The sequence below is a fragment of the Amblyomma mixtum genome, chromosome 1, assembly GCF_055824585.1.
Source record: "Amblyomma mixtum isolate Tamu chromosome 1, ASM5582458v1, whole genome shotgun sequence".
NCBI lineage: Eukaryota > Metazoa > Arthropoda > Arachnida > Ixodida > Ixodidae > Amblyomma > Amblyomma mixtum.
The window spans coordinates 282,895,686-283,184,043 of NC_143012.1; the positions used below are offsets into that span (position 1 = coordinate 282,895,686).

General features: G+C 46.9%; 4 protein-coding genes across 13 annotated transcripts; 1 reads left to right on the plus strand and 3 right to left on the minus strand.

The window, feature by feature from the left end:
- Positions 1-4,223: 4,223 nt before the first annotated feature.
- Positions 4,224-77,276, minus strand: Rab3-GEF (Rab3 GDP-GTP exchange factor). 6 transcript variants are annotated; one of them, XM_089566229.1, is made up of 36 exons: positions 77,115-77,275; positions 72,205-73,504; positions 71,078-71,219; positions 69,160-69,318; positions 67,776-67,907; positions 66,858-67,052; positions 65,194-65,385; positions 64,064-64,222; positions 62,959-63,025; positions 61,296-61,439; positions 59,986-60,090; positions 56,639-56,822; positions 54,999-55,062; positions 54,073-54,309; positions 52,617-52,763; positions 49,491-49,695; positions 48,037-48,102; positions 44,763-44,901; positions 43,864-44,047; positions 42,791-42,967; positions 41,479-41,628; positions 40,428-40,503; positions 39,340-39,432; positions 38,201-38,385; positions 31,530-31,697; positions 26,617-26,809; positions 25,433-25,553; positions 24,235-24,451; positions 22,798-22,824; positions 22,061-22,171; positions 21,649-21,813; positions 20,904-20,976; positions 19,349-19,455; positions 5,738-5,810; positions 5,296-5,342; positions 4,224-4,533 (listed from the first exon to the last, which is right to left on the minus strand). In XM_089566229.1, the coding sequence occupies exons 2-36, from the start codon at positions 72,792-72,794 to the stop codon at positions 4,456-4,458; spliced, it is 5,172 nt and encodes a 1,723-aa protein (XP_089422355.1). In that variant the 5' UTR covers positions 72,795-73,504; positions 77,115-77,275; the 3' UTR covers positions 4,224-4,455. The 6 variants fall into 6 exon arrangements, with proteins under 6 accessions (XP_089422355.1, XP_089422359.1, XP_089422357.1 ...); XM_089566233.1 differs by lacking the exon at positions 54,073-54,309; XM_089566231.1 differs by lacking the exon at positions 48,037-48,102.
- Positions 77,277-78,162: 886 nt separating this feature from the next.
- Liprin-alpha (PTPRF interacting protein alpha) lies at positions 78,163-135,445 on the minus strand. Of its 3 annotated transcripts, XM_089566236.1 has the most exons (25): positions 134,668-135,444; positions 133,986-134,087; positions 131,377-131,541; positions 130,364-130,438; positions 130,168-130,257; positions 128,308-128,526; positions 125,765-125,911; positions 123,942-124,052; positions 123,767-123,844; positions 121,523-121,717; positions 119,217-119,308; positions 116,298-116,583; positions 113,930-114,162; positions 108,381-108,606; positions 107,359-107,486; positions 106,895-106,981; positions 103,756-103,943; positions 103,148-103,256; positions 102,839-102,920; positions 100,272-100,472; positions 93,609-93,784; positions 92,878-92,975; positions 89,017-89,192; positions 85,410-85,478; positions 78,163-84,261 (listed from the first exon to the last, which is right to left on the minus strand). In XM_089566236.1, the coding sequence occupies exons 1-25, from the start codon at positions 134,914-134,916 to the stop codon at positions 84,205-84,207; spliced, it is 3,639 nt and encodes a 1,212-aa protein (XP_089422362.1). In that variant the 5' UTR covers positions 134,917-135,444; the 3' UTR covers positions 78,163-84,204. The 3 variants fall into 3 exon arrangements, with proteins under 3 accessions (XP_089422362.1, XP_089422363.1, XP_089422364.1); XM_089566237.1 differs by lacking the exon at positions 106,895-106,981 and having other exon boundaries at positions 103,756-103,964; positions 134,668-135,445; XM_089566238.1 differs by lacking the exon at positions 106,895-106,981.
- A 514-nt stretch (positions 135,446-135,959) lies between these two features.
- LOC149371920 (fatty acyl-CoA reductase 1-like) lies at positions 135,960-179,689 on the plus strand. Of its 3 annotated transcripts, XM_089566239.1 has the most exons (12): positions 135,960-136,058; positions 147,134-147,250; positions 152,196-152,374; positions 154,935-155,007; positions 158,749-158,855; positions 160,027-160,204; positions 164,067-164,111; positions 166,261-166,379; positions 167,169-167,408; positions 174,625-174,754; positions 176,158-176,285; positions 177,864-179,689. In XM_089566239.1, exons 1-12 carry the CDS (start codon positions 135,960-135,962, stop codon positions 178,063-178,065), a joined length of 1,617 nt encoding a protein of 538 aa, XP_089422365.1. In that variant the 3' UTR covers positions 178,066-179,689. The 3 variants fall into 3 exon arrangements, with proteins under 3 accessions (XP_089422365.1, XP_089422367.1, XP_089422366.1); XM_089566240.1 differs by lacking the exon at positions 147,134-147,250 and having other exon boundaries at positions 135,971-136,058; XM_089566241.1 differs by lacking the exons at positions 152,196-152,374; positions 154,935-155,007 and having other exon boundaries at positions 135,967-136,058.
- A 57,093-nt stretch (positions 179,690-236,782) lies between these two features.
- LOC149371921 (uncharacterized) lies at positions 236,783-238,027 on the minus strand. Its single transcript, XM_089581355.1, has one exon. The coding sequence runs from the start codon at positions 238,025-238,027 to the stop codon at positions 236,783-236,785; it is 1,245 nt and encodes a 414-aa protein (XP_089437481.1).
- Between the last annotated feature and the right edge of the window lie 50,331 nt (positions 238,028-288,358).

Genomic DNA, 288,358 nt, shown 5'->3' on the forward strand with positions numbered 1-288,358 from the left:
GTACACTGCACATGAAAAGTCAGCTAGCTTTCCTGTGCGGCATTTGCCGGCGTGACCTTACTTTGGGGGAATAGTTCATAGCATAGAGCTACATAGCAGCTGCATGTCGATTGTCTAGCCAGAGAAGATGTATGTACGTATGTTCATCACCGTGAAACACCTGCCGGCGATACGTTGTCAATGCTGCATTTGACTCAAGGATACTAGCGAACCTTGAGGCAGGCGAGCACCGAGGACATGAGCGTGGGCCTATAAAACGATTGCATAGAACCTAATATATCATCTCATATTTCGTTGTGCCTTTGTCCAAGGAAATATCATTTGTTCGAATAATCGAATACGAGGATATTCGATTCACTATTCGAAATTTTCAAATATTCGCGCACCCCTAGAGATATTTATTTATTTATTCAAATACCCTAAAGGCCCTCTGCAAGAGGGTATTACATAGGGGGGGCACACGAAACACACTAATAAGAATATGCGAGAAACAAAATAGTAAGAATGAACAATGAACCCAAGAGCAAGGAAGTACGCTTGAAAGCGAGTGCCTGTTAAGGCGCAGAGGTAAGCACAAGCAGCTTCAAGATGTGGCGAGCGTTGCGGAGCACCTGAGGTCTAGGGAGTACCACGCATACATGTCTGCCGTCAGTGAAGGCTGAAGTTGAGGGAGCGCGAACGACACACGTCCACTCCTTACATTGTCCCCAGTGAGAATCCCATCCATTGGCTGCACCTCTGCAACCGCGCAATCTCCTCATCGGCGAATCCCCGTGACGCGCGCGTCACCACCTGCTGATCTCTCATGCTCAAGGTCACGGCGCAGCTTCAAACAGACCCCACTGAAATCCGTGATTGCGGCCTGTAGTGCTAGCGCACTAACTTAAAATGGGTGGGGACTGCATCCCGTCGCGCCATCATTTGGCCATGCTGAATGAGAATTGAGGCTCTCCAAGATTGCCCACTTGTGTCCTCAGAGCAGGGGTGGTAAAAACGCGCATTGGGGAGTCACCCTAATCGGTGCGAGCCAGCAATTTTTAAAAATTGTTTGTAAATTACAGAGTCAACGCAGGGGTTTAAAATTTGACTCAAATACTCACAAAGACCTGCACAGATTCATTGCATGAGAATATGACCACCAAAACCATATCAACACCCCTTTTAAGTTCACAAATTTTGCTAGCTTCCATGTTTCAGCCCCACAGCTAGGTGACAGCCAGCAAGAGCTAGCTGTTATATTCCTTTTTGAGGGATACTGATAAAACTGTCACACAAAAACCGAGATTACCTGCCACATGCGCTCCACCCTATTTTTATTCTACAAGTTATTACTAGCACGACTACCTAATATAGCTGTGAAGTATTCCCTTACCTACCATGGGGGTCGAATTTCTATGGAGGCAAAATCCTAGAGGCCTGTGTACTGTGTGATGTCAGTGCAGGTTAAACCGAATTTCCGGAGCCCTTCACTGTGGTGTCCCTCATAGCCTGAGTCGCTTTGGGACGTTAAACCGCCTCAAACCTTAGCTGCTGCGGTGGCTCAGTGGTTAAGGCGTTCGGCTGCTGACCCAAAAGACGCGGCTTCGATCCCGACCGCGGCAGTCAAATTTCAATGGAAGCCTAATTCTAGAGGCCCGTGTACTGTGCGATGTCAGTGCACGTTAAAGAACCCCAGGTGGTCGAAATTTCCGGAGCCCTTCACTACGGCATCCCTCATAGCCAGAGTCGCTTTGAGACATTAAGCCCCCGTAAACCATAAAACTACCAATGCTTCGCTCCCTATGGTAAACGTGTTCCCTTCCAAGTCTGTTGAACGTTACTTTAGAGTTTTTCATGCATTAATTTTTAAATCCACTGTGATGTTTTGCTGCAGCAGCAAAATGGTGAGGATCACCACACCGCGTATGGACAGAAAATGTCGAATGGCACATGCGTCACGGAGTGCCGCAATTTGATGGATGTCTCTGCACTCCCAGAGGGCAAGCGGCTTCCAAATGGCACGAGAAAGAGTCCAAATTTGATGAGTCACAGTGGCGAGGGTACTTATGCTTTCAAAATTTTAAGGACTCATATAGCTATCAAATCGCCCCGCTACAAATTACCAATCGCAACTGGGCACCTATTGATAATAGCAGATAAGTTAACTATTAGATCACTTTACTAGTCAACAAGATTAGCATGTTTTTTTGACATCCGCCAACACTGGTATTACTATGCCGCAAAAAGTTTCTCTTTACCTCAAAAACCCTATTTAAACAAATTAGTGGCAGGCTTCCCTGCAACACTTGGTGTATAGGTTGGTATATGCTGCGCATTTTCCCATTACCGGATTGATGGTGTGAATATATGGCTTATTGTTGCGTAGCCTTTCCGAAAGCCAGCCTGGTCCTCTGGTTGACTAACTGTAAGGTTGATCTAATTCAATTAGTGGTTACCTTAGTGAATGCCTTGTAAACAACGGACAGTCAGTTTTTCAAGTCCTTGACATCTCACTTATCAAGGTGTCAGTGTTCTTTGAGAATACAGTAGTTGTGTTTTGTACACAACGGGGTGGGGTGGGGGAGTTCTTGTTCCAAGCACAATGTCCTTACGACCGTCCTTCAAAGAATCTGCAGCTACCAGGTTCTCACCACTTTCCCCCTTTGCTTTGTGCATGCGCACATCTCCTCCTCCAACTTTAATGGTTGAAAACAAACCGGCAGCTCCTACTGTGCATTCGTAGTTCAGGTTAATTATGGTCAGCCACAACTCAAGAATTCAGCAGCGAAGCCCCTCAAAGAAGGCTCTCAAGCCAATGGCGTCGAGCGGCTTTCATGAGGCAGAGACTAGGCAAGAAAGGGAAGAAGGGCATTTTTCCATGTCCCCTGGGGAGTGTGGTTTGTTTGGGCCAGGGGTGCGGAGGGGTTAAGGGTAGGGTGCCTCAGTGTGAACGCTCTCCCGCCGCACACATCAAGGCACTCTAATTAAGGGGGCCCCGGGAAGTTGAGAAGACAGTGCGGGGTCACTATAGGGCTGAGGGCAAAAGCCCCTGTCCCTTTCCTGCCTAGCTTCTGCTGCAGAGCCAGAACAGGAGCCTCTTCTGAAGGGCCTTCGGCGCTGCATTCTCGAGTTGCGACTGTAGAGGCGCATATGCGACAGATGGCTGCAGCTGTCAAGCAGACACTTGCCAATTTGTGTGTGCATTTGGAACCGGACTGCGCCTAGCTGCGTTGTCCACATGCGTTTGCATGTTTTGTGTTATTAGCAGACAAATTTTTTTGCTCTTCTCTAGAAGGTGCCACGTTACGACGGTCCCTCCGCACCGCTGCCTCCATCGTTATCAGCCCTATTACTTTGGTTACCTTATAGATCGAGGTAGAATTCCTCCGCTACCTTATCTTATCCAAACTGGCAATGACACTGCTCTAGTCTCTTTGCAAATACATCCCATTTTTGCCTATGCCTATCCTCTTTACAGTTTTTAGGCTACCTGCATTCATTACAGTATTCCCAATTCTCTGCACATTAAGCTTCCTTATGTTGGTTAGCTTCAGCTTACTGGTAACCTTTGGCAGTTCTGCCAGCTATATCCATGAGGTTACGTCTTTTGTCTCCCGAGAGCGCTTGCTAGTATCCCATCTAGCTGCCTTACCCTCTACATGCGCTTTGTAATGTTAGCAAGATGATCATTCTCATTATCCCCTGAACACTTTAAAAAATAAAACAAAAATAACTGGAGGGCTCACTTAAGAGCTGCCTGAAGGGCACGTCAAGATAGCGTTAATGACTTGATGCCCATATATGCGGAGTTAGTCATTCTCTACTTTACATTCATAGATCGCTGGCAGTCCTACCAATACTGGCGCAATGGTGCAGCGGTTAAGTGATGTGTTACTGCCCTACGATGGCAGGTGCTGCCACTGGTGGAGCTTGTGCAACCCAGGTTGCTCTCCTTGAGCAACCTCTTGCGACCAGTCAATATAATTCAACCGCCATCTGCTACGCTGGGCAAGTTGTGATGATGTCATAAGTTCATACCATATAGGTGGCCCACCTGCCCCTAGGTTGCTCTTCTGGGGATCGTTCGTGGATTTTTTGCTCATGGCCGATGCCGGCTTTTCTACGACATGGGGCCCTCAATAAAAAAAAAAAAAAGTGCAGCCCTTACATGAGTGTTTGCTTTATTCAATGACAAATGTCATAGCTTGATGCTATCAGAAAGAGAAAAGTGAATGAAGAGAGTCTTGTTTGAGTAACATCGATGTGCTTTTATTTTTCCAGTACAATAGCGCCAGGAGCTAAAGCCTGCTCCAGACCATGCAACACTCATAATCATGACTCTGGCAAGCCTGAAACTATTATATGACACATCTGTAACTTGTGACAGTGTCCTTTTTCTAAGTATATATATATTTATATATATAAACACCTCACTGTCAGCAGTTGTGAACTCTGCTTCTTGCAACTTCGTAGAGTTCACGGATGACTGGGCCGGGGATCACCAGAAACAACGTATGAAAAAACACAGAGAACTGCATAGCATATATCATTTGCCTGAAATGAAAAAAGAATGTCCAGATTTTTAATGAAGGCAGACAGTCAAGCACTGACTCGAAAACAAGACGCTGTATCATACAAGGCACAGGAAGCCTTAAAATGCATCAAATGTTATCAATGACTGAGTATCTTCAAAAGGTTAATTTAGCTAATGTCAACTTGCCCTCAATACTAAGCTCATAGTTGCACAGGTCAAAGTCATAAGAAGTTCTAAAAACAGCACTCTTTTGGCAGGCTTCATGCTCTTCTATTTGGTGGACAGCTCCAGGTGGTTTTGGCAAGTACCTCAAAGAAAATTTTTTCTTTCTTAATAGAATGAACTAACCCTAGATGACCACCACCCCAAACCAATGGGTGCATGCCTTAATGCGTCCATTAAAAAGCTAAAAAGACCATGACTAATGATCAGGCAATAAGCGATTAGAACTGCTTATTAGCAATGTTTGCGTAGACAGACAAAGTGCAAGCATGTGTTACTGTGACCGCTGCAGAGTCTATATATAATTTGTACTCACTACACCAAATAAAGTAGCCAGACATCATAGGCATCAGTGATTATTATTAACTAAAACTGATATTTTGCTGCTCAGTCTCGCAAAACTGCAATAGTCAAAATTTTGCTGCTCAGTCTCGTAAAACTGCACTGGTCAAATTCTTCTAAATCCAGTTCACTTTAGTACTCCGCATATACTTTCAGCACTACATCCACAAATATTGCCCAGTTTTCAAGTAAATCTCTGTATTTAATTAAATGCTCACCATTTTAGACTCATACTTCCTCTCGATAATACGATGAGTCTTCGGGTCTGCAACAAAAGTATTGCATTCTACTCAGTTACAAAACACACACGAAACAGCAGTCTAACTGTGATGCTGCCAGTTGCAGTTTTTCTCCAGTTTACATAAGTACATCAATGAATCAACATACAAATGATATGAAACATGCAAAGCTAGACAAATTTCATGACTTAAAAAAATGAAATGACTTTTGCTATAGTTTAGAATTAATCAACATAATTTTAAAATAGTAAATCCAGTATAGTAGCATTTCCTCTTATTTTTTCGAATGGAATGAAACAAACGGAACAAAATCAACAAAATCTGGAATTTTCAAAACAGCATATCTGGAGCCACAAGCTAAAACAGGCACAAAATGCTCTCCAATTTGGGAAAGACCACCCCACTTTTGTGGGCTACTTACTGTATTCTTCAAGTACAAAGATGATATTGTTCTGTGTGTAGCATCTCTTGATATTTTCTATTCTTACAAAGAACTGGAAGAATGAACAAGTTTTCCAACATCAGAAGCATGCAGAATACATAAATTACAAGAAACCACCTAGTGCTGAGTTTTAAGAACTATGGCTTGACAGCTATGCAAACACACCAGCTCTGTACCCTTCTCCTTTTACTTTTCCCCCAGAACAAGCCAATGGAATGCAGTACACAGCTACAAAGGCATGCAACAAATACTGCATTAATGCGAATGTAAGCACATCTTTTTTCCATATCTTTAACCCAGGGGGCAGAGGAAGATGGGGGACATGCTTTGGACCGATGTGGGGTTTTACTTCAAACTTTTTTTTTCTCCTTAAACATGGCAATCCAAATACCACGGTGTGTTAAGAATACCAGTGTGCTTACATTACCATTAACACTGTACTTGACGTCCTTATCGCTAGAAATCAAAGCAAATGCCTGCACATAAAAAGTAAGCCTTAAGAAAAAATGCACGCTCCCACTAAAGCACAAAAACTGTTGCACAGCATGGTGGCATAATTCAATTTTGCACCAGTGATGAGCTGTAACAGTCATTTTGCGACCTAACGAAGCTTCAATAACCTTCTAAAAATATAAATGGGCAAGATAGGAGTTGTAATTTTGGTTGCTTGTGTTGTGTGAGCTTTCAGTATAGACGATGAGTTGTGTTTCTGTGCAACTGTATGGAAAAGCACTTGGGCGGCCTGAACATAACTGTGGTATTCATTAACCTCCATGAATGTGGTTCGTGTTGTGATCCACTACAGAGATCGCCAATTTTATGAGACAGTCGAGTGATGTACTGCACTGCACAGACCTAGAGGGCACGCAGTCTTTGCCGTGCAGTGCATCACTCGAGCACTCTTCACAACACTGATGAGCACTGCACTCTTTAGGAGCCTACACAGGTGATGCAATGAGGTGCAAAGGTGGAACTAAAAATACAACAAAACCTCATGTACGATGTCATTTTGCCCAACAAAGTCATCATATATGAGACTTCACGTATGCAAAAAAATATACATGAAACCATCATATATGATGCCAAAATGAAGAAGCCACCTCGACGAAAGCCAATGAATCTGGAAGCACCCGAGGCAGCTCTCAATAATTACCTCCCCAAGCACCTAACGCATTATTGCAAATAAAACTGTCTTTTAATATTTGTACTCATTTCACAATAACAGGTATGAATGAAAGAAGTATGCTTCCACACTTAAAGCACCAATTTCAGGCAGCATGCAACCAAGTGCCATGGCGGAGAATGCCCAATGAACTCGAACAGTTACTCTGGATTGCAAAAACTATCGATGCATTAAATATAGGCAATATTGATCAATTTAAAAGGAATGCAAAGGAAAATGTCCCTAGGAGCTGGATAAACTTGGGCACGTCCCTTAAATTCTACCAAAGCATTTTCCAACTGCTGGGGTGTGCAAAAAAAAGATTAATTTTGAATAATACAGAGCACCACTACTGACTGCTCAATCTTTTTCTTTTTGCTTCTACAGTGCTGATAATTTCCGACTACCTTAAGTTTTAAGCCTCAGTAGGAAGGAACTTCAATGCCAGAAATGAGCTAATATTCAGTCAATCTTAGCCCAAGAAATAAACAGGGCCTTGAAAAAGTTTGAAATATTATTCTGCTTCCTACAAGCCAATAATTTTACGTGTTGGACAGAAAAAGGAAAACAAGGACTGTTGGAACCGAATTGAGATAAGCAGCCTTTAAAAGCAAATGAACAGACAGCACACAAATATGTGAGCTGAATATGTACTATGAGCAGACATCGAATTCTGCCCTCTCAATAATGCTACAACGTATACCACTGTAGCCAAAAAGCAAAAAAAGACAGCCTAGCCTGCATTTGAGATTTCAGCCTACACAAGGCTCTTGCAATGAGGTTTTGCTGTAAATAAATGTGCTGCCTGTGTGACAGTAGCACATTAATAATAAATATAAGTAAAACATTAAAAAAAAGAGCTACAAAGGGATTAAAATGCAAAAACAAAACAAGAATGAATGAATGTGCAGCAAACCTCTACAGCTAAACACGGACATATCAGTGGAAGGGTTTTTCGAGGTACAGTCTTCGTCAAAAGTAAAGAGCCCACTGTGAGACTGACAGTAGGTGGCACCGGGCCGTTTGGGAAAGCTTCCGTAACCCTCTTAGCACTGCAAAGCTTAGAGATTAAGCAGGACAGCTCTTAATGCTCTATAGGTAATCACAACCATGGAATGACCACATATATGTGATATACAAAGATGTACCACTTATATGTGGCATGTGCCGCATATGTGCACCACGCAGTGGGCTCCTCATATTTTTGCAGACACTGTACACCATGCTCTACCCCTTTTGATGTGAGAAACGTGTCATGCCAGTGCAGTGAGGTGGATGGGTGGAAGAGAGAACAACCAAAGTGCATCGGTGCAATACACATGTGCTACCGATACCCAGTCTAGCACGCGACAGCAGGTCAGTCAAAATTCAGAAAGAAAAAAGAAAAAAAAAACAGAAGGCGCAAACGACTTTCCTTCGTGAAACAAGAGGTTGTCACAAGGTGAGCAGCCTCGCTGCGAGTTTTGACCAGCACCATTCGACTTCAGGGCACAGTTAATGCGGCAATTATTTAGGCTGGCTAGACAACAACTCAGGGCTGTTATCTGCCAAGACGCTTCGATAGATAGCATTGCGAGATTCTAATTTATATTCTAACCACTAGAACAATGTCCAGGACCTAGGAAAAACACAAGTATTGCATTCATTAGTGACAATTCAGAGTTTTAATCTTTGTTCAACTTGAAGCTCAAGCAACAGCATTGCTTACTGAGGCCTTCTGAAGTAAACAAATATGAAACAGAGGAAAAAAAACAAACAGAAAAGATGGGGAGATGAAGGGACTCTGCTTGGTGACAAAGGGACTCTGTAGACTAATAGCAGCAGCTTCTAGCAGGCATTAAAATATTTGTTCAAATACGCAAAAATAAAGCTCATTTAGGCAGCTTGCATCCTACAGTTGCAAAAGCCCAGCAGCCAATCTATTCAAGGGCGTTGCTAACAGATGCACACCCTCATTCAAGGTGTATTCAAGTTAGTACCATTGTACACATTTGCGCAGGTACGCTTTTTCGCTTTCAAGCTAAGCCTCATCTCTCCCTGAGCTCAGCAGCCTGTGGAAAGGAGTGCAGAGTGGGACACACAGGAGCACTGGGACCGGGAAGGTCTCTGCAAGCTACACAACAAGCACGTGCAGTGACAACACACATGCAACAACAACATGCTAAAAGGTGCAGTCACAAACACCACTCCACTGCCACAAGAAGACAACTGAAGCAGCCAAGGAGAAACAGGGACTGAAACCAGTCGGATGAAGACAGAGTGACAGAAAGCAAAAGAAGAGAAACAGCTGAGGCAGGATTGTGTGTATGTGGTGTGCAAGTCTTCATCGATGCCGACCAACATCTGCAAGAACAAGCACAACTGATAGACGGGGCAGGCAACTGGTCGGGAAGGGGAAACCATAGCAGCAGAGAAAAGACTTGAAAGGGGGAAAAAAAAAATTAAAACAAGAAAAAAGCAAAGTAGAAACCCAAACAACTGCACAGAAGATGGGGGGTGGGGGGGGGTGACACCCACAAACCGAAAGCAGCAGCAAAAGAAGAAACTTTTGGAGATGGTCAAAGTCACGTCAAATCATGTGGTGTTGCTCCAATTCTACGGGAATCAAGCAATATAGATATATATATATAAGATAGACGGCATCATGCTTTTTGAGACCAAGTTGAAGAAAAGAAAAGAAAGAGAGAGAGAGAAAGAGAAGGTGGTAGGTGTGCGTGTGCGCATCTGCTCATGTTGGCACAAGTGTTGTTGCTGCCAGGCTGTCACAACCACGAGTTGCGCCGACCTAGCAGCCAACTGGAGTGCGCTCAGCTGTTTGTCTGCGTGTAAGACAGTAGCACGGCGTGCAACTACAGTGCAGCAGCTATGTACGGCAATGCTAGTACAACTATTGCTACGGCTAAGTAAGTAGTGACTGCTGTTGTAGTGACAGTTGTTGTGATGGTGGTGGTGGTGGTGACAGCAGTGATGGTGGTGACAATAGTAGAAGCAGCCCGCCCTCTTCAGCTTGATATATATATAAAAAAAGAAAGCTTTGCTTGCATTTACACAGTGAGAGTGCATTTAGCAAGGGCACGCACTACTTGACAGTTAGCCACAAGTGAAAAAAAAGCTCATTTTTAAATTAACGCATTTTAGGCACATCTAGGCAAATGTCTAAAGCTAACACTTTTGCATTCTCCAGCCCTCTAATATGTTTAACTGCAAAACAGTAGCGACAAGGGAAAAAAAATAAGAGTTGGGTCTGTACCTCAAAGTCCTTTTCCCCGCATTCACGTGGGAGGAGTGGACAAGAGACACACAGCGACATAGAAGAAAGAACCCCAGGGTTGGCATTAGTTAGGGGGGAAGAGGGAGAGGGGAGGGGGAAAATATATATATGTATTTATATATATATATATATACAGGAATGAAGAAAGACTGCATAGGTTGTACATACACGAAAAAAAGGTATATAACTGCGGAAAAACAAAAAATGCCAGCTTGGTAGAAATGACAGAGCACACAGCTGTGACTGCAAACACTGCTACAATTCTGTATGCAGGCTTGTGGCTCACCTAAGACTGCAGCAGAAAGCCTGCTGCAAATGCGCGAGACTAGAATTAAAAGAGAAACCACTCTCTCTCCATGCGCCGTAACTACCCTCTAACACAGTTTCACATATATGTCCAGTAGCTCAGTTTCCTGTTCACTTTACTAACTGCCAAGTTCCTCAACGCCTACTTAACCTATAATTGTAAAATAAATCAGGAGTGACGAAAGCAAATTGGAAAGTAGGGAGAAAGAAAAAGGGTTTACTTGCAAGTACACCAGCAATGAACTATAACTGCATTACAAACGGAAGTTAGACTATGACAGCAATGCACAAAAGAAGAAAGTTGGCTCAAGTTGCCGAACAACACAAAGCCGTCTGAGCACTTGTTCACTTTGTTCTTAACCTCCGACGGAGTCAAAGCGTAGGAAGAATAAGAATGTGAGAAAAACGAAACAAAGTGTGCAAACAGGCAGAAAGAAGGAAAGAAGGCAAGACAAAATGTAAAAAGAGTTTGGGAAGAAAGAGGGCACTTCCATTTGCCTAATGGATAAAACAGAGAGAGAGAGAGAAATGGCTTTTTGAATGTGGAAGGCAAAAAGACAAGCATGTTGACAAAAGCAGTAGTGGAAAAGACACAGTATAGGACCATCTCAAAAGTCCCTTCGCTTGCTCCTTTCTTTTCGACCATACGAAAAGATATCTTTTTGTGGGGTGGGGAAGAAGAGATGTGGTACGTGTAGATATTTATAAAAAAAAATCTGGGCAGGAAAAAGAGAGGTACGTATATGTATATACACAAGAGAAGAGGCGGTTATACGAAGATATATATATATATATAGATATACAAATGTGGAATCAAAAGTGAATAAAAGAGGGAGGAGGGCAAATGTATCAAAAAATAGCATGCACAGACCTCATTCCAAGATTCACCTCACTAGAGAAGTGAGCAAAAAGACAGCTGGCTTCAGAAGGCAAGAAGAGACTGCTGCGCACAGATTTACGAAATTTTATCCAAGCTAAGAGTCGCCTTCTCAATATAAAAGGCACCCCCGCTACTGTACAAGTGTCCAGGACGGCAAAATTGAAGCAAAAAGAAGAAGAAGGAAAAAAGAAAGAAGTGTGCATCAGCAATGAACACTTCTTCACAAGGTAGGTCTGGCAAAAATTTTGGACAAAACAGAGCGCTGGCATATACTGCTACAGCTTCCATGAAATGCTTCAAAAGCAGGAAAATACTGAACAGAACTCATGTGCAGAAGAAAAGCAGAATTCTTCACCCTGTAGTAAGAAATGCACTACAAGAGTCTTAAGTGTTAAAAGGACTTCAAGAGTGCAAAAAGAAAGGAAAAACTTCGTGTCAGGTTAAGTAGTTTGCTAGCCTTTAAGGGCACTTCACTTTCCCATATTAACTGTAAGAGGACCTAATGGGAGATAGAAATACAGTGAATAAGTAAATAAATAAATAAACAAACAAACAAATTGACACGAAAAAATAATGAAAAAAAAAACAGAAAGAAGGAAAGGCAAATTTTTGCTCTTCCCTGGAGCAACACGGGCCAAAATGCGATTCTGGGAGTTACACTGGCAGGTGGGAAAGGAGGGAGCAAAGGTAGCTCTGACATACAGCCTCAGTCACCTCAAGGGGTAGAAGGGAAAAAGAAGAAGAAGAAAAAGACACTCAACTTAGTAAGACCATGGGGGTCATATCAAGCATTCAGCAGCATTACACCAAAAGTAAGCAAATAACAGTGAAAGCAAGCAAGAGGAGGAGTTTTGAGAAGGTCCTCTCGACACAACAGAACCAAAAAACCAGAAACCATCACTGTTGGCCTCGCTGCCATTCACATCAAGGCTGCATACAGGTGTTGCAGAGAGTAACAGCTACACTGATTGTTACACTCTCATTCACTTCGTGACACCAGAGTAAAAGAACCTCGCCGCAGGTTAAACCTCCACAGCATCTAGTTGGCTGTGACCCGACAGAAAAGAAATATATTTCGGGCCAGGTTTAAGGATCACCTGAGCACCTTATTCGGGGATCATCCAAGTGTTTGCATTTATGTCTCTCTCACTTGTTCCGTTTTTAATAAGGCTTACTTGCTAGGCATCCATCCAAGCGTAGCCATACGGCTACAAAGGAAAGCTACTCAGCTTCCACAGAAACGTAGTAGTTTAAGAAAAATGCGACCTGGTATGGCGTTCGAACCTGGGATCATCGCTTCTCTAGAGCAGCTGCTCTACCAACAGAGCTAACCGGGATGGCTAGCATATGATCAATAACTCAAAGAGGGAACAGCGTTAGTTAAATGTTTAGGGGAATCCCCCAAGGTGGAGTAGATTTGTAATAAGGGAGTAATTACTCATTGGAATCCACCCAAGCGCAGCCATATGGCTTCACTTCATTTCATTTTTCAGCTCAACTATCCTATTCTGCCAAAGCCTGTCTACAGATGCTAACGGCATGATCACCACACAGATATCCTGCACATATTTTGTGACATATTTTCACAGAGCACTGCAATCTTTTGTTGCAACAGCACATTATGAGCAAGTAAAGTTTCTGGTAAGAATGACCATGAAGCACAAAATCTAAATGTATACAATGATAATTCCGCACCTCACAAACAACAGGATAGCAGTAATACTATGATCTAAGCAAATAAAATGCTCGGGAGAAAAACAGCAAAGGAAGGGAGAGAGTATGTGACACTTCACAAATGGATTGCGTAAGTTAGTGGACCTGACAAAGCTCTTTTCTTTCACTAGTCGTGGGAAAGGCAGTTAGACCCTGGAGTTAGATCACTGGCTCTTATATTCAAACAATAGCAAGCATTAAAAGACAGCCCCGGCATGAAGACAATATTATTAACACGTCACTTAAACTACTAACTAAACAACCTAGTTTCTGCCTTTGGCACCTATCCTAAGGAGGAAATGGCACATTTACTGCAGGCCAGTGAGCATTCAATCCTCTGTTTTACAGTATGACAGTTGTACTGAGATGACCACTTGAAATGAAATTTCAATGAGCACTGGACAGACCGCAGCTTAACGTCACCAAGCATCACACCTAACAAAGACTTCCATTGCTTCATTCCACGGTCACAGCGATCGTTCAGGAATCCAAAATAGGCACTTCATGGCTAAATGCGTGAAATTTAAGGCTCCTGTGGTACACTGTAACAGATGCCCACATAATAAGGGTTCGTATTGTGGATTTGGGGTCTGGTGGCTCAAATTGCGAACTAGTAGAATCAAGCACTGGAAACAGCTGCAGAAAAGTGCAAGCACGCCACCTGAGCTCACTTTTCCTCCTTCTAGAAAGTCAGTGCACAATCACGAATCAGTAAAGACTAAGCAGCATAAAACAGGAAGGCTTGTCTTAATGAAATGAACTTAAACATGGCTGCTGCATATAAGAAAGAACAAACAACGTCGCATCCCCTGTTCACACCTGTGGGCACCATACAATTGAGATACAAATGAGGCCACAGTGTGGAATATCTCAATGAAAACGAAATGGATTCCTGAAAATAACACTAAAAGACCTGCACATTAATATATAAAGGTGCTGTCTTGAGCTGCTACAACTTGACATTAACATGGGTGAAAACACACAGTATTATCCCCCACTTCATATGCTGATATGTGCACACAGTCATCATGCGATGGTTTTAAAGAGACAATAAGTAAGCTGGAATGAGCAAAAGGATTGAACAGTAAACTGTCCCTGCCTGTGCCATCAGGTATAATGGGCGCGCCAGATAAGCACATTCTAATGGCTAAGAGGCTACTTTCCCCCAAGTAAACCTTTTCAAGCTAGAAACAGTAAAAAAAATTAAATACGGGTATCGCCCCCTACAGGCCATTTCCGTAACCAAACTGCAGTGAATCAAGACAGCTTTTGTGCGTGGATACTTGAGGCTAGACCACCAATCACTTGCCGACAGTTATCACAGAGTCCTTTTCAGTTTTAATGTCAAGAGTTTGAATCAGGTGATAGAAAAATTCTAAATACAATTTCCTCAGCTATAAATACCTCTTCTGAGGCCAAAGAAAAAAAACAACAGCTTAGCAAGAAAAAGCCATAGAACTGATTTTACCCCAGACAAAAATTACACGGACGTGTCCTCGCCGTTCCTTTAACCTTTCGAGGGTTTTTGCCGTACACGTACAGCGGCGATCTTACGTTTGAAAATTCACACTGCACTGAGAATATATGCTCAGTGGGAAGTGCTGCCACCTCCTAGAACTTGTAAGAAGTGTTACAAAAGTGTTTGTGCCACCTTCTTATAGAGAAAAAGAGAACTGATTTTGACCTTTAACACTTTGCGTAATTTACGATGACGTGCTTGCAAGGTTTTGATTTCTCTGCGTGCGTTGCCTGGTCTTGTGGAGGCAGTGAAAACTGGTTTTTACCTTGACTGGCGCTGTCCTTAGCACGTTATTACCAGCACTCAAGGGGTACTATCACTCTGCGCTGTGTTTACTCAGTTTCTTTCGAGTTGTTCAGATGCCTGGTAAAGTTGCGTTTAGGCACAACGCACCACACTCTCTTCTAGCAGTGACAGTGATGGCTCTCTCAACTGGGACTAGACCAGCACCAACAACAGATGAAACGTCCACAGTATGGAAGGCAAAACGCAGGCAGCCCAGTACAACTAATGGCGCACCACTGTTCAGAGAGGGTGCCTTAGACCCTTTTCCCCTTCGCTTAGCGCAGCCACACCCAGTGAAGGTGCCATGTGTGCGCTAAACTTACTCAGCGCTCCAAGCGGAGAGCAGACACACGTTTTATGTGCGCGGAATGCGACGAGGCACTCTGCACAGAGCCCTGCTTTGAGAACTATCATAAAGGGAAGAAATTGCAATTTTGAGAGATGTTATGACAAAAGTACTGTTCCTAAAACGTTTCCCAGTTTTATTCATTTTGTTTGTTCAAAATCAGCAATACAAAAATTTGATCCTGGGGAGAAGGTTTTTGTCATTAAAATAAAAAAAAAATCAACCCTCGAAGGGTTAATTTGAACACAGCTTGGCATTTTTTACTGCGTCAGGCTGTCGCATTTTAATTCCCTTCAGTGCACTTAACACTCCACAATGAATAAGAAACCCCCAATTATGCTGTTCCAGTTCATGAGAAGTGTACTGAATGCTTCACTAAGCAAGTACTAACACATTACGATACAGAATTACACACTCAAGCAACAAATACTATTGTCTTGTACAACACAACATGGAACCCATTGTGCTTAATCTGAGAGTCCAGTTGGGGGAAGTAAACTGGGCATCAAAATCCTATTAGTACTTCTTCTTTTGTGCTTGCTCAGAACATTTGGAGAAGTGTGCAGACTAGGGGATTAAGTAAGCATAAAGAATGTTATGAAAGGACTGCATATGTCCAGTTGCACACTACATGTAATGCAATATCATGGCACATAACATTTTGAGTCAGTCTGTTAGGAACCATATTTGATAAGGACCCCTTTCCAAGGCCTTTCACATCTTCAGCAGATAAGATGATCAGAGGATGGCACAAGTGCTACGTCTACCTCTCATGCAAGGCGGAACAAAGTAGCTATAATTTTTTTTATGCACAGCCTATGGTTTTCCCTGTGCTTTCGTATGGTCCCCTGGAAGACGCACTACTGGTGTTGCTTTACACGACGCAAATATATTCTCACATTTGACTTTGTGTGTCTCAAAAAGAAAAAGAGTGTGCAGTCTCTTAATCTTAAGAGCGTGTCCAGTCCCGTAGTACTTTACAGCTGCATCTAAAAATCAGCTTCTCAAGACATTCAACAGGGTTTTTTGAATGCCAAACTAAACGAAGTGCTTATATTTTAAAAAAGCAAAGCAGTTTTAATGCCTCCCAAGCTTGTCTGTGTGGTTTATTTAGTATAAATAGAAAGGCAAATCATTTGCACTTGAAGTTTTTGAAAAGTACATCTGGTTTTCACTAACAACCCAAGCAAACTTCCAGTGAATTCGTGCCTATGGTGGTCTATGGTTTATCCACTCATGTCACCTTTATAAGCATTTTTCTTGTATGCATGCACACACAAACAATGAACTGCAGCATAACGAGGTTCACAATGGTACAGAATTAAGGCTAGTCACTATAATACTCTAGTGATTGGCACAGGGTAATTGATGTCCCTTTCACTACAGAAAAAAAAACAGTACTGTGCCAGCACATGCCCATTTTTCTCTTCTCTTTTGCGAGCCGGAATGAGACTCAGTTAGACTGACCTTCAGAAACTAAGATGCTGTTTCGAGCTACTGCATGAGCCACTGATTTGATCGCATGCGCCTTACACTGCAGAGGAGCTACCCTGAACAGCACATTATAGCCTGCAAGAATTGTAGCTTCGACATTTGCAGCAGCTTTGAGTGCATACAACATACAAACAGTAACTGGGAATAGGCATTTGAAGCGCAGATCCCTCAATTAATTTTTGCCAAGGGAGCTTCTTACAATGAAAGTCAACAACAGTGTAAGGCTAAGCTAGAAAGGAGGTCTCAACATAGCAGCATCAAGTGAAGACAGACTGAAAGGTACTGTCTTCTTTTGCATTTCTCTTTTTCATTTCCAAAAGGGAAAACAAAAAAAAGCTTTCAGAGCACAGCAGCAACTGTAACATATTTTGAACAAGCACTGAAACTGGTTACAGCAAGACAAAAACCACAAAAGATCACAGGCGTAACTATAATTCTTCTTTTGTCTTGAGCTTGCTCAACAGAAAGACTGACGTGCAAAGCACCAGACTTTTATTCACCCAACTCCAGCAGCACATCTGTGCGTAGACAATAGCTATATCAGAAGAAACAGCAGACAAAAAAAAATATACAACACTGATTTATATGCTGCTTTGTTCTCTAGCAGCTGTCTGAGATCAGCTGCAGCTAAAAAAAGCACCTGGTTAGGCATCTCTTATGCCCCGAGTACTGTCTACTTGCATTGTATCGCATTGGTACTTGCACAGGTATACTAGCATCGTCTTTGCACGTTGCTACTCATAAAATGTGTTCCGACTGGACGACTCTGCGTGTATATTTTCCACTCGCTGATTTTTGTCTAATCCTACATATGCTACATCCATGCTTGCCTACAAAACCAGGACAAGAGCCGCCACACAGCAAGTTCTAATTAGCAATCAATGACATTTGGCCAACTTAACACCACATTCCTTACACACTAGCAGACGATGAAAACTCACGGCATACGCCAAGTGATGACAACAAAGACAGGAACAGTGCCGCAAGCAAAAAATATGCGCACAATGGCGACAGAATATTTTATTAATGCAGAGTACTGTTCCACGGTAATCTTCGGAACACTACGATAATTGTAAAATGAGTGATGAGAAAAACCATTGTGACTTAAGGGAACCAGGAAACCAGACTGAGTTGGATATGAAAGCAACGTGAGAGCACATAAGATGCCAGATGCAAACATAGCGTTATTGGCCACCACTGGTGAACAATAAAATCGGCAAGCACTGTGTTACTGCAAGAATGTGGCTCTGAGGCTCACCAGGGACAAGGTTAAGTACTTACTGGTAATTCAGCAAGGTGTGCATTCATCAGCATGTCTAATAACTAAGAATGGTAAAGTTGCCCTGTTTACCTTAATTTCATTTTCAATCTCATTCCTCAAGATCACACATATTGGAAGTATAAATTAAGCCTAAATTAATGTGGATGAGTTCCCTTAATTCATTTGACTGTGAATGCCACTTTTACCTCACCTCACTCAGTTTTCTCACACAGTTGCAAAGAGTGATTGATACCAACAATGAATGTCATCCATTGCAGATTTGTCAGTTCTGCAGTGTGACAAGCGTTGCTTGCACGGACAGTTGAAGCTTGCAAGTTGTTCCAATACTATTTTTCCTTGAACAGTGACAGCGCTACATTTGACCTATGCGCAGCGTACTAGCAAAATAAACTGTGAGCAAATCTGTTTAACTGCACCACCGATTTCTCCCAAGTAACAATAAAGCTGTGAAGTGAACACATTCAAACTAAACTCGCTTACTCAGAGAAAAAGGAATGGGGCAGTATAAAATGCTGCAAAATACATAACCAACAAGAAATCTGTCAACACCTAAACAACAAACACTCTCCCAGATGATGGCAAGTGCAGAGACTTTTAATTACAGTTTCAGTTACACTGAACCGATTGCCATGAGAAACACCTTTACTGGCCACATTACTGCCAGTGCCAAAAACAAAAGTAAGAGTAGTACAAAGGGGCACTGTTTTGATTCACTGTTTTCGTTTTCTTTTTCTTTCATCCATTCAACTAAGCTGCATACAGGGTTGGCCGACTGTGGTACGTTAGGACGATGTTACATTCATGCACAGCCTGAATTCGGCGCTGTCTCCTTTCACGCAAAGTTTGCACCAAATAATGCTTCAATACTGAAAATGCCTGAGAAAAATTAAATGAACGATGAGGCTCGCTGACTGGAACAAAACTTGTAACAACAAGAAAACTCTAGTCTACAACTGTACGACAGGAATATTTTAATACAAACAAGACGCGGTTTTGATCTCTTATAAAAAAAAATTGTCGGCATCTGAGCAATCTTGTTATTGCTTCCATAGCCACCGGTTGGATGCAAATACAACTGGCCATGCGGTGGTGCTGCCACCTATAAACCCGCTTATGAAGTGGACTGAGAGCCAACAAGAACAATAAACGGCAACGCTCCTCTGAGACAGCTACAGCTACGCACGCCGGCGGTGGTGAAAGGAAAAACGTGGTCGCACACACCTGAAGAGACATCACAACAAAGTACAGAAAACCACAGTAAGGGTTGCACAGATTAAAATGAAAAGACAGAGAAAGAGAAAAAAAAAGGGGTCAGGCAGACAGACGGCCTACCTTGCTATTGGCAAAGAGCAAGCCCACGCCTTCCATGCATACTTGCAAAATGCCGCCTTCCCGCGTTGTCAAGTCCAGCACTGGAAACTCTCCTCCGAGTTCTGTGCCTGCGCAGAAAAAAGAGCATGTGATAAATGGTTAGGATGACACAAAGGAGTACGTAGAGCAGCAGGCGTGGAACAGCACACCATGGCATACAACTTACCACGGTGCGCCAGTGTGCACGTGTTAATTGCTACATGTTTGCAAGTCTCACAGAATGAATAAGAACCTTAATGCACATGTGAACAGCTTATCATTATTTTTTTTTTTTAATTTGAAAAGTTCACACACGTGAGAACCGACAAAAAATCGGAGTAAATGTGTTACAGTACATATGAATGAACCCAACTAACTGTAGTACTGCATTTATTTCGCTATGCTCTTATGGAGTAATAGTAAATATGTCTGGCTGAAAATTAAAGTATTTGGAGAAGTAGAGGCACTGCACTTTCAGACTGTTTCTTCTAACAACACACAGGGCCTCAGGAACAACATAAATGGAGAAGACATTTGCCTGTACGTTTATTACAGAATTACTTTTAGTCGAGAGTTTCACTTTGCATGGGCTGCGATGTCACAACAGAGTGCGCAAAACCACAGCAGGTCATGTGCGTTCATAGAACAGTGACACCGTTGCTGCTCATCTGATCACATGTGACTTGCAGGGGTTGTGCACGATCTCTGTCATGTCACAACCCACATGATGAAAACCGAAATTCCTGGCAGAAAAACTGAGCTGTAGCAAGTAATATAAACCACAGCAGGCCATATCTTCTCCAGTCCTGTCATTCTTGAGGCCCGGTGTACAGGCATCAGCAAAAGACAGAACCGGAAAACTTGCGGGGTGTCCCTGCTCTTTTCAAGGCAGGTCAGGTGATCTGCTTATAAGGTCTTGAAGACACAACAATGCATTTTATTTCATTTCATTTTATTACCTTAAAGGCCCCTTAAAAATGGTGTTACATAAGGGGTGGCAACAATTAAAAGCACACATTTTAAAATAACAGATGTTGAACAAAAATTGCAGAAAGAAACCTGACATTACGTGTATTTACTTGCCCATAACCACATTTACATTCGTAAGCTCAGAGAAGCTCAGAGTCTTGCATTACTGGTTTGCCGTAAGCCCTCTGTGGCTTTGTTATAATTGTAATCCAGCACATTATAAGTATTAACTTGTTCAGGCCAATCAATGATGACCACAAGCTGAACTCAGTATTTTATGGTTTATGGTTTATGGAAGTTTAACATCTCAAAGTGACTCAGACTATGAGGGACGCCCTAGTGAAGGGCTCCGGAAATTTCGACCACCTGGGGTTCTTTAACGTGCACTGACATCGCACGGTACATGGGCCTCTAGAATTTCGCCTCCATTGAAATTTGACTCCCGTGGCAGGGTTACAACCTGCGCCTTTCGGGTCAGCAGGTGAACGCCATAACCACTGAGCCACCACAGGGGGCCAAGAGCTGAACTGAAGGCATGACGCATAAACTAAAGGCAGATCTCACTTACCAGACTTGAGTACATTTCCTTGGGCAGCTGCCCTTTCCATGGCCTCTTTGATACAGTAGTACATGTCCTTGCACTGAAAAAAAAAAAAGAAACAATTCAACACCAATTTTGCTTACCATATGATTTTAGGTGACCAGTAGCAAAAGTACCATGTCTATAAACAAAATAAATATCAAAATTTTGAAAATATTTCGGATAGAGGTGCAGTAACGGTGAAGTTATAGGCGTTTGGAAGCACACAACTCCACTTCATACTTTTCGCAGTGCCCTTCCTTCGATACCCATCAGGCCTGCCCACACCTTTTTCGCTGTGCCAAGCCTTTGTAACAGACCAGAGCAAAGGGGGCCACAGAATGTCTGAACTCAACCCCCCAATGGGCCATTTACCTTGTTTTCAATTCTGCAGTGCGCACTCCTGGTTTTGATGGCTTGATAGTGTTCTGCGTTCTGTGTCCGCTTGTCTTACCGGCCATCGCAACATGAGAGCAGGCACGACTTTTTTGCTTAGCCATGCGGCTGCCCATTACAAACAAGACCCTAGTGCGACCATGACCCTGAAAACCATTGTTCCAGCATATGGCCCCACATTTCACAGCTGGTCAATCAGTTTCCAATTCTTCAGTGCAACAAAATTGCTATAGAAATGAATAAAGAAGAAACTGAAAAAGAAGACAAAAAAAGGAGCCCTCCACCCAGAAAAAATCCCCTGGCTGCCGCAGCAAGAAGAGGCATCTCGCCCCCTCACCTTTTTTGTGTAGTACTTGTGGAGCTGCGTTTGGCCTGAGCTCCGCCTCCAGAGACAAAGTACCTTGTTTTTGGGGCAGTAGGACATGTTCACCAGCCTCTCATACCACCAACGTTCTATCACAACACCATTGGCACCGCGCAGCACCAGTCCGTCGTCCCTAACCTGGGGGGGGGGGGAAGCAATTTCGATTTCAGCAGCCGGAAGGCTGGGTGCTGACGACACGCTGCCGAGAACTACACGTACCACTTAACAGATTTTCAAAAACCGCTCGCACACTACCTGAAGACATGTTAAATCAAACCTGACACCGCCGAAACACATGTGCGAGAGATGTACAGCATAAAATGCTTCGTACTTTTTCCACCACCTCAAGAGGTTGGCCTACATAGCAGGCACTAACTGCACTTACCTCAAGAAAGCGCACTTCTTCGTCATCGGTGTTTGTGGTGGTGTGCACAGTGAAGCACTGAGACTGCATCTGCCGACTTCCCAGAGGCTTGAGGTCGATTTCGTTGCCATACTGAAAGAGAGATGCCATGATCAAAACGGCTGGGTGATGTGTCACAGTAGCTACAGCCTCAATCACCTCTCTTCGTGAAGTCTCTCTTAAGGTGGCAATGAAGGAACACGGAGGACAATGCCATCGAATTTCCGGGCAGGCTAAAAATTGGTTCCATGGCTCTTTGCAGCTATGCTGATGTTTGCTTAGCAGCAAAAGATGCATTTATTGCCGAGAAAATTAAAAATTCAACCTAAAAATGGGGCACTTTTTTTTTTTTTTCTTGCTACCATCTGGTTGAACCTGTTATGTCAATAATGAAAAGGACTGCCTGATCACACTTTGGAAGCGAGTGCAAAACAGCCTAGCCTCAGAGATTTGCCTAAAAAAGTATTAATGTCGCCGAAGTTTGCTCGAGAAACCGGCCAGTGGCAGTGGAATCTGTAGAGTAATTTTTTAATCGTGTCTACATTGCAAAGGGCCTGTTTTCAGTGAGAACAGCCTTTTTCTCGTCAGACCAGACTAATCTGTCGATACAGGCAAACTTAAATTTGCCTTCAGTGATCTTTCAACTTTTCAGAGTACCCCATTTGCAGTTGACGGCAAGAGCCACTCTAACAGACAGAGGAGGAACAAGCAATGCGTACCTTCCTGATCCTGTTTCCATCCCGGTCCTGAAACCAGACAGTGCAGGAAAGAAACTGATTGAAAGAACCTATCATACACATTGCACAAAAAAAAAAAAAAAAAACAAAGAAAGAAAGAGAGCTTGGGGGCAGCATTCTGGAAGTGTCAACTAAGTGCACATGTCCACTACGGTCTTCACCAACTGGTCGGAGCCCCTAATGCAGCAACTGATCGTTCTTTTGCTGTTACTGTTATATTATCTCGGCTGAAACTGCACTTTCCACTGCATCACTAATTGTAGTTCGAAGGTGAATATTAGAAAACTTGTGCTATAAATAACTCAGAATTTATACTAAACTGTTCAAGATCAGAAATAGGTTCAATTTCAGTTTAAGGGCAGTGAGAGGTTCTATGCAACTAACACAATCCAAGATGGTGGTGTAGGCATTTTCCTCTCTTTTTTTTTTTTTGGAACAAGCGAACATGCTCCATTTACACGCCCATTTTAGACACATCCGCTTAGTGAACACTTCCCAAGTATGGACACAAGTCACATCACAAAGTTAGGAAAAAAATAAGCAAATCATGGGAAAGGCAGCCATGCATATGTGCACAAGTTCTTGGCACTCCGTTCAGCCAGACATAGTAGCAATGACATTCACAACAATGTTCAAGCATTTTAAAATGTCCTGTTGTGTTGCTTAGCACCACAGCTGGGCATACATTTCCTTGAGTGAAGAGCTTTCATTTGCTGCAAAATACGCATGGTCACGAGCACAGATCAAGCATGTGGCTTTCATTTTTTTCACTGAGGAGTGTTGAATGTTGCAATGTCCAAGCTTTCTGGAATCATAACACTGACTACTTCAATTTGTTCCAGAAATGCACATTTCAATCCAATGGTAGTATAGTAGTGAATTTCAGCAGTGGAGTAGGTAGGTAGTCATGACAAACATTACTGACTCCAGCCACAGTACTAATTTGTCAGTTCTTTTTTACGCTTGCTGACTGGATGAAAAGAAAAAAAAAAAGTTAATCTAGGTTTCAAAGCTTGTCTGTCCTGCAAACCTTAATAAAACAATAAGCAATGTAAGCAGAAACTAATGCTACATACACACAAACTTCAGATACCACGACTAGAACGAAGGAAACCAACTGACCAACTCAGTCAAAACGGAAAATATAAAGCACACAATACATTTCCAATTTTTCCACAGCCCTCAGTGATCAATAAAACAGCAGTGCCATGCCCATCCTGCAATGTCTTTAAATGCTTTATTATTATTTTTTTTTTTTCTTTTTCGCACTCTGGGCTCACTAGCTCCCTCTGCTTGCTTCACAGCACTGTTTTGAAGCACGCAGCTGGCATAACAAAGATCAGTGCAGCGTGCTGTTCAGGTGGTCCACCTCTCAATTAGTATTCCAGGGTGCCCTCAAAAGGGTGGGGGCAGTCGTACCACGTAGTCGAGGGAATCCAGAATGGTGTTGATTTCGGCGCTGTAGACGAGGCTGATGTGGCACTTGCCCAGCAGGCGGCGAGCCCGCCGCCGGATCTCTTCGATGGGTACCTCCATCATGAGCATGAAGGCGATCAGGTTGGAGAGCAGCGTCGACAGCAGCCGGTCTTCGTCGTGCTCCAGCCGCTTCTTCTCAGGGCTTGACAGGGACCGGTACCTGAGAGAGGGAGAGGCAGGTACAAGGTAAGCAGCTCTTAAAAGGTGCCCCACTGGGGTTCTGACATTTAAAGGTGCACTGAAGAGGATTCTGAACTTGTCTTTTTGCCACGGGAACTCGATCTACACGTTCCTAGCATTCTTAGAAACTGCGACTTATTGCCCTGTATGGCCGATTTCCCTAATTAAATCGAATTAACGTCCGGCTCCCGCCCTTCTTTTTGAATTCTGCCTCGTACGATGGGCGGAGTCGACCAACGCGTGAAGTTCCTTTCAGCCAGCTCCGTGGAGGCTTTGCTTTCGCTTTATTTTGTTTTTTGGTTTCCATGAATAAATAGTTTCATTCGCAGATAATACAGCCGCAAAATAAGCCTGCAGAAATAAAAATACGCGCGGACTATTTGCTACTACGGACTACTACGTATTACTCCGCCGATGGCAGAGCGGCAAGTCGCCACGGGACTGGGTGAAAGGCACTCCACGCGTTGGTCGACTCCGCCCACCGTACGAGGCAGAATTCAATAAAAAGGGTGGGAGCCAGCCGTTAATTCGATTTAATTTGGGAAATCGGCCATACAGGGCAATAAGTCGCAGTTTCTAAGAATGCTCGGAATGTGTAGATCGAGTTCCCGCGGCAAAAAGACAAGTTCAGATTCCTCTTCAGTGCACCTTTAAGGATTAGGCAGTTATGACTAGTAGAGGTGTGTGAATATATTTGAGACTTCAAATGGCTTACGAACAGTATTTGCTATTCAGTTTGACTTGCACTGCACTTTCACTATGCAAACAACCAAGGAACCTTTCTTCACTGTTAATGGAGAAAGAATGGTGCACCATTACATTTTAATTTCGGGACAAAAGCAAGAAAAAAATTCCACTGAGTGTCCTCACCAGCTCTGCCAGAACTATTTTACTAGGGATAACATCATGCAGCTTCATCAACTTCAAAAAAAAAAAAAGCAGCAGCAGAGGAAATGCTTGCCTTTCCATCAGAACCCCTGGTTGCTGGTCCATCCCAATAAGGTCACGTTCTTGCGCGACAGCATCGAAGAAGGCATCTTCCCAGAACTGAGGCTCACCCCAAATGCTGGCTCGTTCTTTGCCTGCACACGAAGACAGCAGAGTGAGGGCACAGAGTTAGCAGCTATGTCTTGCCTCCAACACTACAATGAATGAAAGGCAGTGGAATGCTTTGTGTACGGTCAATACATTTCCTGTGAATGTCTCGCGAATTGTTTTATGGTAAAGCATGGCACCACCCAAACCTGCGAGCAACTTGCAGCTCAGATACATCTCTGTACCACTTGTGGCTATTCCAAAGGTATTCCTGCAGCCCAGCCTCCCTGTCACCATCATCATCAGCCTGACTACGCCCACTGCAGGGCAAAGGCCTCTCCCATGTCTCTCCAATTAACCCTGACCTTCGCCAGTTGCAGCCACTGTATCCCCGCAAACTTCTTAAACTCATCCGCCCAACTAACTTTCTGCCTCCCTTGCTACGCTTGCCTTCTCTTAGAATCCACTCCATTACCCTTAGAGACCAGCGGTTATCTTGCCTTTGCATCACATGCCCTGCCCAAGCCCATTTCTTTCTCTTGATTTTGACTAGGATGTCGTTAACCCACGTTTGTTCCCTCACTCACTCTGCCTCCCTGTAGTCCTCTGCAAATTTTGGTTAATGCAAAGATACAGTAAACCCTCATTAACCTGAGGTTGTAAAGAACAGAAAGCTTTTGAGATAAGTGAAGGAATGAAATTTTTGGTACATTGTAAAAAATTTAAGGACTTTATTTTTATTTTATTTTTATTTTTATTACATAGCGGAACAAAGGTTCCGCTATGCAAAATGAGCACATAATTATAATAAAAGCCATCCCATGTTAACAGCCTGTAGAAACCTGGACTACAAAGACCAGCACATGAACGTTGAGTACATGACTGCACAATCATTTTGAATTTACTTCACGTTGAGGGGTTCCCCCTAAATGCATTCAAAAAAACTTCCAACTTCCATCATGTTTCGAGATGAGCAAATTAAGAGTTAACAAGGGCTCACTGTGTTCCAATTTTTCACCGAGTGCAAAGCATAAGCAACACGCAGGGCACAGTAGAGATTCTGCCTCCATCTGCTGTGCTGGGGCCCAGCAGCAGCGCGTGTGCACCCACCAATCAGGCCCTGGTAGATGTACGTGCGGCACTGTGGTGGTGGGGACGAGCGAGTGGGTGTGCTGGGACTGGCCCCCTGGGCCCCCTGGCCGCCACTGGGGTTCCTGCTGCCCCCGGCAAACCCGAAGCCCCCACTCAGGCTGCTCTTGGTGCTCCAGATGCTCGAGGCACGCATCTGCCTCGACATCATGAACTGTGCCACGGAGGAAGAAGAAGAGGAGGCAACAAATTTTGAGGCTAGCACCCATGTGTCGGAAACAACAGACTCACTGTGCAACGGCACAATGCAACATGCAATTCTTCAGTGGCTAAGCAGTTGTGCAGCGATAACTGTACAACTATACGACACTGATTAGGCAACTAGTTGTAAGTAGGCACTAGTTCTTGTTTTCCATTGTGTGCTTCAAAGAGTACCCTCATGGACATCCAAATAACTTAAACAACCACTTGCAAATTAAAACAGGCAAATTTTTCTTCGCCAGCTGGGCCATTTACCGCCACTGGTAAACCGGCAAGAGAGCAAACTGACTGACGTAAGCTACTGCTACAAACTACAACAAGCCTCATTTCTTTTTTTTCCAATGTGCAAGTTGGATACGAATATATACGAAGCATTTGACAACTCAACAACCTTCAAGCGTTTTGTGCAATGACAATTTTTCAGCTAGTCAAAGCTCAATGTGGAGCCAGAAAACTAAGGTCAATAGCCTGCCAATAACAGCTCTGCCCTATATCAGAGATACTACCATCACTGTCCTGGTCACTGATTACACAGAAGCGCATCGCAGGCTGCGAATTTTTTGTCTGACTTACACTGGAAAAGATGCAAAAGCGCCACCAACCACGAGCATCCTAAATGCTGTGCACAACTGGCCACACAGCAATTCTGAGACTAGTAAGCATATGCATTCCCACGTGATCACAGCTAAACTTACCACTGCTAACCGATATGTAAAACAATTTATTTCAGTGCTCGAACTCGATTATGCCTTAAAGCAAGGCCATGTTACAGCGATTAAATAAAAGCTTTTCGCCAAGTCTTTCTGAAATAAAGAACTTACACTATATGTGAATTCTCAGCAAGTGGCTACTGAACTCTCTCCCTATGCATGCTAATGCATTTGTGTAATATACAGCTCAACTTATGTTAACAGAGAGCCCGCAAAACAAATCTGCAAGCTTGTTTGTGAAGGAAAGACTACATTCCTGGCGACATACTGAAGTTCCAGGAACAAAGCAAGCCAGGCAGACTTTCATGACAGTTGTTAACATGGGACAGAAAAAAACAAATCCAGACTTGCATGCATGCATATGCAAGCATGCAGTAACGAGCAAGTGGTTGAGCACCTCTCAGTGCAATGTCTGTGTCTGCCTGCAAATTTAGGTGGCATTTAAAAACAAAAAGCAATGCAGGAAAAAGTCTGTGAGGAGGGAAGTAGAAAACTGGGAACTAGATTCAGCGTTGTCCTGTGTTGTTGTTCTCCTGGTGTCTCGTACTTTCGCTGGTGAAGTTATGTCTAGATTCAGAGGCTTTTAACACTCCAGAAATGACTAGTGAATTTAAGACTGCACTAATCAGTATACTTAATTCTAGACAGTGTTATATATTATTACCTGACCCTATCTCAGCGCCCCAATGTGAAGATGCCATGCTTATCAATACCTCGTGCTTAGCAATTATAGTGTGCCAACCACTGCTGAAAAATTAAATCGTTTACAAATTGAATCACCTTGCGAGTTGTTTAGACCTAGTATTAAATAAACAATTATATGCAAGTGCTAATTAGGAACCTAACTGGTTATTCGGTGAAAATAAGGCTCAAGTTACTAACTCTTAGATGGGCGTATGCGTAGAACACAATGAAAATTTTGCTTTCAGTACATTTTTTTCCTCCTGCAACCTGCTGTAACGAGAGCTAAACGTGGTGCACATCGGCGCTGCAGAAAACAAGGACGCAAGAATGAGAAGTGAGCACGACAAATGCCAGAAAACAGACAGTCAGACCCACTAGTGTCCACTAGGTCACCATTTTTCCTTAGCATTGGCGAGCATTTCTTGCCATGGTAGAAGCAACCAACTCCCCACCTCTGCTTTGAGCGACATAACATCTCATGTTCACTGATTTGCCAACAAGCTGTGCCAAAGTTATGGACTAAGAATTAATGTTAAAGTTTTTAACACACGCAACCTGTCACAACTCTCCCACACTTGCCGCGGCATACAGTAACGAATTTTATGAGCAGCATGGTTCCTGTCAAGGCACACTTGCAGTAACGAACAATGTTCTGTCCATCCTGCCCTACAAAGTAAATAATTTTAAATGTATCAAATACATCTAACTAAGCACTTGCTGGCTTTGTCAGTGCAGTCAAAGAACTTGTAACTGCTCATGGCCTCTGAAGAGGTGACATCAGATTCTGTGAGAAGGTATGGTAATATATAAATTCTGGCATTTAAAGGTGCGATAAATCCCGGTTTATAGGCTATTAAACAGACTACTGCCTTAAAGCCTTTCATATCTTTAGCAAAGAGCAATGGTTCAGCCACTAGCATTTACCATTCCATTTATTTGGTGTGGAAACCTGTTTCTTTTGCTGAGGAACCCAGATTTGCAAGAACGAATTCGTATCCTGTGTCATAGTGCTTAAATAAATTTTCACGTTAGGGCATGAGGCGAGTCACCATGGGCGTGCTCCTTCCACACTGGGGCTTTTAGTCCCTTAAATAGTGTAGAGCTTGCAACAATGAATAAGTAATCTTTTAATGCTGTGGCTGCAGCTCAAAAAGCCACATCTGACTTTGTACTTTCTTCTAACTTTCTTCTAATCAATAAATTGCTCAACGTAATATAGAAGTTTTATGCCATACAATGCCTTTAGTACCTCACATTCAGTCATTTTCAGCAACTTTTGTACCCTTTTTTTATTATCGGAATATTCCAACACATACTAACTTCAGAAAGAGAAGAACCTCTGAGCACTATCTGTAAAATCTTTAGATTTAAAGCACTTCAAATACAGAATGTGCTAACTACGTGCTTAAAGTGTGAAAATGCGACTTACTGGCACGTGGCAGGCATGGACATGAGCCTAATAATTTCAAAGTACTTCTCACATCTCCAGTTTTAAGCTTGTCAAAGTTCCAGGGTGGGCTCATTCTGGTGCACAATGCAAGTTAGCGAAAACAAAGACAACACATGACCTCAAAAGCTTGCACTTGCGAAAGCGCTGTCACTCTCCTGCGGTGTTGTTTTCACAGAAAAAAAAAAACCGTACAATCTCTCCCTGTTCCAGTTTCACACACACACGTTTCCCACTCCTAAGCCCTTAGCTCCAGCCAATACCTTGCAGTGGCATACCATATTGCACTGGTAGGCACATAAAGAAACAAAAAACATCCTTTCAGCAGACACTAAGACAGACAACACAGAATGCAAGGCACACACACAAAACACACAGATCAAGCATGCACAACATGTCAGGCAAATAACTGGAAAGAATTGGAAAAAGCACCATTCATGTAATGTAGTCCAGATTTAACAAAAAAAAAAAAAGAATAAAGGTCTATGTACTACTACAACTACTACTATGACTAGTACTACCACAAACTACCACAACTACAAAGTATACCAAAAAGGGGTTTTTATTTTTCATCATGAGTAAAAAAATAATAAAGAAGTCCGAACTAAAACATGTGCCATACCACAGCCTTTGGAGAACTGCTTTGGTCATTCACACAACACACAAGGCACTGAAGCAGCAAATAATAAGAGTGCATCGTTCAGAGCATGAAGCACATGTCTAGTGCTAAGCAGACAAGCAGACAATGCCAGACTCTCAAAACAGTCTAACACAATGCCACATTTGTTCAAGGTGTTTGAAGATGTCACTACAGATAGGCCTTTTGAGCATTAAAGAACAAATCAGCAAATACAATAGAAGTTTCCAGATTTCTCGTCGACATCCATATGAGTATTATGACAATGCGAATTAGACACTATGACAGGCAACACGTATGTCTACTAAGTTTACACATACTCTGATGAAGTTCAAAAAATTCCACTACATCAGACTGGCATCAGCTTGGGCAAGACAATAACTAAGCTCAAGTTGTTTCTTCTTAGTGACACTACACACTTGTGTACATGTTAACCATTTTAAAGTTAAGCGATTTCTTAGGGGAAAAAAAAAGTTATTGTATGCCATTATATATTTCTGCCACATCTTGCATCTATTGCAGCATGGTCTAGAGAGACTAGACAAAACACATATGCCTCTTTAGCGTCATTAAGACCTGAAAATGCTCCCTGATAAGGCACTCTAGCCTTCCAAAGCTCCAGCTCCAAGACCACAACCAAGGGAGTCACAAGCTTTTTATAGTTCTTGTAATTTCACAAATGTGCCCAAAGCCAATCATTAGGAATGCTTTTTAGAGGAAAAGCATCATAACCACAAAACAAAAATATTAGTAAGGGGGTAAACTTCAAACTATGTAAACAAAAGACAGAAACAAAAAAAATAAACCCTTCCTTTGTGAAGCACGCAGATCTAACTCAAGTCTTATTGCACCTGTTGGAGCCAGACACTTCTTTTTCAGACGCACATACTTTTTTTTTTCTCCTTTCACTGCTGGTGGCACGCTTGCTAGTTGAAAGTGCAAGCTGGTTGCTACATAGGCAGTCGAGTGTGTAACTTGCCCACATAAAGAAAGCGGGGGAAAAATGGAGCAGCTAAGGAACTGCTCGACTAATTCAGGTTCCAGGATTTGCAGGTAAAAATGGCACAGCTCTACCTACCAACGTCCTGCAACTAGACATGCTCAGGTGTTTACGGGAACTGCGCCCCTCTCATATCAGGATGGTCAACAACAACTACAAGAGGAAGCCGCAGAGGAGGATGCTTGGTATACTCACGCCGCCTGCCTCCACCTCACTGTCAGAGACGGTCGAGCGAAAGGAGGCGTTGCTCCCACCTCGCGACTGGCGAAAGAAGGCAGGGTTCATGGTGACGCTGCCTGTATCGCTGATGTTGCCGCTGGGCACCGTCAAATCCGAGCCTTGGCTCGTGCCGGCGTCCGACACCTATGCAGGGACCCCCCAGACACACAGGCGGGCGCTGTTTTTACATCTGATGACGATGGGGCTACACTGCCACTAACCACCCAACTGCGCCACATGACCTGCTCACTACAGTTGATGACTATCGCAAAAAAAACGCCCCATCCACTGAACGAGTGGGACATTTTGCCTCACTGAAGAAGAAAAAGGCTGTCCATCAACGACAGCTCCGCAGCCAGGCTTCTTCCCTGGCAATGGTCACCTGTGACGGCATTTATTACAGGGAAGCTCTTGAGGAACTCCCCAATACAGCTGTTCACGCTTTTCACCCTCTTTTTGGGGTGGCAATTACGGCAATGTTTTCATCTTTTCCCTTCTCAGTTTCCATGCTTCGTTTCTCTTGTATTCTCCTCTCTTGTTTCTCGATCACTCTATCACCACTTATTGTTGGTAGTATCGCAATATCCCTGCTTTTATAATCACTTTCCTCATCTATATTTACACTGTAGGAACAGAAGAACTCTTCTCAACAGCTCACCCGCACACACTCACTTCAGAGGTTCAACCTATCATTCCTGTGCCAAGTGGAGCCCAAACAGAAAGCCAGATACAGTAGAACCCCACTGTTATGTTCCTGGGTGCCGTGTTTTCCCGGCACGTTTTTGAGGACCAGACCCATCCTAGTGCCCATAGAAACCCATGCAATACGACTCAGCTGCTACATCACAACAGTAGCAGCGTTCCCACATGCTGCATCGCAAATGTCACCCCACGGTACTACTATAGCCTACGCTGGCATTTTTACAGCCTATGGTTTAGCATGCACAAATGGCAACTACAGACCGGGCAAAGCTGGACTCTCTATTCCATCAGCATGTTGCACCCACGCCGATGCCGAGCAATGTCTCTGTTGACGCAGTTCCATCACCACTGTGGCACGAGCGTGAATGACCGAAAGCACGCAAATGAAACTATGCCACGGCAAATGCTGAACAGGTAGCGCTGTTTGAGATACAGTTGCTTGGGTTGGGTGGTGTTAATGTACAACCGAAATTAGCCTTACAGTGGCCTATCGGCAACTGATCCGCCCGAGTCACTGATTTGAATGATTGTGTTGGCTCCGAAGCATGTTTCTGTCATCCTCATTTACCTCACTGCCTGCAGCTTAAAAATGCAATTTCTAGGTTCAAACTGACAAGGATTGTGTAGGATTAAAGCGGCTGCCACGAAAACAGCGCAAAAGCATGCATGCATCCCCTAACGTCGCCCACTACGCACACCCTCCCTCTTTTCTGCTGCCGCCCTTCACCACCAATAGCAGCTCAGCCAGATGGAAAGCCACTGCATGGCGTTCAGGATGTGAACGATCGCGAGAACCACAAAGGCTTGCAAATTCCAGAGAAGCAAGCTGCCCTTACTAGACATTAAAAAAAAAAAGGCATACAACAATGTATATTTTTTTCATGCGTGCTTCCTGGTTACTACACGTTTCCCATCTTGTATGTTTTTTTTTTCCACAGTCCTGTGAAAAACATAACAGCGAGGTTCTACTGACTATGAACAATAATGTGTGACAGCAAAAACAGACCAAACAGAGACAGAAAGAACAGAAGGAACAGAATGATGCATTCCAAGTAGCTGCCCAACTGACAATTCAAATTATTTCATTTCTTACCTCTCTTGCAGCACCCGACTCATTAGCACTGCTTACTCTATCTATGCTTATAGGCTCAGCTAACTCAACTTGCTCAAACAAGCAAATAATTAAATTACATTTGCCATTCATAAAAAGAAAAACAGAAACAGATGCAGGAAGAGAGAGGGAAGAAAGAGATGCAAAGGAAAGCTACACAGCCTTCATAAATGTTCTTCGCTGCAATTGTTCTCAACTGCTTGCCCGTAAGAAAGCTGCTTCTACACGCAGCCACATAAGTGGCTGGTGCACAAACAATAATTGTAATTACTTCTCAGGCTAGTGTAGCCTTCTAGGCACTATACACACTGCAAGGTTGCTGTATGCAGAGCGAATAAGGGCTCTTAATTTGGGTCCCCTATTCTAACACTCTCTATTGTAACAGGTTGGTCTACAAGGATATGCAGGCTGCTCACATAGCCTTTTCACAACTTCCTACAACTATTCACTACTCTCGATTATATACCACATATACTCGAGTAAGGACCGCCCCTGATTAAGGGCCGTACCCTCAACTTGGCAGCTGGCAATTAAAAAAAATAATAAAAAGTCAGACAAACTAATTGCTTCCTGTGTGCACAATTTTGCCCATTACGCTGGGAGCTCACTGACAATAACTGCCTGTGGCACTTGGTACGATCATGCATGAAATGTCCCGCATGCTGGACTGTGCCTGGAACTGCGAACATATGATGCCTCAGCACTGCTAACTCATTTTGTGTGCTCAGCATTCGCACCCTGTGCTGCGCAGAAAACTAGAATGGGAAGCACCCACGCTAGCAGCGCATTTACTTGCAGTGATGTGCCACCCACCAGGCTCAGGTGATATGTGCCGCAATAGCCTGGTGTCGCTAGGCCTAGCGTGCTCCGCATCGAAGCCACAGCGAAAGTGCTTTGAACCTGTCACGGTCTACTATCCAAGGCAATCTTGTAACCAGTTTGCCATCACACAATAACCTCACATTAAAATGAACGCATAGCTGATTTCTGCAAGGCCTTTGACAGTGAAGAGCATGAAAAAGCAGGCCAGGCAAATGCCACCTCACACTGACAGCCACAGGCCGCACAGGTGCCACGCCGCTCTGAGCCTTCGGCCAAGGCATCATTACTAACAATTGGGCGCCAGATCGTTGGAGCACCTAGATCTTAACTTAGAATCACCTAGCGTTTGCCAGTAAACTGATCTATACAGTAAAAGCTCATTAATTCGAACTTCACGGGACCGGGAAAAAAGTTCGAATTATCGAATGGCCACGGAAAAACTGACAAGAGCCATTTGCATTACGGTATATGTACGTATATGTAGTATATGTACCATATTTACTCGTGTAGCGAACCCACTCGCATAATGAACCCACCCACGCCCGATTTGTGCCTAAGAATTTGAAAAAAAAAAAAGAAAAGAAAAAGCGTCAGTCAACGCTGCCCTCTGTTTCGCACAGTCATGATCCACAACGCATTTCTTGGCAGTGCGCCAAGATGCTGCGCAGAGATAACATCATGGTGTGTTTACTTTTGACGTTAGCTCTAGCAAGGGTGGAAGCGAACTTTGGCAGAGTGCCAGCGCTTGTCCGGATGTGGAAGCCTCCTTTTCAGTACCTTCGCCTTATCGTGATGGGCAATTTTGTGGTGGACGATGTCTACCGCCACTCAATCATTGGAACGCGTGATAGCAGCAAACGATGCTAAAGGCCGGCTTCATGATCGCAGCTGACCGCGTGCTTCCATTGGCGACTGATGGGTGGAAGCATGGACCACACTTGCAAAGAAAAAAGAAAGTTTTCACACGTAATTTGTAGCGCACGAGTCATAGCCTTTCATGGGCGTTGGCTGGGACCGCGCTGACAGTACTTATCACGTATTTCCGAATTAATAGGGCACGAATTAACGAGTATTTAGTTGCGAGTTCCGGAGGTTGCGCGGAGAAGAGGGTATAGGCAGCCGCCACCGCGGTCGCCAACCCCTACCCTCCGGTGCCGCCGGCCGCCACGCCAGAGATGGCGCCGTTTAAGCCTTACCCACTCTTCCACGGTTTTATCTAGTTCCATCTTTTGTCCCCGTTTAGGACGCACGCAGCCTCCAACTATGCGGAGGTGGTTTTTTTTTGTTCTTTGTTTTGTTTTTGGCCACGTGCTGTGTGCAAGCCGCCCAGACACGGCGGCGCGAAGTTCGAATTATCCGTCGCGGAACCAACTCGCTTTCGAATTAAAGGGCTTTTTTATACACAGATCTCTATGGAGCTTGACCGGACCAAGTAGTGTAGTTCGAATTATCGAGGTTCGAATTAACGAGCTTTCACTGTAGTAAGATACAACTTAAAAAAGCAGCAGTTGGTAAGAATTGGCCACAGTCTGTGGCATCCAGTATTACTCCGCTGACCAACCACAACAGTGAACAAAATCAGCTTTTTAACGTCTGACAGTATCAAACAAGCAAGAGGCATGAAAATTCTTGAGCTTACAATTTTGTCTCGAGGTCAATTTGTTGTTTAGGTAACAAGAAAATCTTTAACAATGGTCTAATTTTTGTCACGGAGGAATTCTGATCGCGATACTGAATGTGGGTGGAGCTTCACTGCAGGCCTGAGTTGTATTTGTCCATAGCAACCTGTTTAAATTTATGCGGTTAATTTGTGTCAGCCGTCGGACACACGTCCCATCACCCATACATTCACTGCGTTATGTATTTGAAGAATTGACAACAACTGCGCTAATATGCCTTAAAAATACGAGTTGTAGCATAAAAAAAAAGACACATAACTGGGGCTCTATTGTACTAGTAGGAAAAATTTTACAGAAAACGCCAGTGCCCTATAAGAGCCACACCTCATCAAAACCACAAGAAAAAAAGGGCGGCCCCTACACAAGTACATACGGTATACAAACATTCACAGTGTCTGCTGTGTAACAACCTCTACATACCAAAGTTCGAATAAATATTGCCTCATTAAATCCATGTCCTTTATCCATTTAGCAGGATATGTCATATGAAAATGTTGTCTCTAATCCACTGTTTGATTCATCGAAACAAAAATCTGATGCACAAACACAACATTTAATGAACAAGTAAGTATAAAACTCAGCCACCTAGTCTAGGCACCAATGACACCAGATATTCAAGAGAAAGAGGCTCTCTTGAAAAAAAAAAAAAAAAAAAAATTGGCAGTGGACATCTGTGTGTGCTAAGGGAAGATATGGAATGTGTTTGTGCACATTCGCAGGTCAAGTGAATTTGTTTTAACAAGCCTAACTATCTTCGGCACTAAAACACAAACAAGATAAGCTGAATTGCCTTTCCTTTTTTTTACTCAAGTCTGCTTCACACACATACGTTTTACTCTGAAGTTTGGGAAGTCATCTATACATATATGCACAATAAAAAAAAGATATAAGAAAGAGAGAGGAAAGAAAGAAAGAAATAAATGGCAAAGAACTGGTTGAAGAACTACACAATAGTTTCAGTGCACTAATCTGCGCATGATGAGCAAGTTTATCCACAAACTAGACTGCCCCAACCAATGTGCATCTACAACATCCTGGGATGCCTTTGCCAACAACAAACACCACATCGCTTATACTTTTCCACACAACAAACTGCTACAAAAGGATGGCTTCAAGGACGTTTAGAGCTTTTAACACTGACTGTGGGCACACACCAGAGCAATTCGCAAACCTTACCTCACTAAAAGAAAAAAAAAAAACATCTGTTCAAGTACTTCGATTTGACACAATAAAAAGGTTTGCTACCTGCGGTGCTGGTAATTTTTAAAAACATATATGTAAAGGCAAGCTGCAGCGTGAAAGAGGTGCTTTTTCCAAAAAGAGTGCACAGTATAAGTGAATTTTTTTTTCCAAGGTCAGGAACAGAGAGAGAAAAAAGAGCAGGTACCACGAGACCAGGTTCATGCAGAAAGAAGCCTTCGTGAAACTGTGTGTACATTAAGAGACTGCCATGTGCTTACAAGGACATTGCACCAACTTCGCACAGCACCAAAAAGCCACAACAGTCAGTAACAGTGCACAAGGCCCCTCAAAGGTGTAGAGAGAGAAAAAGAGAGAAAACCCCCCCCCCCCCCAAGATCAGAACAGCATGCACTGCTGGCAAGGAGCATTTGCCAAGTTAGGACACTCCCCCAATGCGAGCGGAAACACACTGAGCGGAACGTGCACAAGGTGCCATCACAAAAAACAGCTGCCCAGAGAAGATGTTGAGACAGGGTTTTGGTCAAACCTCCACTAGCCTTGTCCCATAGGGTCAAACTGGGTGAGAGCAAGCCAATCGTGAGAAGTTAAAACAAGCAACTGCATATAAATACCAAAATCTGGTAATGCTTTACCTTCAGCAACAAAATATCAACTGAACTGCAGTTTTGCCTTTACTCTGAAGAGCAAGCTGTTCTGATGCCACTGTTGTGAAGTATGCACTGCTTGTGGAGAGATTATGTGGAGTTGTATGTGCACATGACACCTCAGCTTATGCTGTGGACATTGCAGGTTTTATAAACGCTGCAATGGCTTTTGCATTTACCGTCCATTCAAAACAAGACTTTTGGAGACCTAATAAGGAGGCAACAAGGAGATAGATAAGTTTCAGACAACTGTGGTTGGTTGAAAGCATCTGACTATGGTCCAGTATGTCTTGCTTGCCGCACAGAATCAGTGCAGTACTGAGGCTACCATGCACACTTCACCACAACTGACAGCGAGTTATAGACACAATTTTTACGAATCACTGTCAGCGACAACAGGCAAGGGTGGCAGGAAAAAAAGGAGTAACGAGAGAGAGAGAGAGAGATAGCAGAGCAGCATGGCAGGACACAAGTGGATGCCCTTACCTCTGAATCGATGCTTGTGATCTTTGAGAGGACAAGCTTTTTGGCGTTGAGCAGCCCCCGGAACATGTCCGACGGCTCGTTTGAGTGGTCGATGCTGCCGCTGGAAGGGATCACATTCATCTGCGGTGGTGGCTGCTGTTGGTGCAGTGCTGGCGGTGGTGCGTGCTGAGACATGTCAGTCAGGCCTGGCGACAGGGAAGGAGATGGACATCAACACCAACCAATGACGGCACTAATATGGCATTATGAGAGAGACTCTACGGAAAACACCAGGGGGCCTTGTTGACAAGTGCAGCGAAACAGACGTTCCCAGAACACTGGATGCACTACACAAAAGTGTTGCCAGTGGAGCTGAATCAGCCAAGTAACAATCTGAACGAGTTTGGTAGTAAAAAATCATTAACACGTCAAACATTGTTATGTACAGGTCAACGAAAAATGCAAAGGAGCATTCTAATACAAACAACAAACGCTAAATACACAAGCTATGTTTCGTTTCTCCGCACTGGCTATGTGTATGAGAAAAACTGTTTTGAGACAATTGCAAGTTACCGTGTACCGGTGTGCATAAATAGACATTTTTTTTTCTTTCAATAAAGGGGTCGGCCAATACACAAAGCTGACCTATTTATGTGGTACAAGGTAGTTTCGGCTGAGCCACAGGTAGTACACGCCTCAGGCCAGTGCCCGTTCCCGCTAACCTACAGAGCGCGCGCATCATGCCAGAATCCAAAACTACTCAACCGTTGGCAGTTCAATTTGCCAATACTCATCCTGCCGCATGCAAGCACAGAAGGCAGGATAGGGCATTGTTTCATCACCTTTGATTTTAATTTGCCTCTGAGTGCTGGTCTTGCAATTGCATCATTGCAATCTTTACAAGTTTTTTGCTTTGAGCCACCTTTCTGCGGAAGTGGAACGGGGTGATGCGGCAACTTATATCTGGAGTCTTTTTTTTTTGGTCAGCAAGGACTGCTAGTTGGGAGGTTGACTTATATGTGGAATCGACTTATATACGTCATTATACAGCAAGTGCCCTACAGTCTCCAATGGTATTCTTGTGAACAACAAAGACGTATCTCAGGGTCCCCCATCAAGGCAAATGACAGGCGACAGGTGGTGAAATCAGGACAACTCACTGAAACGATGATCCACAAGAGAGCCACGGTCAAATGAGCCTCTTTCATCTCTTTGAGGAGAAGCATCCACAGGGCTGCTGTTTCCGTAGATGTCTGCAGAGAAAACCATTTGAAAAGCTGTTAGCAGAAGCCAGAACCATAGTAAATTTTCAGATTTATAAAGTGACCACCTGGGCACAGCCAGTCAGTCACATTACACTCGGCTATCTACCAAAGATATCAACCGTGCCATCTGCAGTGCTGCACATAGAAATGTATCAGTTAATGAAGACCCACCAGTTTTCAAAACCACTTCAGTGAACAGTCAGTGTTCCTTGTAACATGCCAGCAAAGTGAAATCACTGGCTGTAGTAATCTTGACCAGCCTTTTCACCAACAGTTGCATGCTCAGTTAGAGATTTCTTCCAAGCTAGTGCACATATTGCTAAGAAAACAATATATTGTATTTAATCGCGTAATTTCTGCACCCCTAATCTATCACCTGGGTTTTTAAAAAAAAAATTCTTCTCTTAGAAAGTGCCCAGGAGGACCATGTATCTTTACTTTCATCCCTTGCTGCCTGATATGTATGCAAAGAGGGCATGCAGATGTGCAGCTCCTCGAAAAATGCTCCAATTCAATTAATAAATACCTGCACAGTAAAACAGTCTGCTATAAGCAATTAGAGTATGATCAGACCCCCTATAAGGAGGGTAAAGGAAAGTTTGGGGTTGAGGCATGCCCAAGGAATTTAGACGTTTTTCTCAGCGGACACTTCAACCACTCCCTGAGGGAAGGGAGAAACGTGGAAACTAAACAAGAGAAAGGTGTATAGTGGAGGGCTCCGCAATAATTTCAACCACCTGGGGATCTGTAACATGCACTGACATCACACAGGGCACATAAGCCTCATTGTGTTTTGCCTTCACTGAGACTTGGCCTTGTGCTCTAGCCCACCTTGAAATTTTCCTGCAGTATATCTCTTCCACCTAATAACAAACTTCATCTGGCAGCCAGCAGGGGTCTAGTCACTTCTTCAATTTGTCCTGAGCACCTACACGCTTTTCCAACGGGACAGTGCCTTCTTTACAGAGCTGCTTTACACTTACCAGATGAGGATGTCGTGATGTCATCTACCCCAGGCTGCCTATTCAAGTGCTCGCCACTGCCAAAAGGCGTAGTGTCCTAGATGTGGAAAAAACAAAATAAAGACATGAATTTGTTCTCCAAAGCATCTTCAAGGTAGACTGCAAACATAGAAGGTTTCGAACGATAACCAGCTCAATCATTTAACTTTTTGTGGCCACTCATGCCAATCTAGCTGACAATACACACGTATGAAAGTGCCTTCTGAAAAAAAAGTACATGTCCTGTAGTTTCTTGTCTGTATACCTTCTTTAAGCCTCATACTCTTTCACTTCTGAGATCCATCTACTGTACAGTAGTCCTGCAATTACTGAACGACAGTGCACGCTGTACTCGAGCTAAACCAGTAAGCGCGCAAGTACTGCACCAAAGCGCAGCTAATACCACAGTATTAGTGCTTCAACCTATTGGACAACATAGTGCAACCTCAAAATTTACAGATGCAGCAAGTTTCAGCTGGTCCAAGTTTGCACCCCGTGCATTACTTTTTCCCCAACCATGAAAGCCATCAAAGCTCAGTAACCAAAAAGTGCAACAGACAAACCTAGCAGAAGCAAATGCATGGAGCATTTATATATGAAGAGAGGAGGAGCTTCAATTTCTACTGCTAAGGAGCACTATCATACACACTTCCAGGGGCTCCAGGATAAAGCCAATTCCCATGCCCCCCACTGCATCTTGTATGACACTCAATGTGACTCTGGGGCAAATAATATCAGGAATTAAGCACACGCCAACAATTCAATGAGCACCTTGTGACAAGTTTCATCATTACTCACTAGAAAAGCAAAGCGTGAGAAGACCGCATTCTGCACTGCCAGATATAGCTAGAGCATGTGCCTCCACAGCCACCCGTTAACATTCTCCAGCATCATGAGGTAGTTTAGTCCACTCTCTCAGAAACGAAAAGCTTAAAACTGTGGCCCATTTTTTGTCCCCGGAGCTAAACTAGATGCAACTGCAAGAATGTGAAGGGGGAGATAGATAGAGAACGGCACAAAGAAAAGCACGCACGGAGCTTCGGCTGTTGCACTTCCCATCCTGGGCGCAGAGGGAGTTCTTGCGCGAGGACGCAGCTGAATGGTCCAGCACACTGCTCGGCTCTGTGCTCTGGGGACGAAAGGCTGCACTGATGGAACCACGCACACTGCTGCTGGCACTCTCCTGGGACACCGGAAGTAAGAGAACAAAAAAAGAAAGAATGCCTAAGTACCATGCAAACAAGGTGTGGCTGAGAAAAAGGAAAGGATACACAGTGTTTAGTCAGTCATATTGTTGTAAATTTTTTTTTCTTTTTTTTTTCTTGTTTGCAGCAGCAGTAGGCACTGGACAGTAGATGCCATATATAGTATTTATTATAACAGAACTGTCACTCTGTGATTAAAGCCTTGATTAACATGCACAGAAGGCTGCATGATGCTGCCTGAAGGTATGCAATGCAGCACAGGTTACAAATGCAACACACTTATGGCAAGAGTAGTCCTCCCCATCATATGCTCAGCTTAGTAAATGCTCCTACAAACATTCTACAACACACAAAATGTGACAAAAGATGAGTTCACGAAGCGGTGAAAGCCTGGCAGTGCGGGAAAGTTATTGGAAAGTGATGGAGCGAAGTAACTGCGAAACGAGCTACATGCCAGGTAGCGGGCCTGTGGTCAAACTAATTGGCAGAGTGACAGCATGGAAGACACTCTGCCCCTAAGTCTTCACTGCCAAAAAGAGCTGCCTAGTGCAGTCAGAGTCGTCAAAAGTCATCCCAGAAAGACAGACGTACTTTTGATGAGGCTGTAATGTGTGCCTAGTTATCGTGAAGTAAGCCTCAATAATCCCACTAAGACATTTTTTTTTTTGTCTAGACATGTTGAACAAACTATAGTCATTACAGCTATCCTCTACACTGCAAGAATTTCCATGTTACAAAGTGCCTTACTTGTAGCTGGCTGACACCCAGTGTAATGCAAGACAATGCATGATGAAAAACTCCCTACTGGAAACATCTGCTTGCACGAAACAGGAACTCCTCGCTTGTGCTCCAACATAAAAGCGATAGCAATATGAACCACCAGGCATCCCTTATGTTTCTGATCCTGCTGAAAAACTTCGACTAAGTGGGCAGAGATGAAAACTGGCTCAGCAAAAGCTAATACAAGCACATGCAGATGGCTCTAAATTGCAAGATGCACCAGTGGCAATATTGCACTGACTCTAAATTCTTGTTTTCTGCTCAACACCGAGCTGCGATTGCATCTTTTTCAAATGCACACTTTACCCCTCCCAAGTCACATGCCACAGATGAGAATTCAGGTGGCACAGCTGATAGTACCTGCATGCCCGCCTCAGAGCCGAGGTCCTTGGTCCAGAAGTGCGTGTGGGCGATCTCGAGGATCTGGAGGGCGCTGGCCATGCCCCCCATGCCACAGTTGTGGTAGCTGTGCTCCAGGCCGGAGATGACCAGCTGGAGCATCCGCAGGGTGCCCTTGTACACTGCTTTGGAGATCATCTAGTGGCGGGGGGAGGGAAGAGGCGGGTAACAGAGAAGTTGAGTGGAACATAGCCCCATTTTACAATGTCATTCATGCAGTTTGTGCTCCAGAGATATTTGATTCAAGGAGAGGTAGGCCTTATTAAGAACAAAAAACAAAAGAGAATTGACAGGCAATCGTACATGTGATGTGGCATTTTTAGGTCAGCAGTACGATTTTAAATTAAATTCACTTTTAATATTAGCCTTTTAACAGCGCCTTAATGATTTCGGGCTCAGATCTGAGTGCACGCCTCCTTGAGTTCTAGTGCAAAAACACTACTTCACGAGGTCAGGCCAGCTCACCAAGTTTGTGTGAACCTTCAACTCGAGGGTGACCTCAACCAAATAAATAAATAAATAAATATTGCCGTGACTGGGATTCAAACCCGTGGCGGCGCAAACAGATCAACTTTGCTGGCCACTGCACGAGAGCCCTATGCTATCACCACAGCTGATCACGCCTCGTGTTAAACTGCAACGCACTCTCTTGCTTTTCATTGCACATCGTCGTCGTCTTCAACTAATTAATACTATTGAACTAATATTGTTGCCAGATGTGCTGATGACTCAGCAAAGCAAAACCATGAGCCAACAGGCTGAACACATGCTATCGCACATCTACTCGGTTGAACTAAGTTAAAACCCCACCACTTTTTCCCACTTGCACCACTCCATCCATTCGCTCTGACGCAAGTGCTAGTATACCTTTGTGCTCCTGCTAGGAATGCTACCGCTGTATGGCTCCTCCTCTCCCTTTCCCTCTCATACTTTTTTGCTACAAGCATAAAACCTTCTGGTCACAATGCTCACAGCAACAATTTTGAGGAAATGAGCGCCATACTGCAACCGCAATAAAAGAAGGTGGCACACACCACGTCCTTGATGTGACCGTCGGGACCAACCCTCCTTTCCAGGGTACGGTTGAGTTTCAGGACGACCAGGTTCCGATAGCTCTCATCCTCCATTAGGCGCGCAAGGCGGTTCTTCTTGAACCACTTGATGCCTTCCCCGTTCACCACCGAATTGAGCACATCCTTCAGGAACTGCTGGTTGTCGCTGCGCAAAACCATTCGGCCAAGGATCAAGCACTGCACATGATAATTCAATTCCCACAAAGCCAGAAAGAGAACAGACTTAAAAAAAAGCAAATGAAAGTTCTTGCAAAGAGTAAGGCACATAGCGCATCATTCAGGCCCGGGACTGTCAAACTAGGTTCCACAGAACCCTTGGGTTCTTTGGGCTGCTTTGTGGGGTTCCCTGAGCACTTAAATCCATGCGAGCCTTAATTCCCACTTTTCCTTAACCCACATCACTAAGAAACTAATCAGGCTATAGTTGCTTACAGCAGACTGTTTCACTAAACAGCCAGTCATCATTAATTGAATTTGGGCATTTCTTGATAGGCACTGCATTTGCATGCTCCTTGCTACATGCATGTCGGGTAGGAAGGAACGAAAGCCATGACACATGGGGTTCCTCAGCAGTTGAAAGCCGCTGGAGTTTCCAAAGGTAAAACAAAATTGAGAACTCCTGACGTAGGTTTTTGTACAGGCATTACTACTGGGAGGCCACATGAAGTTCCTAAGTTGTGAATGAGGACCACAAAAGGCTTAAGTGAATGAGCAACAAACAAATTTGAGCAAAACTAATGCATCAGCAAAGAGGCGTGAATAGATAACTGATAAAATGTGATCACAAGTCATGCAATTAACCCCCTCAAAACAAAACGAGCTGCAAAAATGGGGAAGAGGGAGAGAGCAAAAAAAGAGACCTTTGGGTAGAGGACTGCTCCTCGAAGGTCTGGATGGAGGAGCGCGGCTGCTCCTGGGGTTGGACCCTCCTGCCCTGCTGTGGTGTGATGTGCTTGATGAGCGGGGTCCGCTCCACAGGGCCCCTCCTTCCCATGTTAGCTGGCACAACGCGTGGCAGTGGTTAGCAAGGTTAGTGCTGTTAGTCAAGCAAGCACCGGGAAGGGGGGGGGGGGCTTTTGGGACCAGAGCAGGCAACACACACAACCAGAACAAGAGAGCACGTGAACCGCATTCACTTGTTATTCACACACTGCACTGCACTATCAAAAACACCAGACAGTAGAAAGTGAAATCAAGCAAACAAAGCTTTTGAGCAGCCCTTGCAGAGATACCATGCTCATGGAAAGAGAGAGAGAAAGATATTATGTTCCGCAAATCAAGAACTATTACAGGGGTGTTATTGTTAACAATGGCGAAGAAAGGACAGATTGGTCATGCAATGCTTGTCAGCTTGATACAATGTCCTGACACGTGAAAGATGCACAGGTACAGGTTTGGCCAAAATATTCCCGAGCAAAGTTCCGCAGAACTGTCAACAAGACGTAGCAAAGGGGACTGAATTCATAAAGTGGGGTATGAGCTTGCGATATACTCCTGTTGTGTTCAAAAACCAAATTATCAGAGGTGAAGTGAACTTCATGAGTGTGATTTCAACATGATATGTCTCTTTATTAAGCTTACAACCAGAGGAACTTTTTTATGTGCATGAAGTAGCACTTAGTGCAAGCGAGGTGCCAAAAAGGAGCCGGTACGCATGGGCAGAATGAAAGTAATGGCGCACTGTAGGCAATCCGCCTTTTTCGTAAGATGTGGCGCCCTCTGAGGAGTGGCAAAAACTCGTCTGCTAGTGGCTGGAATCAACTGCGAAGTGGCAGGTGTGTGGTTGAGAGCTGCCGCCATCGGTCGCATGCGCCTGTCACTAACATGAGCTGTGCATGTGCAGTATAATATGGCGGACTGATTTTCAACCAGTGGAGCCGGAGGAAAAGAGGCACGCATGCACAGAACGGCCTTGAGAAAAAGGCGGATTGCGCAGATCAAGCAGAAGTGTGCTCTGGTTTACACCAGCACAATTAATTGGTTGATGTTAATTCATGACTCATCAACCACAGAAGGAAACCAAAAAGTTTAATTCAGGAACTTGCAGAGTGGAAGAGAAGCTATAAAGAGTGCAATTTCTGAAAAAGTTATATCTTAGAGCACCATTTTTTTCCTGTCTACTTCAAAGGAAGTGCACATAGCCCCGAAGGGCATGAGATTTTTTTTTTTTATGCTTGTGTGCAGGGCATGCAAGGTTAACGGCCAGTAAGAAGACTGCTGCCCGGTATGGGATGCTCGAACTACAACATGCACACATTCTGTGTTTTGCGTGCTTTACTCAGACCACAGAGGGTGCTCTAATCATAAGATACTGTGTCAAAAATACACAACACCATATGTGCTTTCTTTCTATCATCTCTGTACAATAACCTCCCTCAAGCAGTAAGTGAAAGGGGAGCAGACCACAATTTGCGATGCAAAAAGAAAAAGGGTGCATATCCCCGCATCCCTTAAAACAGAATCACGTCAATTTTTTCATCTTTCTTGCACTAGAAAAAGTGAGGCATATCTGAGCAAAAAGAAAAACATACACTACTCACTCAAACTGTTATTAAACCATGTAGGGTCAATTATTTAGGAAGCTTTACATCTTTCAGCCACAGAACACTTCTTTCAGACTGAGGGCCCTGACATTAAACTGGTATAAATCTCACAGCACCTTTCGGTTTCTATCATCGAATTTTTCCTTACCCTCTTTGGTGTTTGAAAGCATTACTAAACTACAGGCAACAGGCAAACCTCATGCAATGCAGTAGGTCTCTATACATATATAGGTACATTTCATGCCATTCATGCTGTTAGTACTTTTTTCTTTATACAGTCAAGCCCACTTATAACAATATTCAAGTGCCATGGAAATCCCATTGTTATAACCAATAATTGTTATAACAGGGTTGTGCCGAAAAAAAAGAAAGGATGACAAACTTCAGAGCATTTATTGACAGTAAATAATACCCAGAGGGGTTTGATTGTTCTAATGCCTGTAAAAGCTCGTTAAATCGAACTTCAGGGAACCGGAACAATGTTCACCATTCACCGATGACCAAAGCACCGCCATCACTGTGCCACCGGGAGCTTTGCGCACCTCCACGTCACAGGAATCAGGCCGGCTTTTTGGAAGCTATTCTTATGGGAAATTCAAGAAGCATGCAGAACCAAGGGTGCGGTGACAGCTGACAAGAGAAAAACCACGCTGGCTGCATGCACGCGTGCTGCACTGACTGATTAGGGGTACGCATGGCGTGCGTAGCCAATGCAGCAATGCAGCAGCTCTCCTGACGCGATGACGCCTGCCTCTTTTGCTTTCGTGGCGTTGCTGCGCCAGCTTAGTCCATTGGTCAGCCCCACACATGCACGCTTTTGTGTTGTAAGCATGGTTTTGCTGGTGTGGTTATAGCATTTCTTTTCTTTTTCTGTAATGGTTGACACTCAATTACCAGATTTAATTGTTATAACCAATAATGTGCCTTGACAGCATTGCTATAAGCAGCTTATTTTACCATAGAACACATGGCAAAGCTGATGGTGCCATGACCGACCATTGTTATATCCGATATATTGTTATAACCAGTATTGTTATAAGTGGACTTGACTGTACTACTTAGTACTTTGCACAGGTACACATTCTTAAGTTTTGGGAAGGGTCCAAACACGTCACATGCACATGCAGTCCGGACCACGCAGCAACAAAATACAAGAATGGAAGGAATCCACCGGTAACATCTCGTCTGCACAAGGTTCTGTGCTGTGCGCAAGCACAGTTTTTTGGTTTTTTGTTTTCATTCGAGTGTAATGCTACTGCACTGCTGTAGCCGGTATTTTATGCCAACTTGTCCAACAGCAAATAACAAAAGTTGTAAACAAGTGCTCGAGAAGGGGCCTGCTCGAAGTATCTGTAACAGTGCAATGCTATGCCAGAGAGTGGAGCTTCCCCTCTGCTGCATTGCTGCTTCGTGGTCCGGTAGGTCAACACACCACATGCACAGATCCTTGATAAAAATTTCGACACATAGCATAGATTATCTATGTACTGTCTATTGACACTTTTGTAAAGGATGGGGACCCAAGTGGAACAGGCAGTATGGTGGGGCAGCCAAGAAAAAGCAGGCAGAAGCAAAAGGGTGCTGTGTTTACCTTTTGGAAAGGGTCCAAACGGAGGTGCCCGTTCCCTACCCTTAACAGCAGCTGAAACCCTGTTGCCTGCAAGCAAGAGCAAAAAAAAAAGAGAGAAGGGTTGCAGAGCATTCAGACGGTGTTCGCAGCAGAGATGACCACAGTGCAGTACACAATGACAGAGAGCAACTAGTGCACCTAATGCCTCTTGCAGCAATGAAACAAAAGAAGAGGCTGCAGAGGAAGGTTCAGCACGTGCTTGGCAGCAGAATGTGCACACAGACTGCACTAACTTGGTGATGGACGCACCAACATAAAGCCTGCGCAACTTCTTGTATGAGTAAGTTTACACTCGAATGTCTCCAGCAGATGCACATTTGCAGTACAATGGCCACTCCATTGCAAAACTGTCCTGTCAGTCCCTACCTTCCATAGAAAGTGGCAAAAGGCATGGAGAGATATGAGGGACTCCAACGGTACTGAAATTTCAGCCAGAATTTAGAGAAACGGACCTGTGCTGGATAAATTATAACCAGTCTGTTTTAGCAACTAAGTAAAACAACAAGGAAAAAAACAAACACAGGATAGTCACGAGTTCGCAATGCTAATGTTCAACATTATCTAGTGTGGTGAATGTTGATGAGTGTGTAAGCACTCATCAACATCTTTGCAGAGAAAATTCTCGCTTGTAACTAAACTTTCTAAAAGTCAATTTGATTCAAATTAAACATCTTTTTTAAGCTATCTGGCCTCATCCCAATCAGGTTCGACTTGAGATGAAGTTTCAATATTTTCACACCCCTTGAAAAGAAATTAACTGCACTTTCACAGAAGCTGTTCCCTGGTCATTCGATAGTCCACCATTACTACACAGTGAAACCTTATTATTCAAGCTTGCTTAATTCGAATTTCCAGTTTATTCGAACCAAAGCATGCCTGTCAAAAGGCATGCATTGCAGGAGACCCAAGTAAGCTCCATTTATTTTGAACATATTGCCACATATCATTGTAGTGTCCGTTCGTTCGCGCTAGGCCGCAGGAAAGGAGTGTTATCATTTTTGTTCATGACGCGAGAAGCGACCGGACTAATCTCGATTGATCACAGCCATGAAGAGCTGCATCTACGTGTTTCCAGATTACTCTAGATGATCTCGACCTGTTATCTCGAAGTTTCCTTGATGGCTTTAAAATGAACGATGCCGTGAGCAGCGGGCATTCGTAGTTCGACGACCGACGAGCACGTTTGTTGCTTACGCTGCCGCTGAGTGATTCAGTTCTTTTGCGGGCGCAAGTCAGCCCAAATAAAGAGCTTCGCTTCCAAGACTGGTTGGTGTCTTCCTGACCGCTGGACTGCCGTCACTACAACGTGACAATATTTTCAGTCTCCTTGAGTTCGAATCATTAAGACTGCAGTGTTATGTGGCCACTACAGCCAGTACCCTGAGGACCCAGAGTGGCACGGTGGACGCCCTTACCAAAGAGTCCCGAGATGCCCTGGATGACGTTCGAGGTGTGCGCAGCAAAGCCGTTGAGTTCGCTGCTCACGGTGGACATGAGAGACCCAGAGTCCCGCCGTGGGAACGACTGCTGTGGCTGTGACTGCTGCTGCTGCTGCTGCCCCTCGCCGGATGCCTCGAGAGGCCCAGCTTCCTGCTTCTCTTTGTCTCGGTCACTCAAGGCCTGCATCCACGCAGCCAGCATGGCATCATATGAGACGATGCTTTCTAAAATGCTACACACACTCAGTCCAGCACCCGATTAGGCAACAATCAAATATCGTCTCTGAAGGAGAAACGGGACAATGAGCAAAAGCCGCTCAAGTGCAGTCTGACAAAGCCTGGCTCCCTCCAAGTACAATTCAGTAAGGTGCACTCCATTCAGCATGGTACATACTAAGTTAGGTGTGGTACACCCTATGTAAAAAGTTTATAGATCACAACAGGTTTGCCTCGGGGACATGGTGTGCAGCTAATTTTTGCTGCGAGCATTCGAGATCTCCTGGAGGTAAGCTGAGCTTTAGTGTTCACTTCTCGGAAAGTTAGAACCTCTACGGATGCAACAAGAACCCCACTAGATGGCTTAGAAGCAAATCCCTTAGGCGCTTTAGTTTTGACAAAGGCTGTACGTATATTAGGTAATATACCGTATTTACCCAATTCCAACGCGCCCCCGATTCCAACGCGCACCCAATTTACGGCACCAAAAAAAAAAAATTTTCAAGCCCCGATTCTAACGCGCGCCCGATATTGGTAACGAAAAAAAAAAACTACAAGCCCCGCTTCTAACGTGCATGTGACTTCCACGAATGAAGATAATTTGCCACCGTTTTTATATTTTAAGAAGAGAGGCAGGTGAAAAAACCGCGATTTTTTTTGATAAAGTCGATTTTGTATTTTCTTACGTTTTGTATTCCCCCAAGCCTCTTCTTTTATGTGTAAAAAAATCAAAGCCGATAATCAATGGGAAGTTAGTAAAAAAATGCAATTAAAGCACTCGCGGTGGCTCGCGAAAGTGCGAATTTGACCGAATTTCGGGAACGCGGCATTTCGCTCCACGGCGTCGCCCGCTCTTGAATATTCGCGGGGAAGTAGGCCTACCCATCCTCTACGAGAAGCCACTTCGGCAGCGGCGCATTCTTGATAAAAATACGAAAAAAAAAAAGATTGTTTGCCGCCCGAGTCGAGCGTCGCGACTGGCCCTTCAAATCACGTGGTACGATCGGAGCCCTTCCATTGGCTACTAGCATTCCACCGCACGGTCGGGCGCAGACGCCCTTCCTTCGTTCTGCCGCCACCGAGACGTGAACCAACGCTTCTGCCCGAGTTTTTCTCCTTTCTCCGCTATGGATGTGACTGAGAAACGAGATTTTCGTTCACGCTAAGTTCCTGACCAAGCGTCAGTATAAAGGAAGACGCCCCAAGCGCAAGCGGAGAGCTCCGGCTACGGGAGGTTCGTCTGCTGCTAGGCGTAACTGCGGCAACGGCGATGCACCATTTGGATCCTTCAAGCTTCTTGCGGAGCATCCATGACTTCGTCAGTGCATCTGAGCGAAAGATAAAGATTTTCGACTGCCAAAACAAGCGTAAAAACGAGCGCGGAAGCGCTGTTATCTGTGAGATCGGCATGATGCACGATCTCGTCAGCGGCGCGGCGTGCCCCGCCTGCGGACGATGTAATCTCTGTCAGAGAATCGGCTGCAAAACAGAAGGGAGTCTCATCGTTTTTGGAACTTTACCGCCGAAATGACGCGTTTCCGACAACCGTTGTTTCATCGACATATTCTTCGAGCCGTGTATCTCGATCGTGCAACGGCAGTGATGAGGCGTCCGCCCGCGGCAGTGCATGGGATACCGTCGCCGTGAACGTGGTCCGTGGTCGCTTAGCACGCGACCAATGACAAGCGCCACACCGGTTGAAAACGGCTCCTGTGACGCACAAAACGACGAGCAAACGTGCTCCCATGTTTGCGGGCAGTTAGTGAGCTCCCACATCGTATAATGGCGATGACGATGGGCAGCTATGGGACAGTTTCGGTTTGCACTCGAATCCAACGCGCATGCGATTTTGAGACGTATTTTCCCCGAAAAAAGGTGCACGTTGGAATTGGGTAAATACGGTATTAGGTAAGGAACTAAACGACCGTTGTGTCCAGAACTTTCAGCTCCTTGCTAAGAGATACCACAGGCAATGAGAAGCACAGGTAATCGACTGCATGATGGTCTGCTTGAATTTTCATAGCCATGAGAAAAACAACAAAGTAACCACAATGACCAGTAGTTCAGTAGAGCAAGCAGCAATACTGGCGAGTTGGAACTCGTTCATTTTATTTAAAATGGATGCAAAATGCAAGACTGGTTGCAGGAAGCAATGATACATCCTTCAACTTCAATCAGACAAACTTGCTTCTTCTGCATGAGACGTCAGACCTTAGCTGTCGGACCTGGCACGGCAGCGACTCACCATGTTTCTTCCACTGAGTGTGCACATGCATTCAATCTCTCATGTTTTTATATGCTCCCAAATTTTCTTGACTGAACCTCAGCTGAAAGCCAGAGTGTCCTGCTGGCTCCATCTTCTTTCTTGCTTTCAGTTACTTCGAGGTTTACTAAAATGACTAGAGGTGTAATTCCATGCACCCACACACATGCAGTATGTATAAATAGACCAAGCCATCTCAGACGAAAAAAATTCCTTTTCTAAGAGCAACTGTGAAATCAGAAAAGCTTTTATGAGGAAGCTAGCTTACACAAGTGGGGGCTGATTACAGGCAATGGGGGATACATATGGAAACATAACGTAGATCAGCAAAAGTTTCTTTTCTTTTTTTTTTCTAAAAAACATCATGGTGGCTCTTGCAAGTGAGCTAACCCACTTGTTAGAGTTGTTAAGGGGCCAAGAAAAGTAAGAGTCCATTCAGGAATGGCCACAAGCCCTCTTTGCTGAGACAAGGGTCAGTAGACTGAGGCTTTCCGCCTGCCCCTTGTTCATGTCTTAACAAAGCTTTTTTCAACCGCTGCGTACAGCATGATGTGATATACCGTCACAGAGAGGCGTCCTCTCGCACTGGCAGGGCAACAGGAAGAGGAGAGGGCCAGTCTCACCTTCATGAGGGTCTTGCGGCCAGCCTCGCGAGCTGGCTTGGTGGCCTCCAGAGCAGTGCGGCTGACCTCTGCGGCCGCCTTGGTGGCCTCGCGCGCCACTTCCTTGGCTTCGCGCGCCACCGTCTCAAAGAGTGAGCTCTGGCTGCCCTGCAAGGGTTGCAGAGATTACCTCTGGAATGCCAGCGGAAACATCTTGCAACTCACCTCTGCACAGCAAATACTAGGTGATAAACAAGACAGCCAAGAACTTTCACTCACAACTGCACGTTTCCACATCCCGAGTGTTGTGACAAGAGAAAGGTGATGACAACAAAGGAGAGCACTCAGTAAACCAGAGCAAGAGGAAAAGAGATGCGGACTTCTTGGACTCATGCCACAAGCATGAGAAAAAAAAGCGAAAGGAAGAATAAAGAAAAGGAAGGAAAAGTACAGCTACAAATGCTCTCACCACTAGCTTGGCTAAAATGCTGAGCGCTTAATGTGTAGAGTGGACAAATACATGAATGGAGTGCTGCATCAATATCATAATCAGCCTGACTACACCCACTGCAGGGCAAAGGCCTCTCCCATGTCTCTCCAATTAACCCTGTCCTTTGTCCGTTGCCGCCACTGTATCCCCGCAAACTTCTTAATCTCATCCGCCCACCTAACTTTCTGCCGCCCCCTGCTACGCTTTCCTTCTCTTGGAATCCACTCCGTTACCCTTAAGGACCAGCGGTTATCTTGCCTTTGCATTACATGCCCTGCCCAAGCCCATTTCTTCCTCTTGATTTTAACTAAGATGTCATTAACCTGCGTTTGTTCCCTCACCCACTCCGCCCTCTTCCGATCTCTTAACGTTACACCTATCATTTTTCTTTCCATAGCTCGCTGCGTTGCTCTTAACTTAAGCTGAACCCTCTTTGTTAGCCTCCACGTTTCTGCCCCATAGGTGAGTACCGGTAGGATACAGCATTTGTATACTCTTCTCTTCAGGGATATTGGTAAGCTACCATTCATGATCGGAGAGAACCTGCCATATGCGCACCACCCCATTCTTATTCTTCTAGTTATTTCCCTCTCATGATCCGGATCATGCATCATGCATCAATATATGTAATGCTTTTCAGTCTCTACTCAGAAGAGGTTTAAAGGTGGCCCCCAAATTATTCTCCGCGCTGCACACATGACTACTGCCCAAGCTGTGAATGCAGGCATCAACAGTACATTCAGAGTAGCAGGCAGACATTCAAGCCACAACAATGACAAAAGTAATATCAACTAGAACCCAAGTTGCACAAGAATTGTGCAGCAAAAAAGGGTTCGAAAATGAATAATTCCCAGCATCAAAGCAAAGTGGGCAAGACGCAGCTTTTTTTTCAGGCATTATTTTTCTGCCTGCACAGGAAGTGACATCAGGTGACGATGAATGAATGAATCCCCGACATGGACACTGACAGCTGTGTTGAGTGTCTACCTGAGAGGAGAGGCCCGCCCGGTTCAGCACGCCTCCCAGGCCCCCGACCAGAGGAGCGGGACCACGGGGGGTGCCGCTGCCCCCGCTGGTGTCGGGTGGCGTGCTGCGGCCACTGCTCAGGCTGCCCCCCGGGCTGCGTCCCGACCGCACGGTCGAGGGTGTTGGGGGCTCCGCCTCCACATCCCCACCACCCCTGACAGTGCCTCCTCTGCCAGCCGCCTCTGGCTTCAGCTCCTCCTGAGGCAGCAACGACACACGGACAATCTCTCTCTCTCTCTACAACGAACACGGTGGATACTCCCCTGTGGGTTGCAACGACAATGTGGGTTCCCTTCCGGCATATCTGGGCTAATCACAGTAACTTTCCTCCATGAAATGCTGAGAAATTTGCCTTAAGTGATACACATTGAATTAACCCTTTTAGGCGTCGTTTATTACCACTCTAATATAAATTTTTTTCCACCTAAGCAGCCTACGCAGACAAAGAGACTTTGAATCGAGAAATACTGCAGTGACACTAGGCATTTAGGCAGCAGACAGGGACATGAAATGTAGCAGTGCATAAAAAAACTGAAAAGAAACATGACTGATGTGTGCAAAGGGCGTCCTGCTCCAATGAGTGCACTACTTCAGTGACCTAGCATCTAAACTGCCCCCCAGAAGCATCTCCTCTCATTACGCTGAAGAAAAAAAGGAGAAAAACATGAACAAAAGGAAGACTGGAAAAAACAGGCAGGACGAATGAAGAAGAAAGCTGAGCTAGTTGATGGGGAGTAACTGGTAATGACATATTAACTAGTGCAAAAAAAAAACACACACACTGCCCATTTTCGCTGTCCGTTCTGTTTTCTTCGCACTGTTACTATATCATGACCAGGCCGGATGAACAAAAGAGAGAACTAAAGGACGAACGAGAGCACCCTTACCCTAGCATCTGCTCTTGGTGGCTCAAATGCATCCCCAGGGTCCCCCTGAGGTTGGCCTGTTGGGCTGTGGGAACAGTGCAGTACAGAAAATTAAACATACGCTGTCAGCATGGCAGACACACAGTGCTAACTAGTGAAAAAGCAGTGTCTCAGCATCATGGGAAAGCACAGACACACACACACACACAAACATATACAGACAGGGAAACTCCTCAAGTTTCAAGTTGCTTTCATGGTCCATTTGCTTTTCCAGCCAACAGCATACGCAGAGTAGTGGCAGTGACGGGTATGCACTGCAGCATGCTAAAAAATAAACTGGTCAACGACCATTGAAAGAAAGAAATAAAATTGAAGGAAACAAAACTCGCGTCTGATGTCGCGCATTTCTGAGCAACAACAGCCATTTCCTTTTGGCATGCAAGCATAGCTGAATTCGTCTTTGTCAGTCAAGTCGTTCTACCCACTGTATAGCGCACACTATCTGCATGCTCCCACCAACTATGTTTTAAAGGGATACTAAGGCAAAATTTACGTTGGCAAGTAACACCAGACTATTGCGCTCTAATGATAAAGACGCTACTTTCACTGAAAAGGGAGCTTTTACAATCAAGAAAAGCTCGATACATCAGGTCACCTGTATTGCAGCACTGCCTGTTATATGGCACACAGATCCCTGAGGCTAGACTGCTCTGCCGTTCACTTCCATGCAGTGAACACCGACTCCTTTTCAGTCTCCACACTACGAGTTTGAACCAAGTTGCCGGAAAATAATGAAATCCAATTTTCTTGGCAATAAATGCGTCTTTTGCTGCCGGATATAAAGATCCACACGGCCAGAAGGTGACGCAGAATCGATTTCACTAAAAACAAAAGTTGGATGGAGTTGCCCCTTGGTGTCCATTTAACAGGGCCCTACTATGCACTCTTGATCCTAGCTACGCTTTTATAGGAGGCCAAACTCTCACTAACTGCACAATGTTCTCAAGCGGGGATGGTGATCGAAAATGAAAAACAAATTTTAGAAAACATCAGATTTGGTACCTATAAGTCTTTTTAATCACATCCCGGAAAAGTTGCCTCAAAAACAGTCCAGAAGTGATTTTAAATGTTTCCACGACCATAGGTGGCAAAAAGAACGACTCAGGCTTCAGTCAAAATGCCAGTTTTCTTAAAGTTTTTGACCTGACTACCCTGCTTGCAGGAAGCATAGCATGACAACGGATTCAGATTTTCATGTGGCTTCTTCCACTGTGCTCCTTGATAAACGTTTTATGCAGTGACGTTCCTATTTTACATCTCTGAATTACTTTCTCATTTTTTCACTCTGTCACTAACTTGACATGACGATAATAAGTGCATTATGTAAGAGTGAATATAACATCCTGTGTAGATAAATTAGGCTGCTAAAAATATCTGGAGAATTTCACCGCATCAGCTATTCCTTTGGGTAAAACCTAAGAGTGACTGCAGGCTCCTACCATGTTTTGTCGTCACGCCAGGCCCTCTGCAAGTTTGGTATAGATATTTCATAGCAATTTTGTATTTAACAGTACACTTCCAATAAGCATGCCTAATTTCACTGTGCTACACCCCAAAAAAAAAAAAATTCACCTCTGATCCCCACGCAAGGCAACACCCACCTGGACAGTGAAGAGCTTGGAGAAGATGAGGAGACGGAGCCATGCACGGAGTTCTCGGAGTCGGCTCGCTTCAGGTTCTGCTGGTTTGTGCCCGGAAGCTGGAGTGTCTTGGGGGGGTTGAATGCAGCCATGTAGTCTGCGCGATTGAGTATTGCTGCTGATGCCTCTTCCACATGAGCTCCACCTGTTGGACCAAAAGCAGGCACGATGAAGCTGCCGATGCCCCCCCATCAGGGTTATAGTAGCTAATTTTCCAAGTTTACGCAGCAGATTTCAAGCTAGTAGGAACTTCAACAAGGCTGACGACTGGGCCAGTTGGTACTGAATCATCTCAAAACCAGCCAAGGGATGCAACGCAGGATAAGAGAACAACACAAGACAAGGCTGGTAAGAACATGGTTGATATGAATTCGTAGAACTCTCTGGCCGGAGTGCACTGTGTACAGAATTTCAGATGTTCCAAACACTCTCCTGCATCATTGTAGATGATAGCAACGCGCGAGCTGCAGCTCCACCCACGAGCACTCAGCGTTGCCCGCACACAGAATACTCCGCAATCACCATTCGCGCTGTATGCACCAGGAGCAGTGAATGGTGGCAGCGGCCCGCACATCACTGATGTCCTGAGCGAGCAAGGGCATGCAGCCCGCACATCGCCAATGTCGTGATTGCCAGCCTCGCTGTACGCACCGCAAGTAGTGAGCAGCGGCCACAGGGCCATAAACACATCCGTCATCCGTAAACAGACCTGCATGAATGTATTCCCCATGCTTTTGCATATGAATTTTGTTCGTTTTGGACAATACAAAATACTGCATGATACAAATATTTTCGTGACACCATGAGATTCGTTTCACTGAGACTTTACTCCAATAGGAAGCTTCAAATACAACCGTGAAACCTGTGGGGACGCCTTCGTCCCCTGCGTTCACTTTCCCGCATTGCACCCCCTACTGTAGTTAGCTCCTCCGCAAAGCACTCCCTTTAGTTTGGTTACTCTAGCTAACAGGGGAGGGCGCTCGCGTCGAAGTGACACCAGCGCCACGGATGGCGTTTTGCTGCGCGCGCGCGGGGGATAGCTGGCTCTCTTCTCCTTGGGATCGGGATCGCAAGCGGACGTTTCCGCGCGCCGCTCCGCTCTTCGTCGACGGGCGCCTCTTGGTTGGAACTTGCTCCCGCCGAGCCCGTCCCGCTTGGCCTCGGAGTTTAACCCTTTGCCCTAGCGTGGGCGAACGTTCGCTCGTAACCGTGCTGGTGAGTCAGACATCCTCGATTCCTCAGTGTATTTTGTTGCTAGCTGGCGTTATTGTTGTTATAGCAATAAATGCCTTGTTTGTGTCAGCCAGTGTGTCGTTCCTTTGTTCCCATAGAGCAAGGCCCGCCGTGGTCGGCGTGCGCTCGGTAGCGTACGCAACCACGGGGTGGGGTCTGCGCGGCTTTGAACCATGTCAGCCGCGCTTAAACGGGGAGAACGGATTTATCTCCCCCATCTTAAACCCCACAAACCTTAAAAGGCACCATAAACAATGGGCGTAAGGCTAAAAAGCATGTCCTTCCCTGAAAAAGAAACATTACAATAACTTTGTTGTGAAACAGCAAAGAAGTTTCTAAAATGAAAACCGTATAGCATAATACAATTGCTTTTATTGACACTTTCTCCTGAACTCAATACCACGAAGCTTTAATACAACAGCACAGTTTCTTCAGACATTAGAGCAAACTGCTCTCATAGATGAGCAGGGGTGGAAGCAGGCTCCAGCTTTTTGGAGCAGGCATGGGAGCAGCAAAAGTCTTATTTTGGAACAGCTTAGGAGCAGCAAAAGGCCCATTTCGGAGCAGGTTTGGAGCAATTTGTAGGCTATTTCGGAGCACTTTTGGAGCAGACTGGCGACATTTAAATGCAACTGAGAGCAATTTTGTTTTTCAACTCGTCCAAAAACTGCATAAATATTGATCATCAATCCTACAGGCCAGAATTCTTTAAAAAGACTGCAATTGTTCTAAAGATATTTGCTAGAGTTCATAAAAAAAATAGACATGTGGCAGCTGCTACAAACAGTAGTTGCAATAAATTAGCTGTTATCAATTTCAGTTCAGAAAAAAAAGAAAACAAAATAATGGCGACAGTTCATCAAAACCGTCAAAAGAGAGCAGCAGAATCTCGAATATACTATGTCACGACCGAAAAAAAAAAATATCAATACCCGCCAACCGGTGGATTTTAAAATTCGGAAAATTGCCGCAGCCAAACCAACAAGAAGGTACTCACATAATTTGAGCCCTCGCATAAATGCGCACCAAGATTTTATTACCCAAGCGTATATGAAAAAAAAAAATGCACCAGCGTGCAACGCGGGTGCACGCAAGGCAGTCTGCGGAAAATCGGCGCGAACACGTTGCTGTGTACGGCTGCGAAAGGTGCGAGTAGCGAGGGGACGCCGGCTGCGCCGCTGTGAAGATGCAACCCCGTAACTGGCCAGGCCAAGCCAAAGCAACATCAAATGCGTGCGAGGTATGAGCACGACAGTACCTCGCATGACGGGTAGTAAGCCCGGTGTCCACTCCCTCGCAGCTCCATGTATAAGTTCGTAATTCGTTTGTTAAATTAGCTCCGGTAAAGAAAATTATATTCGCGCGCCGTTTACCCGTACCACTCGCGCTGGTGGTCGCTTTCCAGGACAAGGTGTCCGGAATCCTAAACAACCGAACCATTGTCGGTTTGGTCTGCCGCTAGTCAGCCGGGCCTATCGTGAGGACGCCGATTTAGCGCCGTTTATCTCCAGATACAGTGCCTAGAATACTGTACTCCAGAATTTTTCCTTCCTCCAAGAGCGAACCCAACTGTCGATGCCAATGCGGTTGCGTCCGTTTCGTAACGAGCGCCCAGTGTTGCCCAGCCGACAATAACACTCGGCTAAATTTGGCTCAGTATACTTGCAATGGGCGTAAATTGCCGTTCAGGCACAGCTCGGCACAGGAGATCAAATTGGCGCAGCATGGCGCAATTGGCGCAGCACTTCCGCCCCTGAGATGAGTCGAAACAATCAACAAACCTTAGAACATCAAACCTATCCAGCAAGGATTCATGTACTCAGAGCTGCCATGGGGTCAACCATGTTTGCATCATAAAGTTAGCAGAAAATTATTCATTAAGTGAACACAAAATGCAACACTAGCACTTACACCTGCCAAGCTTATTAGGTCAGAGTTGTGAGGAGCACCATTTTTTGTAGTCACGGGCTCAAAGGAGCCAGTGCTTAAAAAGGTGCCTGCATCTCCAAGTAAAGTAACTGGAATACCCAGGGTTTACAAGATGACGAGTAAAACTCAGTGGCACAGTCACTCACCCATGTTGTCCCCATTGAATTCCACCATATCACAGACAAAGTCACTTAAGGAAGAGTAGGAGGAGCTCGTGCTGCTGGCATCATCACTTTCGCTGCCACTTTCACCTGCGAAAGGATGAAAATAAAATAAAATCCAGCCTTAGCACCATTTTTAAAAATGTCATTCAACTGGCACCGTGTGTAATAGAAAAAAAAATTTAAAATGCTCTGAGCATCTTAGTGTGTGAAACTTTACACGAGAAAAAATGCCGCTTTTAAGATGGATTTTGTGAAGTGTTACAATAAAACCAAGACAGGCATAATGGCCCCCTAAGCAGATGGGACGTAATGAATCAACATGTGCAAAATGTTGAGCATGCAGCAGAATATTACTGAACACGCACAGCAAAATATTAATGCTTTGTGCACTGCATGGAGTCTGCAGAATCGGAAAAGAAATCACCAGTTTCCTTTCGCATGGGGGCACCACTCTCTTCAACAACCACCTGTGCCATTAGAGATCAAGCTACAACATCAGATTGGCAGCACAATCCATCAATTTCAGAAACTTTGCACAGCCATCATAGCTAAGGTTGGAGAATTGAGGCAGAAAAAAAACAAGAGGGGAAAAAAGCGCCCCTGGTGCCTACGGTTCTGGCATTCACTCACATCTGACCAAGAGCCCGCAGAGGTCTGCTTTGGTGAAATGAGGTTAGGCAAGGAAGAGAGAAAATGGTAACGAGTGACGTTAATTCAATATTACAGCACTCATAAAAAAAAAAACTGCTGCAAGTGAATGTTTTCCATATTGTGCCCAATAACCAGAGGTCGATAGCAAATTTTTCTATTAAAACCATTATAAAAGCCTGTTAACACAGCATATGTGCAGCAGTAAGCTGGAATGAGCCCCAGTGCTGATTGCACGGGACAGTTGACAGGTTTAGCATTTTAGTATCACTACCTCAAATTGCTTCCCTAAATATCTTGGTTAAAAAAAAGCAAAGATTCTTCCTTTCACGCTGTGACAAGCTTCCAAAATCAGAATTGGGAAAGAAGATACACCACCAATTCTAGTACACTCACTACCAACACCTGCACACAAAAGCAAAAATTGGTGCCAAGAAACGATGTTTTTCTCCAGAACACTCAAAAAAGAGAGTAAGTACTCATTAGCATCCACCTAGACATAGCCGTATAGCCACTAAGATGTTTAAACTGCAAGGCTTCAGAGAAACCGATACAGCCTTGCTTTGCAGAGATATGGCTGCCCTCAGGTGGACACTAATGAGTACTCACTCCCCCAAACTGAAACATTGTCTTTGATGACTGACCCGTGCTTGCTTCGTCGGCCTGACTAATGGAAGCCATGTCGATGTTGAGCGTGCAATTTTCCGACCACACCTCGAAATAAATGGGCTCTAGCTGGTGGCTGTACCACTTTGCCTTGTCCCCTATCACTGCTGGGTCAAACACACCTGCAGACAAGCGTGAGAAAAAGGAAGAATAGATCGTTATTACACGCCTATAATCCCTAAAGTGAAAATGCACTGCAGAAACTTTAAACACGTTTAAAACAAAATAAATGCATTAGACATCCACACTTATTTGCAATTATTAAGAGTCTCATGTTAATCCTCCTGTTTCTTTACTCTAGTGCAGAGGTTCTCAATCTCTCTAGGCAGACACATGAACAGCTTTAAGGGGGACGAGGGTCTTAAAATTGACCTTTTTATTTATGGCTCAAATCACATGAAATTTTGCACAAAGATGCATTTTTCTCTTCTGATCCCATATATGTAATCATAATTGAGCCGGTGGTCTTAGATCAAAAGTTATCTTAAATTCTAGAGTGTATGTAGGCGATTTCTTACGCAGCTTTAATGAACTATCTCACTGTATTTTATTCCCATACCCAGTGACATTTTTATTTTTTTGTTTAGGCCATGTATAAATAGCAATTTACAATGAGCATAACGAGTTGCAGTGTCAAATAGTGCGACCTTTTACTCTCGACAGAGTATATCAGGATGACATGCTTTTAGAGAAACACGAAGAATGTCAAAAAATGCAATGAAAGTTCATTAAAGCTGCATAAGAAATTACCTAATTACATTTTAGACTTTGTAAGATTTAAGACCACCACCTCAATTATGATTACATATATGGAATCAGAAGAGAAAAACTCATCTGTGTGCAAAATTTCATGAGATTCTAGCCATAAATAAAAAGGTAAATTTTAAGACCCTTGCCCCCTTAAAAGGTGCTGGCGAACCCCGTGTGTCTTGACATCCATCCACACCTACCGTATATGACCAAGCAGACACATGGCACCTCAAGAAATGCCCAAATTCAACCAATAATTTAATGATGACTGGCTGTACAGCGAAAGTATGCAATGAACAATAACAGTGCAATTAGCCTCAAAACAAAGTGCACTAGGGAATACGGCGAGCGGGCCATGAAGACACATGAATTTAGATGCTCGGGGAACCCCAAAAAGCACTCAAAGGAGCCCCAGAGTCCCGCAGAACCCGGTTTTGGGAACCCCTTTTCTAGTGCTTATTTCCAATGCTTATGATCACAACTCTATGTACTACTCATACATGACAGTGCACTAACTAGTACACTGCCCAAACAGGTCAGCGTGGCTTTGTAGTGGGGGGGCGGCACACAGCAGGATCTACACTCAATTTTGTAATACTTCAGAGATGCCATGGCAAGACGTCATGTGCCAAATCGCATCTTTATGTGCACATGACTAAACATTAATGCTGATTCTGTAGAGAATGTCAGCTGCGTACTGAAAGTGCAAAGTGTCTTCAGCATTTCAGACAACGAGGGGAAATAACTACATTCCCTTGTATGGGTTGCTGACGGGGAATCGGAAATACTTCGTTCTGGAGGAAATTTCACTGTCGTGGCGTTTATTGTAGCGGGGTTTGACTGCGCACATTTAGCTCATCATGAAAGAAAGAACAAATGCAATGCACCTACCTGTATGTACACGAAGGAAAGCCACATTGGTTGGGCAAAGAGACCACTCAGCATAAAATTCAACAGCCTGAAACAGAAGAAGACGGCTTCAGCAGGAGAAAAATTTGCACCTAGACAAAAACATCAAGTTAGAAACCCCTGCACCAGGAGTTTCTTTTAAAACTTTACAGCTTTCTTTGTTAACGAACGAGTGCTGAAGGCATTATCTACACAGCTGGCTGATTCATGTAACTTTGAGGAGATATCACGAAAAAAAAAAGAGACCAGCCTCTACCATGCTTAACATGCAACAAAATTCTTGATTCCAATTTTTTGCATCAATTCATTTTTCTAGTCCTTGGTGCTCATTTGTTTCAAAACCCTCTCTTAATGGCAATAAATATTCATGAAAAACAGCGTCATTATTCTGTTCGTGGAGCCTCAGAGTACACAGTCGAGTGTGAACATGTGCATGGCCATACGTAAACAACCATGATAAGCAAGGAAAACAATAAAAAGACAAAGAGCATTCCAACAGTGAAAGTTCACACTGCCACAGTGTCATGATCTCAGTGATTTGTGACTAAAAAACATGAATCCTAGAGCCCACGGTAACGTGGCGACTAATTACACAAAACCTTTTCAATATTCATGACTACAAATATAAGAAATTCACAGGCTGACTTCAGTTGTTCAACTGGCTATTATTCAAACCCTTAATTTGCAAACCCTTAATAATAACAGCCTCTTCAACTAAGTTCCGCATAAGAAAAACTGCGTTTTAAAACCACCTCAAAAATCCAAACAGACCTGACCACTTCATTCATTTCAGCCAAAAAGAAAAGGGGGAGAAAATGGCTCTAAAAGCCACTGTGCCTCTCACAGATGTATTTACACAGATGTTAAAACTGAAGGCACAGCGCAACGAAAGACAGGACTAAGGTAGGGACAAACACAGCGCTGACTTGCGACATTCATGTTTGTCCCTACCTTAGTCCTGTCTTTCGTTGCGCTGTGCCTTCAGTTTTAATAACGTACCGACTAGCCCAAACAAATACCTTAGTGCATTACACAGATGTGCACAAGGAAAAAACTAACGAGCCACGAGAACATCATGGGGACTCACCTGTGTCCTAACAAACTTGCGCAAAAAAGAAGATTGTTTTGTACGTGAGTGCAAAAAGCTGTTCACTTGGAAGGCAACAACGGGACGAGGGTAGAGGCGCAGTGTCCGCGTGTGTTCCATGAAGTGTGCAAGCACTCCGACAGAGTTGAAGAAGCGCACCTGCACACAGCAAGGCGGGGAGCTCCACAAGCTGGCACATGCCGACACTGGGTAAGGCTGGTGACAGTACACACGTCAACGTGCAGACAGCAGATCAACTTACACCAGCAAGCTTACTAGAAAAGTTTTAGTCTATGACACTGAGAAAGCAATATGGCCAAGTGCTATGCGCACATAACACACAAAGCACAAGCCCATACTATGCCAACAAAACTGAAATTTTACCCTAATACCCCTGTCAAGCGCGCAAGTTAAGTGCGCTTACGGGGAGTGCGCTTCGGCATCCCGAGTGACACTTTGGGCTATGCGGTGCTGAACGGGAAAGCAAAGTGCACTCGTAGTAAAAAAAAATGGCATCAGAAAATGAACGGAATTTATGAAGAGGTCGATGGAAAAGAAAAAGGTGTCATAATAATTGATTGCTTAACGTGATAGCACAAATAAAACAAGGTTCGACCATTTTTAATGAAGGAAAAAAAATATAGAAATAGAAGAAAAGTCAAGACCAGTCAAGACTATCCAGAATTGCGGCAACAAACAAGATGGCGGCGGGCAACGTTGTTGCATCGGACCTCGTACCTTTGTTTTGCTGCTTTGCCTGTAGCTACAACGAACAAATTTTTTCTAAAAACAGTATTATAGCATGTAAAATAAAGTTGTAAGTACTTTTTATGCACTATACGTATGTGTCTTTGAAGTCGCTGCTGGCGAGGCTACGCACTCAGCGCTCAAAGTGCGTTCTGTGAAAGCACTCCGACATGAGTGCGCACTTTGTCAAGTGCACTTATGTTACCACGTTTAGCTGTGCTAGAGTGCACTTTCAGCAAGTGACACTCTTCGTAAGTGCACTTTATTTTGCGCGCTTGACAGGGGTATAACACTTACTTTGAGTTTACTTATTTCGTTTTGAATACTTTATTTTCATTAAAAAGAGGTACATTTTGTTTTGAACACTTCTGCTGCCTGCTCACCATGGCTATTCGCGTGGCCACGTCCACGGAGTCGACGTCGTTGCCGTAAATGAAAGGGTTGAATCCGGAGAGGGGAGCCGGAGCGTCTGGTTTCTCTGCGGGGGCGCCCCCCAGCGACTGCCTGGGTGCCGGCACTGGGACCCTGTCCAGGTTCTTGATGGGCTGAGGGTTGATGCTCATGGAGGCCAGTGCCTGCAGTGGAGCAGAGCAGAGCAGGACTCATTTTTAGCACAACAGGGGTTCATCGCACGTGTCAGGCCCCATTCCCCACCTTGTGAGGCGCTGCTATTCTCTACCAGAGCAACAAAGGCACGCTTCCAAGATGACAACACCTCCCAAGGCGTACAGACATCGTAAAAATATACAGCCCACTGGGTTTGTTTTTGGACTTTGTGCTGTGACTTGTTTTGCATATTGTCAGTGCTCTAAATCTTTCAAAGGTGACAGGAACTCTTGTTCTCATCTCTATGGAGCTTATCAAGGTGAAAGTAGCCAGGAACTTTAAACTGACCTCTAAATTGTGTTACAAGTCTAATCAAAACCTCTCGCTTCAGGAATTTTGCTTTGATACTTTTTTTATATATATTTTTGTTGTGTAATTTTTTAATTCTATGACAGTGTTATTCTATGTGCTTACATTTTTTATTTTGAAATCTCCTGTATTTTTTTTTTTTCATTTTTGTCGTGTATTGCATTAAAGTGTACTGTTACAGTAGTACTGTTGCATGTACATTATGATTTATTCCTTCAGCCTACCCCCCTTTGATAGTAATTTTTGAATTTGGACCGGCCACTAGCCTTTGAAGCTATTGGTCCAAACAGTGTTGCACATTTTTCTTGTTTCAGCACAATAAAGTTCCTCCTAAAAAAAAAGGGAGGGGGGGGGGGGGGGGGGAGGTATAGACAGCCCCAGTCTTGAATGAGTAGTTTCAATAGCGTACATAGAGTGGAATCGCATTATTTTGGACTCACTTAATTCGAACTCTCGATCTATCTGAGCTAAGGCTTTGGTCCCATCAACATATTGTGGGCTAAAAGGGTCCGCATTAAACGAGCTCGGCATAATTTAAAAAAAACTTTCAGTCCCCTTCAAGTATGAATTATCAAGAGTCGACGCAACTGCATCAAAAACGAAGACCATTTCAATGTGCAGACTAATCCTGAACGCACACGCGTAACAACAGCGGCCACCATCTGCAGTGGCCTCCTCGGGAAGGCCTATTTCGAGTAGTTTCTTATATTGTGCGCTGTTTTCTACACAAAGTATTCAGTTCTCTACAGACAACATATTTACTGAAAAGCTCCACAGTACAACTTTCCTTTTCACTGCCGCTTCAGCAGATGCTTCCATTCTGTCTACAAGATTCATCCCACCCACAGACCCTGGATGACTGCATCACAGCCCACAGTGTGGACTAAAAACATCTGCCCTTTAGCATTCACAGCATTGTTCTGCAAGCTAAATCTGCGCTTTTGCTGAAAGAGCCGTATCCACTCCCTCTTAGCAGCGCCGCCATTTCACCATAATAACATGTACTTGCACCAGGCCTTGTGATTAGCTTAACATGTGCAATGGAAAGAAAGGAAAGGCTGAATCTGCCTTCATTCCCATGCAGGTCCTCCCTTCACTTCCACGCAACAACACAGTCAGCAGGGATGCGTACCTGCTTAAGATGGTAAGAAAGGTGGCTGCCCTCGGGATCGGGCAGTGGAGGCAGATCCTCCACACCCGGGGGCTTGAGCACGCTGTTGGAGTCCAAATCGACCAGCCAGACGTCATCCGGCAGGCAAAAGGAGCGCTTTAGCTTGAAGAATGTGGCTGGCACGCCTATGATGAATGGTGTCGGAGCCAACAGCAGCTGTGGGAGCAGAAAAAAAAAGAGAGGTTTCAGTGAGTTCCCCGACAAAAAGTAGACAGTACTACACACACTGCTATAAGAATGTACAAAGGGAAGAACCGAGGTGACGACATGTAAAATACCCTTTGCTGGAGTGACTACTCTAAGCTGCTTCAAATAAATCTGCGAGATGGAACGGCTGCTATGACAACCGCCTTTTTGTGCCATGCAACCCCAATTACATCTCCGCGTTTCACACATCGCTCTGCCCTTTGAGATAAAACAGTATGTGCCCAAAAAAGTGCCCCTAAAACCTCGCAATAAAGTCTGCTTTACGCAACAGAAGGTTACACACAGCACCCTGAACAACAAACTGCAAAAAATAAAACAATGCTGTGTGAGACCTCAAAACAGTTCACCGCCCTCAACATGACATAAAATATACGCGCATGCTTATGCTAGGGATATGCAGCAAGGGCTTATGCGGGCACCTTCAGCATAAGTGAATAATTTTATGCTGTATTTCTGTGTTGTTCTATGCATATCAAATAAAGTAACCCTCAAAGGCCGACACAGAATGGCACAAAAAATAACGTTTACGATAAATATTTCAGTAGGCATACAACATCAAGTGAGGCAAATTACTACAGCCCTTGTGGCACACATTACATAAAACTGACAATGTACAACAAGAAAAAGCCATGAGTAGGAACTCGGTATTTTTAGGTGCATCAACATTCTCACCTGTTCTGCAGAGGCCATGCAGGTAGGCAAAAGGGGGATCACAGGAAACATGTACTCCAAGGGGTATATCATTGTGACAAAGGCCATGACGCTCATGGAAAGCGCGTTGTAATCACGGGACTGGAGAACAAGCTGCAAGAGAGAAAGAAGCCCACAGACGCAGCTTTTAAAAACAGAGCAAGCCCAACTGAAAAGAAAGCGCACAGCACACCTTGATCCCAAGCAAATATCCACTTTACAGAATAACATCATGCAGTGGACACTAAAAAGCTACCATGAGTGCCATTAGACGAAAATGCCGGCGTGTGTCCCTGCATGGCCACTGAGTGAAGCTCCCAGTGCTTGCAGCAAGCCGAGCGCGAGAACTGCCCCCCCTAAAAGTGAGAGGGATTATCTGCAGAGGCAGGCGCAATTCAGAGTGTGCTCCCAGTGCTCCCATGTAGTCAGCTTTTCAACAAGTGTGAAGTGATAGGCGCGCTCTGAACGGCCTCCCAAGTTGGTTAATTTGTCTAAACCAGATTTCTGCTCCCAGCGGCCAAACAACTCTCAAGCCTCTTCCACTTTTCCATGAGATTTCCTGTGGTTTTCATCTCAAAATGCTTTCTGTCATGCTTGTATTTAACTAAACATACGTCATAAAACGTTACTGCATGTTTACGTAGGCCCAGAGGCCCATAGCAGAGAGCATGGAAAAAACTCACAGGGCAAGAACTGTTGGACCAACGGATGCCAGGTTTTGTTCGTACATTCAAGGGACCCTGAAGGCTTCAGATATGTATTTAGATTAACACTGACAGTCCGAACCTTCGCTTGGGTCTGATGAGTCTCACTGTCAAGAGTTAGACACCTCGCATAATTAGAGCTAATCAAAACTGATATACAGGCAACACTTTTTTATTCTGTTTCTATCCCAAGTGGCATGAATCCATTGTTTTAATGCATTCTAATGTTCCCAAATCACATACTGAGCCAACACTCCAAACCATTATTCCAGCCCTCAATCATACAAGGATGAGGATATCATGTGCCATGCCCTAGCGGTTTTTCCATGTCCAGCTGGCACATAATCTCAGTCAACCAGGATATGCCAAGGTCCTGCTTGCAGCTTACATGTCACAGTCGTTTGAACTCTGTGCTACTGCTGTGCTGTATAAGGCAACGCATCTCAAACCAGCAATCTTTTGGTCATGAACCATAGTTTAACCATCCTTAATCTTCACTTCCCTGCACTCATATCATCTTGTATATAAATCAGTCCACTGACATTGCAGGTCAAGGAAAGACCTCAGAATATGAAACAAGCATTGAGTGCTTGGTACGTGAAGCCTTTACAGTGGCAAGAAAGGCAACAGCTGGAGGGGTAGCTGAGAGGAAGGTCGAGTACCTTGTGCTCCAGGATGATGCAGGTGAGCACTTTTATGCAGGTGTCCACCCCAAGGAGCTCGAGAGGAAGGTGCAGAGGGAAATCAACCAGGGAGAAGCGGGTGTGGTCGGGAAGTGCAAAGGTCAGAGGCTGCTCCACGCGTCTGGGTAAAATGGCAACCTGCAACACAACCGACAGAGAGGGGCACGGTCCATCACTCAAAGAATACTTCTGTCCCGAGTGCTGCATTACCTGCGTAATAAAGTATACTCTCTATAGTTCGAACTCTAAGGGAATCGAAAATTTGTTTCAATGATGTAGTAATTTAAAAGCATCCTTTTTAATAGACTTGATGCTGACAAGACTAAAGCACCGGTTGAATAAACCAGTTGTTAAAATTAATTAGAATGCTTTTATGACAGAGTGGGATGCCCCAGAAATTTGATACACACTTGAGACCTATGCATGGCGCTTTTCTTTTCTATACTGACCACAAAAAGAAGCGCATATTCCCCAAAGGTGTGACTCATAAAAAACCTTCCTAAATAAAGAAGAAAAAAAGGACGAAGCGAGAGTGATGACTCCTGTGACAGTTTGACTTATAGCCAAACAAGCCAGCCCTGTGAAGAAGGCTGCTGCTCGAGTCATGACACATTCAGTAGACGCTGGAGAATGCTAATTGCACCCTCAGAACCCTTCCCTCTTCCCGCGCCCACGGTTTAAGTTCAGTGACCTGGCAGTTGAGTATATGTGGGCTTAAAAAGCCAAGTTACAACTCGCCCACAGTCACACCTTGATTAAGAAACGGAGTATGTTTCGAAACAGCATTTTTTTTTCTTATGGGAACTTGGTTGGTGTTCATTTCTCACTTAAATTAACTTCCAGCTGTTTTGAGGGCATAGCAAAAAGAGCACATAAATGCAATGTGGTACAATAAACTGGCAGCTGCCTCACTGTATTAAAATGAATTGGGAGCCTTCCTGTTTAGAGGGCCTTATACTTTACAAACAAACACAAAAGAAGCTTCAGTATCAAAGGAACATGGTAAAAAGAATGAGTCCTCCTCCTCATTAGGTCTACTTGACCGCCTGCTGCTTCTTTCATGTCCCTAGGTAAGATTGTTCACACAGTCACCCTACCAACTTTGGTTTACATTGGAAGATGTAAAAACAGACGCAAAAGAAAACGGAAAACTATGGTTGGTATCATACCAGACTTGTGATAGGCACCAGTCATCAAAAGCACATGACTGGGTGTGGCCATCACAGAGGACAGCAACATGCACTATTCTTATGAGTGGTTTAACTGTGCACTTTTCGTTCCTAACAGTATAAGGAAGGCCAACAAGCCATCTCTCACTCCCTCTGCTACTTGCAGCGACTAACTTTCAGTGTGCCACTGCAATGTCATGTGGTATATTTTGAGACCATGTATTACCTCTGCTGCTAAATTTCATTACAAGTAGCAGGCATGCAAACACTGGGCTCACATTTTACAGGATACACAAGGAAGAAACGAAAGAAGTAATGCCATGCTAATTCAGAGAGTGTATGCTAATCCAATCACAAAGCACTTTACATGTCACTCATCATGTCTTTTGTTCCTTCAAATTTGCAGTGCCCAAACCAAAAATATTGTACCTCTCAGTTAGACATCACTATGGGCGGTCTAGTACAACTGAGTTTCGATTGCACATAACGCCTTTTGTGATTACAACTAAGCCGACGGAAGGAAAATCCTAACTTATTCAAATTATTCCTTGCTGTAAAGAAAATTTATATGTCGTGTACTCATGGGTATCCTTGAGAAGGTATCATTTACTTTTTGTTACTTCTAAACAACTTCAAGCAAAACTCTCAAGGAGCAAAGGGAATCAGTGCTCCAGAATATGCGGCTTCCCTTTACTACAATAAAATGTGCAAAGCTGTCGAAGACGAACCTCAACGCGTGTCTTGCCAGGCACAGGAACAGGTGCACTCAGCAGCTTCAACATCCAAGTCTCAATTTCTCTCACTTCATGGAGGACAGCACTCGAGTACCCTTCAGAGATGCGGCCTAAGAAAACATTCCACACGTTGTCTCTGAAAAAAAAAGAAAGAAAGAAATAGAAGACAATGGCATGCTATACATATCTGTCCCTTCCAGGGCAAGATCCGATTAAAACCACCCACCCGGCACTTTTATCAGCATCACTGAGAGTCCCTGCTTCCCCACGTCTGTTACTAACTCTTACGGTTGAATTCTTCTTACAATTTTTTACTAACAGCCAATCTGCTTGAATTATCCCTGCTTGAACATTTCTTGGCAGTAACACCTGCATGACTTCCTCCACACAAAATGGCATCAGTATTGTGGTGCACCATTAAAAGCCCTGCATTCAGTTTCTAATTACCATGAAAGTTACTCAAGCAAGTTGGGGACTAAGCACTCTCGAAAATGTGTCATGTGGCTATGTGGTTTGAGTGGGCCCAGCTCGACCTAATATGCTGCTGGATATTTTTGTTGCATTTAAACTGGTATGCGCTTCTTCATATGCTTTACCTCATGCATCTCACGTGTATTTCTCTACTTGTTTTTTCCCTCTAACATATTACCACTGTACTTATGCGTTTACCTGCTTAGCCAAGTTCATTCTTAGTTTCTCTCTATGATGCTAGCAAATGATGAAGGCAAAATACACACATACTTTAATTGTATTTTTGCTGTAAGACCTGCCTTCACCTTGATGCTGTGTTTAAGAAATTACCATTAAAAGAAATGCATCAAAAAGCATATTCTTTATGAGACTGCACCATACGTATGATGAGGCAAAAGCAATAACACAACACTCTGAGCGTGCCTCATCAAAGGTTGTGCGGAATAGCAGAGACCAGGAGCTGATGATGCGATTCCTCAATGGCTCTCCATTTATCTCTGTTTAGCAGTGAGAAGGAGCCTACACCAGAACTGGCTTCGCAGGATAAATGAATGAACTCAGAAAAAGACCCGCTATGTTGCCCAAAACTCATACCTACTGGTATGAGGTATGCTGGTATGCTAGGTATGAACAAGTGTGTGGTCATGTACCTGCTGGGCAGTCTGTTGGCCATCCTCGAGCCAAGCAGCAGGCGCTCGTGCGACGAGTCGACCAGCTTGCGCAGCGCAAAAAGGCACTCGCGGAACGTCGAGAAGAACGGGTGGTGGCTGATGATGCACAGCGACACGAGCGAGTGGCTCGACAGACGCTTGCGCCGCCGGGCCCGTGGTGCTGGGATGGGCCGGCCACCTGGGTATTCGGGCACGCCACCACTGCCTCCGTCTCCACTCTCGACAGACGACGACCGCTGCGTACGCAGTGGTGCCCGGTCGATGGGCCGGAAGAAGTTGACGCAGATGCCATACCGCACACGACTCGTGTCTTTCTCCGTCAGTGAGAAGACAAACGGGGTCGACTCGCGGAGGCTCGTGCGCCGGGGCCCAACCAGGAGGCATCCCTCGGGCTGGCAGAAGAACACCACGTCTGTCGGAAGCGGGAAGTCTGCGTGGTCCTCCACAGGGTACCGTCGCAGCAGCTCCGGTGGCTGGACGGGCAGGTTCCGGTTGGGCTGGCGTGCCCCAGACACAACAATGTAGTCTAGCAGGCGTGGGCAGAAGTACTTGCGCACGGCGTCGGCCATCAGCGACGCCTCTCTGCGTTCGGGCTTCCCCCTTTTTCTTTTTCTGCTACAGTTCGCGCCCCTCTTCCAGCCTACACTTCACAGCACAAGCACCCCACAGGCTGTGCGGAGGGGAAGAGTTCACTTTGCCCACACTGGTTTCCTTGGTTCCCTAGCTGTGTCGAGCTTAGAAAGCCCTCTTCTCTGGCCAAAGCGAGGAGCCCCCGTCAAGAAGAAGTTGGTGTCGACATCAGCTAAGACGAGTTGCTTTGACTATCACACTTTTGTTGATGCTGCAGTCCTTTTGCAAATTAACGTCTTTAACACACAAGTACTGAAAAGTGTTCCAAGTTAGAAAGAAACACCTTCAAAACAGTGAACCCTATGTAAGCACTTTGGCAGAACAAGATATGTACACAAAATGTTCCAAAAAGCAAGGTCTTCAAAGGCAGCTTTCTTTGAGGAGGAACTAAGAGCCTGAAGAGCAAACTGAGCTGATAACAGGCAATAATTAACAATAAAAACAAAGGGAAGAGGAAACTAAATGAAAACTAAGGAGGGGCAAAAAAAGAAAGAGTTCATTTGTAGTTATCTGTTGATGTAGACCGTGCGAGAGGGCTGCTTCATGATCGTTATATTGCTGATGAACACCGTTGCTCGAAAGATGGCCCACCGCGTCTCCTCCGCAAGTGCTGTGCCCCCTGATGCCATGGTTTAGTCATTCCTTCGCACTGCACAAGAAGCGAAAGAAATGAGTAGTGAAAAACATGTTACACTGTGCACTGAAAAAATACCACTGACCCCAGAAAACACAAACGTCACCGAGCTGAGTAAACCTCAAGAAAAAGTCATATGCAGACAATTATAACACACACACACACACATTACTGATTCTGGCCCCAAACAATGTCAATGCAATCATTTTGCTCTTCTCTGGGAAACTAATAGTAACAATGACATGCTCACAACACTGATGCACCACTTACTGCATTTAACATTCACCACCACAGTTAACTAAAGCTTACACTGAATAGCTTATAGCACGCAATACGGCATCACTGATAAAGTAGCCCTAAAGCTACTTCTGGATTTATTCTGCATCAATTAATCCCAGTTAACAGGTGCCATTTTCAAAACAATAAAAAGGCACATCAATAAACACTCATAAAATAGGAGAACAGAGACAATTCATTATTCTACCACTGTGAAACCATTGTTATGCCTGAGAAAGATTAGTTTGCAAAAACTCATCAGTGTACTGCATGAGCTGTCTGCAATGGCAGACAGAATAATGTGAGGCACTATGTTTGTAACAGTGCAAGGCACAGATGATAGAACGCAAACAAAGCAAGATTAACAGCACTTTAATAGCTTTGAAAGAGCCCGATACTTGTGTTGTAACGCTGGAGTGGGGAACTCCAATGAAATATTAAAATACGTAGTTACAGGCAAAGCTGATGTTTGAGGGTGGTCAGCACAAGAGTACACAAAGTAAAACTGCTGTAGCTGGGCTTGCAGGCATTTCCAAAGAAGATAGGAAAAGAATGTTATAGTAAAAGAACTGGACGACTACAAGCAAACAAAAACATAACAATCACAAAAGTGTACAGAAGAAAGTGTAAAAAGCAACTCCAATTGCAAGACTTTTTCGAGACCTTAACACAAATGAAATAAACAATAACATGACAGGAATGATAGGCTACAGAAATAACATGACCGCAAGAAATGTCTTTTCGAACTTTGTAAGCGGCAAAACTGAGAAGCCCAACAACAAAAGAAATTAGAAACCATTTAATAGCTTAATCAAAAAGAAGAATGAAATCATGTCCAGAGTAGCAGGAAAACAGTTATAAAACACATCTGTAACTGCTAAATGGTGCAGCTATGTTCAGAGCTGAAATTGCCTTATGACACATGTCCAATTATTATATCCATGGCTCACAATTCCTATACTTTTAAACCAGGAAGCTTGCACATGTCACAACGTCACAATTGGAAATACATACGACAAGACTTGCAACATGACAAGGGTGCATGTTTAAAAGTTGGTCGAGGCGAAATCGGAAGGCAAATTTAATGCTGAGGTTTCAGGTGACATCTTTCGACTGTTTCCTTCCTATGTCATACAAAGCTGTGTTAATGAAGCTTATGGAGCAACCTAATTGGGCAAGAGCTACTGCATTATAAAGTGGTGCTTTATCATACTGAAGCAAGTTCAAGATCCCAGCTAGCAGAGCTCCAAATTTGTTCTGAAGAGGCACAATACACAAAGCAAATGAATTCTCGCATTCTTTCATCCTTAAATTATCAGCAGTAGCCTCACACACAAAGTTGATTGATTAATGGGTTCTTACAAGTGTCAAAGCAACAGTGTCAAAGAACTATGAGGAATGCCACATAACTCCGGAATAATTTGAATTATCAGGGGCCCTTCAACATGCACCAAAGACTCAGTACGTAAGCGTTTTTGCATTCTGCACCCATTAAAATGTGCTCACAGAGGAGCATTTGTAGGTTTGGTCCTCGCCACTGCAGCTTCATTTCGATGCAAGCGAAATGCCAAAACATATGCACCAAGCTCCCGGTGCACGGTATGCATGAACCTCAGACGGTTGAAATTCGAATTTTAAAATTTAAAAATAGAACGATGCATAAAACAAAATGCACGCTCTTACTTAACCCACACTATGAAAGCAACATCTTCACTCAGCTTTAAAATGTCATCACTTCTTGCAGGAAGCTTTAAATGATGTGCAATACACTTTCGTGAAGCAGATATTTTTAATTAGTAGGTCCTCTCAGTTATTACTGCACGACATCCCTCGAGCTGCTTGAAAGTGCCCTGCTGTTTTAGCGCCAGCAGTTTTTCCAATAATAAAATGCCACCGAAGTGGCGCATAACACTACACCCGGATCTACAGCGCATCCCATATTTTGTTTCCTTTGCAGAGTGGGGAACAGCTGCCGCTATCACACGCGTTTCCAGCTTTACGCTGCCTCCAGCTAGGCGGCTGCACTGAACCGCTGGTTCGCAAGAGTTCAGTGCAAGCATATTCATGCACTTGAGTAGGCGACTACCGCAGAGGCGGATAAAGGTTGCAGCGCTAACGAATCATCCTGCCATCTCAGTTGTCAAACACGAAACCATGCACTGGCCAAGCTAATCAGCAAGTGCTTCTGCTATACGCATGGCGCATATACGGACGCAATTGATGGCTTCTGAGAAAGAGAACGCGCCGTGGGCAACGATACACGGTCGAAGTATCGTAATCGTGAGCTCAACCTGCAAGAGAATGGGCATCCACACGACAATGATATGCGCCCAAGATCACGAATCAGCGCGTGTCACATGCACAACGCAAAACAGGACATCAAATGCGCGAAACAGAACGTGTTATGATTAGCCGTCTCTTACAGGAAACGCGTGCATACGTCCACAGACGCAGTTCCTAAACTTGCGATAAGTAGCCGCGCGCGCGTCAAGATCTAGGCGCACATGCATTGCGGGCGCGCGCCTACGCACATATGACGCTCCGGAGAACTGCCATTACTTTACCAAAGAACGAAGAAAAAAAAAAAAGACGTAGGCGGATCTCGCGTAGTAAGAGCGCTAGCACCGCTAGCACTTCTCTTACATTTTGTTAACTATGCCGCGACCAGACGGACACAGAGCCGCGCCCATCGCGAACCGTGCTACCGTTAACCGAAACACTTCGATGACACGGCAAATGTTTACTTGCTTTCTGGTAAGTGAGAGTAGCTCGCAATGGCAACACGCATATCCTAGGTTTTTATTATATTCGTTGCGACGCGTTCAAGTGAAAAAAGTCGAGTTCATCGCAGCACTTTCCCTTTCACATGATCTGACGTGCTTTCGAGCATGCACCCGCAACCTAGCTCCGGCCACGCGAAATAACTAAAAAATGTGGATGTTAGCACAGAAACGCCACTAGGCTACTGCGCTCTCAAGAGGACTCCGGTGACAAACACTGCGGCAAACGACCTTCGGGAGCCCAGTGCGCGGGCCCAACCCCATCGACCGAAAAATCAATACGGCGCCGCTCCGCGCAGCGCGCGCCCGACAGCCTGTGATCTTCCGGCCCATTTCCTTTCATTTGGCACATAATTACGCCACAACCATATTGATGCCAACGCCGCCAGCCTCCTTAAAATATGCGATTTCCCGGCCGTCATAGCACGCATAAATGACACTAATCGACACGATGGAGCGCAAGAAAATCGGCCATTCGCGAGCCATAGGCCGCATCGCGGAGTAGGTGGAAGGAAGCAGCGCTTGCGGATGTCCGATCGGGTCTTCATTTCTCAAAAGGCGACACTTACCTCCCTGGGACTGTGACATCTTCAGAAGCAAACAGGTGTAACTAAGTTGTCAAAAAACGAGGCAAACCATCATTCAAATTGAAACTCAGTCCACAGAGAAGGAAAGGCACGACACACTCCGCGTCTCTGAGAAGCGCCGCACTGGCCGGACTGACTGCAGCGCCACGAAAGACGTGACGTCAGGAACTATCCAGCCACTGGGGGTCGAACTAATCCGACGAGCGAAGAAAAACAGCGCTGAAAAAGGTCCCTGACATAACTGCGGTCTAGTTTACATTCGATCTGTGAATTAATTGCGGATGGAATTATGACACGCATCACGGGTAGCTCGCCAATGGGACACTGTCGGCGCACTACTTCGCTGCGCGCGCAATTATAACGGGATCTGCTCTCTCCTCATCGCAATGAGCGATCAGTGGGCACAGTGGGTTCGGCTCGGATGCAGGTTTGATAAAACACAGCCAACAAAGCTGATTTGCCCAGAGCTAAGTCGTTCACAGCACAAAACATGGTGGCAAGTTTGAGGGCCATCTAAGCAGCGTTATATCGACCCGACGAAATGAACCACTAGGCCACTAACCTTATGACGTCACATTGCGCCGGCAAGCTCTTCGCTTCTCCTACCCGCCCACCAAGCCGATCTCTGCCAAAAAAAAAAAAAAAAAAAATCGATTTTGCAGCATTACTCTTCTTCGTGGTTTCCGCGGAAGCCATACTGGTGTTTAGAGGTCCGAAAATATGCGTTAAGAATGCGATCTTTCAAGAAAATGATACCTTTGTACGTGCGTAAGATGGCCTTTCCGGGCGCCTAGAAATTTCAAAAATTCACACCCCGCCGCGCGAGTTTTCTGGTAAACATGTAGTCGCCACCTCTTGCTTCAGGTCAGTCTCAGCAGACGCTGTCCCTCATACGTGCATCTACCTTGATACGTGCGTCACTACGTTAATCGAAACAGAGAGCAGCACGCAGCCGCGCATGCAATCATGCATTCTGCCATCTCTTGCAGCGGATCACCACTGCTTAGGAAAGAATGAGGCACACTAGGAATTCTTTCTTCTTGGATGTTAATTTTATTTACAAAAGAAATTATGACTTTTTGAGAGCAAAAGGTCTCCCAAGATTCACACAGGAGCTCAGTCACGTGCGCTTTGGTACATCGCAATGCTGCCACTCTCACCACTCAAAGGTCCTCTCTTATACGTTACAGAAGACATGCGTGTCCTACGGAATTGGCTGGCACATAAATGCAACATGTATAGGTATAATACTTTTCCTTTTGTACGTGACAGCAGTTCTACTATATAGCGTCCCGAAAAATGTACAGTGCATTCCTGGGGTCCATATGACATTCTGCCGCTGCACCTTATGTTCATGCGAAGAAACAGCAGCAGCAGCAGCAGTCAACTCAGTGCATGTGAATGACAACAAAACAAAAACGAGCTAAAGCTGCAGAAAAAGAAAAAAGTCCAGCTACACAGACAAAATAAACATTAAACATATGTATAAAATAAACGTACATATAAAGAAAATGACCGGCACTGACATGAAGATTAAATATACACCAGTATTTACAACTATGTTTCACAAGGTAGCACTGTTCAGTTCAAGGTTCTATAAACATGCACACGACACGCACACAAAACTACATCTACGCTTGTGCTCTGGAAAGAATGATCATCTCATGAGATAAATTAGGCTAGGAGGAGAACGGGCTTCCGGGGAGGCTTTCAATTCATGTCGTCAAAAAGAAATGTGCAGTTACAGAACAAATGGTCGATCACCCAAAAAGCACAACTCTCAAAATCCCAAGGTGTGTACTGATACACTGGTGAAGGCACGTGACTTTTTCAGTGTGACTCACAATGATGGTACATACTTGGAACACACAGACCATGCGTACTACCCGATGCAAAACCAAACAAGACTGCCCTTGAAAGCATGAAGACACAACTTGCCCACATTTCCAAGAGAAACACATTAATAAACTTGTCAATCTTACACAATCACTTTTCTCAATACCTGCAAAAGATGGCCACATAGTGCACTCTTTATAATAATTTACACAAGCAACACATTTCTGTTCTGCAGCAATATGCAGAAAGATTTCCAGCACACATCTACAGCAAGCCAACTCACTGATGCGGACCCTCTCAAAGCTCAGTCATTAGATGAACATAAAAAGCATTCCTCAGAGCCACTGATCTCCAAGTGTCAGTTCCAAGAATGAAAGTTAAAAGTCCTATACAGTAAAGTTCAAAGAAAACAGCCCCCCTAGCCACCACTCAAATATAGATGCAGAGCCAGTATAGAAACGCAAGTTCTCATTATTTGGCCTCGGACACAACAGCGGCACCCAGCAGCAAAGCCTGTTTCGTTTTCTACAGTTGGGTTCTGAAGAAACACATCACACCAACAAGAACGCTTGATTCACGGGAGAGGAGGAGATTTGCCAATGACGACAGCAGCCTGATCATTGCAGCCAGCGCTTCTTATATCCTGCAGCGCTGGTGTAGCTACTGCAAGCACATGTAAGCGGTTGCCTGACAACCATGGTTCCATCCCACTGGCGGTGTGCAGGAAACCAGTCCATGAGAGTAGCACTTAGCAAAAAGGGCATTTAAATGGGCAAGGGGCTTTATTAAGGCTTTAAAAAGTACAGATTAAAAGTTTGATTTTTGTAGAAGTGCTGCAAACTGGAACCTAGTTGTCTCAGTTTCAAAAAGGAATTGGGTTTGAATGCCATAAAAACAGCAACTCTGCACCGTCCATTCCCACCTCTTCAGCTCTGGGATTGCAGCCAGTAAAGCAAACTCAACTTCTAATGCAAGTAAAAACAAGTTACATAAAGCCTGAGTAAGTGACTCAGAAGCATGGCAGAGCACATGTTTCTACGTAGTATTTTAGCAGGATGAAGGTACTAAGGGCACTAACGTGAAGAAAATGCCATACAGCCAACCCTCTATGCATAACACCAAACTCATGTAAGCATTTTGCACATATGCGCACATAACTTGTGTTCAGAGGTGAAGAGAAAAGTAATGAGAGAGAGAGAGAGAGAGAAAAAAACATGCTCGAACTCAAACTAAAAATGAGAGATGCCATCAGCACGAGTCTTGTCTATGCATGATATACAACGCTCTTATGCCATGACCACAGACTATTTTTCTTTCCTAGTATATGACAATGCTAAAAAAATTTCCAACAAGTTTTGCCTGCTCCGATACATAACAAACACCGTGTCTGAAGTGGCCCTCCCAAACGCACTCATTCATTACACATGCACAAACCACATTCCAGTACTCTCCTGTAGCTTTCGTTTTGCATCCAGCAGTTAATATAAAAAGAGGAGCAGCTACATACACCATTTCACAATAACCTACTCGTTGCCTTCCTACAGATATATTGCTCCGACGTTATAGGGCCCGCACTGATCACGTTCAAAAGCTTTGATGAGCAGGTCTTGCATGGAGTGCTCATGTCAGCTCAATCATTTTTAGCTTTTAACTGAATGTGTCACACACTGACATCTCTGGTGGGCAAAGAGACCCGTAGAGATGTTCAGCAACACAACTTTTAATTGCACAGCTGAATGCAAACCCCTAGGGCTCCTGAGATGACCTCAGGAATAAATTAAGGACTGCTAAAAAAGTTTGACTGTAGTAACAAGCAAAAGAGCTGCATGATCACCTAAGGAGCTACAGAGTGCGCTATATTATGATTCACCCTGAAACCAACTTTTGTCAGAGTTCAGAGGCACAGTGCACAGAACTATTTCCCACTTTCTACACCAGCGATTTCACTCAAAAGGACAGCTTGAGGGCGTGTGTTCCACCTCCCTTACGTAGTTAGAACTCGAAAACAAAAAAATTCCCCCTGCTGATGACATTTCAACCACAGAGCCTCACTCAGTACACTCCATACATTCAGCATGACCCGCATGCCCCTGCATGTCATGAAAACTGAACAAAAAATGCAAAATCATGGAGACACTTTGTGTTAATGGCAACCAGACAGCATCAAGGCTGCTGCTGCAAACAGTGGCAATTGTAAATAATATATTAGATGCAAGATCATAGGAATGACTTGGAAAGAGCTGACAGCTTTACCAATCAATGCGCACAAATGATTTCACTCAGCAGTATGAGGAAAGGAAAGAGCGTGTCAAAGTTAAGGTTTGTATTTTCAAGTGTACAAGACCAGCCCAAAGTTCAGCTATTCTTTTACTGCAGTAAGCAAACATAAAAAGTGGGGGTTGAAACCAGACCGAGGAATACGTCACTGGGCAGCTAGCACATGCATGTAATGCACACACTGGCATTCAAATATGCACTAACACTTATCTATCTAGTTTCAACCCACAGTCTTTTTATGTCCATTTACTGCAGTAAAAAGCTGTCAACCCCAGTGATCACCTCATGTGGTTCTCTTCTATGTACCATCCATGGTCTCTTATACGGTTCTCCTTATGCTGGTGCAAAGTTCCAAAATTCACAACACCAGCTAGCCCACCCCTGTGCTCTAACTGCTGTATGAAATCTTTCCGAGGTTCATATGCAATGGTGGCCATAGGTTAATTAAAAATATAAAAAAACATCATACGTCTAACACATTTGCTTGCTTTGCAGCAAATTAATTAACCTTCACTAGTAATTATTCCTCCATTTCTGCTGGCATATGAATCCATGCACTACAGGCTTGATGGTAGAGGGCCCAAAACATGATCCTCTCTAAAGTATGCAGGGGACATAAAAGAATGAAGAAAACAAAGAAGGGCAAGAAATGTGTGCACAATTTCTATCATATAATCCTGCAGCCAGCGAACACAACAGAATGCTGGCTAAACACAGCACTATCAACTATAGGGTACGGTGGTTACACTGCCTGACTAGTTTTATCAGTAGCATGACAAGACAAGAGAAAAGAAGCAGGGTGCAAAAATACTAAACAAACAACTTACAACTGATGTGCTTCTAGGACTGTGCACTATTATATATTACACTATTATGCGCACAAAGAGACGCACACCACATAACACAAAGTAACAGCTGATGCGCAAAAAACCAGAACTACAAATGAAATCCACGTTCAACATGGCCCAGAGGGCTGTCATAAGAACTGAAAGCTGCTATGCAAACACATAAATACCTATATGTACAAAAAAAAAAAGAAACACCTACATAAATAAAAAAATTCGCACAATAGCTGCTTACAAAACAGACACCTTAAAGACATAAAAGCGTGCACAGGACAACTCATTCACATGACCAGCTAAGAGGAAGAAACTGAGTTCTTGTAATGCATTGCTGACCCGTCAAGCCCAGTTGAGTTTACATGTGAGCTCATCTGCTGGCATTCTAAGCAGACGTCATACATTGTATCAGGTATCAACTACAGAGGTTGAAATTTTGTCTTCAATATGGTCAAGTAACTCCAGAAAATTGACCATAAATCTAAGCCATCAGTGGGCAAGCAATAGGCACAAACAAAAAAGTAACCGTTGTTGGTCTGATTTCTCCACAGTGCTCCATTGCCGAAGAATTACATTATTTTATTCATTTTCTTCTTTCAAGTTAAAAAACAAATCCTCAAAATGTAGTTAAGACATTTAAGGCTTGGCAAAAAGTGGAATGGCAGTAAACTAAAAAGATTTGAAAAAAACAAAACAAAAAAAAACACACAGGACTGAGGTTAAATTTCGTATGGTTTAAGAAGTTTTCAGTTTTTCAATGTACGCACGCATTGCAATGTTACGTTATGTGAAATCAGCTGCTCAGTTTTGAAGCTCCTTACATGGAATCTGGAATGCAGTCAGTTGTGTAGCAAGCTTTAACTAAAGGCGATGTGGTAATTACTGCAACACGGCTTAGTAGAATCTTACAAGCAACAGCCAGGCATGGCATAAAAGAAGTGGGAGCTTGGATAGCATGGAGTCGCTTAAAAACACTGCTCCTGCTCTGTGATGGGCTACTTTCCAATTGGAAGCGCCAAATACCAAACTGGTACAAGTCACGCAGCAACACTACGTCTCTTTCCGACTCACGAGATGCGCTGACACTGAAAGAAATCTTTGTTTTGCCCCAACATGAAAATTCCATGCTTAGATCAAGTAATCACAGCCACATCACCTAATCAGTGAGCATGCCTGTGCAATTTAAAGACTGCTGCACGGAAACTTTTCTTGGCCACAATAAACTCTCAGCAAAAGTCAATGCAATACAGCAATGAAAATATGCCACATACGAAATACCTTTGAGGGTTATTCTAGTTAGATGCCTTCTTTGCCCCAGAAAAAGCATCGGAACCTCCTGCTTTCATGAATTTGGCTAGGACTCCACACAACGCACTACTTGAGACAAGACTCCTGCTGGTGGTCTGATTATGGAGAAGCCAGGATGTACAAACACTGAAGACGAGAGCAGTGCAGTACTTAACACCGGGTACCTTGTCTTCACAGCACAGCATAATGCATCACTAAAACTCTGCTGCTGACTTTAAAACTGGTACCTAAGACAAGAGGCAAGAGCTAATTAAAGGTATTAAATCATAAAAAGGGACAAAATTATTTTCAGACACACTAATGGGTTACACGCTACAAAAAAAAAAAAGCCATTGCCCGACCATGAAGACCTCACCCCTACCAACTTGTTTCCCAGCAAGCCTGCATATGGTCCGATGAAGTGATGATGTGCAACACATTTGGCCTGTCAGTGCACCCAGGACTTTTTCTAGTCAATGCCTTGCAGAACCAATTGAGGTTGAAAAAAAAAAAGAAAAGCGTCTGGTAATAAACTAGTTCATTAAAAATAAGGACCAGTAAGATTCTCAACATGTCCTCAGTAAAAAATAAAAACCCAGGGCAAGAAAAACAAGGTGTTGTGGAGAACGACAGTGTGTCATCAATTCTTGCACACACACACTGAGAAACACTGCCATCACTGAAAACAGTCTGCACCTTTCCAGCGATGAAGTGAAACAAGCCATGCGAAGTAGTAGTCCCGTTGAGTTGCCAGAATTAATTTTTTTGTCGCAGGTCTCCACCTGTAGAGAGCAGCTCTTTCTCTTTTTTTTTTTTTTTTACAAGCTAACTCATCACACAAGTCGATCTCCCTGAAGACCTGGCAATGCCGCGCCCATGTGCTTGGGTCCCTGCAGCATTAAAAGAGAGAAGAAAGAAAGGATCAGGATCTACATCCAGTGGTTTAAACAGCAGAAATTTTTTCTTCAGGCTCTTTCCAAACTCACAAATTTTATTTCCTTTATTAAATACTGCCAACAGCTTCTTGGCAGTCAAAGCAGGAGTGGATACATGGTTCTTGAAACGGTGCTGAGTTGCATTTAACAGCAGCAAGGAAACACAAAACGAGTGATCGACAATCAGCAATTGGGAATGCGCACAATCAACAAAGAAAAAAAGGATCTACACTTGGAAAGGCCGACAGCAAAGCCAAAAGCATTGCAAAGAAATACTTGCTGCATCATACAATCATTCAAACTACACAGGCTACACAGCTGTAATATAGAAGTTCTCTAATGGCATGATAAGCAAACCGCGCACCGCAGCAAGCGGACAACAGCACCGCCGATACCCTGCGAGCATCTGCAAGCACGCCCCTATGTTTGTAAACATGGTGCTGGTTTATGCTCAGCCTTATAATGGCACAAGTAGACTGAAGACTTGTCTATACAGCACTGTACAACAGAGTAGACAAGAGTGCATGGCAGAACAGTGTGACACTGCATGGACTGAGTGGAAACACTGCTATGAGCAGTTAAAAAAAACAAAACAAAAACGACCTTTTATTCTTTGGTTTTCACTTTATGCCTGCGTGGCATCCGTTTTTAGCAATCACTTCCTCGCAGCTGGCACACACAGTGGCCTTGGAGCCAGTGCAAGCACATGTGGCAGGTGTGCTCTTTCCTGCACCAGTGCCACACAATTATATTTTGTTCTTCCCTTCACAAACTATGACAAAAAAAAAAAGAAAGGAAAGCAACTGGATTCCATTTGTGATCCAGTTGCACCGCAGAACAGTGCCACCCTAAGCACAAATTCTTATGGCACCTTTGTGGGTACGAAAGGTTTCCAGTCTATCCAGTGCCCTTAAGGTGTGCCAGGTTTGTTCCATTAAATCTAAATTAATCACAATTTTAAACAAGCTAAGCAAGCTCTGCTGCAGCTACAAAAGTTTAATACTGTAACACACAGTGGTACGGTGAACAACACAATAACACAAAGTAAACAAGCCACAGCAGACAATCACTGTGCTGTGCAAAGTGAGGAAAGGCAGACTTACATCGTCAGGTCTCCTTTCGGTCCCCATGATAAGAAGGTTACTAAACTCATGCTCAAGTAGCTGCCGTACCTGCAAGCAGAGATGTGCACTCATCAGACTCGGGCCCTGGGGAAGTAGGCATCGGCTACAAGCCTCCGCAGTACCACTCTACAAGTGTTTCTCGGTGCACCAACTTGTTCAGCTCGTTGGCACAGCTGTTTTCACTCTGCCTGTGTATCATCCGTTGCATTGGCAGGAGCAATGTTAGACTACAGCAGATGTTGCCGACTTGCAAACGAAGGCCTCAGCGCAAAGGCAGTGCACATGCCAAATTGCACTATTATGGACCCTCCACTGCTCGTATATGAAAAAATGCAACATTCCACAGGCGAGCTTCTCTGCAGAGCATACTGCCAATAGCCACCCCCCCTTTTTCAAAAATGTCAGCCCACCTTCATGAAAATACTGCATGCATAAGTAACGGTAGGGGGGCCACCAATTTTTAGCGCAGCAAATGCAGGCACAATTCATGAATTTTACGATGTGGAAGATGTTTACGTGGTTACCGTGACAGCACCAAGTGCAGTTACCAAGCACTGGCTGGCCTGTTCAGCCCTCGATTGACTGTTGGACAGTGATGCCATTTGTTGATGAAAGTGTAATGGGGAAAAGCAAACTTACACTTTTGAAAAGTATGGCACAAAGTCACCTGTTCGTGTCAGGCACTCAGTCAGCAAACTCAGAGCAACTTGCAGTGCCACGATATTTCTCTTAACATTAGTGAGCTACCAAAAGCATGCCAAAAATATGTGTTGTTATCTGCCATGATGGAGCACAATTATCTACAAATTAAAATGATTCACATAAAACCAATTTCATTCAACAATAAATACAAAAAAAATGTAGCCACAAAATACCTGCATTTAAGTGCCTAACCTGAAACAAAAAAAAGGCCTGATAAGATTATCAATATAATGCTCTTTTTGTGTTACTGCAGCATCTTTTGAGCATGGCAAATCCTCATCATCAGCCTGACTACGCCCACTGCAGGGCAAAGGCCTCTCCCATGTCTCTCCAATTAACCTTGTCCTTCGCCAGTTGCGGCCACCGTATCCTCACAAACTTCTTAATCTCACCTGCCCACCTAACTTTCTGCCGCCCCCAGCTATACGCCTGCCTTCTCTTGGAATCCGCTCCGTTACCCTTAGGGACCAGTGGTTATCTTGCCTTCACATTACATACCCTGCCCAAGCCCATTGCTTCCTCTTGATTTTGACTAGGATGTCATTAACCAGAATTTGCTCTCCCAAGCACTCTGCCTGCTTCCGGTCTCTTAAAGGGGCTCTGAAAGGGACTGTAACAAAGTTGCGGTATGCCTGGGATGTTGAAGCACGCCGCTTCACAAATATTGTCCAGCAAGATTTTTTTTAATGCACTGTGTAGAAGCTGAGTTATCTGTTTGTCAGAATTTGAATTTTAGCGTCTTTGCGCCTTTACTTCTCCTCTCGTCACTTTTTGCATGCTGGAAGGTCGGCGCTCTTCTGCCGGCCCCACCTCCAGGAGCAGAGCTTCCCGACCCGCTGGAGCTAGGTGGCTTATTGGCTGCGGCCATGGCAGCTGCCTGACATCTGAAAGAATCTAACCAGGAGCCACCTCTCAACCTGTGCATCCAGGTACGAGCGACAGGAGGAGGGTACGAGCATGAATAAGTCATCGGGAAGGGCTCGCCACCTTTCATGCGTGATTGTGGGTCCTTTGCTTCATGTATTATTTGGTTCAGGTTTTCATGACAACACAATGTAGAGACTGAGCGAGTTGATGTACTCTCCTCAGAAAGTATTTCAGAGCCCCTTTAAAGTTACACCTGTAATTTTTTTTTTTCGATAGCTCGCTGCGTTGCACTTAACTTAACCTGAACCCTCTTCGTTAGCCTCCACGTTTCTGCCCCATAGGTAAGTACCGGTAAGATACAGCTGTTGTATACTTTTCTCTTGAGGGTTATTGGCAAACTGCCATTCATGATCTGAGAGAACCTGCCACATGCGCTCCACCCCATTTTTATTCTTCTAGCTATTTCCCTCTCATGGTCCAGAATAGCACAAGGCAAATAAGCCAACCCAATTATTAGACTGAATTCCGACGATTATGAAAACATAGATGCTCTAAATACAGACCAGTAAACCTACATTCTTGGCAAGGAAAATATGTTAGCCATTTCAGATCCCTTTTTGAATGCCCACCCTGGCTTTCTTAATGACACAGCAGACAGGCTGCAGCTGTCACCCTTTTTCCTGCAGACTCACAAATGGTATGGGCCAATGGGAGGAGAGCGGCACAGAATGCAGGCCAAGAAAATGCGGTCATTTGCATGCCTGATAGACAGTAACAAAACTATCTGCCTGAGGAAAAAAGAAGATACTGGATTTGCACAACTCTAACAAAGCCACAAACATATAGTGTGGTGAGAGTTGGGTGCACTGCCACCAGCTGGTGACAAAGTGCGCAAGCAAAGAGTGGTATCAAACAAGTTCACCAGGATGCAGTAATGCTAGACTTGGCCATCTGCTGGAAAAGTAATAACGACCCTGTCCAGGGATGAAAAGCGGTAATTCTGGAACACCACATGTCCCAAGGAAAAGCCTCTTCAACACACCCAGAGCTCCTGATAAGTACCTGTGACCTGCACTCACTGAAAAGACATGGCCTCTTGAGTAGTCTCCTGCCAATGCATGGCACCATACTGCCCGTGCAACTGCACCAGCAGTCAAAAACCCGAATTTTGAGTGCCTCCCACATTTGCCAAACCCCCATCATCTCGTTCCTGGTGGTCACCATATTTTTGGACACATGATGTGGGCGACGTGAGGGAAAAAGTTCCCTCCGAGCCACAGCCAAGGCACTTTCTTTTTCTAAAGGCATTTACAAACTTCCAGAAAGCCAGTAAGCTTGTATGTAGCGCAGCAGAGACCATGTCAAAAAGCAACAGCGTTCAATGATTTGTGCAGTCAATAAATTTTCATTTCCTTACAGTTTTCATCTTAATCACCTTCTTATTATGGCCAACAGCACAAACGATCTCTTTAAAAGGAATGTTTTATGTACAGTAGTTTTTCTCGGTACCAACTCAAGTAAATAGCCTTTTCAAAAGTTTACAACCCAAGGGGGTCTGTGTTCCTGGTCAAGCTGTGTGGCTCATTATGCACTGCCAGCGTTCCAGATTTCTTGAATGTCAGAGGAGATCTCGTCCTTAACCCTCTGACAGTTAGGTCTTCTGGTTTAGTTTAATTGGTTTAATGAGGTTTAACGTCCCAAAGCAACTCAGGCTATGAGGGATGCAGTAGTGAAGGGCTCCAAATTTCGACCACCTGGAGTTCTTTAACATGCACTGACATTGCACAGCACACGGCCTCTCGAATTTCGCCTTCACCTAAATTCAGCCGCTGCGGCCGGGATCGAACCTGCGTCTTTCGGGCCAGCAGCCGAGCGCCGTAACCACTGAGCCACCGCGGCGGGGTTGTTGGGTCTTCTGGGCGCAACTGGAGTCCCACTTTAAGGCTTAGAGGAAGACCCCTTGAGCTCTTTGCTTTTGATACAGACTGTACATCTAGGCACAGACTTAGCAATGCACCTGAATGTTCTGCGTGGGTATCTGCAGTGCCAGGGCCAGGGCAGAGTGGTCGAAGGTGTCATCGAGGGCAACCAGGCCTCCGTGCACCCCCGATTCCAGCAGGTTGTTGGAGTACTCACGCAGCCCAATGCTGTTCACCCACTTGATCACCCGCTCATTGGACCACACCACCACATCTGCAAGGTGGGGGAAGAAACAAGCGTTGGCAGCACGGATAGCCAAGCAGCAGCAGTGAACGAGAAAAGCACGAGACTGAAGGTGCAAATGCAGCATGCCCAATGCAGGCAAACCTCATTATAGCAAACATGTAAAAAAATCAAAACATAGTTCAATGTAGCCAAAATTCATAACAGTGGCTTCTCCGCATCACAGCTGTGTAGCGTGAAAACTGGTACATTACAGCGAAAGCTACCGCTATTTTCCCCACCTCCATGAGAGCAGATATAGCGCTCACTGGTTAGAGCAAAGTTAACAATCAACCATGCCGATGCTTCCGGGACGCTGTCGATGAATGCGAGAGGTGTAATGCATGCTGACCGCTTGGTGTCCAACCCTTTACACCGTTTTATCTTTCGTGGTGCTGTTTGACAAGTGCAAGATAAGAACACTAGTGCGAGATAAAAGTGCGAAACTTGGAGGGAATGCTTGCCGCACCACCACCAGTCATTTACGCAGAGCAGCAAAGCCTGCCGTCTGCCCCACGAATGGGCACTGCTTGGCGCTGAAGAGTTTGATATAGTATCAGTTTTAGGGCCAACCGCGTTTCATATATAAAGTGAAAATTACACCTTATCAAAAACATTTAGGAAGAGTTCGATGTAGCCAATAATTCGTAATATTCATGTTTGTTACATTGAGGTTTCACTGCAACTGCGTCGCAGTTTTTCCCGCCCACTGGACACCCTGCATGAAATTTTCATACACGCACCGACAGCTCAAAGATGCAGTACTCTTAATGCCTTGCTCGTTGTGCACTCCCTTGTGCACTGGTACAATTGAAGGAGGCAAGGCAGGCTCAGCAGCACTGAATGAAAGCAACTCACAGGTGACAACTCTGCATCGAGAGATGCATCGTTTTTAAGTTATGATGTAATATAAATTGTAGCGTAATTGTAAAGGCAAACCAATTAATGGCAGGATCAATGAAAAAAAAATTGCATTCACACCATTGCATCCTCTGTACTGATATTAATAAAGAGTGTGTATACCATGAGTATAAATAAATACAGTGAAACCTCATTGAACCGTAGTTGGCCGGAGCTCGGAAAAAGTATGTACTAAATGGTAGTACCGCTTAACAGAAGTAGCATAAAATCGTCCACTTACCTGCCAAAAAACAAAACCAGAGATCAGTAGTAGATGAAAGAAGGAACAAAAAAACATGCAGCCTTTATTTTGCACTGAAAAAGATCGGCAATCTTTGTTTGATGCCGCGGTGTTCTGGCAGCGACAACAGCAGCCTCAAACTCATTTAGGCCGCGAGCCAGCTTCTCGGCCAGTCCCCTTTTTTCGGCAAACAGTCGCATGACGTTTACAGCGCGCGCAGCCTCTGCCACTGTTGGGCCCGAATCCCCCACACTTTCTACGTCGTCCTCATCACTGTCCGTTGGCGACACTTCGGCCACAACTGAGGCAACAATGGCTCCGGCGAAGTTTCCAATTCACTGTCGACATCCCTGAAATCTGAGAAGGTAATGGCTTCTGAAGCACCTTCCCTCTCAAGAACTTCAGCGAGCAGGCCATCACAAGCTTGGTCTGCGATGTCGCTGATGTCGCTTGCGTCGTCTGCATCACTCGGTTCACTAAAACCTGCACGCTTGAAACAGTTCTGCACGTCTGCAGACTCTACTTGTCGCCATGCGTATTCCAGCAGGTGAATCGCGCCCAGCAGGTCAATGGTGTACACTTTGTCACATTCGAGTGCTAGCAGCATCCTGCGCAGCAGGTTTTTTTCTGTACAGCTGCTTAACAGCTCGAATGATCCTTTGGTCCAAGGGCTGGGCCATCGCTGTAGTGTTCGGCGGCAAAAACACTAACTTCACAGCCTTCAGGTCATCCAGTGCGACGTGCGCCGATGCGTTGTCAAGACTCGTAACACTTCTTTCTTTCGCCTCAAAACGGTGGTCAATGAGGTGCACATACTCTTCAAAAAGTTTCCCGGTCATCCACGCTTTAGTGTTGCTTCTGTAGAAGACTCCTGACGGCAGTCGGGCGCTCTTGAAACACCTCGGCTTCGCTGACTTGCCAATGACAAGAAGCGGCAGTTTCTCACTTCCTGACATATTATGTAACTCCGAATGCAACCGAAATCCGGTCCTTCGCATGCTTGCCACCAGTGCACAATGCACCCTTGAACGCAAGCGTTCTATTTGGCAGCAGCTTGAAAAACAGCGCTGACTCGCCCATGTTAAAAATATCATCAGGCGCATAGTCCTCCAAGATTTGTCCCAGCTGGCCATTCTTCCAATCTTCTGCGCCATCCACGTCAGCTGCGGCACCTTCTCCAGCTACAGTCTTGGTGCTGATGCCATGCCTCGCTTTAAACCTCGCCAGCCAGCCATTGCTGCACACGAAGTCGTCGTGGCTCAGCTGTGAGGCGAAAACCCGGGCCTTCTCAATGAGTAGACGTCCGCTAACAGGCAGATTTTTTGCCCGAGCTGCTTTCAGCCATCGCATCAGCGCCTCCTCCACATCCGGAAACGTTGAGCCTCGTACTCGACATCCTTTCCTAGTAGCGGCAACATTGCGGAGCAGCTTTTCTCTGGCTTTCCAAATGCCACAAACAGCTGTCAGCGGTAGGTCTCTCTCGCGTACCAGTAAAGATCTCTTCACTTCACTCTCGATAGCATGCACTATCTCCAACTTGTCTTTGATGCTGAGCACCCGGTGCTTCTGTCCAAGCTTCGGCATGATGGGAACCGCGAAATCTCGACCTCTCGGTGCACTCCGCTCAAAGAAACGTCGCACGTGCGAAAGTTGACTGGGGCTGACGCTAGCGCGGCCGTTGTTCAGGAATTTACAAACGCTAGCGCCAAATCCTCCTCCAGTTACGTTCGTAGCGGGCGGAGGCAAAATAAGGTCTGAACCATTGAGGTACACGGGGGGGGGGGGGGGGGTGTTCGCGCGGACTAGCCCAAAACCAGGCCCGCTAGGGGAGGTGGGTGGATGTGCCACTGCCATGCCACTGCGGTAGTTCGTGGCCTCCGCGATCGGCTCCGGCGGCTCACCGTCGCGGAGGCAACGGGTAGTTATTGCTGCTGCAAAAAAAAACCCCCAAAGATGGCGCTAGTTGTATCATCACCAACTTTGGCGCCGATTTGTCATCGGCTGTGTGGCTTGCCGTCTCATCAGCGGTATTTATGGAAGATTGTTGCGTCACTAGCAGAACTGTCCTTTGAGTCGGTGCTACCGGCGTGAATTCGTCACGCACGAGTGCGTCGAAAAGTGAAAATGGTACGCGCTAACCGATACAACCACAATAAGCTGGTACAGTTTATGCGGATGCAAAATGCCTTATGTTCAATGGGCACTCAGTCGGGGACTTGACTTTACTACTTTTAAAACTAAAGTACTGTTTAAGCGGGTACATTTTAATGAGGTTTTATTGTACATGTGTAATAGGAGCATATAATATTACATTAATAACTTTACACAGGCACGGGTGTTGGATACATATAAGGCTGAGCTATGTGCATCCGAATTCAATTTATCCTGTGAAGTGTGGCAGCTACTTTTGAAGTCTTGGCACAGATCTGTCATGACCCACTTACAGATGGCCTGCTACTTCCCTGGGGAATATCATGAACCACTCCGCAGGCGCATTACCAAGGGAGCGTGAGGTACAAAATGTGATTCACTTGCCTTTTGTTTCATTCTCACTGTTTTTCCTCCGTTCAGCAAGCTCCTGTTTGTCATAGTTGACTCGCTTGAGACAGCTCACACCGCACTGAAGACTTGTTCTGCAAGCAGCAAAGCATTAAAAGCTTGAGCACACTAACTCTAATCCTTATTTCTTGTAGGCAGTTGCTTCAAGTCAGGGTGCATATTTTTGAAACATGCCACTACGTGCATGAAACAGCTAACATATCTTAACCAGAATGCAGTAAAAAAAAAAGAACACAATAACCAGGCAAAAGGTGGTTAGCAGTAACGTGGTTAAAGCCTCAGAGCAAGCATAATGAGTGTTCCATCAAATGTACAACACTCTTTAGGCAAACTGGAAAGGACGATAAACACTACTTTGCCTCATCAGAAGTTCATCTTAACAGAAGTACCCTTTGCAGGCCGAAACTTTTATCCAAATTGTTTCCATTCAGGTCCGAAACTTAGTTTTGGGCACCGTAAGAGGAAACAACAACTGTGCAAGAACAACTCATGGAATGTTTACTTTTGCCACACATTTGGGCAATGTGTGGCTTAAGAAATGGTGCATCATGCGTGGTGAGGAAAACTCATTCCACTACAGAGAAGCTTGTCAGGCGATGCCCGACAGCAGACCGAATGGCCGTGTTGCACTATAGGAACAGGCCCGACTGGGAGCCACAAAAAAGGGTGAACGGAGGTGAGACTGCCGAAGTGGAATGTCTGAGTACCTGTGCAGGTTGTCGACCATCTTGAGATGCACCCGCAGGTCCTTCTTGGAGAGGTGGCTGAGCATGCGGGCGTCCACCAGGCACTCCATGAAGGTGGACCGATACTGGGGCAGCCCCAGGCTAGGCAGCCACTCATTGCCCAGCCACTCGTGGTTCATCTCCCCAAAGGCCAGGCTCTGCATCCATCAGAGGCATCAGACACGGCACAGGGAGGAACAGCAGCAGGGTGCACTCACATGAGGACACCAATCAAGGAATGAAATTTTCATACGAGATGGGCAAAGGTGCTGACACAAAGGAATGCTCCTTAGCTTTAGAAGAAACACTGCATTTTTCTAAAAAAAGAATTGCTTATCACAAGAGGACGGAAACGTCGCTTTTGCGATTTTGTAAAATTTAAAGATTAGAGCCATGTGGAACAAAACATAAAAGTTTATCAAGCCTCTGTATATTATCATTAATTACAAGGTAACTTTTCAAAGTAAAAAACTTCTCTCACAGTTGAAATTTTGCTGCAAAAAAATTGCAAACATTGCTCAAAAAGCATCGCACCCTTTGCATTGTCGAAGATATGCTTTTAGCTTTTGTCACTAGATGGTACCACTGTGTTTTGCATTTCTTAAATAAAGCGGAAACCACGGTCCACTAAAGCTTTCGTCAAAGAGACATAAATCACTGTGCCGTAACAGCTTTGGGTGTGGAAACTGAAATGGATGCTGCTCTATATTGAATATACCTAATTGTTGTCTGTGAGGTGAGATATATAATAGCCTTTGGTACATCACTACTGCCAACATGCTATCGCCATTGCTGTTGCTGATAATGGTTTCCAGCATCTGGATACATACAAACTTGCGCTGTAGAAAATATCTCGGCAAAAATCAGCTATAACTTTTCTAACAAAACTGTTGCGGTATCAGGCATCTTAGACAGCAAGCTTTCCGTTGCGCTGAAAAAAATTGGTTGCTTAAAGGGACAGTGAGGAGAGCCCTATTAATATTTTTTTTATAGCAAAATCCGATAGTTCGGCATTTCATGGCTTCATTGCCACTTGGCCGGCAGCGAAAGATGCATTTATTTCTAAGAAATCTGGATTCGAAGCTGAAAAACCTTTCCCGCAGCTCAGATTCAAACTTGGGATTCTCCTATGACTACAAAGGACTAAGTGACGTGAAACATGGCGTGCACATGACGTAACGCAGACTCCGTGATTTCTGACGGCCAGCAGAGCGGCCTAGCAGCAGCCGAGATGAAAGCTACTGCCGGCCACACTTTGAAGGCATCTACCGGCTATTGCGGCCGTCGCTACCGTCGCTCTGCTTACATTTGCACCGGCGTCGTTACGATGGATCCTGTTCTCGAAGTCGCCAACAAAGTCCTCGCAAATAAACACCTTTAGCATACCGTGTACCTTGTTACCATTAGCGGAATACCGGGAGCCCGCCTACAGCCGGTGAGCTGTAGCTGATTGATCCCGATGCTGCAAGAGCGCGCGTAGCTGCTGGGTATGTGGCGCCATGCGGCGACATGAAGGAGATTTACGCATGCATTGGCTGCGCCTCAGTGATTCGTGGCTCCTTATGTTCCAGTGTTACTAGAACCATTGGTTCTATACTCTGTTTCATACATAGCAGTCAACGCTGCCAAAGGTACGAAAGTAGTCCGCTGCAAAAAACAAACGAAATGTATCCGTCCGCCTCGCGTCGTCGCTTAGTGGTACGAAGCGCGCGCCTGTCTGTTCATTTTATAAGGGGCCAAGGTTCGACTCCCAGCTTGGCTGGGTTCTTTTTTTTTTCTTAAAAGATTCATTAGGTAGAAACTCGAAACTGTCAAACTCTAATACCTACTTTGAAAACACAGCGCTATTTACTTGTTTCTAAGGGAAAAGGCAGTGTAGTGTAAAGGCGACGGACGTGATTGCGAAGTGCTTTTCTCGGGCAATGAGCGAGCATGCGGCACACAATGAATCATTACTCATGTCCGGCAAATCGGCATCTCACTTCATCCAGGATACTGTCCAAAGTATAGTATTTCGCGTTCGGTATACGTACGATGTAACTTGAGTCGGATGGCGTTGAGTGCAAAGCTGTCATATTTAACACTGTGAGAGCTAGATATTGTCACCTTGCTAGGTCGTTTTTGCGGTGATCTTATTCCAGTAGAGAGACCTTCATTCTTGAACCTCGCAACTGTCCGAGGGCTCACCCCAGTCATCTCGCCCACAGTTTCGAGAACTTTACGCACAGTCTTCTCCGGGAAGCGCTTCCTTACGCTAGAGTAAACGTTGACAATCACCTGCTTGCAGTCTTTCGAAATTTTCGGAGACTTCAGCTTGGAGAATAGGCGAGCAGGAGATGTTTTTGAAGCCGCAGTGGGCGAAGAAAACAAGCGAGTAGGAGATAGCGGCGCCATTTTCGCAGACTCAGAAACCGAAAAACGAAAGCAGACGACATTACTGGCCGGCCTAGCTGCGAAAACCTGATACAGGAGGAGCCGGAAAAAAGAAACAGAAAACTAAGGCACTCTGTTTTGAAGAACATAAAAAAAAGCAATCTTTTTGCAAAATAAAACACTTTTATTATTATACTACGATATCGACCAACATTTACTTCAATTTCAAGTTCATTACTCTTTTCACTTTTGACGCACTACATTACGATGCGGATGAGGAGCGCGAACAGGCGCCGCAGCCTTCGCTGCGTTGACTGCTATGCATGAAACGGAGTAAGCAACACTGTTTTGTCCTATGATGTCATCACGCTTGTACTTGCGAGTTTGGCCTGTGGCGGCGATACCTGTATTTTGGTTATTGCTCTTTTCTACGTTACAAGAGCTTTGTTGTCAGTATGAGTGGCGTTTTTGTAATCAGGAGCTGGTATTCTGTTGATACAAGACAACTTCAAATTCTCCTCAGTGTCCCTTTAAAATTAAGAGTTCTGTCCCTTTAAAGGTGAGTCAAAATCAGACATCTTTCACAAATTTTGAATTCCACAGGATTTCATGAGATACAAAAAAAAAAACTTAACCGTCCAGAAGTACACAATTTTTCTGATGGTAGATGAGAGGACTGAAGAATACTGAGGAAATGTTTCAACATCAAGTTCTCACTCCATCTCTCACTTCATCTTATCTGATCGGTCGTCCTGAAATGTTCAGTTTTTGGAACGGCCAACATTGAGCAATGTTTGCAATTTTTATTTGCAGCGAAATTCCAACTGTGAAAAAAGTTTTTCTGTGCTGATTCAAGCAGAAAAGTTTGCATATAATAGCTAAGAAAATACTGAAGCTTGACAAAATTTTTTGTTGTACATGGCTCCAAGCTTGTAATTTTTCGAAATCACAATAGCAACGCTTTCCACCTCTTGTGGTGCAGTATACAATTTTTTTTTCTAGAAAACTACAGCATCTCTTCCAAAGCTAAGATCATTACTTTGCGTCAACATGCCTATCCATACCTTTAAAAAAAAATTAATTGAAAACAAAGAATATGCATCAGATCTCAATTACTGTCTTCATCTGAACACATTCAGCAGAACCTGTGCAACATGTAAACCTCCACAGGTTTACCTTTGACCGATAGGCACAGAGATCCAGACTGCTAAGAGATGTATTTTCTTGCCAAGCCACCAAATCAACAGCATTATGGCAACTCAACAGCCTCGATTTCACCATAGTGCGAGACACCACAATAAGTGCCTCACCAACTGAGGTCGGCTATATTTAGATAAGCATCAAGGGCCATGCACAGAAACGGATACATTACAGCTACAAGTGTGCAAGATGTCAACTCAACAGCCTCGATTTCACCATAGTGCGAGACACCACAATAAGTGCCTCACCAACTGAGGTCGGCTATATTTAGATAAGCATCAAGGGCCATGCACAGAAACGGATACATTACAGCTACAAGTGTGCAAGATGTCAACTCAACAGCCTCGATTTCACCATAGTGCGAGACACCACAATAAGTGCCTCACCAACTGAGGTCGGCTATATTTAGATAAGCATCAAGGGCCATGCACAGAAACGGATACATTACAGCTACAAGTGTGCAAGAGTAATGCAAGTTCCCTGTTCCCTGTTACATAGTGCCTATCGGTTCTTGATGCCACCACTGTTTGAACCTACTCTGCATAGATTGGAGACAATTTAAAAATGTGCCGAAGGTGCACTCTGCAACTTGCAAGTGGCAGCAGCAGCTCCAAGAGCATATAGCACAAACAGAAAAGAGGGGGAGCCCCTATCAACCTTAGTGCACGCAACCAGATAAGTTTGCAAAAAAAAAAAAAAAAGTCTCAAGTGCCATGCTTTGCAACGGCAGCAAGCTAAGTGGACTACCAGGCATGGGCTAAAATGCTAAAAAGTTCAATATACAACACTGCTCAAATGCCCCGAGGTGATAATCAGCACCATAAGTAGCGCAAATGCATAAGAACAGTTGTCTTTCTGCCAGCCAGGTGTCGTCAGTCCGCACATACAGTAATCCCTCGTAATAACGAAATCGCTTTATTAGAAATTTCTTCCGGTCCCGACCCAAACGCATGCATTTTAAGCCGCATTACTCGAAGCGCACGAAGAGCTTGACCCGCTTAGAGTGAAGTGGCGAGCGGAGACATCGCCGCCGCCAAGCGTAGGCATCGCCGCCATGGCGGCGACCCTTTGCGCATGCAGTGCCAAATTAATACCGCCGACGAATTAGACTCATGCAGGCATAGAACAGGCCACAAGAGTATCAAACCCACGATCGATGACTTGCCTAGTAATGGGCACCAAGAGAGTGCTGAGTGTCCCCTGCTCAGCGGGGCCAAATTCCATGGTGCAGCACGACTGAACCGTTAATCTTGATCAGAAGCACATTCCTGGTGTTCCCCGTGACAGAATCCACACGAAAATAAAGTTTTCCTCGCGCTTTGCGATGCCTGAAAACCGCGGTGTCTTGGTTGCGGAAAAGTGGCCGGTCATGGTCGATTCGCGCCATTCGACTAGACAAACGGTCTAAATGTGTGGTAGGGTCAGTGAATTTTGTTGTTATGGACGGGACACATGTGCGAAAAGCGAGCGCGATTCACCGCGGCGCAAAATTGCGAACGGCGCCGCAGCGTCCGATTGCAGCTCGCCACTTGCGTCCAACCTGCTAAATGTCAACGACGGGCCGCCCGCGGCAAACTCGACGACGGGAAGCGGGAGCCAACGCGAGCGCGGAGAGCGGCAGCGTCATGATGACGTAGGGCGCGCTCCTTTGAGCCGGGCCGACCTGCCCACGGCCGGTCTCGACGCGCTCGCTCGCTCGCGCGTCGAGACCGGCCGTGGCCTGCCAGCCTTGATGCCGGCCGCCGGCGTTTGAAAATGCAATAGTATTGTTTGTTCAAATTCATAGCAAGCCTTGGAGGTAGAGGTGATGACTGTGATACAAGCAAATTTCATCCAATAGCCGCTTTGGTGCTGCTGCTACTTGGTGCGGTTCGCCTGCCGTCTGCTAGTTCCATTGCTGAAGGCGTCGCAGAAATCTAACGCATCTTTTATTATGGGACTGGTTGACACTAAAGGGATGTCGAGTATAGCGCCTTTATTTGAGTGCTGGCCAGTCCCGAAGCGCTAACAGCTGCGAAATCGATGCGAAACCGGCTAGGCTTAGCGGCGACCAGGGCAGTCAGGGAGCCGCGCAGTTTGTCACCCGCGTTCCTGCAGGCGGCTTCGTTGCCGAAAGCTCCACTCTTGCACAGGCATGCTGTCGTTGCTCGAATCTAGGAAGCAGACTTTATGGTAGCGTATGGCTGCTTTGTATTTCTCTTGTGCGAACGTGAAGTAAGCCAAAACTGCCGGCCTGTCGATCAGCCTGCATCCCGTCTGGATCACAAAAATGAGCTAAAGCTTGTTCATGATATAGATAATAAACTCTGGTATAAGAAATTTGAAAACTGTATCATCTTTGAGTATCGCTGATGAATACTAAGTTGCTGGTAGAACAAATGTGCTACGAGAAAATTTTGTAGTGAAAGCTACATTGGCCACGAACTTGCGATTTCGCAGTGGCAGTGCTCCGAGGAGGCATAGAAACCGACCTTGAGCCGTTGCCTAGCAACCGCCGTAGCTGGTGGACGCCGCGCGGCATCATCTGTCAGCTTCCTCGCAGTTGTGGCGCAATTAAATCTCGACTGTTCTAGCTTTTTTCGAGCGGTCGCTTATATCGAATTATCGTTTACAACGAATTTTTTCGCCGTCCCGCTGACTTCGTTACAACGAGGGATTACTGTAGCTCCAACCCAACTAGTGTGTAGGAAACCATCAAACCGAAGCGCTTTGAATATGACAGTTGCGAAACTGCTGATGGAACCCACAAGTCAAATTCTGGCATCCTTACTAGCTCAGAACACTCAGGTTAGCGCGACTGTCACATCACCTGCGACATTCAAGAGAACTGCTCAGCGCTGCTCAAAACACAAAGGTAGCGGAGGAACAAAATTTCTACCCCTCCCCCAGCAGCTGAAGAACCAGCTACTAGTGGTGCTACCAGTAACCGAACAGCCAACTATCGGCCCCCTGTAACTGACTCCGCAGCTTACAGGGAGTGCCACCGTACGTTAACCTCTGCGAAGTAGCCTATGTCAGAGAAGCAAGTTTCCCCTTTCCGCATATTCACCCTCTGCCCAAACAACTACTTGCCGTGCGGGCGGGCTTGGCAGCTGAGGGGCTGGTGAGTGCCACCATCTCCTGGATGGCCAGACGCAGCTTGAGCCGGTGCAGCGGGTTGCTGATGCCAATCTCCCGCTGGATCTCGGTGTCCGACAGCGCCGACATAATGGCCCCACTCTTCACATTCGCTCGACACGCGGCCACGTACCACGCTGGCATGCCCACCCAAAGCTGCAGAGAGGAGCGGGAGGAAGGACATCAGAGGTTCACTTGTATGGTCGTTGCTGCAAATACAGTTGACTCTAGACAATTTGGACTGGAAGGGAACAAAAATCTGTTGTCATTATGTGGAAGTATGAACCAAAGGAAGTCTTTTCAACATATCTGCTGCTGAAGGGACTAAAGCGTGTATTCAAATAAACCTCAGAGTAAGAAAATTTTCGAAGTAAAAAAGTATTTTAGTTTTAAAAACTTCATGTCCACAGAATGCCATATATTTTCAGTTTCGACACAAGGAACTAAATTTTGCCGCGCTTACAATGAAACAAAATTTCACTGCTGACTCGTAATAAATTCGGGGGGAAAAAACTGTACTGCAGTTATGAAGTCTGCAGCGCTTGGAAACACAGACAACAAATAGAGAAACCACATGCATGGAAGGGACCTCTTTACGTCCCTGATCAAGTCATCTTGCCCGACGAAGTGCGGAAAGTTCTATCACTAGGACTGAAGTTCGCCGCGGATACAAAGAAATCCCCCCAGGAGTTGTTAACCTGCATTCCGCAGGTATCTTGGCTGGCTCAAGAAGATCAGGTGAACCGGTGTATTGCTGAGGGTGAGGACGTCCTGTACCGATGTAAGCAGGTCCAGTCGAAGATTTCTATGGGAATGATTGCCAGTTAGTGCATGTGGTGTCTCCTTCGTGTTGTCCGTGCTTCTGAGCATTGCAGACGTCATAATTAACAGCCAACTTGTCCAATCAGCTACCCTCATCATGTACTGCAGGTTCAAGTGGTTGAGCGGAGCTTGAACTGAAGCATGCACAGGAGTGTGCACATGAAAGTGGGCGCTGCTCACCTAGAAGGACAGGATGCACAAGCAGATGGCAATGTGATGGTGATCATACTGCAAACGTGCCGCCTATTATGTCATCTTAAGTAGTAGTACGATCGTTAGTGTAACCAGCCAGGCCAGCTCTCACTGTCTCGCCCAGAATCGGTGCACTGCCTGTGCTAGAGCATACTAGTTCACTAGAAGGGTCTGAGTGGGATAACGGGGCACTCGAAAGTATGGTTCCGTCTGTATAGTACTTTATTATCTACTTTCCACCTTTGGGTGTATAACATTACCGTGTTCTCTCTCTTGGGCAGATTAATCTAAGATTATTATCGGTTGGAACCCGTTCTGTATGTTAATATCACTAGGATTACCCGTTACATGTATATGAAATGATGCCGAAGCATTTTATTCTTGTCCTTTAACAAAATCTCATCATATTGAATGTCGAGAGAATAGAGGGCACCACAGTCAATGCAGCTTGGCTGGTCGTATGTTGACGCACTAAGCAAGCTGCACACTGATCGTGTCACACTGATCATGACACTCACAGTGTTAGTTGAGAGATGAGAGATATAATCAAGCGTGGCCTAAACTGTGTACATGCCACAACGTCATCGTTCCGTGGAAAGTACCGTATTTATTCGAATCTAGGCCGATAGTTTTTTCAAAAAAACGAGATGTAGAATTATGTCGGCTTAGATTCGAGGATTTCGTTTCGAGGTTTCGTATTCGTAAAATACGAATAAATGTAGCACGCAGGTGGCGCCCCCACAAAACGCCAACGAAAGACAGCACTGTAGCCGTTGCTATCCGTAGCCGTTGCTATCCGTAGCCGATACTGACACATGAGCACTGGCTGCCATTTTGGCCTTGTTCTGTTCTCGTGCGGTGGCGTGAGCACATTTGCAGCAGTGAAGTTTTCGTGCGTGGTTTTTATCACCAACACCATGGCACCAAACAGGCGGTGCCATTATAGTGCCGCCTTCAAGCGGAAAGTTATACTCGCTGCAGAGCAGTCGTCAAATCTTCAAGCCGGGCGGGACTTCGGCGGCTGATCCCGGGCTGGCGTTGCATATGCCTCCTCGCCCAAACGCCAGCCCGGGATCAGCCTGAGCGGGTTCCTGGCAATAAATGTCGTTTGCGTGCTGTACCTCTTGTTCGCAGTTGTTTTTTCGGCCGGCCTACAATCGAGGTAAGTTTTTTTTTTTCTGTGGCCTTCAACTTTCGGGTCTCGGCTTAGAATCGTGGCCGGCCTAGATTCGAGTAAATACGGTATGTCACAATGGCCGAACGGTCTTTATTATATAACCATTTCTTTTTTGAAGATGTCTTTACCACAAGCAAAAAGAAAGAAATGCACAGCAGTCTACTGAAGGCCTCTGAAAGTCTACTGAAAGTCTCGAATGAAAATTTTTCAAACTGATTGTGAACCGAATAACCCACATAATTGATTCATACTTGAAATATCGAATACTTGAACACTCCTACTTAGTATGAATTAGTAGAGTAGCAAAAAAGAAGGAAGGGCCAACCCTTACCTCAAGCCAAGCGACGATAGTGGGTCCGTTCCACAATGCAAATGGTGTGCCAGCTTTCATTGCCTCTGCCAACAGCTCATGCCTGCAGAGACAGCAAACCATAAGTGATGTATACCTCGTAATGGACTCAGATGCAGCAAAGTATGTCTTATATCAAACACTTGCTCCTGTATGGGAAGTTGCAAACACAAAATACACTGCCTGTGCTCAACTAGACAATGGTCACGCTGAACCTGGAGGCAGTAGTGCCACCTCCGGCAAACTAAGGCTTTCGATTTCCCAAAGGAAACAAGAACAGAGGGCACTCACTTCTTTTTTGTGCGCCGATCCACCTCTGTCTTTGGCCCCAGTGCACCCCCAGCCATTGAGAGGGTTCCCGTGTCACTACCACAAATGTCACTGTCCATGTAGATGCCCCCTGCAGATGCAGAGAAGGACATGTTGCCCTCACAGGTGCCACTCTGCCAGTAAAACACAGGCACAGAAAAGCAGACTGGATTCTCCTTCTGTTCCATCAGTGCAGTGACTCTGGTCACTCGGAACCTATTCCATTTTGAACCTCCAGTGGACCAAAATGAAACTGAAATGGCAGCTTCACTTCCTTGACAAACAACAGCAATGAGGTGCTTTGCTATTTTCCACTTTCAGCTTCTTTGGGAGTGTACCCAAAGAAATGCTGAGCGTGTCCTTAAAGAAAAGAGAAAACTTCCGGTAGCAGACAAAAAAAACCTACTTCCTAGAATAAAACACACCAACTTGTGGTTCAAGCCGAATCCCACCCTCCCATTTTTTGTGTGCACGAAGTAAAGAAAAGGGGCGGGGACTTCCAAACCGCGACTACATGAGCGGTCACCTGGTGAGGGGAGTGAATTGGGAATCAGTGACCGGGTTACAAGGACAAGTCATTGTTAGCTCACCAGTGATGCCATACTCCTGCCCATAGGGATCCTTTCCCTTGACTTTGTCCTTTTTGCTGAAGAAGCGACCCAGCGAGGACTTGATGCCCTTTTTCTTGGCTGCCTTGTTGAGCGAGTCTTGTGAAGAGTTGGTCGAGCTCAGCGGAGACTGAGCACTTAGCGAGCTGGGCCCTCCGTCCATAGTGACCCTGTGCAACGCACAAGCATCCCTGTCAGGTCAGATGCACAGCAAAGAGACACAATGTGAGGAATGCCAACCAGTCTTGCCACTGAGGGCAAATGCAAGTTCAGGTGTCCTGCATAGCAATATGCAAAAAAATTAACCCTGCTATATCTAACTTGACGGGTACCTTGTGTTGGGACTCCCATATCTGCCCTCCCTCTTCTACGACTCAACATGTCGCATGTTTGTAAACAGCCTTCAGCTTTTTGTTGCATTAATGATGTTTCGTAAAGGATATGAGTCACACCAGCAATGATGGTAACATGAGGACAGCAATGACCAACACATACTAGGCCATGCAAGAAAATGCGCAAATTTTAGAAACATCAGTGCCAAGGCAAATTGATTCCAGAAAGCTAGCTGCAAGTTTCATTCTGCCCATGCAGTGTTTGAAAATGTCATGAACATAAGATTTTAAGTTCACAAACAATTTTCATTTTTCTGCAAGTTACCTGGCAATGCAAGTCAGACAAGAAAAGAACAGCCTCAAATGTTCCCACTTCGCTTGCTACTGCTGCGGTCAATTTACCCACAAGGCAATGCATGTACCGTATTTACTCGCATAATAGGTACACACGCATAATAGGCGCACCCACAGTCTGGTCGCGAAAAATCAATTTTTTTATTTCCGTGCATAATAGGCGCACCCCGAACTTGGCCCTGAGATACTGTATTTACATGATTGCAAGCCGACGCCTCCCCCCAGCCCCAAATCTTTATTTTAACAGTTTTTGCTGAACTGACTACTAGTTCTCACTAGTGCTGCTGCCATCGCAGCTGCTGCGGACCCACAGCACGTACAATGACATCGCATGGAACAGCCGCGCACAGTTTTCAGGGATGCTCACTTTAAACATCTGTTTGGAAAGCTTCATCTCCAGCCAGAAACCTTCCCGACTGAGGTCCACGAAAACCTCGGCGCATGGAGTCGCATATGAAAATTTAGGCACGCCGCAGTCACAACTGCCGCACTTCTCGGCCACGTCGAATTTCTGGCCTGCCGCACGCTTGCCATGTTCGAGAACAAACTCCCAGCCGTCTAGCTATTAAGGTGCTTGCCTACCGTGCTTATAACAATGATCGGCGGCGAAGCCACAACTACGATGAACTAACACGCTACCATAGAATCCGGCACTTTCACCGCCACAAAAAAAAAACTGGAGCTGGTGATGCTGATGCCGATATGGATAGCAAAAGCTCACGGCGGAGGAAAAAGTTTACGATGATGATGATGATCTTGGCCTAAGGCGCCCTCCATGAACGGCATCTGGAAGCTCCTGTGCGCGTGTGTGGCCTCCGTGATCAAGCGCCGCTGTGCGCAGCCGGAGCTGATCGCTGAAGCCACGGCGCCTGCAATTCGAAGGCTATTCCCGTGGGTCGTGGAAAGTTTCGGTGCGGCCCTTACACTGATCTTTTTTTAAAATATTTCCTTCGAGGAAAACAGGGTGCGGCCCGTACACGGGTGAGTTTATGCGGTATGTTCAATATTGCGAGTTAAAAAAATTTCCGGAAATTTTATTCCGCGTAATAGGCACACCCCCAACTTTGAGCCGGATTTCCTGGAAAAAAAGTGCGCTTATTATGCGAGTAAATACGGTAGCTAGGTTCAGACCAGGGTTCTAAACTGGAGTTATGCCAGAGTGCAGGATTCCATGTGTTAACTTATTTGCTGGCCACCTATCCCATCAGTTGGAATGGCAGCGTCAGTGCCGAAAGTGCCCCATATTTTACTGTCTTTCATCTCTGTTTGCCCCTGACTGTCTGCCTCTACTTGGAGCATGCAGAGGAAACTTTATTTTTATTTCTTTTTAAGCCTCACCATAATTTTATGTCTTCCTCTACTGCTGTTAGCAGTCCTACTCTGTCCATAAGTCACGATATTACTGCACTGTTGAAAGCGGTGTGCCAATGTGCTTAAGTTTATGTTTAGGTGTATTGGGGTTTAACGTCCCAAAGTGACTCAGGCTATGAGAGACGCCGTAGTGAAGGGCTCCGGAAATTTCGAACACCTGGGGTCCTTTAACGTGCACTGACATTGCACAGTACACGGGCTTCTAGAAATTCGCCTCCATCGAAATTCGGCCGCCGCGGCTGGGATCGAGCCCGCGTCTTTCGGGTCAGCAGCCGAGCGCCATAACCACTGAGCCACCGTGGCAGGGCTATGTGCTCAAGTAGAAAAAGCATTGGCGATCCAGCAGGAGGTGAATGACAAGAAGGCAAGCAGACATGACATTGTGGAAAAGCACAACATACCAAGGAGCACGCTGTTAACATACGCCTGCTAACAGGAAAAGCACCAAGGATATTACTGAGGCTAAAAAGTTTAACTGCAAAGAAGAAAAGAACTCTCACTTACAAGGCAACCATGTTAAGAGACTACACTTATCGCCGAGATGAGAGATGAGAGCAGCCGAAACATTTCATCGGGCAGCCCCACCATCACGGCAAAGACATGCAACTTTAAGCAGCATTTGCACATACTATCTGACTAAGCTCAAGCAGCCAGTGAAAAGCCTAGTTGAATCGTTGAAGTTTTATTAAAAAAAAATTTGATTAAGCCCTTTTTCCAGGTAATTCGGGCAACTTTGGAGCTTGCAAACTGTGCTGCAGTTTTACTTCCAAGCAGCCTATGTTCATACGAGCTGCAACCCATTTTATTAATTAGAAATTAACTACAATTTTGCCCTGTGATGAGCATTACCACAAAAACAAAACATTCCTCTGTGCTTCCTTTAGTATCAATTACTGTTGGCTTCTTCCATACATGTGTCTTAATGGGCCCCTCTCTCCACCTTTTGTGATCATGAGAAGTGGTGAGAGAGAGAGCAAAAAATGGTGGGGAAAGGCACCCACTCAGAGGCACACGGCAAAGCTGAAAAAAGGAGACCACCAACATGAGCCCGACCCATGGCGCACCTGAGCAAAGCGTCTGGTGGAATGCCCGAGAGGCAAGCAGGGCTGCCGCCCAAAGCGGCATGCTGAGACAGAGACGGCCCAAAGGACCTGCGAGGGGACACAGGGACAGGAAGAGAGAACACGCACACGTCATGCACAGAGACCAGGCCAGCAAAAAGGGGGCTTTCGGCATCCTGCCATGACGCAGCACTTCTACGTGCTAGCGGCGCCAAGAAGAGAGCAAAAACGGCAAACTTTAACGCTTTTTCGGCATTTAGGAAATGGTGCCAATAACAGACAAGCATAAGCCAACAAGAGTCACAGAAACAGTCACTCAAGTTTTCCACTCCAACAAAGACCTCTGCAAAATAATAATGAAGAGTGTTGAGCCAATTTTTTTGGTCTTGTTTTTTTTTTCAATCAAGCAGTACAGCCGAAGCCCATTAAAGCCGCAAAGCCCAAGCAGACAAGCAAAACCAAGATACCTCCGCAGCTCTTCGGAGCTCTGTGCCAGGGCTTGGGCCACTCGGTCAATGCGCATTGCCCGTGGCGTTGGTGGGCTTGTCTCTCTCCTTAACAGTCGGTCATCTCGTACCTCTAGTGACGCTGGCACCTGCAGAGGATGCATCAAAGTAAAGTTCTCTTCAACACGTGAGCAGTTTCCATACATGGCATTCTTCAGGTATAGATATTATGTTTTTTTGTTTTTTTTAATGGCCAAATAGAGACTCTGGCAGATTTGAAAACACTCGTCTGTATTACTTATATTCTCTTACAACATGCAATCTCTCATTGGTGCTGTACCTCAAGCCCAGCTACAAGTCCGCTTCATTCAAATTTCCCCTGCAGTGAAGTGTTTTCGCCTTTCATTTCTCGCCCTATAGAAGTCAATGCATAAAAGTCCCTGCCATTCCATTAAGAATTTGCTAGCAGTGTTGTTGCAGTAATAGCACAAAAGTATGCACATAAAAAAAAAGAAGCAAAACTGAAGCCATAAGTGACATCAAACTAACTGAAGTTACTTGGCACAGTAATGAAAGTTCAACAGCCACACCCTTGTGTGCTGCGTGCATAGCCGCCAGGAGCTGTTCTCTACTAGTATAGCACAGTAGCAGCCAAAACAATTTGATGCTGCAAGATTCTTCCAGAACAGGTAAAGGCCAGCTTAGTTCCTCTCAGAGACTTGTCAATGATCAAAAATGTGATGCATTATGAGATCAGAAATTGATAGTCAGATTGCATAAGGGCGTACTCAAACAATTTCATCCTTGTCAACAAGGCTCCCTCTGGTTTCACTGAATTCTCTTTAAAAACCGCATGAATGTCATGTATGGACATTTCATGCCTAACTGTTCAATGACTCATATGATAATGGCTGCGAGGTCAAGGTTGGTTTGCTTTGAGAGTTCAGGATGTGCAGGCGAGGCACATCCCTGAGGCTCAGTGGCAGGTGGCAGAGCCAACAGTAGTGGTGAGACAGTGGCAGGGACCCTTCTTCCCTGCTCACCGTATGGTACTTGGGCAGGTACTCCCTCTGTGGGCTGTGGTGTGTTGGGGGGCCCGAGGAGGAGGGTGGTGTGGACCGCCCACTCAAGGGCGGGGAGCCCCGGTCGAAGGAGCGGCCTCGTGACAACAGGCCCCCCAGGGGCTCCAGGCTTCCACCGCCACCACTGACACGCGACTCGAGCTCTTCTGCGCGCTGCTCCGTGCTCTGCTTCTCCTCCTGGATCAGCCTGCAGGACCAGCAACAACAGTGCCAAGATATTGAACACCATGGAACCACTGAGAATTGAACACAGAGATCTTCATGCTTTATGCATCTGGCAACGAGAAAAAGAAATGAGAGAACAATATGCCATTCTGCAACCACCATCACATGTGCTAACGCACTTTATAGCACTATTACTGCCAGAAATGGTAAAACCGCAGCATTGGTAGTTATTTCTCGAGTGCCTGCTCCTGCACAGCTCAGATACATGCAATGAAAGGTCCAGTAAAATCTTGTTACGGCATATTAGGTAAAACAGTAGCTCCACTCGGGATGTAGTCAAATAAAATCCCCAGCTCTGCGTCCATTAAACCTCATGCATATGGCGCCCACTTATGGCGCAGTGGCTGATCGGAAGAGTTTTAGTGTGTACCTATCATCGCATACGAGGCTGAAGGGGTATCAGCCATGAACTACACCGTGCATTACATGAAAGCTTCAATGGTACTACTAACGCATCAGTCATGGAAATACGTTGATACTGACATGGCACAGCACATGATCAGCGCACTCGCAGTACCCAACCGACATGCCTGGAGGTCTTGTGACCTTGAAAAATGCACTCTCCCCTCTAATCAAAGCTGGTGCCAATTTACTCCCACTGCACTGCCACTACACTGTTTGCAGGTGCCGATGTCTGAGTGGTCCAGGTCCAAACCACACTGATGTGCCTGCTGTCATAGCTATCGCATATCACTCTCACATGGCTTGGCTTCTCGACAGTTTAAGCCAGAGGCAGCAATCTTGTTTTCCACCATGTGCCTCAGCCACCATTGCTGTGTTGCTGGCTAACTGACGTCAATGCATGCTCTGAATTGGCCCCCCCTGCCTTGTCATGGTATTGCCATTGTCATGGATCACATGCTTCCCAAGTGACTTAACTCGCCAGAATGTCTCTAGTTGGGGCCATGCTCCAAGTGCTGAGAAGAAATTTGTGGTGGCATGTGACAAGGACCTTTCGCTAACAACCTTATGCCTGTTTGCCCAAAAAAAAATGGGGCCTAATGAAGAAGTAGGAGATCTGGTTTAGGTGTCTCCGAGGCTGCACTTGTAGCTACGAGGCCACCTCGGTAGCTGCCAAAATTAAATTTCTGCGGTCCTATATAAATAAAGAATTTCCACATGTGCTTTTCTTCACAGAATAACTCGGATATATATTATACTTCAAATGGATATACTGAAACTATTTTCGGAAAGAGCGTAATGCCATTTTGTGCTCAGTTTTTGCCGTTTTGTGCTCAGTTTTTCCACAGTTCTGCGAGGTAAGCTGTAACAAAGTTTTACTGTTTGGCTCAAACTGACACTCAAGCTGTCCATGAGCAACAAAAGCCAGCAACATGTGAATCTGCCTACTTAGAGTATATCACATTTAAGAGGTGGAGACATGAAAATTTTGGTTGGCATGTTCTTTGTTTCAAACGCTGCGCTTCGTATTGCCCCAGGATGCATCATACATGCTCCGCGATATAGCGTGCGCCGTAACTAATTTATTATTGCATTACTTGCACTGAGAGGTTTCTGTTTCACCTGCTTGGCCAAAGCTTCCTCGCTTCCTCCTGCAAACACCTAGATTCCCCCCTTTCTGCCCGTTGTGCATTCCTGAACTGGGCACCCAGCTCAGACCTTGGCAGCATGCCAAGATGCTGTGCGCTGATAACAACATGAGGTGTTTATCTGTTATCTTTTGAAGGACTTCTGCTGGTGATGGTGTTCCGAATTTGGCTGTATGCCAAAGCATGCCAATGCACTGTGCACCCTTCGACAGCCTTGGACTGAATTTCAGCGTAATTGCCGGACCTTAGCTTATTCCAAGCTTATTTAGAGGTATCAGGCAAGAGTTCTGAGGGAGGTTTACGCACTTTGTAAGCCCAGATCATATGATATGACTGAAGTTATCTTTCTCGCCACAAAAGCGGCAGGAAGGATTGATACCCTTATTTATGAATTTGGACATGTAGTTTGGGTTAGGGAGGGTTCCCGTCTGTAGTTGTCTCTATATGACGTATTCTTGTCTGGTCTCTGTTTTGTGGGGTTCCAGTTCTTTTGCGCCATACTTCGGCCAGCTAATTCTCGAGCGTGTTGGTGGACAGCCTCATTTCCAATAGGCCGGTAACATGGGTGCGTTCTTTGCCAGTCAAGATATAATGAAAATCAGTCATAACGATCAGATTTCCTGATTTTCTCAATATCATTATAAGTGGATTGTACTGTACATGGCTATAATGAGGGGAGGAAAGCCTGAGAGATTAAGAAAATCAGAAAAAAAAAACGATATTACAAGCACAATGCAAGCTTTAACCATTCAAGTAAAAAAAAAAATTACCTCGGGAAAAATCACAGAAGCAACGACTATGTCGCTATAATTCCAGAGACAACACTTCAGAAGTGCACATCACATCATCAAGCGCAGCAGAGCCTCCGAGATACAGTGAAATCTCGATACAGCGAACTTCGCGGGACTCGCACGAATCGTTCGTTATACTGAAATATCGTAGTAACGAAATAATCGGAAACAAAAGGTAATAAATACGCCGCGCAAAGAAAATTTCATACCTTCAGAAAGGGCTCTCGCGTGGGCCAGGCATGCATCAAATAATAACACAAGAACACTTTCTTGTGTCTTTATTTAAAGAAATCGGTAATTTTCTTTTGGCGACTGCAGCACATGCTCCCCAAGACAAACGTTTCAACGTCGTCGACTTTCTTATGGACAGATTCAGGCACTTCGTCACAGTGCGCGATGAAAGCGCGAATCTTGCCAAACGACGCCAAAACATCTGAAGTTGAGACAGCTTCGTCCGCATGGTCCATGCGTGGCGATTCTGCGTCGTCGTCCTGGTCATCCTCATCTCCTTGATCGTTCTCGCACAAGCTGGTGACGATGTCTTCTTCGGTCAGCTCGGCTGACGTTAAAGCTTCGCTGTCGCACTCAACGTAGTCCGCAAAAGTTACCGACGGGTCTACGGACATTTGCTCGGCAATTCCGTCCCACAAGGCACCGCTTTCTTCCCGTATGTCATCGCTTTGTTCCGAGTGAGGCGGCGTGTTTGCGACTTCGCAGTCTTCTGCCTGTGCAGACTTCAAAAGTTCTGCTTTCCGCCAGCAGTTTTTAATGGCACACGCTTTCACGTTCCACCATGCTCCAGCGACGCCAACTGCAGCGACGCCAACTGCTTGGCGGACGCCAACTGCAGTCGGGCGCCCAAGCCGGATGTTGATGAGCAGTCGCTGCACCAGCCGCTTTCGGAATTTTGCTTTAACACTTTTTATGGTTCCCTGGTCCAGGGGTTGGAGCAATGCAGTGTTGTTGGGGGGCAAGAACTCCAGGCGCACATTTGTGAGGCGCACATTCACGATGTGTGCGAAGCAACTGTCCACGATGAGGAGTATTTTCTTCCCATCCCTCGTCATCTGATCGTCCAGCTTGACGAGCCAACTCGAAAACAACTCTCGCGTCATCCAGGCTCGCTTATTAGCCCTGTACTCGCATGGCAAAGAAACTACGTTCTTTAGGCAGTGAGGGCTGGCATACTTCCCTATGACGAGGGGCTTCAGTTTTTTTGTTCCGAGTGCATTGTAGCAAAACAGGACAGATACCCGGACACGGGATTTCTTTCCGCCCCTGCACTTTGCCTCCTTAAAATTCATCGTTTTATCGGGCAGAAGCTGGTAAAAGCAGGCTGTTTCGTCAACATTGTAAATGTCCTCCTCTGCGTATCCCTCGGCGATCTCTTGAAAGCGGTCGTCGTGCCAGGAGATTGCACCTTCTCTGTCCGCAGCTGCCTCCTCGCCGAAAACCACTTGCCAAGTAATTCCAGACCTTTGCCGAAACCGAAAACGCGGAACTTGCTTCGAATCCGGTAATTTCAAAGGCAACGGCGAATGAACGCGCTTTTTCTTGAAGCATCGGGCCAGACACCGGAATGTTTTGAAGCCTTAGCTCCTTAAACCAAGCGAGAACAGCTTCGTCCACATTTTCGTGATTGCCAAGCCACAAACGTTTTCTCGCGAGATCAAGCTGAGGCTGTCAATGAAGTTCAGAAGGATCGATTGGTGGGCGAGGGGCTGTCAATGAAGCTTGGTGATTTTTTCTCAGTCTTTTAAAATGGTAGCAACAGTCGACGGCGCAATGCCACGCTCTTTGCACAAGTTCACTTGCTTTTTTTCCGGCGTCCAGTTCATGGAGAACTTCGACCTTCTCCTTCAGCGAAAACTGGCGTTGCTTGTTTTTAACACGGGCACCAGCGGAGCTCATAGTCACGTTCTTCAACTCGGCACCACACAGAACTACACGTCTTCGTGAAATTCGGACAAAGAACAGGTAGCGAGACTTCGCCTGCACCACCGAGCTATAACCGAGCCACTGCCCTTGCTTGAAAACAACAGAACAAAAAAAAATGGCGGAAGTCTAGTGAATGAATCCAACTTCCGGCGAGACACGGATGATGATGATAGCTACAGCTCTCATGCGCTGCAGTGAACTCATTTTAACTTCGAAAAACTTCGTAGTAACGAGAAGCGTTTCTCTGGAGGAGCAAATAAATTACGCACGTTATTCTGAAATGTTCGGTATTTTGAAATTCATAGTAGTGAAATATTTTTGTATTGAAAATACAAGCATTTTGGTGGGAATTTCTGAAATTTTCGCAAATCTGAAAAAATCGTTAATGCGGCGTTCGCAGTAACGAGATTTCACTGTATTCGACGCACAAAGCCCCCCATGCAGCAGCCGCTGTCAACGCCATGCCACAGACTGCTTTGTGTATCATGCTGCCCAGTCCGTGCCTGTTTCTGTTTTTCCTTTCCTTCCTCATTTCACTCAACTCTTCCAGTGCCCTCTCTTTCAGTATGACCTCCACCACCCTGTTTGTTTCTGTGTTCAGAGGCTCCGTCTCCTTTGACTGTGAGCACCGCATAACCAAAATGTTATTGTAAAGGTGGCTTCTCCTCGCAGCATATGAGTCTTGTGGCAAAAGTTGCTGTAGCTATCTTGAAGAGCAACAGAAAAAAAACGTGTTTATTCATACCAAAGTTCTGACTATAACAATATATTTGTTATAAATATGGTACTTCAATATATATATATATGTGGTTTTCAATCTTATGGTTCAATCTTTGCCTTTGTCCTGTAACGAGGCACCAATGCCTCCAATGAGACAATGAGAAACATTTTTCATACTAGCACATAAACTTCTTCACATCCCATTAAGCTTTTGCCAATGTTCTACCCAACCACACCTAAAACATGGTGGCAAGTGGGGAAGTGCCTTCATCAATAATAGACGCACCGTATCTCGTTGTTGATGGCGTCCAGCTGCTCCTGCAGCATGAGTGCCAGGGCCTGCGCATCGGAGTGGTGCCCCACAGGCGAGAGCAGGTGGTCCATGCTGCCCAGTAGACCCCCTCCTTCTTCCTCCTCTTCCTCTGTGGGGCTGCACTCGGGGTCACTGACCCCTCCGTCCAGGGCACTGCTGCCCCCACCACCAGAGACCACCTTGTCCCACTCAGAGTCACCCAGGCCCTGCGCAAGAAGGGTGGGTGGGAAGCAGGAGGGAGATCCAGTTTGACAGCACTCCCACCACTGGAAGCTCGGAACATGAAATTCGAGAACTCTTGACAGTGGGCGCACTGTACCAGTGGTGGAAGACGCATTTCACCTTTACAAGCAGGGCACACAGCAGGCAAAACACCAATTTGGAGAAGCTACAGGTGCATAGCGAGGGCAGGTAGAGCTATTTTTGTTATTCATGCATAAGATGCAGCCAAACTGGGTATAGATATGCAACTTTTCATGTCGATTACAGCACATCTTATTATATGCTAGCTTTTAAGCTGCTAAGTAACGACAATTAACAATACCCTCAGCAGGCAATCCCCGAATTATTAAATGACAGGATAAAATGTGCAAGTTTTTGATGTTAGCATGTTCACAAAGCCCTGCTCTATGCATAAAGCTATTAGTTTTTTTGTTTTTTTTCAGCTCCCTCATACACATACAATAAAAAAAAAGTTACACTTTACCATGTATATTAACCTGAAGACATTTATTACAAAATAAATTTAAAAAACTATTATTGCAAGCTTTATTGCACTCTTCATCCTCTCAGCACTCATGTACAAAAAGCAATCATTCTACCGTCACTCATTCGGAAATGCCAAAGGAAGGAATGATTGGGACTGCGGAAAAAGTGACAGCTTACATAATCAACCCTAGTTTATTTTGCCCCATTTGTGGCTAATATGGTCTCAAATGCTCAAAACCCTCCTGGGCAGCCCCCCTACTTAAAGATCACTGCAATACCATGGCAGCGACAGCCGCCTCAGTCGCCAACGCCCCAGAACTAAAAAACTGTCGCAGAAGCAACGAAACAAAAAGAAGCCATTTCTGAGATGCAATCTTGCTGTCTTTGCTGTCTGTGCATGCTGAAGAAGCCAAACCCGTTGCCACAGCAGGCGTATACTATTTCTAGGGACGACAGCAGACGACACACTGATATCTCACCACTGACATCTCACCGCAACTTCACGTGCACATGAAAGGGTGTCACCAATGTGTACACGCCTCACCAATGGCGGTGCTCTCTGGCTACGTGGCTCATGCAGCTGACTATTAGCGCTATTTTTGCTGTTTTTCAATCACCTCATTTTGTTTCATTTTTTCTTAGAGAAATCCGGTATTCCAGCCAATAGAAGTTTTGATTTTTACTTGTCACGGCAATTCCACAATGATGGGGCTCCACTGCTGGAAAATCGCAGAATCTGCGTTGAGCTGGGAACATCCGAAACACGTTTTGCTCACAATTTTCAACGACCACGCATTTCTAAAGTTCTACTGCATACTATCTCGATAACATTTTTCGTCACAAGAGAGATAGAAAAACCTGAGGATCATGATAAAAATTAATAAAGAAATAAAATATTTTGACCGAACTAACCACTTTATTTGCAGTGTCCCCCCCCCCCCCCACCCACATTAAAACATTTAAAAAAGCCTCGAAGCTCTTGTGTTCTTTATGGGACCACGAAAGAAAGAAGTGCCAGCTGAGAAACAAGGCTGTTGAACACTGCTCGTGAAAAAAAAAAGAAAAAAAAAAGCACTATCATGCTCTGTATGAGCTGCAACACGTGAGCTGTAGCACGAGGTCAGTTCAGGAGGCAGTGTGAGCCCTATGGTGCTGAAAATTGATGCACTTAGACATGAGAGAGGCCTCTGCCCTGTAGTGGGCGTAGCCAGGCTGATGATGATGATTATGATGCAAAGGTCAAGGCACACTGAACAGTTTTAGTTTTCTTGGTTTTATGGGGTTTAACATCCCAAAGCGACTAAGGCTATGAGAGACGCCGTAGTGGAGGGCTCCGGAAATTTCGACCACCTGGGGTTCTTTAGCGTGCACTGACATCGCACAGTACACGGGCCTCTAGAATTTCTCCTCCAAAGAAATTCGACCGCCGCGGCCGGGATCGAACCCGCGTCTTTCGGGTCAGCAGCCGAGCACCATAACCGCTGAGCCACCGCGGCGGCCCACACTGAACAGTAGCTGTGCAAGCTGGACGCTCTGTGTGAAGGCGCATTGATTTACTACTAAGCGAAAACCTCACTTGGCTCATTTCGGCCGCACTGCGAGTCATAGCGACTGCTTTCGGTCCACCCCTCACCTTGCCGGGGTCTTCGTCGAGGGAGCGGCGTCGCACCCGCGGCAGGGTGCGGTGCTGGGTGGCCGGGGTGGAAGTGGGTGGCACCGAGCCCAGGTCCAGGCCTGCACTGCCCACAGCAGACAGGGTGGAACGGAAGACGTCCGCTGACGAGACCCCCGCTGCGGTCCCCTCCGAGGTGGACGGTGGGGCGAGACCAACCATCGATGGGGGTGACAGCACGCTGCTGCCTGCCCCCCGTTGCGGAGAGAGCGGCGAGTGGTGCGCCAGGCTCCGCGCCGAAGTTACCCTGCAAGGCAGAAGGAAGTTTTTCATTCAGGAGGAATCGCCCACACAGTACGGGAACAGGTTGTTAGGGGTTAGAAGGCCTTGGAATAAAATTTCAGTAATGAAGTCATAATTTGTGAAATCTTTAGTCAACACATATTTTTGTGTGCTGGTTCCAAATGTGCCATTTAATTTAATGACAAACGACATCTTGTGCACTTATGTGACATGCTATTTAAGGTTATTAAGGAATGCAATTAAAGTGATATCATCCTGCCTATTACAGAACTTGAGTTAAAGGTTAAGAAGTTCTACTTCAGAAACGGGGAAAAACTTTATACTCTCGTTTCTGAAGTCACAACTTCAAAATCCTGCAACTCAAGTTTTACAATAGCAAGGGTGATAACTACTTGCCTTAATAACAATAATAAGAATGGCATGCTGTTTAGTAAGTTACATGTAGCAACAATTCTTAACAGATTACAATCAAAACCTGCCATAATATGCCACATTAATGCACAAGGACTTGTTTTACATGAAATTAAACGACACATTTGGTATCCGCACATAAAAATACATGCTGCCTCAAGATTTTGCAACTGTGAAAATATTTTCAGTCTAAGACCCTCTTTTCCCCATAGTTTGGATTTGAGGGCACCAGAAAAATTTTCGAACCATCTAATGGTCCCCAAAAAACTGCCAAAAACAACTCACATCATAGTTTACTATATTTTATTTGGTGAAAATGTCCCAGACAGTAAAGTGAGCAAGAATATTGGGTAGTGTGCTCATTGGCCCCGCTCACAAGGCGCTGTCCATAAAGGGTGGGGGAGTATTGTAGCGCTGCATGTGTCTTTAGTGCTAAATGGGTGCGCTCAGCACCCATATCATGCAAATATTATTGCAGTACTCTAATGGGCATCATCAAAATCTTGAAATTAAATGGCGTCTGATCTTGGGCACTTGCATGTGAAAGTCCCACCTTTATTTTAACAGGTTTGCCACTGTGGCAAGATCACATGCACTGCTTTACTCAGGTCTCACACGAGTTTTCCCATTTGCCTTTTCTTGCGCAAGACATTAGACTCCGTTCACAATATACTGCACATCAGGTGGGCTAAACAGCTCTCTTTAGCAATAGTTACCTCGCAAAAAGCTCTCGCAAAAGGCCAGCAACTTGGACACAACAACCACTGTGATTTGAATGTTTATTTGCCAGTGACAACAACTGCTATTTAGAAAAATTATGGCAGAACTATGGCGGCATCACACATATTTGTGCTCAATCGTTTTATTTATAAGTTAGTATTCCATCCAACTCGCTGTTGTACTTGTGAAAGCACCATCAGCAGCAATCACTTGAAATGCTTTGCCCCTTCGAGTTGTTTTGCCTTGTTTGAGTTGGCTTTTTTCAAGTAAAAATGAAGCTTTGCAACCAGGTATATAAATACATAACATTGCAATGCACACTCCAAAGTAATGAAAGTGTTATCTACTGCACACACTCGTGTAGGGCCACTCCCCCCAACTTGGCTTGAAAATTTTTTCAAAAATCGGCAAAGAGTAGTAGCATTTCACGTGTGTATGATTTTACTTCTACGGTATGTTCTGCGGCATGCTACCCACAATGCAACCAAACCTAATGATAAGATGAAGGTACCACAGAATTACATGGTTTCAGCAGCGAAGCCAGCTGAAAAGCAGGTGAGGTGACAGCCACCTTGCATTGACAGCCGCAGGTGTACCGCGCAAAGTGCATTTCCGAACTGTTAGTCAAACCTTCATTACAGACAAGCGCCAAATCATATCGCATTGTACAAGTGTGTCCGCCTTGATTATAATTCAGAATAACTTGGGGTGATGTGATGTTTGTCTGTGAATTGATCTACCAGCCTGTTTTATTAGAGCGGTTTTAGCAAGTCATCGTATCAACCAGACTTTCAATGTGATACGTTTGCAACAAGCCTGTCAGGTCAATGCTTGGTTTGGTTTGGTTTATGGGGTTTAACGTCCCAAAGCGACTAAGGCTATGAGAGACGCCGTAGTGGAGGGCTCCGGAAATTTCGACCACCTGGGGTTCTTTAACGTGCACTGACATCGCACAGTACACGGGCCTCTAGAATTTCTCCTCCAAAGAAATTCTAGCCGCCGCGGCCGGGATCGAACCCGCATCTTTTGGGTCAGCAGCCGAGCACCATAACCGCTGAGCCACCGCGGCGGCTGTCAGGTCAATGCTAATTAGTCATAAAATACAAGTAGTTGCACATACAGGGTATGCATACTTTGGGTCTCACTGCAGTGAAGAAAAAAATGAAGTGAAAAATGCTGCTTTCGTGTAAGGGCCGTGCCCCGTCAAAATCTGGGGAAAAAAAAAGGGTGGCCCTTAATGAGTGGATGCGGTTTAAGCAATGCATCTAATCGGACTTGCAGCCAAGGGCCTATACCACACGTCACATTGGATAGTTTCAGGACCATCATGAGCGGAGGCACCGTTGTGAATTAATGAGTGGCTGATGCCAAAGACCTAGTACATGGGCACTTGTTGGAACCCCACGCAGTCTGAATTATCGGAATTTCTTAATTAACTCTTCATTTTAACTCCACATGTGAGCTTTCACACTGGATGGCCAACAGCAAAAGCAAAAAACCATTTACCTAGAAAGGCTCTCTGTCCTGTAGTTTTGAACATCACGACGGATCATCTCCATCTCTGCCCTAACTTTGGACAGTTCTTCAAAGATCTTTTCCTGCAAGAAAACAAGAAAAAAATGTCCTGCCATGAGTTCGCTGAGAAACCTGCACGCACTGTGAAAAAAATACATTCTAGAATGCACACAAAGAACTGAAAACTAGAGAGGAACAGGTCACCAGCTCTACACTACATTTGTAGCCACAGCTCTACAATGGTACTACAAAACCTGGTACGTCACCTACAGGCAATGAAAGTAAATAAAATTTGTTGCAGCACGATGACATTTCCTGTGGATCCCATTGAAGGGTTGTTGAGCACTTATATAAATGCCTTGCAGCACATATTCCCGAAGTCGCGATGAATTTTGAAGTTTCAAGGGCATTTAGACGCACAGACTGGGTATAAAAGAATGCAGCGACTCCCACCCGAAACTTCCAACCCAGATCACTAAATATTTCCTCCAGCTCATTGCAGTGGAACTTTTTCTGGGTATTTTTGCATGCTAGAGAAAATCAAACACTGATTTACGTTATCAGAGCTAGAATGCATCAGAGTGAGCTGAACAAACAAGTCTCTAGATCGCAAAGCAGCAGCAAATCTACCTTTGTACAGTGAAAGCTCGTTAATTTGACACCCGTTAATTCGGAAAATCGGATAATTCAACGCGCACGCGAGGTCCCTAAAATTATACATAGGAGTCTATGGGGCGAAACTCTCGTTAATTCGTACAAATTTTGCCGTGCGTCGGTGAATTCCGTGCGCCAAGAGCAAAAAGAAAAAAAAAAAACACTCTACGAGCGGCGCTACAGTACGGCTGATAGGCCATCCGTGTGGTCATCGTCATCAGCAGCGTGAGAGAGGGCGAGAAAAGCGAGGTTAGCGGCGGCCGAAGCAGCTATGTTTTTCATTGTGCTTTGTTGTGTCGCAGCAGTCCTGTGGGTGTCATTCGCTTAACCCTATCGACAGCAAGTCTCGTTTTGACCTGTGTCGTCGTTTCTACGTGTTCTTGCTGCTTACCGTAAGGCAGCGCCTTTTTTGGTAATTGCGCGCTTTGCCAGTGTGTTTACTGCGCTGCTTTCGAGTGGGTAGCGTGCACTGCCTGCGCACCTCGCCTTTGTGTCCTGTCAGCTGACCGAGGATGAAATAATTGAAGAAGTGACAGGCGCTGACAACGACGATTCGTCGGAAGGTGACGATTGTGAGCAGTTGTCCCAAATGCCGAAGTGCACGGTGAAAGAAGCCGCAGAAGTCTTGTCCACGCGGGAGGACTTCTGTGAACAAATCCCTGACGGTGCGTGTGCTGCGAAGCACCCGGCAGATGTTAGAGCTATCATAGTCGCTCAAATTCACTCGAAAAAGCAGACGACGATAACAGATTTCTTTGCCAAATAAAGGTAGTCCTGTTGCGGCAAACATTGTTTTTTGTTGTTCATTCGATATTTCGACATTCGGATAATTCGACAATTTTTCGCGGTCCCGTCAGTGTTGAATTAATGAGCTTTTACTGTAGCTGCAACACACTTCTTGTCATGCTACTCGACAACGATGACAACAAGCGTGACCCAGAAGCATAACTCTCTCCCTTAAGCCTGCCATACAGCTTCTATTGCAAGATGGCAGCCAAAATATCTCGCTCCATGTAATAGGTTTATACTGGCAATCTAATGTCTAACAGTTAATAATACACGCCATAACAAAGGGCTCCAGACTATGCTATCTTCGGAAACCAGTGACTTTTGTATCTATGCCCTTGTCTCTCGAACAAACCAGCCATAGTCAGTAATGAAGTGAGCATCCTCCATACATTTCACACCCTTTTTTCATTTCATTGCATCATGTCGTTAATGAACCAAATTCAAGACACACAGCGAGAAAAGACTATTCAGAAAGAAAACAAGCAAAGAAAGAGTAGTCTATTAACTTGCATATCAAAACAAAAACTCTGCAAGGGTGAAGGATTCACATTCTGGCACAGTGCAACAGTATCCACAGGCTTGGCATGACTGCGAGCCAGACACATGCCAGCTGCATCTGGTGACAACCAAAAGAATCAACCACGCGCTCTTAGCTAAGCACAGTGTAACAAGAAGCTTTCATTCAGCTCCACCAGCTGCTTACCGGCATCAGTGCTGCGCAGATGCCTTGTTCAAGCAATGTTATCCAATTATCTGCTCATAACTGAACCAAGAGAGACCTGCCATTATTCTCGTACACTCAAGCCCCATACGACAACACCAGGACATGACATGAGAAGAGGGCGGTTCCCCACCTTCTCGCCTTGAGTCTCCTCGAGAACCTTGCGCGTGCGCTCGAGCTCCTGCACAAGCATGTTCTTCTCGTCCAGGGCGTGCATGCGCTCCTTGAGGTGCATCTGCAGCCGGTCGTTGCTCTCGGCCAGCAGCTTGTCCACCGTTGCCGACAGCTTCTGGTTGTGGTCGTCATTCATCTTCTCCCTCTGGCGTGCCTGCACGTGTGCGGTAAGGGCAGAAAGGTGATGAACGCGCAGGACCAGAAAAAGGCTGAGGCAGCCGATGTGACACTAGATGAATGTCTGTTTGACAACAATGTATAATGTACCCCAGGTTGCATGATGGCACATGACAATGCAAGAGCCCCACTGAAATATCAGAGGACACTTTGCTGTGGGGGCAGGCAGGAGTCTTCAGAGGAAAAGAGGCATGCATGAACCAGCCGTAGATGTGCGCTCCTACTACAGTAGAATACAACTTGAAAAAACAGCAGTTGTTAACGCTGACCCTTGGTCCATGTTGTCCTGTATTACTCCACTAGCCAATCACAATAGTGAACGCAATAATATTTTTAATTTCTGACTTCATTAAACAAGCCAGGTATCAAAATTCTAGAGATTTTTTTTTCTCTAGCGATTAGCTTCTTGTTTAGATGACAAGAAAATTTTTAACAACGGCCTACTTTTTCGTCATGGACAAATTCTGTGCGGGGGTCCTGAATGTGGGCGGAGCTTCACTGCAGACTTAAGTTGTATCAAAATGCGAAAACCTCTAAAATAATGGGAGTTTAGAAAACACCAGATTTGGTGTCTATAAAGGCTTTTTAATTATATCTCAAAAAATTTTTCCAAATTTTTTCGGGGAGGAGCTGCGGGGGCTGGGAGATGCTGCTTTGTCTCTGCGCGCACTGGAAGCGAGAGTTTTCCAACTTTGGGGCCGAATTTACAACACCTCCTCATTCGCTATAACAGAGTTGTATGGCCACAGACGTTCATTTTATCTGAGATGAATTGCCATTGCCCTAATGCATATTTTGACAGCAGCACCACAAATATTCACAAGAAGCGAGTGTTTGTTATATCTGTGGTCATCACAAGTGGGCTCGACTGCACTAGGTGATTTCATACATACATTAATCTTCCATTTTTATTTGTGTTTTGCAGTCTTTTCGAGCCTCCACGCGAAAATTGCACGTAACGAAAACCTGCACATAACGAACCTTTGTGGGATTTTCTTCATTCTGTTATATCCAGGTATAACTGTGTAGTGCTGTCACTACGTGGGCCTGCAGCACATTAACTCGTCAGTGCCGTATACTAAGTTTCTTGTTAAAGGTAGGCCCCACTGCCATGAACCGAACTCTGAGAGTACTGCAGGCCATCTACCAAAGAGTCATCACGTGTGACAACAAAGCTTATCAATGCAAACATTTCAGGATAATGTGGTACGCTTAACAGTGTTCACATGTATGGTGCGTGGTCTTCATCAGACAATGTCCTTCTTAGTAGACACCTTTGTAGTGCGTTTAGCATTTCGCCACTCACTGACTGTCACTTTCATGTTGGCATCAATGTAAACCTCTCACTCAACTGCGAAAGATTGTGGAGCAGCTACAGCTAAGCTATGGTCACCGCTGCCAACAGTGCCCACAGAATGGGCAATTGCGGGCATCCGCTTTTGGACATTGCGATTGTTTTGGTGACAACAGGAGAAAATAATACATTAATGTCCAGTTTTACATGTTCTTAACATCAGGGGCAGAGTATTTTTGCATTTTTGCTCTTTAAATGAGACAAAATTAAGCCTTGCTTCTTCAAAATGGATGAAATGGAATTTATTCGTTGTAGTGAGAATTTTCATGCATTAACTCACAGTAGACTCAGTAGGAAATGAAAATAGCACCACTCCCCTCTTTAATTTTTAGTGGAAACTTCAATGAAGCAGACTGTTCTGGCAAGACTAGGATGTACACCAAAGTAAAATAACCTATATGCATGTATATTTGGTAACAGCGGAGAAGCGAAGTGTTAGGCAATCGTTTGCAATAACACAAGTGCAACTATAAAGACAAATAGAACAAACTTTCAAGCTGAAACTGCACTGAAAGACAATCAAAATCCATGTTGTTGCAATAAAATAGTGCAAAAAGCATGCCAACGAAACAGACCTGCTAACAACACAAATAATCAGAATACCAATGCAGGTGTAGCATATGGCACTGATCAACAGAATCTGAGGCTCAAAGCACTGCCAATCCTGCTCACCCGCACAAGCTCTCCTGCCTGCTCTTCTAGCTGCTGCTCCAGCCGACTGACAGTGTCCTCCATGGAGCCATGCTTGTCCTGCGGTGGGACCAGCAATGAGAGAAAGTTCTCAAACCGCAGTAATAGAAGATGACACACACACTGCCCACTGATAAGATACGCATGCTAGGCTTACATGAGCAATGATTGAAGAGATGTTCACATCCGTCTCTTTCTTGGCAAACTGTGCCAGCTTTTGTTCAGCCAGCTCAAGGCGTTCCTGGAGAGCCTTGATTTTTTCTTCACTCTAAAAAAAATAACAGAGAATGTAATGTGATGACGACAATAAAACGCAAACAGTAGTGTACAGTCCACTTATAAGTGGACCATCAGGTGACATGAACTTCAACATGATGTTCTAGCCCGACACTACACAAGGGATGAGCAAATAAAAAATAACCGGGGCAATGCTTGTGCTGTCTTTCTCAGCTCGTCCCTTCTGTAATGTCAAGCTGGTATATCATGCTGAACAATTATCAACTCGCGCAATTCTCTGGCGGGCATTAGTTGTGCCCCAAATTCCGTGCTGGGTAGACTCCCAGAACAGTGACCTCTAAAGCATGTTTTTAGGACACATGCATTCATCGCCGTCCGCACACCATAGTTTCCCAGCCAGTTGGTGCATTTTTTGCAGCGGCTTCTGTACTGAGATCAAGGTGCTAGTTGCCATTCCGTGGCGTGTGTATCTTTTTGCTTGCCAAGCGTGTTGTGTGGAAGCAACCACCCGTTTACTCCTGTCTGAGGGACATGCCGGATTATTGAGCACGTCTGGTGAACCAGGCATTTCCGAGAAACCTTAACTGCCTAATTTTTCACCTTGCTTTGTTGACTTAGTGACCAAGCATATACGGTGTAGCAACAACTAGTACGTATTACAGCTGCTTAACTAAAAAATATACTCCTGCACCAGCAAAAATACGGACTGTTTCGATGTACTGTGGTCCAGCTGAGGCACAGTACATTTCTTCATCAATTGCAATGCGAAAAAAAAAAAAAAAAAAAATTGTTGTTGATTTGCGTCATTAGGCCAAATGTGAATTTGATGCACTAGCAGTTTGGTTTTCATTTCTGTTCCGATGTTCAGATCCAGAGTTCACGTATGGCAGTTGTTGGGATAGCGATACTAATTGGTTAATGTCCATATATATGTGCATCTTAATCCTTGGAGTCTTCCTACTACTCCTGGCGCAGTAGTGTAGTGGTCAAGAGTGTAGTGGTCAAGAGTGTAGTGGTCAAGAGTGGTCAAGACATTTTTTCTTAAATACTTTCTAGGGGAAAACAGGGTGCAGCCCTTACATATGTGTTCATATGGTGAGCTCACTGATTTTCAAGACATCAATGCAAGCTTGCAGCATTCCAAAGCACCTTTGGCCACACCCCAACAAACAAGCACTGTCCTCATAACAATAGCATAGTAAAGATTGTACACAGAGATAGCAGGAACAAGAAATGAAAACTAGTCACGAGCCCTTGCTTCCCCCCTTCCCCCATTCGTTTTTCCATTTTCTCGTTCAGACAGAAATCTATGTATAATGGCACACCAACATGAGGCACACTAACATGAGGCACACTAACATGAGGCACACTAACAAGAGGCACACTGACATGGGGCACACTGACATGGGGCACACTGACATGTGGCACACAGACGTGTGGCACACTAACGTGTGGCACACTAACATGTGCCATTGTAGAGGCTCGAAAAGATCATACAACAAGAAATGCTTGATGCAGACAAAGTTTGCTGCAGTAACGTTCGAAGCTGAGCTAGCTGGTACATTGTCATTTCAGTAACTGCTGCAAGAACCAGTGCATAGAAGGAGACAGGCCTTGACGCTGTTCTATATTTTGTGTGGTTTGATGAGACAACAATGAGCCAATTAGCTCAATTTTTTCTTGAGCTTACAGCAATATAGCACTCGTGCAACGTGCAACTCTAAAAGCAACATCAACACCCACCAGCTTCAGCTGTGCCTCCTTGTTGGCGAGCTCCTGCTCGAGCTTCTCATTGAGGTCATGCAGCGAGACCGACTCGCGCTGGGCATTGAGGCAGCGTTTCTCCAACGTTGATATCCTCTCCTCCTGGTCCTCCTTCTGCGCCATGTTCTGCAAGGGCAACAACAACACAATTGGCTTGTGCACAACTGATGCACACATGTGCAAGGGGACTGAAAATACATTAACTCTTACAGTGGCAGTGTGCCAAGAAGGAAATTTTCTAAATTAATGCTGTATACACCAATCAGGCGTCTGGTCGAAGAATTAGTATGTCTGCGCACACTGATTCTCTGTTCGTGACGACTCCTATTAATCTGGAGTGAACATGGGATCACAACTTACAATATTATACAAGTAGGATTGACTTTTTCGTTTACACAAAAAAAAAAAAAGCCAATAAAACGTCACTGCATTTAAATTTCGAATTTTGGTTTAAACTGAAAAAGGTCATTACTCTTTAACACACACGCCGCAACTAGCTGGCTATTGGTAGGAGTTACAGTCAGACAAAGGAGACAGAGACACGGGGGGGACAGTGGTAACATTTCAATAAGTAGCACAGTTGTGCATTATGAGTCATTACTCCGCCACTTTACGTGCCTCTGCAGTCCGGGAGGCTCCAGCAGTCAAGCTGGCGGGCCTCTGTGTAGAGGGTCCTAAAGCAGCCCACACCCGAATGCCGTTAGTTCAATGCTGTCTTTAGCCCTTTCGTTAGGGCTGATCGTGCAGCCCCCATGGCACCAAATGAGCTTGTTGGTAAACAAATGCTGTAAACTGCATGAATGGCAGTTAGCCGACTGCAGAAAGCCAAGGCCTTAGAAGGCTGCTTCCTTTCCGCAAGACAGAGCCAACAAGGGAACCCCTTGGGTTTGAAGAGAGGCGCGAAATGTAGTTCAGCAGTACATCACATGACAATGACCAGATGTCCCACAGGCCAACAAAGGGGGGAACGCGGACAGAGCGGTGCGCATAGTCCCCGCTGCACCTTGGCTCTCATTCGGTCACCGCTGTCCCTTTGTGAAAGTGTCGCTTGTGCTGCAACTGTATGTAAACGGTTTCATGGAATGCAAGCTGTGCTCGCGAGTAAACAACCTCATGGCCACTGGCATGCTACTTGTAAGGGGCTTTTTGGATCCTCAGCTTGGCTCTTGGTGGAATGATGGAGGCCAGAGCAGACACGGTCAAGCTACTTTGTCCGCAGAAAAAGGAACCGCTATGCTTTGTGCTAGTTAGGCTGGCCAGGCTGACAGGATTTTGTGAGGAGCAAGCTCTGGCCCAACGTTCCTGATCACTTTGATCAGGATCCTGAACTGCCCTGGATGTCTGTATTATAGCGACTGCAAGAAAGCTGCCTTGTCCATTACTGCAACGTGTCGTTGAATTATCAACTCATGAGGGAACTCCACTGGAACACTGAAATTAACACCATCTATCATCATCCTCACTGATCAAAATATAACTCCACCCCCTCGCAAAACATCGCCTGCTAAAGAAGCCCTGTTAACTGCCCCATATGGAGCAGTTGCTTAGTTAAGTGCGCTGTTCCACTGCATGTAAGAACACTGAAGCAAAACCATGGATAAGTGCCATGAAAACGTGTCATGCTCTGGCTACCTCAAAGGTTAAGCGCCACTTCCATCGCTGTCATGAACATGCAAACCATGCGAGGCCCGACCTCTACTTCTACCCAATGCAAAAACCTAGCGCTAACATGAAAAACCAGGCTTTAGAAGTCAACTTCCACTTGTGTTTTTACCTTATGTTTCCATCATAAACCTCCGTTCATTTTTTTTTTAATGATAACGGTCATTTCCTTTTAAGCACCACTCTAAGTATGATTATTTTTCCGTTAATTACTGGTAAATGGAATGGTTGGGCTGACAAAAAGGTCAAAACAATCTGTAGCTGACTTTTGACCGCACGGGAGTGCCACATTATATGGCCGAAAAATGATGATAATTCATGCACACAAAATAATATTTGCTGAATTTTCAAAAAACAAAAGCCGAAAAGTCCAGCCTCAAAGTATAAGCAACATGAGAGAATAACAAAACTGTTAATATCACACAACCGATGCACAACAATTGCAGCTTCTTTCAAAGTCAACTAATGCAAACCTTATGCTTCCATGAGCTGCTTTACCCACAGTGCACTTGGATTCAAAGAAAGAAAAGGTTCCTCTAAGCTAACCAAACATAAAAAAAAAATGCAAGTTTCTCCTTCCCATGAAACACATGCCAACAAGAGCAGTATTATGTTTCTCTATGATCACATGAAATACACACAAACACCAGCACAGCTCCCATTCTTTAATTATGCTCTAACCCTGCCTCTTCAAGAGTGGTGGCATAACCATGATTTCTGCTGTACCCACTGTACATACTGCTTGCTGTATATGGTTACAATCAGATGCACATCATGAATCACTTGGAATGGAGGGCCAAATATGTCTGCTGCAAAAAAAATAAAAAGAATCAAGTCAATAGAAGCAGGGCGTTACGTGCCTCCTTGAGGTCCCTGGCAAGCCGTGCATTCTCTTCCTTCATGCGTGCCACTTCCTTCTGAGCCAGGGCCAGGGATTCCTCGAGCTCGCGCACACGCGGCAGCAGCTCGTTGAGGCGGCTGCGTGCCACCGCAAGCTCCGCCGCCTGCTTCTCCACCAGTTCCTGCAGCTCCACCAGCTTGCATGCCTCTTCCGCAGCATCCGCAGATCCATTGGACACCTGAATGGCCAACGCAGAGAGAGGTACTTCTCACAGCACGCTCTCTTGCATTCAGGCCGTGCACTACAATGCCTGAGGCCTTTAGCTGAACTGTATCAGCATAAACAAAGCCTTCCCTTAGAAAAAGCAACTAGCAAAGCAATAATAGTAACGAACAAGGATATTCAACTGATTGCAAACAATCATGCGTCTGGTTGAGACCTACAAGTTCTTTTAACAAGTTGTAAAAAAAAGCATAAAAATATGCAGTAATGCCCCTAACTAGCATTCGTTCGCAGCCCCCATTTTTTTTTTTTTTTTCACCGTCTCCCACTAAGTTACACCCTACTTCACTGCAAAAAAATAAAGTCACTCTTGCAGGGCAAAATTCCACATACCTTCAACTATTCTGCACACACAAAAGACACAAACAAACATACACAAAAACAGATGGCTCCAACTTGTGAAAGTGGGCCACTCGCACCTCACGTACATGGAGTGACAGGTGACCTAAATTACGACAACAAGGTGAAAGCAGAAATGGCCACACTATACCGCATGCTAAACTAACTCATTTAACAGAGCAGGTGCACATTACAATGCAGAAAATCTTAAAGGTAAAACACTGCTATGCACTCCTGCCATCACATCCAAGCTCAAGGACATCAGAGGTGGTGCAAAACAGCAGACTAACACACAACTTTCGTGGAATGCAGTGTGCCGCACCCATCCAACACCCTATTAACTGAAATGATGCCTGCCAAAGTATTTCAGGCCCCTCCCCTCTGCAAAACCAGTCAACAATTAAAGCATGATCACAACGCAGTAGAAACATGTTGTAAAGTAGCCTCCTTTATATGCTTAGGACATGGCGCTCTGTGAGAGGCCCACCTGTAATACATCGTGTTCTTCATACTATGAGCTGTTTGAATGGCAGCAATTCAGTCTTTAAGGCACAGGGCGGAGGTATAATATAGCCAGATAAATGGCTAAATACTGCCACAACACGCTATTCTGTACTCCAAACAATAAATGTCCAAATTGCAGCCACTCCCACCATAGCTCCTGAAAGCTTGCTGCTTTTCTACACATTAAGCAGGTGCATAAATATTTGAGCACGGATGTTATTGTATCATCTTCACAATGCCTTATATATAGCCAGGCATGAAAAACCTCAAAGGAAATATGCAACCCAGCACCTTTTTCTCAGCAGCTAACCACTTATAATGAAATGCTAATCAGTAGCAAGCCCTTAGCGAATAGCTAAAGGGCAGTAGCACCATTTTTGTTCCTTTACTCATATTTTTACTATACCACAACACTACAATGCATATGTTTACATCTCAGCTACCTTCTATCACTACTAAAGTGAAAAGACATGAAATAGGCATACTGGGTAGCACACCAGTGGTTCCTTGCATTGAGTGTAAATAGGAAACAAACAAGTAGACACAACACAAAAAGCATGAGTTCTTTGCACTTCTTGTGACCTATGTATTGCTTTCCATCTACTTATACCCAGCATAAGGAATGGCCATGAATCTGCTATAAACAATTACTGCAGGTTCACAACCACAACGTACATGGCTCTTGAGAGAAGAAGCAAGAATTCTGGCACGAGGCAGGCACAGGACAACAAAAGCCAGACACTATACCACTTACCTTGTTTACATGCACAGAATTTTCCACTGGCCCATCCCCACTTTTTCTGTCATCTGATAGCGTCACACCCTTGGTCTTGTACTGAGTGATCTAGAAGAGAGAGAAGAGCACTGTGCATGTCACACCCGGCTAAGGGGGGCAGAGCAGGATCCACAACAAAGGTTGATCAATCTGACGGCAAGGGCGAGTAGCTTACCTCTTCATTGGCTTTGCTGAGCTCTTCTTCCAAGGTGCTGACTCGTTCCAATGCAACCCTCAACCGCTCTCTCACCTGGAGTGAAGACAGGAATGAAGGTTAGCAGGTTCATGAAATTTCCTAACTCGCAAAAACTGAAAAATCCAAGTTTGCGTAAGTTTGAAAGAAGTCACATTACTCTAAAAGATTTATACTGGAAAGCGCAAAATAACAACAAAAAATTATAATTAAAGTCCGGCAGGAAATTATGCCACCAGCCTCTCAGGAGAAAAATGAAGACCCACTTTGAAGTACCATCAAGTTGGTTGGTTGGTTTATGGGGTTTAACGTCCCAAAGCGACTGAGGCTATGAGAGACGCCGTAGTGGAGGGCTCCGGAAATTTCGACCACCTGGGGTTCTTTAACGTGCGCTGACATCACACAGTACACGGGCCTCGAATTCCTCCTCCAAAGAAATTCAACCGCCGCGGCCGGGATCGAACCCGCGTCTTTCGGGCCAGCAGCCGAGCACCATAGCCACTGAGCCACCGCGGCGGCTCCGAAGTACCATCAAGTGAAAGTGTAGTAAAGTGACATGTAGAAACCGTTGCAAATGAGTAACCTACTCAAACAACTAAATTACAACATAGCTGTACTGCGAATGAGTGCAGCCACTAAACATTTCCCTTGCCAAACTACCCAACCGCTGCCACACAATTCATTAGGTTTGGTTTGGTTTGGCTTATGGGGGTTTAACGTTCCAAAGCAACTTAGGCAATTCATTAGGCCATCAGCACTATAGTGGAGAGTCAATCTGCGAAGATATTATCGTAACAGAGTAGCGATACAGGAATTTTTAAAATTCTGTAAGCTAAAACATCCCTCAACAACAACCATCCACGAGGATTTTAGCATCACTTTGCTGAAATAAGTACCTGACTCACAAAAAAACCATCAACCCAACTTGAAACCTTAGTCGGTACGCAGCTATATGTTGCTGCAGTCGTCCCCACCGAACTGTGGAGCCCACCAACCTTCTCATCGAGTGCCTTGTGGTGCTCAAATAATGACTTCAGGGCCTTGAGCACTTCCACCTCAGAGGAGACGCCAGCCGGCGACTGTGCCTGGCGCTTCACCACCGTCATACGCAGAGACCGCTCATGCCGCGAGACTAGGCACTCCAGGTGCTCCAGCAGCAACTGCAAAACAGTGGCACACACACCGCAAGACGTCACACTGCATACGCAGCTAAACCCACTCTGGCTGAATGCTTTTGGTGTCAGGTAAGAGATGACATGGTGTTTATTAAACCATGAGCCGAAATTCTGCGGCCACGCCCCATTCCACAGCCTCAAAGACTGCCACTGAGAGCTATGTTGTGCACGTGTATCACCGTGTTTCAGCTTTAGTCAGTTTTTTAAGCGCTCACTGCCATGAAAAAATTTTTAAACACAAAATAATTGTTGAAGCTACAGAGAAAAGTCTTAATGCAGTTATTATAACCAGCATTTGAAAGAGCATGTCTATACCAGTAGCATGGCCGTGCCTCCGAAATGACGTGAAGCATGGTAGACACTGTGAAGTGTCCGGTTGAAATGCTGCAGTCAGTAATGCCATAGATGAAATACAAGAAAATTAACAGGACAAGACAATGTGTTGTAGTACTGACGGCCTCTCCCTGAAGTAGTTTTCTTGATGAAAGTCGCAATCTGGAAGTAGCACTAGAGCAAAATGATGGCCATTTTGGAGAAAGTCAGCATTAACAAAACAAAACGAATAAAAACCCTTGCCTTTTTTAAAAATAGCAAAGCCTTCTTTCAAAAGTATTTTCTACTTTAAGCAGCCAAAATACCCTAAAAAGCCCTGAAAAGTATATCAATGATGCAGCATTGGTGTAATCTACGTTACTATTTCCATCTGTAGGGGCGTAAGCATTTTCAGAGAAGTAAGGAGAAGATGGAATCATTTTTTACACGAAACAAATGGCAAGGCTAGACCAGTCGAGACTGAGACACATAGACAAGTACCACACCCAAGTAACCTTAGTTGGATGCCGAAAAGAAATCAAGCAGATATGAACATGTACAAGGGTTGTGCCATTAACGTACACACTGAATCTGGGCCCGTTAACAATCACAATACTCTAACACATTTGGGTCGTTGAACAGAACGCATTCAACGGAGTGAAATGTAGCCTTTCTCAGGATTCGATCAAACTGCCACAATACGTTTAGCTAACTGCCACACATGCCAAGGTGGTGAAAGCACATGAGGTTAGCTCAACGCCAGCAAGCAGTTGCAACACTGACAACTAAACTAGCAACAAGCAGTAAAAAGTCGGTCATTTCGAAAAGAATGCACATCATTCATAGATAAGAAAGAGATACGGTGGTAGAGCTACAAAGGCTCTGCAACGCACACCCAAGCAGGGCAAAAAGCTGCCGCAGCTTGCACAGATTACGAGCAGGTCTTATCGGAGAACACATTGTCTAGGGCATTCACTTGTTCATAACGGCTTTCCCCACAGCCATGTCAAGTACTCCCTTGCAAGCAAAAATTCAACCCGTATCCTGCTGTCACGCCATGTCACTGACAACGTATTGCCTGTATTCTGAACTTCATGCACAGAAACAAGATGTTACAATCTCAACATGGAAAACCAAAAGAGAGCCGCTGATCTATTTCCGATAATGAGACTTTTTTCAGAATGTACTGCCCCTATTTTGCATACGTTTCTGTCTGTCACGAAAAAACTGTATTGACAAAGAAATGTACAAAATACTGAAACAAACAATTTCTGCTCAGCCCCCAATACCAAGATTAGGCCGAACGCAAACACGAATGACGCCTGAAGCTCATCAAAGAAAATTTGCACGCTCACCTGACCGATCTATCCATTCACCGCCAGTAAACTGGCAAGCGATATGATGAAAAGAAATGGCACCCCATAACAAAAATGATATGCACTACATAGCACTGTGTGCAGCTCTGCTGCAATGACTAAGAAACTCGCTTAGAAAACCAGCTCCAACCGAACTCCACAAATATAATTGCAAGCATGTTTTGTACGATATTTTGCACAGCACGGGGATCTGGCCACCTAAATTGAAGAACATGAAGCGCAACTGTGTCAGCAGAATTGGACACAAACATGTGAAGGGCTTAGAGGGAATCTCACCACAACGCGTGCATGGCACCTACTCCAGTACCTACTAGACCCCACCCAGAGCAAAACGAACGCATGCAACATAATAGCTAGACTAACACATCAACACAGACATGACAGAGATACCCTTCTAGTTATGCTAAAGGATACGCTAGTAGAATGACTGGTGCAGCAGGCCACAATGAAATCGACAAACAAGTTAAGCAACAAGAGGACGCCGCTACAGGAAGCAAGAACATCCTGCCAAGTTTCAGCAATTAAAAAGATGTAGAAAACAGACAAAATAACTTTACGATAGGAATTGGCGAGAGGTTTGCCAGCGGTAAATTGCTCTAGCTTGCTACTCTGCAGTGGTGGCAGGGGGAGGAATAAAACCCACTCCTGTATTTGAGGAAAACCCAACATGAACTATGACATTACCCACGAACGCTTTTACACAGCAAACATTTTTATGATTAGGAAACAGCAGACTCTTACCCTGGTGTTGTTTCGTTCAGCTTTTAACTCTTGAATTTCTTCATCCTTCTCCAAAAGTTGTTCTCTTGCATGGTTAAGCTCTTTGGTGAGTGTTGCAAATTCCTGGAATTAATTTAAGTGTGAACCTATTAGGCTGTGCTTCTGGTACAAGAAACCATGTAACACATTTTCATGCGTTGACGTGGCATACTAGACGTTCGCAAAACCTCATAATGTTCAGAATTTGCACAGAAAGACGCTGTAACATTTGCAATTCGCTCGAAGCGCCGCCCTCAGACATGTGCAATCAGAGAAACAAACAAGTCGCTGACATTGAAAGAGATGGGAAACAAACACCTCCGCAACACCTAGAGAGGTATGCGAGGCGTCGCATCAATGCGGCTTTTCACTTCCACTGCCGGCTGAGAACCCGTCGTGTAGGCCGCAGCCGCTCCATGCTTGCAATTCCGCACAACCAACGCACGCGCACTATGCGACCAGTCGTGGGCGTTATCACGGCCACAGTGTTCACGTTACGCAACGCACTGACTGCACCGCCGAAATGCACTGGGCGCGTCCACGGCAAACTCACGCGCTTGCAAACACATGCAAGCATTTCGCAGAAAAAAAAAAAGGGGGGGCCGCACAACACGAAGAGGGAAATAAACGGGTGAAACAATGCACAGCTGCGGCGGAGGCCTACCTGCGGCAAGTTGGCCTGCAACTGCCTGTGAAGCGAATCGCGTTCCTTTTCGACCTCCGAAAGCTTCTGTTGCGTGTTTGTGAGCGTCTCCTGCGTCTCCCGAAGCGTTTCCATGAGCTTATCCCGCTCGTCCAGCATGTTAACCATGAGCTGCTCGAAGTTCGCTTCATCGCCGGAGAACTGACCGCTCCGCTGGGCGATACTGTCCTCCGAAATGGTCGGCATCACGTCGCACATCATGTTCCACATCTTGAGGCCGCTTGGTTGAGCCCACGCAGCGCCGCGGCCTTTCTACACAAGCTTTAGATCGTGGCTCGCGGCAGTCTCTCCAGGGAAGCCTACGGGCAACTTCCCCGCACGTCCGGGCGAACGCTCCGTGCACCGAGCAGCAAGCCGCTAGGCCTAATCGGACGCTGGCCTGTTTGAATGACGGGCGACATCAGAGGCGGCTTTCGACCGTCGCCGGGTTGAGGTCCGGGCGAAGCGTCGGTTGGGCTTCGTTACAGAGCCCGCTGCAACCATCTTGAGAGCCCGTGCTTGTTTCGGCCGCCCCGGGAGCCGTCCGCGCCGCCTTGGCCGTAGGCCTGCTGCTTGCTGCGTTCAATCTCCGCTGTTGGTCGTTTCATTTTGACGTTGCGCTGTTCAGTTTCTTTTCTGCACTTTCTTTTTTTTTTTTTCGGCGCAACTCACTCACCAAGCCAAGCGAACGACAGCCTACACGGCAAAACACAGCACTACCGCCAGGCGTATCCCAGCATGCCCCCTCCACTACACGCCTGTAGTGCTAGAAAGGTAGAGTGGTTTCACTTGCACCGCAAATGACTGCCCGGCTTTTTTATGTTTCAGGATATTAGCCGGCTTAAATGCTCAAACTAGCAGGCACATGCCCTAGTTATGTGAAGGCGTACTTAATTTGCTAAACTTTAGGACATTTTTCTTGATATTCCATAACATGTGTCGCCTGCACAGAACCAGACGCCTCGCTCACGAATCCTCTACCATGTTTTATGAAATCCACCCAGGCTTTGTTTTTCTTAACTCTTCACAGAGGGCACCACTTTGGGGTAAATTCTTTTTTAGCTGTTAGCGTGTGCAAAAAGTTTCTTTTATTTCAACTTAATTGAGATATCAAAGTATTTAAATACTTGCTGTATAGATATCGTAAAAGCAAATTGTTTTAAATGGCTTATTTGTGATGACTGAAGCCATGAAATAGAAATAACTATTATTAACAGAGGCGCCATCTCGGTGCAGCATTCCTAGTTAGTACGCTCCTATTGGGAAACGGGCGGATGGAGCTCAGGATGGCATCCATGGAAAAACCTTTTATATCCGATTTTTACAAAGACAAGGATATTTTTATAACTGGAGCCACTGGGTTTATGGGAAAGGTAAGTACACAGTTCCCTGTGAGCAGCATGGCTACGATTAAGCATGAAGGACAGACAGACGGAGAGAGAGAGATGTCTATCCTGGCCACTGCTTTTCCGCGCACAGACTTGATTCATTCCGTGTGATCACGAGCAGAACTGGAGAGCTTGTTGAAGCTACATTCACAGATAGCGGCTTGCCCTTCTACGCGTGTATTGTTTCAGATGCGATTCTATGCTTTCTATTGAAATATACAGTAACGACGTCGTACGACGCAAAATTCGTAGCAGCTTTACATTTCATTATGGTATATATTTACGCATAATGCATAACTATCACAGTTAGCCTCATAGTTGCAACTTATTTAACGCGAATTTGGCTCTCTAAACGTGCACATGATAGATAAACCATAGTGAAAAGCCACGACGATGCCCGTGAAAGCTGGCTTCCTTACAGGCAATTGTGTATTGCACAAAAGCTTACCTAGTCAAAGAAGTGTTTACAGTTGTTTTTATGATTACGACCTGTCAGTGTTATTCAGCATAATGCCGTGTTAGAATGTTCACATATGTAAGTTACGGGTGCAAAAATAGAGGAATTGTGGTTGAATAGAAAATAACTAGTAATAGTGACCGCTCAGCATTAAATGTTCACAATATGTACTGATTTCGTGAAAAGTTTAGAGCCCAGGAAGTTTGCTTCTAAGACGTATCGTGTGGCTCCTGTAGAGTGATGGGGGCATGACCAGAGGTCTTTTTACCTTCAGGTGGTTTGGAACGCTGGGAATGCACTAGGAGCCACACGCAACTGTTTGACAAAGGCTGTACAGTGTAAGGATTAAGCACTGAGAATAAGCCACAACAAAGGGAAAAGTATTTCAAATACCTGACAGCACAGTGGTGTTTCTAAGTATAAATTTTGATAGTAATTAACAGCGAACTGCCATTCAACCAACACTTTCCAGAATTCCCACTAAAGTTGGCTTTGTTACAATAACAAGCTTATTGTGAAGAAGCCCGCCTGTGCGATCAGGAGCTTATAGCTGCCCTGTAGTCACAGAAATAAAGAGTAAGCTGCAATGCAACGTTAGCAGTTGTATGAAGAATAATATCTGATGTTGTATTTTGTTTGAAGGTTATGTGTATGTACTAAGGTTTTGGTGCAGCTCTGGTACGCAATAGTAGAATTAAGAATTGCTATGCTAGAACTACCTTGACTACATAAAAATATTTCATCAAATATATACAGGGTACCCTTTGTAATGTTTAACAAGGGTGCTTATATATATATATATATATATATATATATATATCTGTGCGGGCGTGCGGGCGTGTGTGTGTGTGTGTGTGTGTGTGGTGTTGATCAATGGAGGTTTTTACTGAATATGTTATCGCTTAGAGATAATTGATTAGAAAAGCAGGAGAAAAAACAACCACATATGACGCCGGTGGGAACCGAACCCACGACTTCCGAATCACGCGTCCGGGCCTCTACCAACTGAGCTACGGCGACGGCTGTCATATCTTCTGCTTTCCGCGTTATTTATGTTTACAAGTGGCCTAACCTTGAGAGTGTTCACTTTCTGCTTTTCTGATCAATTATCTTTAAGTGATTCAGTAATATTCTCCAATAAATATAATTATATAAACCCACTGGCACTTATCTTGGAACCAAGCACAACCCGAAGCTCTGTCTTGGGCGGCACGAAAGGCGCGAAGCGAGTGATGGTTTTTACAAAGCACGGAGGAGAGCACCGTAATCGCGGCGCATCCGGGCGCACGGAGCGCGCTGTCACGCGGTATTTTTTAAACTCCGCGGGCTTTCGTTTTTCTCGAATAAAATCGGCCACGCTAAGTCGATCTCGTTGGAAGTGCCTGGTGTGGACAATATTTATGGTGCTCCACAACTTTCCTAATGACGCCTGAACGTTTCAAGCTATATTTAAAAAATTAATTTATTTATCTCGACTAATTATTCAAATATGACGAGCGAAAAAAATGGTTCTGTAACTTTAGATAAACCCTAACAACATCCTTGCGATTTCATTTCTGAAGAACGGTTAGGTTTTTTTTAAATCTTGGTCCAAGTTAGCTGGGACACCCTGTATATATATGAGATAAAGTCACCAGAAATTGAAAAACATAACAGGATTTAATTCACGACGCTTCGGCTGGAGGACCAGCCTTTTTCGCGTCGTGAATTAAAACATGAAATTAAACGCCGTGAATTAAATCCTGTTATGTTTTTCAATTTCTGGAGACTTTATCTCATATTGATCAATCAGCTGCCAAAATATCAGTTTATATTGTAGCGAGCAACGCCAAAAAGAACACCAGCGCAGAGATGAAAAACCTGCGGCGGTCCCCCAGTGGTTCAAGCGCGCGCGCTAGAGCCAACTAACTTCTCCCTCTTCTAGTGCATGCACTACTTCTCTCTCTTCGAATGCATGTATCATGTATCACTATATAAATATATATATATATATATATATATATATATATATATATATATATATATATATATATATATATATATATATATATTGCCGCGAGTCGCGATCGCCCTCTCCACGCCGGTCTTCGCCCTCTGGGTCCCGTTTCACCTCAGGACAACGTGGTTCCTCGAGCCCTCGTCGGGAAAACTAGCTCCGGCGGCCTTTGGAGGCGAGGCCGCCGAACGCCGTTCCGACGCAAAGCTTCCACCGCCGCAGCAACTGAATCGCCCCGACGTCGCACGCCGCATCGCTGCACAGTTTTCCCCGACGCGCCTTTCGTATCGCCGCGATGCCGCAACCCCAATCGCCGACCCGCTTCCGCCGCCGCACCGACCCAATCGCCCCGACGCCGAACGCCGCATCGCCGAAGAGTTTCCCCCAACGCGCCGCTTGAATCGCTCCGACAGCGCAACCCCAGTCGCCGACCAGGTTCCGCCGCCGCACCGACTGAATCCTCCACAACAGCCATCGACGGGCCGTGCTGAAGGCAGGGTCTCCTTGGATATCCCTGTTCTCGTCGACACAAAGGAGGTCAGCGCGTTGGTTGATACAGGCGCAGATTACTCTATCCTTAGCGGACGGCTTGCGACGGCCCTGAAAAAAGTGACGACACCCTGGGACGGTCCCGACATACGCACGGCAGGCGGACATCTTGTCGCACCACTCGGCATGTGTGCGGCCCGGGTTACGGTTCGAGGCTGCACATTCGTTGCCACTTTTCTCGTTCTCCGCGAATGTTCTCGCGATGTCATCCTTGGCATCGACTTTCTTCGCGAGCACGGTGCGATCATAGACCTCCCGAACCGCTTGGTGACGTTTTCTACCGCAATGGCCACAGAAGAACCTGCGCACCAGGGTTCTCGGTTCGCCCTGCGAGTCGCCGACGATAACGTTACGGTGCCACCACGTGCCAGCATTCTCACGAGAGTTACCTGCGACGAGCCACATAGGGGACTCCGGGTTATCGAGCCTAATGTCTCCCTCGTACTCACTAAGGGGGTTGCGGTGGCACGGGGCCTTGGATCCTTTCATGACGGTTGTACAGAGGTCCTTGTCACCAACTTCTGCAATGAACATCGACATCTGTTCCGTGGCACAGCCATCGCTTACGTTGACCATGTTCAGGAAGTGGCCGAATGCTTTGCTTGTGCGGAGGACACACCTGGAGCTGACGCCGAAGCGGTCACCAGCGTAGACATAAATCCTGGCCTTCCACCCACTGAAAAGAGGCAACTCCAGGACCTCTTGCGGGAGTTTGGTGCGTGTTTCACGTCGTCGTCCAAAGTGCGCCAAACGTCGATAGTTAAACACCGCATTATCACGCATGAAGGAGCCCGACCCATCCATCAGCAGCCCTATCGGGTGTCCCCTCGTGAGCGAGATGCTATTCAAACACAGGTCGAAGAGATGCTCACAGACGGCGTCATCCAACCGTCAAGCAGTCCGTGGTCGTCTCCTGTCGTCCTCGTGAAAAAGAAAGACGGGACACTACGGTTCTGCGTCGACTACAGGAAGCTGAACAGTGTGACCAAGAAAGACGTGTACCCGCTCCCGCGTATCGACGACTCCCTCGACCGACTTCGTCAAACCAAGTACTTCTCTTCGGTCGACCTCAGAAGTGGTTATTGGCAGATAGAAGTTGATGAGAGGGACCGTGAGAAAACCGCCTTCATTACACCGGACGGGCTGTACGAATTTCGCGTCCTCCCATTCGGGCTCTGCTGTGCTCCTGCCACGTTCCAAAGAATGATGGACACCGTTCTCACCGGTTTGAAGTGGCAGACCTGTCTTGTTTATCTTGACGATGTCATCATTTTTTCCGCAACGTTCACGGAACATCTGCACCGCCTCAGGACTGTCCTCAAAGCCGTTCGATCCGCCAACCTCTCCCTCAAACCAGAAAAATGCCACTTTGGGTTCACCGAATTCAAGTTCCTCGGGCACGTCATTAGTGCTGACGGAATCCGCGCTGACCCAGAGAAGCTTGCTGCCGTTGCTGCCTTTCCGGTCCCCTCCCACAAAAAAGCAGTCCGTCGTTTTCTAGGCCTGTGCTCCTATTATCGCCGCTTCATTAGAAACTTCGCCCAGCTCGCCAGCCCTCTGACACTCCTAACCCGTGATGACACATCATTTTCCTGGGGCAACGAACAACAGTCTGCCTTCGACGAGTTACGACGCCTACTCCAATCACCGCCTATCCTGGCACATTTCGACGAAGATGCCGATACGGAGGTGCACACGGATGCGAGCAACGTCGGTCTTGGCGCCGTTCTAGTTCAGCGGCAAAACGGTGTCGACAAAGTAATTGCCTACGCCAGCCGCGCACTGTCGCGTGCTGATCGAGTTGAACTACTCTACCACGGAAAAAGAATGTTTAGCGGTAGTCTGGGCCGCCGCCAAGTTCCGCCCATACCTCTATGGCAGACCGTTTCGTATCGTCACCGACCACCACTCGCTGTGCTGGCTGAAAAATTTAAAGGACCCTTGCGGCCGCTTAGCACGTTGGGCATTACGCCTGCAGGAATTCGATTTCACCGTCACCTACAAGTCAGGCCGGAAACACACCGACGCTGATACCTCGTCACGCGCTCCCGTCGAACCTCCTCCGCAAGACACCACCGACGATGATAGCTTCCTTGGAGCGGTCAGCACATCTGAGCTCGTTTCCAGACAGCGTGCCGACGCCGAGCTCCGTCTGCTCATCAAACATCTCGAAGGTGGGTGCCCTGAAATACCACGAAACCTAGCTCGTGGACTATCGTCGTTCTGCCTGCGGAGAGGGGTGCTTTATAAAAAGAACTCTACTTCAAGTCCGACAACTTACCTGCTCGTCATACCGTCTGATCTGCGGGATGACGTCCTCCTTGCCTGCCATGATGAACCGACTTCCGGCCACCTTGGAGTTACTCGCACCTTATCCCGAATCCGGCAGAACTATTACTGGCCCAACCTAACTTCAAGTGTCAAGCATTATGTCCGGACATGCCGGCAATGCCAGCGGCGAAAAAAACCCGCGCTCAAGCCTCCTGGACTGCTTCAGTGCATCGAGCCGCCACAAATACCATTCGACAAAGTCGGCATGGACCTCCTGGGGCCATTTCCTCTCTCGTCTTCCGGCCACAAGTGGATCGTAGTCGCCACAGACTACTTGACCCGCTACGCTGAAACGAAGGCCCTTGCGCGAGGTACTGCCGCCGAAGTTGCCCACTTCTTTATGCACGACATCGTGCTTAGACACGGCGCCCCATCGGCCATCATTACTGACCGCGGCAAGGCGTTTACAGCCCGACTCCTACGTGACATCTTAGCGCTTAGCCATACTGCTCATCGACCAACAACAGCGTATCATCCCCAAACCAATGGTCTAACGGAACGGCTCAACAAAACATTGGCGGACATGATCTCGATGTACGTCGACGTTGAACACAAAACCTGGGATGAGGTCTTGCCGTACGTCACCTTCGCATATAATACCGCGACGCAGGAAACCACCCAGTTCACCCCGTTCCGTCTCGTGTATGGCAGAGAGGTCCGCATGATGCTAGACGCCATGCTGCCGTACGGCGACGCAGAGCTTCCCCCTGAAGCTGGCCACTTCGTGGAGCAAGCAGAGCAGGCCCGTCAGCTGGCCCGCTTGCACATCAAGGACCAGCAATGCGCCGATGCCCGATACTGTAACCTTCGGCACAGGGACGCGCACTACGAGCCGGGCGACCACGTGTGGGTGTGGACACCAGTGCGCCGCAAGGGATTGTGCGAAAAGCTTTTAAATAGGTATTTTGGCCCGTACAGAGTCCTGCGCCGCCTGAACAGCGTCAACTACGAAGTTGTCCCCCATGAAACTGTGGTCGCCGGCCCTCAGCGTCAACGGCCTGAAATCGTGCGTGTAGTGCGCTTAAAGCCGTACTTTTCGCGTGACTGAGCGCTGTGTTCACGCTGTTTCGTACCTTTTCCCCTTACCCCACGTGTGTACTTGACTCTCCCTGCATGTCATCTAGCGCGCACTGTATAGTTCACCTCACCCCCAGTCTTTTCTTTGTTCCTCCTCCCCTCACTGTACATACCCCATTCCACATCGAGACGATGTTTGCTTTCGCGGGGGGGAATAATGCCACGCGCCTAACGCGCCGCGCGGCCTCCGCGCTGAGTCGAAGACGACGACGAAGCGGCGGTGGGCTCTCGTGGCGCGCTGTTCTGTTCTGTCGTGGAAGCTGGCTCGATAATTAAAAGAAGGCTCCCGGTCTTGGGTTCTTTCTGACGTCTACCTTCACGGCTCCTCTGGTCGTGACAATATATATATATATATATATATATATATATATATATATATATATATATATAGGGGAATGAGGGGCTCGTTATAAATATGAGAAGCCAACAACCACAGAAACCTAGGGGCATAGGGGATTTTTTAATTAATTTATTAATTTTGTGGTGTTGATCAATTTATAATATTACTGAATATGTTATCGCTTAAAGCTAATTGATTAGAAAAGCAGAAGAAAAAACAACCACATGCCGCCGGTGGGATCCGAACCCACGACCTCCGAATTACGCGTCCGGTGCTCTACCTCTGAGCTACGGCGGCGGCTGTCAAACCTTCTGCTTTCGGGGGTATTTATGTTTACAAATAACCGAACCTTGGGAGTGTTCACCAGCGCCACCCACGTTCTTAAGCGGCGGACGTAGCACGTCCTGAGTTACCGCTGATGTGACGTAGAACGTCATCGAACGGTGAGGGTGGAAGCTGTGTGAGAACCCTCTTATGCTTCCTAAGGCATCAAGGCTTTTGTGCTTTTCTAATCAATTAGCTTTAAGCGATAACATATTCAGTAATATTATAAATTGATCAACACCACAAAATAAATAAATTAATTAAAATTCCCCTATGCCCCTAGGTTTCTGTGGCTGTTGGCTTCTCTCATATATATATATATATATATTGTAAGCACAACATGCGACCTTCGTCTTCATCTGTACATATCCATCATCATCGATCATCTTCTTCGTCGAAGGGTTGGTCGCCATACTTGCGGGTGCCATTAAAGCTCGCTCCATCCTGCGCTCTGTCTTCTGTCTCACAATATATATATATATATATATATATATATATATATATATATATATATATATATATATATATATATATATATATATATAGCATGCAGCAGTATATTTTTGACAGTATATTTACCTCACGATAAATAATTAATCAGGTAAAATCAATCCAGCAGCTCTTTAGCACACGTAGCACACGAAAATTTTCACATTTATCAGCAGCGCGAACACCACACAGGAAGAAGAAGGAGAAGAATGTAAAGAGCGCTGAACTTCCAACTTTTATTTGAGCATACCAGGTAAAATCCCACCAGGGGGAGTAATGCTGAGCCAGGGGGAGCCAAGTACTGAGGCTGACGCAATCAGGATACCCGCAATCTCTCCTTTCGTCTGTAGCAAAAACAGTCCTGATAAGTATGAAGCATGAATGTGAAGCCCCGGATGATACGCGACAGCGGAACAAAAGAGTCGCCGTTCTGCCATACCTGCAACAAATCTCGCATAATCTCAAGAAAATTGGCAGAAAAGCAGGCGTAGTCGTAGTCTTTTGAGCCCCTCTGCGCCTGTCAAGCCTGTGCAACAAAGTTAATAAAAAGAGAAAGAACAGTAGCTGTACAACCAGGCACCGAGATCCTTTTGTGCCTTGTGTGGAGGATGTTGTATACTCAATACCTTTAGCTTGCGGTAAGGCTTACATAGGCCAAACAGGAAGATGCTGAAACGAAAGGTTAATGGAATATAGGAACGATCTAACTGGGGCGCCGTTGAGGAACCTGCCCGCCCATTGCAGCGTATGTGACAGCCAAAAGAAGTGCATTCCTCATTTTAGGAAAGCAACCGTCTTAAAGAAACATAAAAACCAACTAACACGCGCAATCATTGAAGCTACCTACATCTCAGGGCTCAAGGAAGGTTGCGTAAGCACCCCTTCCATCTCATTATCTGAAAAAGAAATCACCTTTCTCTCTGGTTTTACCTGGTTTTTAGGGGCACACTGCATTTTCGTTATAGCCGTGTTAATTGTCGGCGCTCTTCCCTTCGCATCGCTTACGTTTTTACCGTGTCTCGCCTTCTCATGTTTTTTTTTTTTTCTTTTAGCAAAATTCGCGCCCTCAACTCTGTTTTTTCCATTTTTCCATTTGCGCACACTCAACCCTGTTTTTACCTTTTTACCGTGTTCTTGCTTTCCCATGTTTTTAGCAAAATTCGCACCCTCAACCCTGTTTTTCCATTTTTCCATTTGCGCACACTCAACCCTGTTTTTACATTGGCTTGTTTTTCCGCATGTCATTCGTGCTTCATTTCATGGAAGTCTTTGTATAGTGCGATAGTAGTTATCATTTTGATGCCCTGGACATCGTGTTGGTCCCAGTTCGATAGCGCCTTGATTACTCCCCCTGATGGGATTTTACCTGGCATGTGTATAAAAGTGCGGGTTCAGTTTTTGCTCAAATAAAAGTTGGAAGTTCAGCGCTCTTTACATTCTTCTCCTTCTTCTTCCTGTGTGGTATTCGCGCTGCTGATACATATGGATCGCAACCAACTAGCCCGGAAGATGGTGTTATGAAAATTTTCAGTTAGAAAGTTCTAGCAATTCAAAAAAAACTCGCATGAGCGCATTTTTTCTAACGGTGGCTTTTTCGGAAAAGTGTTTAATGCGCGGAATCGGTCATTCTCTACTTAACATTCATAGATCGCTGGGAGCAAGGTTTCTGGCTAGTTGGTAATGCATTTAAAAGGAAGAAACAGCGCGAAGGAACACGGACACACAAAGAAACGACACACACGCGAGCGTGAGTTGTGAGTCAGCGCTCGTGCGTGTGTCGTTTCTTCGTGTGTCCGTGTTTCTTGGCGCTGTTTCTTCTGTTTAAGTGTTTTTCCCGAGGAACCTCTCACGACCAGTCATTAATTAAACTGCCGCCTGCAACGGTGGACAGGTTGTGAGGGCGCCACAAGGCCAAGCGACCTTGGTGGGCCACATCAGTGGCCCGCCTAGGTTGCTGCTCTGGCGATTTTTTGTGAATTTTTCGCTCCCGGTCAGGACGCCGACTTTTCTGCGACGCGGGCTCTTCAACGTCATCGTGTTAATGCACTTCTACACGATGCAGAGAACCCACAATCCCGAGCGAAAGTTGGCGAGTCCTTCCCGGCGGCTTTTTCATGCTCACGCATTCCTCCGTCTCACGCTGCTGCGTAATTCTGTTGAGAGATGGCTATTGCTTAGATTATTTCAGGCGTTACGCAGCTTCCATGCCCGCGATCAGTCAGCAGAGTCGCTCCTGCCGGTCAGGAAACTACCCCCCCCCCCCCCCCACACACACACACACACAGACACACGCACACGCACACACGAGAGAATTCCAGTGGTGGGGCGGCGGAGAATTGTTGAGCGAGCAAAAAGTGACGAGAAGAAAGGGAAAGGCGCGAAGACGCTGAAATTCAAATTTCGACTACAAATAACCCAGCACCATAAAAAAATTATTGCTGGGTGATATTCACGAAGCAGCGTCCTTTAACAGCCCAGGAATACGCCACCTTTATGAGAGCCCCTTTCAGAGCCCTTTCAAAGCACCCCATGCCTTGAAGCCTTCCTCTAAGATACGATAAATGTAGGTGGTGCAGCAGTCGTTGTCAGTTGCGCGCACGAACTCGAGCGAGGGCCTCACCGTGCTTCCTTTCGAGTGTAGCAAATAAACGTAAAGTTTCTGTGGAAGTTTTTACAAATTGTTTTTTGTTGTGCTCTGCAACTCTTAAAAATATATTTTGGGGGATTTCCAACGATTTAAAAACTTTTTAATCAATTTTTTATACAAAAATACGCTGTGGTCGGCTATAGGTGATTGGTCCAAATATCTGTAGCCTTTCCGATGGCTATCTTTAGCTAGTTTCAGGCGGATATACTGCTATATGCAGCTAAAAACAGTTGTATGGTTCCGAAACTACAGCTTTAGTGGGATAGATTTTTCAAAACCCGGCAATAAGCGCTTACAGGCATAGATGATCATAAAAGGTCATAGACGAAAATGGCTTACCATAAAGTTTTTCCTTAGACGCCCATCGGCCATTTTTGTATGGGTTATTTTGAACAATATGAAGTAAAATATATAGTCGCATGGCCTATACTCGTCCGCATGGCCTATACTCGTGGCTCAGAAAATTGAATAAAAAAATTTTCCCACTACTCGATTCAAATGCGTGACTTCGGTGAGAAGGCCTATTTGCCGCCGTTATGAACTGAATAGCGCTGCAGCATAGCCTCCGAGATTCGTGCCCAAAATTCGATGTCGACGCACGCAGTTTAGTCGCGTAATTGGATGGTGATGTCGACACCTGTATTTTTTTTAGTCTTTTGTCGATAATAAAAGCTCTGTTTTCGGTGAGAATGGTCTTTTTGTCGTTAGAATGCCATAGACTACATAGACAAGCTCCAATCTGTACTCAGTGTCCCTTTAAGTTCAATCCAGCAACATGTAACTGCATTTTGTTTGCTTTTGTTCAGTTTTTTAAGTTAGTTAAATGTGATTGAATTCGCACATGTCGCAGGTACTGCTTGAAAAGCTGCTCCGATCATGCGGTGGCCTGCGCCGAATATTTGTCCTGATGCGGTCCAAAGGAGGAGCATCGCCACAAGCCCGTTTAGACGAACTGCTAGACACGGAGGTAGGCGTCGATCAGTCTTTACTTTTTTAAAGAAATAAAGAAGATAAATAAATCTACTGGACGCTCGTGTTCGTGGTTTTGGAGCGACCGCCGGTACATCTTTAATATTTCCGTGCTCTAGGTGTTCGATAAATTATATACCAAGCAGCAAATAATTGCTGTTGTATTACACTCGCCAAACTCGATGGCAAGCGATGGCTAGCAAAGACTTGGACGAAACACTTACACGGCGTAGCGTTGACACGTTAAAGGGGCACGGACAACATCCATCCCATTTTCGTTCCCAGTAAAAATCGGTTATTTGGCTCTTTGTGACTATGTTCATGTTTGTTTGGCAGCAAAACACGCATCTATAGCTGAAAAAATTGAATTAAAAAAATATTTTTTCCATCATTTAGTTCAAGCTGCTGACGCCAGTACCGAAAAGTACTCCGTGATCCATAGCCAAAGTGAATGGCTGCGTGGCCTTGCATCAGAGATCCTCAACGAAGGGGATTCATAGGTCACCCTGCATCGGCGAGAAATTAAGAAGAGAATAACCACGAACCCTCCCCCCCATCTCCCTTTTTTCCACGAAGGGAGTCCAAGAAAGGCATTGCACAATTAGGATCGCGACCTCCAAGAGTCGCCCATATATCCACCCCTAGGCGAATGGGAGCAAAAACATAACCGAGAGATCAGTCACCAAGGAAGGCAAGATGACTCGAGTCCGATGCATACGGCAACCTTACGGTCGGGCAGACGTGAAATGACTGTCTGAGAGACAGAGCCGTACAGTCAGGCCGGAATGAAACGCGAACAGAGCATGTCAAGAAAACAAAATATTTTACCTGCCTACTTTCAGCTGAAGTGTACAACTAGCCTCATTCATGTGTCTGGGTAAAGGGCCTACTGAAATGCATAATCGAAAATACGTTGTAAAGGAATATCTCGCTGCAAAGCAGAAATGTATGACATATGCGTGTTCGCGTTTCATTCCGGCCTGACTGTACATGGCACACGTGATCTGCTACTTGTTACCAATCTAAAAAAAAAAACGCTTCCGGGAGCTGTTTGTCGAGGGAGCAGCAATCATGGAGGAAGAAAAACTAGGAGGGAGCATGACGTCACAATCTTGAAGCCTAGTCATAAAAAATATAATGGGAAGAATCATGGGAAATAGGCCCTCACGTGACAAGGCAGTGGTAGCTCTTAGCCGGATTTCGGTTTCGGTTTCGCTCTCTCGCTGTACGAGCAACTGCGTGACCATCTGCTTGTGTTCACTGACGGCTCCGTAGTGAGCGCTAACTGCTCGTTCGCCGCAGCGGCCACCGTCCCCGAGCGACGCGTGCGCTGACTGCGGCCGTAATGGAGATATTTGAGCACATGCTCCTTCGCTGTGCCGCTTCTGCAGTGCCGCGTCGCGAGATTCTCGCGGCCTGCAGGGAGCTGGGAATCATCCCGGACAGTCTCGAAGCGCTCCTGTGGCCGCGCGGCAGTGCGCGCACCCGTGACAGAACAATGGTGAGCCTCTGTGCGTTCATCGAGCAGGCGGGCTTGACTTCCCGCTCGCTCTTCGCCAGGTAGTGCACGCGTGACACGAACGCTCCGTGGGTGCTACTGCGGACGGTATACGCGGCCGGGCGCCCCACCACGGCCGCTAATGCAGTGTGCCGCGCGCGCGATTAGTCCGAGACGGGACTCTACGAGCGCGCGGCTATGTATACATACAGTTTACTTCTTTTTTTAAGTGATTGTGCACAGTGGCCGGGAGACCCCGCGCAGGGGCAGACGTAAAGCCGCCGGCACTCTCTCTCGACAGCGAGAGAGAGAGAAATACTTCACTGCTGCATTTCACGTCGGAACCGCGTATGTGCGCGAGCGTATTCGGCACGACTTGTGCCGGGCCCATGGGCGGGCCGAAGTCCGCCTGAGAAACATAATCTTGCGTAGGGCGCCGGAGCGCTCGTTAAAGGGCAACTGAAACGGTTTTAGAATTCGATGAGTTTAAAAGGGCCGAATGTGCAAAATGTGCAGGTAAAGCCTGCAAAATCGTTTTGCTCTAGCATTTGAAATGGTGGCATAATCGCCGAATAAAGCCGTCGTCGGCGTTCAGACTTCTCTGAAGTGCTCAGCCACGGGCAGAGACCCCGATAATGACGTCACGTATGACGGCACTACGTTTCCAGCGAAGAAACGGTTATTCCATGGAAGAAAACCGGCGCTATCGAAGGTGAAGCTCACGATGCATTGTTTGGAGCCATCTGACGACACACAGCAGCATGCAGCCGTAAGCAGCGGACATATGAAATTTCGGCAACAATGACGTCACTGCCGAGTTTCCTCGCACTCCTCCAACGTAGTGAGGAGAAGCCTAAACATCATCGCGGTTTTAATCGACGATTATGTCACCATTTTAAATGCTAGTGCAAAAATACTTGCCATGCTTTATCTAGAAGCGTGATAGATTCGAATTCTTGAATAACCTCGAATTCTCAAAAAACCGTTTCAGCTTCCCTTTAAACACGTCCGTCCGCCGTGAGCGCTCTGGAAGCCGCTGCGCCCTTTTTTGGAGGCTCGTTTCTTCGCCTACTCTCGAGTTCTCCGCTTACAGCATGCGCTGAAATAAACGCTCCGTATGTGTGTATAACGACGAAAGGAATTCCTCTCCATTCTCTTTATGAACCACAGTTGAACAGTGATGAGGTCGCGGCCGCACCCTTTGATGAAAAGTTTACCTGCAGTTTTCTACAGTGCACACAAAAACTCAAGAGTGTAATCAACAGAAGTGTTGAGACGCGGAGCCTTCAGACAACCTCGAGCTCGGTACGCATTCCGCCAAAGCTGCAAGACAGGCGCTGCGCTTCAGCGCTTTATCGGAGCACGGACGTTCACTAAAAAGCACCGCTGGTTGGCAGTCTGGTAACTGTGGAGGAGGGCCTATTTCCCAAGAGTCAGTGCGCAAAAGGGCCCTCGGCAGCGGCGTCAGAGGAGGATGGCTTGCAGAGGCTGAGCGCACTCTCTCCTAGTTTTTTTTACCTCCATGGCAGCAATCCGCCTTTTTGCACAAGATGTGGCGTCCTCTGGGGATGGGCCAGAAATCCGTCTGCTACAGTTTGGAAACAAACGGACGTGGAAGTCGCAGGTACATCGCAGGCAAGTGGCAAGTGCGTGTTTGTCAGCTGCCGCCATCTGTCGCATGCGCCTGTCACTAACATGAACTGCGCACGCGCAGTAGGACCCGGCGGTTTTATTTTAAACCAGGGAAGCTGAAGGAGTAGAGGCGCGCATGCGCATAGTGGCCTTGTGAAAAGGGCGGATTGAGGCAGTGGTCCGTGTGCCGACGTTTGCTTACGTTAGTTTCAGCCTTTGAACACTGCCGAAGTTCCGTCCCTCTTTCAGCTGAATAATCCTTTTAAGGCCCGTGCTAAAAAATCCGCCGCCTTCTAAATCCATAGTTATTGACTCCTTTTCTTTTATATCTTCTTTTTGGGTGCGAACTTTCGTTATCCACACCTTTTTTCAATGCCCCCCTCCCCCTCTTTTTTTTTTTAGTCTATAACCCAGTGTTGCCCTTTCTCTACGTGATCCTTTCAAAATAGGTACCCTTACGCATGATTTAAATTTTATACAGTTCAACCTCGTGTATACGAAATAGATGAGGCATCGCGATTTCTTCGTTATAGCCGTTACTTTGTTATAGCGGCACACGATTTTGTTTGTAACTGTCGCATGACAACATGCTCACGTGTCACTGTGTATACCCAGCATAACATAGCCGGCATTTAATATGCAGCCGATGTGTGCTGCGGGAGCCTTCAACACGCGCATCAACGTAATCTGTCAGCCTTGCCATCGAACGCCCGTTTCTTCCGCAACCCGCATGGGCTTCAGAGCATGAAAAGCGCGTCTCAGAGGACTAATGTTTATACAGGACTGATAGAGACCTGCACAGAATATATTGCTCTGTTTTCTAGGTTCTGGAGCCGATATGGGTCGCTGTAAAGGAAGGCGCGCGGCGGTAATTTCTTCGCGAGTACACGTTTTGGTTGGCTTCGCCGCACAGCTTACGAGCACGCGGGCCACAACACTTCTTCGCACGACAAGAATGTCTTGTGTAGAATATGCATGCCAGACGGAAGGCTTTGATGGCCACCTCCTGATGGGCATAAAATGTTCTGCGCTTTTGTTTTGCCTTCCGCATGGCCCTGTGAAGCTACCGTCCTGATACCGTCGAGTACACGAAGTGAACTGCAGCCAAACAATTTGTAATTTTAACTATGTAACCAAGCTGTGAAAACTGAAACTGCACGGGGAACCAGCAAACCAGAGCGTGCTCACAATGGGCCCTGTGGCGCGAAGAGATTGAATGAAGGAGCTGCAATGGCGTATAGGCAACTCTTCAGTGGCACAGCATGGCGCAGCGGGTCATAAGCATCGCGCAGTGTGACATCGTTCAGCAGGATGCGAACCTAATCCTGGCGCAGAAGGGAGTATCGCTGAAGCTGACGAAATAGACAGTCAAGCGCTCTACGCAGGCTCCATGCAGAAAGTTTTCCGCATGTTTCTTTTTTTTTTTTTGTAATGCGATGACTTCAATTTTCTACATCTATTCAGTATGTAGATGTTGGGCACCATTGGAAATTGGCATACTCAGTGATAAGGGCCCTTGGGGTTCATTGGAGGTTTGTTAAATGCCGTTGTAAGTAAATGTTACTTCGTAAAATCGAAGCATCAAGGGAAACAGTTATTCTTTCGTTATGTCTATTATTTGGTTATAAACTCTTCGTTATAACGAGGGTTCAGTGTAAAACATATAACTTTAGCGCCCCTTACTGCTTGTCCAAAGATATACTGACCACGCTATTTGAGCCAAGATTTAAACCGAATAAGTATCACCATTTTCCCTCAAGTTTGTCTCTCTTTTCGTGCACCCACATCTGTTCCTGTTTGGCGGGGAGAGCAGATCTTCCAAGCACTGCGCTCTTCGAACGCACACTTCGCGCGCGGCAAGGTGATCCCCGTGGAAGGAGACCTGACCCTACCGGAACTGGGACTCAGTGCCGACCACCGGAGGGCACTGCTGGACAACGTCGAACTCGTCTTCCACTCGGCCGCCATCGTGAAGTTCGACGAGCCACTCAAGTAGGCACTGTAACGACCGTGGTAAAGCGAAAGCCTTTAATGCCTCATCGTTGTCGACAGAAGGTTGTCAGCAGAGGTGCCACGCTTTTCGGTTGGTCGAAATGGTTATGACGTCAGAGTGCGCGCATTCGAAATTAATGAGGTCACCCATGGATGCCTGACGCCCCCTTTGGAGCAAACGACAACTGATTAAAAATAGTTGTCCGCTCCGACTGGGGGCGTAAGGCGTCCGTGGGTGACCACATAACATACTCATTGACCTCATTACTGCGAACAGAGCCATGGCGCGGCCGCTTGATGCAAAGCGCAAAGTGGCCATAGATACAACCGAACTCATCGAAGCAGAGAGAGAGTTATGCTAAAGAAGCAGTCAAAGTCGTCAGCCAAAGTGTGTAGTGGTAATGTGTAGTCAAAGTGTGTAGTCAAATAAAGCACCAGTACAGCACAAACAATCTCTCAGTGAATGCCAAACAGTGCGCCAGGAAAGGCTTTTTTCTTTGGGATGGGGGAGGGGGGGTTACGGTGTTAAATTCGTTGCTTCCTACTGTAAAAAATGCTCTATTCTTAAGGATGTAAAAGCGCGATGTATGGTATTTGCCCCTTTCATGATTGCGATGCAGTTGAACGCCGATCGAGGCGACATTAGCGAATAGCTTGCGAAATTCTTCAGGTCGGTTGCTCTGCAAGGCTCGATTCTAACGGAAGAGTCTTCGATCCTAACCGAAGAGTTTCGTTACACAGAGAGATTTTACTCCTGCTGCAGGTTGTTAGGCCAAAATGAAGAAAAGGAGGGGGGCGGGGGGGAGGGCGGTGGCTTCTGGTTTTATGCTGAGGCGCCTCTTCGCTCTAATGAACAATGGCAGGGGAGTGCAAGAGAGTTTCTAGCACATGTTCTTGGCTTGTTTCGAAAAAAAAAACTAAAAAGAACAAAACTGCGTTGGTACTGTAAAACTACCAAATGTCCGCGAAACATTTCTGTTAAGTTATTCGAGCAGGAAAAAGGCCACCTATTCTAACTCGGGATTTCAAGAAACTGTAATGTGAGATACACGTCTACTTTGCTATTCGCACTTTGCGCGTTCATTTCAATGTTCACGAATAAGGGAGCAAAGCTAATTTGCGCGAGAAAGTTCATGGTCGGAGTAAAAAGCGTGCAGAGCTGTCGACCTGCAGAAAGCAGCTTTTATTACCTTTTACAGAAACGTGTTTATTCTCACTCGGACAGTGCCAACTAAGCTTATGAGTACATAAAATGAAGGAGCGCATGGAGCATTACAGAACTCGCAAATCATTTACTGGCTGACGAAGTGCATTGCGCTCCAGAATAAACTGCAAATGCTTAAGCCTTCTCATTGGTATCAAAGGGCGCATCCAATGATCATAAGCATGGTTTCGTCTTGTACAGGATTGTAGTATAGCACTTGGCAAGGGATTAACCGTGCAGATCGAGGAGTGCTCTTTTCAAAGCTTTCTGCAATACGAAGTGATGCCCCTCAACATAGAGGCCAAAAAAGCCAAGCAAATAAAGATTATTCATGAGCACTTTTTGAGCCCCGGGACGCGTCCTGGGCGGGAAAAAAAGCATGTGTTTGAGGCCACCCTCTTTTATTCTGCTTGAACCATTACAATACTCTAGGCAGTATAGAACACTAGCGCTTGCAGCTGTCCGCTATGACAAGCCGTGCTCTTTGGCGGCGTTAGAACCTCATATTCTTGGAGGCGGTGTACTTATTAAAGTTTCAGCTAATTCTGCACTCACAGGCCGTGTGAATGGGAGAAAGAACTAAATGGTTTATGATTTATAGTGTTTTAACCCAAAGCGACTCAGGTTATGAGGGACGCCGTAGTGGAGGGCTCCAGACAATTTCGGCCACCAGGGGTTCTTTATTGTGCACCGACATCTCGCAGTACACGGGCCTGCAGCATTTCGCCTGCATCTAAATATACGACCAACCGCCGCGGTGGCTCAGTGGTTATGGCGCTCGGCTGCTGACCCGAAAGACGCGGGTCTGATCCCGGCCACGGCAGTCGAATTTCGATGGAGGCGAAATTCTAGGGGCCCGTGTACTGTGCGGTGTCAGTGCACGTTAAAGAACCCCAGGTGGCCGGCATTTCCGGAGCCCTTCACTACGGCTTCTCTCATAGCCTGAGTCACTTTGGGACCTAAAACCCTCTTAAATCAAGTCAAATCTAAATGCGACCGCCGCGGCCGGGATTGAACCCGCGTCTTTCGGGTCAGCAGCCGAGCACCATGAGCACTGAGCCACCGCGGCGGCGAAAGGAAGGAAGGAGTTGACTATTCAAGTTGCGATACCGCCCGCACCTAATCTAACCCACTAGCGATCTCTCATATGCGCAGTCACCTAGCACGATTATTTGTGTGTGGGTAGTAGAAAGAGGTCAAACATTCAGATCTTTGAGGCACCATGTCAACAACGCAGATGCAATCGCCTTGTAAAATATTTAGGGGTCGAGCTTACGGAACTTGTTCGCTGTCTGATATGCTTTGAGCCATGTAACGCTAACGCGAGCGTATTTTGTGAATGTACCTGTTTTCCAGGAGCTCCATCGACATGAACGTGCTGGGCACAAGGAGATTGCTGCAGCTTTGTCAGGGCATGAGCAAGCTGAAGGTACACCCCTTTGCGGATATAGCTTTATTTATTTATTTATTTAGCAAATACTGCAGGCCTAAGTGGGCCCTAGCAGGAGTAGCGAAAAGAATACAGTATAGCGGATTTGAACCCACCGCAAGAACCGCACGAAACATAAGTAAAAAGCAAATTAAAATGAGACCAGTTCAACACTGACAAGAAAACATACAGAAATACGAAATACGACAATGAATAAGAAACAAACAATTTGTCAATATAATCAATGGACATAATCACATCTGAAGGCAGCTTGTTCCATTCCTCATAGTACGTGGGTAAAAAGGGTACTTAAAGGTAATAATTTTTTCTTGATGCGGAGTTAAAGATCGTGCATAATGATGTCTTGTTGGACGAGTTGTAAGGGGCGCAAGGTTAAGTTCAGAACTCATAGCAAGTTTGTTGTTTTTGAGCAAAAACAGACATTTTAGTCTCTGGATTTTCCTTCGTGTTTGCAGTTATGGGATGGAATTTTCTTTCATTAAATTACCACTATATATCCATGAAAACATTTTCCTCGTCAGGATACTAAAGCAGCGTCATGTTTTTGAGGGAGACTATACCGAAACCTGCTTTGTACAGCGAAATAATAGAAGTTATGACGATCGAAGAAGCAAATACTGCCGTTATCATTTTCTTGTTTAAGACGACATAATTTGCACTTGCGGGGCGCCTATTAGTGCATGAAACGATGAAATCATATTAGTTCTCAGTCAGCTTTTCTTCGTATATTAATATTCGTGTATAAGGTGTGTAATGCGGGCCTGAACTGAAATGTTTGCCATGTATTGGGGTGCGGGCCTAGTCAAGCCTATGTCAGGCTTTTTGTCTGTACTCCAAACATCCTTGAGATGTTGAATAAAGATTGTATTGATTACTGATAGAAAAGAAATTTACATTCCGCGAGAATAAAACTGAAGCAGAGTAGTTGGCGGTTGCCTGGATCACGTACTTGCGACGCTATCTTGAATTTTGACCGACTGCATATTTAGTTATTACTAAAATTACAGCTATCGGAGACTTCAATCAGGCAAGTTCGAGAGCGTCTAAGATAGACGAAACTTTCTAATGGAGTCATACCTCCTACTGCAGGTTCTTTTAGAACACGAAAAGATTTCGAGAGCAATGTTTCCGAAACAATACTTCTGACGCATGACTGACTCCTTTGGAAACCCAGCAGGGCATATTTTTTAAATGCTGGAGCCCCAAAGTGCCTCCTGGTTTTCGCGTACATGGCTGTGTTCGTTGAAAAATCGTTAGTAATGTAGCCACGTTTTCGAAAATGGAGCTGCATTTCGAATTTCCCGTCCCTTTGCTCAGCATTTTATTTGATGTTTTGCACGCATCTCTCGGTGGTCCATGAAGATGCAGTTGTACATGTCAGTTAAGAAATAACGTACTCGGGTGCACTAGGTGAACACCTACCATATTAGTTTACTTTTATGATCACGAGGGAAGCAGCCTATAACTTCAAAGATTGCTTTCGAATCGTACTGTAACGTGACCATAATTTTTTAATGCCCTGCGTATAAGATTCCCTTTCTGTCCATGTAAATAGCTAGAACAGACTGTTGCGTTCGTTTCAAACAACAATTGCAAAGGTAGTATCTCCAGAAAAAAAAATATTACAGTGCTTTAAAGTACAAATGATGACTATGATATGAGTTCTTTTTTAATCTTGAAAGTGTACATTTCTCGCGCTGCTACAAACGCTTATTTAATCGAATTAATTTAATGGTGAGTTCCGTTCATGCGGTCCACAATCGTAACTTCTTCCTGAGACATGCGCTGAGACAAAATTGCCCAGACAAAATTTTTCAAATGCGTTTCGCATATTCTAGATCTTTTTCTATCCCACTCACTTCGGAAGTGGTAGCAATAGTCGTAGCAGTTGTAGGAAGTGGCTATAGGAAAATTATGAGGGTAAGAGCACATTCCTGTCGTCTGGTGAAAGCTCCATGACTACAAATAGGAGTCCTTCCGGGGTGTTAAAAGACACTCATTTTTGGCGCCGTTTTCTTTTTTAGCTTCGGTTACCATACACACCGCGCAAGTACGCACTAGTGCGAAATGTCGAGTTTCCGTTGTTGAAACTAAGCTACTAAAACAACAGAAAAAGAAAAAGCCGATTCACGCATGCGCTTTAAAGTGGCGTGCGCTGGAGGAAACAATATGCCCTCTTGTGGCTACTGGTCACGCAGCTTCCCTTCCGCCTGTTTGTTTTTTTTTTCTTTGTGACGCAAGTTGATGCGGGACGCAAGTGAGAGCGCGGAACAAATGTTCTTTCAGCAGCCGAACAGCTGGATCCTACAGCACCGCTTGGAAAGTGACCGAAAAGACGGGAATAGCATTGTTATCAGACTCTGTCTTAGAGAAAAACTGCACAATTTGTGACGCGAAAAGAGCCCTTGCTTCCTAAAACCGATTGTCCTTAGTTGCTTGTGCTTCTCCAAGAACTCTGTATTCTTTAAGCGGCAACGGCGTCACTGTGGCAGAAGTACAAGGCCACACGTCTGTGCGCACATAAGTCTCAGAAGTACTTGCTGTTGGGCTAGTTGGTTCATAATAAATTTTAATGGCGCCGCTGTGGATTTCAGCAATCATTATCGCGGGCCATTCCGATGACACTCACACACACTATACGTATAGCAGCCGCTGTAGTCGGCTCCTCTTGAATCTTCACATACTAGGCGTAACCTCAGGATGATATCTCAGTTGTTTTTGTTTTTTTGGCTTTTTCAAACGCAGTAAAGAATTTGTACATAACCCAAATCGTAGCTTAATTGTTTGATCGGCAGTCCTAGGGGTCCAACCACAGACGGGCAGTAGTATTTGTGACTTTTCCCTAGCAATGTAAATAAAACTGCGCAGTTCAGCTGATAGGAGGAATCTCCATTCAAGAGCAATGATTCTGATAGGAGGAATCCTATCAGAATGTCGCTGAAGCGAGCAAAAAAAAAAAAAAATAGAGGGAAGGCGCGAGCATTCGATTTCCTCGGCGGAAAACCATCTCTGTGTGAAATTTTTGCGAACTTCTCATTAGAATGAAGAACGCGCCCTGTTCATAAAAATTTCGCAAAGCGGCGAGTTTTCCACAGCCACACCAGCACCAATCGCGCTGAATTTACGGCTTAAGAATACGCCGCCTATAATTAGCTGGAATTTTAGGTGGCGTACTCCGAACGCACGGACTATTGCGGTTAGCGATATTTTCCTCCATGCATCACAGCGACATTTGAACCCAGAGGCACACCGGGCTCGCTTTTCCGGGACCTTTTCTGTCGGCCTGACTATTCGGGACAGCGGCCCCCTCAATTGACATGAAGTAGGGCACGCGAATTTTGACCCTTGTTTCCTTGTTTTTCTGTGCTAACCAGAAAGCTTAAAGAGACCCCCCCTTCTCTATGACGTGCTTGGTTATTCTTCACGAAGGGATGGCAGACGACGTCGTAGGTGCACTGCGAAATCAGGAAACTGCTTTTAAAACTTTTGCTTTCATGTATTCCTACGGGCGCTAAACCTTCTTTTCACCCCAAGTCGACTCAGCTGGCGACAGCAGTACTACTGCAGCTTGCTTACGTCACAGATGGTCTATAGGAGGTGTGCACGAAAGTCACAGTGGTCTCTATTTTGTGACACTGAGAAAAGACGTAAATGTCGTGCCTACCCGATGTTGAGGTGCACGCTTCGAAATGATTCGCTAGCGTGCTCTGCTGCGCGCAGGCCTTTGTACACGTGTCGACGGCGTACTGCAACTGCGACAAGGAGGAGGTAGCAGAGGTCATCTACCCGCCGCCTTTTGATCCGCAGAACGTCATCGATGCCGTCAGGTGAGCTCACGCGTATACTTTTACCTCGTTTATTTCTTTTCTTTTTAACGAAGAGAGGGGGGAGGGGGGGGGGGGGGCAGGGGAATCATGAAAGAGGCGGAGCTCTCTCTAAGACTTAAAATAAAGATATAACTAATAGCAAAATTTGTTCAGAAGGGGATTCTCCGATCGCGAATGTAAGGCTCGTCAGACAGTATGCCTTTTACCTCTCTGCTGCGATGTAGTGTAGCAATAAACTTTAAAGCATAAACCTTAAGTGTGAGTGCTGCTGAAGAACCTTTTCAAACGCAGGGAGATGTTGGTCATATGTGAAATCCTTGAACGTTCGGGTTCAAGGATGCACCGGGTATGGACAAGTGACACTGCGAAGGCAGCAGTCCACAAGATATCGCGCGCTGTCTCGGAGCAAAATCACAACAAACAATGCGCATTAACTCAAACGAGGTCAGATGAGATTGGATGTTGAGATTACGCACCTGTCATTTGGCATAATGCATTTTTTTTAGGTTGAAGACGACCGCTGTGATGCCTTGTTGGAACACCACCAAGGTGTACCTACACGTTGCGGTGCCTTGTTGCGGCAAAGTCATGTCCCGGCTGTTCTTTAATCAGCTTGAGACAAACAGTGGCGTCAAATCAGTAACCTCTTCGGGCTTTTATCATTACCAGTAATTTGGAATAGCGCATAGCCAGTGCTTTTAAGCTTAGCGACCTATCACGTTCTGTGCTGCAACCAATCGGTTATTCTTTCTTTGTCACGTAACGGAAGACGCCAGCGCGCAATTTTTGAATGTTCAAAGCCATGCGCCGCCTGACGGCAGCCAAGGAAACTAGAAGCACCTGTCTCGAATTACTGGTAATGACCAGGTCGCGGCAGCAGCAAATTCTAAGGTATTTTTACCACGAGGTCCTCTTATTCTAAGTACGAAAAAAAGATTAATGTATTCATATGTCTCGAGCACGAACAGAGCGGAACCGTGACAAATTAAGTGATTTTAAATAGATTTGCCTGGGAAGGGAATTCAAGAAATGTAGGCCCTCGATATACCTAAATAATAGTGGAATGAATGCCTTGTCCTTGTCGTCAAGATATCAGGATGGCGACAAAAACGCGTGGTTCGCTGCCGCATGATCTGAAGGGTGTCCCGGACACGTGCCGTGTGTTACGCAGTTGGATGGACGACGCACTGGTGGAGGCCATCACACCCAAGCTGCTGGGAAGCCGTCCCAACATGTACACATTCACCAAGGCCCTCGCCGAGAGCCTGCTGGCCGAAGAGAAGGGCTCGATACCGGTGGCAATCGTCAGACCTTCCATCGTCACGGCCGCTTGGCAGGAGCCCATACCGGTGAGGGGTGCCAAAGCTGCTGTTCTGTGAATATGGTGCAATCTGGACAGGTTAAAGAATGCAGGATAGGGCGTCTATTAAGTTTGTCGCATACCATGTTCTTTCTCGTATACCGATCGCTTGTTTGCAATCAGATATCGCACGATAATGCATATGGAGTTCAACTTCGCATAGTTATACATCTGACATCGGTACGTGAAGGCGACCTGTGGCTCGGGGGAAATGAAAAAAACATTTAAATCGGTCTACCTGGTACTCATATGAAGACGGTTATGTCCGTGAAGTGAAATGATTTCGGCATTTGCAAACAAATACGAGATCCTACGAAAACAGATAGATAGCTGAGAGCGATGTCCATCAGCTCACTGTATAAGCCGACCGCATTTGTTCTTTTTAAGCTGTACACCCAAACAACGCTAGATTTTCGCCCAGTGTAGCTGACGCCAAGAAAACATGGGGCACAACGACATATTCTAACTACAACAGGTTATTGGTGCTACAAAAAAGAATGTTAAGAATGTGCGAAAACTTCCATGGAAACATCAGAAACTTACCCACACAACCACTTTTCACAAAATATTCTATGCTCCGGGCCGACCAGGTGTACTATTTCAAGTTACTTCTATGGATTCATAAATACAAACTCTATCCGACTTCCTCAGGTAATTCATCTCGCTATTCAATCCGAAACCCTACACTTAGACTACCAGCTATAAGAACAAACTATGGACGACAAACATTAAACTTTCAAACAATTAAGATGTTGAACAGAACCGATTTCAATGTAGATTTCTACAAAAGATTTCCTGTATTCAAAAAAGAGTGTAAAAATGTTTTGGTTTCAAGCGGTTTTTCCTTTGCTTTGTAAATACATTATGTGTTTTTGTATGCGTATTATCAACTAGAAAGAAGGAAGTCAGATAGAAAAAAAATATTTTGTGCTTTCTCTGTTCCAAAGTTCATTATTTTAGCCTTGCTACTACCCTGTTTTTATGCATTTATTTACATTTCATTATCAGATGTGCAAATGTTTTGTTTGATTCACAAGTGCAGTGCCGCTTGCCGAAATGTATTAATATTTTTTTTTTGTGCTGAATTTGTATTGGGGGGCCGAGGCCCCGTCAGGCGTTGTTACGCCTTTAGCTTCGGCCCCCCCTTAGACACGTTCTAAGAAACAAATAAAGAAAAAAAAAACACCGGTGCGTAATGAATTAGTATGGGACAGCCAGGTATCGACACACCATGCGGTATGGGAAAAAAAGCCGTCGAGGTTTTTGTACGATTTGTTTTCCTACACGCGAAGCGCCCAATGGCTGATTGATTATTTAGTGCTTCTATTGTCTGCAACGGAGAATAAACGTATATACAGGACCCACTATCATCATCAGCAGCAGCAGGGCTACGTCCGCTGCAGAAAAAAGGCCTCTTCTTTTTTCTCCAATCACTTCCGTCCTGTCGCAGCTCCGATCCCCGAATCTCCGCAGATTTCATTTTACTATGAGGCACTGCCGTCTCTGTTTACTCTTCCCTTTCCTCGGCACCGATTCATTCTTCCACCCTAAGGCACCACCGGTTGCTTCCTTTTCACCGCGGTACGTCCACACTCAAACGGATCAGGCCTTGCAATGCATTATCGGCTTTGACAGCTGTTAGTACAGCTCCCGAGATCTTGGTCGCGTAGGTTGGCGTTCTGCACTACAAAGAGGAGGAAAGAGCGGGGAAGGGAAGGCGCGTCGAAGAGCTGCGAGCATAAAACCTGCGCCGACGGCAAATCGCCATGCGCCGAACTTGACGGCTCCCCCCACTCCCTGCCGCTCTTGGATGCTGCATAGGGCTCAGAAGGTCTATATAGTAAACAAGTCACAGCAACAAAGCCATAGTCGGATACACTTCAAGAACGAAGCGTCTTTTTCCCGTCAAAGGACCCCCTTCCAGCCAATGGCGTCGGCCGATTCTCATGAGCCTTGACAGTGCAGGCAGCGGCCGAAGATTGTCCCCTTCCTTCCATGGTAGGGGATAGTCCCCTCCCTGCATTGTCCCGCCGTTGCTTGCATATTGCCACGCTAGCAGGCTCATTAGAATCGGCCGACGGCATTCGCTGGAAGGGGGTCCTTTGACTTCGTTCCTGAGTTGTGCGCTGGAGCGGTGCGTGCTCGCCTGTTACGCGGGTTGCGAGCAAGCGTCTACTTCAGCTGCGCCTCTCGCACCGACGACGTGCGCGCGCTATGCGAGAGCCGACAAGTGGCGGGATGGTGTACATTGGTGGCTGTGCGCGGCTACTTAGTTCCCGCACCCACAGTTGCTCAGGCGGGATGATAAACCGTACTAGTCGGGCTAGACGAGGCTATAGACTCGTCGCCGGGCCTAGGAACGTTAAAGAATGTCGCGTGTCCGCCATAATGCTGCATGAAACCGTACGAGGCGTCAGCGCTACGGAAGAAAGTAGTTAGAGCTGTTACGTGTATTTCAAACTTCACTGCAGCACCACAGTCACAGCTCCCATTAAGAATGTACACACGCACGGACGAATGTTCGCTCACAACCAGTTCATTGCAAGAAGGCAAGCCGGTTCGCTTTGGAATCGGCTCGCTTCTCCGCGAACAAACAAACAAAAGGTAGTTTAATTGGGCTGTCTTTGGCAAACGCTCTTAAATGGTGAACAAAACCTAACCTACAGGGTCTGTTCTGAAAGTTGTAGGACTGGTTTTTTCCTGTGCGAACGGGCGGACGAGAGGCGGTCTGCGCGTGCAAAATCGTTGAAGGGGGATATTGAAAATGCTGGGGAAAATCTCCAGTTGGCTCTCGGCCGTTGAAGAGAGCAGGTCGCTTGTACTCTGAAGCCCTGTTGAAATGTATCGTAACGCAAAATGATGGAGCGTTTACCGGATCAGCGATACGCGATCAAATTTTCTGTAAATCTTAGTAAAACGGACAAAGAGACTCACGACATGATTGTGACGCTGACATGTAGATCAGGTATTTTTTGAGAGGCGCAAGATGCTCCGAGAAGGTCAGGAGAGAGTGGAAGACGACGACCGCTCCGGACGCCCTTCGAACAGCAAGACCAACGAAAATGTGTAGCCAGTGAAAAATTTACTGAAAAGTGATTGTAGGATGAGTATCAGAATGATTGCTGATGACTTGAGCATTTCTCAAACCCAAGTTTTCGAGATCGTGACAGACAACTTAGCCATGAAGAAAGTGTGCGTGAAGTTGGTGCCGGGAGTGTTGTCAGAGGAGCAAAAGGGCAACCGGAAAATGATCTGCCAGGATCTTCTTCATCCTGTGAATGAGGGCCCCTATTTTTTGCCCAGCACAAGGCGGCAACGCTGCCTCAGCCCCCCTACAGCCCCGACTTCGCCCTGCCAGACTTTTTTCTATTCCCGAAAATAAAATCGACGGTCAAGGGGAAACATCACGGATTGGTAGAGGCGGTTCAACAGGCCGAGACGAGGGAGCTAAACAGCATTCCGGTCCAGGCGTTCCTGGGGGCGTACGAAAACTGGAAAACTGATTAGAAGCAGCGTGTAGGTGCGGAAGGGTGCTACTTTGAAAAATTCTAATCGTTTTTACTACTCTCATGAATAAATTTTATTTAAAAAAAATGAGTCCTACTACTTTCAGAATAGACCCTGTATGTGCCAAATTAAAGGTGTGCTAAAAATTCGTTCTTCTAGCAAGCACATATAAACAGGCATTTGTCTGGTTGCAAGGTATTTAGCTCGGCTTAGATGAATTTGATATCTTCCACACATTTATTGAATATCTGCGAACTTAAGAAGGTCATACTTACATTTAGTTGCGAACACGAGATGCAAGATTTCGTTCTTTTTTTTTTTTTTTGCCTTTGTGTCTTCCGCAGGGTTGGATTGACAACATCAATGGACCCACGGGCCTGCTTGTGGCTGTGAGTATCCTTCTTTGTCTCTATTTATAAACCGCATATTATGCACACCGTTAAATGCGGTTGTTGTAACCAATGGCGTTTATATATGAAGCTGGAGAAGCTATATATCTCTTGTGTTTTTCACTGAGTGCCACGTGTCACTTTTAAGGGCTTAATTTCCCGCCAAAAATTTAGCAACAGTAAAGATATGTTTTATTTTGTTCGCGGTGTTCATTGGGGGATTGAGCGATAAGTTAAAAAATGAAACTGAGAGAAAAGCACAGTGTATTTTTTCGCACTACAGCTATACAGAAATACCAATGAAACACTATCGTGTGTTGCACTGAGCAAGCTAAAACCACATCAACAAGGGAATGCGGTCTAGTTGACACACTGTTGAAATAAAGCAGCACAAAACACTAGACCGAAGAGATAAGATTAACGCAAAAGCGGATATCGTATGAAATTAATTTTCAAAGATAGGCTTTCGCACAGTTCCGCAGTGGTTACCACAAAGGGACAACAGAAGCAGCGAAAACGTTCCTCCCCTGGTAAGCATGCCTTAGTGAAAACGGCGTACCCAAGTGACTGTCATGCTGTTGAGTCGAGTGTATTGTCTTTGAAATAATAGGGTACATAGTCATCCTATTCGAGTAGCCCTGTTTAATACTATTTCTTTAACGATGGACTAAACTTTTGCTCGTCTTATACTGCTACTTGTGAATAAAATGACTCTATTATAAAGGTGAATATTTTGTTAAAGCCAGTGCCTATATACACCGTAAACTGCATCCGCAAGAAATGCTTGTGCATGTCACACCTCGAAGTTCTTTGTACTGCTGTCCTCGATACTTTGTTATCCAAGACTGCAGCCTTCAACTAGCGGAAAAAACTAGCAGAAAAAACATCGCTGTGGTTTAGTTTATTGGTGTTTAACGTCCCAAAGCGACTCAGACTATGAGGGACGCCGTAGTGAAGGGCTCCGGAAATTTCGACCACCTGGGGTTCTTTAACGTGCACTGACATCGCACAGTACACGGGCCTCGAATTTCTCCTCCAAAGAAATTCAACCGCCGCGGCCGGGATCGAACCCGCGTCTTTCGGGACAGCAGCCGAGCACCATAACCACTGAGCCACCGCGGCGGCTAGAAAGAAATATTGTAAGAATAATGGCCATAAGAAAAATGGCCCGCCGCTGAGAGTACCCTTTTCTTCCTTTTCCCCCCTATTTTCACTCTCTTCCTTCCGTCAGCTGCAGTAGCATTCCAGGTTAACAACCAGGCACGCCTCTCCTGTGTTCCTTAAAATCTCTGTCTCTCTCTCTGAGCGTTCTACGCTGCAAAGCAGCTCCAATGGGCGCTGTAGTCGAGGGCTTCAGGATATTTTAATACCGTTTGCTTTGGGCCTAATTGGCTAATGGGCTAGTTGGGAGCCATGGGACAGCACAACGAAGTTGACGAGGGGAGCGCTCGTACTGTCTGCTTCTTCGTGCTGTCACGTGTGTTGCGTAAAAAAAATAATCCATCTTGTGCTTAGTATAATTTGGACAGACTCGGCCTGCGGATGTGATCCCCTAGAGATCGTTTTTTTTTGCTCTGTTTCAAACTTCGAAGTCTTTTTCTGTACGGAACACTATCATAACAAGCCCTTCAAGCTACTCACGGCCTCTGTCATATTACACAGGCCAACGTGTTTGTTTCCGTACTGTGCAATGCGACTCGTTTCGCACTGCCAGCGTTTTAAATCTTTACCGCCTTCGCTTCTACAGAGATGAGCAGTTGTAGGGGTACTAGAAGAGCGTCACATCCTCCAGCAGATCCTGTGGCTTCTGTATTTTTGACAAAACCCGTACATTGCCAGCAGTTTTGTGCATTAAGGATTCCCCTGCAGGCTGGGTTACTCCTGGAGGAGGTGGTTGGGGGAGTAGGTTGGGACGGTCCTATTTGAACCATGTATTTCTTGGGCTCTACCCCCCCCCCCCCCCCATCCCGATTTATATCTGCCCCTGTAACTAACCGCTGCTATTTCTCGACAATATTTTGAGATCTTCCACACAGTTCCCCAGTGGTCGACGCAGTGGCTTCAACGTCGCGACATAAATTCCGAAACATGCACAGTCCCTGGCAAATGGCTTGCACAAACCCCCTTTTTTTCCCTCTTTCTCTTCAAGTCTGGCAAAGGGCTGCTCCGGTCCATGGTGGCGGACACGGAGAAGGCGGCCGACTTCGTGCCCGTTGACGTGGTCATAAACACCATGATCATAGTCGCCTGGCACACCGCCATGTACAGGTGTGTGCCGCTCGTCTTTATCACTCAAGTGCAGCAAACTTTCTACTCAGGGAATTTATATTTAGAATGCCCCATGTACCGTGTGGCAAAAGTTGAAAAAAAAAATGACATATTCCGAGGGAATTAACTTCTAGTGGGGTTGTGCCCTCGCATCAAGGAATGCAGTTGAAATTCTGTAGGCTGGTTATGCCTGTGGATAAATTATTGTTAAAAATCAGCCGTATTGTTCGGCTCATGCTTGTGCATGTGTTCCTTTTCTTAAAACGTGTCCAACAATCTTGGACAAAAATTTGGAATATTGGAAAAGTGTATGGTACTAGTTTAGAAATATTGAAGGTAATGGTCCATTCTTCCGATATTTATCAAAACCTTTCTTTTATAGTCTTTCCATCGCTGGAATCGAGCAGTTAAGACTGCCATATAAAACCAATGGGGAACGCTTCTGACTATCGCAAAATCGTTAATAACCGAAAAAAATGCAAGCCTGCCGACGGGAGCTCTGAGGATATATTGATTGTTTTAAGGCAGTATTACGTAATACGAAAAAATGGCCCTCATAAACTTTTTCCCGTTCAAAAGTACTTTTCTCCAGAATTGCTGGGTATGAATGCGTTACGCGAAAGTACTGATCGCTTGTGGTGCTCTTTCTAGTGGTCAACAAAACAAGCCACTCAACACTCAATATTCAGTTACAACTGCTACCCTTCAGCAAAAAAATTCCATAACTGCTGCCGCTCCAGGTTAAAGACGTAACAAGCGCTTGACAGTATTTCACCCGACGACCCACAGGCCGGACAAAGTGGCTGTGTACCACGTCGCCTCGGGAACCCTTCGCAAGCTGACGTGGGGCGACATCGAGACGATCGCGTACCCTCTGCTGCTGTGGCACCCGATGCCCCACGCTGTGCGCCACCCGGGCGGCAGCTTCAAGAAGAGCCGCTACCTGAACGCCCTGTCCATGTTCTTCGAGCACCGGTGCCCTGCCGTGTTCTTCGACGCCTACCTCTGGCTGTCCGGCCGGAAGCCAAAGTGAGCGCATATTATAGTGGTGTGCGCTGAACGTGCAGATCTCTTAAAACTCGTTATCTGCATCGGGAGTCACCGTTTGGTCGCGTCCCGCATGCGAGCTTTGCGGAAACGAATGCGAAGTTACGCGATGAAGACGAGGGACAACTTCAAAAGCCCGCTAAAAGCCATGCAAGGTCGCTATCGCCATCTGTTGGTGACTCAGAGAAGCTGGTTTCGCTAATGGCTCACAGGTGACCTGCTGGTGGCTCATGCCGTACCAGTTCTGTATACTTTGCAAAAAATAAGTAACCGATTAACATCCCATTACTCCATCAATAAGTACATTACTCCGATTAGATTTAATCCATTTGAAATGCAACTGATTGCAGTGGACAATTGCAGAAGAGCAATCGATTAATATTGCGTTATTTTCGATTCAGCTTTTATTGCCATAACACTAATTTTCTCTGACTGCAATGAACTGCTGGAGCTTGCTTGACATTTCGTTACACGTTGTTAATTTTCAAGCGGAGTTGTGTTTCGGAGTTGTCGTCGCTAATTTTCTCACATTTCCACGTGAAGTGATCAGCACCCGCACTGTGCACTCTTTCAGTGTATGCGCTGCAGGGCGGGCAAACAGGCGGGCGGGCGGGCTGGAAGGAAGGCAGCGGCTAAATACGGGGAATGCCCACTATAAATGCTGTCACACTAAAAAAAAAAAAAATAACAGCGAAAACGTGTTCTAGTAGTCTGAAACAAAGAGTGCGCATTCCAGAAATATTCATCTATATAGTAGCCGTAGCGTTGATTTCGCGGTGCAGTTTTGTATAATTCTTTCCTTGTAAGTATCCTTTTTTTTTCTCTTTCCTTGTAAGTATCCTCTATTTTTCTTTTTTACTCCGCCAACAATGGAGTATTCCCCAAAGCCCTTCTACCAAGTGTTTCACGGAAGACTAAGTAATTTTCAAAAATAGGCTTTTCCGGGTAAAAAATATGGCTGCGGACGCCGGAAAACCGGTGAATTGCCTTAGTAGTAAGGTGGTTAACTAATTTTTGATAATTAACTTTTTAAATGTCACAGCTGGGCAACTGGTTGCGAATAGAGAATTGTCGCCGGTCGTTAGTAATAGCCATATCAGTTTTTAGAATTTCGAAACGTGATTACCCTCGGCGCTGTGGCTCGACAAAATTTGGCTACATTGTGCCAAAATGCATGCGCTTTCGAAAAGCATGCAGGCAAAACAACCTTTCCAGTGCACGTAACTAGTCAATTTTGTCGAGCCACAGAGCCAAGCGTAATAGCGTTTTCTAAATTCTGGAACAAGGCTGAACAGCGCAAGCTACAGGGACCAGAAAGTAGACGAGACGCACACAGCGATGACTTACAGCTGAAGGTTTATATTTTCAGACACTTCGGTAAATATTGTTACGTTGCCCGAAAGGCTAGTCACAAGCAAGGGCGACCGGAGCGCAAAGCGAACAACACAGGAGGCACCGAACAATAGCGCGCGCACACCAGTCAGGCACTTCCTTCTCATCGTCTTCTGTGAATATCCGTTGCATGGCCCCCCGTCCGGAAAAACACCGTCACGGTGTACTGGATGACGTCGAGCGGCAGGGCGAGAGGTAGGGTTTCAGGCGAGAGACGTGGACGATATCACGTTGAAGGTGGCGGGAGGAAGCGGGCTGGAAGGCTGGAGCGATCTCGTAAGTGACAGCAGTTACCTGGCGCAGGACACGGTACGGGCCAACATAACGGGACAGAAGTTTTTCGGAGAGGCCGACGCGGCGAGATGGGGACCAAAGCAAGACGAGGGAGCCAGGAGAGAAAGAGACTGTGCGGTGACGGCGGTTGTAGAACTCCTGCTGGGAGGCCTGCGAGGCGAGAAGTCGGGAGCGTGCAAGTTGACGGGCGTAGTCAGCACGGGCAATGGCGTCTTGGGCGTATTCAGAGGACGGAGCAGCAGGAGTAGGCAGCAGCGTGTCCAAAGGCAATTGGGGCTCGCGGCCGTATAAAAGGTAAAAAGGGGAGTAACCGGCTGTATCATGGCGGGAGGAGTTGTATGCGAAGGTAACATACGGGAGAGCGAGGTCCCAGTCGCGGTGGTCGGGGGAAACGTACATAGCGAGCATATCGGTCAGAGTGCGGTTGAGACGCTCAGTAAGTCCGTTTGTCTGCGGGTGATAGGCGGTGGTGAGCTTGTGCTTAGTAGAGCAGGATTGAAGAATGTCGTAGACAACCTTGGACAGAAAGCAGCGGCCGCGGTCGGTAAGAAGCTGGCGGGGAGCACCATGGTGCAATATCAGGTCGTATAGCAAAAAGTCCGCAACATCTGTAGCTGTACTGGTTGGCAGTGCCCGCGTGATCGCATAACGGGTGGCGTAGTCCGTGGCAACTGCAACCCATCTGTTGCCGGAGGTGGACTCTGGAAACGGACCCAGAAGATCCAAGCCGACGCGATGAAAAGGTTCTGGGGGCACATCAATAGGTTGAAGTGTGCCAGCTGGGAGAGTAGCAGGGCGTTTCCGGCGCTGACACTCATCGCAGGCTGCAACATAGCGGCGTACGGAGCGGTACAGGCCGGGCCAAAAGAAGCGACGTCGCGCACGGTCGTATGTACGCGATACACCCAAGTGGCCAGCAGTGGGGAGATCATGGAGTTCATGAAGGATAGCAGGACGAAGGTGCTTGGGGACAACGAGTAGAAGGTTGGGGCCATCCGGATTGAGGCTGCGGCGATACAAGATTCCGTCAGAGAGCACAAAGCGCCGCATCGAGGGATCAGACGGGGTGGAATTGAGGCGGTCGATAATTGATCTCAAATCGTCATCGCGGCGCTGTTCTTCGCCCATGTTGGCAAGGACAGAGATAGAAAACAGGTCGGCTTCGGTGGCAGTGCCAAACAAGTCACACTGTCCAATGGGGTAACGTGAGAGGCAGTCGGCATCTTGGTGTAACCTGCCAGACTTGTAAGTCACGGTGTAATCATACTCTTGCAGACGCAATGCCCATCTCCCAAGCCGCCCTGTAGGGTCCTTCAGAGAGGAGAGCCAGCATAGCGCATGGTGGTCGGTTTTAACCGTAAAAGGGCGGCCGTATAAATAAGGACGGAATTTGCCAACTGCCCAGACAAGGGCTAAGCACTCACGTTCTGTTATGGAGTAATTGCGCTCGGGCGCAGAAAGAAGGCGGCTGGCGTAGGCGATGACACGGTCCTGACCGGATTGTCGCTGAGAGAGCACAGCGCCGATGCCGTAGCCACTGGCGTCAGTACGGACTTCGGTGGGGGCCGCAACATCAAAGTGCGCCAAAACTGGTGTGGTGGTCAGCTTGGCGATCAAAGTGGAGAAGGCTCGTTCTTGGTCAGGTCCCCAGACGAAGGTGGCGTCTTTCTTCAATAGGTCGGTAAGGGGACGGGCGAGGTCGGCGAAGCCCTGAATGAATCGACGGAAGTACGAGCAGAGCCCCAAGAAGCTTCGGACGTCGTGGCAAGATCGGGGAAGGGGAAAGTCTTTCACGGCCCGGATCTTATCGGGATCAGGGTGAACCCCCTGGAAATGAACGATATGGCCCAAAATAGTGATCTGACGTCTCGCGAAACGGCACTTCGAGGAGTTAAGCTGTAGGCCGGCACGACGAAAGAGGGAAAGAATCTGGGAAAGGTCTTCTAGGTGGGATGAAAATGTAGGCGAAAATACAACGACGTCGTCCAGATAACACAGACAAGTGGTCCACTTAAATCCCTGCAAAAGGGCGTCCATCATGCGCTCAAATGTGGCTGGCGCGTTGCATAGGCCAAAAGGCATTACTTTGAACTGATATAGCCCATCAGGGGTCACAAAAGCGGTTTTCTCACGGTCCTTCTCATCGACGGCAATTTGCCAGTAGCCGGAACGAAGATCTATGGAGGAGAAGAATTTGGCTTCGTGTAGGCAGTCAAGGGCGTCGTCAATACGCGGCAGGGGGTAGACGTCTTTTTTAGTGATCTTATTGAGATGTCGATAATCTATGCAAAACCGCCATGAGCCGTCCTTTTTCTTCACTAGTACCACTGGAGAGGCCCAGGGACTGTGGGATGGTTCGATTATGTTCTTGGAAAGCATTTTTGAGACCTCGTTGTTTATGACCTTGCGCTCGGCGTGGGAGACACGGTAGGGCCTGCGGCGAATGTGAGGGGCATCGCCGGTGTCAATGCGGTGCGTCACAGCGAGAGTTTGGCCCAGTGAGGTGTTGTAGACGTCAAAAATGTCGGAGAACGACTGGAGAAGGTCACGAAGCTGAGAAGTTTGGGCGGGGCGGAGATCGGTGGGCATCATGGTCGTGAATGCGTCCGAGGACAGCGGAGTGGACCGCGGTGGGTCTGGTGGGTCGCGATTAGGAGAGGCATCTAATGGAGCCACATGGCACTGGGCGAGTGGGGACAATGTAGCGACGCACATGCCGGCTGGAAGCAGCTGTGAGGAGAAGCCGAAGTTCAAGAAAGGTAGAGACAGGTTGTTGGCTGTGACGGTGGTGATGGTATGGGGCAGGACAACACTGCGGGTCAGTGCGAGGTCAAGGACTGGCGCAACGATGTAGTCACCATCGGGAACAGGGCGAGAAGGTGTGAGGGAAACGAAAGATAAGGCTTGAGGGGGCAGGTGGGCATAGTCGGGGCAGGTCAACCGGAGCGACGAGTCGATGGGGTCAGGATCGAGTTGGGGAAGCTCAAGGTGAAGGACACCCTGCGAGCAGTCAATGAGGGCAGAATGATCCGACAAAAAGTCTAAACCGAGAATGAGGTCATGGGCGCATGTGGTAAGGACGGTGAACTGAACCGGCGTACTGTGGTCACCGATTGTCAGGCGAGCGGTGCACAGTCCCTCGACAGCAGGCATAGCACCATCCGCGACGCGCACACAGGACGTTGCAGGCGTAAGGACTTTGCGTAGGCGACGGCGGAGGGCAGCACTCATCACGGAAATATGGGCACCGGTGTCAATAAGGGCTTGCACAGGAACACCGTCAACTGTAACGTCTAGCAGATTGGGTCGAGTCGTCAGTAGAGGGTTTGAGGTCCGGGTCGTTGATGCAGCGTCACCTCCGGGAGCTGCATCACTTAGTTTTCCCGATGAGAGGGGCGGTAGGACGCAGCAGTCGAAACACGAGGCGACTGCGGTGAGCGTGAGCGGCGGGCCAGCGGCGAAGGCGAACGGGAGGACTGTCGTGGAGGTTGGTCGGCGGCCTCAGACGTCTCGGATGGGCGGCGGGGTGAAAAGCGGCGTGTGTAGTTTGGACGGTAGTAGGAGGTGTCTCGCGGGGGTGACGACCAGGGGCTGCGGCAGTGGCGGGCAATGTGGCCGACCCGAGAGCATTGAAAACAGATTGGGCGGTCGTCTGGCGTGCGCCACTCATTCGGATCGCGGTAACGCCGTGGTGAATAATAGGTGGGACGGAAAGGGACTGGAGGTGGTGGCTGTGGGGACGAGTTTCCGATTGCGCACAAAGCCGGAGGGAGGTTGAGATGGGCGAGTTCTTGCCGCACGACAGCCTGAATAAGCGACACGGAAGGCAGTGTGTCATTAGGTGTGGTCGATGATGTTACCACAGGGGCTAGGGCTTCGAGTTCACGGCGAACAATTCTTGTCACAGTGTCGGTGACAGGAGGAGACTCTGAGGGCACTTGAGTTTGAAGTCGTTGGTCCTGGCAAGAAGATGTAGCGGCCGTGTTTGGAAGTCGGGAAAACTGCTGAGAAATGCGACGGCTTTTGACTTGTTCGAAGCGACGGCACTCCTTGATAATGCTGTCAACAGTTGTGCAGTCTTTGCAAACGAGCAGATGAAAGGCATCGTCAGCAATGCCTTTCAGCACGTGGCCCACCTTGTCGGACTCGCTCATGGTGGCATCGACTTTGTGGCAAAGTGCCAATACGTCCTGTATATAGGCCACGTAACTTTCCGTCGACGACTGCGCACGAGAAGCAAGCTGTTTTTTCGCAGTGATCTGCCTATCGTCAGGTCTTCCGAAGAGTGCTCGCAATTTCTCTTTGAATATATCCCAACTGGTAAGTTCTTCTTCGTTGGTTTCAAACCACACCCTCGCCGTTCCATTCAGATAGAAAATTACGTTAGCAAGCATTAACGTTTGATCCCACCGGTTATATGCGCTTACTATTTCGTAAAGGCTTAACCAGTCGTCGACATTGGTGCCGTCGTTTCCCGAAAATGTACCGGGGTCACGGGACGAAGCCATGACCACGAAAGGAGCAGCAGAAGTTGTCGGCGACTCGCTGGGTGGGGCCATGATGGTAGTAGCACCGGTTTGACGACCGCTTCGGAGCTCCGTGGTACTGGGAACGATACCCGGCACGCTCCACCAAAGATGTTACGTTGCCCGAAAGGCTAGTCACAAGCAAGGGCGACCGGAGCGCAGACCGAACAACACAGGAGGCACCGAACAATAGCGCGCGCACACCAGTCAGGCACTTCCTTCTCATCGTCTTCTGTGAATATCCGTTGCAATATAAAGCAGCATCAAGAAAATAAGAGCAACCGAGTCTGAAAACAGTCATCGCCACCATGCTGCTGTATATTTACCGAAGGGTCTGAAAAAATAAACCTTCAGTTGTAAGTCAGCGCTGTGTGTGTCTCGTCTACTTTCTGGTCCCTGTGCAGCTTGCGCTGTTCTGCCTTGTGATGAACCAACTAGCCCGCGATGTGTTATTTAAATTCTAGGAACTGATATGGCTATTACTAACGAGCGGTTACAAATCTCTAATTGCAACTAGGCGTCTAACTCTAATAGTTAAGAAATCAATAATCAAAAATTAGTTAACCAGCTTGTTACATAAGACGATTCACCGCTTTTCTGATGTCCGCCAACACTGGAAATACTGCGCTGAAAGAGCCATATTTTTACCTCAGCATTAATTAGTCTTCCCTAAGACACCTGATATATTCATGTAAAACTGTGGACAAAAAAAAATACAAACTCGAAAGCATGAGGTATTTGATAACATGCACAGCGAGCACTGGCGCTACGCTTCCGAACTTTCAACTTTGAGCTAGGGAGTCAACATAAGGAAGCAACGTTAAATTAAACATGCTAAGCTATGTCAATCTCTTTGTGTAGTCCTTTTATTTCCGAGCGAACTATACAAGGCAACTTCTGAGCGCTGAATACGTAGTAGCCTTGCGAAAACTGCTCTCACATGTACTTGATATTGGGTTTCATTTTTTGTTATTTTTTCGATGCAGGATGCTCCGGCTGTTCAACAAGCTGTACAAGGTCATGGTCTCGCTCGAGTACTTCACCACGCACGAGTGGCGTTTCCACTGTAACAATCTGCTTGCGCTTCTTCAGGAAGTCTCACCAGCCGACCGGAAGGTGCGCTTTGCCAGACTACGCGAGTGATGGTAGCGCCGCGACTTTCATATTGGTCTAACGCTGTGCGACGTCTGTAAGATGGAAATTTATTTGTATGTCATCAGCCTCGCAGCCAAATTATGAGTGTCTTCTTTTCCATTATTCTTTTAAAAGAGCGCTGACTTGTTATAAGTGCATGGTGTTCCTCTGAGCCCACAATGTATACAGCAAAGTGGAACGACCGCCTTTTTCGGCTTGTCTAAAAGCTCCGCGTAGGGACACTGAGGAGAAACTGAAGTTGGCTTGTATCGACAGAATACCAGCTCCTGATTACGAAAACGCCACTCATACTGACAACAAAGCTCTTGTAACGTAGAAAAGAGCAAGAACCAAAATACAGGTATCGCCGCCACAGGCCAAACTCGCAAGTACAAGCGTGATGACGTGATAGGACAAAGCAGTGTTGCTAGAACCAATCGTTCCAGAAACTCTAGGACCCGAAAAGCTACAAATCACTGAGGCGCAGCCAGTGCAAGCGCAAATCTTCTTGACGTCGCCAGATGGCGCCACGTGCCCAACAGCTACGCGCGCGCCTGAGCATCGGGACCAATCAGCGCCTGCTCACCGGCTTTAGGGGGGCTCCCGGTATTCCGCTAGCGGTAACAAGGTACACGGTATTCTAAAGGTGTCTATTTGCGAGAACCTCGTTGACGACTTCGAGAACGAGATACATCGTAACGCTGGCAAAATGCCAGTGCAAACGCAAGCGAAGCGACTGTAGCGACGGCCGCAGTAGCCGATAGATGCCTTCAACGTGAGGCCGGCGGTAGCTTTCTTTTCGGCTGCTGCTAGGCCGCACTGCTAGCCGTCAGAAATCACGGAGTCTGCGTTACGTCATGTGCGCGTCATGTTGCACGTCACTTAGTCCTGTGTCGTCATAGGAGAATCCCAAGTTTGAATCAGAGCGGCGGGAAAAACTTTTTCAACTTCGAATCCAAATTTCTTAGAAATAAATGCATCTTTCGCTGCCGGCCAAGTGGCAACAAAGCCATCACATGCCGAACTATCGTATTTTGCTATAAAAAAATATTAATAGTGCTCTCCTCACTGTCCCTTTAAGCAACATGACAGCAATAAGTGTTTTTTTTTTTTTCAGATTAGCGCCTATTGGGCTAAATGGCAAATATTTATGTTAAAATTTAAAAAAATATATGTCAAGAGGACGTTTAAAGACTGGAGGAGACGAATTCTGTCCTTATAAGCCCTGCTTTGAGCTATTTTCCTTGATATTAGGACTTTGCCAATATGAACAAACTTGTACTCCGGGAGAGAACTGCTGTTCACAATACTGCGGTAAGAATAAGCGTGCATAGCAGTTAGCAGAGTGCTGTCCTTGTATACGGTCTCGTCGTCCACTCGTGCAGACGTTCTGCGCGGACCTGCGGTTGCTGGACTGGGGCAACTACTTCAAGGACTACGTGGTGGGCACACGCAAGTTCGTCCTCAAAGAAGACCCTTCCACGGTGCCGGAAGGACGCAGCGCGCTGCGCAGGTATGCACATGCTGCTGACTGTGCATGCATCGGGTAGGGCACTGTGCGTCATGTTCAAATTATGAACTATACTGAGAGACCGCCGAGCGTTACCCTTAATTACGTCTGTGGCCCTTAAAGCTCTGTACACGTTTTCACGCTTCCAGCTCATGTCAGAGTTACAATGAACACTGGAACTCCCCTGGACGTCTTTCAGACATTTAGGACGTTCTCAGGATGTACAAGGCAGTTTATATGCCCATTGGGATATAGCATTTCGCTACGTAGCACGGAACGTGAGGTTTGACGGTCCAAAGATGCAAGTGGGCTGTGAAAGACGCGCCAGGCTTTCTACTGGGTTTCTGTGTCCCACGAATATTTTTTGACGGACGTACAGTGCATCCTGTCTTGCCACACTGTAAGCAACAACGGGAAACGGACAAAGCGCACAACAAGCTTAGTACAGCTGAGGAAACACACCACCTTTTTTTTTTGCACTGCACTGAATTAAATTAACGGATACCTGTCTCAGCGACAAGGGCGGCGGGCTATGCGCTTTCAACGGATTTTTTGTTTCTTCCTCTGTTTCGCTGTACATGTCTCGGCGGCATTCGCTGTGCTGACATCAGCGAGTCGCGGCCGAAGAAGTTTGACCGTGACCCGAGCCGCAGGCGATGAGGCCCGGAAATTAACTCGCGCCATAAGGGGTGCCTCTCTGAGACGGCTGCCGCTTGCAGGGGCGTCGTACACGTTCCGAGGGCTACAGGAGCGTTGCAGGGAGAGCGCGTGACCGGGAAGCCACAGATCGCGTAGGGCTGCACTTATAGCTAGCGCGGCGGCCGCTGTACAAGGCTTAAGTGCAGAGCATGCCAGAAATTAGTTGACAGGTCTTCCGAAAGCGCACAAATGTATTCCGTGTAACCACTGCGCTTGCGACGTCTTAACGCCCTCCAAAATTTAGCAGGAAATATGTGGGACGTCTGCAGAGACTTGACCTTGAGCATAGGAAAGAACGAAGGCCTGCGTGCTCAGTCTTTCGTAAGGCACTTGGGTTTTTTAAAGGCATGAGGCATTCCATCATGGTCGTCATTTTCCGGTTTTCTTTTTGTGGACATTAACATTAACTGTAACATAATCAGGAGGGAAGCATGATACAAACTCCTGGCAAGCTGCCTTTTTTCTAGGTGCTAAGATTGGCTGATATTGGTCGTGTAATGTGATGCATTTACACCCGCGCCCATAGACATTTTAAGGTCGAGTTTAAGGGCTAGGTCATTTTGAAAACGTTCGGTTGTTAACACAAGAATTTACTCTCTGATGCATTCGACTTTAGTAATCGAATGTTGTCGGGGTGCTAAAACAAGTTTAGTATGACACAGTTTTCCTATTTGCGTGTTGGCTGCAATCGAGTGCCTCATGTGGCACAGTAACAAAGCGGGAGCCACAGCAGCCTGAGATGAACGCGCCCATTGGATGAAACTACACTCTAAGCAGAAAGGAGTAAAAAGGGAGTGCGCTGGAGGAGTCCCTTTCTACTCCCATATAGGCGTATCTGTGTTTACAGTGTAAGACGCCCCACGCGCGCATGCGTGCACGCAGGCTGTACATCTACCAGCAGCTGCTGTACGCCGCTCTGATCGCGCTCACTTGGCGGCTCATCATGCTCAAGTCCAAGTCGGCCTGCCGACTCTGGCACGGCCTGGTCTCGCTCTTCCTGCCGCTGCTGAGCCTGGTCTCCTCAGCGCTGGGGCTACCCTATCCGGATGACGCGGCACCATCCCCTGCCGGCGGAAGACCCTAGAGGTGCTCCCTTTGCCTGGGAGCGCGCATTTGAAAGGAATAACGGAGACAGATGTGTACATCGGTCGTCAAAAGTTTATGGAATGTGTCCTTGAAAAAAAAAATAATTATTTACTAGCGTCCAGGGCACATTGGCTCATATTTCATGGAGGACTGTAAAATCCGAGGGCTTAGAATTAGGTGACAGCATTCTATTTCGGGTTGTGGATAAAAATGGTGATTAAATTTTCGTCAGTGCTGCATTCGACCCCTCTCGCACTATAGTCGGATACAACTCAAGAACGAAGCGGCTTTTACATGTCAAGGGACCCGCTTCCAGCCAATGGCGGCGGCTGATTCTCGCGAGCCTGCTAGCATGGCAATACAGGGAGTGGCTAGATGAAAGTGAGTAGTTCCCTCCCTCCATGGTCGGGATAGTCCCCTCCCTGCATTATCACGTTCGCAGGCTCATGAGAATCGGCCGAAGCAATTGGCTGGAAAGTGTTTCTCTGTCGGGGAAAAGCCGCTTCGTTCCTGAGCTGTATTTGATTATAGCGTAAAGCGTGCCCCAGTGGCGCTGTGTGAACGACGCCGTCGTGTACGCGGTTGCATGGAGCGAAGGTCGCGCCACCTGCATTTGCCCTGCTGCGCGCTAGTCACGTGGCACGAAAGACGACCTCATGCTTCATCGCCGTCCGCGAGCTTGGCGGGATTGCGACCGCGACGCCAGATGGCGCAGCAGACATTCCTACGTCACGAATGCTGTCGTCTCCCATTGGCTATTCTCAGCTGCGAGGAGTGAGTTTTGCGCTGTGTGTTTTCCCGCTAGTGTGAGTGTGGCCTTCCATAAACTTTTGACTTTGATTGCAGATGTAAAGTCAAAATCAATATGTAGGTGATCGGTTTCGTGTCAGCCTGCCAAGAATAGTGAACCTTTTCTGCTTTGACGGTCACTCGCTCTCTGATTAGGCGGTGCAGGTTAGGAGAACTGAGGGTCCACCTATGGTCATGCATTTTGTTCGTCCTTCCTGCAACATAAACTTCTGACAAGCAATTTAACCCACGCAGGCTAAGCCTAAAGAGGTCACCTTCGTACTGATTCTGATTAGAATGTAGGGGTCGAATGAAACGGGGGCCGTAGCATTGAAATGCGAACAGCAAAGTGGGGAAGTTTTGACTTAGGGAGACGAAATGGTAATGTAGTTAATTTCACTTCAAAACTGCAGAGACCACTACTACTGCTCTAATTTCATTTGTTCTACGGGTGTTTAATTTAACCCTGATAGCAGCACTGTTTACGACTATGGTCGGCTTCTAGAGCTGGGCATGTTCGCTAGCGCTGTGCACTTTTTGAGGGTAGGCTGCCGATCTGTCAAATGCTCTTCGGCCAAAGTGGTTGTGATCATCTGTTTAACTCGTGCTTTCAACTGAAACACAGGGACATACCCCGAGCTGGTCCTTATGTTTCTTATTTCCTTAGATCATTTGCTGAGGACGAGTGCATGGGGCCATGTATCCAGTCGAACAAAGAAAGTTAATACGAATTTTTGGAACGCGAGGCCTCTTTCAAGTGTTGGGAACAACTGAGTCTCACTTTACTTTCACGGACATATTGTGGTTTAATAGATATTTTTACCTTCATTGCTTTTTAACCAGATTTTTTGTAATATACTCCCTTGTACTTCGATAATAAAGATCCTTTTTGGTTTGATTTACAGCAGTTTCAACAACAGTCAGAAAAGAAGTCGAAGGAACTATAATGCGTGAGTACCGCTTGGCGTGTCGTGAATTCCCGAAGCTGGTTTTCATTTCTTTTTCCTAAACTTACTTCCCTAAGGAATTCGCTCTGGTATAAGAAGGTATTTCTGACTATCACGATGCCCTATTGCCATTCACCGGAAGAGAATAAGAGAGATAGGCAATAGGTTTACTTTAAAGGCTGCCTATGCAAAGGTTACCTTCGCCAAAAAAAAAAGGAAAAGATGCCTGAGTTTTGATTTCGGCATAAAATGGGGTCAATTAATATTTTGGAAAGTGTGTCAGAAATGTAAACAACGCGAACATGTGTGCTATGGCCCAGAGACACGCCTAACATAGCCTCCTCTCTTCCTCTGCTATCAGCGTTTTTCCCAGCGAATAAAGAAATCCATGACACTAAAATTAATTGTTGCCGTAAGGTGAAACCTTTGGCCGGGCAGCGTCGCCGACTTGGCGCGAGTGTGCGCTTATCACACTGTATTGCAGCCAGAACCATGAACGCATCTGTACCCGCCGTAGGCTTCCTGACATGACGAAGTGTTCTTTCTTTAAACAAAAAGAAGGTCTACCCTTTGTTGAACTGCATCTTAAAAAAAAGCATCCTTGCTTTGCTGTAACATCAATACACTCGGAAATCTCACAGTGCGCCATTTGCCCGCCTGTCTAGATCTCGTACCACCGTTTCAGCCTTATTCTGCTGAATGCTTCGCCTGCGTCCTATTTTCTACAACTCAATACAGCATTACCAAATTGAAAAAAATTGAAGACACTTAAGACTGCTTACGTGTTGGAATGCGAAAACATGTGGTGGATGTAAGACGTAGCCGCTTGGTTGCGTTTTGCGAATTGAGTTTGTTTCAGGCGAAGAGTCTATTTTTTCTTCAAAGTACGACACCACCCACACACACACGTGGATGACACCACCCGGAAATCTGTACTACGAACGGTTGCATCACATTTTTGATATGAAATTCTGGGAAAGCATACAATTGAAGGCACAGATGTCGTCCGTTCGAACCCCTGTTGCAAGCTGCCTCTAACTTGACTAACACGTGCAAGCTATATATACTACGAGAAACCGTATGACACCAACCGGAACGCTGTGCGAGAAACGGTTGCTTCGTAATTTTGGTGCGAATGTCGGGAACACTGGCGCCACAAAGAGGTTGGCCAGTGGCGAGTATGTATAGACAAATGACATGTGAACGATTGTCTGTAGTGGGGGTTCTCGGCTTGCTTACTGCATCATACAGCCGCTTGATGACGTCCTGGTATATTTCATGCCATCGCTGGTATTTTCTATACCATCTGCGAGTACACACACACGCACGCCGCCAGCTTTTCTCGTAATGGGACTAGTAATGGTTTCGCATTAAAAGTAGGTTGCCAACTTTATCGATCTGCAGTTCGCGCGAAAGCGGGGAACACTATAGGATCACATAGCCAAGAAGCTCACCAAGTGAGTACATGACCTTTGACCTCGACGATACCAAAAAATTGGCAGTGGCTTAGCTCTGGTTAAGCCTGGATATACAAGCGAAAAGCTGCAGTTGTCAAGGCTGTCGCAGTTGGCGCACAATGCACTGGGAGCACCACGATAACGGTGTAGGCAAGCGCGTTATATAGCCCTCCTTCCGCATGCGTATGTGGTAAACACGCGGCTGCAAGTAGCGTCATACGAGGAAGCTGAGCGCGCGCCGATGCACACTCGGTAAACAAGCGCAGAGCGCGCGAACGACGGCGAAGGTCGATCGGCGGAGCCGCGCTCGGCAGCGGCTCCGCCGACCACCTGCGCCTCTCCAGTGACGTCACGCACCGAACTCGCGCATGCGCAGTTGTGGCTAAAATTGATCACTGCGCACGCCAGACCCGGTGTTGACTAGCTTAGTGAAGCTTTTCGCTTCAATAAACAGGAAGCTTTCAACCATACGTGGCGAAGTTAGGAAGAGGCATGGCCTTGAATCCTGGCTCTTATCGTAACCTTCGACGTCGCGATAGTGAAGTTAGAGGTTCGCCATATACACGGTCTACGACAGCCAGTATGAAGACTTGAGAATTGAGTCGAAGTCGAGAGTGGCCCTGAAGTCCTAGCGCATATTCAAGAAAACTTTGCGCAGAATTACACATGACTGAAGGGAGAGACACGCACACACAGAGGAGCGCCTAGTGCATATACATACATGAGCGTCCACCAAAACCGTATCGCAGACTGCTGCGTTGGTCCATGCAGGTAGCAATACTATTTTTTTTTAGCGTTTCACTTGGTTTTCGTTTCATTAGGTCCTCTTCCATTGGCTGGTACTCCAGATGGTGTAAACCATGGGGGATTACGTCACGCACTTACTTAAACGCACGCTTACGAGCCCATTGGTGGAAAGGCGCTGGCGCCCCGACGAATGACAGAGCACGGCGAGGCTTTTGACGTGCCTGATGATATTTATTGGCGCTAACGTCGCCTCGGGAGCAGAAGCTATGCAGGGGTCGGGTGATGAATTCGCGAAAGCACGGCCAGGCCGGCCGTGCTTTTCGTTGCTTTCCTACCTGCTGTTGCTTTCGTCACGAGTAACGACACTACTAAATCAAATGAAGGAGCAATGAAACGCTGCAAAAAATGGCCCCTGGTAGCATTTTTCGGGCGCCTGCCAGCATCAAAGCCCCTTCTCGAGACAGGTGTTCTGTTCAGAGGCCCAGGGCACGACTAGCATGCGTAACGGCGCGGCCATGTCTAATGATCTTGCTCACTTTCCAGGACAGCACGTATTTATTTTTATTTATTTATCGTACCCCTTAGGACCAGAGGCATTACAGAAGACAGTTTTCGACGAAGTGACAGCAATGGAAGAGAAAGGCTAGACTTCATAGTAGTTATGCTTGCAGTGCGGTTGTAATTAGTGAGGATGAAACGCGCAGAGTTATTCGGAACCATCTCAAGAGCAGTAATATGACTGTCATAAGGAGGGTCCCAGACTGATGATGCATACTAGAGTTTGGAACGAATTAGTGTTTTATATAGCAAAAGTTCCACTGAAGAAGGAACGCTGAAAAAATTGCGACGTAAGTAACCTAGCATGCGATTAGCGTTGTTGATTATGTGCTCGATATGAAGAGACCAACTTAGGTAAGAAGTGATATGAACGCCAAGGTATTTATATGATGTTACAGACTCTAAAGACAAGTTATCAGTATAATACGAATGCGAGGCAGTAGATTTTCTTGAAACACTCATGACTTTGCATTTCTTAATGTTTTGTTGCATTGACCAATCATGCATCAAATAACGCAATCATCGCAAATAACGCAAATAATCGTTGCATGAAATAACGCAATCATCCACAAAAAGGAGGGTATGAGAGTTAACAAGAGACGGAAGATCGTTGATGCAGATTAAGAATAAAAGAGGCCCAGGGACTGAGCCTTGGGGAACGCCTAAATGCAGTGCTGTAAAAACGGAATGGTTTATTTATTTTATTTATTGATACTGCAGGCCAAAAAACTGGCCCTAGCAGGAGGGGCAATACAGTAAAAGGTGTGACAATGCAAAACAATAATAAACCATTGGCGGAAACAAACTGTGAGTGATTTAGAAGAAAGCAATCCCTTTCAGTAGATTAGGGTCAATATTAAGGTTAATTAGTTTTAATAATAGGAGTCTGTGACATACCTTGTCGAGAGCTTTACTAAAATCTAAGAATATACAGTCAGCCAGTGATGATTGGTCCAGAATCAGAACGCAATAGCTGAAGTAATGCAAAGCATATGGCCTCATCCGGTAAATGCCGGTCATGGCTCCCGAATGCATGTTGTGCGCGAGTTAGTAAATGGATGGCCTCAGTCGCAAGCCAGGCCGGCAAGTGCGTGTTCAGTTGACGTGTTCGCACCTGAGGAGTCGCCACCCGCCATTTCTGAAGAAATGAAAGCAAACAGTTGGGCCTCGGGCGTTAAACAGGGTGTCCCAGATGGAGCGCTTTTCGCTCTCTTGTGGAAATAGGACCCTGCCCGATATTATACGCAAAGAAAAGTAAACAGAAACAGAGCAATCACGGCATTCTCACTTTATTACTTCCTTCGAAGGAAAGAAAATATCTGTGGCAAGCACTCGCGTTTTCCCTCTCTTTTCACCACACGCGAAACGTATTGCCTGACCTTACTCTATGCACACTGGCGACACGGATGCGCCTATCGCGTCGTGCCCACCACAACACGATGCTCGTCGGCGGCCAGGAAGAAGCGACAGGCTCGCATTACCGGCGCGATTACGAAGTCTCGCCGCGCGAGGGAGGCAAATAAGTGCTTTGTGATTCGCTCGCGGCGCTCCATCGCGCGCACAACGTTGCTTTTCACTGAAAGAATTATACGCACACGGCTCGTGGAAGGGAGGGGAGGGGGGGGGGGGGGGGGGCAGTGCAAGGATATTTCCTTGATGGTCCACGACGGCTGCTGCGGCGAAAGGGTGTCCTCCCTCCATTCTGGGCGCACTTTATTCTTCTCGGGCGCGCCACGCCCTCTGCACAGCGCGCGTCGCCCACGCACCCGGTAGGAGGACTAGGAAGAGGGAGAGGGGGTCACTCTTTTGTTTCGAGACAGGCATCGCCCGTATGGGAGGGCAGCTCATTGTCTCCGTCGCTGTTGCGCGTACAGTGCGTACGCACGATGCGTGCATGCATACACCGCTTGTTTACACTGCCCGCGTGTAGTAGGCGCGTGCCTGCCCTTTCGCGGCCTGTCTCGACCGCGTTGTCGCGCGCTAGAATGGAGCGAGCGGCGGAGATGAGCCGGGAGTTCCCGGATGTTGTTGTTGTTCTTTTTGTGCATACGTGTGGGGAAACAATGACGAAAGACGTGTTCTTCGGTTTGTGTGGAAGCGGTGGATCTCTGCCGACACGTTTGGCTTCATCGCTGGAGGATATCAGTTTCCTTGTTTCATTCTTGGTCCTTTTTCTTCCAACATTTCGTAGGACTCACGCAAACTGTTGACGATGTCGATATGGTAGTACGTCACAACTACGAAGTTAGGATTTCGCTCTTTTTTGGTATCCAAGGAACAAGTGCCGTACTTTTTGGTGGTTACGATGTAACAGGGCTAAAGACGGGACGGGGAAGGAGACAGACAGACACATGTGCAACCAAAGGAGTCATTGCGACATTAAAGGCAGCAATATACAGGAAACACGGCGAGAAAAAACACAAAGAAAATAATTAATGGGGCAGAATGAACAGTCAGGAAATCAATAATTGGAAAGCGTCATAGCGCCACTAATTGAGAAATGCAAGTTCTTGAATGAAAAAGGAGCGTATGCCAGCTTTGCTCACGTTCTTTTTCAGATTTATGGGCAGAGGAGGGGATTTACGGGAAGCTCTCATATGGGGCAATTAGGGGTTGTTAAAGAGGGTGTTCTTATTTATATTTTTGCATTGTCGAAAAAAAAAATAAGGACTAATGAAGTTTCTCCGTCGAAACTTAATTGCTGCCGTTAGGCAGTAGTGGCGGGGAGGCTAGTTTCTACCAGAAGCGATTAATTTCCACTTCCGGTGCTGTAGACACTGCACGCCGTAATAGAAGGAAGTGGTCGGCTGTTGACAACTCCATCGGCGCACGACCTCCATGTTGGACGACGAAGCTCGATCCCTCCAGATGTTCCATCACGTCGGGAGGCAGCCAGAAGTCCAGTGCTGGAGGGCGCAGTACGACGTTGGCTCCGGCGCCCCCGTTTTTCTGGTCTAAATTATTTCGGAGACCTTCACTGCGGCACCTCTTTCTTCCTGTCTTCTTTCACTCCTACCTTCCTCCTTTCCTTTACGGCGCGGTTCAGGTGTCCGCCTAGATATGCGAGACAGATACTGCGCCATTTCCTTTCCTCAAAAACCAATTATTATTACCAATGCAGAAATTGCTGCACAGGGGGCCATGGCGCTCACCGCTGGAGAAGGCTGGTTTGAAAACTGATGGGTGTACTTCACGGAAAGGAGGACCTTAGAAACTTTTTTTTTTTTTAACAGCTTTCAGTTCCGTCAACCAGTAAGAAAATTACGGCCAACAACAGTTAACTTATTAAACATTCATTGCGTACGCACACAAGCACGCACGCACGCACGCACGCACGCACGCACGCACGCTTGTCGATCGGGACTCGCGAAAAGAAATCTAGGTAGTAGGCGCACAGGTTCCGTATCTTCTAACTATTACCTCATCAAAATACCACGCATTAAAGCACCTGAGCCCGAATTTAACCTCTACAATGTGGTTTCGAGCCACTTGTTGGTTAAAATAGTTATCGGCTTCGATTGCCACTCACATGTCCTGCAGATTTTTCTCCCTGATCGTACATTTTCCTTCCTCTTTTGTTTGGACATAAAAGGAAAAAGTCACAAAGAATTTCATGTTACTACATACTCTGGGACCTCTTTCAGTACTAATTCTTCGATGCATTCTGGATATGTCGATTTCTTTACGGAAACTAAAGGAAACATGCGGACAGCAGAGCAAGCTGATAATTGAAAAAAAATCTACGCTGTAGCCAAATGAGATGAGATATTTAACAGAAAAGAGGCTACTCGCTACCGGCTGACTTCACGCGTAGGCACGCATGCGCACAAGCTCATCCACATCACGCGACGCATTTGATAACGGGCACCAATGGAGAGCGATCGCTGAGAGAAATCGTTTGGTGTTGCTGTGCATCTATGTGATAAAGTGTATGATGTGATAAGTACATTGTAGTGATTAGGAAATAATATGTATGGCCCATTGCCAGTGGTGACAGCTAAGAACATCTGCAAAAGGTGTTCACCTCAACCGATGCCACGCTGGCGGGAAGCCAATGTCTAAATAACTAGCGTTATTGAGTCGTACGCGCGCAGCGTCAGTCCCGATGCCATGAAGTCTGTATTGCAGTTTGTAGTCGTACGCGCGCAGCGTCAGTCCCGATGCCATGAAGTCTGTATTGCAGTTTGTAGTCGTACGCGCGCAGCGTCAGTCCCGATGCCATGAAGTCTGTATTGCAGTTTGTAGATCATGTCGTGACCGCGCGAGAGAAAGGCTGGTAGTGCTGTAGCTGCTGTGGCATGGTGTCGAATCTGAATAATAGAATGGCGGAAGCAGGAAAAACTCAGAAAAAAAAATGGAGAGGACACTTAAGATCCGCCGTAAGGGTGTGACACTATAGAGTTAATAGGTTCACGTTCATATGTGCAGAATTCGTTATTCTCTACTTTACATTCATTGATCGCTAGGCGTCGTCATACCACTCCTGGCGTAGTGGTGCAGCGGTTAAGCGATGCGCCACTGCCCTGCAATGGCAGATTCTGGCATCGGTGGGGGCTTGTAAGACCCAGGTTGCTCCTCCCGAGCAACCTTTCGCCACCAATGATTAACTGCCCCCTGCCAAGGTGGGAAGTTTTCTCACACTTCGGTGATCAGGTTGCGATGGCGCTACAAGGTCACGCTACCTCGGTGGCCCACCTTCCACATAAGTGGGCCACCTATAAGTGGCTCACTTATGTAGGTTGGTTCTCTGGGGATTTTTCGCTCACGGCCAACGACGACGAGGCTGATGCCGACGCCGGCTTTTCTGGGAGAAAGGTTCCTTAACGCTATTGAGTTTAAAAAAAAAAAAAAAACGGAGCGCCCTGATCAGCGCGCCGATCAGTGAGTCGATGGAATGGAGCAATCGAAGGGTATATGTTTCATATTGATCCCATGAGATTAGGACATAGGCGAGTGATCTGAAAGTCGCAGTACGAGCGATTCATCAACGGCTTTGAAAGGTCGTATATATAGGGCCGCAGTGGCAGCAGATGGCATCGTGCCAGAGAGAGTCGGCGTCGCACTGGCGGGGACGAAATACCGCGTGGTGCGTTGTTTCAGAAGTGTTCCCCTGTCGCAACATAAAAAGTAAAAAAAAAAAAGTTTTTGACATAAAGCGCGCAGAAAGACATGGACTGAACACGGCAGGCAAGCTCCGTTTCAAATGTATTCTAAAGGTCGTTAGAAATATACAAGCACACATAAGAGGGAAAACAGACCGAAAAGGGCTTACACGACAAGATGCTTTATGTCAGACATTGTTTAACGCCTACACCAGACCCATCTAGTAACCTGTTTCATCCTGCCGGAGTTTTGTTACAGTACACAACAAATATATTCAATTTATCGTTTCGATAAGAATGAACTCAGTAAGAGAACTTCATTAAAACTTCTTTTTGGGCGAGTTGGTGCTTACTTATCTCGTAAAAAGTTTTAGCGCAAACAGACACGGACCACAAGAAAAACTATGGTGTGTGCGTGTGTGTGCGTGTGTGTGCGTGTGTGTGTCTGTGTGTGCGTGCGCGCGCGCGCGTGTGTGTGTGTGGTTTGGTTTACGGGGTTTAACGTCCCAAAGCGACTCAGGCTATGAGAGACGCCGTAGTGAAGGGCTCCGGAAATTTCGACCACCTGGGGTTCTTTAACGTGCACTGACATCGCACAGTACATGGGCCTCTAGAATTTCTCCTCCAGAGAAAGTGTGTGTGCGCGCGCGTGCGTGCGTGCGTGCGTGCGTGCGTGCGTGCGTGCGTGCGTGCGTGCGTGCGTGCGTGCGTGCGTGCGTGCGTGCGTGCGTGCGTGCGTGCGTGCGTGCGTGCGTGCGTGCGTGCGTGCGTGCGTGCGTGCGTGCGTGCGCGCGCGCGCGCGCGCGCGCGCACGCGTGCTAAACCTTTTTACGAGGTGGAGTAAAATAACCTTGTTTTTGTTCATAATTCCCTTCTAACTGTACGTTATCTTGGTATTATTTTTTGGACTAAATAGATAACATCTTGGTGCATTTGTTCTTTCAAATTTATTGATGTGTTTATCATCTCCACAGGCTGGCGCTCATTAAAACTGCACTTTTCCGTACCTTGCGGCTACTCTGTGTCGTTTTTATCTCTTCTTTCATTGTTATTATTGTTCTTCACTTCCACGCAGTTAGCTTTCCTCGCAAGCTTTCTGAGGCGCGCCAAACTCTCAGCGACAGCCGCCCACGCCCACCAAAAAAACGCACAGCATTGAAAGCTCAGCGTATTGTTTTCTTGTTCCTGTCACCACCCAGTTTCTTCTCCTGGTTCTCGTCATACCTTTTAATTTTTGCTCGCTCTCGCTTCTCCCGTGGGCAGCCCGAGCTCCATCGCGGCCGGTGAGATCAACCGCACGACTCCGCGGAGCAACTTCCGAGCCACTTTCATTCTGCGGCGCCCCCGAAGAATGGCAGATGGGGGCCTCCTGCGGCGATTTTGACGGCGGCGGGGGATGAAGCGTTGCTCTCGCAAAGGAGACGAGTCTTAGCTGCGCTGCGCGTCCTGCGTGGCTTTCACCGAGCGAGCTGCCAGTCAGCACGCGCCCATCATCATCAGCAGCGGATCGCGGCAAGAAAGGCTGACGCGTGCGCGGGCGGAGATTGGCTCGAATAACCTGCCCCTTCCGCGCTGTACCCTTTCTCCCATCTCCTTTCTCAACCTGTGCCATAATTCCCGCCTCCTTCGTTTTTTCTTTTTCTTTTAAGTTCCGTACCGTCAAATGTTCATGTCAGCGCTGGCAGTCATAGTTCTTTGGGCATGCAGAGTCGCAGTTCGTTCAAACTTTCCACCTTGTTGTGTTTACGAGGAGCGGGACAAGTGACGCAAACTATTACGGCTTTATTTTTCTTGTTTGTCCTCGCTAACAGCGTTGCGGCAGCAAGAAGTGGGCGACACCTGTGCGAACAGAGCACAGGCCAGGTGCTCCTGCTGACTATATGAGTATCGCGCGCTGGGTTACATAATGTAGGATTCTCTGTGGCCACAGTGACATCCATCATCGGAGCAATTTCGTAAAGTTTTACGACTGAAACGTGCTGCGGTTAGTCGCAGAGCAGCTATAGGTGTTTCTATCGTGCTAGAAGGCTTAGGCTTTAAGACCATGCACCATATGACCAGAAGTGGCGTTCTGAGCCGGAAAAAAAAAAAAGGAATATCGGTCGCAGTCATCCAGGACCATCCGCGAAATTAAGGGCACCAGGCAAGCTTGGCAGCGTCAGGAAGCTGAGAAGTTTGACTATAAAGAATGATCACAACTAGACAGGACCTAACGTAGACCTAAGACCTGACGCCCTTCCTCACTGGAACTTTACTGCCGCCTTCATGGCGGACTATGTTGGCTGTGCGTCCTTTGTCGATATCTTTTAGTATTCTGATTAAGGTTTGGTTTGGTTTATTTGGGTTTAACGTCCCAAAGCGACTGAGGCTATGAGAGACGCCGTAGTGAAGGGCTCCGGCTCTTCTACGTCCTGGTTTTGTAATGCCTAAATGACTGCTGATATTTCAACTGAGTCAAACGCTTTCTCGAAATCTATGAAGGTTATATATAGGAGCTTGTTATATTCTGCACATTTCTCTATCACCTGAGCGATGGTGTGAATATGGTCTACAGTCGAGTAGCCTTTACAAAAGCCTGCCTGGCCAATTGGTTGATTGCAGTCTAAGGTTGTCCTGCTTTTATATCAGCGATTACCTTTGTAAATACCATATAGGCATTAGAGAGTAAGCTGATTGGTGTGCAATTTTTCTAATCATTGACGTCCCATATCTCATGCATTAAGGTGATGTTAACGTTCTTCCAAGTTGCCGATACGCTCGAGGTGATGAGGCTTTGCGTATACAGGAAGGCTAGTTTTTCCAGCAAAGTTGCCTCATCGTCGTTCAACAGACCTGCTGTTGCTGTTATGTGACCCTCATCAGCTGGTTTCCCCCTATGACCTACTGTAACTTGTACCGAACAGCCAGACAACCTTTATAAAATGGTTTATGGATTGTCTATAGGCATCTTATAGACAGTATTGCCTTCCAATATATACTTCCTTTTGTCTATTCATAGTCTATAGACTGCCTATAGAAAAAGACTATTAAAAATGTATGGCCATACCACTACACATGGCGTAAGAGAACTGTGCGTGCATGCGTGCGTGCGTGAGTGCGTATGTGCGTGTATGTGCGTGTGTGCGTGCGTGTGCAACTGCGCGCGTATATCACTTAGCCGTCGAATCTCTCTGAACCGCTTAGTTGAGACCTCATCTTGTTTACGTCGCTGCAACGTATCATTTTGTTCTGTTTGGTGTCCGACAGATCCCAAGAAAATTAAAAAAAAGGACAAAAAGAACAAGCAAGAAATAAACACTCCGTACTTCATTTCTGTCTTGTAAGAGTGGCATAACGAGGTTCTGCAATGTAAACATCTGTCATTTGTCTGGCAGGCCTTCGCGCACAAACAAGGAGGGTTCATTTTGGCTTTAGCTATTAAGACGATATATTGTCACGTTGTAGTGACGGCAGTCCAGCGGTCAGGAAGACACCAGAAATACTTGCAAACGAAGCTCTTTATTTGGGCTGACTTGCGCCCGCAAAAGAACTGACTCACTCGGTGGCGGCGTAAGCAACAAGCGTGCTCGTCAATCGTCGAACTACGAATGTCCGCCGCTCGCGGCATCGCTCAATTTAAAGCCGGCAAGGAAACTTCCAGATAACAGGTCAAGATCATCTACGGTAATCTGGAAAAACCTAGATGCAGCCTTTCAAGGCTGCGAACAATTGAGATTAGTCTGGTCGCTTCTCGCGCCACGAACAAAAGTGATAACGACCCTTTCCTGCTGTCTTGAGCGTGAACGAACAAACACTGCAATGATACGTGGCAATATCCTTGGCTATTCTTCCGCATGTCGACTGAGCTTTAGAAGTACGGCTTCCTCGTTCACTAAGCGTTAGGGCAAGAGGCGCTTGTTCTGGCCGTGTAAGCGTTTACTGTTGAGTGCGCTAGCTAAGGGTGTACAGAGGATGGATTAAATACGACTGTGAGGACAAGATCGTACGATGTCAACTGCGTCCCCAGATGCGAAGGGAAAACAGCCATTAGGGTTAAGCATAAGCACCAAAACGTCGCTACGCAAGCGCAGGGACAGGACAGGACGGCGCCTTGGAAATGGGCGCACCACGCCATATTTAGCCCCAGTAGCTTTCGAGCATTTTCACAGACCCGTTTCTCGTGACTTTAGGGCAGAAGTTCTCAGAAGGCGCACTGGATTGGGCCACACGCTGTTTGTAACTGGGTGTTTCTAATTTATAGCCTTTATCAGCCCCGTTTAGCATATATAGTCTCTATCCGGTCTATCGAAGCATACAAGTTATACCATAAGTGTTAGGAAGAAACGAGACAGCTGCTCGCGCGAGGAGTAGTGAAGAGTGCCGTAAAGTCAGTCGTTCCTTCAGCGTCGCGTTTCATTCAAATTCCTCATCAAGCACTTCAATAGTGTAGGGTTTCTTCCTTGTTTTATTTTCCTGACTTCAGTGTCTTTGCATGGTTTCTGAATGCGTCGTCGGTGTAGCTGCGCAACTAACACTCAAGGCCCGTAGTGTGTGTCGAACGTCGACAAAAAAGAAATCTGAGGGGAACATTTAAGCCCGCCTTAATGGTACGACGCGGTTGCGTAATGGGTTAGTTCGCATACATGCAGCGTTGGTAGTTCTCGACTTTGCACTCACAGATCCCTGATAGTCCTCACAACACTCCCGGCGCAGTGGAGCAGTGGTTAAGCGATGCGCCACTGCCCTATACGATGGCAGGTGGGGCTTGTGTGACCCAGGTTGCTCCTCCTGAATAACCCCTCGCGGCCAGTCGTTAATTTAACTGCCTCCTGCCACGGTGGTCACTTCGCTCACAATGTGGTGGGCAGGTCGCGAGGACGCCACAAGGTCACGTGACCAAGGTAGCCCACGTAGGTTGCTTCTCCGGGGATTTTTCGCTCACAGCACCGACGACGGCGCCGGATTTCCTGTGGAACGGGAGCCCTGACGCTTTCGCGATAATGTGGGAGAGTCAGCGAGGCAGATCTCAGTGCAGGGTGGGTATCGCAATCGTGGCATGGCTATTTGGCTGACCACGTTGTGTTCAGCTGCGGTCTTCGTGAGAAAACTGGCTGCGCCGCAACTTCTCACAGAAGACTCCGTCGCACCTTCGCGCTGGCTCAGTAGCTATGACGTTCAGGCGGCGAGCATGAACTCGCGTGTCCGATCTCACCATCTCGCATGGTGAAGTGCATAATCGAACCTCACGTGGTAACCATTTAACGCGGAGCCCTCCACTACAGCGTGCGTCATGACCTACACCAGCACGTATCCAAAAAGGGGAGCCGATCCCCCTCCCCTTCTCCTTGAATTCAAGCTCCCCCGCCGTTCTTCTTGTTCTCTTTGCAGTACTCTTTTTGGGCCTGCACCTTCCTCCCGCTCGACGCAGAAAGTTGCCTGCCTCCGCCCACTTTCCGAAAAAAATTCTTGGCTACGAGCCTGGGCTACACCACTGCTTTTTTTTTTTTTTGTCACGCATAAATGTATAGGTTAACCACAGACCAAGACGTTGTCTGGACTCGGAAGTCACAAATTAGGGGTTAACCTACGCGACAGTACGAACCTATAAATCGCGCGCGCAAAAAAAAAAACGAAAAAAAGGGGCTAAGTTGATACGAACGGAGTCGGGCGCGCGTGTCTAACCATGTAAGCATGTCCGCTGGCCCCGTTTGCTCATGCAGCGAAACAGGGATGCAAAGCCAGCAGAAATGCGCGCAGCAGACACGCTCTCGCGTTTTTTTGGGCGTCCACGCCAACCGCGGCAGCAACGAAGGAAACAGGGAGAGAGCGCGCGTGCGCTTTCTGCCCACTCACTTCGGGAGAGAATGAAAGATTGAAGAAACAAAAAAAGCGACGGCGATAGAGGAGAAAGGAAAACGGTCTTGTACAAAAGAATCTGGCGACACAAAAGAACCAGCGGCGCGAGGCCACGTCTCGTGGCCCGCTCGTCGGGCTATTCATCTCCTCAATAGGCCGGTCCGGCTGCTGCTGCAGACTCGGCCGCTCTCGCCCAGATGGCGTGCGCGCCGCTGCGCCGCCACTTTGAGAGGAGTTTTCAAACGGGCCGAGTTCCGAGGCGGTCGCGTGCTGTAGCCTGAAAGCACGTGACAGCATCCCGCCGCAGTCGGTTACTTCGTCTTCTGGTCTCGGTGGCGGTTTCGGCGTCGTCGTTGTTCTCTGTGGTCGAGCGACTGTCGAGCGCCCCTAAATGCGTGGTCCAGGAGTGTGCCGACGCTTCGCCGCTATGTCCCACGTCAACACCACCCTCGTTGCAGTGACAACGCAAGAATCATCGCGCCAAGTTTATCTGTGACAGTGCGCATTCCTTGACCTGACGTCGCCATCCGGATCAACTAATTTCGTTTCGTCGCGTGAGTTGTGTGTGTTGTTCGTGCCTTTTTTCTGAACAGTGAGTGTTGCCTTTTCCGCGAGGATTTCCGTCGTTCAGCATCGTCGACCCTAGTTTACTGACAGTGACACACTACTGACCCCTGCTTCGCACCAAGGATTGGTGAGTGCCCAACTTCATGCTGTGTTCTTCGCCACCCCTGCAAAGCGGTCAGTATCCGATATGAATTCTCGTAAAGTGGAAACCGAAAGTATAAAGTATTGAATGCCGCCGATACAATTACAGCAGCATACGGCGAGATCAGACTCCGAGGCGTCTATTCTGCAAGCTCGGGCACTACTTCGACGTCTACTTTTTTTTTTTTCTTTGAGTGTATAATGTTACATGGCACACAAAGTTCCGGCTCACAGCCGCTCCGCAGGATGCGCTCTACTATGGCGCCCACGTCCCACGGTAATCCAGGCAAAACTTCCTGCTTTAATTTTTGTTACTATTTCCTTTTTTGACGCTCTGTCGAATTTCGAGTACTCTTGTGATGGCGACTGAATATCTGGGATCGGCAACATGCACTTATCCGTCTTTTCGCCAACCTACATTCGTCCTCTCGAGTTCTATAACAGGCCGAGTGAAAACATTTGAGTTTGTTCCCTCCTTTTCGGCTTCTCATTCAGGCTCGAGTGTTGCTTTTAGACTCAGCAAAGCTCAGCAGTTATGTCCTCGTTTGGGTCGCCTTTATTTCTAACTTCCTTGTCTTTTATGTTCTGGCACACGAACACATCCGGCGAGTTGTTTCGATGAAGCCTATCTTATTAAGAGTGTGTTGAGTATTGACGGAAATTGAAAATTACAGGTCGGGCAACGTTTATTCTTGACCATTAACTAAAAATGAGCAGTTTTGAGAGCAGATGGTTGAAGGAAGAAGCGGCTAGACACTAAAGAGTAACAGATGGATGCCCAGAGAATGCAGTCGTTACCTTAAACTGATATGAATCAGTTTCACTCCGAGGGCAAAATAAAGACTGGACCAGACACATATGTGAAAACACTTATTCATCACAGAACAGTAAATGCATGTGTGTGCACAGTTCTCTGTGATGACTCGGCTTTTTGTTTCGTCGATGGCATGAGGCGCAGCAACCAGTTTGACGGCGTTTTTGTCTACAAGCTGATATTTAGACAAGTCTGAAGCCATAGGCTCCAGACCTTGGCAACTATACACGGCGCCAAGTCGGTAGGTGCAATGCCGGAACATTCGGTGACGCTGATGGTGCGTAGTGCCTTGAAAACGGCAAGACTGGTCTCATCTCTTGGTCTCAGAAGCGTGGTTTTCTTTAGTGCAGTGCCTGGTTCACAACCAATATATCAAAAATGATATTGGTATCTAATGCGGGTCTTCACCACGTATGTACTTGAGACCGCTCATTTGCAGTGCAAAAATTACTGGTAATAACGAAATGCAGCAGTAAAAATTAAGAAAGGCAAAAAAGGAAAACAGAGTGGCCGGAGCAAGCGGAGATGCGTTACTTCTCCGCCTCTCCACGATCGATCGCGTTCGAACGACAGGTGAGGCGACTGCGCGTCAAGCAGACAATAGCGAGACACCCTCCGTTCGACACAGGAGGCTTTTCAGGGACCTATCTCGCAGTTCCACGTTGATTAAATCTCCAACTGTTGATAAAGAAGATGCATCGCGAGCAAAAATTAAAAGGGCGTATGTAAAACGAGAAAATTTAGCATAGGCAGTCAGAACACCTTTTCCATGTGATCATCTCTTGAACTGTATAGACGTCCACATTCGTGCTCCGCATTGTCAGCGATGCATATACGGTTGGTCGTTGAGACAGCCAATGAGTAGGCACTGAGTATGATTTCTTATCGTTCGTCGTCCGAATTACCAGCTTTGGCCACGCGCTCCAGCGCGCTGTGTTCACAGCCGGGGACGCTGTCTGTAACGCCGGACGAAAGCGCAGACGCATAGTGCGTGCTGCGTCATGCGCGATGCGCCTTACAAGCATGGCGCGCCACTACATTAGCACGTCGTTGAACTAGTGTATACCGCAGCAGCGATAACGCACTCCGAGACCAACCATATTCACTGCCGCACTGCGAAGCATATATATAGTGAATCACGCCTCCCGAGTGCTCTGGACGCGTGGATATGTGCACAATACGCCAGAACCAAAATTCACCAGCGTATACGAACAGAGTGGCAAGTAACGCTAAAAACGCCTTGGTATGTGGCATTTGCAGCAAGGCGGAACGAAGAATGAGACGCCGGTGGCTCGTGCGCACTGGTTTGTTTAAAAGCTCCTCATCACGACGGGTAAGTGACGGTGGAGAGGGCGATGCCGAGAGGACACAAGCGTTAGTAACGTGTGCCTGCCATCTAAAATCCCTCCCGTCCAAATTAACGTAGTTCAAGAAGAGTTCGGTTTTCTAACCGTGGTGGTTTCGTGGACTCCTTTCGGGAAACGTGTATTGGCACTTTGAAAGCGCCCGAATCAAACTGGCGGATAGTAGTAGTAACAGCACAAAGAGGAGAATTCCGGCTGACCTCCGGTTCTGCCTTCGGTTCCAGGGACGGAGCAAAGAAGTGTCTTCAGGTGGCACAAGAACGACGTTGTCGAGGGCCTTCGACCCAGGGAGCGGCTCGACAGTATACTGATTGTCACACTTGCAAGGGCGGCCTGCGGGCCGCCTTCCCGCAGGGTCTTGTTCGGAACGAGAGTTTTCGGTTTTAACTGCTACCAGCAACGGCAAGCCAGATGCGGAACAAGCTTCCGTTCACTTCCGAGACGCTGCTGATTGTTTTAGAGGCTTGCATTTCGCAATCGCAAGGCTGGAAAATCGAGCAGCGCGGAACTGCGTTGCAACTGCAGAGAGGAAGAAAACGTTCATACATTGCTCCATAGTGTCTTGGGAATCTCCATGGGTGGAGTCCCTAGTCCAGGACCACTGCGACGGTTGCGGTAGCTTGGACCCGTTCGACCAGTGAAAGCTGATATGCGGGTTCTCAGCTGGACAGAGCCACCTCCCACTGTTCCGGTGTGGCATTGTGTATGACTGGGACGCTTGTGCAAACTGCTTAGCGTTTCTCTGACATAAAAGATTTACCGAGTCATGTGTGGACTGTTACGATACGCCAACAGAAAGCCACACTGCAGACTAAAGCGTCGAAAACGGATTCTTTAGCAGCGCTGCCTCTGACGTCCGGATCGAGCGTTCTGCCTGGCCAGTACGACTTTCGGTTATAGGGTGCGGTGCGCACATTACGGCTACTAATGCTACACAAATAACCACTGATGGCTACCAATGACGGTTACCGATATAACTATCGTGATACATTTTATAATTTTGTATCGTATAGTTGCCTTTTTCAGTTCACATCTGGTGGGGCGTGAAATGAAGGCTGTCATACGGGTATTATACGTCCAAGAGTGTTCAGGGAGTTGAAACGAAGAGTTCGAGAAGGCCATGAACCGTTTCCTCAGCGGACGCACGTTTCAATTCTAACACTTTTAACCAGTTAGAGCGGGCGTCTATAACTACATCTGGCGTGGCACTTTTGTTTAGACCTATGACGCCTAAATGAACTCATAACAGTGGCCGGGCAAGTCAAGCCCACTCATTCAGCGGATCTGGGCAGTGTATTGCGTTGATACAGGTATGATTAACATGCACTCATATATTGTTCTGTGTACCGGTCTATATGGTTGGCCACCACACATATACATGCAGTCTAAAATGAAAGGGAACAGCCAGTTTCTGCACAGGCACGAGTTTTGTAGTTACTTCTGCATTGAAATATAAAATGTCTTGTGATAAAAAAAAATTGGCAGACAATTACGACAGTCGGTAAGGCGAAATTTGAGCTCAGCTCTTCGCCACCGCTGGCAGGTGTCGTGTTACACTGCTGTAGTTACCCTCTGGGACTTTTCCGTGGCAGCCACCACCCGATTGTCCATTCTTCCGCTCTCACCGTGGCAGGTTGCCTTTCGCTCTGCTAGTACCTGCCACGGTCGTCAGGTGGCGTGTTACGCCGCTTACGACTAGGTTACTTACGACGACGACGACGGATGCGACGCGGAATACACGAACAGGCGCCTAAGAGCTGCGCTGCATTATCCCTCCAGAGTAGCAAGTCAGCGGATTTAAACGCCTACTAAATTCTCTGTTTTCAAATTCTGTCTCTCCCTCCAGAAGTAAAGTATTTAGAACAAAGACAAAAGCGTGTTTCTCACCCTTGCTTGCGGAAGAATCGCTGCTCGAGGATAACGTGCTCTTTTTCATTTAGGAACCACCTAAACCTCGGCGCCAACTCATTGGTACTCGTGATTCTTTGGGGTGCGCCTGGTGCAGGTTCGCACCGAACACTACAGACATCCTTGCTGTATACAACTGAAGCCTGTCTAGAGAAGCGTCTTCTTAATGCCAGAAGACAGTAGCAGCCTACAATGAAGTATCACCCGGAGAAGAGCACATGGTACTACGCTTACTTATAACAGACGTTTATTTGAGCGTACGAGAACATAAACAGGCCTAAATTCGAGGAGAGGGGGGAAGGGGGGGGGGGGGTAGCATGAAATCCAGCGCGAGGAATCAGTAGTAGTCATGTCGGCCGGTAAAAGTAAAAATGATAATAAAAACGCATAGACAGCGGGAGGTGTAAAGAGTCAAGCCGGAAAGAAAAAGAAAAACGGTAAAAAGCTAAAGCGTAAGTATGCTAACAGAACACATGGCCAAAACAGGCGAAATAAAAAGCAAGAAAACAACTTAAATCATTCAAAATGCGCGACTATAAGGCAGAGGCTTCAAAATTGCTAAAAATTTCTGAGGTATCTTTTCTTTTTTTTTTTCTCTCTCTGTCTTTTTTTGAGCCACGGAGGTGCTACTGATGCAGGCTTCTCTGTCATCACAAATCCGCACCGCTTCCAGAACTTCACGTATTAACTGGTCGCTCTTTTTGCCTCAGAAGACAGAATTATGAGCAGCGGTGCACCTCCGTTGGACTTGCAGTGCTGAGTCAAATGTACCCCCGGTACGTTGTTGACGAATTTCGTGTGCTCCGTCGCTCGTCCATTAAAACATCTGCCAGTTTGTCAAATATTGTACACCTTTCCACAAAAGGGGAACTACGGCACCACTTCCGCCATACAGGATGTGCACAGCTTCTGATGGCGCGTTTCACACTTGGGACCTCTTCCTCTTCTTTTGTTGACCTTCGCGCACATTGAAATGGCTTTCCTATGCTCGAAAACAACGCCAACACCCCACTTCTTACGGCAATGATCTTGAGATTGTGTGAAGGGCCGTGTATGTAGGGGATGACAACAACGTCTCGGAGGGATATTCGCCTCAGCACTGGAAGCCCGGTAGATGTGCTACAACGCCCCATAATTCTGTCTTCTTAGCCAAAAAGAGCAATTAGCGGACGCGTGGAGTTCTGGAAGCGGTGGGGATTTGCGGCCACAGAGAAACCTGCACCTGTACCGCCTCCGTGGGCCTCACCGACGAAAAAAAAAAAAAAGAAAGTACTTTCGGCAGTTTTATCGGTTTTCAGTCTGAGCTCATCGCAGCCCTTCTTATCAGATTCCTGTACTACCTGCTTGCCCGTTGTTAACTGATTTACATTGTTTTCTTGTTCCTAACTTTGTACTTTTTCGGCCACACGTTCTGTTGTCAAGCTTGCGTTTTTGGTTTTTGCCGCTTTTGATTTATTTTTACTTCCGGCTTAGCACTTTACAACTTACGATTTCTAGGCGTTTTCACCATCTTTTCGATTTTTACCCTGTCACGTGGCTTCTGATCCCTCGCGATTGCGCAGAATTCCGTGCTCCCTCCTTCTCGCATTTATGCCTATAATATGTCCTTATACCCTCAAATAGAATAAAGTCGTTAGTAAGTCTCGTGCCGTGTGCACGAGACTCGTGAACTAGCTCGGAAACAAATTCTTCTTCCCTTCCTCCGGTGCTCGATTGCGCCATCTTTTTATGACTTACTGAGCGCCAAACTTCAATGGAGGATCGCGGCTATATTCGTGGTACGCGTCACAGCAGTTTGCTAGAAGCGAGCTGAAGCGCCGCTCGCGTAACCAACCTTCTGGTTTTCAGCCACCGGTGCTGTGAAGTATAAAGCGCGAAAGACTTCTCAAGCCTACGTTTTCTGCCGATGACTCGAGCTTGAGTGTGTGGTTGTACTGCTCAGACCTGCAGTATCGCTATACCTGCCCTGCCTTTAGTCCTGGAATAGTATGCAATAGTTCAAAGCATGAAGCTTCCTTCTTAAAGTCACCATCATCATCAGCCCAGTTCCGTCCGCTTCCTTTCCCATTCATATCCAGTTAAACCCCTCCCCGCAGACTTCCTAATCTCATCTGCGAATCCAATTTTCTGATGCACCCTGCTACGTTTACGCTATCTTGGAATTCTCCAATTCGCTACTGTAAAAGATCATAAGGGAGGGATCCATATTCATATAATATATGAATAAGCTAAACAAGTAGAAGGGGTATTCCTTATGGCAAAAATTGCGACGACCACTCCTTTTTCACTTTAGCTTTGCCCAGTTCCTGCCTTCGACAATATCAATAATGCATAAGGAATTTAGCGGTACTCTTTGCAGTGATTTTACCAGAAGCGTCGTTAGACAGTTGCAGTGGCTTGTTGAGCTGGTTGGGCCTGTACGGGGGGCATCGACAGCAGCTCTTCATCTGGACAAAGCGACTTTAGACCTTGTTCCTCGAGGAAAAGGGTTTGTCGCTGCTCCAAAAGCTTGTAAAGGGGCGCAACTAAGCTGGACAGGTTAGAATAAACTTTTCGAGGTAGAGCTCTAACCCTATAGCAGCGACCTTAGCTGATGCTGTCATTGAGCTTGATTCCTTTAGCAATGGCTTGCACCTAATCGGTGAGCGGCTGTACAACGCTATCACCGTTTTCGGTGTGACCCAGATACACCGGTGGTCTCGAAAAATTCGCACATCTGCCAGAAAGAGGAAGAGAGAACCTCCTTCTTCCATTCCTTCGTGCAAATGGCGGTGGGCGGGGCAGGGCACTTTATTGCTCCAACTAACGACTTACTTCTAGCTAACGATTCAAGATAGCCTCGAAGTTCCGCAAATGTGGTTCATAAGTCTCCCCTTTTATGGTTATATCATGAATATATAATGAAACCCCTTCAATTATGTCAAGAAGTTGATTTTCATCCTTTCAAATATCGCAGCAACAGAGGTCCTATCGAAAAACAAAACAAAAAAATTTCTGTTATGAAAACACATTTTCCTGTAGTATTTTGAGACCTGAAAACAGACATTATTGTAGTAACAATAAGATTTTCTGTAGTATTGAGCAGACTTCTGTCGTAAAGACAGCCAGTTTTGTTGCTACAACAGACAACATCGCAATACTACAAAAAAGCCTGTCGTAATGACAGGACGAAAAAATTTCTGTTCTATTTTGGGACCGGCTCTGTCGTATTTTTCAACTATGGGAGTTGGTTTATAACGTTCCTTCATGCGTATTTGGTGTGAAGAAACTTTTAGGTGGTTTGTTCATTCTTGCCTGATGAGTTCGATTCAGGTCAAATTTCGAGAACTTATTTTTTATTACAATGGTGGCAAAGAGCTCATGAGCCCTTGGAATCGCTTGTGCTTGGTGTCCAGAACAGGGATTATACTGACTTTGTAGTCAGCACATTGTCTCATTGAGCCGTTGCTGTTAATGATTGAATTAGCCAGCGTCGCAGATTTATTGCTCCCAACGGGGGAATTCACGGCAGGGTTTTGGCAGGTTCACAATATTGCCACGTATCATTGTAGTGTTTGTCCGTTCACGCTCAAGGCTGCAGGAAAGGTTGTTATCATTTTTGTTCGTGACGCGAGAAGCGACCGGTCTAATCTCGATTGTTCACAGCCATGAACAGCTGCATCTACGTGTTTTCAGATTACTCTAGATGATCTCGACTTGTTATCTGGAAGTTTCCTTGCCGGCTTTAAATTGAACGATGCCGCGAGCAGCGGGCATTCGTAGTTCGACGACCGACGAGCACGTTTGTTGCTTACGCCGCCGCCGAGTGATTCAGTTATTTTGCGGGCGCAAGTCAGCCCAAATAAAGAGCTTCGTTTCCAAGACTGGCTGGTGTCTTCCTGACCACTGGACTGCCGTCACTACAACGTGACAATATCCTGCTGTGTAGAACTGGGTGCAAGTAGACTGGTAATGTCATTACTTGGCCTTGCCTTAAAAAAATCTGGGCTCTTCGTTGTACTTGACACAGAAAAAAAAAATTCTCTCTGGCAACTTATTTGGCCTAGATTTTCTCTCGATAGATATCCGTGATTCTGCACAAGGGCTTGAAGTTACCGTTAAAACTTGTGGTAGCTGCACCGCTGAAACACCGGACTGGGCATTTCAATTATAATATTTGGTCAATCCCTGTGACTCTGTTTAGCTGCCACACGCACCATGTCATAACGGTGACGTCTACCTCCTGACGACGCTAACACCGCCGCCGCGATTCTAATTACGTCAGGGTGTGGCAAGCCAATCGAGCATGATTCTTCTCCGCGCCTCCGCGGTGACGTCAAAGGCACCCGCTTCCCTGCGTGTACAAAGCTTAATATAGTCGAGCCCACTTATAACGAATCTGAAGATTATTCAGTACCGACTGGTCGAGCCGTTGGCCTTCTTGAAATTCATTTCTAGTTCCTTGGGCTCTTTTCAGTGTGGAACTATTAACCTTCATAACCCCCCAGCCTTATCTTGTGTTCTTTTTCTCGTCAGTTGCGTCTTTTGGCTGGTTTTAAAATGATTCAGTACCAACTCGCCCACTCGTCAGCCTTGTTGAACCTGACGGTCGCGTGGGTTGCGTTTCGTAGTATTCGAGGTTCGTTGCATATGTGTTCTTCCGGTTTTACAGCCATAAATGCGAAGTTCAACGAAACTGGCGTTTATTTTTTACAAATGTTCTGTTATGCGCGTTGGCTTCTTCAAAGCAGACCACATCTCGGCTGTTTCCGAGCCACCAATAGAGGTCGTACTCTATGCTTCTCGTCGAGGAACGAAGTGTCAAAAGTTAAGCTGCTTTAAGAACAGGATATAGCTAATCGCGGTTGAAGCGTGCACGGCAACTGGTGAACCGTCGGTCTCCTCGCCATCGTCGTCAGATTAACGAGAGCTGGGCATCGCTCGTATACTTCGCGTGCAATGGCTTGGTCAGTGGGCATGAAGTTTGCGATGCCTGCGTCATGATCCGCACCAGCGCAGTCATCTCAGGCGAAATCATGTCCGGCCATCTGTGCATCAACAACACGTTGTTACAAATGCACCTGCGTCAAATCATGCGAATGTTCAACAGGGTTCTCAGTCGTTTCTTAGTTCATAAAGCATGCTTTACAGAAGCAGTTCTTGATGCACTGTGCAGTCAGTCCCACCGACATGGTCTTAATTATTCTCACAGCAGCGAAAAAAGATATTCGAGTCGGAACATCGTCATCTGGGGCGCCAGCACGACCTGGATGATGCACCTATGATAGAACATCTCGAGCTCGTGAATGAAGCCATGTTTGGTGGCTGGATGCTGCACTTGGCATTTGGTGGTGAGAGGAACGTTGTCAGTACAGCCAGAGACGGCAACACATGGTGCGTTGCAAAGCTATCAAGTACGAGTTAGAGCTCGTATTTTATTCTCTCTAGTATAACTCAACAAGCCACTCTGTGAGCAAGTAGTGCGCAATACCCATCGCGCCACTGGAGCTTATGCCTGGTTGCACGCTCGTCGCATGACAACAAAAAGTCGTGCGTTATCCTGGCCTCTATGTTCGACCTGTAGCGTAATAAAACGTAGATCCGAAAGCATCGCAGTGCACGAGACTTGCCGACGACAAAGAGCCGCGGCAGCTCTCTGCCGTTCCTCCTCGTGCATAGAGTAGGATGTTAACGCAAATGATTGCCGTGCCTTTCACCAGTGCAAGTGTCGCCTTTCAAGGCATGCGTTTTCGGCGGTAGCATTTGGTAAAACTGTGCCGTTTTTTTCGGCAATGTCTCACTTTTTTTTTATTGCGTTTTTGAGTCCTTGCGTTCTTTTCAGTGAAGGGTGTCACGGGTGCCCGGAGATGCTCTTCCATCTTTGCGCGAGTTTTTAAACTGTGGGGTCGAGTTTACGGCTCCTCCTTGTTCGTTGTAACCGAGTTACGCCGCCATGGTTGCTCGTTGTATCTGATACCCAATCCCATTTCTCTAACGCATTTTTTGACGGCGCAACCGCCCTCATTCGTAATAAGGGAGTGTTCATTATAACTGCGGCCGTTATAAATGGCCTCGACTGTAAACGGTACGGTTGACTTCCGCCGTTCAAAGCGCCGTTTCCCAATCATAAACAACCGCATGACCTGGCCTGTATGAGCCAAATCGTCGTCAGCACAAGATCGCCGCTTGGTGGCCTTCTTTAAGAGTAGCAGCTTTCGACAACATGCATCGCTGGCGCAGTTTGGAGCGTGTATAATGAGACTAAGAACATCCGCGCGACACAGTGAAGCACGTGTCACACGAAGTATTAAGTGCTCACTCTACAGCCCTTCCTTTAAATTTTTCTTCTCAGTGCTTCAGTGTCTTGCTGCAATCCACAGCGAGCAGGCGCTTGAAAGACAGATAATGGCACATCCAGGAATAGTGCGGCATGTCACCGAGTTTAACCAACAACTCGCCACGGTAGCCCAGCCAATTTTCAGGAAGCACCGTCCGCTCTCCACAATTTTGTTCAACCAGGCTGACCATTTCTTTCACCCGCCTCGTCCCTGTCAACCCTATCGCGTGCATGCAGCATTTGGCGGCTATTTCAGCGGCTGCATTCCAGCGCGTCCGCGTCTGTATGCGCCGCGGCTCTTCACAATCGCGTCGACATTGCGGTCTTCCCCCCTAGCTGCATTGCGGTCCCTCTTTGCAGCCCCTTTTTCGCGTCTCATCGAATGGCCCGAGGCATGGAAGGGTCTCGCGCCATCCACGAGGCGTCTCGGACGTACTCACAAGTATCAAGGGGAGAAACACACCGTGAAGATGAGAGCGCAATTTTGCTGTCTTCGAAGAGATACCGGCCTTTGCACAGAGGCAGGGATGGATGGATAGACAGATAGAGAGAGCAGCTGGATGAAAAGAAAAGAAACAGAAGGAAATGAAGGGCAAAGAAAGAAAGAGGCGCGAGAGATGGCGCGGCGCTCACGACCTGGTGCGTTTATGTATACGCGCTGCCTGTCTGCACCGTTTGACGCAGGCGCGCGCGCGAGCTCACGCCGTACCTTCGAAGGCTCGATCAAGTTCGACGTAGTGTCAGCCTCGGCGGCTGCGTCGGCGCCTGACGGTTCTGACATGCTAATCTTGGCTATTCTGTGGCGTTTCTCCCCTCTCGGGACTCCCGAATCTGTATCGTTGAGGCGGCTCGCGAGACGCCGCTGCTGAAGTTGCGCATCGGCAGAGTTGTTGCGCTCTCTTTCTCTTTGTATATGCTGACCGGCGTTCCGTTTCTTGCTTTTTTTTCTTAATCTCTTCATCTTTTTTTCGGCGGGTCGTGTCTCTGCGGCTTCAATTCCGGCAGCTGCTTGATGATTGCGGCGTCCGTGCTGTTGGTCGTGCGGCTCACCGCGCTGCGAGATTATGGCGTATGTGTGCTTGCCTTTAAGACGTCTATTCTGAGCACTGAGCTATATGCCGAAGTTCGCCCGTCTGGGTATTGCTCCGTCTCTGTCTCTGTTCACGTCGGAACAATCGAGGACGCTTTTTTGGCTTGAAGTTGTCAGCCAGAAATCGGTTTTATAGAGAGCACGTGCGTTCGTCTCGGAGAGATAAAAACGCTACTGTGCGCATAAAAACACGGGAGGGAAAATCTGAATCACACGAAAAACGAGAATTTCGATTGGTACAGGTTAAATGACGAATCAGTTGGTCTTTACCTGCGAAGTCAGACGATCTCTGCGCGTGAAAACGAATCGTGCGTGCTTTTCGTAAACATCCTGAGGTAAAAGAGCGGTGCAGGGTTTGAGTTTCTATACTTGCACTGTCGGTTTTGCTTTCTTTTTTTTTTTTGCGCTCGTGCACATTGTGTGCGCAGTACAGCACTGGGTCAGTAACCTTACGACAGTAACCCACTTATGATGTTTACGATGCGCCGTTGGGAGGTCATTATAAACCAAAATTCATATTCGTAGAGGCTTATTACCTGCAGAGAAAGGCTATCGTGAGGTACTGGATTCCTTCTTCTGAGTAAGACATCACTTGCTTTCGTAAATTCGCATCAGTGGCACATGAATCCAACTTATAGCTCTTTGTGAGTGCACCATTCTTGCTTGGATGGCATAATGCTTCCACCTACATGATTTTTTTATATTTATATTGATGTACTCTTCGGCATACTACATCTTCTGGGCTAAAAAAATACGCTTTTCTTTTTTTTTTCTGGTTCACGCTTAGGAATAACGCTGGAAAGTGCACGGTGTTAAGCGGACACTGCGGCAAACTCCACCCAATTTTTGTTCTAAGTAGAAATGTATTCTCTAGCTCTTTCTGGCTATGCTTACATTTGTCTGGCAACAAAAGGGCATTCATCGACAATGAAACTGTGTTTAAAAAAGTCTTCCGCTGGTCAATCAAAAATTGTTACTGGTGGCCTCCGTTTTGAACTGGAAGGCAATGTAGCATAGCCTCTGGGATCCGAGACAGAAAATCAGTGCCGACGCACGGATTTACTTGCGAAATCGGGCGGTGATGGCGACATCTGCATTTTGTTTGTTGGCCCTTTCTATCTTGTAAATGCTCCGTTTTCCATTTGAGCTTTCTATTTATGGTTAGAACGAGGTGCCTTATCAATACAGGCCAACTTCAATTTGTCCTCAGCGCGGGGGACTCCCCAGTCCAGGAATTAAAATTAAGGGGGGTGACCAAATTTCTAGGTGGAGGTTGGGGGCTGAGGGGAGACGTGAAGCGGTAGTCGTTTTTGGTAGTCATCAGTGTGGAAATTTTTTTTTTACGAATTAAGGGAATACCTTCAGAAAAGTAAGGGTTTGTGTGTATACGCCCCCCTACACCCCATACACACACGAGTAGTCCCCCCGTGGGGGTCTGTATGAAAATCACTGCCAGTGTCTCTTTAAGAGTGTCTCAGAGCGGAGGTCTTCTGTACTTAAAAAGTACCATCGACTATACTCTTGCTTTCGGTAAAAATTTCTACCACTTTTTTTCATTTACAGCCATGATGTAGTAGGAATTTTTTTAAAATTTAATGTTTGTTGAACAATGTGGGTTTGTTGCGTAACTTTTTTTTTCAAAATAATTTACACCAATATCAACATTAGGAATTTATGACATACTTCAAGAGCACGTATAAAAAATACCTAGTAATACGAGTGGCAAGGCCCACGCCCGCTTATCGCAAACAAGACACATGCGAATCATGCCACATACATACCTCTACATTGATTTATGGCGTTTTATGGTTAATCCCAATCTGCTCTCTCGTGTTTCTCGAAACTTACTTGTTTGCCATTTTTTCTTGAGAGAAAAAGTGCTAATGTCATCCCTGTACAAGATGTTTATTGAAACTCTGGGCAGTATTTATACGTCTAGCTGTTTAATGAACCGAAACAAGTAAACTTGTGCAATTAGTTTCCTTAATGGTGCAATTTTTCTCAAACCATCCCTATACGAAAACCATTGTTTTTGGTCATTTGTTCAACGACAGATCATGGTATCATGCTTCGTCTCTGCCGTTGAACAAATGATCAAAAACAACGCTTTTCGTGTAGGGATGGTTTGAGAAAATTGCGCCATTAAGGAAACAAATTGCGCAAGTTTACTCGTTTAGGTTAATTATACAGCTAGACATATAAATACATGCACAAGGTTTCAGTAAACACCTTGTGCAGGGATGACATTAGCACTTTAAGTAGTCAAACTGCGGCTTTCCACTCAACTAGATGCCCAGAGCGCGGAAGATATAACTGCGGATAGCACATTGTCGGAATTCGAACTTCAATGTTTGAGCGTGCAGTTAGGAATGAACCTCGCACAAGTAAGAAAATTACCGAAATGCCGACTTAGGTATCTGGATAAAATCAAACACATGATAAACTTGGGAGGTATCGATATTATGACTGCTGGCTTCTGATGTATATTGAGCAAATTAAAAAATAAATTAAAATATATGTTTCCGCCTGATTAAACGTTTCTAATAGCCTAAAACAACGTTCTTCTAAAGCCACACATTTATTTCATTTTTTTGTCTGTTATTTAGCTTCTTTTTTTTTTAATGGAAAAGTGACCTCATAATTTAAGTGGTCAGACTGCGTCTTTCCACTCAACTAGATGCCCTGAGCGCGGACCGACGACAGGCATAAAATCCATTAATATGCCGGGCAGTTAGGACATGCACGAAACTAGGACGCACTTAATGCGGTGCGTTAAAGAACCTCAAGTGGTCTAAATCAATCCTGGTCCCTCCACTACGGCGTCCCTCATAGCCCATGCCGCTTCTGGACGTTAAGCCGCTCGTGCCATACCATACACTTACTGCATTTGTTCCATAACAATGCAGCCTAGACGTGCACATATATCACCCCAGATATCAACCACTCTAAGAAATCAAGTAATGCGCGTATCGCGTCTTTACAAATGATTTGTCGTCCAAAGCCCCAGAAAGAGAGAGAGAGAGTAAACTAAATTTTTCCAACAGAATAGACCGCCCCTAATCCCCGGGGCAGGGCCCCAGGGATCGGGTGGTCAGCTTAGGTGCAGGCCGGAAGCTCTTGACTCCTGGAGGCATCCTCAGCCAGTCGGACTGCTTTGAGTTGGCTCTTCTTTTCTGAGCTTTGCAGAAGGGTCTCCCAGTGCCTCCCTGCATAGGCTTTGAGCCTATACAGTCCCATGCAGTCCCAAGACTGCATGGGACTGCATGGGCCCAAAGCTCCAGAATTTTTCGCCACGAATAGGGATCGTTTGTGGAAAATGCTGAGGGCATCATTAACACTTTTTCGACGTGCGGTACGTTTGCTGCAGTGCAAGAGTGTGAAAGTGACACTGCGCAGGAAAGTCCGTACTTGTGCACTGCCAAGTGTGTGGCGTAACTTGAACCAAAGTTTTGCGAAGGCTACTTTCTGATGGCGGCGGCTTAGAGGTTTGAGCATCCACCTCGTGTGAAAGAGGACCACGGTTCGAAGCGTGGTTGCACGCAATTCTCGACGAAAAAAAAATAATAAAGAAAATCCGCTCGTCCATGGAATTGACTAACCAGACCCTGGGTGCGATCTCATCCCGATTACCAGAACAACACACCTCCTCACTCGAACAGAAATTGACCACCGCGTATAGTACTCTGCAACCTCCTATTAAAACACACCCATTAAACCCCTGCCCTCAGTCCCCACCGGCTGCGGAACAGCTGACCAAGGTGCCGAGTTTTCGATATGCTAAAAACTGATATGGATATTACATTGAGCTACACGCCTCTCAGTAAATAAGGAGACTAAGAGTAATAGTTAAAAAGTCAACTACTCAATAACAGTTAACCAGCCTACTAGTTAGCACGTCTTATCTGCATTCTGATGCGCTACACCACTGTTATGCGGAGAAAAAGCGGTCTTCTAATTCAGAAAGCCTATTTATAAAAACTGCAGAACACCGTAGGAGAAGCACCCGGTATACAGCCTGCAGTTTATGGGAAACTGCATAGTTTATAGGGAAGCATTTGACTCAGTCGAAACCGCGGCATTCGTGCAGGCACTACACAACCATGCAGGGCGTACAAGAGTCATATGTAAAGTGGCGGCCGCACAGCCACCATAGTCCTGCATTGGAAAATGAATAAAATCCCAATAAGCAAAGGTGTCAGTTAGGGCGACGCGATCTCTCCAGTACTATTCACTGCGTATTTATAGAAGACATTCAGAGAGCTCTCTTTTGGGAAGAACTAGAGATAAAAGGTAATCGAGAATACCTTAGTATTCAGTGATTCGCTGATGACATTCCCTTATTAAATAAATTAATAAATTTAAAGCATGATGTTTATGGGTGTTTAGCGTCCCAAAGCGACTCAGGCTACGAGGGACGCCGTAGTGAAGGGCTCCGGAAGTTTCGACCACCTGGGGTTCTTTAACGTGCACTGACATCGCACAGCACACGGGACTCCAGAATTTCGCCTCCATCGAAATTCGCCCGCCGCGACCGGAATCGAACTCGCGTCTTTCGGGTCAGCAGCCGAGCGCCATAACCACAAGACACCGCGGCGGCTGAAAGCATGATGAATCACATTAAAAGCCAAAACAGAATGGTGGGTCTAAAAATTGATATGCAGAAAAGTAAAGCAATCTGTCTTGCAAGCGAACAGCAGTTTATGACAGGCAGCGAAGCGCTCGACGCAGTAAGGGAATATATATACCCAGGGCATGTAGTGATCTCATATCCAGACCATGAGACTGAAATAACTAACAGAATAAGGATCCGGTGCAGAGCATTTGGCAAGTACTTTCTGATCGTGAATAGCAGCTTAACACTATCCCTCAAGAGGAAAGTATGCAACAGTTGTTTCTTGCCAATCTCACATGTGTGAGAGGAGATTTAAGACTAACGAAACGGCTTAAAACGGCACTGAAGGAAAATATCAAACTAAACAAAACGAATAGATTATTTCTTGGTAACACTAGCGATGTTGATTGTTTTATGTGTGTGTTTTTCGAGTCGAAAGGTGGCTGAATTGCTGAGAAAACTACAAACGTAAGTCCTGAAACTCTTGCACATTCAAAGCGTCTGCGAAAAATGAACTGCCGCGACGTCTGTTCTATGACGTCGCGGCAATCAGCCACCAATCAGCGGTGCCACTTTCAAAAATCGGAAACGCGGCCGGAAACCCGAAAGTCAGCAGATCAGTGGTCACGACGGCAAAGTACAAGTGCAGGACGCCTCCGCCCCCGACGCCTTCGATGGGGGCTCTCCGCTGCATCGCGTGCATTTGTGTCCCGTTGCAAAGCGCGCGTACGCTAGTATAGGCGCCTTGCTAGCGAAAGAAACGACGTGAAGTGACCGAGTTGTAACGCAGACTGCAGAACAAAGTGTTGTTTGTGCTCACAAATGTATACACCAGCGACAATTACGCAAGCATTGGGTCTTCGGTGCGTTGTGGGCTGTCTGTTGTGAAGCTTACCGTCGTCAGCATGCTTAACACGAACGCTCGACTGCGCGTCCTGCACTGATATTACAGCCCCTGAAGGCTGGGCGCTGAGTCGGAGACCATGCTGCACGGTTTGTGTGCGGCGGTTGGAGACAGCTCATGCCCTGCTTCCACCCTAATATTGTCTCAGACGCAGTGGATGACGTCCAGCGGCGCTAATGTCAATAGAAGACACGCGCTCGAGCGTTCGTGTTAAGCGTGCTGACGACTGTACATGTCAGCTTCGCGTTATCCTCAAAAGCATGCGGGCAGCAGTCGCGCTCTAACATATTTTATTCAACACCACATCTCAGTGAAAAATCGCATGCGCATTTCTCATAAAACGTTGCACTATGTTGTCGATTATCGCGTGTTTGTTGACTAACTACGCAGTAAGTATGATTGCACACAGCCCTTGTGATTGACCCTGCTGTGGTGGTTGCGATTTTTACGCGCGTGTATTGCTTCCCGTGGGTTGTAAGCAGGAACGAATCAGGGTATGTTCCTCTCATCTGTAGTGTGCCGCCTTCCGGCTATACGAGGGGGTACCCAAAAGAAACCGGACTTATTTTTGTTTGAACTTATTTGTTCACATTTTCAGCACAGACCTTCAATATCCTTCAAAGTACTCTCCACTTACAATAATACGCTTGTCGAATCTTTCATTCCATTTTTCAAAACATTTTTTAAAATCATCTTTTGTGATGCTTGACAGTCCCTCCGTCGTTTTTTTCTTCACCCCAGCAACATCAGCGAAACGCTTTCCATTCACCTGTATTTTCATTTTACGAAACAAAGAAAGTAGCACGTGGCAAGGTCGGGTGAGTATGAGGGTTGAGGAACAGAGGTCATGCCATTTTTGGTCCGAATTTGTCGTAGAGACAGGGCTGTGTGAGCAGGGGCATTGCCGTGGTGGAAAAACCAGTCACCCGTCTGCCACAAATCAGACCGCTTCCACCGAACACTGTTGCCCAATCTTTTCAAAACATCCAAGCAGAAAGCCTGGTTAACTGTCTGACCCTGCGGAACAAATTCTGAATGGACGACTCCTCTCACTTCGAAAAAACAAATCAGCATTGTTTCAAGGTTTGGTTTCACCTGACGAGCTTTCTTGAGGCGAGATGAATTTGAAGTTTTCCATTGGCATGACTGTTGCTTTGTTCAGGATTTAATTCAGGAACACTTGAGTTGTCCCCATAGCATCGTCCTTGAACGTCTTTCTGAATATTTCAAGAGTTTCCGTTCCACTGTTTCCGAGAAAAAATCAGAATTTCACCGGCGCATGCTGTTCACGAACATCAGCCATTGCAAAAACGACACTCACACAAAACAGTCGTCACTCTAAAACTCTGCCTAAACTAGTCTGACCTCCTTCAGCGACGGCACTCGGTTTACTGACTCTGGAATGTTCGTTCTATGCGCTCCTAGCGGCAAAACGCGGTACCACAGAAGCTGTGCCGATTCAAAAAATTAGTCCGGTTTCTTTTGGGTACCCCCTAGCTGTCGGCAGGAGATGCACGCGCAATCTTGACCAGTGCTTTTGACGAAGAAGCATCAGCTTGTGTTAAACATATTTCTCGCGGAAAGCCCTGCCTTGCGGGCCGGCGCCTCACGTACTGAGTGCATGATGACCCGTGCTGGGAGCAGGAGGAGGAACATTTTTTAGTGCGGTATAGCACTATTCCAATGGGTAACCCCCAACAAGATCTTGCGATGTTTGTAGGTTTGTGCCATCGCTGCCGACGATGCTGCCATTACCTGTACAGCCAACGTCTTTAGATCAACGTTGCTGTACAGCGGCAACAAGCCCCACAACATCGTTTACACTCCCAGCGCCCCTGCTTAGGGCGCTTCGCACTCCCGACCTTTGCCTTCGCACTCCCGACCACACCGCGGCGCTTCCAGCTGCACCTGTATCTCCGCGCGAGTTTTTAAACTGTGGGGTCGAGTGTACGGCTCCTCCTTGTTCGTTGTAACCGAGTTAGACCGCCATGGCTGTCCGTTGTATCTGAGACCTATTTCCATTCATCATCATCATCGTCACCAGTCTGACTATGCCGACTGCAGGCCAAAGGCCTCTCCCATGTCTCTCCAATTAATCCTGTCCTTTTCAAGCGGCGGCCACCGTGTCCCCGCAAACTTCTTAATCTCATCCGCCCACCTAACTTTCTGCGCCCCCTGCTACGCTTGCCTTCTCTCGGAATCCCCTCCGTTACCCTTAAGGACAATCCGTTATCTTGCCTTCGCATAACATGCCCGGCCCAAGCCCATTTCTTCTTCTTGATTTCGACTAGGATGTCATTAACCCGCGTTTGTACCCTCAGCTACCCTGCCCGCTTCCGGATTCTTAATCGTTACCCCTATCATTTTCCTTTCCATAGCACACTGCGTTGTCCTTAACTTAACCTGAACACTTTTTGTTAGCCGCTGCCCCATAGGTGAGCACCCATAGGTGAGGGGAGAGAGAAAATGAGCCACGGCAGTACAGGCGAACGCCGCGGAATACTGTCCGGCGATTGCCTTAGCCGCGGCAACAGTACATCAGAAATGGCGGAGGAAGCAGCAACAGCTTTCGCTATAGCTTCGAGTAATGCCGACCTCATCCAGCGATTCTAAAACAGCCGCAGGCAACTTTGCGAAAGGCAGAGTCTAACCCACTACCTTCTACCTTCTCCGCACTTCGTCCCATCATCCTGGAATGGGTTGCGGCCCGTTCCTCCAACCAGGCAATGAGGCCGCCCACAGTTATGCCCGAGTATTCTTCAGCCGGGCTGTGGGCGATATCTGCGGGGGATAGCTGCTGTCTGCGAGGAATAGTTTGGTCTCATTCCATGACGTTACCATGGACTACAGCCTCGAGCGACAGCTCTATCCCCTACCTCACAGATCCCTAACATCCGGGTAACCACCTGGCGCCGCCTTCAAACTGATTTCTTTCCCGCGCTGTGAAACTTGAGAGCTAAATTACAGGTGATGTTGCATGCATGTGGTACTTCTCAGATATCTCTTCAGCACATCTTAAAGCATATTCGCCTTTCCAGTGCGCTGAAAACATGCAAGACCACGCGCTCGCATAGCGCTTCACACGTTGGCGACGTGCATGAATGTCCGTGTCTGAGTGAGCACTTCCATCTTGTCTTTCTTGTCTTTGGCACTGACATCTTGACTTTACCAGTTGTCTTTCTTGTCCCGTCCTTCGCGCTGTTTCTTAAGACGAACTGCCATCAGCCACGCATGGCAACACGTGGCCGTCGAACTGATACTGAAACTAGGTATGTGCATATTAGTAGGCAACAGTCAGTCAGTTTGCATCTCCAGCGTAACAACCTCTACTATTTGAGATTTTTCACTTCGTCGCCGACCATGCGCGTCAGAGTGGGGTGAAACGTATAAAGGTAGCGCCTTTCTAGGCCTCGGTTCGTCGAACCCCTGAACTTTCTCCCGTGAGAATCACCTCGCAGACCGGAGCGCTTGCTTTCTCGCAATCCCAGCAAACCGACGGAGCAGCCTTTTGTTCGTTTTCTTTCACCCCCTCTTTGTCCACTTTCGCGGGGATGAGGCGGAAAACAGCTGGACACCGCACAGTGCGTATACGCCGACCGGGGCAGACAGACAGGCCGCCGCAAAGAACAACGCGCGATGATGAAACCGCGCAGTCCGTGGATGCCGGCGTGACAGACAAGCCGTGGAAGAACAACGCGCCTCTGCACGTGATGGGACCGGGGAGGTGCTGGGCGCAGCCGGAGACGAGTGGCAGAGGGCGTGGCGTGGCGATGGACGCGAGCGGCGGCGGCTTCTTTGGCAGCGGTGACGTCGTCGCCAGCAGGCGCGGGCGCCACTCCGTGCTCGTGTGTGCGTGTGTGAGCGCAGCGTACGCGCCTTCGTGTCCGGCCACCCAGAGTGCTCGAAAGCGGACCCAGCGGGAGGCACCTTCTCATCTCGCGGCCGGCCTTCGGTGCATGGCGTACACGGACAAGAGATGCATGCTCGCGCGCGCACGCCTAGCGCGCATTGTCTCGGAGAACTCGCGAACGCCGGGGAAGCGCGCGTCGCCAGGACAGCGGGGTGGCCAGACCTGGAGCGGAGTTGTCGGCAGTCCTTTGGAGCCTTCTTGCTTCTTTGAATTGGCAGTGGAATAGGACGCATAAAGAGCGGGAGAGACACTCTAATTAAGCGGCTCGGGTCAGTACTGCGTTCTTAATAAAGTGGGGTGATGTGCACTTCGGTCAACGGTACTGAGGGTTCTCATCGTGTGCAGGCGGTCAGTGTCTTCAGTTGCAGGATGGTTTTGTTGTGTTTCTCGTGATAATGGCCACCAAGAGAGAGAGAGAGAGAGTACGCCGAACGCACGGTCCCACTGAGGCGACGTACACTTGGTCTCGTAGAGGGTTCGAAGTGCACAGTCACATACACACCAGTTGCGCCGCCACAGACTGCTGCAACCCATTTAATTTTAGTGGTGACTGTTATGAAAACCGAAAACAAAAATGTTAAAATAACCTGCTTTGTGCGAGCTTGGTAGGTAGCGGGGTAGGGTGGGAGGGGGAGGGAGGTTTTGACGAGTTTATTGTTTTCGATTTCGCATGGCGCATGCACTATAACGCACTGCACCATATATGACTGGTATTTGTAAAAAAAAAAGGGGGGGGGGGGGCGGCTCAACTATTATGTTCGGTACTCCTCATAATTGCCTCCCCATGTTTATTTACGCACTTCCTCGCACCGTTTTTCGAAAGTCAGAAACAGTATTATGAACTTTTAATGTGAATTTCCCTCTCTAGTAAACTAGAGGACAGCTTCTGACGTGCAGGCGCAAAGCTAGAAGTGTCGCAGTGCACAGAAATCAGATACGTACCACAGTAACGTTGAATCTAAGTCAAAGTGAGCACCAGAAAAATTTACGCAACGCTCACTTTGAACTCCATATTGCTTTGGATGGCGGAGCTGATATTTCGATGGCTCGCAATACGAAGCAACCTTCTCCCCCCTTCAACGAAATCGCGGTTAAGTTGTTTAGCACCATCGTAATGTACGAACGCCATCCCGCACCAACTATAATCCCTCGCAGAAAGACAGTGAGAACCTGTGGGAGATTGAGCTGAAGGCCGCTGATCAGAGAGGGAGCTGATGCAGCTACTTGCTCATCAAGGCGGTTATATACCAGGTGTCCCAGCTAAATGTAACCAAGCTTTTAAAAAACTCGGGTTGTCTTAGCCGTCTGAAACCAAATGAGGGTTGTTTAGAGTCGCGTGACCTAGTCTGCAGTATTTTTCTTTCTTGAAGGTTGACTAATTAGTTAAGCTTAATTACCTAACTTTTTAATTATTGACTTGAGGAACAAAGTGTCAATGGAAAAGTTGTAGATCGCTTTGAGAAACAGCTTACTGAGACATTTGCAGCAAAGTAATAATTACGTAAAGTAGTTTTTTTACCGGCCTTTAACCATAACCCACACAATAAGAAAAAGCTTCCACATGACAACTGTGCCACTTCAACGTCCTGATATATTTGTCGATGCTAGAAGCGTGTCCCACCAGGCATCGGGTCCAGGAGCACCGCCGCAATGCCGAAGGAGGAAGGAAACGTGGGCCGGAGACGGGGAGTAGGGGAAGTGAAGGAAAAAACTGTATTTACATTATGTACATTATTTACATAGAGCGGGACTGAGAATGGTTCTCAGTGGAAGGGGAACGTCTTCGTCAACCGTAGTCGACTGGAGCTAGCAGGCTTCTCTCGGCCACACTCACGGCCGAGTTAAATATCGTCCGGTTTCCCCAGATCCCTGGCTGGGGAATAATGGTCGACGAGCACTGTCCAATCCGATGGACCGAAGGGGACGTTCTTGTCACCACCCACGGCTGGGCAGGTGCGAGCTTTTCCACTCTAACGCAGCTGGGTCGATGAGAGGGGGAGAATGCTGACTCAACCAGCCCAGCGGGAAAGGAACCTCCCGAAGTCTTCCAGCAGGGGAATGAACTTGCCTCCCCGCCGATTTCCCAGAACGCGAGTCGGGGACACAGAATTCTTCAATTATCCGCCAGCGTGACCGGCGCCGCCAAGTCGCCTCCGCATTCACGGTGGTTGCTCGGACAAAAGCTCCTGGGCCTCGCCTGCCTTCGTCGCCGCTATAGTGGTCATCTCCGCTGTGGTCGCTGGGGTTTCTGCTGACAATGGCCCTCGACATTCTTGCTACACTAATCCGCTGAGGCTCGGAGGGGCATTCCAAACATCCCACTTCCCATGGTCGTCGCGGGGTTGTCGACCTTGGTGATTGTTCACGGTAGCTGTTTGATCGGGCCACGTGGTCCGAAGTACGGCTACAACAGCAGGCCTCGATGAATGTTCACGATAGCGGCTTGATCGGGCCCACGTGGTCCGAATTACGGTTACAACAGCAGGCCTCGATGAATGTTCACGGTAGCGGCTTGATCGGGCCCACGTGGTCCGAAGTACGGTTACAACAGCACGTCCGCCGCCCGAAGAGGTCTCGTAGTGGTTGCAGCCAACGCTGCTGCGCGCAGAGACCTGGAGTTGTGTCCGTTCGGCTTTTGGTCACAGCTGGGCCCAAAGGTTCTTCCTGCTTCGTTGACAGCTGTAACGAGCTCAACCAGCAAGGCACACAGCCCAACCAGCAGAAAGCGCCAAACCGACTTTAAGAACTGCCAAGCTGTTTTCGGTCGACAAAGTCTGTTTAGAAAAAATGAGCTGTCGCGTGAAATTTACGTCCTCCTCCGAAAGTTTCCAAGTTTGACCAAACCAGAATACACAGAGCTTGATTAGTCAAAAGGGAAAAATTTTCTAAAATTTTGGGGGGGTGCCGTAGCACGGTGTATGTCACAGAAAGCCACCGCCCGTGAGAGCACAAAGGGAAGGTGGAGCTGCTGAACACACATACAAACAGACAAAAATGATTCTCGCTAAAGCAAAAGAACAATACAAATTTGCATAGCGGAATAACGTCTGGGGAGTCATGAAAGGGCATTACACGGGAAAGCTTCGGCTGAGGCCATCAGCGTTTCCATTACCTCGCACTTTACTGCAACGCATGTAAACTGAGTCCCGCAATGCCAAGCTCCAAAATTTCGCTCTCATTTTTGTATCAGAGTTAAATGAACAAAAAAAAACAAAAAACAAGCATTAAACTCAATATGAGATTATGCGTCATATCCGCCCCTTGCGCAGCCGCGGTCCGACAGCTGCTTTAGCAGATGAGACATTGCATAATGCTAGGAATTCTAGCTTGCATTTCTGTACAGGAGAGTTAAATGAACAAAAAGAAACAAAAGACGGGATTATTCCTCGAATCCGTCTGCAAACGGCGTTGCGATCAGAGGAATTTACTGCTTCCTATTCTTCAGCCGCCCCCTGCGCGGCCGAGGTCCGATAGCTGCTCTAGCAGGTGCAACAGGACACAAGGCTAGGAATTTCAGCTTAGGACCCTTAACTGTTCCTCGTCCAAGTCTCGTGGTTCTGAAGTTTGGCTGACGCTCAGAAAGCAGAACGCGAGAAGGGAACGGACGAGTGCGAATGCCGTGCCAGCGTATCCGTCTCTCTCGGATCGGGTTCGCGCGTTGCGTTCTCTTGGCTTGTGTTCCCACGGGGCGGGTGCGAACTCTTGAGCACCGAGGCGCCAAATTGGGGCGGCTACGCGGTTTGGATTTCAGTCGAGCATTCAACAAGGGCCGCACTTTCCCCTTAATTAACTCTTCCCGTTTGGCCACCTCTGTGCGCTGCCGCTCCGTGGAAACCTTCGCAGGTGGTTTGCGTGGCGCGTCACTAGCAATCGCTGAACCATTACAGGTAAAGTCGCTGGCGTTCGCCTCATGATCAGTTTGTAAAATTGCCTGTTCTAGCTCACCACCGTGAGAATTTATCAGGCTTACTGGGTCATGTTTGCCCTCGTCACCCGCGTGCTCTGCTGGCGCTGCGAAGTCTGGAGCCTTCGAAATGGTAAGGACCTGCGCAGCATCATCTCCAAAACAAAGGCCTTTTTCTTTGGGCAGCATATCCAAGCGATTTGAGAAAATCGAGGGATACTGCAAAGGCAGGTTTTGGGAGACGGCTGCCTTGGTCAGACGCAGCTCGAGGGGGCTCTCGATCGCGACGCGGGCAGTAAGTTGGTCGTGTTCGATACCTTTCCTATCCTTATACTGGCGGTACAGCAGGCCAGAACGGAGCTGGAAAGGTATGTTCTTCCGTGACACACCTATGTCACTTTGGGGACTCAAGTTGCGTAGAGATTGGTCTCTCTCTTGCTCAGCGGTGAACGTTTCTCTGTCCACACGAAGGAGTTCGAGAAAGCCATCTGAGTGGGGCAACACTAGATTGGAATTCAATTCCTCACCTAGCCCCAGCTCATCACTTGCGCCTGATTCGGAAGACTCACTATCGCCTGCACTACTATCGGTACTCTTTACCCCTGTGCTAGTAGTGAGTAAGTCCTGGGCTGGCTCGTCATTAGGTAGCGCGGAGCCGTCACGGCTTAAGTCGCCGGCGTTCGTCTCATCGACAGTCTTTACTAGAGATTGCTCTGGCTCATCACCGCGAGAATTTACAGGCCTCGGGCTTACAGGTTGAGGTTTGCCCTCTTCAACCACGTGCTCTGCTAGCGCCGCGACCTCACGAGCCTTCGAAATGGTAAGGACCTGCGCAGCGCTATCTTCAAAACAAAGGCCTTTTTCTTTGGGCAGCATATCCAAGCGATTTGAGAAAATCGAGGGATACTGCAAAGGCAGGTTTTGGGAGACGGCTGCTTCGGTCAGACGCACCTCGAGCGGGCTCTCGATCGCGACGCAGGCAATTGGCAAAGACACGCAGTTTTCATTGACGCATAACTCGTTTTCGGGTGTTCGGTCGCGAGCGGCTGTCGTTCCCTTATCGCTGAACTGATCTTTGTTTCCAAGCAGCGATGAGGCGCTGATATATTTCGCCGATGCTAGAAGCGTGTCCCACCAGGCATCGGGTACAGGAGCACCGCCGCAGAGCCGAAGGAGGAAGGAAACGTGGGCCGGAGACGGGGAGTAGGGGAAGTCAAGGAAAAACTGTATTCACATATTTACATTATTTACATAGAGCGGGACTGAGAATGGCTCTCAGTGGAAGGGCAACGTCTTCGTCAACCGTAGTCGACTGGAGCTAGCAGGCTTCTCTCGGCCACACTCACGGCCGAGTTAAATATCGTCCGGTTTCCCCAGATCCCTGGCTGGGGAAAAATGGTCGACGAGCACTGTCCAATCGGATGGACCGAAGGGGACCTCCTTGTTACCGCCCACGGCTGGGCAGGTGCGAGCTTGTCCACTCTGTCGCAGCTGGGTCGAAGAGAGGGGAAGATTGCTGACTCATCCAGCCCCGCGGGGAAAGGAATCTCCTGAAGTCTTTCAGCAGGGGAATGAACTTGCCTCCCCGCCGATTGCCCAGAACGCGAGTCGGGGACACAGAATTCTTCAATTATCCGCCAGCGTGACGGCGCCGCCAGGTCGCCTCCGCATTCACGGTGGTTGCTCGGACAATAGCTCCTGGGCCTCGCCTGCCTTCGTCGCCGCTGCACTCCGTTCAAGGAATTTCGCTGGGGTTTTGGCTGACAATGGCCTTTGACATCCCTGCCACACTAATCCGCTGAGGCTCGGAGGGGCATTCCAAGCCTCTCACTTCCCATGGTCGTCGCGAGGTTGTCGACCTTGGCGATTGTTCACGGTAGCGGCTTGATCGGGCCCACGTGGTCCGAAGTGGACACAGGTGTGACGGGAACACACAAAGAGAACCGTCATTTTTCATTTCTTGACTTGGTCAGTGACCCAATTTTCCTTTGTGAATAAATAACACAAAGGGAGTTAAAGGGGGGGGGGGGGGGGGGGTAGAAACACAACAGCACGTCCGCCGCCCGAAGAGGTCTCGTAGTGGTTGCAGCCAACGCTGCTGCGCGCAGAGACCTGGAGTTGTGTCCGTTCGGCCTTTGGTCACAGCTGGGCCCAAAGGTTCTTCTTGCTTCGTTGACAGCTGTAACGAGCTCAACCAGCAAAGTCCAAAGCCCAACAAGCAGAAAGCGCCAAACTGACTTCAAGAGCTGCCAAGCTGTTTTCTGTCGACAAAGTCTGTTTAGAAAAAATGAGCTGTCGCGTGAAATTTACGTCCTCCTCCGAAAGTTTCCAAGTTTGACCAAACCAGAATACACAGAGCTTGATTAGTCAAAAGGGAAAAATTTTCTAAAATTTTGGGGGGGTGCCGTAGCACGGTGTATGTCACAGAAAGCCACCGCCCGTGAGAGCACAAAGGGAAGGTGGAGCTGCTGAACACACATACAAACAGACAAAAATGATTCTCGCTAAAGCAAAAGAACAATACAAATTTGCATAGCGGAATAACGTCTGGGGAGTCATGAAAGGGCATTACACGGGAGAGCTTCGGCTGAGGCCATCAGCGTTGTCATTACCTCGCAATTTTCTGAAACGCATGTAAACCGAGTCCCGCAATGCCAAGCTCCAAAATTTCGCTCTCATTTTTGTATCAGAGTTAAATGAACAAAAAAAAACAAAAAACAAGCATTAAACTCAATATGAGATTATGCGTCATATCCGCCCCTTGCGCGGCCGTGGTCCGACAGCTGCTTTAGCAGATAAGACATTGACATAACGCTAGGAATTTCAGCCTGCATTTCTGTACAGGAGAGTTAAATGAACAAAAAAAACAAGCATTCAACTCAAGATGGGATTATTCCTCGAATCCGTCTGCAAACAGCGTTGCGATCAGAGGAATTTACTGCTTCCTATTCTTCAGCCGCCCCCTGCGCGGCCGCGGTCCGATAGCTGCTCTAGCAGGTGCAACAGGACACAAGGCTAGGAATTTCAGCTTGGGACCCTTAACTATTCCTCGTCCAAGTCTCGCTGTTCTGAAGTTTAGCTGACGCTCAGAAAGCAGAATGCGAGAAGGGAACGAACGAGTGCGAATGCCGTGCCAGCGAATCCGCCTCTCCCGGATTGGGTTCGCGCGTTGCGTCCCCTTAGCCTGTGTTCCCTTCATGCGGTGCGTGCGATCTCTTGAGCGCTGAGGTGCCAAATTGGGGCGGTTACACGGCTGTTCGGTTTTTCGTGCAGTAGTTAACAAGGGCCGCACTTTCCCCTTCATTAACATTCCCCGTTTGGCCACCTCTATACGCTGCCGCTCTGTGGAAACCCTCGCTGTTGGTTTGCGGGGCGCGTCACTAGCCATCGCGGAACCGTCACAGGCTAAGTCGTCGGCGTTCGCCTCATTTCCAATTTGTGATCCAGCCTGCTCTGGCTCACTACCGTGAGAGTTTATAAAGGTTACAGGGCCACGTTTGCCCTCTTCACCCGCGTGCTCTGCTGGCGCTGCGAATTCTCGAGCCTTCGAACTGGTGAGGACCTGCGCAGCGTTTTCTCCAAAACTAAGGCCGTTTTCTTTGGGCAGCCTATCCAAGCGATTTGGGAAAATCGAGGGATGCTGCATAGGCAGGTCTTGGGAGACGGCTGCCTCGGTCAGACGCAGCTCGAGCGGGCTCTCGATCGCGACGCGGGCAGTAAGTTGGTCGTGTTGGATACCTTTCCTATCCTTATACTGGCGGTACAGCAGGCCAGAACGGAGCTGGAAAGGTATGTTCTTCCGTGACACACCTAGGTCACTTTGGTGACTCAAGTTTCGTAGAGTCTGGTTTTTCTCTTGCTCAGCGGTGAACGTTTCTCTGTCCACACGAAGGAGTTCGAGAAAGCCATCTGAGTGGGGCAACACTAGATTCGTTTTCAGTTCCTCACCTAGCCCCAGCTCATTATTTGCGCCTGCTTCGGAAGACTCACTATAGCTTGCACTACTATCGGTGCTCTTTACCCCTGTGCTAAAAGTGAGTAAGTCCTGGGCTGGCTCGTCATTAGGTAGCGCGGAGCCGTCACGGGTAAAGTCGCCGGCATTCGCCTCATCGACAGTTTGCAATAAAGCCTGTTCTAGCTCATCACTGTGAGAATTTACAGGCTTCGGGCTTACAGGTTGAGGTTTGCCCTCTTCAACCACGTGCTCTGCTGGCGCCGCGACCTCACGAGCCTTCGAAATGGTAAGGACCTGCGCAGCATTGTCTCCAAAACAAAGGCCTTTTTCTTTCGGCAGCACATCCAAGCGATTTGAGCAAATCGAGGGATGCTGCTTAGGCAGGTTTTGGGAGATGGCTGCCTCGGTCAGACGCACCTCGAGCGGGCTCTCAATCGCGACGAGGGCAATGGGCAAAGATACGCAGTTTTCATTGCCGACTTTAATCTCTTTTCGCGCCGAAACCTCCTGATTTAATGTCGAATTCCTCTCGGCGCGCTTCGCCAGTAAAGTTTGCAACTCCAAACGCATTAGAGCAAGTTGCCTTTCATCGGCTTCCTTGAGACGAAGATATTCTTTTTCTATCCTGTCAGTCTCTTCCTTAGCGGCTTCCTTGCGGTAAAGGCGTTCTTTTTCTATCCTGTCAGCCTCCTTTTTAGCGGCTTCCCTGCGGTAAAGGCGTTCTTTTTCTATCCTGTCAGCCTCCTCCTTAGCGTTCCTGATTCCCTCCTGAATGACTTCCCAGGTCTCCCAAATTTTGTCTCCCTCCTTAGCACCACATTCCTTAATAGCCTCAATCAGCTGCGGCTTTCTGTGACTCTTCCTGGCCTCAATACCCAGCTTTTCACACAGCAACATCAACTCTGGCTTCTTTAGCTTGCTCAAATCCATGGCAATTCCCGAACGAGGACTTTCAAAAATAAGCTGCTACGTGAAATGCTTAAGCGAGCACGTGCAGAAAAACAATCTACAGGTAGTGATAAATTTCCAGAGTTATCAAGCCTGGCAGATTCTTAAGGAAAGTCAAGCGCTCACCACTGCTGAAGCCAGGACCAAGCGTGGAAGATCCCGCCGCTGCCAACCAGTTGATATATTTGTCGATGCTAGAAGCGTGTCCCACCAGGCATCGGGTACAGGAGCACCGCCGCAGAGCCGAAGGAGGAAGGAAACGTGGGCCGGAGACGGGGAGTAGGGGAAGTCAAGGAAAAACTGTATTCACATATTTACATTATTTACATAGAGCGGGACTGAGAATGGCTCTCAGTGGAAGGGCAACGTCTTCGTCAACCGTAGTCGACTGGAGCTAGCAGGCTTCTCTCGGCCACACTCACGGCCGAGTTAAATATCGTCCGGTTTCCCCAGATCCCTGGCTGGGGAAAAATGGTCGACGAGCACTGTCCAATCGGATGGACCGAAGGGGACCTCCTTGTTACCGCCCACGGCTGGGCAGGTGCGAGCTTGTCCACTCTGTCGCAGCTGGGTCGAAGAGAGGGGAAGATTGCTGACTCATCCAGCCCCGCGGGGAAAGGAATCTCCTGAAGTCTTTCAGCAGGGGAATGAACTTGCCTCCCCGCCGATTGCCCAGAACGCGAGTCGGGGACACAGAATTCTTCAATTATCCGCCAGCGTGACGGCGCCGCCAGGTCGCCTCCGCATTCACGGTGGTTGCTCGGACAATAGCTCCTGGGCCTCGCCTGCCTTCGTCGCCGCTGCACTCCGTTCAAGGAATTTCGCTGGGGTTTTGGCTGACAATGGCCTTTGACATCCCTGCCACACTAATCCGCTGAGGCTCGGAGGGGCATTCCAAGCCTCTCACTTCCCATGGTCGTCGCGAGGTTGTCGACCTTGGCGATTGTTCACGGTAGCGGCTTGATCGGGCCCACGTGGTCCGAAGTGGACACAGGTGTGACGGGAACACACAAAGAGAACCGTCATTTTTCATTTCTTGACTTGGTCAGTGACCCAATTTTCCTTTGTGAATAAATAACACAAAGGGAGTTAAAGGGGGGGGGGGGGGTAGAAACACAACAGCGCATTCCTCGCTTACAGTAGAACTTGCAGTTGCCACCTTCAGCGCGCGACTGCTTTCTGGAGGACTACCTTTTTGCGCTGCGCCTACGCCTATCTGGGTTGCAAGGACAATCTGTGCGGCATCGCGCTTTTCAGCTAACGCCGCGCTCTGGCTTGGAGCTCCACAGTCGCTGTCAGGTTTGCCCTCTTCAACTACGTGCTCTGCTGGCGCTGCGAATTCACGAGCCTTCGAAGTGGTAAGGACCTGCGCAGCGTTATCTCTAAAACAAAGGCCCTTTTCTTTGGGCAGCATATCCGAGCGATTTGAGGAAATCGAGTGATGCTGCTTAGGCAGGTTTTGGGAGATGGCTGCCTCGGTCAGACGCATCCCGAGCGGGCTCTCGTTTGCGACGCGGGCAATGGGCAAAGACACGCAGTTTTCATTTACGATTTTAATTTCACTTCGCGCCGAAACCTCCTGATTTAATGTCGAATTCCTCTCGGCGCGCTTCGCCAGTAAATTTTGCAACTCCAAACGCATTAAAGCAAGTTGCCTTTCATCGGCTTCCTTGAGACGAAGATGTTCTTTTTCTATCCTGTCAGCCTCTTCCTTAGCGGCTTCCTTGCGGTAAAGGCGTTCTTTTTCTATCCTGTCAGCCTCCTTTTTAGCGGCTTCCCTGCGGTAAAGGCGTTCTTTTTCTATCCTGTCAGCCTCCTTCTTAGCGGCTTCCTTGCGGCAAAGGCGCTCTTTTTCAACCCTGTCGGCCTCCTCCTTGCGTTCTTTTTTAACCCTGTCGGCCTCCTTCTTAGCAGCTTCCTTGCGGTAAAGGCGTTCTTTTTCAACCCTGTCGGACTCCTCCTTGCGCTCTTTTTCAACCCTGTCGGCCTCCTCCTTAGCGTTCCTGATTCCCTCCTGAATGACTTCCCAGGTCTCCAAAATTTTGTCACCCTCCTTAGCACCACATTCCCTAATAGCCTCAATCAGCTGCGGCTTTCTGTGACTCTTCCTGGCCTCAATACCCAGCTTCTCACACAGCAACATCAACTCTGGCTTCTTTAGCTTGCTCAAATCCATGGCAACTTCCGAACGAGGACTTTCATAAAATAAGCTGCTACGTGAAATGCTTAAGCGAGCACGTGCAGAAAAACAATCTACAGGTAGTGATAAATTTCCAGAGTTATCAAGCCTGGCAGATTCTTAAAGAAAGTCAAGCGCTCACCACTGCTGAAGCCAGGACCAAGCGTGGAAGATCCCGCCGCTGCCAACCAGTTGATATATTTGTCGATGCTAGAAGCGTGTCCCACCAGGCATCGGGTCCAGGAGCACCGCCGCAATGCCGAAGGAGGAAGGAAACGTGGGCCGGAGACGGGGAGTAGGGGAAGTGAAGGAAAAAACTGTATTTACATTATGTACATTATTTACATAGAGCGGGACTGAGAATGGTTCTCAGTGGAAGGGGAACGTCTTCGTCAACCGTAGTCGACTGGAGCTAGCAGGCTTCTCTCGGCCACACTCACGGCCGAGTTAAATATCGTCCGGTTTCCCCAGATCCCTGGCTGGGGAATAATGGTCGACGAGCACTGTCCAATCCGATGGACCGAAGGGGACGTTCTTGTCACCACCCACGGCTGGGCAGGTGCGAGCTTTTCCACCCTAACGCAGCTGGGTCGATGAGAGGGGGAGAATGCTGACTCAACCAGCCCAGCGGGAAAGGAACCTCCCGAAGTCTTCCAGCAGGGGAATGAACTTGCCTCCCCGCCGATTTCCCAGAACGCGAGTCGGGGACACAGAATTCTTCAATTATCCGCCAGCGTGACCGGCGCCGCCAAGTCGCCTCCGCATTCACGGTGGTTGCTCGGACAAAAGCTCCTGGGCCTCGCCTGCCTTCGTCGCCGCTATAGTGGTCATCTCCGCTGTGGTCGCTGGGGTTTCTGCTGACAATGGCCCTCGACATTCTTGCTACACTAATCCGCTGAGGCTCGGAGGGGCATTCCAAACATCCCACTTCCCATGGTCGTCGCGGGGTTGTCGACCTTGGTGATTGTTCACGGTAGCTGTTTGATCGGGCCACGTGGTCCGAAGTACGGCTACAACAGCAGGCCTCGATGAATGTTCACGATAGCGGCTTGATCGGGCCCACGTGGTCCGAATTACGGTTACAACAGCAGGCCTCGATGAATGTTCACGGTAGCGGCTTGATCGGGCCCACGTGGTCCGAAGTACGGTTACAACAGTCCCAAGACGCGCCTTAAAGAATAAAATCCATTTTTTCTGAAGTCCTCTCCTCGATGAGACTTTGGGTGCACATTGGGGCAAAGAAGTGAGCGAGCAGCTGGTCACGTGATAATTTTTTTTTTTAGGGCCAATAAATGAAGCTACGTAAATCGTAACCTGACGGAAACAGCACTACTAGCGGTTTTTCGAGGCGTTCTAAAACTTTTTCATTGAAACTTTCTTCCTGAAGTCAATAATTAAAAAAGTTAGCTAATTAAGCTTAACTAATTAATCAACTTTGAAGAGCGAAAAACAAAAAACTCAAGACTAGGCCACGCGGCTATGAACAACCCTCAGTTGGTTTCACTAAACTAGGACACTTCGCATTTTTTATAAATTTGGTTATATTTAGTTGGGACACCCGGTATATCAGTAAACACCTTGGAAGAGGTATTTCTGGATGGCGTCGCTGAAACTCCTGCAAAAATCTCTCACACATATATAATGCATTAAGTTTGAATTTAGTCATCCAACGAAACAAAATAAGCCGTAAAACGAAACAGCACTTTGCAGATATAATTTTGGCCATGAATGAACTTGGTGAAAGGACGTATTTTCAGGTGGCGATCATACGTGGTTGTCAAGATTGCATGTTCAGTATAAATTACTGCTGAGCATGTTTGGTTTCCACTGCTTACTGAGTTTAGTCTAAGGAGGGGTGAACCGAAACGACCAGGAATTTTCGCCACTCTGCTTCGTGTTAGAGTGGCGAAGGAACGCGAAGAAGTCTTAGTTTGTATTCTGAAAGCGAGAAGTCATCAAAGACTGAGCCCCAGTGTTAAAGAATTGAGGCGCTTTTGCCCGGCACGTCCTTCGCTTCACAAAAGGGCAGCATCTTTTTTCGAGACTCTTAATCTACTAAGGCCTCAAAGCAATTCCGTTTTATGCGTGGTTGTATTCGGGGTGTTCTCACATAACGCCTGCATGAACGTTAGCTTTGAGCGATAGCTGTGTGAGTACCTTTCTCAGGGTCGACTGCGTTACCGTCATAATTCTTCGTAACCGGAAGCTACCGCACCCAGCGTAAGGAAAGTTGCCCAGGTCAGAGCTCTTTGGTCATACCAGATGTGAAACTCCGCTCCAAAACTTTGCTCTTCCCTGTGGACATTTCGCGGACGTTAGAAGACGAAGACACCACGTATAAAAGTTGTCGCCATTCGTACTCGTTAACCTCAGGAGCGCCGAAATATACTACTTGTTTTAGCTTTTACTGGTCCGTTTCACTGATTTTGTGAAACAGTACAGTCTGTGTACAAGTGTGCAACTTGTACAGAGTTTGTTTCACTGCCTGTAAGCGTCATCGCAGTACGATAACCTCCAGTTTTAGCCCAATCAGATTGCCAGGTTTCAACTCATGTAAAAAGAGACATCTTTTTCTCCAATAGGGTTTTACAATTGGAATGCAAGCACAGTCATAGAAAAACACTTGCCTTCCAGAATTGGAAAATTATCACTTGCGTAATTGGAAGCAATTGGAACGCGTGAGCAGACAAAGAAAATCTGTTTGTTATTTCTAACTGGCAACTTCCCAGAAGTATATTAAGACCCAATTGGAAGCTCGAAATGACATTCCAGTTTTATGTTCTACTTGCGGTTTCCACTCGGATCGTGAAACTTATTGTGTTGGTTTCCAGATGAAGTGGCAACTCCAAGTGGGCTCCAAGCAAGTATGCATGACACATAAACCATGAGGACCAGACACGCTTACAAGTGCCCTAGCGCACCCCCCCCCCCCCCCCCCACACACACACACACACTCTTTGGCTTTATTTTTCGGGCCCGGAGCACCCTATGGTGGTGCACCTCCGGATACCCACCGATAAAAATGCATCCTCCATATACGAGCCTCCACCCACCCCCAGTAGTTTCACACCCACCTACGCCCTCCAGAAAGCCTCCAGCCACCCACCTTCACCCTCCAGGCGCCTCTACCCACCAGAAAACCCACGCACCAGCGTAACGAAAAAGTGACGGCATCAACAAACTCAAAGACGCAATGAAAAAGCAATCCGTGTGAAAGCGACATGTGCAACCAATACTGCCAACACAGATTTGTAACATCTTATCGTATGATCACATCTGTATTTTTTTTTTGTTTTCGTAAAACTCGATCCCTTGCATCATGCGCATGCTTTCAGGAAGCGCGTATCACCTCAGGGCATAATTAACGAGGTGCTGGTTCATTGCGCACAGCTTGTTGACAAAGCTGGTTGACAGAGCTGGTTGACAGCTTTTTGACAGAGCTGGTTGACAGCTTTTTGACAGAGCTGGTTGACAGCTGGTTGACAGCTGGTTGACAGAGCTGGTTGACAGAGCTGGTTGACAGAGCTGGTGGTTGGCAGAGCTGGTTGGCAGAGCTGGTTGGCAGAGCTGGTTGGCAGAGCTGGTTAGCAGAGCTGGTTAATTTATATCTTTCCTGTCACAAATTCTTATCCAGTGAAAAAAAAAAGATTCAAAATTTCCATTTTCTTAAGTGCTAGGTTTCACAGCCTAAAATTCCTCGCTGCCTGATGATTAGTTACGTAATTTCTGCCAGGTTCTTCATATTTCCATAATCGTGACTCCGCGGCCGCGGTGGCTCTGTGGTTATGGCGCTCGGCTTCTGACGTGAAAGACGCGGGTTCGATCCCGGCTGCGGCTGTCGCATTCGATGCAGGCGAAATTCCAGAGGCCCGTGTATTGTACGATATCAGTGCACGTTAGAGAACCCCAGGTGGTCGAGACTTCCGGGACCCTACTGCGTCCCTCATAGTCTCAGTCGCTTTAGGACCCCATAAACCAAACCAAACCATAATCGTGACTCCGTACTACTTTCAGGTTTTTAGTTTTGATTTTTTTTGCTCATTTCCTCACGATGTCATCATGAAAAAAATTCAGCTTATTTAAGTCCCTCTGTAGATCCGGCGCTTGTAAAACAAGCTTACAAAAAAACTGGTTCTCCAGAGCCACACCGACTTTCACGTGAAGCGCGGAGGCGTACAGTCTGCCTCACCCTTGTGTAGACCGCTAGAGCGGAGTCGTCCCCTGCATAAAAGTCGACACCTTGTCGTAGTGTCTAGATTTCAAAGGCTGCGCTTGCGTGGAAGTAGAGGCACATGGGCCTGCAAGCAATTTGCGTACTAGCAATTTGCCCGCAAACCATGCACTCCTTTCTAATTTCACTTTTGCTTGCAAGGTGCAGACTGTTGAAGCGCTCTACACAAGGGTGATGCAGACTGTACATCTTAAAAGCAGTCTTCTGTTTTCACTTCGCTTCAGATTCGTGAGTTCATTCGCTGGCTTCGGATGATTCTATGCGGCTTGTCATAGGGTTAGAAATGTAAGCTCCAGCCATTCACGGCACGTTGTATCTCAGACATAATTGTTGTTGTATACATATACACGGTGTTTCACGTAACTTGAGCAGAGGTACACGCAGTGGCGAACGGCGGCGGCCATGTGTTCAGGCTTGGGCGTGCGGGAGAAATGGCGACAGGAGCGCGCGCAGCAAGAGCAGTGTAGACAGATAGATACAGAGAGAGGGGAAAGGCAGGTATGTTAACCAGAAAGGAGGCTGCTGAGCAGGTTACGATGGACAACGGTGACTCCGCGAAACGCAGGAACGGGCGCCAAAGAGCTGCGCTCTAAAAAAAGGAAATAAGAGAAAGGATTAGAGTTAAATTTGTTAGCCGGAACCACCGCGCAGATTTATTTGCAGTACGCGACCATCGTAAATGCTGAGGAATAAGCACAACACAGTACTTCGAAGCAAAAGCGAACGAGCGCCCACATCATCGCTCGCGATGCTGCCGCCAGGGGTCGTCAGTGTCGGTGACGTGCCAGACGTCCCCGCCCCGAAGCGTTCTTGATTGCCCGCTCGGTGGGGGCTCCCTTCGCTTCTCCGCAAGGGGGCGTCTTCATCGCTGCCGCTTGCCTGCGGACGGTAAATGAAGAGGAGAAAGTCGGCCACCTGATGACCAGCTCCGCTGTTGTTACCGGTTCGCGGAAGACGAAGCGGCGAACAAAGTGACGAGGTCTGGCATGCGTTGGGGTTGTACGGAGCCGAGTTGAATAATGCGTCACGTGCCCGGTGCAATGGGGTTCCGCCACTCCTCGCTGCGTGTTGCTGTTGTCTTAAAGAATTACACAGGCTGTTCCTGTTGGGTAAGAATCATGTAGGCTTTTCTACGGGATGCGAACCAAGCGAGAATCAAACGGAAATGGCGTTCCTGACCGTTGACCAGCGCGACAAAGAGTATTTTTATTTGTTAATTGCCTAACTATTTTCTTTATATTGTAGGGTAAATGAAATGTACGGGCTATTTTTTGACGCGGTACAAATGCAAAATGCTTCATTAATAACGCTGCGGAGTTACAATAATTGAAAACCGTAAATAAAGCCCCACTTTGGAATGTAGCTTATTACAAGGGAATAGGCGGCTGCCAACACTTCTGCTTGATGTTACGTTTGGAAAATTTATCCTCTTTCACAAAACTCTGTTTCAACTGCGTGATTCGCCCTGTTCATATTTTATTCCTAACTATTTTTCAGCTTCTGCTCGTACTCGGCTTTTTTGCGATATTCTTTTGTTTGTGCAGAGCCAGCAACTGGTTTGGTTTGATTTATGGGGTTTAACGTCCCAAAGCGACTAAGGCTATGAGAGACGCCGTAGTGGAGGGCTCCGGAAATTTCGACCACCTGGGGTTCTTTAAAGTGCACTGACATCGCACAGTACACAGCCTCTAGAATTTCTCCTCCAAAGAAATTCAGCCGCCGCGGCCGGGATCAACTATTACTGCTGCATAGACGCTTTAACGTTATTTTCCAAAAGGCGTCACAGAGGCGTTTCTGCTGGCAGCTAGTTTTTAAGTCGCCTTCCTCGAAGTACCGATATACAGCTGTTGGTAGAAAGTGTTATGGGTTATGTGCATTAATCGTAAGCCTACGGGGTTTATTTTCGCCTGCTTTCTCAGTGACCTCCACAAATCATGCGTGTTGCAGTGTTGCGCGTTTGAGGTGACTGACGCTGTGCCAAGTACCGCAGTGGAATTACAGTTGAAAGGAAAAGGAACTTTCCAATATTTTTACTTTGTAGTCCGCTTTCTCTTACCTGAGACACACGATGGGCCTGTCAGCGTTGCACAACAAGATAAAAAAAAAGAAGCCACCAAACGAAAACACAGCACGTGCAAGACATACACACACACGAGAATAGGCGGGCATCATTAGCACGTGCTTGAAGCCTCTGTCGGAGAACGCGCTCAGCGACATGTGAGGGAGGGAAGGGGAGAGACGGGGAGTGACAGCGACCATGGGGGCTGAGGGGGTGGAAAAAGAGACTCGGTGACCGCGTTCCTTTGTGTTGCCCACCCGCTCCTCGCCCTGCTGCGGTAAGAATCCGCATCCTTTTGTCGCTCCGCTCGGCGTGTCTTGCTTTCGTCCGGCTCGGCTTGGCTGCTTCCGATTCGTGTCAGTGAAGTCGAAAGCGCGCTCGCGTGCTTTTCTCGCGTGCGTGCCGGCAGCGGCTCGTGCGCGCCTCCCGCCTCCGCCGCAGCAGTGTGCCTCTTCGGCGCGCCAAAACGGCTGTTCTAATAAGTAGCGCTAATATTGTTAAAGCATCTGTAGTCACATACAAGTCAAGAACATTTGCCCTCTCAAAGGACCCGCTTCTGGCCAATGGCATCGGCTGATCCTCATGAACCTGCTAACGTGACAATGCAGGGAGTGGCAGACGAAAGGGCATAGTCCCTTCCCTGCACTGCGGAGGATAGCCCCCTCCTTGCATTGTCACACCACTCCTTGCATGGTCCCGCTAGCAGGGCCATGAAAATCGCCCGACGCCATTGGCTGGAAGGGGGTCCTTTGTCAGAGAACAGCCGCTTTTTTCTGGACTTGTATCCGACTTGTATCCTTGTATCCGAACTTGGAAAGGCTAGTCGAGGGCTGAACGTGGGTTTCTTTTGTGTCTTCCTTGCTATGAACATTCTGATTGTACACTCTAAGCAGAAAGCAATAAAAAGGGAGTAAATTGACATCTAGCGCACTCTTTTTGTGAAAGGAAGTGCACTTGAAGACGGCTTAGTCCATTTTTACTCCCATATAGGTGTATTCGGGTTCAGAGTATAGAAGCGGGCTCATATATGTTGATTTTATTTATTTATTTATTTATTTATTTACAAATTTTGCAGGCCTTTCTCGGGCCCATGCAGGAGTGGATACAAAGATACAAATGAGACAATACAGGGGAACAAGTTAGGTACAGATATAACACAAAATAAGAATTCATCGTCATAGCGGCATCGTGGTGGTAATGATGCCAATTCGGGGAAACGAAAATAGCGGGTTCAGTACTGAAACAAATATAGTTACAAAGTATACAAAATGAAAGTCAGCATCATAGCTTTATCACGGTGGCATTACTGATGAATCAATGCTATTGACATGCTCTTTGAATGATTCAACTTAGTTGCAGTTCACAGCTGTCGAGGGTAGTTTGTTCCAGCTAGATATAGCCGCTGGAAACAAAGAATATTTATGAGCATTAATATGGCTTATGGGTTGATGAAGTGCTTTCTCATGGTTAGTTCTCGAAGAGTGACGAAATGGTTCCTGGAAGTATGTTTCCCTTGATATGTTCAAATCACCATGATAAAGTAAGAACAGAAATTTTAGTCTTGAAGCTGTTCTACGCTGTGCCAAGCTGTGAATATCTGCTTTGTGAAGTAGGTTAGATACGCTGGAATGTCTGGAAAAGCTTGAGTATACAAAGCGCACTGCTAAGCTTTGAATGCGTTCTAGTTTGCCTATCAAATATTGCTGATGTGGACTCCAGATAATGTCAGCATATTCTAAGGTTGGTATTACGAGCGTTTTATATGCATTAAGTTTTACATTAGGAGGAGCGTTGCGTAATCTTCTTCTGAGGAAATACAGCTTTCCTTGGGCCTTATGACATATGTTTTGAATGTGTTGTTCTCAACTTAGATTGCTTGCTAGTGTCACTCCTAGGCATTTTATATAATTAGTTTTCTCAATTGGGACATTGGCTATAATGTATGAAAAATCTAGTGGCTTTTTCTTGTTGCTAAAAATTATGCTTTTTGTTTTAGTGGCATTGAGTCTCATTCCCCATCTGGTGCACCAAGTCTGAATAGCCGATAGAGATTCATTTAGTTTAATTTGATCTTCTATAGAATCTATTACCTTATATACTACGCAGTCGTCCGCGAAGAGTCGAATTTGTACCCCAGAGTGAATGCATGAATTAATATCATTGATATAAATTAAGAACAATAAGGGGGCGAGGACTGAACCCTGTGGTACTCCTGAGTAGACATCCAAGTTATCAGACTCAGAATTTTTCAGTTTTACACACTGTTTGCGGTTATTCAAAAAGCAGGCAATCCATGTAATGATGTTGTTTTCGAGACCAATAGCCCGCAGTTTCGTAAGTAAGTCTTGGTGAGGAACTAAGTCAAATGCCGTAGAAAGGTCTAAAAAAATGGCGTCTAACTGGCCTCGTGCATTAAGGGCATTTGCAATATCGTGCGTTATCTCTGCAAGCTGTGTGGTTATCGACAATCGCTATCTAAAGCCATGTTGTTGACTGTAGAGAAGGATATTAACTTCTAGGTGAATAATAACTGCTTTATAAATAATATGTTCGAGTATTTTACAAGAAGAGCTAGTTAGTGAAACCGGTCTGTAGTTATTTAGTTCATGTTTGGTACCACCCTTATGAACTGGAATTATTTTAGCCCTACGCCAGTCATCCGGGATTGTTAGTGTCCGCAACGAAAGGGTGAAAATTCTTGATAAGTATTTGGAAACCCAGAAAGCATATCTATGAAGGAAATTATTGGAGATGTCAACAGGCCCTGGAGATTTCTTTACGTCTAGTTTGCGCAGCAGGCACAATATGCCATCTTCACTAATGTTTATTTCAGACATGGGATGAGTGATGGGGTACGAGTCAAGAGAAGCACCTGAAACCGAGCGCGAGAAAACAGACTGAAAGAACGAGTTAAATGTTGTAGCAATAGCGTCAGGATTAGTTATGATTCCACTCGAAGTTTTTATTTCACAAACTGTCGATTGTTCACTTGATAAATAGCGCCAAAACTTTCACGGGTCATGTTTCATAAAGGACGGTAACGTCTCCGAGAAGAAACGTGTTTTCGCGGTTCGAATTTTATCTTTCAGCGTACTGACAAGGCGCACAATATCGCTTGATAGGCAGCGCTTGCGACGACGCTTAATCTTCCTTTTCAGATGGATGATGTCTCGCGTTATCCACGGATATTCTCGGTTGACGCGTTTCCTTCTCACAGGAATGTACTGCTTTTCGCAGAAGTGAACACTTTCTTTAAAATAGGACCACATTTCACATACGTCGTTCAATGCCTCAAATGCTGGGTAACAAGATTCCAGATGAGCTAAAACAGAAATGTCATCAGCCCGCTCGTAATCTTTAACAAAAGTGGTAGATGGTTTGACAGTCGTATTCGAAACGTGCAATGAACATTCCAGGAATAACATCTTATGATCTGAGATTCCTTCAGTTACATTTACTGAACAGTTGTCAAGTGAATTGCTAACAAGCATAAGGTCGAGTAGAGAAGAACACGACCCGAAAGTTCGAGTATAAGAAGTAACTAATTGGTTTAGAGAAAAACTAAAAGTGCTTATAGTAGGATACAACTTAAAAAAACAACAGTTGCTAACACTGGGCCGCGGTTCGCGGCATCCTGTATTACTCCCCTGGCCAATAGAAACAGTAAACGAAATCAGCTTTTTAATATTTGACTATATCAAACAATCCGCGCATTAAAATTCTAGAGCTCGTATTTTTTTCCTTGTGATAAGCGGCTCCTTGAGGTAACAAGAAACGTTTAAGCAGTAGGCTACTTTTTTGTCGTGGAGGAATTCTGTGCGCGGAGGCTCAATGTGGGCGGAGCTTCACTGCAGACTTAAGTTGTATCCGACTTTAGTAGCAATATTTCAGCGCTTTTGACTTCATTGTGATCGTGTGACATGTCTGACCAATTTATTCCAGGCAAGTTGAAGTCTCCTATAATGATTATTTTGGATCTAGAAGTTGTGCGTTGCATGAGGTAGTCGTGCATCACTTCGAGATACTCGGGAGGAGCGTTGGGTGGTCGGTACACGCCTCCAAGGAGTATGCGTTTGCCCTCGTATTCAGTATTACACCATACGCTCTCATGGCCATCAATGTCATCCATGCGGGAAAATTTAATGTTATTTTTAATCGCTATCGCCACTCCTCCACCTCTTGTGCCTCGGTCTTTGCGGATAAGTTTGTACGATGACGGAATTATTTCCGAGTCTTGCATTCCTGCATTCAACCACGTTTCGCTAATGACCAGGATGTGTGGCTGATAAGACAGTATTATGCCTTCAAGTAGACTGAGTATGTTAACTATACTTCGCACGTTGAGCGATACAACTCTAAGAACTTTATGGTCACCTTGTCATTTTTTCCGTCGGACTTTCGTTTTATCAAGCGCAGAAGCCCTTGAGCGAGATACCTCCATTCTGCAATTTTGTTGTGAATTCCATATGTATACCTTTCCGTCCACTTTCAGCTTGTCGAACGTAAGAGACACTTTCGCTCCATTCGCCTTTTCTTCTGCTGCAGAACGCCAAAGGTTTGATCGTATGTCTCTTACTCTCTTTGGAAAGTCCTCACTTGTAGATACATCTGATCCCTTCACTTTAAAACAACTAGACATAATTTTAGCTTTTTCAGAAAAATCAAAAAGTCTCAACATGATCGGACGGGAGCGTTCACTGTTGGGGTTTCCGATTCGGTGTATTCTTTCCATTGAGACTACTTCTATTCCAAGAACGTCTTTAAAAATGTCTTGCTTGACCTTATCCTCTAGTGCTTGTGCATCTTCCTCCGGCTCTTCTTTTACACCGTATATTAGGAGGTTATTGCGTCGGCTCCTGTTTTCCAGGTCATTCGCCTTGGCTGCCAGGTCTAGCATCTGCTTATTGGTATGCGTACAAGCTTCATCGCATTCTGCTAGTTTCTCTTCACAATGCTTCAATCGGCTCACTTCCGTCTCTATTGCCGCAATCCTGTCTTGGATACTACTGACTGTTGATTCTACTTGCGTCAGGTTCGTTGTTAGCTCTTTCAAAACTTTGTTGGTTTTCGTCTGTTCTTTAAGAATTTTTTTCAACATTTCAGTGTTAGAGCTAGAGTCTGAGTCTGAGTCAGAGCGCGGTCCCGGGTTTAGTTCAACTTCCCCAGATGTTAGTAGCAGCAATCTAATTACATGAAAGCAATCAACCAATGTAGGAACAAGAAACTGTGGACTTGGTAGCACCATCAAAGCACGAGAGTCATCACGAACAGAATATACTGTGTATTTATCACCAACCTGCACAGTGAAGAAGAAATGGGTGAGCATCCCTGTTCGTCCGATGCCACCAAGTCCACTGAAGTGTCGGCCGGTGGGGCTGTTGTTTATATAGCTGCGCTGCTGCGCTTCTGTTAACGTCACCTCCTGGGTCAGTTGGTATGGTCGCACCACACGTGGAAGGGAATTGAACAGTGGCGGTAGTGCTCCGTCGATGATACGGCTATCAGTCGAGCGATCCAGGGGGTTCAAAGTGCCGGCCTCTCGGCAAGCATGCGCACTGTGTCCATCGTCGAATCCTGCCGAATACAGCGCGATCTGCACAGTGAAGAAGAAATGGGTGAGCATCCCTGTTCGTCCGATGCCACCAAGTCCACATGATGATAAGGATGTAGGTTAGAGCGCTTTTTAACACGAGACACGAGGAACCAGTGGGAAGGAAGTGTTTGTCCCGTTCCCTTTGTCCTGTCTTGGCGCTCGTACATGCTTTCAATCATTTTAATCACGTGTAAGAAAATTGAAGTACATAGTCACTTCTCCATTTAACGCGCCATTGAAGCGCAAACAGAGCATCGGCCGGGAGTCTCGCATGTCGTCTTACATTATGCAGAAGAACGACTCGAATCGCTGTAACACTGTGGCTTGTGCGCTACGTGTTCTCCGACGTTCTTGCATGGCTTTGAAGCATGCGGCGCGACTGTCTGCGGGGACAACAAATTCAATGTACTTTCATCTTTTGTATAGTGCAACACATCGCGCCTTTCAGCACACGCTCGGCTTGCGTTTGGAGTACCTCAATCCACGTATTGCCTTTACTTAAATGGTGCTGGCGTCTCTGTGAGTCAAACAGCCTGGTTTAGTGCGGCCGTTTCTCACGTTCTTGGCTCCCGACAGGTAGGATGACGTATTCTGCTGAGGTCTGACCGGAAGATGGCGCTGCGGTGACTTTCGGAGTGAAAAGTTCCTATACCGTCCAGGGGGTGTGAAGGTCAAGAATGCTCGCTGAGGAAACTGTACGCAGTTCTGCCATAACTAATACATACGTTCTTACTTAATACCCGCCTCAAAGTTTAAATGCGAATGCAGCGTTAGTCTGTGTTGCACAAGAAAGTATATGCAGCGTTATTTGATTATTTGTACAGAGTGTGTAAAAACTGTGCATGCACAAAGGAATCAAGAAAAAGGACATGAACTCGACTTCTCTGTTACTTAGACATAACAGCGTGCTGTTCTTTCTTTTTTTTTTTCATTTAGGGGAAGCAGAATGAGATCAAATTTAAGAAAATGTGCTATTTCAGTCAAAACTTGTCGGAAGTGCTGGGGTCCGGTCGTTGCCGATTTTTAGTGTTTTCATCAAAGTTTAGGTGGCTGCCGCAGAATCGTTTGGTTGGCACCTTCCTTCTTTTAATGCGAAAGCACTGCTTTACGAGGTCCAACCGGCTCACGCAGTTTGTGTGAAGCCTGATCTGGAGTGTGATCTTGGGCAAACCATAAATAAATAAATATTGCCGCGACTGGGATTCGAACCCACGGTGGCGCGAGCAGACCAATTTCGCGGGCCACTGCACGAGAGCACTCGCCGCAGCCGATCACGCCTCGTGTTAAACTGCAACACACGCTCGCGCCGTGCATTGTACGTCGTCGTCTTGATCAACTCGAGCTATCGTCGCCAGACGCGCCGACGACCCAGCAAAGCAAAACCATGAGCAAACCAGACTAAACACATGCTTTCGCACGTCTACTCGGTTTAAATACGTTAAAACCCTACTTTTTTTTTTCATTTTCGGCGAGCTTTTTGAAAATCTCAAGTCGCACAATTTATTGGCTTCCGCGAACATATATGATAGCTGCTCAAAATCTGAACCGGTCTTTCTGACCCCTTTCGGCATTGCAATGAAGGACGTTATTATGTAGCTTTTGCGGGCTCTGTTGCGCAATTTAAGATAAAGTGACTCCTTGGTGGGTTCATATATCCCCAGCAGCACAGCTTATCGGCCCAAAATTGGAAATGTATTGGCAAATGCCGGTCTTACAAAGGATCGTCATCATCATCATCATCATCATCATCAGCCTGCTAACAGCAGGGCAAATGCCTCTCCCATGCCTCTCCAATTCACCCTGTCCTTTGCCAGTTGCGGCCAACGTGTCCCCGCAAACTTCTTAATATCATCCGTCCACCTAACTTTCTTCCGCTCCCAGCTGTACGCTTGCCTTCTCTTGGAATCCACTCCGTTACCCTTAAGGACCAGCGGTTATCTTGCCTTCGCACTGCATGCCCTGCCCAAGCCCATTTCTTCCTCTTGATTTAGACTAGGATGCCATTAACCCGTGTTTGTTCCCTCACCCACTCCGCCCGTTTCCTATCACCTATCATTTTTCCTTCCATAGCTCGCTGCTTTGTCCTTAAGCTGAACCCTTTTCGTTAGCCTCCACGTTTCCGCCTCATCGGTGAGTACCGGTAAAATACAGCTGTTGTATACTTTTCTCTTGAGGGATATTGGTAAACTACCATTCATGATCTGAGAGAACCTGCCATATGCGCTTCACCCCATTCATATCCTTCTAGTTATTTCCCTGTCATGATCCAGATCAGCGGTCACTACCTGCTCTAAGTTACAGCTTCAAGCCCCTCGCTACCAATTGCGAACTGCTGTTCCCTTGCTAGACTGTTGAACATTACTTTGGTTTAAGGCATGTTAATTTTTAGCCCCACCGTTCTGCTCTGCCTGTCTAATCAATTGATCATGCTTTGCAGTTCATGTCCTGATTGACTTAGCAAAGCAATTTCATCAGCGAATCGCAGATTACATAGGGGATATGAATGTAGAGGACAAATTTAATCAGCTCATGGATCGTGGCTGCTGGATGGCTATACCATTTTCACGTGCGATCGTGATTGACTTCCCTGGATCTCCTACTACTCCAGCAGTTTTTTTTTTTAAGCACACAATAGGTCTGAGGGACTGAGAAAGTGCACCGTCAGTGAAGGGTGCTTCGGTGCCTATTTAAACGAGTGCCGAATACGTATAACAGGGACCCTTCCCACCGCCATGATCCTGAAGAACGAAGTGCGCGCTTATTTATTCAACTTATGTCGACACCCCTGCTTTGAGCTGCTCAAATTTCGTAGCGTAGAGCCAACTCACATTCTTGCAAGTCCGGCATTTGGCCAGAAAAGGCATTGACCTCGGAGCCTCGCGCACAATGGAACAGTGCCACATGTGTAGGAGTACAAGAACAGCTTCGCACAATGCCTTAGCATAGCGCGCGCATGTCTACCGTTACACCCGATGTATAGTACTCGCGTGTGCGTGCCTAAAATTCTCTTCGGGGTTTCATAGCATTCCAGTATAGCAAGTAAAAAAAAAAAGGAAGAAACCTGAACACTGTCACATCAGCGCCTTTTCTCATGCGCAGGAGTAAGGCAGCGCAAGAAACAAAGGTACCAAAAGAACTACTCTCAGGAGACAGAAGCGGGCCCGCGGGGCCCCTTTTAAGTTTGAAAGGGGAACTGCCGATTTCACGGCGGTTTTTGGCAGAAGCGCCCTCTCCAAACGCTGCTTTTCCCTGTAGTACGTGGACGGTATGTCGCACGCATGCCGCCGCATGCCGTTCCAACGGCGGCGACCACGTTCCATCCGGTCTACGCGCGACGGCGCGACGGATGGCTTTGCACGTCTCGGCATCTTCTGGTATAGCGCGTATACGGTTTAGATTGTTGTATCTCCTCTTTCTCTCTCTCTTGTGCCCCTAGGTTTCTTTCTGTCCCCTCACGCGGCGGGCGTCGCAATGATTGATATGAATGGGGTTAGTCGCGAATGTCTGTGCGTTTGGCGCGGTGCTGTGTTTTCGGAGACCGCGACAAATTGGTTACTCATGGTCTGCGTTCGCTGCCTCTCCGAGCAGCAGCGCCTACCGCTGCTCTCTTTATTTATTTCTTGATTTATTTTTGTTTCTTCACGCGTCTCCCGTGGCCGCCTTGAAGAGTTTAAAATTATCTTACGCTGTCGCGTTCTGCTTTTTAGTCGTCGGGATACCCGTGAGTGGATGCGTCCATGGTCGAACTTCACCGGCCCTGTCCACAGTGGGGATTTGACATGGAGGCAGGGACACCTACTTACCTTATGTGCTGGCGATGCGATAGCATTAGAAAGCTGCTGATGCCTTCACCGGAAGCTACGCCACTTCCGGTCTGGCGACATCACTTCCCTCCAGCTAATGAGCGAATTTTATAGCTGAATACGCTTTTTTCTCTGGTGATCTTTTTAAAATAAGACTAAATAAAAAGAAATTTACTTCACGCTTGATGCTAGTTGTAATATAGCGAGAAGCTTGCATCCTGCATTTCAGGCCTCCACCGTCTCTACCCCTTCGAGCGTTCAGAGCGTTCCTGCCACGTGTAGTGTAGTCTCGTTTCAGTGATTGTTGTCCGTTTTAAAAGAAATAACAATATTAGCTTGCGTTGGGCAGAAAATATTTTTAATTCTCGTATTTTTTTCTTTTTTCTTTGTGTTGCTAAAGTAGTTTCAAATTTGGTGGGCTACCTTTTATTAAAACGCCAAATACACTCCCAGATAAACATACTACAGGGCCTTCGTGAAGAAATATGCCGAAGTTAAAGTTTCACTCTCCGAAAGCACACCACCCCTCACGTTCATTTCTGCCACCGTCCAGCCGCGCTGGTCAGCGGGCAGCTCTCGCAGCCGAGTGACGGACACCCCTCCCACTCTCTCCGAGTACTGCATGATCGCGCGGGCGGCTGCATGGGCGACCGCACTTCTCTCGTATACCGTATCCTGTAGCGGCGGCCAACGCGGCAAAGGGATCGCGATCGGATTGAAGTGTCTCGCGCGCCGCCTCGTCGAGATCGAGGGAGTGTATAACATTACGTCTCCATCTGCTCGCAACGCGTGCCACAAAGAATCGTTTAGAAGGCCTAAAAGGTGGAAGGGGGGCGGGGGGGCTTGATTGACCTACCACTGGAGCGACCACGCATCGAACGTCCTTTGGCTCTGACGCGCCATTCGTTCCTTCCAGACGTTTCTCACGCCAACTGACGGGCGCGCTATGGCGCCCAACGCGGTGTGTATACTTACGCTATAGCGGCTCTTTGGCTCGGCGTCATCGTACGCGAGAGAGAACGGAAGGCGTGGGTGTCGGATCTGCGCGCAGCGTTTCCGCGTATGCATTCTTCGGTGCCGTTCGGAAATCGCTTCTATCGCTACACGACCTTGTGCGCTGACGACGCCGCGACATATGCGCGGCCTCGAGGCGAGCATTATTCTAGTCGGGGGGACGGCTGATTGTGCTGTGGCGCGGATCAAAGCGTCTCTTCAGCGCTCGTTAGCTGGCAGTCAGCGCCGCGCTTTCTCGACACGTAAGCCGCCTCGCTGCGAGGTGTCTCTGTCGGTTCGGACGTCAGTCGGTGTTTGTGTGTGGCAACCGCCGCTTCGCCTTCTAGCTTTCGATCTCTCTTTCGTTGCCGAGGTGACTTCTCTTCTTTCCCTGGCACATTTTTTGTTTTTGCTTGCAATACGCGTTTATTCAGTTGCGCCAGTACTGTCGGGAAGCGTTCTAACGGCAGTTTGCGATACCCTTCTTTGTTGATTACTGAACGCGTTATATAGAACCTTTGAGTTATAGGCAGTGTGCTCTTTCCCCACCCCGTGTCGCGCATCAGCAAATCACTCGCCGAAACGCATGTCAGTGTTTTATTTTAGACCGCGCAGCTCTTAAGCGTCCGTTCGCGGGTTTAGCCGCGTCGCAGCCGTCGGAGTAATCGAGCCAAACCATTAATAAATAAACATTGCCGTGACTGAAATTCCAACCCGCGGGCGCCGCGCACAGATCAGCTTCGACGGCCACTGCACGAAAGCACTATGCTATTGCCGCAGCCGATCACGCCTCGTGTTAAACTACCGCACAGTCTCGCGCTGTGCATTGCGCATCGTTATCTTCAACTCATACTGCTATTGAACTAATATGCACATTTTTAATGTACACACTCTAGCGTGCTGTCATTGCAAATCGTCGTCTTCATTAGTTAGTACTACAGTTGAATTAATATCGTCGTCAGACGTGCCTACGACCCAGCAAAGCAGAACAGTGAGCCTACAGAGCGTGCGACTCCGACAGAGGTGCGCTAAAATTTCACATTAGGAAGAACCGTAATCGTCTTTAGCATTTTTTCTAGTACACCTCATATGTGTGTGTGTGCTTCCCGCTGGCGGTCACCAAAAAGCTCTTCTTGCCGGCAGCGGCAAAGCCTCGCAAAACGTGCCCATTCTGTGATGGACGTCGCGGTATACTCAGCGTGGTACCTTACGTCGCGCATGATCTCTCTCTTTGTTCGCTGATCCCCGGCGTCGGCGCACCCGAAAACGCCCAAAGGCGGGCTTTTTGTGGCTAGCGCCAGTGACTTGTCACCCGACGGCCGCGGTGTTCGGTATCGCCGCGGGCCTCCGACCGACGCCTTGTCTTGCGGGGGCTAGCTTCGGCGCGGCCGCGCGCAGCCGAGGGAAAACATTCCACGCCCTGCATTCTCTTACTTCTTTGCCTCTCTCTCTCTCTTTTTTTCTCTGCATTGACTTTCTCTCCCGTCTTTAGCCCTCGGTTCCCGTCGCAGTGGTGTCCTTGCGGTCCACATGTGCTCGCGTCTGTCTACATCTAGGAGGACGGGGAGGAAGTGGAGGAGGGCTATACGATGTGTGCTCCTTCTCTTCTTCGTGTTCCTCTTTTATCGCGGGGCGTGACTCAGCGTCGGCGAGGAGGAACGATTGGTTTAATTTCTTTGTCTTTGCTGACAACCTTCCACCCCCCTCTGTGCTCGGCTCTTCTACACTTTTCTATACGAGCGCCTTACCGCGGGCAGCAAATTACTCTGTGGGGGCGGCTGGCAGCGGCGGGTGGGTGGGAAAGCGGAAAGAAGGCGAGCTGGAAAAAACGTTCGTCGCGAGGAGGAGGTGAAAGTGTCGGGAAGACAGCTTTGACGTTGCGACGGCGTCGGCAACGACGCTTGCCTGCTGGCGTCGGTGACGTAAGACCCGGGGTGGGCGGCGCGGAACCCGCCACGGGCTTGATCCATCAGGTTTAGATTAGTTACGGGTGCCCTGCCTGGGCGTCAAGACTTTTGAATTTCGTGTTTTTTTTTCCCTTAACGAAGTTACAAAGAAGGAAAGAACAATTGATCGTAAGTCGTTTGTTAATGGGATGAGGCTTGGAGTTTTCGCTCCAAGAACAGCTCTAGCTAAGATTTTCGTCGTTACATGTAGTAAACCCGCGTTACGGCCACGCAAAAGCTAAAGAAAGAGTAGGACAATGTCATTGGTGTCACATTTACGTTTAGTAGTTAGTCGTGACCGGATATATACATGTGCGATTAGTTCTGTGTATGACCTCTTCTAACTGATCAATTCGCGCTACAAGGAACATACACACGGAACATACATGCGCTTCGTCCGCTGGTGTTTCCGTGTGTATGTTCCTTGCAGCGCGAATTGATCAGTATGAAGCACCAAATAGCCCCCGCTCTTGCATTGTTGACCTCTTCTAACAGCCAACACACGACAGAGTGAACAGTAGCTGAGGGTAGAGCCTCTCAGTGTGCTTAGCTAGACAACCACACTGAGGCTTCCCCTCAACCCCTGTTCTCTTTGTTTAGTGTTGTCAAGAATCCCATCTTCCTGACCTCTCCGTATACCATCGACTCTTGTAACAGCCGTTAGACAGACGTATCGATGGTTGCCTTTCCTTAGTCTTTCATGCAGGGAAAAAACCCGAAGACAGCGTCAGAGCTTGCGCCGTGACAGAGCGTGTCTGACGCGTCTTTGATACAACTGTCTCAGGAGTGGCGCAGCGGACTGCGCCTTCCCTTGTTCGAGTGGTAGGCACCCTTTGACACGACGGTGTAGGCGCGACGGCACGTCACACGCCGCGGCGCCTTGTTACGCCGAGAGTTAAGGCGCGTTACGTCACCTAGGGAGCCAAACCCAGGACAGACCCCCCTCCGACCGCAGGAAATCAGACTGCTCTCTTTGTCCTCATTTCGCTCTTCCAGTGGATGTCGTCATCCCTTGCTGTTGCTGGTTCTGTTGTCCTAAGCGTGGATATGCAGGGGGGGGGGGGGGGGGGGGGAGGCTAAGTTTCTCGATTGTTCTATTAAGGAAAGAGCGAAATCCTTTTGAATTTAATTAATTGTGTTTTTTTATTCAATTACGACATTGATTGAAATGTTCCAAAGGCCGCCCTAACAGTGTTCGTTTATTAAGAAATGACGTTCTCTGGCCTCCCATGCCGAAAGTATTGCCATATTCTTCCGATATTTCTTGCACACGCAGGTAACTAGGCCCTTACTCGAGGAAAAATAACGGCTTGGCTAGAACTGTGAAAATACTGCGCATTCATTTTGTATATATTTGAGCTACATTCACAAGTGGCGACATCGCTGCGGTCACTTATAACTTAATTTAAAGTGTGCAATGCTCATTGAAGACACATACTAAATTTAAGCCGATCTCTCGCGCAGTTCGGCAGCTCTTGTAGTCTCCTCTTTCAAGGTGCAGGTGTAGACATCCTGGCGCTTTACGCATTACCCGCCAAAGCGGCTCGTCACGGCTGAATCAAGTAATAAAGTGAAGTGGACCGTGAATTTCTGGCCGAGCACGGATCGAACCATCGACTTCACAATCCCATGACCGCCACGGACTAAGCCCTATGTCTAGGCCTAATTTTTACGTGTGAGACTGTTTACGTGTGAGGAGGCGTAAGCCCGCCCGCTCACTTCGTGAACGCAGTCGCCGCGCGCTGCGGCGTGGTGTAGCGCGACGCCACGCAGCTTGGCAATTCTACCTCTGCATGGCTCTACGTAGCCGCCGCGACGCCGTCACACCCCTTCTGATCTGCATGCTAACTTCGTGAAGGCAGCCGCCGCCCTACCACGGCCCGCGCACCCCTCCTCCACCAGCTGCCGCATCAGGTTGCAGTCGGACGCGCCGACCGGCTGCATGAGGTCATTCTTAACGTTACATTCGTAGATCCCTGGAGCTTGCCGACACATCATCACCAGTTTCAGCACTCCATTGACCCACACCTGAGACCAAGACTGTCACCCAGACATCCTCGCCTTCTGGAAGCTCATTACCATCGACTTTGTCTAAACGCTGCATTTACAAACGCCTTACTTAAGGTCAAGCGAACAGTCCGTATTGAGACAATTGTGTCTTAGTAGAAACAGTGGAGCGTGTTTTGTTAGAATGCCCAGCATATATGCTGATGAGCGTGCTCGTTATGAGCATCTTATGGAGTTACTTACTGGAGTGCCTCTACCGCTCGACTGTGTATTAGGACCCTTAGCCTGCCATAGGCAGCAGAGACGCGCTATGAACTTCTAACGCGACAGCGTTAAAGAACCCGTTCACCAGAAAGTCCGGTGTCGGTGTTGTGAGAGAAAAATCCCGAGCACGGCTCTGGCGGGTGGTTCCCAGGAAGCAACCTAGGAGGCAGGAGGGCCACCTATAGGTCACGTGACCATGCGGCGTCGTCACAACATGCCCACCGGATAGTGAGCATACTGCCCACCGTGGCAGGTGGCAGGTAGATTAGTGATTGGTCGCTCGGGGAGGGCCACCCGGGCCGCACCAGGCCCACCGCTTGGAGCACCTGCCATCGCAGGGCAGTGGTGCATCGCTTAACCCATTATGCTCTCTCGTCATACCCCTCTCCAATTTTTTTTATGCGATTATTTATGTTACATGGGCCTCGTACAGACCAACTCTAATCCCTCCTTTAAGCACTCTCACTGTCCATTCTCTAAACAGAGAACTTTCTCATTCCATTTCCTACACCTCTCTCATTCCATCTTTCCCTCCCCGAATCCCTTCCCCACGCAGAGTGCTCCCCACGCGCCTGCTAAATTCTCTGCTTTTTCAATTAAAGAGATTCTTTCTTGTTCCATCTCTCCTGGTGCAGTGGTGCAACGATTAAGTGGTGACCCATGCACTGCTCTGAGATGGCAGGTGCTGCCGTGCCGGTGGGGTTGGTGCGATCCAGATTGCTCTTCCCGGGCAACCTCGCGCGTCTAATCAGTAACCGCCACCTGCCGGGTTGCATGAAGACCCCATCTTACAGTGTATCATCGAGTATCAACACACGCACGCACGCACGCACGCACAGACGCGCGCACGCGCTCGGACGGTCGGACGGACGGGTGGTTTTCGCTCCATGGGACAAGTAAGGCTTAGCCCTTAATTACTATTGTTGCCTTTGTGATCAAACGCTTCGCCTCCATACATGTACGACGGCATGGGAGCGTCTCACATAGTCACCCTTGTACATGTACTACGGCGATCGTGAGTTCGAGCGCCATATTGAGAGCAGGCGCTTAAGGGGAGACTCGTTCTGGGCTTCCCCGTAAGCGTAAGGAGGTTCATTCTTTCATGATGAAGCCCGTATAAAAATCGATCATGAGGCCGCGCTTTGTCAGAAAAGATTCGATCGATCGTCCGAGGGACAATGGAATGAAAGCTTTTTTCTTAAATTGTCCTCTCGGCCTGAAGCTCTCATTGCTTACTGGTTTCCTCAACAAGAGCTCCTAATATTGGCTTCGTGCAACCAACAAATATGCCAACTCAGAGTCTGCTTTCTCTCTACTCGTCTCGGATCCTCCTCGTTGCTATATGGCCAAACTCATAGACTGAAGATAAGCACACGGAGCAAGGAAAAGGGTTTGACGTGTGGCCGAGAGACGAGTGGCCACCGACCGATTTTGTTGATGGTCAATTTAATTTTTGTTTTGTCTGGACTGTTTTCTGTTGTCCCTACAGCCTGCCAACTCGTTAGTATTTAGCGAAGAGCAGGTCCACGGCATGACAGAAACGCTATTTCACTTCCTTAGAGATGTAGGGGTAACGAACGTCCCAGCTGACTTCTTCGAGATTATTATTTTTCTGCTGCCTGACTAGAAGACGTTGCAAGGTGAGTAAGGCTTTTTTTTTTTTTTTTTTTGACGAGGGAACCGACTACAGCACACGCAGTCCACGCCTACGTAGGCGGTGGCTACGCTGGTCCGTTGCACCACGCAAGGAAGCGAAACATCAACTTTCCGGGTCAGGCGCGTCAAGCCATCATAAGCAGATTCGCTCACCTTCAGAGTAGATGTTCGTACGTTCCTCGAGCAACTCATCCTGCACTGAGCGAATTAACAAAGTGCGCGGTCGTTTCAAGAGGAAACATTTGCAGAGTCCGCTTCCAGTTTCGTTTCATTGAGAGACCTGGAAATTTACGAGCGCTTCGCCTCAGTATTATCCGCAAACTTTTAAATGTTCAGATCAAATTAAACTGTTCGCCTTTCTTACACGTAATTATGCAGACAGATTTCGTTTTCATTTTGCTCTTTTTGGGCCGCCGTGGTGGCTCAGTGGTTGCAGTGCTCGACTGCTGACCCGAAGGACGCGGGTTCGATCCAGGCCGTGGTGGTCGCATTTCTAGGAGGCGAAGTGCTAGAAGCCCGTGTACGGTGCGATGTCAGTACGCGTTATAAATAATCCCAGGTGGTGGAAATTATCAGGAGCCTTTCACTGCGGCGTCCCCATAGCCTGAGCCGCTTCGGGACGTTAAACCACCGTAAACCATAAGCCAAACCATACTCTAGTTTATCGTCTGTGGCGCTGACTGAAATGGAGTTGGAAGTAATTTTATGAACTTTGGGTGGCACCATTACCAAACGTTCTTTACTGCTTCTTTTCATGCTTCGGGGCTTTTGTACGTGATACGGAGGAATAACGTAATGCGGTTGCACAACGACCGTGACTGCGCAAAGAGTTTGAATCGGACTAGGAGCCGTCCTCTTTCTGTATTCGGGAAAGATCGACCTCTGGCCGTCCAACTCGACACAACAAAGGGATCCGATCCCGTCTCACGTCCTTTCTTAGAGCATAGGCCGCTGCCGTCTTTTTGTATTGTTTTTTTCACTATCGCTTTCAAGTCACTGTCCGCCGCATCCAGCAGTTCTGTATATATCGACCATTTTGACGTTATTTTGTTTCCTCAGGGGACGCAGTTCTCTGCCTTTCGGCATCATTCGTCCCATTGTCACTCGTGTTTTCGTCGAAGAGGCCGCGGCGATCCTCTGCGGTGCCCTTTCACCGCGCTGAAGCGTTGAGTTGCGCGTGCACTTCTTTGTTCACGAATTCTCGAACGCGTTCAGCTTCGAACAAGCCAAAGAAATAGATCCAGACCAAACTCGCGATGGGGAAACAAAGTAAAATATAAAAATAGTTGACGATGCCAAAGCAAGTAACAGTCGAGAGGCCTCAGAGACGCGAGCTGCGGGCCTCGAAAGGAACGACACTGGGCGCTAATATTATAGAAAGATGATGCATTGTAGCGACCCGCGGCGATCGGCGGCCCAATCCCTTTGTGAAGGCTACTTGGCACCCACCGCCAGTCAAAGAGCAGAAATTCCACCGACGGAGTGCTTGCCTGCGAGCAGCTCCGCATCAAAAAAAAAAAAAAAAAAGTAAAGAAATGAACAAATGGAAGCAAAACAGCTAGGCAGGGATGGTTTTTGACGCCGCGCCTCAAAGAAATTGAGAAAAAGAGAGAAAGTTGAGTCGCATTCGCTCTGCATTCTTCTCCCATCTGGACGTTCACCAAGAAGAGTAACACAATTGGTCGAACCATTGTCGTGGCCGTCGAAAGTGCGAGTGAGTGGGCATGCTAGCGGGCGGTTCGTTTCGAGAGTGCGCTGCCCCTTCTCCCCCCCCCCCCCCTCCCCCCCTGTGCCCAGCAGCGGAGTCGTTGCGGAAGACTGACAAGGACGGGTGCTTGCCGAATCCTTCCCTGCCTTCCGAGCGCCTCGACCAGTTCGCTCGGCCGCGCGCGTTGTCCGCGTGCGACGCGGCCAGCGGCGGCGGCGGCCTGCTTTGCGTTGCTCTCCGCTGTTTATTTACCGCTGCTTCGGGAGGAAGCGGGGCCCGAGGCATGTCGCTGTTTATTTTTCTGGCGGCGGAAATAATGGGAGAAGAAGAGAGCCGAAGAAGGGCTCGCTCCTCGCTGGCGCGAAAGGAAAACGAGAAAAGAAGAAGGGTCCTTTGTGGCGGCCTCGCGGTCGCGCCGCTGCCGCAGCCTTTGTCGCGCCGTTTACGGCTGTCTTCTGCGCGCGGCGCCCAGACGTCACACAATGCGTTGACAAATTGCTCCAGAATGGAGCCGACTTGCCAAACCGTCGCTGCGCCGCCGCACGTGCTGGTGGGCATCGAATGGCGATGCCCCGTGAGGCTCCTGGCTAGCTTGGGTCTTCTCCGGCGTCGCCTCTTGTAGCGAGGACATCGTATTTGCACCTCCAATACGATGGAACGTATCCACTGCGTATCATTACGCTTACACGTGGAATCGTCAGCGTCAATGAAGACATTTAGAATAGGGTGACCCTATCGGTTAGGGGCGTAGGGGAATAGCGTGGCGCCAGTGAGCATGCACCTCGCTATTCCTCTATGTCCATGACCGATAGGGTCTCCCTATTCTAAAGGTCTTTAATTTGGATTTGCTGTGTCGCTCGGTTCCGTCGTCTGTTACCAGCGGTCATCAAGTGCACACCCTGGCTGGCGTCTTTAGAAATAAAGAATCAAGATTCAGCGTGAGTAACTGATGGGAAAGTGCGTACGTGGTTGAGCTAACTAGAGCCGAGAGGGAGAAAGGCAGTCAATCATACGCATGCGTGACCAGTCTTCAAGTCCATTACTTTATGAAGCTCTAACTGCTTGAAGGTGCAAACAGTGATATAAAATAAACATGATTTCGCAAAACAGAAAGGTACACCCAAACACGTATGCCAGAAAGTTAGAGAGACTTTAGCAGCAACTCCCGAGTGCTGTAAATGTATGGGCGTAAATTAAAAGAAAAATAAATTCGTATTGTTTTCTTTTTTTTTTTTTGCGGTTCATACGCTATACACGATAGTTCGCGCGGCAATTGCAAAAGTGCTCAGAGGGATGACAAGAGGACATATGCGCTACGAAGTGCAGGAGGAATGACTCTGGCAGATTGATAGTGTCTATACAGAGTGAAGAAAAGGATCGCTTACAACCTATATGAGGATGGCTTAGCTGCGGGGCAACTAGGTAGCTGCGCCACGCGTTGGAATTCCTTTTCAGTGCTTAGCGGAGAATGTCAAGGCGGCAGCGCCAGGGAAGGATGCGATGCAAGCGCCTCGACACAGTTTCGCGATGCGTTTGACATTGTTTCCCACGCAGGAGCAAACTCTGCGCGTCTTTCGGAGTAATACGCAGGCGCGATTAGCGTGCCTCTCGCTTCTCCGCGCAGGTGGCAATCGTTGTTTCGTGGATGCTAGCGGACTGCACGAAACCATCAAGATATGCGCATTTTGTTGCGAGAACACAATCACTAGAAGAAAGAGAAATGCATGGTTTTCACAACTAAAAGCTGTTTTATCCAGCTCAAGAGCTGTTTAGTTACACTGCATTATGGGCTGTACTTTGTTGTTGAAATTTCATATCTCCCCTCGTCTTTTCAGTTTCTCTGATAGATGCATTTAAACTCGCGCTGCGTATACTGTTGTACTGAATATCTATTCCTTTTTATTCGTTCCCCCGAAATAGCACCAACGTGTGCCTGAGTAGTATTCTTCTCGTCCGGTGATTAAGCGACAGTTACTGCCCGCAGCGTTAAATGCAACAACAGCATAATAAGGCTGCAGCAGCAAGCTTTACCTGTTGGGAAGCTTAATGATTACTTTATTAATTTAATGGAGCTTAGCTTTTCAACGGACTAAATGATTTCAGGGTATTTGGTTTCACCGCGTTGTATTCTTTCTTTCTTTGAAGAACGACTAAAGCCCTGCTGTTTTCAAACATTCCACGTCGAATGACCCAGGCACCCAAATGTATACCAGCTTGCGATCATCCTTGCACCCAGTTCACGCAAACTCTGCTTGCAGAACAGACATTTGGATAATGCATGGTCGATATATTTATGTCTAGATGTTAATCATCGCAAAATCATTGATGCCATATCGTATAGCGTTTACCAATTGCTCGGTCAGAAACTGGGCTCTTAGGTGCTCTTGTTCAAGGGTTTTTTTTTTTTAACTTTTTTACTGGTGTTTCTGCGCTGCATCAACAACGATGCGTCCAAGCTTTTTGCCTGTTTTATTTTCGTCTTTGAATATTGTGAGAGGGATCGACGGACTTACGGCGCGCAGCTCTGAAGGCTATGAAGACGACCGACAAGAAGTTGCCTTAGCACCTACACCCACGTGTACTCTCCTAATTCCCGAACAGCGGCCGAGTACCATCCCTCCCTTGCAATAAAGGATTCATTCATTCATTCATTCATTCATTCATTTTCGTATAACCATAGCTGACCCGTTTCTATGACGTCGCCCGTGAAGGCCAGCCATATACTTCATCTAACGTGCCTTATGCGAAGCATACTGTTAGTTTGTTTATTCATCAAGCAGTTAACCAGTAGAATGAGAGATAAAGGGGGAAAGACAAGGCAGGGATGTTAACTAGAAGGGAGTTTCGGTTGGCTCTCCTGCAGTGGGGAAGAGGGATGAGGGGATTAAAAAGGGGAAGGAAGAAGGAGCAAGGAACAAAGTCAAAATGTGCCCCTCAAGCCAGTCGCTCTCAAAACATTGCGGCTTCCTTTGGTACCGCAGTGTCCATTCATATCGAGGTTCTCGGCTGATCAACTCGGGCTGCAGTTAAGTTGAGCTGCAAGAACCGGATGTAGCACGTCCAGTACTTGCAGTGCGTTGTGTGTGGCTAGCGTGCGCTGAAAGCCTCCAACAGTTACAATCGCTGGTCGCTGCCAGGATGGACTATGTCTGTTACTTATTATGACTTTGTGCGTGATTAGACCATCGCACTTCGCTTATTTTAGTCGTACATGAGGTCATTTAGTTGCTTAACACGTCTGAGTTTCATACATCCACAAAGTGTGCGCGACCGTCTCTCTCTCCCGCCCGACTACTTATTGCACTGCAGACACGTAGACGCGCGTTGTAGTCTCGCTCGGTGACTTACTGAGCTCGCCGTCGTTCTCCTCGCGCCCGAGCCCCAGTGTCGCCCCTCCTCCGCTTCCTCGACAAGGATGCTCGCTTGTCTCGAAACAAGGACGGCAGGGCGGGTTAAGGCTGCCCGTGCATTATTAAAGTGGAGCAGAACACAAGGGGTCATTGCCTATTCACCCGCGGCGCCAATTAAACCTCGTTAGCGTCCTTTCTGACAGCCGCGCATTCCGCACCACCGGCTCGAGAAGTGCGGCTTATTCCGGCGTCGTCCTTCGTTTCTTGCTGATTCGAGCGTCTGTGTGTACGTGGAGGATACGCGCAGTGTGAACATCACTGTTCGCGGGCTTCCACGCTGCGTGCGGCGGCAGCTCCTCCGAAGGCGGGGGGAGGGGGGGCGCTGGCTCACTTCCTCTTCGCTGGCTTGCAGTGCGGAATTGACCAGCGAGCGCATCGGGGCGGGATAAAGAAGACGGGGGGCCATTTAGACTCGTCTACTCGGGGCGCCTTCGTCAACGAAGCCGGCGCCAGCCGACGACGTGCCTCAGAGGTCCTCGATCTCTTTTGATCGCCGAGACAATGGACCGGCACTTCCACGCTGACGCTGTTTGCGTCTCTGAGGACGTTTGTTTTTATTTTATTGTACGCGCATTCTGCGGAGTTCTGTTTTCTTCTTATTGCTTGTTCTGGCAGGCTCTGGACTTCGTCGCGTCGCTATAGATACAGACGAGTTCATTTTAGTTTATTCCGCCAGCGTGCATTCTGCGTTTCGACGATACTGTTTGCTAAGAACTGGCAAGCTTGCTTTCCCGAACAGAACCGAATGGGGGGGGGGGGGGGGGGGGGGGGGGGGTAGAAGGGGGAAGTGTGTCTGTTAGGCATCCAGATTGTATTTAATGCAAAAAAAAAATTAATAAAAGCCTAAAGGTGATGCGTCAAGAAAAAAACAGCGATATAAAAGTGCGAGCATATATTCTTCATGATATTAGGTTTTAATAGTTCATCGATCAAGCGTTATGGGCTCCATTTAAAACAACCAGGAACAAAAGACTGGCGAGTCTCAGTCGTGCACGAATAACATTGGATTGTCACAAATTTCATTGCCATATGCAGCAGAAGTCAGCAAACGTACAGCGTGTCCTCTACATGGTTGGCAGCGCGTGAACGAAGTAAAACCGTATAATATGGGAGCGTTAAGAAAATACAAATCGCTAGTAGAAATGCTTTGGGTTGTACGCAAAGTTGTTGAAATGCACTATGTTGGAAGAAATGCTTATGGGTAGGGCATGTCATACGAAGGGAAGGTAACCGATCGGGATTCTAAGAGCGTGCAAACGTAGCAGGAGGCCGCAGTGACTCAGGTGGGCGGATCGATTCAGGAAGTTTGTGAGGATAACGTAACCGCAGCTGATACAGGGCACATATTGTAGAGAGAGAGAGAGAGAGAGAGAAATAACATTTATTGACACCCGTCAAAAGGTTGACCCGGATCCGAGTCGCAGCTCGGTCCCAGCCATGGATGTCCTCCCCCTTAACCGTCGACCGGAATCTCCTGGATCTCGGCAGCGGCCAGGGCGAGACGGATGACAGTGCGTTGTTCTTTTTCGTCCTCTTTCAGAAGCAGTGCCTCCCAGGACCTAGCAGTTCTGTAAGGCTCTCCAAAGCTAGGACATGTCCATATCATATGGACCATGTCCGCTATGCCCTCGCAACGCTTGCACCTGGGGCTGAAAATCTCCGGGTGCCACTTACTATAGAGCTGCGGGTTCGGGAAAACTCCAGTTTGAAGCTTGCGCCACACGACCTCTTCGCTTTTAGTGAGTTGTCTATTCTGTTTTGGAAATGTCGCTCTGCCTAATTTGTAATGATTTAGAATTTCTTGGTATGTATTAAGAATCTCATCGAACCGTAGGGGTTCTTCATCTCGCGAGGGGGATAGGGTTTGCGTATGAGACGCCCCTGGGATCCCGGAAGGTAGCTAATCCTCGGGCCAGTGTGTGCGCTTTCTCGTTCCCCCTCAACCCCTGGTGCGCCGGTGTCCAAATGAGCGCGACCTGTTCTGCCGGTGGTGGGGCACCGGCCAGCACTCGTGCTGCTATAGCTGAAAATATATTGTAAAGGTCTTTTTCCTGCAGTGGATGTAGTTAGGCTGACATCAGTGATGATGACTGTGTAAAGTTACAAGCTGGTTGGATAGCTAAGGTAGTCAGCCATATAGAGATCCTCCCATTACGGTTTCTTTCAGTGCCTTCCATATCGGTACTGAACTATGAACCGACCTTATACCTAAACTATAAATCGTAGATCTAAACCATGGAACCATGGCTTACGTAGCAAAATCACGCAAACGTACGTACATGCTAAGGGGAGCTAAAAACAGACAGTATCCCGCGTGCAGCCCTCTTGCACGTTCCTCAACGCCCAACATGCACTGTACGCCATTAAGTGAACCCTAATTGACTCCGCATATATAGCCATTGTCGCATATTGTCGCTGCCGCTGTGGCGTTGTGAAAAAAACACTCCGGTATATCCCGCCTCGCGTCACGACGCGTTGTCATCAGGACTGGAGGACGCGAGGACGTTTTACAAGTTTCCTAATCGGCGTACAGGCTGCGCACGCCTAAAATGAGTTAGACAGGAACAAAAGCCGAAGAGGAAAGCGCGCGCGCACACACAGGCTGCCGTTGCCGCCGCCTTCTTTCACTCGCCGCGCAGCCTTGGCGCTCTCTCTTCGTTCGTTCGTTCGTTTTTCGAGCACGTGCACGCAGGGGCAACACGCGGAAAGCTGGCGCACAGACGAGGCCGTATAATGTGCGGGCACGCCCGCGACAATAAAGGCTCGCCGGGCAGCAGCAACAATGAGAGCGCAGGCCCGTCGCCGCGCTCGGCGATCGCGCGGTGACGTACACCATCGCGTGCCTTTGTGTCGAGCGGAAACTTCGCCGTCAGTCGGCATTAGGCGACGCCCGCGCTAATTGAGCTTGGTTCGAGACCTCGGGGGTGCTCGGCGTCGGCGCTTCGGCCCCCCTCACACTTTCACATCGCTCTTTCTCTCCCTGCCACTCTGGCTGAGTTGCGTACACGTGTTTAGCTTGTTTTTTATTTGCTGTGATGCGCCTCTCTTCCCGACCGTTCTCGAATAGATGTTTGTTGGATCCGCGCTGATGAGACCGCGGCCTCGCGGGGCGATGTTGCCTAACCGGAGCCGACCAGGCCGTTGTTGAGTCTTCGGGCGTCTGTACTACCTGCACTATTCCACTGCGCTCTACAACTCACCTCTACAACTTGGGTCTCTTGAAATGCGTGCCTGTATGGCTGGCCGGCCTTTGTTATTTCTTTATTGGATTCAGCAAGGGGCTGTATGCATTGGATTCAGCACAATTCTGATTCACTGAATGTTGGGCCTGTGTGGAGCCGTCATGTTTGATGCGTCTTTTTCTTTGACGTCGCATTCAGAGGAAGTCGACTAGCTTCCGATAGTTACATAATTTGCGCACGGCTTTAGCCGCAAGTTTCTTTGTAAGCACCTCCTTACATGTTTCTTTCTTTCAGACAAGAAAGCAAGCTTGTAAACGAACTAATTTAACGCTGAGCGAAAAGGATGCACACTCAAGTGATGTTCACAGTCGCTCACGGAAAGAAAATTTAACATGAGAAACAGGAACAACCAGGGACAATTAAGGGTAAGAGGGAAGTGTTTTCCACGAAGAATATTTTCGCATGATGCACGGTAGCTAAGAGGATTCAGGCCTACTGAGAAGTGCTGAATAGAGTGTGTTAATGGATCAGTCCTAATGCACAAGGTGGCAGCTGAGGGTTCCGTAATAGCAACAATAATAAAAAAAAAAACACCGACGAACCTGCCTAGCTTCTTCGTGCAAAGAGCTCATAATGCGCATCTCTGTCATCTGTGAAGGCCACTCCTTTATTCTGAAACCCTCGACGGAGTGCGAAGTGTCCCTTTCGCCTTTTGATTTTTCCGTGCTTCTTACATTTTACCTGCATCAAAAGGACAATCCAGCACGTGTTCTGAGCCAAGGACGTTTTGTTTGTTTTGGTCAAGAATTTGAGGAACTTTCAAGACCGATAGAAACACTTCGTGCTAGGCGAAGATGGATGGGGTCTGCACATTAAGAGCGTGTGATAACGTGAGACCACTGTGGAAAAGCCATTCTTGCTGCAAAAAAAAATGGCAGGGAATTTTCGCCTAAATTCTATAAACATGCGAAAGCAGAATTGCATGAACGATAACGACAGCGATGAAGATAGACAATTCTTTGTCTGCGTCTTCGCGCCGCAGATGGAAGTTGATGAGGACGATGTGCAATCATCGCAATCATTGGGTGCAGTCGTCCAATCTGTCAGCCTATACCCTATTAATACTCCTTTTCCTCTAAAACTCCTAATCATTCCAACAGTTCACCGCCTGTGTCTTGGCCACTCCCCCGTAGTGGGTATGTGCCATTCTACTTGAGGCCAATCAACCAACGAACCAATCATTGCATCATTGCACCCAAGGAAAATGATGGGAAGGTCGGATGCCGCGCGTAGACTCGGTATGCTGCACGTAGATCGGAAAACTGAAAGATAACAACACCTTTGCGATTAGCCAGCATCTCTGGTAGGTCGGGTTTGTCGCGAGGCGGAACATGAAGATCGAGAAGAGGGCGTTGCGCAACCACGAGCCAGTCGCAAACGCGAGATGGCCTGGTGATTGTCGCCCCCTGGCGATTGTAAGCTCGAAGCTTACAGCTAACCTACAATCTAAACCTTCCACTTTTCACCCACGGAGCCACATTTTATCTTGAATGGCTATCTTGAATGCGAACACGTTGGAAACTTCCCGGTCAGCACCTTTTCGATACGCCAATGCTGAGCTGAATGACACGTTAGAAAGTAAATTGCCTCAAGACGAAAACACTGTGTAGAAAATTGCCTCCACAAGCTGCAGTAAACAGCAGTGCCATTATCTAGAATGCGAAGGTTTCACTTGTTCTGTGGGCTTTATATAAAACTACAATCTGAGCGATTTTTCGTTGTTTTGGACAAAAAGTTGATCCTTTCGGAGACTAACTGCGTTGCCACAACCATTAATCCTTCTCGAGATTACCTGTGGACTAACTGTAGAGACTAACCGTTAGTGTGCTACGAAGGATCCGCAACTGTTCGTCTGAAGCGAGCAACGTAGGAGTGCAACAATTCATCCAAACAGGTAAACAGGTCAGAGAAGAAAAAAAAAATCGTGCACACGGAATTGAATGGCTGCTTCACCGGTTCGGAGCCAGGCGTGCTATCCATTGGACCGCCGCAGTAATTATTCTTTTCTTTTTCCACAAGGAATCCTAATTCAGTGCTAATGCGTTGGTTATGTATGTAGCGAGGAACAGATCTGTTTTATTGTCGTCGTACGCTTCCGCAGCAAGATTTCATAAGCCTTAAGACATAGACGACGCGCTTATAACGGCATTCTTCGCACAAAAAATGCGATCGAGCCGTGTGTTTACTGACACACAGGGCTTCGGAGCCTGCGCTGTCGCGATCGTGGCAACATTTTCTCGATGCCTCCCGGAGGCGTATCGGCGCGGTTTTCTTTCCCCATTGCGACAAGGCCTTTCTGGAAAGAGTTAATCCACGTAAAGGGCTCCGGGTGATCGGAGAAAATCTGGAGCGCTTCATCGTGGTGTGACATATAGCCCACAGTGTTTATTATCTTTTTTTTTGCATGTAAAACTGAATTAGCAGTCCTGTCATTGTGGCAATTCATGGTTTGGAAAAGCGACGAGAGCTCACGCCGCCGCTCTTAAATTGCCACAGGGATACTCGTTACCTATGAAACGAAGTTTGACCAACGCGGCGAAAAAGTGTTGGTTTCACGACGGTCAGCAACCAAGGATTCTCTTTATCGCGGATTGAACGCGGAACTCCACATAGAGGCGCAGCGATAAGGCACTGTCAGTTTCCTCGGCTCTTTTTTTTTTCCTTAATGCTCCTGAATGGAAACACGATACTCGACCGCTTCGAACTGTAGAGAATCGTGCTGTCACATTATATCGCAGTGTTATCATCATCACCATCAGCAGCAGCGCCACTATCATCACCGTCAGTGCAAGATAATGGCTTCTCCCAAAAGACCTCCAAGACCTCCAATTCTGTTTTTCGCCATCCACGGCCACGTTGCCTCAGCACACTTTTTAGTTGTTTTTTTTTTAATTTTATGAATGGAGCTAGGCGGGTGCGTTATAAGCGGCGCCGGAAACTTCTTTTTGCAAGAGAGTTAAAACCAAGCTAGAACTGGTGACATAATTCACCACAAAAAACAACTGTAGCCCACTGTAGACAATGCGCAACCTATAGAGAACACGATGGACACGAAAGGAGCGCTAGCTGAGCAAATGGAAAATCAACGCTAAGGATATGAGAAATCATTTTACTCTACTTTGTAGATTACAGGGTGTTCGTTTTACTCATTATATGCCCTGTTAAGGTCAGTTTCTTCGTGTTAGCTTCATTTATTACCTTTATTTCAACTCTGTCACTGCCCTCATTCGATCGATTTGGGCTGTTTGAACAGCCAACAATATCGCACGAAGGAAAATGTACTCCGAATGCTGCTGCACTCTCGTTAACGGCGCATTTCACTGAAGCTTGCACTTTAAGTCACATCGCGCTGCATGCTGGAAACTATAATTTTCGAACTCTCACCTAAGAAGTTATGCAGAGCGCTTGGTATAGTGACTGTACACCTCTAAAGTGCTTCATCTTATGGGGTTGAACAGCGCAACAAAGGCGGTACACACAGAAGACAAGCCCTGACTAGCAACTGATTTTATTGAAAGACAGAACGTGGAATATATGCAGGAAAAAATAACAAAAAACCTAGTCAAATGAAACTATGTCATGTGGGAGGCAAGATAGTCGATTTCTTTGTCAATCAATGTCTCGGAAGGAAAAGCAGTGCTTTTTCGCCGCAAGGACAAGGTGAGCCGCGAAATCATGGAAGCGCATTTTATCCACAATCAGCGAGCAAAGTGCGTCAGCCACCCTTCCGTGACATTGATTGGCAAAGAAATAGACTATCTTTCCTCCCACATGACATAGTTTTATTTGACTTGGTTTTTTGTCATTTTTTCCTGCATATATTCCACGTTCTCTCTTTCAATAAAATCAGTTTCTAGTCAGCGCTTGTCTTGTATGTGTCCCGCCTTTGTTGCGCTGTTCCCCATAAGATGAATACTTACACACTCGCCCAAATTTCAGCTTTACTCTAAAGTGCTTATAGTCGTGAATAAATATGCCATAATGCTGTATATCTCAGCTTTAAGTAACATTTATTCTTTCTTTCAAATGCAATTAGATACACTTTTACATTACACGTAATGAAGTCGTTTCTACAATTCGTGACCAGCGGTGGATTGTCACAGTTGCTTATCTACCTGTCTTACCCTTAAGCGGCGTTTTGATGGTTATCTCAAAGGTATCTTTACAACAAGAGTGAAATATTTGTTATTCCATGCAGAACCGTAACCCATGACTGCAGTTAAAAGCTTGTTTTTAATTGAGGAAAGGAAATGGTGCAGTAATTGTCTCACATATCTCAGTAGACACCCGAACCGCGACGTACGGGAAGGTGGGAGTGAAAGAAGAAAGAGAGAAAGAGGTGCCTTAGTGGGGGACTTCGTAATAATTTGTACCACCTGGGAAACTTCAGCGCGCACTGACATCGCACAGCATACGGGCGCCTTAGCGTTTCGCGCCCATCGAAACGCGGCCGCCGCGGCCTGGTACGCACCCAGGAACTCCAGCTCAGTAGCCGAGCGCGCTAACCACCGCGGCGGGTAATGGAGTTTTCCCCAATTTAGTCTTTAATTTCGCTATATACGCCCCACCGTTTGGACGCCAACACTAACGCCTGGTATACGCGGTGCAACAAATCCTCATTCTTTATTTTTCCTTTGCTACCAACGCGTCCTTTCCGAGTAAAAGGTGTCCGGATTATATCGGTTCATCCTTAAAGCGCTTAAGAATGCAGCTTTAATTTTTTTTTATGCTGCCTCAGACAACAGCGCTCTTGTCAGGCATAGGTAAGTGCTTGTCTGTCCCTACTTTCTCTCTCTTTCTTCCGATCGCTTTGCTGAGTTAGCATCTGATTTTTCCCCGCGGCTCGGTGAATACAGGGTGAGCCTTGTATAACAAGCGAGACGTCGTTAGGCTGTAACGGGTGGCGACAATAGAAAACCTTCCGGACCAGACAAAAAAGCATCCGCCCGCCTCCCTCTTTGTGTCTGGCTGTTTGTGTGCACCAGCCGGATTGTTTTAGGAACGCCCCGACCATCGTGGGCTTCACAACAGCAGCTACACCTTCTCTCCAAGGTATTGTTTGCCAGCGTGAAACAGCGTTGTGCTCCAAACTATAGACTGCCGGTCTGCTTCGGTTGGCGTCAGTATTACATAGACAAGAAAGGCTACATTCGACACACCTGGAGGACGGGAGAAATCCATGTGACGTAAAGGGTTACGAAACGTCGTTAGACCATTGAACAGCCTCCCACCCAAGAAAAAAAAATCATTCATGGTTGTCCAGGTTATATTCTAATGACGTTTAGTAACATTCATGGTTGTCCAGTTTATAGTCTAATTACGTTTCGTAAGGGTTACGAAACGTCATTAGACTATAAACTGGACAACCATGAATGAATATTTTTTTTGTTGGGTGGGAGGCTGTCAATGGCGAATCTTAGGGACTAAAGGATGGGTAACGGTTATTAGGCACTACTAGCTAAAGAAGAATTCATTTCGCCACCTCCGGTCTTATGCCTCTCTCGCCGCAAACAAAGAACTTCTTCTATTAGCTACACATAGCCGCGGATACATTTCTGTGACAGAAGCTCATAGGAGCGAGCTGGCGCAGCTGCTGCTGCAGGCAGTATATTGCGACTGGCTTTTTTTTTTTTTTTAAATAAACCACTACCACCACCACCACTCCTAGCGAAGGGAGCCGTTTATATGGAGTCGACGCGAGAAAAACCGGTTTCTCTGCGAACCTGTCGCTGCCTTGTATCCGCGGCTACTGAGACATTGCCAGTTAAATCATGCGGCCAGAGGAGAAGACCATTTCTGTGTCAAACGTAAGCCGTCTCTGTGATGCGCCAGCCGTAACTGAAAATTGCTTCACCATTTGTAAAGACGCAATGCTGTTCTGGGATGTTCTACAGCGGACATTGAAGAAGTTAATTTACTGCTTATTCTGTATGGCACCTGACTGCTCTTCAATATGTTGATAAACCGCTAGACATGTTCTTCTTTATTGGCTTGCACATCATATAGAAAATTCGCATTGAGGGTCTGACATTGTGAACCTGTCGTAACAACAAAATAAGATTTCCGCCGAATGATTGGGTTAATTTCGGAGAAGTGTATGTCCAGACAGATCTCAAACCGCCTCGGCTTTCCGGCTTTGAGGCCTGTTACCCGGACGTGTCTTGTTTTGAACTGGACTTCAAACCACTTTCTAAAGACTTTGTAAATAGTTGATGCACATAGAAAATACTTCAGTGTAATAAACACCATGGTTAAAAAAAATGCAATTGTGGCTTTGTGGATTGGGCATCCGCCTCGCCTGCGCGAGGCGGATGCTCAGTCCACAAGGGCACAGCTGCGCATGCGCGAGGTACGGGGTTCGATGCTCAGTGCCGCAGGGTGCCCACCGGTGGTGCAGTGGCTACAAGTTTCCCCTCGCCTGGTGCTCGTCATCTGCGCAGGTGAAATGCTAGGGAAATGGGTCTGCGTCTCCACCTTAGGCAGACGAAAACACCTTACGTCATGGAGCTTCTGGGCCGCAGATGTCATTGCACCATAAAAAGTCATCATCATCATCACCCACTCTTCCCTCCCCCTTTTTCTGCCATTCCTCTCTCCCTTTCCCCAGTGTGGAGCAGCAGGTTAGAGGCATGTTATTCAGGCTTCCGATTATCGCGTCTCCTTGCTCTTAGCTTTATTGAAGCTTGCTTCCGCTGCCATTCAACTTTTCGGCAGGTTTTCACTAACCACACTGTAAACAGAAAGGAATAAAAAGGGAGTGAGCTGTCTACAGCGCATTTCCTTTCATAAAAGGGAGTGCACTAGAGGATATAGCTTACTGCCTTTTTACTCCCATATAGGCGTATTGTTGTTAAGAGTGCGGGGACTAAAAGGCCGAGTAAAGTTGAGAAAATTTTCTGAACAGGAGGGTCACTTCCTTACGAAGAAAAAAGATTAGTCGGATTTACACCGCTTTTCAGTACCTCGGGGGTAACTTTAATCGCGAACAGCGCATTTGTAGGTATCTTAAGTGGGCTTGTCTTAATCAGGATGGCTGCCGCTCCTTTGTGTAAAGCCTGTAAGCGCCCAGGGCGCACGGCAGATCTGTATACCGCAACTAGAGTAGGAACCAATATATTTTGGTTGCATATAGTGTTCTGACGTCCGTAGGTTTAACACACCAAAGTTAATTGGGCGTCTCGTTGTGGCGACAAGGCTCGTTGGATGTTCAGGAAATGCAAAGTGGTGGACAGGGATTGCATGAAACCGCCCTACACTTTGAACAGAAAGGAGTAAAAGCGGGTAAGCTGTCCCCTAGCGCGCTCCCATTGGTAAAGGGTAGTGCGCTGGTACTCCCTTTTCACTCCCATATAGGCGTATTCCTGTTTAGAGCGTACATTCAACTCGTCATCGCTTATGAAGACTTCCCGTTCAGAAGCGGTAAGGAAATTTAGGAAATCGCCTGGGGTACCAGAACCACTGGAAAGTGGGAGAGCAAAGAGGAAGAGGAATAAATGGAGTTTCGTCCGTCGTGTCACCTAGCGCCAGCAGAACCATTTATTGCACGAACCAGATTCGTACGAGCGATGAAGCGCGCAGGGGGTTCGTTCCCTGCTTTTAGTTTATCCTTTATTTTACAAGTGATCTACGTTTACTAAACTTTTGCGCAGTCGAAATCGTCGGTTAATTGCGTCTCACCTTTTTTGTTCTCTTTGTTATGATTTGATATGTTCCTAACCAATGTCACGTTGCAAGACTGGGTGTTGAATTCAGCCTAACACCGACAACGTTTTATTTGGCCGTCAGACATTCTTTGTAGGTACTCTCATTTGTCGATTCACTCATTGTTGCGAGAATCAGTCATTAAAGAATCAAGTCATTAAACAGTCATTAAAGAGTCAGTTAACCAGAACTCACTATTAAAGGAACTACAATGCCAAGTTTAATAGTAAAAACACTGACATCGTTCGCCTTATGACTATTCTACTGATGTTACACTAAACGATCTAAAGAGGCGAATGGGCCATTGGAGTATTCTTTTTCTTTTTAATTAGTACTCAGCTTAGAAGACAAAGGAAGCACAGCCGAAGTCTTCTACAGGGATGACTTAGAGTGTCGCATATCCGTAATCGCTAAAAAGCCAGGGACTCCGGATAATCGCAATCTTTGCTTAAATTGCTAACACCTACAGTTCGGGAAGTGCGCTGGAAGGGAAAGAGGTCTGGCACGCTTTCGCATCCTCCGGTTGCATAGCTGACCTACTAGCGACACAAACGTCGACATCGCTTAGCGCATTCTCGCAGCCACGCCTCGCAAAAAAAGAAAACGGAACACGCCTTAATTACCGCATCCTCCTTCCTGAAATTCAAGGTTTTTGTCCCTCACGCTTTGCTCAGTGAGAGAAACGGTGTACTCCGAAGCAAACATAGGCTGTGGTCTTTTTCGTGGTGAAGACTATTTTTTCACTTTTGCCGTACATACGCATATACAGGTAGAAGCCAGATTTTTTTTTTTAAAACTTGAAGACCAAGTGTCATGGACAAAAGTTTAAGGGATTTGGCTTCCCGGAAATTGTTTATTTCTGCGTTGCCTGGCTAGCCAGCCAGCTGATGTGTGTTCTAGTGGATGGAGCACAAATTCCCGATAATACTCCTATGCTTTTGGCCGATGCTTTGCGTGACCGCGCAGAAATGATTTTTTCTGAGGCCCCGCGTCCCGTAAACTTCTGTTCATGGCTGCTCATGCCAGTATGCCTTCGCATGGAACTGTGCATGTTTTTTGCTATCTTTTATTGCGTTAAGTGATGACCAGTGATGATGTTAAGTGATGTTGTTAAGTTATGATAAGTGATGTTGTTAAGTGATGATGTTAATGATAAGTGATGTTGTTAAGTGATGTTGTGAAGTGATGATGTTAAGTGATGACGCGGTGATGACCAATGCGCGTTAACATTTATTCTGATTTAATTATTTTTGCTTGCAACCGAGATAGCTGACTCGTCTCAGCTGCGCCGAGAAGCAAGAAACGTCGTTCTACAGCCTACCGCACGTGCTGCGGCTTGATCTCCAACCACGACCAAGCCTTTCTATTACTACAGCTTGTGTCTCTATCACCTGCGTCGTCAAAAATGTGTTCATGGTGGGATATTCTCGCGAAATTTTTACCTGCACTGCACTCAAAACTGAACGGTGAGCAGCTGTAGGCACTTATTCAGTTCTATTAGGATTCTGCCATCTTCTTGGCAGCATTGCTGTAATGTGCATAGCTGCCGTAAGGGCTAGCGCCTGACGCCCTTTTGGATTTCGGTCAGGCACCTTTAATACCCGTGACGACGGGCTGCTCTAATGTGCAGAAGGAGATGCAAATGAGGAAAATACTTCGGTCATAAGCAGTATGCAAGCAGTGGTGGCGCTACACTAAAAACTATGCGCGACATCTTGAAACACTTAATCCAGCAGTGCTGTGGGTCGACATGCCGTTCAACTGCAGTGCACGCAGTAACCGCATTATTTGCGCCGCATTGTCTGTAGAGAGCCAAACACGCGCTTCCGAAGCCAGCGCGGGGCGCCTCTCCATGGAGCGGACGGAGGCCGCTACTGTGCCGCCTGTTGCTCCCGGCCGCCGATTGTCCGGCAAAGGGAAGGCCCCGGGGCCATTGTTCAATGGGCGCCAAGGTCGGTCGCATTGTGCCCTCCGCTTTTGTGGCCGCGGTCGGCGCGTCGATGGCTGCGGCGATGCTGTATGGGGCCCCCTTCCGAGCGGCACTCCTTTGTCTGCCGGCGATGTCGTCGGCGCTATTTTGTTGCCCATCAGCCGTCCGTCAGCAGCGCGCTGTGGGCCGCTCACTTGCGGCCTCTCCTGTTGGGCGCTCGTTTCCCTCGGTTCAGGGTGGCGGCATCCCAATGGGCCGTGTGTGTGTAATAGTGTGTGTGTACTGATTTGGACGATGTTGCCTTGGAAGATCCATTGTGGGAGCTCTTTATCGCCCCTCGCTCTCTAAAATTTGCACACACAAAGGCGCAACGTACTTTCACTGATAATTTCTCCTGCGCAGAGTACGATCGCGATTGTCTGGCTTGCACTCGTATCGTACTCGCCGCATGAGCGACGTTCGGCACTTACCGACTCTCTCTCTCCGATGTACCGGCATTCCGTTCGATGGTGACAGGAAGCATCAGCACTTCCTTTGGGAGTTTCTTTCGAGAGCATACGGTAGGACTGGCAGGATTGCGGCTTATTTTTCATTTTTAAGGGAGTGAAATTTTCATCGGCATGCCTTCATTATCCCATGCCTTCGTTGTCACAGAAAGATAGGGCAAGTGCAAGCTCCCAGTCAGCTCAGAGGTTGGTATGCACGCGTGCCTGACGCTTTTCCGCGCAACTTAGGCAGTTGTTATCAAGGTGTTTAAATGGTAATGCCTTTTCTTTGAGTAATTATTTGTTGGCTGTATACGTTTCTCTTCGTTCTCTGGCGTTAAGAAGTCGAAAGTGTGCACACTGCTTGCGTCTTTGGTGTCGCCCTTTGTTCTCATTTTCGAAAAGCAGTCTGACTACCGCTGAATCTTGAACTTTATTTGTAAATAATATTTTATTCCAGAACGTACGCTGCGGCAGTTAAAAAAAACTGTCATGAATCATCTAGCCCGCCAAAGTATTCTACGAAAGCAGAAGCGTTCGACTAAAAACAAAGTGCACAGAGACCCGAGCGGACCTCCTGTCGATGCCTTCGTGGTTCGATTCCTTCGACTGTCGGATGCTCTGCAGCCCATAGGCGCAGAATCGGCTCCGAGAGGAAGCATCGTATCTGACGCCCACACCGTCTCTCCATCTTTTGTCGATCATAAAATTCGCCCATCGGCTGGAAGAAAGGGACGCCACCAGATCGGAAGTGATGCCACTTCCGGTAAAGGCATCAGCAGCTTCTAACGCTGTCGCGTGGCCAACACGTAAGGTAATTAGGTGCCCCTGGGAATTTATGGTGTGCCAACTGCAGACGAGGCGATCAAATTGATCTGATCCGCATGTAATTCAGTACTGGATGCTTGATTACTTAGTGGGCGTGAGTCGCAGTGAGTTGCCGCTTGTGTTGTGTTTCCATTTGTGTGTCTTGTGGTCGAAATGGTGCCGTTGCTTTGCTTTGGCTTCAGTCTTACGAAAACGGAAGAATGAGTAGTTCACCACTTCGACGTGAAAAGGGCGGAAATTCTGCTTTTGAAGAAGTGCAGTACGTTGCAGCAAGTGTGATCTACTATAGACCATAATCGCACTGCCATTAAACTATTTTTTTCTACCGTGTCACTCCTCCGAACATGAAGGTGTCATTTATTGGAAGCTTTCGACAGTACATGTCGCGAGATACTACATGAAGAGGGCTGGAAAGGTTGGTTTTATCGTTTTCTTCGCACTCACAGGCACTACTTTTCCAAAGCTATTGGTACTGAAGCATGTTGTACTAAATTATGTAGCAGTGTAACTAAGCCTGGCCACTTTTGTCTCACCGAACCGTTGTTTGGAGGCCGCACGGAGGGACTGACATTAATAGACAGACGGCACACGGCTTGTGTCAATCGAACTAGCGGTAAATATTCACTCCACGAACTCCAACCCGCTGCAAAAAGTATCCGCGGGCCGCCCCGGCTACATAAGCGTCGTCTTCCTGTTGACATGACCGCTAAACGGTCAGTGGCAGCGCGAGACATTTCAACCGCTTCATGCGGCTATGAACCTCGACGTCGTCGGCTAGTTGTGTTCCGTGCTTGTAGTTCCGTGCAGATCTGCCAGAGTAGAGATCGCGGTTCGTCCAGTTATAGAGAAGGTATCTAACCACTGCGTCACACTGATTCCTGGTACTGCAGTTCTCGGCATCATTTCTGCCTTCACTGTGTTAACAGCTTTAAGCAGGCAGTTGTTAGAGGGTGCGCGCGTCTCTTCTTAAGGGTAGAAAATGTCCACGTTCATGGTTTTTCTAGACCGTGTAATTGTACGTGAGGGTGAAGGTCTGCCGATGGATTGGCACCCGCAGATTCGCCTACGGTGCACAAAACTGTACGGGCATCATCCAATGGAGTCCCGCAGCCGTCTCGCTTCGCTCGGCGTCAGCGGCCGGGCCGTGCAACCGAGACCGAAGTGGCCCGGCGAATTGGAAGAAAAAGGCCCGCCGCGAGACCTCTGCCGCCGCAGCATCTTCTTCGGGGGCGCGGCCCTTCCTTCCTTCCTTCCTCGGTGAGCGCCGATGGAGTGGAGGCGCCTGTTTGCGCTCCTCGCCTGTTTGCCTTTGTCCTCATCTTCGGTCTGACGAGAGGAACGCGCGCGGGGGTGATCGTCCAACTCGTTGCGCTGAGAACGGCCGCGGTCGGCTGGAATCCGCGACCGTGCCCACAGTGTTTGCGCCCGGCAAAGCGGCACTCGGGGCCGCAGGGAGGGGGGGGGGGGGGGGGGGCGACCATGCCTCTTAAATCATCGGTCTCGACTGCGCTTCAACGCTGGAGGGCCCCGGTAGTGACACTGCGCCCTAGAACAAAGACGGAGAGAGCGCGGCCCGTCTCGAAGATGATAGATGCCGCGCATACCTGCTGCCGCTGCCTCGCCGATCGGCTTTCAAAACGAGCACGCCCACAGACATAACCGCGCAGGCGTGTGGGCCGCCGCGGTAGGGGGCGTTAGGTGTCGGGGGAAGAGAGATCTTTCGCCCCTTTTCGAAATGTGCGCGTGTCACTGAGGAAGACGGGACAGCGTAGCGTGCCTTACCACACAAGGGTAGGCGCTGCAGCCGCCGCAGCCGACGACTGCCGTTTGCGCTGTTTCTTCTTTCTGCGAGGAGTTAAGTGAAAGTCTTACGAGCTTTCGGCTGTTTCGTTCGTCGTGACAGATTTACTGGTGTAAACCACTGTGAACTCTTTCTCTCAACTTTACATGGAAAAACTGTGTTGCTGTGCCTTAATTTTTCTACGAAATAAAGTAAAAAAAATGCATGGTTTAAATGGGACAGCCTACCCTCACCCGCCCACACACAGATGGCCGCTCTAAAAGTGGTTAATAAATAAATCCGCCCCTGAGGGAAGTAATATCCAGGAGACACTTCTTACCACGAAAGAAACTTCGCGCCGAGCTAAGGAGGCATCAGCTTTATGTTTGCCGTTAGCACAAACGCAGATGCCAGCTGTGATGTTTCTCATTGCAACTCGCTGTTAGTTTCATGATGTCAAGAAGTGCTTAATGGAATCCTTAAATGAGTGAGTATGCAATGCATAAAAAAATTACTGGGGCTAATAATGAAGCATGTAGAACGGGTGCGTTAAGGTAACTTCACGCAGACGGACGCGTAAAACTGGGTTTTACTGGAGGCTTCGCTAGGAGAGACCTGAAACGTGGGACAATGTGTACGAAAGGAGCAGAAATTTAAATATCGCCTAGAATCTCGGTGTTTAACTCTGCTATTTCGTTTTTATATGAGCCTTTTTGGTATTGAGCAGAAGCTTACTCTACACCGGATGTGTTCTAACATCCTAATATTCTTACCTTTGGTTCGTCGGAAAGTAGAGTTGTCTATAGCAGGTGTAGTGAACAAGATAGGAATGAAACTGCGGCATGGCGACGACCGATGAGAGGCTGTGGAAGAAATTAAAAACAAAGAGGAAGAGATTAAAATGTTACCTTTTTTTTCCTAGTTCACTTCCCGCTATCCTTATCGTTGTCATCTGGGACTTTCTCTTTCAGATGACCGCAGCAGTGATGTCACCTTCCAATAGTTACTTTAATATCCGGTCGTGTGTAGCCGACAGGTGTCACCTCTTTCAGTCTTCCGAGGTCTAAGCCATGAAGCAAGGTTACAGTTTTTTTTAAAGGCGAAAGCCTTTAATGGCTCATTCTCCCGTCCGTCCGTCCAGCGTTGCATCCAGCGCCTGGGGTGACTCATCGACGAGCGCAGCTGCCAAAAGGTGACGTCATCTTCGTCGACAGGTGGAGCTGCCCCGTCGTCAGTCGGTGTGCGGCAGCCAGTGGAGGAGGATGGCTCCCAAGCAGTGCAGCGATTCCGTGCCAGGTGGTTCGGCTCAGCAGAGGAAGGGCGACTCTTCTAACACGAAACGGCGAAAGATCAATGAACGCATGCCTCAGCGGCTTTCGCCTAGCCTTCCAAAGTGCTCAGCAAATTTTTATTCCGGATAATGGGCCAGTTAGCCTTGGGCAAATTCGAGGAATACTTCTCCGCGTGCTCCGCAAGGAATTTTATTCTTTTCTTGCACGAGTCAGTTCAGGAAGGTAATCAACATTGCCTTGGCTTGTGCTCTTGACATCAAGTTTAGCCAAATACTGCAGCACACGACCACGTGACGGACAACATATAGAGCGCTGACGGCGGTAGTTCTCTTCTGACACAACCTCTGCGACTCTTTAAATGGCATACTTAGCCTCAAGATAATCTGGTTCATACTGAGATGCCTGATGGGCCTTCCTCCCTTCCCTTACGGCGCGGTTCAGGTGTCCGCCGAAATATGTGAGACAGATACTGCTCCATTTCCGTTCCTCAACACCAGTTTACCAATTTACCAATTTTTTACCAGCAAAGGGCAAAAGAGAGCAGAAAGCAAATCTGCCGAAGGCCATACACAACTTCAAGGGGAGCGAAAGGGAGCTCATTGCCCAACTTAATCGGAGATGCATACAATCGGAGGGTGTCGGTCTGGAAATGTAAGACCACACGGGCAAACAGAATGGGGAATTTGACAAGGAGATCGAAACTTGGGAGGTATGAACCGCACTCGTCGACATGAGGAGGGATACTTGCCCTGGGAGAGATCGGGGGACCACCAAATTGCTAGTTAACTTGAACGACCAGTCGTTGGAGTCTATCACGGAGTTCTTTAACAAATGCTGGTCGGAAGGAAAAACTCTAGAGGGATGGAAGAACGCGGAAGTTCTGTTTATTCCAAAACCCAGTAAAGAGATCGGTATCGAGAATTTGATACCAATATCGCTGATGCCGTATACCGGCAAGTTTGTAGACAAAAGCAATCCATTAAAGAAATGACAGACATTTAGATAATGGCGGCCTTTTTCCGAACACGATGTTCGACTTCAGATCGAACCTTTCGACTCAAGACGTACTTTTGCAGCTAAAAGAAGAAATCGACAAACCTAGAGGCTATCAAACCAGGACAGTTCTAGCAGTAGACCTCAAAAGTGTTTTTGATTATGTCAGTCATGATATCATACTCAAAAATTTACAGGAATGCAATGTTGTGTAAGGTGCTTTTCTCAAAATGAGGAGTTAATTAGGCTCAATGTCGGAGAAGTCAAATCAGAGCACTCGACAATGGGAAGCCGGGGCACACCGCAGGGGGGCAGTGCTATCCCCTTTGCTCTTAGCATTGCCCTAATATGACTACCGAATAGGCTGGACAGCATATAGGGTGTCAAGCGCGCGCTGTATGCTGTCTACCTTGCGATTTGGACCTCCGGAGAGTCACTTGGGAGCGTGCAGGAGAGACTACAATGTGCGGCTGGTATACAGTGCAACAGTGCAATAATGCGTAATAGTTTTGGACTGCAATGCGCACCCAACAAATCGGAGCTACTAATATTTAGAGACAAAGGAGACTCTGACCCTGTTATAGCATATGTGGGAGGGGCGGAAATTCAAGAGTAAGGTACCACTTCCGGAAACCTCAGGTCTCTTAATAGACAGCAAGGGCAACGACGGGGAAGTGATTGGGAGATTGCAAGCAACGACTGAGCAAGTGACGAGAATGATTACTAGGGTATCAAACCACAAGCATGGACTTAGAGAAAAAGACACCATCATGTTAACAGAGGGTTCTATTGGGAGCAGGATCGCTTGCGCACCACCATGTCTTAAATGGAAGAAAAGTGAGATCAAGTTGGACGTTCTAATACGCAAAGCAAATAAAAGAGCACTTGCGGTCCCTGTGAACGCGGGAACAGAAAGACTACTGAACATTGCCATTAGCAACACTGTAGACGAAATTATTTAAGGCCATTCGATTTCGCGGAGAATAAGGCCTTCAGGAAGCAGGACGGGAAGGGACGTACTAGATAGACTAGGGCTCCCATACAATGGGTCTACGGAGGACGGAGAGGACTTTGAAGAACAGCATAGAAGCAAGGTCTAAGTGCGGCCCATTCCGAGAAACATGCACCCGCCATTTCATAAGGAAAGAAATAAGGTTTGGGCCAGGGACGGCAGCAGAACATGGCGCGGTATGGAAGAGGCAATTTACGTGGAAGCGGCGGGACCAATCAACGGGGTAACAACTATATATTGCGTGCACGGATGCAGAAGGGTAATAGTTAATGGGGCATCAATTCGATGCCAGGGAATCACCCAGGCGGAAGAGGGGGCGGTCGCTTTGGCGATGGCTTTCCGAGAGCTCTCACGTGTAATTATACGGACTCTCAGACTGCATGTCGCACTCTACTAGGGGTAGGATTGGTAAACACGCAAGAAAAATACTCCAAAGTAAAGAAGACAAAGACTTTAAGTCTTTAGTGATATGAACTTCAGGACACACTGCGGATGTTGGAAATGAAGACGCTCACGCCGCCGCCCATACGCTATTAAGGCGAAAGCCTTTAAAGGCTCATACTGGCGGCCATGACTCCGTCCGTCCGACCGTCCGTACGTACGTCCGTCCGTCCGTTACGTAAAATGTTTGTGATTTGCGGCGTTTACAACAGATTGCGCCACCCATCCGAGCGTGCTAACCACTATCCTAACCACTATGCTAACCACCTTCCCGCCAACGCATATGCAGTTCTCCTTGTCTAGCGTAAGGACGCTGAAGAGCACTGCGGGAAAGGCTTTCGCCTCATCGCACTTTAGATCACCAAAGTGCCCCCTCGAAATTTTTACCCCGGGTCACCCAATTTTCGCAGGAGCATAATTATTCAGAGCCGTTATTGAGCTATAGGAAATTACTCAAACATTTGAGATAATATAGGATAGTACACGCCGAACCGGAAAAAAATCTAAACATGGAGCCAGGGGCCATCCTAAGGAAATTGCGATCAAATATTTGTACCCAGTCAAACTCAGCTATCAGCTATATGTTTCCAAATTCGTGCGATCCGCATTTGCGCACTCTTCGGTGAAGTGGCTAACTTATACCACATGGTATGGGCATGTCAGAACAGTCCAGAAATTGCGACGATGAAAACCCAACAACTAGGACTCTCGGTGGAGGGGGGGGGGGGGGGGGGGGCGCATTTAGCTCACACCCGGAAGACCAGCTTTGGCTGGTGAACTGGGTAAGAGCGGCGGCAACAGCCAGTGGGCTCTTGGGATAAGGGCCCACCTAACAACTAATCTCGACTTATTCTCTGCATTAAATGTTTTCTCACTCACTCAGGATAATGTTTAACCGCTCTCACGCTGTGCTCAATATGGCAGGTCAATAAGGACGCGAGGAAATGAACACTTATAACAAAAAATACAGGTAATCCCACTTATACTTACTATGAAGCCGCTTCCAGTCATGTTTTCTAGTCGTTAATCTCTTGTAAAAGGAACCTGTTTTTGTAACTCTGCGCTTTTAAGCGACGGGCTCGCGACTCGGCGCGAGACAAGCTGTCTCCGACTGTCTTGTCTAAATCGGTGCAGCTGAAAGATGTTAGGGTCGCGCAGCAGGGCATCTGTCACTGCAGCTGCATCATTCGCTGGATTCTTCGGCTAGTGTGCCATCATGAATTCACCGATGCCCGCACCTTCTACTCGTGTTTTCCTCCACGTGCCGTCGGGGCCGAAGGCTGGGCTCTGACCGGCAGTCCGCCCTCGGTCGCCACATAATCGCGGCGACGCGCGAGTACTTCGTCACGTTGGCCGGTCCGCGATAAGCGTCCAGCCTCAAAACTGTTCGACACGAGACACCTGAATCCCTCGTACAACCTCTTCACTGCCTTCTTCAGTGCGTATTTATTCGGCCGCTTCGTTAAGCCTTGCCACGGGGTACAGCTTCTCCAAAGGCATTTAACCTCAAGCTCAGCCATTCACCCGCTTATCCTGAGATAACGCTACTCTGGTGGTGGCTGTACGTGCTGAAGCTGCTAGAAGGTACTGAAACCGTGTTCATCGTACTCCGAAAGAACTACCGCCGTCAGTGTGCTCTACATGGTGTCTGTCCACCACGTGATCGTGTGCTGGAATAGTTGCTTAAGCCTGACTTACAGAGCGTAGGCGAAAGCTGTGTTGATTACCGGACTGCACTGCTTCGTGCATTTGTTCATGTTCGCATACTGCTTCCTGTAAACGGTCAGTCCCTCCTTCAGTAAGCATGTGAGGTGGAAGGGGCGTATTGACCATCATGCAGATCGCCCAATTTGCAATCCTTTTCGTGCATCGTCTAATTTATCGTTTCCGTACATGTCATTGGCATGACATTCGCCAAGGGAAACTTCGTTGCATTTTGTGTCTGTATAGAATTTTTAGGGGCGGTATTGTCTTTTTGTGCGGTTCGTCGCGATTTACTCGAACGCTTGCAAAAAAAAAAAAGTCAGTAGCAGCATTGTTTCCAGACGGCTGCTGTTAAGAACAGCCTTCTTGATTTCCTAACAGAACTCACCGACTTAGTTCTCTTAATAAAAGAAATTCTCAGAAGATCTCATTCTCGAACAACCCTGCCTTTGCTTCGATGTCTATTTGATGAGAACACAACTGAAAGGTTTGGCTTTACTTTATGCTCTAGGCTTTTTTTCATCTTATACGTACTGCCATTATTGCGGCTCTTCTCTACTCGTGCCCACCGTAGCGTACTTCCCCGCGAATCTGAGGAAGGAAAGGAAATGTGAGCCCCTGCAAGTAGAGCTTCTCCTAACGGCACTCTTCTATAACTTTTCGCGGGCGGAGGCGGGTCGGCTGTGCGGCCTTGAATAGCTGCTGGCACCACTGGCCCTGCGAGACCGCGTGAAGAGGTGAACGCGGCCGCAGCTTGAAGGGGGGGCTTCGGCCCTTGTTTTCATTTTCCCCGTCACATTGCTGTCATGCGGAGAAGCCAACATTGCCGTCTGAAACGAAGCTGAGGCCGTCGCCTGGCGTGCTTCGGTCGCTTCGTTGCCGAAGACGCTGCGGAAACCAACTGCACCTTAAATTTTAGTAGCTTATTATATTTATAATGTACTAGTAACAAGATTAGATACCTTATTATAGGCAGTCTAAACTACCGTTGAGATGCGAAGCAGCTTAGACCGAGCAACGCCTAGCTATTTTTGGTCTGTTAACACAACTGTGGGTGGCATGCCGCTTCAAGAAGCGCACTACTAGCGTGGGTGAAATGTGTTCTTGCTCTTAGGTTACAGATGAGCTTATCTACTGCGATTTGTTATGCATGGAATTATCGATATATCGAAAGTTCAATATATCCGGGTTTTACTGTACGTCTTCCTCGCCATCATCACTACATTATTATTTCACACTCACCTGGATAACATAAATAACCTAGCCTCCTATATGTGGGATCATTTATGCAGTGCACGCTATGGCGTGTTCATGTGTAAAATGGACTGTGATAAATGCAGCGCGGACGGAAAAGTCTTGCCGCCAAATGTGGATGGAAAATTGAGCCTTCCACAAAAATGTGGCGCGAAAACGCTAGAATGTTGTTCTGGATTAAAAATTGCTAGACATTTCGCCAGTCTAGGTCCAAGTTCTAGCCAAAAAGAACCATTTGTTACATTCTGAGAAGCTGTGACTGCGTGTTGTTAGCACAAAGCAAAAATATCCTCCTGATCTAGAATGTGTCTGTGCCAAATTCCTGTTCTATATACTCCTAAAATTTTTTTTCCTTTCGCATATGTTTTAAGGCTTAACTTTGAATGTTATTTTGTAGACAATCACACCGCTCGCTCCAACCGCGAGCTAGTGCTTTCACAACAGTAACCGATTTATTTCTGACATGAAAATGAACATAATTATTGCTTAACCTCTGTAAGGCGTAAGCGTCCGCGCCAATGCATGACATTGTGTTCCGCTATCATGTGGGAACGTGAATGACAAAGAACATGTGTTGTTTGTTTCTGCTCATGGTTTCTTCACCACGATATGATTTGTAGTACGTTCCACGACCAAGACAAGCTTATAACGGCGGCGAGGTTCTGTAAAAAAAAGAAAGTTAACAACACAGTAATTTATGCGACATATGTTAACCGTGTAGGCAGGATATCGTTCTTAGAAGCGGTAGCAGACGATGCAAATTACTCAGCCGAGCAAATAATGTAGCTCAGTGTGAGATGAAGGGCGAAATTATAACCAAACCAAAGGTTGCCATAAAAGTGCGTGTTCGAACCATGTTTCGCACTGAAAATTTAGTTCTACGCGGGTGTAGGGACATATTTAGCAATTCAACGATGCAAACTGCGCCCTCACTGTTTCGCAAGCTGTAACGGATCTACAATGTATCTGCGCTTATTCAGCTTGTGTACGGCTTGTTTCAGACGTTATGAACAGAACCTGGCAAGCTCTATTTTTTTTTTAGATAGCGAAATGCATGAAGTATTGTTCGCGGTAACACATTGTACAATGCAAGTTTTTTTTTCATTAAGTCAACTGGTAGAACTGGAATAACTCGTGAACTTGTTAAGTACGCCGGTTACAAAGCTGCACTGCGCCAAATTCATAAATTCTGGAAAAGTAGATTTATTTAATATTATTTTCCGCACTTTAAATTTGCCGCCCTAAACCTATCGGTCGCAGGCGTTCACAGCAGTTGGCAAAGGTTTAGGATTTTAGAAGCAGGCGCTCGTACAGCATGCGTTTTAATTTTTAGCGTTTTTGCAAAGGACTGACGAAAGTGTTTGAGATATAGCAATGGCTGCAGAAGTAACTCCATCGGGCATTTCTTTTTTTCTTGTTTGTGGCTTTTTAATCGAAACATCCCCAAATCCTGGGTTGTTGAAAAGTTAACGATGTGCCTCGCCTGCACAATTACTTAGCTGAAAAAATTAATGATCTTCACCGCTCTCTACAGCGCCAACAACGCTGCTTCAGCATTGATCTCGTAACACATACAGTACCCTGAGAATATGTTCAGCTCCGTTCGGCACACTGTACATAATGTGTGAGCGTATAATTCATGACACCTACTTAAATTTATTCATCGGCACTCATTTGTCTTAAACTCCTGCGGCTTTCATCCTCCAAGATGAGTTTCTCAGAAAGTTGTAACAGGAGGATTTCACCAACCGTTCTCCGCTTCCTGTGTTGCCTCCGCCTATCCACTTTTAAACGCCCCTTTATGTTGTATCCTCACTTATCAAATTATTGCTATTATTATTATTTTGCCGTGTAACTCACATGCTGTTCATGGCTGATGTTTTTTCTATTTGCATAAATGTGCAGCAATTGCATTCGTCACCCGGTTGTTATCGCCGGACTAATGGTGCACGCGGACGCGCCATAGAGGCCGGTTTCGGTTTCGCGGGCGGCGCCGTTCTGCGGGAGAAACGGAAACGTCGGTGAGGGCGTTGGGCGACGCCGTTTCAAGTTTACACACACGATGGCGCTCGCGTTCCACGAATTGCTCTGGCGTGATGAACTTGCGGCTTGCGGTGCGTCCGGGTGAGAGAGAGATAAAAGTAGGAAAGAAGAGCTGGGGCTGCGTTATTGGAATGATGAGCTTCGCCTGTGGTGCTGTGGTGATGGATACTATTAATGCGATTACAAAGGGAAACTTTCACCCATACATTAAACAGCTGGGTGTAACCTATTCTTTGGTCTGATGGACGCAACGAAGTGATGTATCCTGAGAATGAAGATTGCTACGCTGCGAAATGCTTCTGTACTCTGTTGCAGACTGGCAACTCTACAAACCAACTGGAGTATAGCCTTAAAATGGATGACGAAGGATTGTTAGGGGCCCTATTTTTTGGCCGCAACCGAAAGCTTTTTGACTAAGGTGGCCATGCCGAAACGGCTGCGTTACACATGCCATAAAAATTGCTCAAGATAATTTTTACTATCAGTGGGCGCACAATTTTTTTAAGGCAACCGGTTACGGGAACAGTGATAACTAAGCGCGGTGACGATCGGGCATCGGCAAAGTGGAGGAACCGAAAATAAACATGGCGTCAGGCGCGATACAGCAGTCTTGCACTGAACAGGGCGATTTTAGTCTCGGTACATGCCTTCAGAACTGTCTGACTACTTCTGGGCTATTAGATACACACTTATAAGATCTTTTATGCACTTCATGGCCAACGCTGTCCTGCTTTTCAACTCTTGAATGCGATCGTAGCACTGCTTTTCGACTTAAACTTTTTTTTGCATGAGAAGGCGATTAAAACACCGCATAAACGCTAATAAAATATAATACACACTTTTTGAAAAGGAAAATGTTATGCATTTAACGAAAGCTCGATTATGCGTACCGATATGCAGTCCGCAAGGAGGGGTACACAGGTAGTAGTTTGTCACCTCAGAACGTCACATAATCTAATTATTTGGGATTTTAAATCCTGGAAAAATATTGTAATTCCTTCCTTGGCAGGCAGTAACTACACCGTTTCCATAAATAGAAGTGAAGGCCTTTTGGCTTCTGCCATTGCCTCATAACGCGTTTTGGTAAGCTGCCGCTACGTTTAACAATGTCTCAGGGCTGTCAGATGTGGCTTCTTTGCTCCAAATTGGCTGCCTTGGGGGCTTCTCGGGTAGAAAAATTTAACTAGACTCTTTTCTGACTGCTATTAAGCCTATTCATACAGATTAATACAACAATATTACTTTTAGTCTTCTGAGCTCTGGGTGTTTATAGTTTTTGCTGCAGGCTCGATTACGCCTTCGCCGAATTTGTTGCCAGTGTTGATCGGTCAGCGAAACGAACTTTACTGCGCTGTATTATTTAGCTTTTGTTACAGCCTCTGCACAAGAATTCTCCCCTCTAGATGGTACAAAGGCTGCTGTAGGCGTCTTTGAGCCACAAACAAGACGGTGCTCATCGCAGTACTGTCAAAAGTGTACACCGCCAACATAGCGTGAAGGAAGCCGCTGATTACATGGCAGAACTATGTTGCCTCTCCTACGTTATCACGTTCCCGCAGAACGTGTTACCAAATTTCATTGAATACGCCTTTAATGGGTTCTTTGGAGTTCCAGTAAATAAAGGAACAAAGCCATGCACCATTGTACTGCTTGGCTTGAAAAACCAATATGCCTGCCATGCTTCTCAGTGATTAGCATTACTTACTAAGGGGAAAAAAAAACCTGAAAAAAAAAAAAACCCTCAGCAGATGGTTACCGCTGTGTAATTCCAGATTCTGCGTCTGCTGGGGAGGTGTTTTCTCGCGCGATATACGGAGGCAATAAATTGAGATCGACATGCGTATATGCGCAGTCGCTCTTTTTATTTTTCAGACATGTGCCTTCTTCAAGTACCATTTTTCTCCCACTCCTTGATAGTCGTGAAGGGAGCCTTGTTATCTGAAAAGTGGCAAAATTTGTGTTTAAGGTGTTGCACCAATGTCTGATTCTGAACGAAGACCTCTATGCACGCGTTTAGTGGTAGTCGGCGGGACCCTCCGGTTGCTCGACTACTACAACAACTTTCAACCCAGGAAACAGAACTAACATCTACCGCTGCAAAATGATAGGAACTAGAAGCGCAACGCAAAAATGTGCCTAAAGTTACCGTTTTGCTTACGAACAACGGAATAACTACGTACAATTGAAGTAATGTTACGCAGGTTTCCAGTTATCTTCCCAGAAGACTAATAAGTAATCTATTTCTTTTTGTTCTTGCCCACTTTACTATAGATATAACATATATTATGAACTGTGTTTCAGGAACATCACAGCGAGGTTGCCTCGTTTGGGAAAAGAAACGAAAGCTAGTCGATAACTTTTAAGGTTCATTTATTCTAAGATTTTTGCGCTTCAGCTAATGTTCGGTTTTATTCAAGAGTTACGTCTTCTTCTGAGCTGCGGCACCATTTTCCAGATCGCGCTACTTTGATCTGCTGCATGTATAATATTATTTTCACTTCTGATGGCGTTTTCGGCTCAAACATTTCAGATACTTTTCGCACTTGAGTGACAAGTTGACTACTTTAGGCTTTTCCTGGCTTCTTTTCGAGCTTGACGCCTATCAACTCGTTTAAGAACTGTTGTCGATGTTCACAAATTGCGTCACAAAATTGGAAGGGACGCTTAAGCTCCGCCTTAAGGGTATGATGCAATAGCAATAATGGGTTACTGCCCATATATGCACATATATGCACATATATGCACATATATAATTGGCAATTCTCTACTTTCATAGAACACCTGGGAGTCTTCATACCACTCCTTGCGCAGTGGTGCAGCGGTTAAACGAAGCGCCATTGCCCCGCAATGGCAGGTGCTACCACTGGTGAGGCTGCACTAAAGCCTCAGTCGTTCTACCTGGTGCTAGGTGTTGCGTTTTAGAATCTGCGAGAACGCTCTTTCGATGCTGCTCTTCTATCGCGGAATAGTTCCATTTAACTTAAACTCCTCTGGTAGCGTTGGGAGTGGCCGGGCGTGCACGCCCCAATGAGTGGCGCTGATTAAACTCCATCTACAAACGACTCAGGTATTCCTCTCCTGCCACGTGATTGAATAACTTTGCGGAATAGTTTCAGCAGACACCAAAGGGGAAGTAAATAAGCGCTGAGTAATACTTTTTCTCAGCTCACACCACGGCACTGTTTCATCCGTGTCGCTGCTAGAACGCCCCAAGTGTACTTCACCCCACAATGAAGGATGAACACAGGCCTTCTATATAAGACCCGGGCCCATCAGGGTAGCTTACTGGGCATCGCCTGGTTAACCTCCCTGCCTTTCCATCCTTCTGTTTCTTTCTCTCTCTCTCAGTTCGGGCCCCGGTTTATGGCTGGCCCGAGCCCATGCAGTGCTCTAATTTGAATAATCGAATTGCAATGCTTGCCGAATTTGCCTGCCTATTAATCATGATAAGTTCACTTCTGATAGCAGCGAGTGACAGTTGCGAGTGACAGTTGCGAGTAACAGTTGCGAGCGTCCGTTCTACATTTGTATTTTTTTCTTTCATTGAGAAGGAACAGTAGCGTGAAACTTGGGGACTGATGTTTATCACTTCCTCAACTATCACCTCATTGTGAAACCATGTTTTGTTGATGGAAGTCGCTCGCCTGCGTTCCCGTTGTTATGCAAGCTTGCGTATTGGGATTGTGGAGTGGACCGGAGAGTCACTTAGTCGGTAGCTATAAACTACTTTCATGCGCTCTGCAAAGAATATAACAAGCCCAGCTTTGTTTTGGGCATCACTTTTAACTGCGAGACGACTGCGGAATATTGCAAGATACTGTTATGAACATAGTGGTGTTGATGGGGATGGTTTATACTTCCAATGCGCAACAAAAACCTTGCTTTTAAAGTTTGTTCTGCTCTCGCACTGAGTAGTTAAGACCGCCATAGGAAACCAATGGGTGAGTTTCTGACAATAAATAGCGGAAAAGTACAAACATCTCGTAAAGAGACTTGCGGATATATTGGTTGCTATGGTGCAATCTTACGATATGCGAGAAAATTGCGCTTATAAGCAACTTCCCGTTTAAAAAAATGCTTCTGTCTATAATTTATGGAAATGTTTGTTTGACAGAAGGATGCAGTTTTTCTTTTTGTACCCCTTGTTTTTTTTTTTTTTATGGGTTCAAGATTTCAGTAAGTTTTGAGTCCCTGATATTTACTCAGTGCACTGAAGTTACACATGAAGTGTATAGCGCTCAGTCCTCTTCATCGCAGCACTCGTTTCCTTCGTTGTCGCACTTTCGTGGTTTGATCGGTCTTCTCCGCAACGCCTTCTTTGTAATTCCACATCCGGCGTTGCGTAATGACAGACTAAAACGCAGTAGACGCCGGCAGTGTATATACGTGGATCGACGTACTGATCCTGCCACCAAAGCTTACCAGGAAAGAGATCGCGGCGTTTCGCCGCGATATTAGCGACGCCCACAACAACAGCAGCTGTACGACGATGTGAAAATGAAACAAACAAGCTGCTTCCGAGATCAAAAGAGCCCGGCGCGACGGCTGTCTATCCCGTTCCAGGCTGCTGTGTGCGTAATGCTCAAGCACTTGGCACACATCCGCGAAACTCTGTGGGAGGGAAAGCTGTCGGGGAAATGAGGAAGAGGAGAGAAACATCAAGAGAGAAGATGTGAGAGAGAGCTGTCCGGGAAAGCGGGAGAGGAGGTACACATCAAGAGAGAAACGAGAGCACTTATCACTGTCCTTTACCCAAAGTGTCGACGCTATTACAGTCCGAAAACAAATAAGAATGGGGAACGAAAAATAGTAATGCTAATGGGGAAAGTAGGGAATGAAGATAGGGAAGGGAGGCAGGGAGGAGGAGGACCTATAAGCCCACTGTCGGGAGCAGCTGCGCCGCCATGACCATGTCGCCGCGGCACTTGCTGTTCGTGGACGGACACACAGAAGCGGAAAGAACACCGCGTCGGCTGCCGTCGGGGCACAAAGAACGCCGAATGCAGGCCGACACCCATTACGTTTGCGTGTTTTTCCTCGTGTTTCATCCCACGCTCTTTGCCGCGTCGACGCATGGACGGTTTACTTTTGCCGCGCCCGCACCCATCAACAAGTGCTCTCTTGTTCGATCCTCCCGTCGCCCCTCGCGTGCTTTTTTCCTCCCTTTTTTTTTCTTCTGCCTCTTCTTGCCTCTTGTTAGCGTACTAATACCGCGTGCGCATTGCCACTCTGAAAGCAGCGTTACTTGCGTCCCTCTGGTCTGCTGTTGATGCCGACTTGGCTCCCTTTCTGTGCCGGCCGGGGCCCCGAGCCCTTGGCTCGTAATCCGCTGTCCGAGTGCGCGACTGTGTCGGGGCCCTTGTTTTAATTCCGGCAGGATTAGGCCGCGCGGCCACTTAGTGAGAGATGGCCAGGCGGGGGCAACCCGACTCCGAGGATCGCCTTGGGACCGAGAAAGCCGGCCGTGCAGAAACCGGCGTCTTCGCCCTCCCTTGCGGCCGGTCTCTCATGGTCGCCTAGGCCTCCTGAGTCCGCCGTGTAAGGATCGGTTCGACGTTCCTAGCGCGCTGCATGATGGTGTACTGCGCTCAACGTCTGTGCGAAAATCCCAACGATCAACATCACGCAGCGCAGAGACAACGCGCTGAAAAGAATAATAGTACTTTTTTATAAGTTTGTTTTCTTTTGGCATAGTGGGAGCGTGAACGCGAATCAACTAGTCCCGTGATCTCTTATTTTGAAGCGCACCTACGCTCTAAACACCAATAAGTCCATATTGGTGTAAAAAGGGAGTAAATTCTCTTCTAGCCCACTCCCTCTTAGAGGTAGGTTATGTTGCTCAAGTTCAGGAGTATATTTCGATCACTAAATATGCGGCAGGCTTGCAAACGGTGGCATATTCCCACTGCAAAGCGTAGTAAGTTGATGCAGTTAGCAATTGTCCTGAGATTAGTGAATAGAGAGATGGAAACCACTGTTAAACTCTTCATAACTGCTAGAACTTCGCATGTTCTGAAGAGGGTATTTGTTTCCTTTGCCAACAGTAAGAGCTTACTCCCTTTTTACTCCTGTTGCGCATAGAGTGTAGCTTGTGTAGGATCAGCGAAACGCAAATACAAGTCTCATATCTCAAATCGCTTACGACTTCCGGCGTGAGATCATTTTTGAAAGAAGCCGAGGGACCTACAAATCTCCAGATGTGCGCTGTATGGATGGTCCCCTTTGAAGCGCTGTGGTGGCAGTTGCCACCATGCTCGGCTTTTAAGGCGAAAGCCTGTAATGGCTCAATGTCCCGTCCGTCTGTCGGACGTTACATCCAGCGCCTGGGGTGAATCATGGACAAGCACAGCTGCCAAAAGGTGGCGTCATCAAACGGATGACCGGTGTCCACCGAGATATGTGAGACTGTTACCGCGTAATTTCTTTTCCTCAAATACAATTTTAATTTTCTTCGTTACAGTCCCTCTTTCTCTTTCTTCTTTCACTCCCACTTCCTCCCTTCCTCTAGGTGCGGTTCGGGTGTCCACCGAGATGGCAGAGAATTAATGCTCCATTTCCTTTCCTCAAAAAGCGTTGCGTTCAAAGGTGTTTCCAACGGGCAAGCTTGCATCCCGCCGAACGGGTGGTGGCGTTCCGTGGACTCCCTTGCAACGCTCCAACACGCTGTAGTGTTCCACTCCTAAAGGCGAAGCTTAAGCGTCATTAATTAGCAGGTAATTAATATTTAGTAATAAATCAGTCATTAACCATTAATTAGTATTATGACAGTACTTAGTAATTAGTCATTGATTATGTGTGGCGTCACCAGTGGTGACATCATCAGGGCCACAGATGCAGTCAAAGTGATGCGGAAATCGCTTTCGCCTCTACGCACTTTAGACAGTCAAAGTGCCCCTGAATTTTTCTTTCTCTATTTTTGTTTAGCTGTGCTGTAAATTGTTGTTAAAATTTGCCATTTTCTTTCAATACGTTGTCCTACCACATGGAGCGCCCTCACATCGCGCGCTCCTGTCGCTCCCGAGCCTCATAAGCGGAGATGCGTGAGCTTCGGGCAGCTAGAAGAGGTCGGTTTATTTAACTCGTCATGCAGTGTGAGCTGTAGGATATAGATCTAGTGCTTCTTCTCTTTGTAATCTCATTGCGTTTCGTCCAAAACAAACCTACAAAACTACAGTTAGCGTAAATAAACCAGTTAGTTGTAACAAACGATACTCACTCAGTTTCTTGCAATATTTGCTGCCCAGCTAAAGGAGACACGTGTCTCATTAGAAGCTGCGTGCAATAGCGACGATGCGACTGGTTGTTGTTGGCAACTTTAGCCTTTGACGAATGCGAACAACGTTACCGTACCGTAACGTATTCGAACGAACGTCATTGCCTCACCGTGAATGGAATGTGATTCGTTGGGCTCCATATGTGTTCAAGGGCGCAGAAGCGTGCTTCAGAGGTCCGTGGCAAGCGATAACAAAGGCGGATGGGACATACGGGAGCGGCCTACGTTGACGTTATGGCTCACCCGTCCTGTAAGCGCATAGCCAGGGCTTGCCCCGCGGGCACGAAGCCATGCACTCGCCCGCCGGGAAGAGCTCGAAAAAGCGGAATGCTTGCGTTCCGTTCCTTTGCGGCATCCTGGTGGTCTGGCAGTGACGCAACGCATGAGCGAACCCACACGAATCTATACGCCAGCGGTCATGATGGGACGCATGTATAATTCCGTATTTGCGTGATCCAGCCGGGGAGGGTGGCGAAGTTTGTCCTCTGGTGACGTAGTTCCGTTGTCTGTGCTCTTTCCCGTGTACGAAGCTCCGGGGTTTCGTTCTTGCGGCGGAAAAAGCAGAAAAGGAGAAAGTTTGGGTGGTCGGTTGCGGCGAGAAAGACGAGGAGCGTGGCGAGCGTTTGTCCAAACTAGAGGGATGCAAATCTCAGGGTCGCTTTGTGAATGCAAATTCGCGCGAGTTGTGGCACCCTGATTGAAGGTGCCATTGTGTTTGCCACTCCGGACGTGTTTCGTGGTCTAACAAGTCGTGGATGCTGCGTCCGATTAGTGTGTTTCGGTTTCGGAGTTCGCCCTTCTTGCCGGCGATGCGTGGCAGATTCGAGTGCGCGATTGCGTGGTTTGGAGAGATGTTCTGTTCTGCGGTAGCGCCTCTGAGCAGCGCAAATTTGTAGAGCCGTACACCAAAGAAAGGAATGGCTTTTCGTCGAACATGTAGTGCAAGGTAGAGGGGCGCTCAGTAGATGTGATCGGGATATTCGGCGGAATAACTGAAACTCTATGCGCCACGTTTCTTTGCGCAGTTGCATTCTGTCATAAGTATAAGTTGCTGAGTGAATCAGCCACCTGCCGACTTGTATCTATGGCGAAACTAGGACCCCTCTTTTTTCTTTTTGCTTTCATCTATCTTCATTCTCTCTTTTTATGTACGACGCAGATCAGCTTACTCTTCTTTGAGTTAACATAGTTTCGTGATGACTTCAAGCGAATTGCTTTTTTTAATACGCAAAGTTTATTTCAGTGTCACTCACTGCCCTACATTACGTATGATGTGCAAGTTTCCTCGGCAATTGGAACACAATATTGCATTTTCTACGCTTACTGTTTGTGGCTGACCACATAATGGAAAGGTTTATGCTTTATGGGCGTTTAACGTCCCAAAGTGACTCAGGCTATGAGGGACGCCGTAGTGAAGGGCTCCGGAAATTTCGACCACCTGGGGTTCTTTAACGTACACTGACATCGCACAGTCCACGGGCCTTTAGAATTTCGCCTCCAAAGAAATTCAACCACCGCGGACGGCGTCATGGAAAGGGGCACTAAAAAGGTATTTTACGATGATTCTGTCGGGGAATTTCTAACTCAAACCACCGAGGTCGCTCCTTCAAAGCGCAGTTCCTGATTTTTTTTTTATCTATTTCAGCTGGTAATCACATAACTTTCCTTAGCCTATCCCTCTCCGGCATAAAAAAAAAAAACTATTTTCAGAAGTACCGAGTAGAAGTAATTTAAAAGGGGAAAAACCAGGAAACCGAAACCAAAGCTGTGTTTCGACAAAGCTATGCAGTCACGGATACTGACAGAAAACATGCGTTCGTGTTGAGTAACTAAACACGCGACCGCAAGTGACAGTTTAGATCATTTCTTTTTTTTTGGGAATCTACCGAAAGCTAGCTCGAGATTTTCTCCTTCAGCAGGTGGAGAGCTAGTATCGACGAGTGTGCAAACTCTGACGTCACAAACGTAAGAATGCTCGTAGAAATCGCTCTGACTGGGGCCACGGAATGGGAAATTTTAAAATTCATTTGCGCTGCAACGAAACGTCGCCCGGTGCAACATTTGGCACACGAAACCAAAAGACACCTTACCTTGAAAGTTTCAGTAAACTGCGTGTGGAGGCAAAAACAATGCCGGAGTTCCCCCGCATCCCTTGCAAAAGCCTCTTTTTTATGTGTAAAGGAGTCAAAGCCTAACACTCACTACTTTAATTAAAACATAACAATAAGCACCTGCCTTTGTGTTTCGAGCTCTGCGCAGTCAACGTGTGCTTCTCAGAGTGTTGCATATTCCAGAAAGCTGCCAGAATATTTTGAAGCGGCTTTTCAGAGCGTTTTGTTTTCGTCGGCGCTTTTCGCGAATAGCAAGAAGTGCTATCAAGCCTACTTTGTTCATTTCTTTCAAAACTTGTTTCAGTGTCGATGCTTTGAAATATCTGCACGGAATACTCACTGCCTGAAACGGTAACATGGTATAGTATAGTATGCAAGCGTTTGTACACGCTATATGAATGTCATGCCACATGCCACGAGCAGTAGCCAGATTATGATTTACTTCAAACGCGGTACTTCTCATTCGCAATAAGGCCCCCCACCAA

Bases quoted from the DNA above. Each gene is read 5' to 3' on its own strand.
- Rab3-GEF (XM_089566229.1), bottom strand. From the start codon at position 72,794: ATGGCCGACGCCGTGCGCAAGTACTTCTGCCCACGCCTGCTAGACTAC. The intron at 54,310-54,998 runs GTAAGGGTGCTC...TTGCTGCCTCAG, and splicing joins CACCAAGAGCAGATGCTAGG to GAGGAGCTGAAGCCAGAGGC. The intron at 48,103-49,490 runs GTAAGGGCGTCC...TCTTGCTTGCAG, and splicing joins GGGCATCTCGGGACTCTTTG to GCAACAGGGTTTCAGCTGCT.
- Liprin-alpha (XM_089566236.1), bottom strand. From the start codon at position 134,916: ATGTGGAACATGATGTGCGACGTGATGCCGACCATTTCGGAGGACAGT. The intron at 130,439-131,376 runs GTTGGTGGGCTC...TCTTCACTCCAG, and splicing joins ACAAGGCACTCGATGAGAAG to GTGAGAGAGCGGTTGAGGGT. The intron at 84,262-85,409 runs GTAAGTCTGCCT...TTAATGCTGCAG, and splicing joins CCGAAAGGAGACCTGACGAT to GGACCCAAGCACATGGGCGC.
- LOC149371920 (XM_089566239.1), top strand. From the start codon at position 135,960: ATGGAGCTCAGGATGGCATCCATGGAAAAACCTTTTATATCCGATTTT. The intron at 158,856-160,026 runs GTGAGCTCACGC...TGTGTTACGCAG, and splicing joins AACGTCATCGATGCCGTCAG to TTGGATGGACGACGCACTGG. The intron at 160,205-164,066 runs GTGAGGGGTGCC...TGTCTTCCGCAG, and splicing joins CTTGGCAGGAGCCCATACCG to GGTTGGATTGACAACATCAA.
- LOC149371921 (XM_089581355.1), bottom strand. From the start codon at position 238,027: ATGCTCACCCATTTCTTCTTCACTGTGCAGATCGCGCTGTATTCGGCA.